Source organism: Strix aluco, chromosome 21 (assembly GCF_031877795.1).
Source record: "Strix aluco isolate bStrAlu1 chromosome 21, bStrAlu1.hap1, whole genome shotgun sequence".
Classification (NCBI taxonomy): Eukaryota; Metazoa; Chordata; class Aves; order Strigiformes; family Strigidae; genus Strix; species Strix aluco.
Window position 1 is genome coordinate 6,925,359 of NC_133951.1, and position 288,358 is coordinate 7,213,716.

The following is a 288,358-nucleotide window of genomic DNA, read 5'->3' on the forward strand; positions in this document are numbered from 1 at the left end:
GCTCTCTCCACTTCTCCTCTAATGTTCAGAATCACATAAAATAGTAATGAGCATACATAGCCTTCTGCTGTTTTCATAGACAAGGCAGTAAAAGAGACAGTTGCTGTTCCCTTGAGTGCTACCCCACGAATCAGAAAGTCTAATCAGCCACAGTGTCTGACACACTAGATAGCCCCTGTATTTCATTACTGCTATATTAAAATCTTTCCTATTTGAATTCTGTATCCTCTATTAAAAGGAGAGAGAGAGAGGTTGAAGAGATAATCAGAAAGAGGGCAAGAAGAAAGGACTTGAAGAAAAGTAACTCTCCTTTAACTCCCCCAAGCCAGATGCTTTGGAATTCTGTTTCCAGTTCAAGAGCTGGTCTGAAAATACCCCGAGCAAGTACCTGGCATCCCTGGGGCTGCCTGGCAAGAGTTCAGCTTTAGTGGCCTGGGTAAGACCCAGCGCTGGCTTGTGGTTCTGCCTTGCAGCAAATGCTTAGTGAAAAGTAAATGAGCAATGGTGTTTTTCACTGCTTGCCCACACCACTTGCCTACTGCGTCTGTGCCTGCAATTGAATATTCAGGGTTCCCCTGGTTAGGTCCAAGGATTGCAGAGGGGCAGATGTTCTGGAGCTGCACTGTGGGTCAACGCAAAGGTGATTTTCCTGTGAGAATCTGCTGCTGGGTGTTGCCAGTCTCCGACTGTCCACAGTGTGGAAGATGCTGCATCTGCAGCCTTGCCAGCAGTGTGGCTGGTGTGCAGGTTTCATAAAAGCAACATCTTCCAACACTCTCAGAAACAGGAGTTGCCTCTCTTTGTGCATCAGTCCACACTGATCTGTAAATTAGGCTGTGACAAAACGAATTAGATTTAATTTTGCATAGCTGTCCAATAGCATTACTACATGTGTTACTACATAATTCTTTGAATCGATAATTTGACTTTGCATGCCTGCATCTTCTGAAATTGAGAAAGATCAGTTCAATACCTGTAGGCAGTTGCTGAGAGTGGCACAGATGTATATAATATCGAACAATAGATGTCACTGTTATGCCAATAAAAATGGGTTATATTTACAGTTGTTGGTAGTTTCAACCTCCATTGCACAAATCTGCTAAGTCAAAAGTGTAAAGCCAGGGCACTCACTGACACATGATACTTTTTAAAACATGAATCCTGCACTTCCTTGTGTTTTTTTGTCTATCAAATTATGCATAAAAATTCTAAAATATTTTAAAAGCCAGTTTAAACAAAATAAAAAAGATATTTTCCTATGGCTTTATGCAAATTGGTCACACAAGAATAGCACCACTACCCAAACGTTACCATGAGTAGGATGAAAAGAAAAAGGGGTGTGGGAAGCTTAACTGAGGAAATATCAGGGGTGGAAGTATTTCTGCTTAGACTTCTTTCTTTCAAAGGGGAGGGTGGTGCATTTGCTTCCCTTGGAACGATAACATGGAACTCACCAAAAGGGAAGGACCAGGTTACGAGCAGTAGTTTGTTGAGAGACAAGAAATGGGGGAGAGGTATCACAGGCAACGTTTTGGCTTACAATCCCACAGAAGCAAAGTCTGCCAAAGCAGTGAATAAGTATCCAAGCAAAGTTTGACCTCATGTCCTATTTCAAGAGGTTCTTAACACTGCTTAAAATTGGTATAAAATTATGAAAATTAGACTCTGAACAATATAAGAAAGTCCAGAGCAGCGTGGTACTCTTTTGCTCAGCTCTAAGCAAGACTTATGCAGAGTCAGCTCTCAGGTGATGAACAAAAGCAGTAAAGTCTAACAAATGAGAATGCACGTAAACATCAATTTCAGGACGAGACACCAGGGAAACTATGCAGGTTATTCCACAGCGGCTGTTCACCAGCTACTGTTCTGTTCCTCAATATCAAGAACACAGTTCACTGAGAGAAAATGTCTGTGCTCAGCCTATCTGTAGCCATAACACAAGAAATACAATGCTTCTTTGTGACCAGCTGATTTAGTCAGAAAAAGTAGACAAGCATTTTGGTGCATGGTGCTGTCATCAACCTGGCCCCAGTCGGTGCCGAGGAGGAGGAGGTTCCTGATTTTTTGCTTCTTGCCATGAGTTGGAAGACATAAATTGATTGAAGTAAAACCGGTCTATAAAAATAAGAAAAGCCACACGGCAGATTTTCATCAAACCTCTTTCATCTGGAATGTGAAGGAGACCAACTATAGTTTCTGGATAGACAGCACCTGAACTGCACACACAGGTAAGTGTTCTTTCAAACAAACCCGCCAATGGTATGTATATAAATGCCAAATCTTGAAGATGCAGATTTGATCATGTTTGCTCAGGAAAAAAACAGTATTACAATGAGGAGGGCAGCTCCCTCCATCCAGTTCAATGCCTGAAGGAATCGCCAGGAATTTTCTTTCTAGTTTGCAGACAAGACCGTGCTTACTATTTGGACAACATTGTGATGCAGATTTAAACATGTCTGTGCTTATTTACCTCAGTACTGCAAGTTTTGCACGTAAGGAGGATCCTTACATCTCAGTTTTCCTCTTCCTTGGTTTACTTTTTCCTCTTCGCTTGAAATCATCTCCTCGCATGTCACATCCCAGTCTCTTGCTGAGGAAATGATTAGGAGGTCACAAGAAGAAGAATGACTCAATATAAAAGTAGAAATGAGAGAAAACTTCAAGGAACAATCTGAAGAATAACAACATTGTTTCCATCACATATTCCTCGTAGCGTTAAAGGAGCGAGAGAGACAGAATACCAGGTGAATTGCTTCAAAACATAATGTCTTTCAACATACCCTACGAGATATTACCTGCTTCTGTAGAAAAATAAAAGGAAAATAATACAAATACCTCATAAATCATAGCTGAGGTACGTATTTCAAAGATTCACGGGATTCTGGTACAAAGTAGGAAATGGTATGTCTTATAATGTAAAGTTGCCTGATAGCACAGAGGAATTTCAGCCACAGGCTTTCACAGCTTGGGAAATGTAGGTATAAAAACTCAGTATTTTACATGTACTTTTATAGCACCGAGATAAAGCATGCTCCTGGACACAATGACATCGAAAATGCAAAATCTTAGCATCTGCGGAAGTACAAATATTGATGTGCATCACTAAACATATGTTGCTGACTAAAGCTATTATTAGCGACAACAGTCATTCTCTACTCTGGAAAATCCCAGTTGCCTTGGGCTTTGTCTGAGCAGAAAACCAGAGAAAAATCTGAATAAAACCCTGAGTTAGCCTCATGATAACAGGCTGAGCTGTAATACTCAGATAATAATAAAGCCAAAAATACAGGGCTAAATTCAGCCATGCTTACTTGATGCTAAATTGAGCAAATTGCATACCGCCTGCTGCAGAGGCAGTACCAGAAGGTGTCTTGTTCTCCCAGATTGTCTTTGCAGGGTACAGATTATTTTGATCCATTCATTACAGCTCCCATTTCGACTGGCACCTCAGAACTGAACTGGAAACTCCAGATGCTGCAGTTTGGGAAGCTGGGGGCTCCTGCTGGGATCGAACCTCACTCGTTTCCTATGGCACAACGCACACAGCTACCAGCAGCAGATCTTGTGTCAGCCTCTTTCACCCAGCTCTCCCCTGCCACCTTCCCACAGCAGCATGGGGCCACCTCCTGTCCCAGCCTCCTGCGTTCTGCAGCTGAGCTCTCCTAAAGCCACATCCTCAGCTGAGCTCTCCTAAAGCCACATCAAGCTGTGGGTTTTCTGGGCCTGAGCTCAGCCCTTTATGTCATTCCCCTGGACTTCCATAGAAACAGAGCCAAATAATGATGTCTTCAAACAGTCATCAATCCATCCCGTTATCAGAGGTACTAAGGAAAGGGTTTACCTTTGCACAGGCTTGATCACAAGTGCCTGAGCCACAAAGGTTTAAGCAGAGTTGTACTGCCAAAGTCAAGCTTTTAAACATCCTATTCCTGGTTCCAGAATGCATGAGATTAACTTTCTGTAAGTATTTTTTTCAGCATGGTCTTTCAGTTTAGAAGCATTTAAATTGTACCTTTCCAAGTTTTTTTTCTGCTACCAAGAAGTCTAAAAGATTAATTAACCCCCACCCCAAAGTATGATTCCAACCAATTAAATAATTCTAGAAGGTACAAGAGGAATGAAAAAACCTACATTTTGTGAGATATGGGAGGTGCCAATGCTGGCAGAAATTCTGAAAGATTGTAAGATACACGCAACAATATTATTGCTAACTGCCTGGTATGGAGAGTCACAGCTAGAGAGGCAGTTTGAACAGGAGGAGTAGATGGGAAGGCAAGTGGATATGAGAACAGTGGGCAAAGCAACTGAAAGTTTCACAAAGCAAGTGGATGAATCAATTTTATTTTTCAGCTGATGCCGATGTTATGGGTTGAACTGTCCTGACTGTTCAAGGGAGCATATAGGCATTCAGTTGCTTTAAATTGAGGGAATTCAAACCTTTGAGGACTGCCCAGGGAGAACATGCAAGAGTTGGATCAAGCGATGAGGAAACCTAACAAGGAGTTCAGCAGAGATTGAATCAAGCTATGGAGGCACTGCAGCGCTGCTCTGACAAAATTAACTGGCAAACACTAGAGAAGTGTGGAAAATAAGAAACTATTTTACAGCCAAAGCTGTTCCAAGCTCAGAACTAGGAAGGTAGCAGCTGGAAAATTAGACCAATACATATATGTCTGTCTGTTTATCTATCTATAGTTGCAGTGGGAACTACTATCACTTGTTGACAGAGGAGGTTCTGAGTGTGTATATTCAGTCCTTATGAAACACTGAAGTCAAGAAGAAGCATATGAAGTATTGGGGGGGGGAGGGTGGTGGTGGTGTTTACTTAGAACTCCTAAGTATAGTGTCTCATAGCAATGAAATTTCCCCTAGAAATGACACAGGTAGAAAGAGGACAGGTTTAAATCCTTACAGCATAACAGAATAGCAGTATTTATGGTTAATTATCAGGCGTTAAATGATTAGATTTAGCCAGGTTCTATTTATACAATGGTTGCTTTTCTTGTTCCTTCAGCTACAATAAGTTATAAACAAAAACGCATCCCATAAAAGTGTTTCAGTTGATTAACAGGCTAAGTGAATGACTGACCTCACTAAAATTAATTAGGGATCTTTATTTAATTGAACATTCGTGGTCACCAAAGCAATGCAAACCTAGAACCCAGCACACTTATCTGATGCTTTGGCCAGTAAAAATTACAATGGATTTTCATTGAATCTGTGAACCTTTATGGGTTGGGCTCTATGCACACATGCAAACATGCTTAAACTACATTTCCAAACCCCCAATACAAAGGGGTATTCCGTGACTACAAGCATGTGGAAAGCAGGCAGAAGTCCAGGTAATAGGAAGAAGGGGTTCTTCACTCTCTACATACACAGGATTTATGCTTAGAAAACAAAGGAAAATATGTAAATGAAGATCAGCAAAGAAGGAAAATAGGTTAATCAACACTTCATGTAACCACAAAAATGGAAAAAAAGGCTAATTTAGTTAATTCCTTTTGCATCTGCTTTAGAAAGCAGTAGGGTGTGCTCATGAGTCACCTGCTGAACTTAGTTGCAAACAGCCTCCTGAACGGGTGAGTATAAACAAAGAGAGAATAAAATTCATTTTCCTACTCACTGCAAACCATCCTACCCTGGTATGACTTTGTTCCAGCTCATTAAAACTGTGTTTCTAGAACAGTGCCCAACTCAATTAATTCATATCCCTTTTTGCCAAAACAGTTCATGCTCATGATTTATAGCTAACGCATGGCCACAGCATGTGAACAGTGGGAACTTGGACCTGGAGTAAGGACCACAGGCAGCCAAAAGAGTGACTCTATCATATGCCTTGTGTGGAAAACACTTCCTACATCCAGCTAAAAGGGAGACTGCTAGATAGTCCCAGGCAAGAGACCATGGAGCCAGTGGGCTTTCACATCCTGTACCCCATGGTGGGGTACCTGGGCTTTACAACCTGCTGCCCTACTATGTCCAGCACCTCAAACACAAGAATGCAAGAGAAGTGCCAAGAAAGGAACCTCAAAGACGTTTCCTTTCAGAAAGGTAAATCCCTGCTGGAAACAACACACTTTTATCTTAATCTGGCATCTATCTGGAATCTATGTCTCATTGCATCTCTGAACACTACAAACTGCTGAAACTAGAAATACCAAACCAAGCAGGATGCCAATAAATAAATGCTTGTAAAGTGCACTGAAGCTGAAAAGCATGGCATATTATTACTAGAGATGACCAGCATTTAAACAGTGTTTGGTGTCTCGCAATTTCATCACTGAAAACAAATTTCTGGCTTGGTTGAAAGACTGCTGAAGTTCTTCTGGTGGTTTCCTCAGATTTCAGATCAGATATTTAAAATGTTCACTAGCATAAACCAGCGGATGGGACAAACAGGCAGAGAGAGCTCAGATGCCATGAGGAAATGGAGGGAGATTATAATCAATTAATTAGGCATGATTTATACAGTTTAATTTATTCTACTTATTTGTTATCCTTTCAATATTTTATATTTATTAATTTCCAAATTGAATAATAAGCACAGATATGTGCCTGATGCTTTAACCTCTCTACCAAGAGCAGTTTTTGCAGAGTTTCCCATCAGGAATGATGCGCCAGTCTGGGGCTGCTGCTATCGCACTGATATGCGCTATCAGATAGTGCTTTGTTGGATGCAGCTTTTCTGACCCTTTGATCCGGCAAATCTCCTCTCATCAGGCCTCTGATACAGGGCACTGACTCCCCTGCTTCCCTCTGCAAACCTTGCAGGCGTATCTTCTCCCCACCGGTCAGGCAATTGCCATGATCTTTAGCCTGATTTTTATGAAGGCAGGTTCTAGCATCTTTTTCTTTTCATGTCTCATGAGAACATAGTTAAGAAAGAAAGATAGAGAGGGAAAAAAAAATGAGCTGATGCTATAAAAAAGCCACTGCTTATGCCATGACAAAATAACCCTCATTTCCCAAATGTATCATGCTCAGAAATGACAGTGCTTTGCACTCCAACGCCTTTTTAAATCACTCAAAATGCCTCCTACCCTGGGAACGCGACTTTCATTTTGGTACAGTTTGACACAACCCTGGAGCAGGCCCCATCTAGGGAGGTACATATATATATGTGTGTGTGTGTGTATATATTTTACAGGCATAAGGAGGAAATCTGCCCAGATGAGTTGAGATACATTTTCTGTAAATTCTTGCCTTTTTCTACACATTAGATCCTCACAACTGCACAATTTTACTTTCTACAGTGAAAAATACCTGGAAACAAGACTGTACTATTTTCTTACATGTCTAACCCACTATTTTCAAGGAAAAAACCCAACCAGAATATCCTTGCAGACACTATTTAAGATTTTTTAAGTATTTGAATTGTTGGGCAGTTGACGCAGTGGCATCATAACAGCTCTCATTTTGCAGCAGTTTCAGGGTCCATGGGTGTCCAGCACAGCTTACGACATATGGGATCTCTTCATGCAGCTCGGGTTGCTGCTCTGTTCTTCTTTGCAAAGAGCTGACTGGAATAATCTGACTTTTTCTTGGATCTTGGTCAGGATGACAATTTTTTGACCCAGGACTGATTCAAACTGTGCAGCATAAAAATCTACATTGTAGTCTATTTCCCCAGCCACTTCTAAGAATACTTTCAACCACTGCAGAGATTCCCAATGCTTCTCCATAAGTGTTTTCCCCCCAGCACTGAAAGCAAATAACTGGGGCGGGGGGGGGGGGCGGGGGGGGAACTTCCTTGTCTGCCTGAACCCCAAGATGGCATGGCTCTAGGAGGAGTGAGTGTTAGCAGAGGTCTTGGCCAGACATGCGACACTCACTACCCATTTCGATTAGCTTGATGACATCTTCCACGCTGGTGACTTCTTCCTCCCACAGCCCCACCACTCGGATCTGCTGTTTACCATCTTCCAGCACTCTCAGCTGCTTCTTCCAGTTCATAAAGTCAAACACTTTCCTCCCATAAATCTCAAATAAGGTCCTATAGACTCAAAGCTCCAGTTTCTGGCAGCTGGGGTCCTGCAGCCTGCAGAAGACATCCTGGGCAACCAGGACATAGATTCCTTTGGAGGACTCAGAGTTCTTGATGAAGAAACTTCTCCTCATGGTATGTGTCTTGCCACTGCCTGTCTGGCCACAGGCAAACCAGGTTGCCATGCTCCCCTGGAAGATGGTCTTCACCACAGCTGGGTGGTGTGCCTGTACACCACCTCATTGGTGGCATGACCATTGAAGGCATGGTCAAAGCCGAAGACCTGGTTGTCCAGGTACCATTAGCTTCATGCACCATCACCATGTCCTGGCAGGGCACTGACACTACATTGAAGTTGAGCTCAGCCTCCTGTTGGTTCAGTGGCCATTTCTGAACACACACACACACAAATGCGATGGGGCTGGCATGGTGTGGTGGCCTGGAGTGCCTCACAGTCCAGGTGGCTGCTGCACTTCTAGATCATGGCCATCACATCAGTCCTGAGGTGAAGCAGTGGCCTGCTGGGCTTGCTGCTCCGGCATCTTCAGCCACAAGTGTTCCCACTATTCTCGCAGATGTTCTATCTGCCACACACATGGTGATGTCCATCTAGGTCTGCAGCCCCTGGAGCCAGGTTGGGCAGCCACGGGGCCCCTGCTGTCCCCAGATAACTTCTTCACTTTGATGGGCTGTAATAGCCATTCACTCACCAGGCTCAGGTCCCTTTTTGCTGACAGTGGAGCCTCAATGCTGGTTGTGGACATACTCCTTGGGGCCAGGTGAGGTTTGAGAGCAAAGATGAGCTGGAGATCCACCTGCTTGCTCTTGTTGGCCCCTTTCTTGAGCCACTCCACAGTGATGCTGAAAGTGTTTTCATGAAGCTCCGTCACCAGTGCCAGGTGGATGCACCCATTGCTGCACTTGATCTCCACATAGGTGCCCAACTGGATGTGCCCAAACTTCCCAGCCATGCTGTCCCTATGCCCTGGCCACAGCTGTGGGGTGGAGGAGTCCCCCTGGCTGGGGCAGGCAGGGCTGGAACTTGACCCTGGCCACGGAGGTCCCACGGGGCTCATCGCTACCTGCGCTCGGCACAGTGTCACACTGGCCCCAGTGGCCCCTGGCGGGCTGTGGAAGGGGCTCAGCTTCAAGGTTGAAAATATATACGTTTTTAATCGCTTGCTATGGGTGGAAGGAACATAGAAAGCTGCCATCACCCGAAAAGGCCTATTTGAGTTTCCAGGCTGGCGTGCAGCTGCTGTGACACATCGTGTCTAATTAGATCAGTCACGATGTGTTAAGCTAATGCCAGTGACACAAGAATTTATAGCAGTGACACAAGCGCAGAGACTCCAGAGAGCCTTTTTGTCCTGCAGTGACCACACAAAAATGCAGAAAACAACACGTTGTTTTCAATTACCTTGAACATAAATTTTGAATTCTTTTAAAAGGCTTTGCATGCCTTGAAATCCCACTTGAGAAAAAATAGGCTTAATAGAAAATGAATGAAAAATAGAGTTGCAGTGTGAGTGCAGTCGGTACATCTGCATTCACAAGGAAGAATTTTATATCATTTTGATAACCGGAACAGCTGATGATATTTTTAATCCATTTCTGCAATGCTTTTCAGTAATCTGGATTCCTGAATAGAAAATTTCAAAGTTCTGGCTACAGGAAAATCTTCTAACATCTTGGGTTACGTAAGATCTTTGGTCCATTCTGGCAGGTAGAGTCAAGACCTCCAGTGACGAGGACTGTTATTTGCAAAAATATTCAAATGATATAGCAGCCTTAAGAAGAATGCTTGCATGAATAGTGGTAAACTTACATAAGCTGAAAGCAAATAAAACCGATTCAGAAGGTTTATTTTAGAAAATAATGAATTATCTCAATTTGTTCTTGCCTTTTGACTGGTAACTTAAAATGATGAATTCAGGAAGTCTGAGATCACCAAAACTTAACAATAAGGAGAATCTTGGATGTCCTTATTTACCAACCCTCCTGTGGAGCCAAACCACCGGTTAAGGTGTGTTATAATTTCTTGAAGGAGAACAATTAATATTCACATTTTTTGTCTGGAGATGTAGGCACCATGACTACTGCTGCTTTCAGCTACTTGTGCTTGACTAAATCCTCATGCCTTTGAATGTGATTTAAATGTAATTAAAAACTTTTTTATGTGGGCAAATTATGTCACTGTTACAGAGAGATCTAGTTCTTGGGTCTCCATCTGAAAATGCCAGCCTGCAGAGTAGTAAAACGGCAGCAACTTGTTGTCTAGATTTTGCAGATAAAAGCCTGCCATCTACACTGTTAGATAAGCTTGAAGAAATACAGAGCGTCAGGGATATAGGGTAGAGCAAAGCTGTGATTTCAAAGGCTTGTTCAGCTTTCCATGACAACGTTGTCTCTCTTAGCATGAGTCCTTGCTCAAGTCCTTTTGTCAGATCCAGAGGTCAAAACACCCCGAAGCAGCAGGCTGCAGCAGATCCCATGCATGGGCCAGAGGGATATAATGAAATCTATCCTTGCGGCAAACTGCCTTTTCTGTTTAAATGTTTGGAGACCTTTTTAGAATCTCAGACAGGCATTAGAGTTCAGTCTAGCTTTTGCATGAGGAATTTGACATTCGCTCTTGGATAGTTTAACAACTTTTATTCATCTGACGTTCCTAAAGGATACATATGCTGTAACATGTGCTCATATAACTCTGCAATCGTACCCACCAAGCTGTGTAAGCAGTTGCTCATCTTGGTTTTAATTAGTGATATCGTTGTTAAGAGAAGATGACTCAATTTCTTAAAAGTATTGCAATAGTCCCAAATAACCGTAACAGAAATCTAATTTGGGGAGTGTTACTAGGCTTATTACAGCAGCGTTCAGAGAAAGATGGCTTTTTAAAGGAGCCTAACTGATTGAGGGTTGCCACCGAATTTCAGTTAGATCAAGATTCATTTTCCAGTGCTCTTAGAATACAAATTCTCAGCCCAAATAAATACTGAAGAAAAACAGGGGACTTCCAAATACTGTCAGTCGTACATTCCCTCTACAGAAAAGGTAATAGAACCTCTGTGTGGGGCCAGGATCATTCTGACTTAGTAAATAAGACAACAGCTTTTCAAACCCTCTGACCCAAAAAGGAGTCAAAGACGCCAGTATTTCTCATGGCTGGACCATATGCTAAGTAAACAAAAAGACAAAACTTGTTACATACTGGTTTATTTACAAAACCTGCAAATTGCCGATAGTGTAACCGGTCAAAAAATAAACTCAAAAATTATGCTATTGATCAGGTACGATTTTTTTGACCAGTTTTAGAGAAGCATTCTGGAGAACATAAATATCCAAATATGTGTTTTAAATACGAATCTCCCATGAGACAAAACATCAAATCAGCTTTTTTTATAGCATTGTTGCAAATTGACACCTAGCAGCTGTTGAGCTCATTAGATCGCACCAGGCTTCTCTGCTTGCCTGGCACAGCCTCACAACCTGAAGTTGATTTAGTTCTTTGTGAGCTCAGCCTACATCCCAGCCCCTCTTCCACAGTAAGCGCTCATCAATTGTCCTTTCTTAAACAAACCACTAACTACTCTTTACTGAGAGCCCATCTGTTGAAATTCGGGTATTTCTGTAACAATAAGAACGTGCTTGGATCTATCAGCATGTTTGGATTTAGAAGAGATAGCTTCGATTTTCAGGCCGTATAAGTAATGATAACGGCTGACCTGTCATTAGCGCAGGGATTTAACATTTTCATGGGGAATGGAGCAGTCTGATTTTGGGAGGCTACAAATAATTGCAGACCTCAGTGAGTTCTGCTTCAGGTATGGGTATAAATTCATCACAGTGACTATTAAAGCTAGGTACTCAAAACTAGAGCATACCTTTCAAAATGGCAATATTGTTCATCTGCTTCAGTCATTTATATAAGGGATTCATCCTTGTGAGAAATCTCCTAAAACATGGATGATCAAACCCCTGTTTTTATAGGGACTTCAGCTGCCTCTGCACTGGAAAGAGATGCCACTAAGAGAAAACTGAACAGGGGGTTTCTGCAGAGATTGTGACAGGCAAATACAGTGGCTAACTGACAAAACAACTAGAAGTAAACATTTCAAATGCACTCATATTTGATTATTTCAATCAATTTAAAATAACCCAGGTTTTTTTCCCCTTACTTTTCTGATGCAAGATCTTCTTGCTGTTTAAGACTTTAGGATCCTTAGTTGAGGTGTGACCCCCGTTATGTCTGATTATTTGCTCTTGCATCTTTAAAAAATATTTGCATAGGGCTATTTTATAATTCTAAGGCAACACCCAAGCCTGCGAATTATAGTGCAGTAATTCACACCTGCTGCATTTAACAGCTCTCAGCCTTCAACCTTACTCTAACAGCACCATCTTGTGAAATATTGCACTATAAGTCACTCCCAGGAGCGCCTTGCTGCTCCCTCTTCATGTTGGCATCTAATTGCTGAAGTAATCATGTGTGATTTTGTACACAAGAGAACTAAAATTTACGCAAGCCCCTCTTTTATAAATAATATGCTTTTAAAAAAGAGAAAAGACTGTACTTGGCTTGAGATTACATGTTTTAAACTCTGACAAATATTAATGGTTTTGATGGCTATGCATTTACAAGCAGCTTTTATCAGCCACCGCAGATGGGGAAAATGAGAGATTAAACCAGCACTATGATCAATTAACCAGTAATTTAAAAAAGAAGTGTAAAATCCTCTTCATAAAGTACGAGGGTGCCTGCATGTGTGTTACCTTAGAGAGGTGCTTCAATCCTTGACAAATGTGGAATGTCACAGTTGCAGCCCTAATTTAAGTGAAGGGGAACCGTCTGCTCCCACAGTCACCCTGTGATACCAGAGCAGTTCCCCGTGCCAACCCAAACGTGTGTAGAGACCAAAGAACCCTTCCAGTTCTCCTAGCCAAGCACCATCTTAAATCAGGACCCAAAGGAAGAGGATGTTTGCACGTTGATTTCATCTGCTTTACAGATCCCAAGTCGTAAATTATTATGAAATTACTGTCTCAGTGCTCCAACTTCCTTGCAGTGTCCTGGAGAAGTACATATCTGGACAGAAAAGGCTGAATTGTTATCACAGAATGGTTTGGGCTGAAAGAGACGTTAAAGATCACCTTGTTCCAACCTCCCTGCCACGGGCAGGGACACCTTCCACTAGCCCAGGTTGCTCAAAGCCCCGTCCAACCTGGCCTTGAACCCTTCCAGGGAGGAGGCAGCCACAGCTTCTCTGGGCAACCTGTGCCAGGGCCTCACAACCCTCACAGGGAAGAATTTCTTCCTTATATCTAATCTAAATCTCCCCTCTTTCAGTTTAAAACCGTTATCCCTAATCCTATCCCTACACCCCCTGACAAAGAGTCCCTCCCCACCTTTCCTGTAGCCCCCTTTAAGTACTGGAAGGCCACTCTAAGGTCTCCCCAGAGCCTTCTCCTCTCTTGGCTCAACAAACCCAACTCTCTCAGCCTGTCCTCATAGGGGAGGTGCTCCAGCCCCCTCATCATCCTCGTGGCCTCCTCTGGACTCATTCTAACAGGCCCATGTGTTTCTTACACTGGGGGCCCCAGAGCTGAAGGCAGCACTGCAGGTGGGGTCTCCTGAGAGCAAAGTAGAGGGGGACAATCCCCTCCCTTGACCCCTTGACCTGCTGGCCACACTTGTCTTGATGCAGCCCAGGGTACAATTGACTTTCTGGGATGTGAGTGCAAATTGCTGGCTCATAGTCAGTTTTCCATCCGCTAATAAATACCCCCAAGCCCTTCCCTGCAGGGCTGTTCTCAGTCCGCTCCTCACCCAGCCTGTATTCATGCTTGGGATTGCCCCAACCCACGTGCAGGAGCTCTCACTTGGCCTTGTTGAACTTCTCGAGGTTCGCACAGGGCCACCTCTCCAGCCTGTCCAGGTCCCTCTGGATGGATCCCTTCCCTCCAGCGTGTCGACCGCACAACACAGCTTGGTGTGGTTGGCAAACTTGCTGAGGGTTGCTCAGTGCCACTGTCCATGTCGCCAAAAAGAGGACATGGTAGGAGGTAGTTATTCTGTAATATATCAAAAGGTTTATGTTGGATTATAATTGAAGAATTGTGAAAAGGAAATTTTGTTGCAGACTCAGACGTGGGGGTTTAATCACGATTCATGTCCACTGATATTTTTAGGGATGGTTATTTATTGACCATCATTAAGGTGGCATCTAAAGATCTCATGTTAAAATCAGGACTCCGTTGTGCTGAACATGTAAATATTTCCAGAAAAAGACAATTTTTCTTCAGTGAGTTTTCTGCTGGAGTTATAGAAAGCAATTACAGAGTGGAGAGGAAAGGAGGACAGGGTCTCCAGAGAGGGGAGGGGACCGGTCTTTTTTCAGAGTCTTTAAAGCTTTTGTTTATCTACAAAGAAACTCTTAACACATACTGTGCAACAGCTTAAAACCTTGTAAATTACTCAAACACCCTTCAAATAATTTGCAAACATACATGAGATTTTTTTGTTTGTACTTTAAGAAATACTACCATATTAAGGAAGAAAGTAAAGGATTTGCAATCTTGCTATGAGTCTTCAGAGAATAAATGCAGTGTGCAGCAGGAAAGATATAATGCACAGTCTGTTAAAAGGAGATGTTTTACTACCACAGGATGTAAAAAAAATCCCACGTCTTCTGTTGCTTTTCCACTGCTACCAAGCTAACTGTCAGCTCACCCTACGCGCAAAAAGCTGTGGTCGCAACCCGCAACATTAATACAGACAACCAGTCCTTTCTGCCAGAAAACGCAGCGTTCAGATGACGTGTGATGAGGCAAATAAGAGTTTGTATTTCATACTTCATGGGAGCTGTATGGATGCATAGATCTGTCCACACACAAACTCCTTGCAAGACCAAGATTCTGATCATAATTTGTAAAAAAAACCAAAACCCGAACCCAGTACGAAAAACCCAAAACAAACCATAAGCCTTGATAAGGGAAACAACTGCTGTTCTGTAAGTAGCAAAGCACAGATGGGGTCTATGATGCTGAGGGGCCTAGAGGACTTGCATAATGTTTTGTAGAGAAGTGGGACCATTGCCAACTCCATAGATTTCTATTAGAGCTAAACAGTGCTTCTCTAAGCAATGGAAACAACTTTCATTCATCTTATGAAGTAATAAAAAACAGAGCAAAATCGGTGTCATTATAAAAGAGGATAAATCCCAGCAAACTTAATGAAAGTTGTGGAACACAATGAGTTACCAAAAAACCAGAAAAAAAAAAAGAAATCTGTATATTCTTTTCTAATGTTTTAATGAGACACAGTCAATTTTTATTATTATGTATTTAGTAGTCTCTTCCTGGCGGAAAGTAGCATTTAAAATTAATGTAACTAATCTGAAAATCAGAGAGTGAATACTGCTAATTCATACAACAGTTAGGTCTAAATAATTTCATAGTTTGAAACATTCTGTTAATGTTTAATACATGGAGAAGCTTTTAGTAACAAACTCTTTCTAATTACTGAATCTTCCTGACTATCCTCATCTGGATGAATGTGTAAACAGAGTTGTTCTTAAATGCTCCAAGATCCCCTTTACAAGACTTTAATTAAAAAAAACTATGGAGCTGTGTAGTCATATAATTGTTTTAAGCCTTAACATTTCAAAGGACTTAACAAACGTTAATTAAAATCTGATCCTACTCTTAGAGCCATGCAGACATAGCTGTTTTTTATTAGTTACCAGGATCTACGATTCTGAACCACTCTCCTAGCAGTTAGGTACCAAGCAATCAATGTCAAACTCCAGTACCCCCACATTTCTAGGTCTTTCTACCTGAAGTGTTAGCTAACCTTCATGCTCTCTGAAGTTGTGGGGAATGCAAGGTTTCTGCAGTTCTGAAAGTCACGCTACCTATCTAAGTGCTCACACGTGGATTTTAAGTGACTCTGTTTAGATTTTGAAGTTTGAAAGCTGAGATAGAGAATAATTTTTGAAAGAACTGTTGAAGGCTGTTATCCTCTCTTGGTCTGCATAAGTAGGAGCTTGCTTCCCAATTACCTGTCTGCCGCTATAATGATTGATTTCAGTGCTTTATGAACAGCATATGCAGCTCTTCTATGTTTAGATAAGAGATTACAAGGACTATCAATCCTCATGCTCTTGTGTATGGACTATCAATCCTCTTGCTTTTGTGTACAATATTAACACTGTCTAGAATTAATCTATTTCTACCATGGACTAGTATTTTTTAAGTATATTGGTAGTAATTCCAACCTGCAGAAGGGATGAAGTACTGCATGGCATCCAGCCTGCCAGGTATAGCTTAGAAATGTTTTTGGATGGTTAGGTTTATTTCTCCTGCCAAGTTAATTACATAACATTTGAGGATAAATAGTCACAGGAGTCTATGGGGTTCTAAAATAGAGCTTGCACAAGAGACTGTTGAGTTCTCTCTGCTTCTTTGTTAGGAGGGGCAGTGTGGTCTGGAAATGCGAATTTTCATAAGAGGTGTGGGAAAGGAGAAATATCCTGAGTTCTGAGCTTAACCCTGCCAAAGGGAATCACTGAGCTCAGGAAGGTTATTTCACATCTCTACCCATCTTATGCAAATCACAGAAAAACATTTTGGCGTCTGTCACGGCCTTCGCGAGACTTAATTGTTATAAAGGGCTGTATATGTGCTCAGTATTAAAACAGTCTCATGTGAAGTAGCGAACTCTAAGTGCATCATATAATAATACTGTATGCTATGTGCTAAACTAAAACAGCCTCTAAAAATATTATATATATTTAGGATATATCATGTGCTATGAGGGAGATATCTTTGGAGAAGCAGCTTTGGTGTCTTTCAGTGTAATGGCTGTCAGGTCCCTTTCAATCTCTTATACAATGCTTCTCTGATTCCTGTACTAAGGCAGCGCTCATTAGTTCCAGAATTAACAAACAACAATTTATACCCAGACAACATGTCTGTGTTCAGACAGTTTCCCTGGAAAATCAGAGATTCTGACATGGGATTTCATATTCAGAGACAAGAAGTCTAAATATTAGCTCTGGTCTGCAGTGTGCTGTATCTTCTTTTGCTCTCCATGGCCACTCATCCAGAAAAGCCATAATTCACCTTCAGTTCAGCATAGCATTTGGGAGGTTTAAAGAAATAGGAATGAACCCTTCCAAGCTAGATGATACTCTTAAAGCCAAGGAGGTGTACTGACAGGATGCCAATCACTTTTGGTCAACATAGTGGTGATTCCCAACTATATGGATGCCAAGTTCCAAGGCAGTTACCTAACTAGTGATAAAGAGCCAAATTCTGACACTCCTCCTCACTCAAAGTGCTAATTTATTCTGATTAGTCCTATTGCAGTGCCAGACTGTAAGCTCTGTGGACTCCCATGGGTGAGCAATGACTCTCATCAGCCGTTACACTTCCATTGACATGACTGAAAGAATAAGCTGACTTGAATGAGGTCCCACTGGACCATCTCAGTGTTACTCAGTAAGAAATGTAGAATCAGCCTGGAAGAATCCAGCTCTGTGAGGTGTTAAACACCTCCTGTTAGTGCTCACAGCCAGAACAGCACAGTCATTTGACTACCTAGAGGGCAGCTTAGTAGGATTTACCAATAAATCCCTAAGCAGAGCATACCCTAATGCCTGTTGAAAATCAATGCATGGTGGGTGCTTTATAGCCATTTGGCATTTCTTACTAGCTACACACCTACATCTTAACACTTTGAACAGCAGGTTTACAAATGTACTTAGCACCTAAAATCCCCTTAAAGCAATGAGAAATGAAAGAGGATAGCTCTTTTTAGGACGTGACCCTACATTTTCAATAAAGGCTGGTAGGATTGTCAGTGTCATGTAACAGCGGTGCAGTAGCTATAAGCTAATTCCAACAGAAGGAGGAGTTGCTTCATGATAAAGTTACCATGTTTTTTGCTAAGCATGCAGGAAATAACTCATTTCAGAGATACGCTTCCAAATATTTGCACACATGAGCGTTTAGAAGTTTTCTAAATTATTCCTAACAGTTGTATATTGGACAATACACGAATCTGCTTTCTTGTGTTTTTCCTCCCTCCCTCCTTTTGTGTTTATGTATCTGCTTGCAAAACCACCTCATACATAATGCAGTGCAATAAACTGCAGCATGGAATGGCTGTGCAGCCTTGCCCATGTGTAAATAGCAGGAGAATCCATTACTCAGAATGTATCTTTCAAAAGCAATTCAAGTTTGACAAACATTAAACAATTTGAACCGACTGCAGAAAGCAGTGCTTCCTTTGAGTGCCTTTTAGGAAGCTCACCACCGAGCTATTCTTCAAAAATGCTGGGCAGAATTAATGATTTCCGTTAGGTAAATGACTATGTGCTGAAACAATGCTGAGGTACACCATTAAGCATTGTCTTTGGTAAGAGGGAATGTTGTTTTCCAGTTCCAACGTTTGTCTTGTTGGTTTGCTTTAAAAATCTGCCTCAATTGCAGCCTCTTTGTGTTGTGCATGTGTGTATCCGGCTGGGTATGTTATCTAGCATAATGTTACTGTTTGATTAGAATTTAAAACACAGCTTTTCCTTCTGTGAGGTAGCACAGCCTCATTTGTTTGTGCTTCATTTACATAACTGAAGAGCAAGTCCATTTTCTGTTAAAATAGATGTCTTATTTTAGAACATTTAAAACAATCAGCACCAGACCACTGTATGTTTAATGTAAAGCATTTTTCTCCCCTACCAGCATAGATCACGAGTCACTCTATTAAAACCAGGCTATATCCAGACAAGGTTAATTTAGAAACAGGATCACTACATTTAAATAAAATCTTTCTTCCATTTCCATCTACTAAAGAGTAAACACTGCATAGAAAAAAGTGTTTCATATTCTAGCCTACCAGAATTTAAGTCATTTGCGGGAATAAGGCATGAATTATACTACTTTGAGATGCTTCATGATGATCATAGACTATTTTCCCCTTTAGCTGTGACTAGTCCCGTGCATGCTGGTCTGCAGATTTACACCAATGTTAGTAGTGCAAACTAATCACCTGGGCAGTCCCAGTGAAGCATGTGCTGATTGGGAACTCCAATGAGTTGTTTCAGGAGACTCAAAGTAGTGGAGATTCCAGCAAGAAATTCTGAATATTTGCTTTCCTTTTTTAATTTGGAACCATGAAAATCTTCCCCGAATTTGAATATGTAAATACCTCACACATTTCTAACCAGCACTGTTCAAAGTGTATGTCTTAGAACTGCTGTCCCTGAACCCCAGAGCTGCAGCCACAGCTGCAAGGATACATCTGACCAACACTGCTCTTGGTGTGGTTGATAGCATTTCAGAGAGTTTCTCACAGTTCCTACATAACAAGCTACAAAAGCCCTCCATGGCCAGCTGGATACGTTCTTTAGAAGGAGGCAGAAAAGGACTGTTTCACATCGTGCCAAGTATCAGTCCATAGGTAGGCAGGCAGGTCTAGATGGGGCAGAGGAGATGAAAGCAGAGAAGGAAAACTTAACGGCTTGAAGTGGTGGGATCTCTTCTGTTTTCTGCTTGCATTTAGCTGTGCATATGCTGTAGGGAATCAAACCCTGTATTGCTTCTGCATGGTGAGAATATCTATCAGGTAGCAAGGAGGAGTTGAGTCACAAAGTGCTATACTTAGGAGAAAGCCTGGCCTTGGAGTAAAAGGATCTTTAGTAAATGACAAATAAGGGATTAACTGCCTGGAGCACTAGCCCCTCTACCTCAGTATTTATAGCTTTTCAAGTTATTAGCTTTTTAATTAACACTGAAAGATCTGAAAGCACCTAACTGTATTGTACAGTAATTATATTAACAAATTACAGACATGAAAATTAAAATTCAGTTGCTCTAATACTCTATTTAGAAATGTGCAAATAGAGTTGATGTTTTGCTAATAAATGCTTCTCAGATGTTATGTTTCTAAATGAAAAGAGAAAATGTACCTTTATAGTATTCCTTTAAGTGCTTCTGCCCTCATTTGGAATTAATCAGCAAATACAAACAACACTCCAAGCTTTTGGAAATACCCCTTCCCTAACCTCACTTCAGTTATAGGTTTAGCAGTTTTACACCAGGGTTCTGGATACAGTCAGCTTCATTTTCTCTCCTTTTTTCTCCCTATCTGTGTCCATACGTGCTAGCATATATACATATGCACAAGGAAGGAATTAGAAGACTGTATAATACTAATTAAGTGTCTGTTATATACACATTCAGAAATGCAGCATTTTCCCTTTCTAGACAGCCAAATACACAAATCTGCTTTCTCCCACAAAATATCTATCCAAGGCAAGCAGGCACGGCATTTGGCAATCCCTGCAAATAAGAGGCCAAAACAAATGTGCACTGCTTCCAAACAGGACCTATCAAGCTTCCCCAGTTTTGCAAATGGGACAGTTCAGAATGTGTAAGGGGAACAAGAAGGAGAACAGCCTGTGCTGACTGATGGCTCGGATGGAAAACAAACCTCCAAGCCTCCAGGTGTGATGCTGGAGAAGAGGTGGCAGGAGAGCTCCATCTACAGAGCTGCCTGCTTTAACACCAAACTGATATTTTATGATAAATGCGTGGGGCAATGTATGCTGTCCAGGCACTTCATGGAAATCAACATTAACCATTTTGCAAAGGCCCAGAAAAGGCTTATATATAACTTATATCTACTATAAGGCTAATACTGCTGATTAATGAGGTGCTGTTTAAACAGTTTACAAAACCTATGCTCTGCCTGAAGTAACCACAAAGAGCTAAGTATTAGCATTTATTTAGTTTCACTGCCTGTGTGATGATACATAGCTTTGCAGGAAGATTCCTGCCTTAAGGAGCTTATATATAAAGTCTCAAAACTTCAGAAAAGTTATTCCTATGTTACTCCAGTGTAAAGCAAAAGCAGACACAGACACATATTCTGCCATATAATCCAGATTTCCTGCTAAATCTTTCCATACTGAAGTGACTGAAAACCCCCAAACAGCTAATGCTGCTTCAGGAGTCTCAAAATCATCTGTTTGTTTTATCTCACACATCGTGGAAGTAACAGTCTGAAGATTATGTTGTAACCAGATTACTAGAAGATTTATTATTAATTACTGCATAAAGACAAAGCAGTATGTGTGGTGCTGAGTAAAGCACAGCAGGGAGAGGTAATCCCTGCCTGAAGTATTTTACAGTATAAATACATAAGCAGTATAACTGGCATAGGGACCCAGCAAAGAAAGCTTCTGTTTCAGAGATTACATTTTTCTGCATCTTGGGAGAGTGACTTCATTTTAGCTGATGTGATTTGACACTGGTCACTCCCTCCTTGAAATTACGGAATCATTATTTATGATCTGTGTATACATATAAAATGGATGACCGCTCCCAACTCTTTCCATTGGAAGTGTCAAAATACTTGAACAGGGAAAGAGTCTGTGGCTTTGTTTCCCAGGCTGTGGATCAGCAATTTGTCTGCAGGAGATGCATAGAAGAAAGCATGAGAGATGGAAAAGCCAGCAAAGAGCATTTTGAGTCCACTGCCTACTGCAGAGCAGCAGAAGGGAGGGCCTGTGCAAAGGCACAATGCTCTGCATCCATCTGCAGCTGTGATAAAGGACATTACTTCCCTTACCAGGCAGGGAGGTCCAGAGATCTGCTGCTGCTCCCATATTTGTCCTGCAGCCTTCCCTGGACCAGTAGCTCAGGACCGAGCAGCAGCAGACAAGTCTGGAGGCAAAGCCATGGCCAAGCTGACCCATAAAAATTGCTGGCTTCTGGCCCTGCTTCTCTGTGCATCAGCAAGCTCAGTACTCTACCATCCCACTCCAGAAAACCCTGGGGAAAAGAACCACATGTGCAACCTTTTGAGCACCAGGTAAGGGAACAGTTGAAGAGTAGTGGAAGGAAATCAGCAATTAAAGGGACTTGTCTGCATCTCCACCGAAACATTAATAGTCTGACTGAAACAACTCACTTTGATTTTAGTGTTGCAATGATCAAGCCTTTGCAGGACCCACTCAGTTTGGGTGAAAGGACTGTGTTTACGCATAAATGGTGATTTATATGACAAATTGTGCATGGGGAACAGCCTGTGCAAGCTCAAGTTCCAATAAAGATATAGGCTTAATAGCACTATAATGCTAGCAACATACACAAGACACAGTACCTGAAAAACACTAAACATCATGATTCAGTGGCTGACGAACCTGCAGAACTGTCTTGTCTCAATCGCTATTAGTTCAGCAGATTTGTGCTGCGTGCACTGGTGGAAAAGATCAGCGCACAATTTTTAAATTGCAGTTTTATTGCTGTGGAATGACGTAAGACTGAACAGAACAACTAAGAAGCAATGCACTGTCATGTGTTCGTAGAGAGGTGTCAGCTCCTGAAGCCTTTTCAGTAGCGCAGCCTCCTGCAAGTAACCTGTTGGTTCCTATGATTTATTTTCTGGACACAGAGCTCCCTGTATTTTTTATAAATTTGAGCAATTGCGTGCAGCGCTTTGAAAAGATCTTTTTAATAGTGTGACTAAGCAAGGCATTGTATAAAAAATGCAAACAAGAGAAACAAGCACTTCAGAGAAATGCTTGCCAGCTCTGACTTCATTGTTTTCCAAGCAATTACAGCAATGATTAATTTATTTGTTTATGTTTAAAGCCTTAACACATCCAGAAAACATCAGCACGTTGCCCAGAAAGGTTGCAGAGTCTCCATTTTTGAAGAAATTGAAAACCCAACTGGAGAAGGTCCTGAGCAACCTGCTCTAAACATGGGACTGGACAAGTCGGTCTCCAGAGCTCCCATCCAACCTCAGCCACTCTGTGACTCTGTGGACATTCCCTGTTCAGAGATGTAATAGAAAATTTATATATTATCTATATATTTAAATTAGGAAACTGCATTCGCTCTACTAATATTTTACTTCCAAATACTAACTACTGAGATGTATAATACTTAATGAACAGTGTTTTGGTAATGAGAATTACATAAAGCTTTGTACTAGCTGAGAACTGAAATACAAAATTCAGCTCAGAAGGGAAATCTGGTGCTAGGTATTCAGACTCCAAAGAGATGTTGCTGTTAATAGGAAAGGCAGTTTCATACTGGACAGTCCCACAAAACACATAGCTGGGTTTCTCTGGCAATTCTGGATGACTCTGATACCTCAGGTAATAGTCCAGCAAACCACTTGAGCTGGAGCTCAACTTTGGGTATTTAAGTAGTTGTACTGAAGCCAGTACTAAATCTGCCTGAATATTTCCCAGGGTGCAGCTACATATTACAGTCTTTCCTTGCTCTGCTCATTGCAGCGCTGCTAAGCACACAGGTTCGAGATCAGGTCATTTGATAACTGTGCATATTGACAGTGATGCTGACCCCTATCCATCTCAGCCCTCATCAGAGCCTCAATGCCTCTGACCCTAACCTAAATGTACTCTACTGTCTCAACCCAGAGCTGCAGCAATGACCAGAAGGACAAATAAAATCACTCACTCTCAACTATTTTTAGGTGATTAATAGGAATAGAATAAGCTGTGAATATGCTGTCCTCTATTCCCCATTTCGAAAACCTATGGCTGGCCCTGTTTGTAACACTTATTCTAGATGTATGCCATATTCTAGTGACCATTGTCCAGAAATATTTTACCCTTTTCCTGTTTTTTCAGGTCTAAGATGATACAGGAATAAACTGAGCTCTTGAGATATTACTACATCAAAATTTAGCTTGACCAGAAGCCATTAGACCAGTGACCCCCATCTATTCTGGAAGAAACTGAAGACATTCACCTGTAACAGTCTCAATCTGCATTTAAGATACTTTAACAACCCACTCTGAAAAGCATGGCTGCAAATGAACATGAATTATATTGACTGAGATCTTGGTATTTAGAATACCACATGAGCAGTTCCCTTCCCTTACAGTATCAGTAGATTCATTATAGGTTTTTTATGTCCTTTTTAAATGACGGGAATTAGTCATTGATGTAGGCAGGATACAAGACCTCCTGGGTTTATGTTCTCATTAGGAATACTCAATCCTGAGCATCCCATTGGGACAGCGATCCATGTGGCGAGCAGCATGCAAATTGCAGTACCACTTCCTAAGGACCTAATCAAGATTGTTTCAATCCCTCTACTTTTCCCACATCCCCAGTTCCTTCTTTCAACCCACATCTTTCACTTTACTGGCAGAGTCATAAAACTGCATCCTCAAATAAAGCTCAACTTGGTGCTACTGAGGGTCATTAGTGCCCATTTAGAATCCAGAAGGTTGGCAAGTTACAGGCACAAGATGAAGACCTTAAATCTTAACAAATGAAATTCAAGCACAACAGGCTAAAAAAAGAGAAAATCAAGGTAAAAAGGCAGCTGTGAACTCTTCTCAAGATCCTATCCATCCCCAAACACATGACCAGCAGTGGTTGAAATGAGTTTTGAAATTTTTCCCTTTGGACCTGAATGCTCCCTTAGCTGCTTTTAATTATTACAGTTAAATGCAGAAAAGTTTTAACTGTAAGCTTTAAACATCCTTTTAAAGATAACTTGAGGGAGATGAGATCAGGAAAAGAAAGAATTAAATAAGCTTTCTGTCTTTTCCAATCTGCATTGCTTTTCCACCCAGTGCCCTGGCCTTTTATCCTCCTCTGTGTCTTTTCAAGAAGGTTCATTAACAAGCATCTTCAGAAAGAATAAGAAAAGAGGATGGAGCATATGATTGCTGGCAGATTGAAATGCACGTCTACAGCTGGCCCGGTGTTCAGGAGAAAAGGAATTCTGACAAGGCTGGGAGTTGTAGGTTGTTCATGAAGAATAACTGTTTTGAAGGTGTTTTGTTTGTTTATAATTCAAGAGCCAACCAACATGGAGACTTAGGATATTCTCTTTGATAGCTATGTGAAAGGACTTTGTAAATCTGTTCTGGCACTTACCTTCCTGATGAGAAGGTTCCCAAATGGTACACAATCATATCAAGGCATGAATCAGTCCCTGGTTTCTACAAACTCTGGGAGATCCACGAGGACCTGGTACACAAACCACACCGTAAGTCAGTTAAAATACATGGTGTAGCTACACCTAAAGATCTGTACAGGGTTATGAACAGAGTAAAGGAACTTGATTTCTGCTTGCCATATCCAGTGAATCAATCTTTTATTTCTCTGTCTTTGCATCTTTTCTGAAGTTAAAGTTAAAAAAAGAAAAGAAAAAAAAAAAGAAAAAATCTGCACCTCTGTCTACTAAGCAACGATAGCTAGCTCTCAACGGCACTGCCCGAGTTGTTTTGTGCATCCTTCTCCTTGGGCATTTCCAGTATTTCATTCTCTGGACTCATTTTTACGTGGCAGGCTTTCTCAGGTGAGCTTTATGGAAGGCCATTATTTCCTTCTCTAACTTTTTCAGAGCATACACCAGGAGAAGCTAAAAGCAGCCTTATAATTTCCCAGGCTGGCAACATTCCACTGCTGTGTCTTTCACCCAACCTAATAAGCCAGGAGTGAAAAGCAGCACTGCAATGGGCAGGAGAGGAGAGATGGAACGAATCAGAAAGCAACAAAAGATCAATACGGCCATATACATGGCCACATATGAAAAAAGATAATATATTATGAGCTGAAAAAAGGCTGTCATTTGGGACCTGTAATTTTCATTCTTTTTGCCAAAGGCATAGTCACGGACCAGAAATGCCTATGTCTGTCTTCAAAGGTTGCCATTAAAGATCTGTAGATGGTAGTCAGCACACGCCACTAAGTCATGAAGGAGTAAGAATACACTGAAAGATTTAACGAAAACCATCAAAATTTTAACTGACGTTTCTGTTGGGAGCTGGAGCTAGTTTAAAAACTATAGCATCCACTGAGTATTGCAAAAAGGCCTATTTATTGTTCTGGGAAAAGAAATATATTAGCAGGCATGCTGATTAGTATTTGGATTACCATTCTTCCACCCATTAGTGAAATCATAAATATTTAGAAGAGGTTAAGCTATTATGTGTGCAGGGGACATAAACATTCCACGGATTCCAGCTTGCGCTGCGATCATTAGGACAGTAATATTTTTACCAAAACCAACCATGTTTTCACCTAAATAGTTAAGAAAGCAGCAGTACGATATCTGCTTACTCTTCGAATTAGGAAGTAGATATGATGCAGAAAATCTTATTTGGATCATACTCTGCCTGACCTTTTAAGGTTGCCTGGATTCTTATTTACTGCTTCTTGGATTTGCACAAATTAATATATTTATCTTTGCTAGAAAGATAAACAAAACCAAATTCATAAATATAGATTTATTTTCCCTGACTTTATCCGAAAGTGGAACATTTGCTGTTTCAACTCATGTCGATTAATGTCCATCTATCAATGTATTTGCAGGAGAAAACACCCATAAATAAACAAACTACAGTCCCTTGGGCCCCTGTACGGATCATGGTTTGGGACAGCAATTTGTTGTGCTGAGCAATTTAGGATTGAGAGCACTGATAAAACCACCTTGTGGTCTTCAAAAAATATATCTAGTTTAGCAAGATTACAAAAGGGTCATATGACTAGATTGAAGAAGTCTAAGTTAAAATTCTCAGCACAATGATCAGCAGTCATTCATGACCTCTCTCACGCATCAAATCCTAGTTTTCTTTCAGTATATTCTTTTCACTCACCCCTGGTCTCTTTAATTACTAAGCTCCTCTAGGCAGTGGCCCTCAGGAATTTCTAACATATTATCTAGTATTGTATGTTATCAGGATGCTGACTTCAGTGGGAATTTTTAGATGTGACTGTTACAAAACTGAAGAAATAGGTAATTAAGTGTTGAACCACAGGATAGAAAATTTAGTAAATGAAATTTTGTTGGGCCTCTAACAATATTGCACTTGCTGCAGAGAGAGAGGCTCAAGCATCTGAAAGCCTGGGAGGAAGGCATCCTTTCCTATAAAACGAGGTCTGTATGCCTGCAGGACCAATGGGACAGGAGAACTAAGGAACAAATTGTTTGTTTAGAAGGTAAGTGTAGAAGAAGAACACATTCCTGTCCTTCCAACAGCCATGAGGACCTTCACTCACTGTACTGTATGCTGTGAGTTGCATCTCACACATGTTCAAGAGCAGATAGCAATAAATAAAACATAAAGAAGAAAAAGGTGCAAATCAGTCTACTTGGTATATCTGAAAAGTAGAAACAATTTCCTGGTGTAGAAGGGGGAAATTACCTGTGCTCTCTCCTCACAATATTGTTACTGAGTGACACTCATTCCAGCTGAGCCTTTGAATTCTCAAGCGTTGACTGTATCCCTAAGAACCAGCTCTGAAAATGGGTCAAACATCTTGTCACGTTCTCTTGGTGCATTTTCCAGTGTGGGTTTTTTTTGTTTTGTTTTGTTTTGTTTTGTTTTTTTGAGGGGCAGGAAAGCATTGCAAACAGAATTAAATATTCAGAGTAGATTTTTTAAACTTGCAAATGAATTTATTTTTGCCAGAAATGAACCTAGCTTTTCTGATAGCAGTAGTTATATGTTAGGAATCACTATCACTTACATTAGCCAAAACCAAGGAAAATGCCACCTTCGCCATTCCATTGCAAATAGGATTTAGGCTGTCTCTTCTGCAAAAGAGCTTTTTTTCCCGATGCTATATGTGCACTAAACTGTATTTTGAAGGTCAGTGGTGGAACAGGTACCCAAGATGACCCAGCATAACAAATTTTTCAAACTTAACTGCCAGAGAAATGCATTCTCAGCTGGGATCTCATAGACTTACTGTGTCCAACTACCATGCCTCTCCAAGTGCTTGCACCAAAACTGAGTCTGTTCTTTGCCATCCCATAACACCTCATCTACTCAGCATTTATAAAGCAGGGAGAAAACAGTCTTGTCTACCACAGTAGAGTCCTGCATCATTACCAGGGGCTCTTATGTGCCAGATAATGCACATTTAATAGGTATTAAACACTTGAAAAAGAAAGAGCAGAGAAACTTAATTAACTCTACCTAAAACAGTAGGGTGCCTGCTGTGTTTTAGGCCTCTAAGGTGCTCCTAAAATAATAACTACCTATACCCAGGGGAAAGAACTTAGGTGAGAAGGAACAAAAGGAGATGCACAGACACAGGAAATAATATACTTAATTAATAAGGCAATCACATGGTGAAATAGTGACATTATCATAGCAGATGCTGGAAGGATGGGAATGCCTTTACTGACACGTACCTGTCTCCTACTAGTTGTCCAAGTGCCTATTTCACAACAGGCAACTGCTCTGAGGCATCACCTGCGATACCTGTGATGGAGGGGTCCACAGGTCAATTCAGGACTTCAGCGAAAACCTGAGTCTTGTTCCAGGTAAAGTTTGCAATGGGTACCTAGGAACGGATCAGAAATCAGGCTGAGCTACGGGGATGCAGACACCTCAAGGCCCCATGTTCTACCATTGGAATTCAGTAACCCTAAACTAAGTCCGTCCATCACTGATGTGAAGAAGTAAACCATGTAATTACATGCCACGATCCTTGAAGAAACTACACCTTTGTGGCTGTTTAAAGTGAAGACACGTTTCTGAGATGTACTACAGGCAGTTGAAAATTCCAGATGCTATTAGTTTCCACCACAGAAGGGCAGGCAATGCTATGGTGCCTAAAGCATAAATTATATGTGTATATAGATTCTGAAGTTACTGAAAAGTCAAGTTTCAAGACTGTGACAAAACTTAATCCACCTTTGAATCTTACTTTTTTTAAAAAGAAAAAAACAAATAAAATCTGAATACTGAAGACTCACTCTAAATCCAAGCTTTAGGACATGCAAAGGGAAAAGGCTTTATTAGCACTGAAGTCCACGAACTCCTAATCAGTTGGATTAGTATTGATAAAAGTTCAGGGTCTGATTCTTTCTATGGCAAAATAGAGACTAGAATTACAAGTTTATGTTTTCATTGCAAATGTAAAGAATGTTCATGGACTGAGGAACCGGGACACTGACTTCACAACAAAGGCTGCTATCTATGGCAATCCCGGTGCTATGCAGGTCTTAAAAAGCACATTCTTTCTCCATACTTACAGGAATCACACATTCTAGACCACATACTTGCTGCCTGAACACAGTAAATACATTAGTTGGACCTTCAACAAAAAATGATTAGGTTTTTTTTTTTTTTTTCTTCATTGTTTAAAAAGAGGCATGAGATTTGTGAAGTACATTTTTTCAGGTGGGAACATTTGGAAACTTACCCATGCATAGAAAATAGGCACTAACTGGCTGTAGGCAAAGATTCGGGTGCTTACTCCCAACACACAAACACTGTATAATATGGCCAATTAGTTTCAGTTACTTGTTTTTTAGCAAAGTAAATTTACAGATGGGAGTATATATCAGGTACTCCGACTAAATTTGTGCAAGCATTTGTATCTATAGAGACAATTCTGTGTGTCTCTTTTACAATTCCTTTTTGTTGTGTCTGCTTTTTTTTTTTTCAGCCTCTTTTTCATTAAAATGATTGTAAAAAAAAATATACTGCATCATGTGCTTGTTTATGCACATGCCATTGGAGAGGTACAGTGAGTTAGCAGAAAAAAATTATTCTCTGATATATTGATATATTCTCTAATAATTGATTTAAAATATTGTTAAATAATTCATTTGATAAACAATATTCAGACATGCATAGCTGCAGTAGTAGAAAATTCAGCCTTGAAAATTATTCAAAAACAGCTGTCAAATGTCACAGCAGTTATTATACATAAGGAATATAAACAAAGGCAGTAATTTATTGGGCTTTTCAAACACTATATTTTTACCAATTTCTCAGCCACATTTTTCCTAGCACAACTATTACGTTGTACTAGTTGCCACGTATTCAAAATATGAGAGCAGATACTTTCTTCTAAACTGGTAAGAGGTTGCTTTATGTATTACTATGAATATGTAGAGAGAGCCACCTCTTCATGGAAATACGCTTTAATGGAAAGTATAATTAGTCACAAAAAGCTATTAAAACTTACTGAAAGAATAGTATAAGTAACCTCAGTAATCAAACCATGACCTCAGGTTTATAATTTGAAATCCAGAATAATCTGTCTGATTTTTGTACATTTACACCTGGGTGTCACAGCATAAAAGTGATCAGAGTAGTGTCCTATCTTTTTTTCTCAGGGAGATGATAAAATCTTAAAATATCAAGAATATAACATGCAACAACAACAACAAAATCCAATTATTAGTTTTCTGGAGCAGAGGAGCTTTCTACAAAATTGAAAAAATTATCATAGAATGGTTTAGGTTGAAATGGACCTTAAAGATGATCTAGTTCCAACACCCCTGCCATCTGCAGGATATATCCATTTTGACAAATTTCATTTCCAGACAAAGCAATAAGACTGATACATTTTGACTGTAAGAGTGCAGTAAGTCCTCTGTGTTTTTACATGACATCTCCATTTGGGTTTTGTACTATTTATTGTATATCTTAATGTGAAAGCAAAAGGAGATGTTTCATTCTGAAACGATGTTTTTCAAAAGTGACATTTTCTGAGGTCTGTGATTTTGAGTGATGCTGACCAAATACTCTGTCATGTCCTACTACTCATCTGCCTGAATCTGCCCATCATCTCCTTTTTTGTAGGCTTTTGGGTACAGAAAAAATACCCCTTTTTTCTTGTGCAATGCATCTTTGATGAATGGCTGAAAATGTGTAATGAGTAACTGTCCCTGTACAAATAAACAAGTGTGCATTTACTTTGTAAACTGTAAATCTTGGCAAGCAGATCTTCTAAGGAACCTGTAAGTATAGTACATTGTTGATGATATAAATACCAACTTGAAGTCCAAAAGAGAATCTGAAATTCTCCTAATACCATGGGAATATTACAGCACCTAACGTGGTAGGTTAGGTTTCAGAAAAATCGCTCATTATTTTCCTGTTGACTAGCTTTCTGCAAGAAGGATTTAGTGGATCTCATTGTGAGTGTTTCACTCACTCCTTGCACTGCATAGGAGACTGATTTCTGAAAGGTACTGGGTTCTGGACCAGACTCCAAAGGGCCAGGAAACTTTCGGTAGGGAAACCTATGTCTCTGCTGTACTATTTTAATTTTTGGACACTTTTTTTCCCTCCAGATAAGAATCTCATCCATTTATCCTATTCAACAGGATGTGTTAATTGATGTTAATTTAATGTATTCTTTGGAGTGACAGACTTGCAAGATGGCTTTTTTTTTTTTTTTCTTCTTCTTGCTGTGGAATTCAGTTTTCCTCTGTCAGAGCCACACCACTAGGAGAGTATCTTAATGGGGTTTTAGAATGAACAGTGTTCATAAGCATCAAGCAGATTTGCACAAAAGGGAATATATGTCTCTTTCTTGTCAAACCCTTGAAGTGTGCTGCTTCAGTATCTTAAAGGATGAGAGAAAGGAAAAGAAAGCCACAACTGCTGTGAACTTTGATGATGCACGTTTGGTACCACAGCTTCTCTCAACTTGGCTTGACTTTAGAAGCTGCACATTTTTAGAGAATTTTTTTCATACAGAGAAGCACACATCTGCATAGAGTTTCATACAACTGTTAGAGAAACTTTTAGATTGTCCTTATCAGATGTAATCCCAGATGAGAAAACAAAGTAGTACATTAAAAAGAATCTGATAAAATATTCCCCGTGTCATGAAGGTAGCGGCAGTATGCAATTGCTGTCTTCTGTTTCAAAAGCACACCATGAGCATGCTTATCAAAGCAGCCTGTCTGAGGGCTGGGGAAGATTATTCTGTAAGCATTTCAGGTGGCCTGTTCCTGCAGTGTTACCGGAATTGCAGATATTACAGCAAGTGTATTAAGAGATGCCCTGCAGAAGTAAGAGTCACTATAGAAAAACTACAGAGAGATGGTCTAATATCAATAGTTCAGCCAGCTAAAATTACTTTAATTTTAATAAAATACAGCTCCAAATTCAGTAGGAGGTGAACCTCCCCAGCTGTTATCCTCTCACCACTACCCAAACTTGTCTCACAGGTCCCTGTTTGCAGCCCAGGGAACACCCAGGTTCGTACAAGCTTGCCAGAGCTAATAGCCTGGAAAACTAAAAAACCTAATTACGGACACAAACTGGTCAGACACTGTCCATTATCCACACGTGGTATTAAACAATATTCCATCAAATCCAGCTTTGTTGTGGGCAGTCACTAAGCACCTCTATGTTTTATTGTCATTCCTCTCACACGCATTTGATTTGTACGGATCTACAAGGTAATCTGCATCTTCCAAAATCTTAATAATAAACCGCACCTTTGGGAACAGTACTCCGTGTGTGAACCAAAGCTGTACGGGCTGAACTGAGGGAATCCACCACCACTGACTTTGGAAAAATATTTGTGGTGGGGAAATGAAATGTTGTCAGCTATCAGAAGTACCTGACAAGTGCAGAGCCGGGTTAGGTCCCCATCTGATTGATACCTTCCTAAATGCTGCAGTCCCCTCTTGACAGCCTCAGTTCCTACCAGACTTCATTACGGGAAACAGTGAAAAAAGGGTGGCAGGATCATTCCATCAAACACAACTAACACATTAACTGCTTGCTTTCTAAAAAATGGTTTCAAGGTGCTCTTTCCTTATTCATTTGATTTAAACAGTCATATTCATCAGAACAGAGCATTAACTACCAGCTAATATTAACAGGAACAATTATCTTTTGAAAACACCTCAGATGTTAAGGTTTCACACAACTGTCTGTCTGTCCTTGGTGTGTTTAACAAATGCTTATTCAGACTGATACTGACTGTATATTTCTGTTTTACTGCTGCTTTTGATTTGACAGTTGCTGGCAATTCTGCTGCTGATTTATTTATCTGTTGTACCCCTGCTGTTTTTTCAAAAGCACTACTTCCACAGACTTTCCAGGGAGTTCAGTATAACCCGCCTCAATCAACTTTCTTATTTTCTTTTCTTCATTTCAATAGTCCCAAAGTCCAAGGCACCCATTTTTCAACTTAGAACATTCTTTCAAAGAGTAATATACACTATTTTTAAAGAACACTACACTGCTTTGCCTGTAACAAGAGTCAGCTAGGGTTATCTCCAGAGACTACTGCAGCACAGCGATTGCCCTCTTTCAGATGGGGAGTCAGAAGCAAACTCAGTAGTGTGAGGACATTCGTTACTCCCTTGCACACTCTTGTGTCTCTGCAGCCATCGATGTTCAGAGAAGGGAATACCAAAAATGCTGCAATTTAGAAATCCAAACTCGCAAACAAAAGCCAACCCAATCAGCTATTTATAGCATGACTGTAGCATGACAGTATCTAATCTGTACAGTACTTTCATTCCTCTCCTGCAAATCTCAATGCTATTCAGAAGAACCGCAGAATAATGACAGTATGGCTGCTCACAAGTTTCCACAAAAACAATTTAAAAAATGAAATTACATTTTCAACAACACAAAGATCTTGTAATCCATTACAGTGATTTGAGCATTATGGTAATTAAAAATTGTACATTTAGCTTGCATGAACAAAAGTTATGGACTATCAGGGACTATTATCCTACAACAATATCCATTCACCCAAAACCAGTTTCTTTTTCCTGCTTTTCCCAAGACCAATTTATTTTTTCAGCAAATGAGTAAAAGTTAAACAATAATTTCTAAATTTATAAGCTTTGACTTAATTCCTGTTAAGTCCATAAGATTTAAGAACAAGTTTAGGTCAAAGACTAAAATAGGCATTCATGTAAACAAGTTTCTGTGAGAAAGCAATGTTTAGCCTGTATGTAAGGAATAACTGGGTTTCTCTGGTATCGTAGCATTCAAAGCCAATAAGGACAAAATTCTTCTTCACAGTTGCATTCAATCTGTGTTTTGTTGTCTTGGCCTTCCCTACATCCAGGGACACTTTCTACATAGGGTAGATTGCTTGGGCTGGATGAAATAGTGAGTTTTGTCTCAGAAAAGAAATTAATACTTTAACCTAGTTCAATATTCTGATACCACACCCCTTTTGAAATTTAGTTTATTAAACATTAGTCTGAGATAGAAATGGCACATTGAAAATAAATAGTCCCCCAAATCCAGGGTGTCCTCAGCTGCAATTTGATCTGTTCCCCAAACCTGAATCCCTTTGCCTACTGGCAGGGCAGCAGGACATACACCATACACCAGCCCTCTCCAGTCTGTCAGCTGAAACAGCCATGTGAGTCTACATTTTCAATGCCTACCCAATTCTTCCTGTTTCCTATAGCCAGGTCTTGAAAGCTGCAGCTTTATCATCTTTAATGGCTGCTGACAGTTCTATTAGTTGAACCTTAAAACCATGTACTTCGTAGGCACCGGGTATGTTTGCCACAAAATCCTATAACTGATTATGTCCTATTTATCTGATTTACATGCTTTTTCTCTAATTATATAATTAAACCTAAACACAGCTATTGCCCAAAGGATAATCTGCCCTAAGATATTACCAGAGAAAACAAAGACCATCATAAAACTGATCCAATTTGGCTTGTGCCATTTTAGACGTTAGGGACTGAAGTCTGTTTTCAGAGAAATTGAAAGAGGCAAGAATGAGACTTTTTATTGTATCCTATCAGGCTTTAATTCCAGAGTTTTTACCTTTTCCTTGTCTTTTCACTGTATATGACTGCATGCACATGATATCTAGATCCATGGGACAACTGCAGAGCATCCAGTCTGGCAGCTCTTGGCAGTAAGGCAAAAATGCCAATTTCCACCGGTTGCTGATGTTCCTCTCCAGGACCATCCTCGTATCCACGGTGATCAAAGTGACCCACATTCCCTATTTTGACCCTGTAGTTCAAAAGTCCCATTTTTACTACTGTTTGCATGTTCACCCTTCTTCCATCCTGCTCACGTGTAATCTGTACTTGTTATAATTTAATACACTAAAATTTCAGCCAAACATATGAAAAATCCATTCAGCCCTCCCACTATTAAGGTAAGTGACTTTTTTTTTTTTTCTTTCTAAAGCAGAAAGTAGAATTACAAAAAAAAAAAAATTGTTAAAATAATGAAATGGTAAAGACTGCTCCACCTCCCACCCTTCACACAGCTCTCCAATCTGTACGTGACCAGGGGTAGAATCATGCACGATATCTGTGTAGTTTCCATACAGGTGTGTTTTTCATGGCAGCAAGATGTCAGGAAACCTTTTCTGCAAGCTGCACATCTTACCCACCTTCACCTTTGCATGCCATTTACACCCACAGGAACTAAGACACCTTGTCAGAGCAAGCATGGCCCCATCTCAGCTGACAAGCAGGGAGGGAATCAGGCTGCCATGAAGCAGTTTAGGAGCAGTGCCCGTGCGTGTGAAGGCAGCAGTCACAACCAGGATGGTTCTAGTTGATCACCAAACTCGTGTGCTCCTCATGCTAGAACTTGCTGAAAGACAACTTCAGCTGCTTGCCTTTAATGACATGCATCTCAATCCGTGTGACACCAGTTGTTCAGTGACAAGAACTAGTGGTATTAAAAGAGCTGCTACTCAACACAAGTATTCTGTAGTGCTTAATCAAAAATCACTGAAACCAAGAAAAAAAAAATCTGAACTTTCTTGGTCTTTGGATCTATCACTTACATGAGGGAGAATCAAATCTGATGAAAATAAATGAACATTTTGTTGTGTGGTTGATCTTTTTCTTTTTTTTTCTCTCAAAACCACACACATCTGACATTTCTATTAGGCAGCTGAATATTTGTGAAGTCAGAAGTATCGATTTTTCAGACATGACAGTTCAGTATATGATATTTTTCAGTGTAAACAAATAGAAATATTTTTATTGTCTCTTTATCTGGGCCCCTCAAATGCCACTCTAGTTCCAATAATTTACCAGATGCAGACTCTGGAAAGAGTGTTTGCCTGAGATCCAGAGTTTGACAATGAAAACAGGATGCTCACTTTCTCATTTCATGCCTATCAGAACTTCTGTGAAAAGATATATTTCTGATAAAAATCAGAATGTAGCCACTTTTCCCTTCAATCAATCATGACTTGAGTAACACCTTCATTGCAATAATTTACCTAACATTTAATTCTAATTTGTTTGTTCACAAGGCCACAAGAAATAGGGAAAATGCAGAAATGGGGAGTTGAGGTTAATTCATCCACATGAACAAAGTTTTGTTTGTGTGTTTTTGTAATGAGCTCACCAAAACTCATAAACTGCAAATGAGTTTAATTAAAGTCAATGGAGCAAAGAGATTAAGCACTTAAGTGTGCTATCTTTGTGGTTTACAAATCTTGAATAAGACAAATCATTAAACTTTAATTTGCCAGAGATTATGTAACGTCGGCATGTAACATATTTTAAAAAAAATAGGCCTCACCTCATCCCATCTGTGGATTAGAATTTTTTATAGCAGCTCTCACTGCAGTAAAAAGCTTCCAGAGGAAATGTGGAAGCAGTTGGGGCCTTTTGCTAGAGGACAGCACTGCAGGGAGCCAGCCTCCCTGCCTCTCCACTCTCCTCTGTCTAGCATGAGTACAGAACTGCCAGTAACATTTCATTTGTGGCTCATGTGTTATGCCAGAGACATTTCAGATGGCATTTCAGTAATTTTCAGATCATTTGAAAATAAGACTGTTATATATGTTATTATTGGTTCTTAATATTACCTCAACCTAAACAGGGTGATTAGAGCTTGAGCCAGGGCAGTTTATTCCCTGCAAAGGCTAGAGGTTACTTTACCTGCCCTCACACACAGGTGGGTAGCACTGTGCACAGTCTCTTCTTCCACTGCTGCAAGTGATGCTAGAGCATTTGGTCCCTGCCCTTACCAGTGCCATGCCTCCTGTCCTGCCTCACACGGATTTTTTTCAATGCAGATACAAACCCCTCCTTTTGGCTGGACTCCAGGGTGAGCAGGGAGCTTCTACCTTTCTAAAATAGCAAAATCCCACCATATCCAGTTCTTCCTGGGAACTGCAGGCCATGGGGAAGGCTGCAGGACTCTCCATGAGCTACGGGTTTCCCAGACAGAAAGGCAGTTTGCTTTTGGACAGGTCGCTATGTGCAAGAATTGCAATGTCAGCCTGTTTCTGGTCCAGAAGACCATGTCTTATACTGTGGAATTTCCATGACATCAGCTCCTTCCAAACCAGCTACTGGATTTCAACCTTGGACATTCTGCCAGACAATGACTAGGATAAATGCAATACAAACTGGGATACCCACCAGTGAACCAGCCATTCAAGACATGTGATACCTACACGCTGTCAATGTCTTGTATCACCCAGCCTTGCAAAAATGATTATGATTTTGTCACATAATTTGTTAAAACTCAGTCACCTCGCTCTGAGCCGGATTAGTTTTCTCTAGGTTTTGCTTGTGTGCAAGTACTCTCCCCCATTTCCCTTTGCTGTTATTCTTTCACGTTTCTGAAATGAGGGAAAGGAGCAGCCAATTTTCTCATGGCTCATTTCTAACCTTTTCAAATGTTACCGTTTAAAGTATTTATAGATTTTTATACTTGCCAGCAACCTTCAGAGTGAGACTAAGAAGTGTTATTTCTTCTTCTGAGAAAGTTACTGAGCCTGGGAGCCCCAAAATTCATTTCATTACAGAGCATGTTGACAAAATTACCTCAAAATTTCCCTTGTGGTGGTGAGGAAAATTAACTGTATTTTATATGACAAAAACATATTGTGTTTGCAAATTTCATATGCAAAATATCACTCACTGATGAGATAAAAATTCTGCACTGTCATATCAACAGACTCCAGAAGATTACTTACTTTCTATCACACCTTGAAAGTTAATATTTCTACATTTAGGCCTCAAAATCATATTTGCTTATTTTTATTTTTTTTTTTCCTGTGTGCAGTTTTGAGAGACCAACACAAGCGCTACCGATCTCTGCATTTTTGTGAAATTCTGACTTGTGTGTGAAAAAGCCCATATCGGGTGTCATAAAAAGCCTAAAACCACTGTGTTTTAACCCATTTCAAGTACTGTCCTAATGTTTAACTAACCAGAAATACCCCCATCTACTTCCCTGGACACTATGTTAAGAGCTTAGGGAAAAACAGTCCTTAACACACAGCCCTTGATTTAAGCCATTCTTATACCTGTGCATTCAGTGCATCTACTGACATGGATAAACCCGTTGAATCATTTCCTTCCCTTCTGGACTCCAACTAACTCTCAGTACTATGGTTTTTTTTGTCACATTGACCCCACCCAGTTAATGCCGGCTTCTTGCTGTGTCCGGTGACCTGTCTTGTCAAGTTTCTCCTGTCCCAGGGCATCAAGTCTGGCTTATCAAAAGAGATTTCTTCAGCTCCTGCATGGTTCAGACTCACTGCTTTCTCTAGGAATGGTTTATTGATACTTGTTACTGAGGTTTAATAGCTACATGTCAAATAAGTGACAACCAGTGCTCACAGACAAGGGCTGTTGGCAGTAACCACTTTCAGTAAAGACTTCTTGCTAAACTCCCAAAGCAATTATTTTTCCTTGTGCCTTGAAATCAGGCCACAGGTAGAGCTACAGGTCTTCTGTCACACTTTACTTCCAAACCTCTCCTCTTTTTTTCCACATTAAAATCTTCCTCTCCAATCACTATCAGTTTCAGCGTGTTCTCCCACCATATGTACAACACGCTGCTTGTACAGCTCCACTGCACAGACTATGCATGATGGCTCAGTCATCTGGAAACAAAACATTAACATCATCAGTTGCTGCTGCTTAAAGCATTCACAACAGTAAATTACAGCTCAAGGGAAAATCCAGCAAAATCCTTAAATAGAATGTTTTAAGCTTAAAGTTTAGCCTGGAATGATCTTTCAGGATTCCTTTGCTGTATAACCACCTTTCTCCCGCCTCTATTTCCATTCCCTTCTACGCGCCTTCTCTTTCAGCTCACTAATGAATCGCTAAAGTTAATCACTCTCCTCTGTAAGGAATGCACAGAATAGATAAAAAGTCACCGGCTCTTTCTGTTTAATTTCAAATATAAAAAATGGTTTCTCAGTGTGTTCTATGTTTATGCATTAAACTCTATACAGCTCCGTACTCCTAGTCCTAGATTTGGAAGTGATTTTAGATAAGATTTTAGTGGAAGACAGGGAGGTGCCACTGAAAGCCACTGCTATCACTTGTCCTACTGTGAGCCTACAGCCCTTTGTTAATCTTTAACTTTTGGAGGTGAAAACCCATCAGCTTTCAGTGATCCAGGTGTTGACGAAGATGCAGAAGTGCATTTCACTAGTACAGGTTATTTTTAGTTACAACAAGCAGAGACTTCCCTCACGCATAACAAAAGACAATGTCCTTAATATCCTTATTGTTATTTCCATCTTCTAGTGTAAGTAATTCCAGCAAAAGGAATAGGATTACAGCAAAAGAAATTTTACCAGACTGATTCAAAATATTAAAATGTTTTATATTTGTGCAGGGTCTTTCATCCCAAAACTAAAAGCATTTTTGCAGATATGAGTTAATTCTCACAATACTCTTGTGAGACAAAAATTATTGTTAGTTGCTTCTATACCAATATCCTGGATGTGACTGCAGAGATACTATTTTTATATATTTTCTATTTTTCTGTGGTTTTTCACTTAACTGGAGAATAAGCACTGGGGATACTCTAATCGTACACAGGACATATTATGTTGTTTTCCTTTTTAAAGTGATGCAATATTCATTTGCACATACCCTGTGTTTATTTGCTGTAAGGAACTTCTTTCTTTAAATTAATGAACATGTAAAAATACCTATATAAGGATCTTAATTCTTAGCTGTATGTTTGAGCTTTGCTGCATGGAGAGTCTAAGAAATTCCCTAATTCCTGCTACAGGGACATTTCTGTAAAGAGTAGCTGGGAACCTCCAGAGGTGGCTGAGCTTTCTCACCCCTTTTTAACTAAATTGAAATTGTAGCAGTAGGTGCTTCACAGGGGCCTCAAATTACCAAAACTCTAACACTTACAGAAGTGCTTTGTTAGAGAGAGCTGGATCCAAATACATGCTTTAAACTCAAGGATGTGCATTCACTGAACACAGGGAAAAGGCAATTAGCTCAGAGCTGACAAAATTCCCATTGATTTAAGTCATACAGCACAAGACTTCTAGGGCTAGGCTTTCTTGCTGTGAACGACTTGTTCTTCCTGGGGAATCCCTTCTCCCTCCTTCCCATGTTTTTACTTTACATTCTGTTAAAGCCAGTTGAATTTTCCATTTGATACTCCTCTGCTTAGACTCAGTTTAGGAAAAACCCCCAAAGCCTACAGAAAGGGATTGTATCTGTGAGGTTGTGATTCTCTGCAGATGATGCTGAGACTGACTGTGCTGATTCCGACTGCATCGTTGTATTTGCTGTCTCTGCACAGATGAAAGATCAGTGGTGAAGATACAGTCTCTGCCAGCACAAACATCTCATTTGGCTTGGTGGGTCCCAATTCTGTGCTGCGGGATACCCCATATTTTGCAAATAGCAATAGTACTCATCAACCCTGGTGATTTACAGGAACCAGTCGAACTTGCATGGGAGAGGATTCACCCCCAGACTAAGTAAATGAGTGGAAAAGTCTCGAAAAGAGTAGCAGAAAGTAGGCATAGAAGTCTTTCCAGACTCCAGCACAGAGGCAGTTAAAATAGTAATTTACAGTCTTTTCATATATATTTCCATGCATATTTTTAACACAAAAATCATTAACACCTAATGTCTTTAGATGACTAACAAACTTCACAGAATCCTCAATCTCCTCCAGATGATGCCTCAGGCAAGGCTATTTTCATCCTGAAGCAGCAGCTTTACCACGTTAATGCTGTGCCTTATCTGCTCTCTCTCCCAGGAGGACTTGGGTTCCTAGGAGCTCTCCTGCTCATCACTGATATGATTATACAAGTAGCCTCAGTGAAACAACTAACCCCATCGACCTGAGTAATCAGTAGCTTTTTTCCTTAGTAGTGATAAAAGTGCATTTGAGTTATGCCTGAGTGTACTCTGCACTGAAAATACAGGAGACCCTGCCCAAAATACAAAGCATTACTTTGGTCCTCTCCAGCATCAAACTGGTACATCGACGTGATAGCTTCTTCTACAAAATGGTTTGGGAACAGAAGTAAACCCAGATGGTAAACAGAAACACAAAAAACCTCATGGTCCTAATTCTGACCTTGTTTACTCTGCTTTTCCATCAGCATCACTCCACTGAATCTCCATTATTTCTGCTCTATACCGCTGCAAAGGGGATCCATATGTAGTTACAAGGATACGGAAGAACACTGATCAGTCCTGGCCCCCCACATTCAGTCTTTCATTACTGTGTGGTTTGCCATGCAGTAGGACTTCCATACCGATGTTCTTGCTGGTCTCATGTTGTAGTGATTGCTATATATGAGAAAGCAAATCTTTTCCATGAGCTTTTTTATTCCGTATTTGAAGATTAAATGACAAGTTGTTTCTATGAGTACTATTGCCTAACATCTCTGATTAGCAAAAAATGAGTGTATGTTCACAGTGGATACTTTTCTAAAAGCAGGATCACAATTTAATTAACCACTCCACTAACAAATTCCGAGTAGAAATTAAAAGTGGTTCAGATTAATGATTTTGTATTCACCACTCTGGGAATTTCTTATGCCCTGCTGGTTTTAACTTCAAGTTTGTTATTTAAAAACCTTAATCAGGAATTTGTATGGCAGCTGATTAAGACTTTATTTAAATGGTCCTGCAATAATTTCCATCTGAAAAGGACATTGCCACACAGCTCATGCACTTAGCCCAAGGTTTTGAATCAAGTAAGAGCTACAGTGTTGACAACCACAGCTGAAATCAGAATCAAACCCATACAGAGTCAAATTTTCCTGCTTCCATGTATAATATTTAAGTCTGAACTAACTCCCTTGAAGTTGGTCCAAATTAAAAGCTGTGCAAGTGAGATCAGAATTTAATCTTTTGGTCATTCTATGAAGTATGATGAACACTCATACTGCTATGAAAATAAGAACAGAAACTAAAACTCATCTCTCTCAAATTTAGGTCACTTCTGGTGATAGCATGAAGAAATAAATAAAAGCCCTACAAAAGCGCATTGCAAAAGTGTCTGAACTAGACCTGCTGAACTGAAGACTCAAGTATGAGATCACTCCTATGCATTATATAAAGGTTTTCAGACACTTCTCTATATCGGAATACTGAAAATACAGGTGGCTTTCCCAATGAGCCCAAATGCTGCTGCTAAGAGATGCAAAAGCTGCATCTCTTTGATAAGAGACGTTTCCAAATGACCTAAAACCTTTTATTTTTTCTAACGATGCCTATGGGATGAAAACTCCATTTTCAACCTGTTCTTCTAATTAGCTCAGATTTACATGGAGTGAACAAGGGCAGTATTTCATCCACTCACTCTGCATTTTTACCTCTACTTTAACTGAATGGGCCATAGTCCGGTCTGCTGTGTAAGAGGGAAGGAAAATGAAACTACACAATGGAAGAGAAATAGTGGTTTGAAAACACATACAGAGATTCCACATGGACACTTCACAGAAGACTAGGGGAAGAAGGGAGATCAACTAGATGAAGTATAGACCTTTAGAAATTCATAGATTAATCTAGTTCTAGTTCTCCCTGCATTAATGTCCAAGGATAAGATTGAGTTTAGTGCTCAATTTTTACTACTCAACTAAACTGCTACCTGGCTCAGTACTCGGTGCAGTGTTTCGACGGCCCAATCTTATGAACCATGCAGATAACCCCACTGCAGAAGGAGCTAGAGAAGCTAATATTAAGGCTCATTTAATTTGAAAATTAATGATCGCATTTTCTCTGCTCATTTCTTGGTAAGAAAGATATAAACAAAGAGACCTGGGTACAGTTCTGTGATGAAGATGTACATTAACTTTCCATTCGTACTGTAGGGCTTCTCAGATATTGTTGTTATCTTTCTCCCTGCTTGCGTTCCACAGTATGAAGTTCACTTTGACTTTGCACATCTCAGACAACAGTCTGAAGTGAAGCAGGCATATACAGAATGTCCATTAACACAATGTCCTTCACCTGGAAAACATGATTTATAAAGCTAAGAAAAAGACCATGACAGGTCTATATCAGCAGTTTTCAAGTTAGCCAATTTATGCAGCTGAAGCTGATGACTGGGGCATAAACCACAGAGGAATGTATACAAGTGGATTGCCTACTAACTGCAGTAAGGTAGGGATCAATTAAACTAGTAGCAACAGAGCAGAAAAATTATGAAATAACACCATATCCACAATATCTCTTTTTTTCCCCATTATACATAGGTATAGACAAGCCAAGGAAAGCTACCACGATTTTATGAAATAACACTTATTTACTTCTTGTTTCGGATTCTGACTTATCTGGCTCTCCAAATGGGATATGAGACCCCCACAGAACTTTTTCTTTCCTGTGTGAAAAAGCAGACAAATCCAGCATTTATTTGTGCTGGTTAAACCAGTATTTAAACAGGTAAGAGGGAAGGAGGAAACAACAGAATGCCCAAGAGACCAATGACCAGTCCCCACACACCAGGTAAGTGTCAGACAGTATTACATGTGTGTGTTGTCTGATAATTAGCAAGGAAGCCTATAACAGATGTTGGGCTGGAGCAAAACTGCTCTGCAGGAGATTTCTGCCAGTTTATATGATATATGTCAAATCCCTACTAAAAGGAAAGTAACTTGGAGGGGTTGTTGACATTTTTTTAATTCTACTTATAAAACAACTGCTTGTACCTCTACCCATTTATTCTTATCCTGTCCTGGCTCTAACTACATTAGCTGTTACTATATAAGCTTGCAACTCATGCCACAGACCCTTTTGGGGAGTGATGACTCCTTGGTTGTCCAAAGTTACCTCATCAAAAACAAATTCACTAGCAATAAGTTTTTCAGGCACTTCTGACATTTTAGACCATAATCCCTAGGAAATATCTGTCTCATGTAGGAATTCTTCAGTCAAATGCCTTTAGGGAGATACACAAGCAAAAGGTCAACATTTGCTAATGTGAATACTAGTTCCAGGTGTCTCCATTTGTGGCTGCTGAACTTTTGACACTTAGGGTTCAGTATTTTAGAAGGGAGATAACTCACCACCTTCTGGTAGTAAAGCTTTTGATGTTATCTCTAGAAAAGCACTAAAATTATGAATGACCTTAAGTCATTAATCAACACCTCAAAATAATAAATAAGGTGAATTTTAAAGATAGAATATTTCCACTCCCAGATTTTATTTAAAATATAAATGTACACCTCAAAATGGTCTGACAACTAATATGTTTTTTTAAACAAGCAATAAGTTTATAAAGAAAAAGTGCAATAATTTTCAACTATATTCAACTACTAAAGTATCTCTCTACTTCCTGGTAATAACAATCTTTAATTATGCTTATGAATATGCTGAATTTCCCATACACCTGTTTAATTGAAAGCAGATGTTCATTCAGCAGTGGGTTATTTTCATAATATGCATCACTATCAGCTTGCTAGTGCTATCACAACACACTAGGAAAAGCAATATACAAATAATGCAGAATAGCTTGTGTAGTTATGAAGTTAACTGCCTATTTATTCTATTTTTTATTATTCCTGTTCCATCACCATCAGCGATTTCATAGAGCTCTGCATTTGTTATATTATTATTATTATGTATGTTGTTCAAGATTTTATTTGACTTGTACCAAAATTCCAGTTCAGGCTATTCACTGTTTTGTTGGTTTAGATAATAAGCAACGAGTGATCTGGCTCCCTGGGTTCTGTGGGGAAGATGCTTCATATCTGTCACAGACAAGGCAGGTGATACCAATATAATCCATATGTAAAGGGGCACTAAATATTCTTCACAGGGCCAATCTCTTTTCAGCACTGTCAATCTGCACAAGAGTAGAACTAATGACCTAAAGGTGTAAGGCCCTGTGTATCCTCATTAATTTCCTAAAACTCTATGTTAATAAGCTATTAAGGCACAAGGGACAAAAGCAAAACTGAGCAAGACATTTTGAATATATTCCTTTAGAGAGGTGCAAAGTGTGCATTATGAAACAAAAGCATATTAATCTTTTTTCCTCACATATTTTCTCTTAGTAATGAATATAATGAACCTAAGTTTCTGAAGTAAGCATGTATGCTATCAAATAACTACACAAAAAGAAAGCTCTAATAAAAATAATTGAACAAATCAAATGCCATTTGAGGATCAGTTTAAAAAGGCATAATTTTCCAAAATCCTCTTATTTAATAATTACAACAGCAATAATATTAGCAATAGAATTCCCTCTCTGTGCAATAGTCCCAGACCCCATGGTAGTGGGTACTTCCCTTAAAAGAATGAGGGGCCCCACACCACAAAACTTAAGTATGAAGCAGACAATATTCAGAGTGGCAAGAGGTACTACAGATACTTTAACAAGACAAAGTGAACTCAATTGGCCAACGCTACAGAGAAGGTCAGGAGAACATACAATTACATACATTAGAGGCTCCGTGAAGATCCTTCGGTGGGTCAACAAGCTTAGCACTTAAATCAGCCCTGACAGTAATGTGCTGAACATTTCCTGTTTTCCTGATGTGCAGTTTAGATCACCCCTCCTCTATTTGCTTATTCCTGTCCCCTGTTTTCCTCCCTTGGGACTGGTTAACTCTGAACAGTTTTAGCAGCTCCATTCTCTGTCATTACTCCTCTATTCACCTGGCCTGGAATCCCTCCCCAGAATTAATTTGCAGCTGAGATGTGAATAGCATAGTCCCACCTCATCAGTGGTGAAAATGGCCTTACAGCTGATCTGTAATCATCTTGAAAACATTAATTTTGTTGCAATGATGTTGCGTTGCTTTTGGACATCGGTGTCATAATCTCCTTAAGACAACAAGTACTCGTTCAATGTGGTAATTAAAAACTGGAACGTAGTGCTTTCTAGAGATCTGAAAGAAGCATTTCAATTTTGCCTATGTGTACATCAGTCTGGATGGACGTTCTTGTACTGATTTTAAAAGTAGTATAGCTAACAGTTTCTCCTACATTCTATGTACATTTACTCAGTGAACATAATATAAGAATATAATATAATCTGGAGTTAGGTGGTGAAGTATCCCATACTGCCTGTTGACCGTTGTGGGGGTTGTCTTCCAGAATCCCCCAAACAGCACAAATTCTCTTGTGAGCTTGTTCGTGCATTGACACAGAACAATCTGCAGAAATTCAACAGAGACAATTCCCCTGGGGTAGAACCAAGGAATTAAGTTCAGAGTATTCTATACTTTATGGACCTTTTTAGATTTGATGGAGAATCATGCCACAAAGCATCAATAAATGGGACCAAAGCCAGGTCCCACTCCACACTGTGTTCCTAAGCAGGGACTGCTGTATATGAAGACTAAGGAGGCAGTAGTTTGCATGTTGATTGATTTTGATTTTTTTCCCTGTACATAATATATTGAATGCCACATAAAGAGTGAAGAACTGCCACTGTGTGTCTGATTCCAACACAGGAAAGCTAGATAGACTGCCAACCAGCAAAAGCTATTTCTTTTCAAGAAAGAGACTTTGAAACTCATAATCAAGTCTACAGGGAATATACAATATGAAATATAACATGAGTAGGTAGAATAAACTTTGATTTGATTTCCTTTGGTGATAATGATTTCAGATAACCAATTTATGATAAATGCACTTGGGACATACTACCCAGGGTACAAATTAATAGATGTAAAGAAAAAAAGAGGTGGGAGTTGATTTTTTTTTAAATTCTGGAATAGAAATTATAGAAGAAAAACATAAATGTGATTCAATAATTTAACTTTCTGTATCTTTTTAAAGAATAATTACTAAAAATTCTTCTCAGGTCTGTTGATTTACTTCTGAATGCCTTCTAACTAGTGATGCCATAGCCTAATGAGAAATAAATTAGAGGATGGCTGTAGTATAGGAACAGTGGGAAAAGTTGACTTTATTAGAAGATTATGCATTAGATCTGGATTTATAATTGCATTTTCTCTAATCACAAGCATAAGAAATGACATTTTACTGAGTATAAATGTTTGCAAGGGAAAGAAAAATTCAGCCATGCTATTAACCGTGTGGTAGCAGGAACGCTAAATGTGTTATTGATCTGATATTTTCTTACTTTTTTACTGTCATTACTCTTAATTTTTATCACTACTAAATGATTCCCTACACTGGAAACATGGAATTACACAGGAAAACATGGCTGTGTACCCTTCACAATGTCAAACAATTCTATTTCTGCTTTCTGTTTTCTTCATAACAGCTTCAAACAATGGAGTTAAAAAACTGTGAAGATTCCCCATGATTTTTTTTTTTTTAGTTTCTACCTATTAACTAAGAAACTGAGCTACCTTAAGGAAATTAGATGACACTTGTTATCTTAAAGACCCGTGGGTGACTTATGCTTGTGTGTGGTAGCTTGAAAACATGCTCCATAATATGTTTGCTGTTCTCACCATCCATCCTGCAAACTCCAGTACTCAGCCACGCTATACTTCATGCATGAAATCAAATGAAAAAATAGGCACTAGGGGAAAGGGAAATGCTGCGTCAGAGATATACACTATTAAGTGCCATGTAGCAATAAAAAATGAATGTGTAATTGCAGCTTATCCAAAGTCATAGGAAATGACTGAATTCATGCCGTTGCCGAGCAGAGATTAGTCAAGAGGCAGATGTTAAATGTTACAGCATTTTAAAGCTTCAGGCTTCAGAAAGAAATTTCCAACCCTTTGTCTTGTGTTATTTAGTGTTTTGAAAACTATCCTAGAATTATGTAGCTTTGCATGTATGGTTGGTCACAGCAGGGTTTAAAGCTTAGTGACTGGCAACACTTAAATATCCAAAGGTTCAATCCATCCAGCTTTCCAGAGTTCTGAGTTTTTCAGGCTTAGTTGATCAGTTTGGGGGTGAAATCTCTCAGTCCTCAAAAGTCAGCAAAAGTGTACTGCTGGTTTAATCAGATCTTGTGAAGGGGAAGATCACTTATCAAGCATGTACTTACTGATTGCATCTCATGTGTAGCCATGTAGGTGAGCTGATTGTTTTTTTTCCTGTGTTCAGAACCTTTGCAGTTCTCAGAACTGTTCTATACACAGAGTTTAACAGTTGTCCCTTTTCAGCAAAATCCATCACTACCCCAAAGTCCACTTACAGATTTTACCCCATGGGTCTTCTAGTACACTTGGGTTAGGCAGTAGCTAAAGAGGGATTTTGAGTTTAAAAGTTTTGGATATAGCTACATCATCCCTGCTTTAGGCACTAACACCATTTTATGGATCCTGCTTTCCCAGAGGAGACAGCTTCTCACCGAAGTGGGACAACAGATGATCAAACGTACCTGATTTTCCAGGTTCAGAGGTGTTAGCTGAGCACCAGTTCTCATGAGTCAAAACCATAACTGTTGCATTCATAACTGTATGCAGTTTAATGACTACTCCATGCAGAAATTACCTCTACACTCAATAATAAATGATAATAGATTCCATTTTCAAATAGTTAAAATAGAATTTATTAAAGTTTTTTTTCAATACATGAGTCATGTAAGTGATCCAGACCTTTCTGCTGTGGTCCAAATATTAACTGTGTCAGCACAGTATTGTCTTTCCATCCTGGAATAAAAATTTAGCAATAAACTCCAGAGGCAAAGTGGCATCTAGCTAATGGCATTCAATCTAAGCTTATTGCAGATCGACCTTGAATGCTGCCAAGTCTCTAACATGTGCTGACAATACAGCATCGTTGCTAAGCTACCTATTATTAATCTTTGCAATGAAAAATGAAGAGGTCAGAATGTGTTGAAGGTGTGTTTATTACAGAGCTTGCACAGAGGGTCTTATTTAAAAGCTTGGATATTTCACCATTTTTATTGCTGTGAAAAGCTTTTAATTTTTTGTAGATCTGAATCTGACTGACAAGTCACAATTTATGACACTGATCATCCCTTAATTAAATAACAGAAAAGGAAATACATATGTATTTTGTAAATATTCATCTGTCTACATTCAGGCCAACATAAAAGGAAGCTCCAGTCATTTGTAATTGAAAAAAATGATTTAGCACTTTATCTCATAGCCAAAGTCGCAGTAGTCTGGGTCTAGAAAAGCCTCATAAAAAATGCACAGGGAAATAGTATTTAGGAAAAAAGTTGTTGTTGTTGTTATTATAACATTCTCCATTCTTACTGTCTGCTCCTATCTTCTGGGTTTATTTCTTGTAGCTTGGATTTTTATTTACCTTTGTGTTTTGGTTGAGGATCAAGATTGTATAGAGAAACAGGACACATTCTGTTTATCAATAAATCATCAAACACAAAAACAAAGACCAATGAATGGGATGTGCACACAAAGAATGAAAAAGGGGAAAACTCCACATCCTTTGAAAGAAGAAAAGGCCAGGATAAGAGCAAAAAGTGGCCTGGTGTCATTCTGTCACAAAGGAAATTGATGTAGGAGGTGAGAAAGAGCCGGGGTATATCTTTTCAAAGGAGAAGTGCATGGGTTATCAAAGTCCTGTATGCAAAAGCTGCTGCTAGACACAGGGACACCCCGAAAAAAAGTAGCCAATGCCTTTCAGGAAGGAAGCCATCTCCTTGAAAATGCAGAAATCAAAAGCTAATCAACAAAACTTTCCGAGGATTTGCTTTAAAGGGAAGGTTTTATCAGCAAAAGCTGAAGTGTATTTCAGGAGACAGCTGCATGGAGGTTTTCTATCCCATAGAAATGCTTTTGATGTGGGTTATGATAATTTGGAGGGTTGTGAGACTTCACCCAAGGATGGGAAAGGAAAGGTGTCCTGAGATGGACAAGTACTTTTGTAACTGAATCGGTTTAACGTGATTTGGGAGCTATGCACATACCACTGGTAAAGCTTTATCATGTTAAATGTATCCTCACTAATCACATGAGGACACTGGAGAAGCTAAAACAGCTGCTAGCCCACAGGAACTAGTTTTTCTTCTAAGGCTAATCCAAGATTGCCTCACCTTGCAGGGGTCAGGATTTAGGAATGAGCTCAGGCGGAGGAGATTCATCTGTTTTAGCTGCATTGATCCTTTTGACTGCTTCAGCCACATCAATAGCACCCTCAGGTTCTAGATTTTAGAAAGGCCCTAAAACCACTCTGCAGTAAGAAACCTGAAGATACGCTCATCAAAGACCAGTGAAGTTTTTTCCAAGTGTTTGAAAGATGGGTTTAAATCCTGTGCTTCACAAGCTGAAAATGATATTGGGAAAGATGAGCAATAGCGTTTTGGTTCCTGCCATTCCTGCTGAAAGAGCTTTGTCCTAAGTGACAGAGGGGTCTCAAGAACATCGTTATCAAGCACTGCACAAGCAGAGACTCTCAAAAACATACCAGTGTGAAACGTCTCATGAGAAGCCTAATAGTGCAAGTGGATATCGGATATATTCCCAACTTTTCTTCCTCTTTTATTTGTCCTTGTAACTATTTTATTTATACTGCAGCACTTCAGAGGAGCAGGATGAATGGAGCTGCCTCGGTGCAGAACATTTCTGTATAGCTAGAATAGTATCTTGCAATTGCAGCAGAGAACTTATCACCTAACATATAGAAGGTTAAACTACATGTGGGTTGTTGAAGACACCCTGTGGCCTGGCTAGACATATAGGCTGAAGATGTAGCTTTGTCTTTTGCATTTCTTGGCATCATCCTCCTGTTTTCACATGTCTTTAGTTTATTAACGTGAAAATTTTGACCGTGGCACACTTGGAAAAGTGGTTCCTTGTTTCTGCACAATTTAAATTTAGCAACAGTCATACACACTTCCTGACCTCTTCTCTAAATCCTAACTTGATAGGGGGGTCTTGGGGAGTGCTAAAGTATAGCTCTGTTTCAGCTAGTTCTGAATGTCAAAGCTGCTCTTGAAAATAAATATACTGGTCAGGAAAGTACTGCTTGCGCTGTGGCTGTGAGGGGTGGCTGGAGAATAAACAGAGACTTTTTGTCAACAATGTGAACCTGAAATTTAGCTTTGTTCCAAAATGAAAAGCAAAAGGTATCTTTCAGGATTTTTCTTGAAATGATGCAACAGATAGAGAAGGAAGTCTTAGAGGCCACATTCATCTGCCATATGTGGTACATTCAGTTCTTGTCCTGTTTGGAGAGATCTGAACTGGATTTGCACGTATCCCACTGGAACATATCATTCCTCTGTCATCAGTGTCAGAACGATGCCCTCAGAAGGTTAGCCAAATCTTACAGGGACTTACTGAAAAAAAATATGAAGAAATCAGTTTGTATCTCTCTCTCAGATCTATAAGCAGATAAAACTGTTAAGGGGCAAACTGTAGATTTTTTCTGTGTTTGGTCTAGTTACAAGTTTTGCATCTTAATAGCAATTGTTATTTTATTTAGGCTGTATATGCAATTTCCATGAAAAGTGGAAGGCAATAAAATAACTGACTTCTTTATAGGATGGTACAACTAGACTACAGTGCTATTTTTCCATGCAAGTTAGTAAATTCCATAGCTGACAGCAAACATGCAGCATCATTCACTGATACATATGCAGTAGGTGCATGAGGAGCTCAACTCCAACTGTGAGTATGCAGGATCACACCCGCTGTTTGAATCGGAGAAGCAGATAAAGAAAGGCAGTGATTGAGAGGGTCATGTACCCAACACGTGAGCAACTACATAACGAGTGTCTTAAATATTTTACTTCAGCTGAGCAGCTTCAGTTTATACCAGCAGAGAAGCTGCCCTTTGTGCTTAGAATGATAGCCAAAGTCTAGGCTTTCTTGAAGTCAGTGACCAGATTTGCATGTGTCCTTGATTAGGGTTTATTGCCAGAGACAAGGAAGATTTTGTGTTACAGAATATCGTAGGCAGTCAAACAGAATTCAAGCTAAGACATACTTATGTCACATTATACTTATCCTAGGATGACACAGGCCTCATCAGAAGTATATATGAAGTGCTGAATTTAAACTTGCAGTCACAGCAATACATGTTAGGTGACACACTAACATGGAAAAACATGCCACCTAAACTGTATTTTTTACTTACAATGCATTTGACTGTGTTGCTTTGCAGCAGTGGGAACTGTGTTCAAATCATGATTAATATAAACAGAGTGACTCCAACTATCAGTTCAAGTAATGGGATAAGCTATTAGGTAAAGTGTAATTTGAAAAAGCATGCTGAATCTGGACAAAAAACCATGAGGATCCTGTAATACATGTAGTTCTATAGCTGCTGTTTGGAGTGTGCTGTGATAACCAGTTGTGCTGTAGATTCTGCAATATATTGGTCTAAAGAGTTTCTTAAATGGTAAATTTATCTGCATGACCCTATCATATCATGTATTTAGATCCATAGTGTTAAGATCAAAAGCACTCTAAGCCTAAACTTCCAAGCCCTAGTTATATATATGACTTGTACATTTCTTCTGAGTTTGTAGACTCCTGATTAGGAGTGCAGAACAAGTAATTTAATACAACATGCTGGCTGAAGTTGTTACTGTTCGTCTTTAAAGCACAGAACTACTGAAACTGATGGACAATTGGAAAAAAATGCCAGTACAGCAGAAGGGAAAGGAAGCCATTTAGCAACTTAAATGAAAGATAAGCTCCCTGCAAATTGCTATGAAAATTTAGGATTGGGGTTGGATGTGGAAGGATTCCTTCAAAACTCTTTAACATTGTGGGTAAAAAGATTCATCTCAAATCAGAGTTTTCAACCAGAAGAATCACTGGGGAAAAAAAAGGAGAAAACCCTAGAAAAAAGTTGAATCAAAGATGACTGAACCTGGAATGAAATACAAATAGAGAGATAGAACAGGCAGAATAAAAAGTGGTAGAATTGCAAAGAGAAAAATGAAGATGAAAACCAGCATACCTATATAGGTATCACTCATGTTCTACCAATGTATGTGACAAGGCCTCTTTTAGTTGATGGAATACCACTGACTTCCTACGGCTTGAATTTAATTTTCCTTTAATTAATTAATGTTTCCCCATTTTCCACTTGGCTCAAACTACAGGAAATGGAAAGAAGAAAAATCTGATTTAGGTTTGCAATTTCTTTTTTCTGCAAATAAAGAAAGAGGAAAGGGGAAAGAGGCAGTTGTTGAATCAGAGGGGTAAAATGTGATCCTCAAAAACCTAACCTGGCGATCAGGTATCTTTAACAAGAAAGCAAACCTCTATTGATCAAAATATTGCATAAAGAAAATAGATCTTGACTCGTATCATATATTATTACTGGAAAAGTTTTAAGCTGTAGTGCTACAACTAGAAGATTGTGGAGTTATGGTGATGTTTCAATACTATTTCAAAGTCATATCTCTACTGAAAATGACACTGCTGATGAATTTCCTAGTAAAAATGCTTCTGCCCTACACATAGGGAGCATAAATACAGACTGAGTGCAGCCAAGTGCCACTGGACTGAGCAAGCAACTAAACATGCTCTGAACTCTTACCATGTGTGTAAAACCAACTCAACTTTGGACAGCCTTCAAGTTTAGCATGGTTTAAAAAAGACCCATGGAGGACAGTGCTGTTCACTTAGGAGTGCCAGTCTTCATGGCTTGGAGATGACTGAACATCCCACTTTGCATGAAGATGGTCAAAAAGCTCTTGAGAGCTTTTGCAGGCTCTGTGAAAACTCCCAGCACAGCTACCACAACAATCCCACCAGCAGCCCAAGGAAACAAGGGCAGGACCCTGAAAACCCAATCTGTCAAAGGATTAGGAAGGCAGGCAAAGCTGTGGGGTTCCAGCAGAATGATGCTGATAGCCTCTTCGTTCTCCTGATGCGTCATTTTCTGTTGATTAAATTTACCATTGGAAAAATTCTGACAAGCTGCTATTTCCCTCAGACCAAATCATAGTAATGAAAGTTTATAAAGTAGCCATTCATTCAATCAAAACTTATTACTCAAAGTGTAGTTTTATTTTTTTCCCCTGTACTCAACATTAAGCATCCATATTCAATGCCTGTTATTATGGGAATTGTTCTATAATGAAAACATAAATCGTCACAACATGAGTGCATTTCTACAAACAATGTAAGAGGGGGCACATTCGCAGTACCTCCTATGGCTATAATCTGTGGTACCCATTCATATGCTGTAGTTAATGCCATACCTAATGGCTTCATGATGAAAAAAGCCCGCTAGCCTGAAGATACATAGTGCTCTAGAGGTCTCTCTTGCAGTTTATTGTGTCCATAAGGAATCTTGTTCTCTTTATCATAAAAAATACAGTCACCTAATGCAGCGTGACAGATCCCTGGTCTGGCTGGGTACAGTCAGACTTGATTTTGCTGAGCAAAAGCTTGAATAACTGAAATGTACACATGTGAATATGCCATATAGTTCAACAAAATGGGAATACAACGTGCTGGATAAATACGTAAAATTTGTTACCTGACAGTCCAACTGATGAACAACTAGGAGTTAAATTCACCCCTGCGTTAGAGTACAAGAAGCAGTGTTTCTAATTTCCTTATTGATGGGACCGCTGAAAATGGCTTTCTCTGCAAGTGCAGGGAGACTGAATTAAGCCTGAATATTGCACTCTCTCCATTTCTCCACTTTATTTCCACATGAAGTACCATGCTAGAAACGAGTTGGCTCCCTTAGGTAGCTGAAACAAGAAACTAAGACTAGAGTCATAAGGGCTTTGGCTGCTGCTGGGCCAGGCTGAGGGCAACTCAGCTCTTTTGCCAGCCTACCTGTATGCACATGTGCTCTCTGTCCTACCAACATGATCCAATTCACTTGGGTACTTTCAGTCATCTTCATCCCAGCTCAGGAGGGCAGTGATAAGCAGCAAAGAGATGCTGGGAGCAGCAAACCTTTTACTTAGCTCCATGGTCACCAGAAATCACATCTGATTACCACAAAAGAAATAAAGGGAAAACAGCCATAGCAGCATCAGTGCACAAGTCCCAGATACCACCCAGATCTTATTTAATTGCAGTCTTGAAGCATGAAGTGAGACATGCAATGCATAAAGGTCTTTGGCCTCTGTCTAGGAGTCAGCTTATGTCAATGAATGTGGATGATCTCTAAGGGAGGGTAAGCTAAAACAACCTGTCCTACTACTTTAAAGTCAGCTGCTTAGAAGTCACATGGACTTTGTTGCCTGCACAGCTACTGCCAATTCCATAACTTTCCAGCACAATGTAGAGCCCTGAATGGCCATTCAGTTGCACGTCTGAAACCATAGCTGCAATCACAGAAAATCCAACAAGTGCAGAAGTGCACTGCAAAGACCTCTTGCCTCCCTGAAGAACCTGGACACCCAATGCAATAACAGGCAGTAAGTCATCCTCCCTGCTCTTACATCCTCTCACAATCTCCGCCAAAGGAAGAAATAGCCAACTATGGAAGATTTAACAAACTTGTGGCTTTTCTTAGCAGTAATTGCAACTAGAACCACGGTAGTTATTACCATCCATTGTGTGTCACCGATTCCAATCAGTGCTTGCTTTGTAGGTGATGCAAGCTTGTTAGTACCAAATATCTTGGCTGTTCAGCCCAGTTTGTAGCAGCTAATGGTCTGAAAACCGTCAGTTCATTCCCTGGCGTTTAGATCACCTTGTTATTAATAAACAGTTCTGTAATCAGCAGAACTAAGGATGGCAGGTCTATAGATTTTTATCTTGTGGTTTATTGACATTTAAACTGAAATGATACTAAAACTCTGTTTTCTCTACTCAGCTTCCAGCTTATCACATCTCCGTGCTTTGACAGTATCATTGAGGCAATACATAGAATTTGCCAACAGATTATAAATTACTGAGGAAAAGATTGCAAAAGTGTAGATTTTGGTGTTCTCATCCAAGCCACTTGTTCCCAGTGCGATTAGGTGTAAAGCCAGAGAGGTGTCTTGCCCATAGATCAGGAAACGCCCTTACAATACACACACATTCATTTTTACTGGAAAAAAAGGTTTGCATTGACCCTTTTAATCCCTCAAAATAGAACTAGCCAATGCAAATCACAGATGCAGCACTGCATTAAATACTCCATAAATGTCAAATGATCTCCACAGATGTAGTTTGAAAGCAATTTGTATTTGTGTTTAAACTAATTTGTTTGAGCATGAGCAAAATAAGCAACCGTGGCCTCTGTACAACCGCCAAACTAGTATCGTTCAAGATTCCTTGCGATATTACAGATTTTCAGAATTGTGTTTAACATTTATATTTTAACGCACATCTAAAGAAAAAAATTAATAAATCCACTGCAGTTACTTGTGACTTATTAAATGTGATTTTCCTCCACTCCAGTTAAAGTGAGACAAGAATTGACCACAATTGTTCACTGTTTGTATACTTCCACAATTAGTGCTCCTCAAAGATTTGGTCAATTAAAGGAGCCAGCTAAAGAACATAAATAAGGCAAATTAGCTCATGCACCACCATTTACACTTTGCTTTGACAATAGGATGCCTTTATGAGGTGAAGAGTTCAACAAATACATTTCTATTTCCAGCAAGAATGGAAATACATAAATACACCACTGTAATTTTTACATTGCTATAATCAGACACAAATACAACATTGACTCTCTGAGACCCTAATGAAGTGATTTGTTGCAACATTAATGAAGAAAGCAAACATTAACTTTGCATTTTAATTCTAATTAACAACGCTTTTTCAAGAAATAGATGAGCCTGGGTATTGTGTTTCTGAATATCAGCGACTCTGGCCTCCCACTGTTTTTATCCCCATCACTAACCCAACTTGCAGCTACCACTAGCTGCCATTAACAACATAAAGTAAAAAAACCCAAACAAAACACAACTAGTGCAAGTTCAGCCCACTCTGTGCCCTTGGTGTTATGCTAGATAAATCAAAGCAATAGAAACACTATAATTCCTTGACTATAAGTTTTTGAGATCTGATTTTATGACTTTCTGTTGTGCACTTCACACCTCTGTATGCTGGTCCATAACAGAAAACATCCATAGATATGACCAGTGCTTTTCTTCTCCATTGTACGACAGACGTATTAACCCAAATTCTTTAAAAATATAGATAAAGCTGCTTTTTATCTTTGTGGAGTCTCCTAAATTTATACAGTTACATTAAGCTTTGAGTGATATATGAAATAACGAACTTCCTACCTGGACCACAGAACTGAATACTGACCGTAGTATTTAGTTCACTTATAAACAACAAAGAACATCAGCCATGGAGGAAAATAAGCCCTTTGGGTCAGGTTCATTCCTGGTGTAATTCTATTGCCTTCACTTGAGATACCCTGGAGGCACATTTGATGCATTATTCCTGGGGACTGGTTGTGGTTTTTGTTTCTTCCCTTCCCTAGTTGTCTTCTAGCCCACAAGCTGGAGTTTGGGCTAAAAAAGCCATTCCCAAACAAGAAATGAGAGATCTCCTTTTCACCCAAAACTAATAAAAAACTTAAATCCAAGTAGTCAAAAATATGAAACATGAGCTCAAAATACTATGAGATCTACTTCCAAATCATGAAATGTTCTTTTCTAGTTAGTTGGTCCAAGTCTTTGGGATTAGTTATGTCAAGTGTCCAAGCCTTCCACTACAACTTCATTTTCCAAGGGCAAATAAAGAATTTTATTGACACTAACAAAAAACCAAACAAAAAAAACCAAACAAAAAACCCTTGTGATTTTCAGGTAGTTGCTTGACAATTAGCCTATACCGTGATAAATTATTTTTGTATATTCAAACTAGCAATCTGCTGTTGACAAGAAAGATGGGAGCTTTGCAGATGGCAGAAGAAAGCATATCTGAATTAGTAGGGTCATAGTTTTGGCTGAAGGTGTCCTCTCAGAACTAAGCTTTTTTAAGGTGTCACACAGGACATCAGAAATCATGAGATCTTAACCTTGACCTACAGAACCATTATAATCCTTTATATTTCACCACATCTTAAAAAAAGGTTTAAATGCAAGTATTGGTTTAACAAAGAGCCAGAAGGGAGTAATTTCTGAACCATCCCAAAGCTAGCATGCAATATCTTTATAAGATGGTTGCCATTTTAACTGACTACACCATTAATAGTTTCAGTGTTACTGCACTTGTTTTTACATGATATCATTTCTCCCATACGCACAAGAACAATGCTTTAGAAAACAGTTGTGATCATAATGTGTCCATGTGAATGAATACATATTGAGCTTGAAGTGTGAGCTCTTTAACTTAACCCTCCACAGCTGAAGATTAGTTTGCAAGATATGTATCAGCCTCCCTACTCAATCACCTTGTGGAGCTGTTAGATCAATTTTAGAGGCTTTATGCACCCCAGGAGAGACTATTGATCAACTTCATGTGTCCTTCAGCAGTACACAGTTTAAAAAAAATTATATTTTAAAGGAAAGAATATCAAAACCAAGAGAATGCCATTTTATACAAAAGCCTTTAACAGGTTCTCTAGATATAAAGTGCCATTAAACAATCTGATTTTGTGCAAGAAGACATCGCTTTGCATTAAGACCCTTGTAAACTTCAAAGGCACAAAAACATCTCTTCAAAGAGCACAAGATGTAGGCATTTCAAATATTCTTTTTAATCTCCCTATCCCTCATAATCCCTTGCCATCAGGCAGAAAAATACAGTGCTTACAGAACATATGCTATGGAAGTCTTCACAGATAGCATCAACAAAGAGCAGCTAATATTGTGTATAATAATTCTTAAAGACAACAGGTAAGTTCATCAGCAATTGTAACAGGAGAAGGGATGATACATCACAGGTACAAGTGTTTGTCATGTAGAATGTACAGAAACACTACACCATACCACAGTTATCAGATGCCCAAAGTAGTGGTACCTCCTACTTTCCTGTCTTGCACAGCCCTGTTTCATCTCAGATCCCAGACCCCACGTCCCTGCTGGCACCTCTGTCTAGGGCAGGGCTCATTCTGTCTGCTGAGCAGTGGAGAGACGAGATGAGGGTTGAATGAGAGCTGTGCTAATTTCTTCTCCCTTTGTCCATCTACCTAGCATAAAAAAAGCTGTTGTCATGCTCTCCCACTAGTACTGGAAAAATTTGTGGACCTAAAGAAGGGAGGAGTCTGGTAGAGGAAATGGCTGGGAGATAAGAGTATGATAGAAGTGGGACAGGAGAAATGATCTAATATTATTATCTGATGCTACCGCTCTTACTGGCACCAACACTCTCCAGCTCCTGAGCCAGGTAAGGCTGGCAGGAAAGTGGGGAGAAATGAAACAAGTCTCTAGTCACCAGCCGCCTTGTGGCTAACAGTCCTTTAATGATCCAGTCTTTAAATGTCTTAAATTCAAAATACTTGATACTACCAAGATATCTTTTACTGCTATAAATATTGCAAAAGACTCAAGCAGTGCTGAGAGGTTTTTATACACTTATAACTTTTACATTATTCCAGATCCTGATTTTTATTTTCAAAGATGTAAAAGAATAAACCCAAACTCTCTTCTTGATGGTATTTCTTTTCCTGATCTCATGGTGGCAGCTGAGATGCATACAGTACTGCAGAGGGTGGTCTTCAGGGTGCCAAGCTTCTTACTATTACTTGTGGGATGAAGAAATGTATGTGTCACCTTCATTCTTTTTCATCTGTGCTTTGAGAGAGACTCATCACATACCTACACACATTTGGGCTGGCATTGAGCTCTTTAATCAAGAGGAAAATCAGGTGCTGATTTACTGTTGGTGGTAGGGAAAAAGAGAATATAATCCTGCTCTTCCCTCCTTCAGATGACCTCAGTACAACACTCTGCATGGAGCCACGTGTTCTGCATGACTTGATGTTGTGATGGACATGTGTCTTTCTCCTTTGGTTGTCTTGGCACACCCCTGAGCTCCATTCCAACAGGCACAGTCAGCTGAGAACATTGGACCTCTAACACTGCGGCACAGAAATGCAGCACAGCTCCTTAAAGAACAGTTCTGCATCAGCTCAAAATGGAATAGAGCTTTATACATTGCAAGCTTTTGCCTCTACAGTTCATATGGATAAAACCAAGAAATGCACCTGTTGAATAAATCAGGTGTAAAAGCAATGCTGGAAGAAACTGAAATGCTAAGGTCAGTTGCCAATGCTTTGATACAGTTGAACCAAAACCTTAGTCTTCAAATCTTTGTTTGAACCTTAGGCCAAACTGAGCTTGGGTCCAATATTGAAGTTCCTGGCAGTATTCATTTCACATGCTGACTGTAGAGCAGTATTTTAAGTGTGCTCATATTTACGTAATTTAAAAATTGTGTTGTATATATACTTCCCATGAAGGAGCTGTTTGTGTACCATATGTTAGTGATCAACCTTGCTATTTCAATAATTCAATAGCACACTTCAGATGTTACGTTTTTATATTCTTAATTAACCAAGTAGTACACGTTTGCTAATTAATGAATATATGCACCTGACTGCACTGCATTTCATGCTGATGCTGTTAATCATTTTTTCTGATTTTCTGATATACCTTTGTGATTTAGTCAAAGGCAATATGCAAATATTCAGTGAGATACAATGACAATTGCTCTTTATGCTTTCCTGATAATGCTGTAGACTTCACTGAGCTGCAAAGAGTTGATAAAATTGCACACACTTTACTTATTGCTCCATTATTCTTTGCTAATTGAGCCACATAGTTTAGTCAAGTGTTTACAAGCTTCGCTAATAGACTTGCATACAAATTTTGTTCAATATGTTATACTAAAGAGAATGTTTACTACCTGCTGAGCTGTTGGAATCATGATAGATAACAGTTCTGAAGTTGTCAACCAGTCAATAAACACTGACAGCAGTGTAAGCCATTCAGTTGGGGTGCTTACTGCTTTTGCAATGCTGATGTAAATGATCTGGATTAACCAATATAATAACTAAGGTGGAAAGTCAATGGGTACCAGATGCCTAACTACTCTGGGTTTCTCTGAAACACTAGCTAAATGGTCCATTAGGCAAGAACTTCTTATTTTGCAGAAAGAGAAGTAAAACAGCAAGGAGCTTAATGGGAATCTCTGAGTTCACACAACACACCTCTTAAGCTCTCCTTAAGTCAAGGACCTTCAGAGCTCCAGACATCATAAATTGCTAGAAGTGAACAACTCCTCTGAGGATGCTGGGTGGTCTCACGCAGAGTGAGACAGAAGTGCTTTCTGCATGTGTGGTAGCTGGATGGCAACCTGGGACAGTGCAGGGTTTAACCCGCTATACTGTTCCTGGCTTTCCCTCATTCTCACTTGCTTTGTTTTTACCTTACAAAATTGGGAAGTAGCTACTACTAGTTCTATGGCTCTATTTCTCCTTTCTGTCCAAGTATGTGCTAGTCAAAATGTATTTGGTGCAGTTCCTCTCAACGGGGTTCTTGGAAAGTGGTTTTAGATCATGCTTGTCATTTCCCATTACAATGGAAGTTTCACACAACCCTATGGCAAGTCAGCACCATTCAGTTAAAAACAAATTATCATCCTACAACAAAAATAACTCGTAATAAAAAAATATTCTACCATTATGGGAAGATGCATGTTTTAAGCTAGTAGAAAACAACGTAAGTCCACTGGCTTCACAACTACAGCACTGCAGTTAGGTGGAATTATCCATCTGAGAATATAGACCTGCAAGCCTCTATGCAGGGGGAATGAATAATGCCAATTATGAAGGTTAATTTAACTGCTAAAATGCATCAGTGAAAGAGGGACTATCTGGAAAGATAACATGCAAAGCTCAGAAGAGGGAATGTATATTCAGTCACTTCCTAAACTCTGTAAAATGCAACAAAAGAAGCTGGTGCAAAAGGTCATGGGACTAAATTCCACTTCCAGTGTTTCAGGGCTCTGTTCTCCGTTCCACACTACTCATTTCTAACAAGGTTACTCTCTCATTCATTTTATACACAAAACTTCCATAATCAAAGATTATTCTGCAGGCAAGGAGAGAATACAGAAAACTCAAGAGGTATCTGTAGAAAGCATCAGAGATAAGAGCATGGCTAAAGCATCTGCCTTGGTCAGCAAAATACAAGGGGAATAAGGATTGAAAAGAACAATTCAGTCAATAATAATTATAAAACCATTGTAGTGCCAAAGAAGAGTTCAATGAGCCAAACACTGAACTAGGCTTCTCATGTTGGTTGGTGATAAAAATCTGCACCTTCATATGAAAGACATCTGTCTCTGAGCAAAACTGAAAATAGAAAGGGTATTTAGTCAAGCTGACAGAAGGTACACACAGTCCCCATATGCAGGGACCTTTTCTGAGCACAGCAGCACAGTAGGTAACCCTTCTGGCTACCTAATTCAGTCTGGAAGACATTTCTAACAGAGTTGCAAACCTCCCTGCTTTACTTTACCTAAACCTACCTAGGACTGACATCTATTCTGAGCTGAGAAACAGCATCAGCTATGCCACTAAAATCTCTCTTTACAAGGATTTCTCCCATTGTCAGCAATGTGTTGGCCCCACTCACAGTAGTATATGTACTGTATAGCCATATGTATTTTACTACACTGTGCGGCAGTATGAAGTTGTTACCCAACCTCATTAGCTTTGTAGGCTGCACGTGAGTGGCAGTGTGGTATGTCCAACAAAGATGCACCTGCCCCTTCAAGTTGAGTCCAAAGAGAAATTTTCCTGTCCAATAGTCTGGTCTAGGACATACAGGTGCACAATTCTCATTGCGCCCAGGAGACGGCAGATCTGCGTACTCCACCGGCCATGTGCCTTATGCCGTGCTTGAGTGTCTAGGAAGAACAGATCACTTCATGTGTTCTGTCCTCTCTGCTCTGCAGTATGTCTGCTGGAAACCACGAGATGAACTTGTAACACACTGAGAGCCTCAGTGCTGAATTTCTGGGGATTAGGCTCCAGTTCAGTATACGGTCTACCGAATCTGCACGTCATAACTTAGAACTTCAGTTTTCAAAAGCAAATCTAGTATTAGTCCCTTTACGACAGTATTTTTGGAGATCCATCCTGCCATCAATTAGCTCTCAGTCCTCCCATCGGTTTAATTAGCACACGCTCAGTGGAACAATAGAAAAGTCTCCCTGAATGTTGAAAGAAGACTGCTTAAAAAAAGGCCAGGACAGTATTATTAGGCTTTGTATCTAGGCATCCCTTTTTAAATCCACCACAAGGCTTAGAAATGTGTGCAGCACATCTCTTGTGTCCTCATAGCACTGAAAATATTAATAATCCCAAACAATGTAGCACAGGGTAATGACTATGTCTGAGCTTTAATGATGTGTTGTGTCAATCTGCAGCATTGAGACATTAATAAGCCTGTCTTTTATATGAAACAAGTCTGAATTCTTTATAATGGATAACAGGTAGACATTTTACAGACCTATACCAGATCAAGCTTTGTATATTTTTCTCCCTTATTAAAAGAAAAAATAAATTTCAAACAATAGCTCAATTAATAATATCCTGATGAAAAATAGGGTTGTTACACATCCTGACCATAGCATCTTTATACACATTGTTTCATTTTCTGTCCTGTGCAAAGACTGCAGCCAGCTAGGTGGTTAAACAGTATCCTAGCCGTTAACCAGTCCATCAGTCAACAAAAGCACATGATTAATTTTAAGCCATTTAAGTAAGTAGCCATCAGTCCCTCTAAGTTTAATTACATGCTTAGAAATCATTCTGCATCTAAGGCTAACAAATAAGCAATTAAAACTACTTAAGTTCTCACTACATATTACTGTATTTTTTCTTCTGCTGAAAATAGGCTCAGAGAAAATAGGAGATTGATAACATCTCATCAGAGGAGTTTACAAATTTGATATTGTGAAAAAAAATCACCACCATGCCATGTAGAAAAGTTCTACTAAAGTTAAATTATCCCTTTTATTTAAAACAAAGTGACTTCAATTTAATTTGAAAGATGTGTTCGCACAATTTGGGGACCCTGTGTAAATCAGTCATTAACACTTCACCCTTTCAGGACTGTCTAAATGCTGTCTCAGTGGCCATTAGAAAAAATAAGCTGAAATACATACCCCATGTCCTATTTCTGTACTGGCTCAAATCTTGCTCACTTCCATGACTACAGCTCATTTGAATGAGATGGATCTTCTGCAATGAGATGGTTTTCTGCTACAGTGAAGATATCTAGGCATCAGATGCCAATGGCAAGTTCATTTTGGAGATGACTGTGTTCTTGGGGTGTAATTTGGGAATATGTGACTCATTCCCACACACACTAGGAGGTGGAAGAGAAATCACATCACTTATTTCATTGTGCTCATCACCATGCTAAGTAATGTAACACGTAAGGCAATCTTTCCTCTCTAGCTAAAGAATAAGGGCTTTCTGGTATTCATTTTCTCATCATTCATAATTTGAGAGGAGGGAGACTGATCTTTGAAAGGGAATTGAGTAGTCTGAAAGACTTTGATAAAGACAGGACCTTGCCCAAAGATGCTTTTTATTCATATAATGTTCAAGAGTCAATTTTATCCTCTTATTCAGGACTGGTTATAGATTAAGTTGAATCAGTTTTGGATACTTTGGGAGCACATTTTTCTTAATATCTATGGCTCTTCAACATAGCTTCATTTTTCACAGGGTTTAATCTCTTTTGCTTAGTATGATCACATTTTTTTCTTAAAATTAACAAGTTACATTATATCACTTCCATACTTGTTCTACATTTGGGGGATCAACTGCATACCTCAAAACCTTTGGGACAGAAGAACAAATGTGCCCCAGCTTCATTCCCAGATTTCAGATTAAACATTTTATTTAGGTTTTATACTACCACATGCTCTAATAAAATATATGCATATATTCATCAGACTTTAAATTTGTGTTGTAAAAAGGATGTCTACATTAAAAAATTGCTGTCAGTTCAAAGCTCTGAAAAATTACGATTTAGACTTTTTTTCCACCCCACTAATCCTGTTTCTCTCATTTATTAAAAAACTCAGCAAGAAAGAACTTTTCCTTACTTCTCAAAGGAATAATTCTTTTACTGATGTCATCAGTAGTTGGCACGAAGTAGACATGAAAACAGAATTTACTTATTGTCTCCCAGTCTCATATAGTAAATAATTCCTGCCCCAGCATTTTGGTGGCTTGTTTTGACAGCAAAGTTCTAGAAGCTGCAGCAGACATGAAGCCAGTCTTCAGCTGGTTGTTTGGCTAACACCGTTAACCACAGAGTATTTCAATACAAAAGAAACATTTGTCAGGGCTCCAACTATACAATTTATTTTAATCTAATCAGCTTTTAATAAATCGTTGTACAAAACTTTCTTATTTGTAGTAAGCAAGATATGTAGAAGTGATTATGTACTCATTTTGCTTCTCTAATCAATCATATGCTGATGACTTAGGCAAATAATCTAGTTCATAGAACAGTATGTGGTGAGTTCGTGAGAGGAACATCCATCAAAGTCAGGGATGGGCGATTTTTATAATTTGCTCTTGTTGGTACGCTTCCTACTGCATTAAACTTTAAAGAAGTTAATGGCAATCTGAATTTTATTCCATGTATTCCTTTTTCTCATGTAGCCAGACATATTGCAGATGATGCAGTAAGATAAGAAGCATGAGAAATATAATACTCTCCCAACAACATCCACAGGATTTACCTCCTAAAGGGCTGCAGTATACCACACCATGGCCAGCCCAGCCTCCTAGTCGTTCATCTCTTCTCCTGTGGCTGTTGCTGGTGTAACAGGACGGGTCAGACAGCACTCACGTGCCAGACTTGTTCTTATGCTTTAAAGGTAAGGTTCAGTTCAATAAGGGATAGCAGGGAAAGCGGTCACTATGAGATGCAAAAATCTATTAACAAAGCCTCTGGGCTATGCTCATCTCCTGCAGGGTTTGATACTTGATCCTATGTCTTGCCCTTGGAATGGTCTCAAGTACTTCAGGGTTTCCCTTTTTGTGGTCTTCTGGGGTGGCCCTCCGCTACTGCTGAAACACTGTCACAAGCCAAACAGCTCGTTGTTTGGACTCCCAGAAAGTTATGACTCAATTACAGTAAAACAGTGTGTCATTATTCCCCTCATATATGCATAAATACTAGTTCTTAAAACTCAAAGGTAAATTGAGTTGGTTTCTTTGGGTTTTGTTTTGTTATTCTGCAATAATAATTTATGTCCACTACCAGCCTCAAATAATGAAAATGTCAGGGAATATAAGGCAGTGTGTGCCTGGCTTACTGAGAGTCTAAAAATATAATACACTAAATGCAGTGCCCTTGTAATGGCTAAATATATTTTCTAATTTTCATGATGACTTGCCACTCTAAACATTGTATTTCAGCAGTTTATATTACTAAATCCATCCTCTCAATCTTTTGAAACAAGACTTACTACAGTCACAGTGGCAACAGGGAATCTACTGTTATTTTCCCCTGTGTCCCTCTATGAACCTAGGCTCCAAATACTGTTCCCTACTCATAAGTGTATTACAAATTCCTCTACAGTACAAGCGTGAATCATCTTCACTTGGTAACATCAAGTTGTTTAGCAGTGGCGGCAATAAAAAGGAACCTACAGAGAGATGCTGGGTAGCGTGTTAATAAACTGGTAGTGACCAGCGTGACAGCTCTATGCAGTGATAAGATCTGTGATCCCCTACTTGTTCCTCTAGGTTCTTGCCCAGACGTAGCACCTAGACTTTCTCATGATGGAGGAACACAGCTTTATAAAGTCAGCCAGCTGGCACAGGATAGCACAGTTCACCTGAAGTCGGTGAAAGCTGTAAAGGTCTTTACCAGTTTAGAGGAACACCCAGGGTTTCCCACTGTCCCCGAGCTCTGCCTCAAGGTTATACAGGCAGAGATTGCCAGGAGCTTGCAGAGGACAGAACCTAAACACCTTTTCAGTCCCCTGCCAGCCTTGTCCTGTAGCTGAGATGTTATCTGTGGGTACAGTGTTTCCTAAAAAACCAGCTCAGTGTCTTTTACAGAGACATACATCTGCGCATAGGCCTTTTCTTCTCCAAGATATAAACATGTTTGCTACTGTCAGCTGGCTGACAGGGAATGAGCTTGTGTTCACAGACGTATCAGGCGTTTCTGAGCAAGCCCTGCTGGAGGGCAAACCCAGCAGGTACCATGCTGGATAGCTGTCCTCAGCTACACACTTCAGGGTGATGCCCTGGAGACATAACTAGTGGGACACCCAGGTCTTCTGTTGGCTGTGTATGCTTTTCAGCTAGAAAAATATGATTAATTTGTAACTTGAGAAAATTTGATCTGGAAGTCATTAAGACACATCAAATGTATATGTTCACAGTGTTGCTTTTACAGTGCTTTATAACGCTTAGTCTGCTGCATAAGCTGCAACACCGCACCGGGAAATTGCAAGGATTATGTGCATCAGACATTCTTTCAAATCCCCAGGTTACATTTTCTCAGCAGAACAATCATTAACAATAACCTTTCCTCTTTGCTCTCCAATCAGTCAAATGTCAGCTGCAATATATTAGGAAACAAATTTTCCCCTTTCTCTATACTCTGTATAGTCAATTGTAGGAGTATAAAGTTACCGGCTCAGAACAACAGCATTTTACTTTGTATTTGCATCAATCATTACCAAACAGGCACAACAATGAAGAGCACAGCCTTGAGAATCCAGTCGTCTAATGACTATAACAGAAGATGTCACAGTACTTGCTGGAAAGAGAAACCAGGGAAAGGCATTTTTCGAAGAAACCAAATTGCATGCCCTGAAAGTGAAGCTTGTAGTCAAATATTTGTATATACTTATCTCTGCAAATATTAGGACTTTAGAGAGGAAGTCAGATAAAAAACTAGTAATATGGGCCTCAATAAGTTCTGAGCACAGAAACGTCTAAAACTAATGAAAATGCTTAGAAATAAACCAGGAAGAACTAGTCTAGAAAGGATCTTATTTTTTCTCAAGCTTGCAGAAGTCTATGCAAAACATATATTTAGGACTTGACTGCATGCTCATGCCAAGCAAGATACAACAGAAAACAAGTCTATACTACTGTCTTTATCTAACGGCAATACTCAACCACAAGTGACTGGATATATGAAAGATGTATCACTATTTGCAAAGTTTTAGACATTCTCTCACAGCGTACCTACAAACACAAAGAATTAACTCTTGATGCAAAGTTTACAGTTTGGATTACACAACATTTTCATTACCCAGGAGCATTAAGTCTTCTGCAGATCTTATTTTTTGCTTGCTTTAAAACATGTATGTCATTAACAAATCCACATATTTATATTCAAGAGCTACATTCTAACTATATTAACATCCATAGATCCAGGTTAGCCCATTTAAATGTAAATAAGTCCAGTAAATTTATATAAAGTGACTTTTGCAACTGGTCTAGAAGCTACTTCAGATGTCACAAAACTAAACCTCTAGAAAGAACATCAGTTGTAACTGTATTTTAAAATATTATTTAAAATATATTTATTTTCTTCTCCTGGATAACTTCTGTCAGTAACCTTTTGTTCTATAACAGTGTTTTGACCAGCTTGCTGTACCCAAACCAAATTGTCAGCACTCAAGTGTTGATTAATTTAAAATGAATGACTACTTCCAAAGACATTGGATGTTGATGGAGTTACTTTGCTGAACAAGCAGAGATGAGAACAATGACGTGACACTAGGATAAATATCACAGGTTGTCCCTGGTTAACAAGCCCCCTGACAGGCAGCTGTGCTTTGGGAGGGATTCTCCACCTGGATCTTTCCCCAGTAAGAGCAGCAACAAGGAAATCATCAAAGATTGCCTGAGCAAGATGTGATTGATATGGCAGAAATAACAGAGCCCATTTCAGTAGTGCTCTCAATAGGGATTGCTGGGCCATTAACTTTCCCTTTATGACTTTTCTGCTCTTTCCCCTACATTTGAGCCTTGACTGAGCTTTGTTCCTCACTGGCAATGGGCTGAGGTGATTAGATTGCATAAAGACAGGAGGGGGGAAGAGTTGTGAAAACCAACAGCTCTTTGGGCTGTAGGAGGGTGGAACAGTTTGGAGCTGACCAGAAGAGCACATCTCAAAATATGTACATATCTGTCTGTCAAAACAAAATCCAGGTCACTGCCAGTGAAGGTGCTGTGTCTCATTTAAACAGGATGGAAAAAGTCCATATTTGTTGTTGTAACTTGAGGACTAAAGTTTTTTTCCCCTTCCCTTGAAGGAAATTTTTTTAGCCCAGAAGCTCCGCCTATTCCAACCTAACACACTGAAACACCAAGAGTATAATGGTTTTTACCTCAGCTGGTGATTGCTTTTCAATGGGAAAGGGTGCTATTCCTGCATATAAACCCCTTGCAAAGAAGTTTGGGATCATTCTCAATGCACAGTGCATGTTTAACAGATTTGCAAAATTGGGACCCACGGAACTAAAATGTCCAACAGTGCCTGGGATTATTTAAACTACTTACAAAGGTTTTAAAGCCTTTTGCAGACTGCTGGTTATGGAGAGGGGGGAAGGATGCAGGTGGCAAGATATCACAAGGCAGTAAAAAATACTACAAAAAGCTTGTGGGAAATTGGAACTGGTGGGACTGGCCGTCCCATGGCAGAGGCTGGAGCTGAGCAGGGGACCCTCACCTCTGCACCGGGTGCTGGGCCTCACTGGCATTTCATGCCTTGGTTTCCATACTGTCATTTGTTAGGGTAAAAACAAAACCCCAAACAAACAAAAACCCAGGCAGAATTCAGGCTCTGTTTGAGAAGCACCCAGGAGGACGTTTTCATTGCAGGTGTAGCAGCAAACAAGCCAATCCCCAGGAGATCTGACTGCACTAAAACCCTTTGGTGGGACTGACTCTTTGAACTTGATGCTCTTCGAACTACAGACCCTGCTGCAGGGTACAGCGTAACCCTTATGTCCTCTGTCATTCTTTGGGTTTATTCATGAATACTTTGGCTGGCATCCCAAGCCTGTATTATTGAATATATTTTCATTTACTGTCATATTTAATCAGTCAGCATGTACATAACACATCCATCAAAAGGCCATAACTTCTAGACAAAAAATGCAAACAAACAACTTGCTAATAGGATCATAAGTTTTCTTCAATTACAAAATGAAAATGTGGGAACATGGGAAATACTGAGCTGTCACTTAAAGTCTCTGCATAATTGTCATGTGGTAAGATGAAGATCTATAGCACAGGGTTGAGATAAGCCACTGCAAATTTATGCAACCTTATAGCAGAGGAGGTGGTAAGCCGACTGCTTTTGGCTAGACCTCAGCCTGAAACCTCAGCCTGTACTGAGGCTGGGGTTAGACCGCAGCCCGCAGGAGGAGGGCTGCCTGTGACAGGAGACCTGCAGGCAGCTCACAACCGAGTAACAACTGAATCACACTCAGTGGATCGCTCGCTTAGGTCACAAGACCCCTGTCAGGTGCAATACGATGGTCTGCATAGTTTATGGTAGAGAATAGCAGGATGAAGAGACTAAGCCCTGACTTGCTGAGGGTTGCATAGGGAGCCTGGGGCACAAGAAAGCACCAAACCAGTCTTCTACAACCATTAAACATCCTTTTGATGTTTGGGAGAAGCAGGATCTACAAGCACAGTGGGAAGCAAGCAGAGAAAATACCTTAAATTTTGCCCATCTGAGATGTCTGTGTTGTGGCAGATAGAGGGACAGTTCCTCACCTGTATTTTTTACAGGGTCATTTCTGTTTCTCCTTTGTCTTACCCAGCTCTTTTCCCCACTGGGCTGTAGAATAATCCTGAACCTCCTGAGTGCTCCAGGTCTGCATACAAAATAACATGTCATCTGAAGCACAAAATACATACACCCTATTTATTTTTACAGCAACGGGCCAAGTCTTTACACTGCTCCATGTAGGAGGGACAGGTAGCTCTAGGCTAGGAGGCTGTTTCTGTGTTTTAAACAAAATAAAGTGAAAGCTCACCAGGCACTATGAAGTGAGGAGCAGCCTTGTTTTCATCCGTCAAACTCTCTTCACAGAAACGCTATTTTAAGCCTGACCCTGGTAGTTGAAAGGAACTGTCACCATAAGGATTAAGGATTTTCCCAGGTCAGAGACCTGCCCTGCTTAACAGGAGAAAGCACTTTTTTACTGACAGAAATCAAGCTTTAGGAATCTGAGGCATCATCTGCAGCATTTATGGCACTGTACTTAAAGCTGCTGGACAAGCAGCGTCCTTTAAAGCAACGTGGGAGGTCTGTCAGTTTTTGTTGAGGGTAAGAAAAGTGACATTTGTGCTTACACAGATTCTGTCCCCAGATTCAGAGCTGTTGGGATGCAGCTTGTGGGCTCTCTGATTCTTGTTCTTTTTGTTCTTTTTCACTGTGCGTCTGACCCACTTTCTTGTTATGGACATTTCTTCCTCTCCTGTTCTGTAAAACTCCATTGTAAATAGTTAGGGGAGCCTGCTGTCTTGACACTGGTAATCATCCAAGCTTATACACTTGCTTTTCAGTATGTGGAGTTATTCATGCCCTTGGCATATCGAATGCAATTTTATTCACGCAGCCCAAGTGTTTCAGGATGACAAAAGCATACTTTGAGCAGTGTTGTTTTCCTATTTGATTCTTTTCCTGCAGGAACATCTCCCATTAGTCTGCGACTGGGAACTCTGGGCTCATTGCTCAAGTACATCACCTGGAGCTCCCACTGCTCAAAGACAGTTTTCTGCTCATCACACCCTGTCCTGGCTTTTCCAAGCAAGCTCTGATTCACACAGTAGTAGGATGCTGCAGCATGCTGATCTGCCACTCTCCTTTTCACATTTTCCTTTTGTGTTACGCCAGAGACACTTGTGTATCTGACTGGCTCATCTGCAGGGCACCGGACAGGGACATTTCAATGTACTGTAGGAGACAGCTCAGTGCCAGACAGAGTCAGTCTGGGCTCCCGGATGGAAAACAAAGCCATGCAAGGAGCAGTCCCACTCCAGTGGAACTTCAGCATCCCTCTCCACTGCAAATTCTTTTTAAATCAACACTTTAGGAGGTTAGTATAGGGGAGAACTAGGCTAAGCCTGTATAATCCAAGACTAACTGATGAATCACATTACACATTGCTGTGAAAGATTTTACCCCAATTTGAGGAATCTCCAACAGGTGTCCACCAGCACAGCCTAGACATGCTCGGTGGCTTCAGTCACTCTTCAGATGCAGCCAAGAGAGGTGCATCTGCAATAGAGCTTTGCACTATACAGGCACAAGGCCACCAGGACCTACATCAAGCACAACCAATCTTTTCCAATATTCAGTTAGACACGTATTGAAAGAAAGATTTATTATCTTAATGTCTTCATCGTGCCAGTGAAACCTACTGGAAAAATGTGTCACTGAAGTCAGAGGTGGCAAAAACAGTATTAGGCCTACTGCTTAAGTATTTTTAGATTCTGGGCAAATTTATATTAACAGTTTGGACACATTTTTGAAATATGATTCTTATTTTAAGTCAGTTTAATTTATCAAGCAACAAAGGAACTGTTTTCAGATTTACCACAGTATTTAGCACTGTCAGTTTAAGTTATGTTTATACTGGTTGTGACAAAAAACTTATTCCAACTGTGCTCAAAAATAAATAAAATATTCTTTTCTATTGTAATATCAAATGTTTTGCTGGCATAGGAACAAGGATCCAAGATGAAGATGTGAATTTGTATTCACATTTTCAAGAGGCAATATATTCATAGCCCAGACAAATGCTCCTGGTTGCTTTCAATTCCCACTATTCCAAACTAGAGTGACATGGTACAGCTTGCAAAAAAATCACGCTTTACATTGTCTGACCGATGAGATGAAATATGCAGTGATGACTGGATTTATCTTCAGTGAAAGAGTCACAATTTCAAAGTGTCTTTCAAAGCTTCCAATTGTTCTTGTAAGAGTTCAGGAATTTGCAAACAGTGTGCAGATCTCCAAAAGAACATCTATTGCCCAGGGATCATAAACACTTAAGGAAGGAGTAAGTACAGCCTATCAGCTGTTTTTAGTCTTTTTGACTTCTCAGTTTTTATAGTTTGCATCCCAAAATTTGTACAGTGATTTCTCTACCTCCCACCTCCCTCCCCCAGCCTATTTTTATTTTGGCTGATTAGGACTAGGTCCTGTAATAGTAGAAGCACACCAATGTCTACAACAGCTACGGTTGATTTATTCAGACCATCTTCCTGGCTCTCAAATCAGAAGGGCTTGTTCTTCCTCCGCTCTGAGACAGAAGGATTCACTTTAAAGTTCATACTTCTTTAAGGAAATGAAAAGAGAGAGTCTGAAAGTACTTGGCTATTTCAAACTGCAAATCACTCAGGAAAACTCCATCTTGGTCAATCGATTTATCTTAAACAAGGTGACTTGAAAGAAAAGAGGGTGAAGGAGAAGGTCTGAATTTAAGACCTAAATTTTTTTTGGAAAACAGTCTATATTTAGCTCATTGTGTTCAGGTCTCTCTGCTTGAGGCAACACCAGGATTTCTGTACTTCTGAACTCATTTTATATATGCATCTTCTCAATTAGTTTTGCCTTCAAGCTCCATTTAAAAATATGGGGCTAAAGAGGAGCAAACCTAACATCAGTGTATAATTTATTTTAATTTCTACTTTTTGTTTAAAAATGTCTAAAATTCTGACTGAAGAAATAACTCCTCTAAAAAATGGAATTAAGCTTCAAGTCATTTTTTTAATCAAAAAATTCTTTGGTCAAAAAAAAAAAGTAATCTAGTTGCAATTTTAAAGCTCTTTCCTCTAACCACAAATCCATTCTCTGTAAGTCAACTGAGCAATAAAGCCAAAGCAATATTTAGTTACTGGGGAAATATGAGACCCTGCTCATAATGTTCCTCCCTGTCATTTTGGGATAGCAAAATGATTTCACACATCTTTTTTTTCCTCTTTCTTTAACCCAAGAATGACTGTCACACCTTCCTTCCAGTTCACACTGCACTGCTTTATTTTATTTTCCTATGTAACAGCAGAAACAGATGTTCATACTCGTGAATTGCACAGTAGCCCCATTTCTCTTTTGGATTCTCTATATTTGTATTCTACCCACAGCATGAGCCATGCCAAAGTACACTGATAACTCTGTTGTTGAAGTCTCAGTGTATTTAGAGATAATTTTAATAATGCATAGACTGGAAAAAAAGTCAGGTATATTCCCTTCAAATAAAGGAGGAGCAGAAATTTAATAACAGATCCTCAGGAAATCCATCACTAAACTTCTTCCCACATGCGAGGACAGTTTTGGGGTTTTTTTGTACCAGATTTTACTCAAACTGATGTGAAAAAAACTTGTGTTTTGTACCTATGTCACAGTAAAGGCAACAGCTCCAAGCTAGTGGATCAGGATCTCCTGATGGCAGGAGTAGTACACATAAGCCATACAAAAATTATTCTTATCATACAGAGTTTACATACTTAGCATAAGAATTGAATGGAGAGGAGAATTAAAAACACAAGCAAGATAAGATCAGCATCTCTAAAGAAAGTATACAAGTTTATAATAAGCTATAGTGACACTGTTTACATGAACAATGCTATTCTTAAAATAGTTGTCTGAAGCAGTTCTGTGATTAGAGATTATTCAGGTCTCCTAATATACTTGATATATGAACTGTATCTCTTCAGCCCCGGATAAGAGGCTGGAGCAGAGCCTGAGGCTGTTGTCTGACTGCAGGCAAAAGAAAAAAGTTGTAATCGGGCTGGAAAGGTATGAAAAATTACATGCCTATTATTTTTGTCTTGGTTTCTTTTATAAATACGTAAGTAATGTCAACTTTAAACACTGCTACTGCTGTCATCACAACAGTCGCAGGTTCAAATTAGAAACCAAGGCTCTGGTCCTTTGTGAATACAAAAAGCCACCAGCCAAGGAGAATATCGTTTTGACTGCACAAACTTATGTAATATGAAACAAAAAAGGAATCTGATTTAAAGGCTGGAGAACACAGACTGTACTGGAAGAACCACTGCAAACCATTTTTAAGGCACATGAATTCTGGCATGTTCAGTTTAGCATGGGGACATCCTCTGTGTCTCATTTCACTGGGAAAAACAAAGCAAGGTGGAAATCTGACAAACTGGATCAATAGTGACTGCACTGATAATGACAATATCATTAGCTAGAATCCCATCAGAGGAAAGGTTTCATCGGCACGAGTTGTGTTTCTTCCTATGACCTCTGAGATGTTGGTGCTGTATTCAAACACCATCTTGGAATATCTGCGAGCCCCAATTCAGTTAGGCTGCTGTGCTTCAGTTTATCTGTGCAAAAATTAACATCACCACTTTGACAGCACAGGGTCAGATACACTGATCTGAAACTGCCATGGGGAAAAAATTGTAATTACTGTGATGGAATAAATTCTGATTTATTTTGGTACAAGAGCAGACTCAGGGCTGAGAAGTGTCATACTATCAAGCAAAAGATTTCAAAATATTCAGCTACCTGAATAAGCTTTGCTGCATCACAGATGCAGGAATCACAGCTGATTCTTGAGATGAGTTCAGAGGCTCTTCAATACCTCACAACAGAACTAAACAACTACACATTAGTTAGGGCCCAGAAGGGAGAAAACTGTATTCATTTAAATTGTGGAAGAACATCAGAAGATGAAATGGAAGTAAACGGGATGGAATCGCTCCCAGAAAATAATCTGTAAGATAATGTAATGACTAAGCATGCCTTAGACTCCTGGTTTTATGTCCCATTCAGAAGGACATTTCCAGGAAAGGTCGCTGTTTCCTCACAAGAAAGGGGAAACTGGAGAAGCTAAGTATTCAGCAGTGCTTCTGCTAACATCCAAGTTAGCTACTTCCTGGCCACCCAGCTACTCTCCTTTTGCTAATTACCTTGAGCAGGATCACAAGAAAAGGTAGCCTGGATGCAGTAAACCAATAGTCCTATCTCACTAATGATGTTTGGCTTTGGAGACTGAGATGAAAGATGCTATACAAGTGGAAGTTATTATTGCTCTTATTTTTCTCTCTCTTCCCCTTTGCTGTTGCCCTATGAAAAGCTGACAGCTGAAATACTGACTCTTAATAAGGACTATATTCAACTGTTTGGGAATGCAGAAAAAAGTGTAGAACAGAAAATGTGTAGAGTTGTTAGAGATAACATAAAACACACAGCATATGATGCACTGTAAATATCAGAGCCATAATGCACAAAATTATAATTTCCCCCACTTAAGTGTTAATCAAACCACACTAGTGTGAAATCAGTATCTTGGAAAATCTTCAGTTAATATATTTTTGCAGTAAGCCTACATTAGTTTAGGAATTAAACCCATGTGGCATCACACAAGACAGTTGTTCTTTGGAACTAGCAAATTTATAACAGATTGCATTCTTGATACTATCCAGCAATTACAGTAAGGAAGGAAAAGAAGGATTAATCTCATTATATGCACAAAATCATGAAGATCAATATATAAAAACACTGATAAAATTTTTATGTATGTGAAAGAATTAGGGTATTACATAAAAATCTACATATCTTGAAATATGGAAAGATTCTGGAAATGACTTTAAAAATGTCAAGGCAAAAGGATCTGACCAGGTGAGATGATTACAATATTCTCTTATCAGAAGAGAACAAATACTCTCCCTGTACACTTCTCAGTGATTATCTTTAAAATCCCAACTTTATGAGAGACAGGAGAGAGGCATTAGTAGGATACGGAACAGTTACTGCCCCCCAAAGGATGGGTTATTTTGTTTTGTGTCTGTCTGCTCCCCCCCTCCATCCCACCTGGGTGTCATATATAAGGAAGAAATCAACATATCTGTTTCTATTCCAGAAAGCACAACATGTCTACGTTCAAGAGCAGCTCAAAATGTATTCCCCACTCAGAAGAAATATCGCAATAAGCCAAGAATAAAACGTCCTTAATACAATTTCCTCAGCAAGGGTTCCAGTGTTTTGGATACATAGTGAAACCATATGGCACCCTTAGCTCATTTGAGATTTAAATCACACGTAGAGCTGATTTACAAAACACAAATGGGAATATCTAGATGACTTATACTTTTGATTACATCATTTATATATATTTATGTGTGTTTCCCCAAGCCTACAGCAAAGCTCATTACACCAGCTTATCAATAAGCTCACTTAAAGTTTAATTTAAAAGTTCCTATAAAGTTTCTAATAACCCATTATCAAGGTTTTTTTCCAGTGGATGTATAATATCATAGTCCACTCTAGCTAAGCAGGGAAGTTTTTACTTACATCAAAGGGAAAGTTTAGACCTTTAGTTCCACACTGTTTAACTTTACCACACTGTTTCTACATGAAAAGATTTACAAGTCCCATATAAAAGAAGTGACAGTAAATATATTTGGAACTAAAATTTGATCTAAATCAGCGGACAGGTCCCAAAGGGTATTGCCCCCCAGGTTCCATATTGCTATTAGGAAAAAAATAATCCATGGTTAACAGCTGAGGACTAACAGAGGACAAACAAGTAAATAACTTTTCTCCAGAGTGAGATGACATGGTGTATTACTTTGCTGTACATGTCTTGCTGAGGGCAGCATTGCTGCACAGGTTTAGCTGATCTGTTGGCAGATGCCACATCCTGTGGCATGGATGGCAAGAGCTCTGCTGCACTGGCAACACCCAGGAGGAGCATTCAGCAATGCCAAAACGGAGACAAAAACAAACCCCACTTTTTCCTTTGAAAAGAAAAATTATTTATGGTATTCGTGCAACCTGTTTTAAAAAACAAACCTCCCCGAATCAGTAGCACTGCAAGGTACCAACTCATCTGCAAGATTAAGGCACGTTTACCTTAGTGACCTCTGGAGCTGTTTTTGCCTGTGATCCTGCAGTCTGTGCAACATCTTGTCCCAACTCTCTTGTCCTCCCCCTTCTTACAATTTTGTGATGGTTACAATGAAAGTGAGTGTCAGCTGAAGACAGTCGTCTGAAATGTACATTATAATCTTGAAAATACAATTGGAAAATTAGAGAGCCCCAATGGTTATATGCTTAATTAGAGCTCTGTAAGTGGGAACGTATACAGAGCCTCCCTTCCAGTAAAAGCAGCACTTCGAGTACCTCAGAACAACTTGTTTTGTACTTTCATATAGCCCGACTCGCTGCCGCAGTATGCTTCTCTCCTGGTTTCAGTCCTCTTTTGGCAGCACAGGAGACTGCTTCCTCACATGCCAAATGGCCAGGACAAAAACTGGAAAGGTAGTTTACAAAAGCCTTCAGCAGGACATTGGAAAACTTAGACTAAACACTTCTGGGTCACTGTATGGTGACAGAGGGACACTAACAGAATGACAGGCAAATCCAGTTCAAAAATTACATTTCTGAATTGTTATGTCAGAGTCACACCCTAAGAACAAAATGTTACGGAGATTTTCCTTGTGGTAACGCTGCCTTCTGAGGGAACCTTTCAAGACTGAATTTTATGGGACAGCACTTGTGCTACTAACATATCCAAACAGAGCCCCTTGACTGACGCTTTGAATAATTAAATACAACTGATCCACTGGGTATGAACTAAATAAAATACATTTCCCAAACTCACCAGAGAAGAAGAAAGCAAAATTTCATCAGACTGGCTGAAGAAGAAAAAAAAGAGACTACTGTTGAGAGCAGTTCCTCTTGCTAATGTTTCCGGATTTCTGCAGTCAGTAATCAAAACAGTGCACAAAGGCTGAGGTCATCACAAAATCAATAACTAAAATGCACTATGGTTTAAGGATTGCTTTAGAACAAAACTGAACACAGAAGGTTTCAGGCCTAATGCATTTATTAGACTACAATAAAAATTAAGTCTAGTGTTCATAATATGAAGTAATAGAATTTCTCCTGTTTTAGTCCCTTGTGAAAGCTGGTGTCAGACAAACTATTATGCAAAACTGCTATATTGTAATGAAAGTATGATATTATGCTAAAACACAACTATACTGTACAGCTTTAAAAAATCTCAAGATACACAAATACAGGTGTGCATAAGCCAGTAGAAAAGTCTTATTTTAGTATGAGCATCTTCTAAAATATATTGTGTCAACTTATGGTATCTTACTGCTTTTGTGTGTCTGATTTGCCAAACATTGGTCTAAGACTATAAGAATTTATGCAAATCTTATGTATAGAGACGTGAGAAGTTCTCAAGAGGATTGAATTGAATAGCAATTTCAACCTGAAAATTTTGTTGCCTGCAAGTTTCAGATTCTTGCAGAAAAGGGGGTTCATGACATGCCATAGACAGAGCTCTCCAATGCAGACAAAAGTGCAAATAGTCATATTTACATTTCCAAAACGTAGTGTGTGTGTTCATCTTGACAACAAATAAAGTCAGAGCACTGTGGCAAAAAATCAATCTTTCAACAAGAAATCATATGAAATATTCAACAGTGGAGAACAGTTCTTTTATGTGCATATCACCACCTTCTTATCTAAGAAAGCAGAAGTCAGCAGTAAGGGAAAAAGAAATGGGAGGGAGGTCTACTACTTCTTTTATCATTATTTATTAGCAGTTATTCCTCAGAGAATCCAAGCACAGAGCCTAACAGGCATGGGAGAGAGTAATGCTGGAGAAAGTCCACTGTGGCTCTCAAATTCTAGGAGATGACAAATTGCCTTAGTGAAGTAGGAGCACTGCTAAGAAAAGAGCTTTCGATGTGGTGTGATAAAAACAAACGATAACTTCCAAGTTTTTTTAAAGACTTTGAGCCAAATACAGACTTTCCACTAATACTGTAAAGAATTGCACAAAGCCATTCAGTTAGAGGAAAGTACATCAGAAGCATTGCCACAGCTACCAAATCCACCTGAACCTGCACGTAGGTGACAATTATTAGCACCTGCTGGATGTCTTTGGTAGACCAGCTCTGAGCTTCCATGTACAGTATGGCCTCACCACATTTCACACAGTGAATCATCACAGAGATGACAGCTGCCCATACCCTCAACTTAAGACATCTTACACAGATAATTCTGTGACAGCTTCTATCTTCTTCACTGGAAGAAGTCTACTGTAAACCATGTTGTAGAGAAATGTTTCCATACAAAAGACAAGAAGTGCAGAAAAGTTTTCTATTCCTTGGCCATTGTTGAGTGATTTTGTGAAACAAAAGCGTATGTATCAGTACTTAAGAGTTTGAGTCATTAATATTTTGAAACTAAAATGTCTTGTTGGGAAATCAATACAGCAATACTCAAACACCATGCACAGAAGACTTAAAAAAATAGCTAAACAATATGATGAACTTACAGAAAATCAATGGAGTGTTCAAACATGACAGTAAAAGACTATATAGAAAAACTACGTAGGGGGCAAGCTATCCACCTACGAAGTGTTAACCAGCATCCACTGTTCCTATTTCCTACATAATTAACATCAGTGAAATATTCACTGCAATATAAAGAATTTGAAATAACATGTAACACAGCAAATAGCACAACAGGTAATTCACTGAAGAAGCTTGGAGAGAAAATCTGCCAAGCACAGGAGAAGAGCACTGATACAATAGCCTACATTAATTATTCTGCACGTGGGAAAAAAGAAAGACTGAGCTGAGGATAAGAAGAAATGAAAAGCAAAAAGCCAGGTAATGTCCTACCTCAGAGAGGTCATAAAGCATTTTTAATTGCAGTTAAATCAGTATTGACTGTGTGTGGACAAACAAAACCATTTTTTGGAGAAGAGTCCAAAGAAATTAAATGAATGTTCCACTCTACTGAGAGAGTGTGACTGAGTCTGGCACTTGGGATGGGAGCAGTTGCTCCACCTTTATTCAGAATGTGGACAGCCTTGTTTTTGATTCCCAGTGTGCTTTAGTTTATCACCATATTGACATCTGCTGGACATAAACAAAGCTCTCAGAGCAGTCCATATATTTACAGCTGGAACAGGTTTAGCTTTTCATTTTATATCTCATTTTCTGTAATTTTATTTGAGAATGTCTTTGATCTAACTGCAGCGTCCTTTACAGTTTTACAGAATTTCACCCAAATAATTGTAAGAAATGCTTTCCTTATGGAAGATCTGAAAAGACAGTTGGTGTACATTTCTGAACAGGCCAAACCCTTGTAAAGTTTACTAAAATTTTTTGCTTTTATAAAATAAATAAATAGAAAAGTCATGCCAAAGAACACTTTATGGGCTATTACATTGGTTCAGTCATCCTTGTGAGTCATTAGCCTGTTTTCTGCACAGTTTTAAACATAAATATTTTGTGGTTTGAATTTTCTTCTTTTTCTACACAATCTGAGCCAACAAAGCCATTATTGCAAGCATTGGAATCACACAATTGTGAAATCTGTCTCACTGGAAGGAGAATCAGACCTAATATATCTTTATTTATTTTAATATATGCCTTGTGGAAAAGGTAGAATTTAAACTAACAGTTTAATATGCAAAGCAGGGAACAAACTTTACATTTGAATCTTTCACTCTTTTTTTATATTGTACAATGAATTTGTGCTGGAGCTTGGGCCAATGTAAATACTAAAAGCAAGAGTAATTTGGACTCAGCAATGGCTTATTTCATTTCACTCTGTATTGAAACATCTACTCAGCTGCTTTGTGTGACCCAATTGATATGTTAGGAATTGGTGGCTGTCACAGCTGGCAGGCACATTTGCAGCTTTGAAATTAGGCATACTGATCAGGTAATATTTTCTAATGAAAGTGAACGTAGGTTAATTTTGTTGATTGCTTAATGCTATTGTGAGACCCATGGGTACATTTCCAGAGCCCTTCATAGGCTTTCAGTGCACAGTGGATGTGCCAGTGGCTCAGTTCAGGATAGATGTACAATTTCAACTTTCATTTGATGGTGCTGGATCATGAATCAGAGATCTCTCATTTAGCACAGTTACCACCTTTGATGGGATCCACCAGAGGTCAGATCAGCCCCATCCTCCCAGATATCTACATATGAAACTATGAAACCTGCAAGCCTCAGCCTGGATGGGAATAGCCGCAAGTAAAATTTGTCCCAAAGCATAGTTGAGTCCAGGGAAATCTTTCCAGTGGAATTCAAGTTACTTTGGAGCTGACCCACGATAACTGATCATGCAATGGTCAGACCACTTCTAAGAAAGCACTCAGAACCCCCAAAAGCCCTTAACTTTTCTACAAGAAATACCTTTCAAGTTGCAAATAATGAGTTAACAAATATATATTTACAGCAAGCAGTAAAAGAGATTTTGTTAAAGCTCACACCTAAAGAAGTCACAGCCTTAAAGAGCCTATGTTACAACTTAAAAGGTAAATTTGTTTATTGTAGTAGATTCACTTAAAAACTTAGCAAAGTGTCATGTTTGCATATACACCAACCTTACCCTGTTAAATGGTTTTGGGCATTACATAGATAAGATCTCTGAATTTTATGTGTTTTAATCTCATCAATGTTCCACCACAGCAAGTTGAAGTCTCCGTAACTTGCTGAGACCCCAAACTCTGCCAGACCATAAGCAAATAGATGCCTCAGATGTCAAAACACCGCCTGTGCTACCATGAAGAGAGTAGACAAATCACTCTCCACTTTGGTTCTATTTATTTTTTCATGTAAACTAACTTTTGTGTAAATTCGTAAGCTTTGTCACCACTTCCAGTGTTCTATTTCTAGACTGGTGACCATACTGCTGAGTTTATGAAAAGCCAAATGTTTATAGATAAAGGAAGGTTGCAGTAGCATGCTGTTACCCAGCTCTCACAATCCTATCACCCAGCAGCCTTCATTGTTCTGCCCTCAGCAAGAGCTTGACAATGTTGAAAACTCTAGCATGAGCCATATCACAAGGTGAAAAATGGTAACTCAAACTACAAGGGAATATTCTGCTTGCTCTTCTAAAAGCTACTGTAAAAGTGCTGGGTCTCTTTCAGCAGTCCACAGGTGTAACACTCCTGAAAACAGTAAAGCTGTTCTTTTAGATAGTGCTACTTGCATGACAAAGGGTCACAAGATCTGAGCCTTTAAGGGTACAGGTAATGGTCAGCATAGCCTGACAGTGGTGCTGATCTATAATTGCAGCTGAAATGAACGTCAGCTCTGTTTGCTACCTCCAGATGCGTCTTAAAGTTTAAATGAGAAAGCAGATTCAAATGAGATATAATTGGCATCTTCCCAAGAAAGGAAGAACTGGTCAATGTTTCTGTCTCCCACTGTTGAAGTGGGAGAACAAAAGCGGGCAAGAAAATGGATCTCAGATTGTTTTTAAAAGAAACGTACACACTTGACAACATGCAAATTACTCACAAGACAGAAGCATAAAATCAATTAATTATGGTTTCACACTAGTACTATCTACTAGCAATTAAGCAGCATATAAGTTATGCAATGACCCTCCACATGGGAGATAAAGGAAATACAAGCAATATAAGTCAGTTTACCAGATAGTTGCATTTTGGACCTACTACCCAAATCTTTTATGGATATATAAGATAGGAGAAACTATGACAATGTAAATACAGGACATAAAATAATCACTAGTGATAACAATCAATCGGTCGGTGCGTAAGTAGACTATTTCTAGTTCTAGTATCAATAATGACTGCAGAAGGTTATCAGGACACATTAATCTGAACTCTATATTACCACATGATTTATTAAAACGGTGGATCTTAGTGAATAATGGACAAAACCAACATAGGAACTCTACCTGTTATATTTCAAAAACCAGACTGATATAATCCAGAGTAACAGTTTGGACTTAATTCTTGCAGCTAAAGTAATAAAAATTCTACACAGTAACAGAGACATTTGAAAAAGGAAACTGTCCCCTTGTTTGCAGGTTTGGTACTTTTGCTTGGGGAAACTAGGGAAAGATTAATTATTAGTGGTAACCTTTCCCTCAGGATTCAGTACAAGTATGGGAGCAATGCAGAAGGAATAATTGAGACTATAACTCTTCCTTGAGGCTTTAGTACAACACTTTAGACAAAAAGAACCATCCTGAATGTGATGAACAAAATGCCTGTAAAAGTTCCTTTCGCTCTTGTAACAGATTACATAGTTTCATAGTGATGGACATTTAAAATTTGGGACAAATCCTCATTCAATGCTTTTCCTCACTTTGATGGAACTGCTCCATTTCTTCACTACACAGACATTTGGTATCAAGGAATTACAAAGGAAGCTTTGTCTTTTCCAGTTTAGCTTCTAGGTAGAAACTAAACAGAAACCAGAGATGAAGCCATATTAAAGCAGCCATTGATCTATTTCTGACATATTAAATTCCTTCAGCTTTTCTTGTCTACCATTTAGTCTCGGATTGAAGAAATTGTTCCTCTTAAGACACTGCATCTGCAGCGCAAAGGAGAATTAGATGCTGAATGCCCATTACAGTTAATTTACTCCTAGTTGCCTTCTTATTCAACCATATTTTCCCCCTACAGCTTCAGAACACTTTAGTTTATGGCAGTCACACAGTCCTTAACACTGATAATTTGCCAAAAAGCACATGCAGGAAACTCACAGGCTATGGAAAAAAATTCCAAGCTCCTTAGGCAAGTTTTGCAACTAGTGGGTAACAGTATTTCCTCTTTCTCCACTCTACTCATTCTTCTACATGTATCAAAGTCATATTAAGAAAATGGGAGTGATGGGACTCCCATAAGCTCAGAAAAGGCAAATGTAATATGATCCATTTCAGAAGCAGATAGGAAAACTGTAAAGCCACCCTACAGAGCATCAGAGAAATATCATCCGGAGTACTGTGTTCCATCTTACATGCCACTGCTCCATAAAGATCAAACCAGACTGGGACCACTTCACAAATGGATCATTAGTAGCTTATTTCTGCATAAAACATGTAAGAGAGGGAGTCACACTTTAAAACTTCACATCAATGAGAAAGAATTCAACTTGTAAGATAGATTACCAAAACTTATGTGGTGGACATCAGTAATACTGGAATCAGCAGTTATTCTGAAAACTGAACTTTCTAAAGGAAAGCAATGCAGTATATTTTAATGCAGCTTCACAGCTTTTGGCAGTTACATCTACAGCTAAAATGTCTGTACATTATTTTATCAATTATTAACATGGAAAATCAACAATCTTTTCTGAGTGTGATTTCGGAGCTTTTATTTCAAATGGCCTGACTGATATCTTGCCATTTTGTTGCCTCAGGGCTCATAAAAACTCTCAACTTTTTCATCATCTACTTCTCAGTGACTATAAATCTCTATTTCTGTATATACTAAACCCAAGGTATACTACTCAAATTTAAGAATGTTTTAGGGAATATTTAGGGACAGTTTTTATTGATGCAAGTCTGACTTTAGTTTCATCAACTTCATCGTAGAATTCCCTGTTTACCTCTTGGGGAATTAGATTACAACTTTGAAGCAATGTTTTATTCAGAAGACAATACCTGCAAAATAAGGCTTTATTTCACATGGGTAGTGTAGACATAGATAGTCTGCTTTCTTTTTTGTGTCGTGCTTTAAAATGCAATGGACAGATATTACAAGTGAATGTGAGGAATTGTACCTAGTCATAACCCCATGTTGGAGCAACATGGGAACCTTCAGACAAAAATGGCTTCAGTATTAACTAGGAACTCCATGGGATCTTAAGACAACATGGATCTCCTCATTTACTTAGTAAATCTAGTCCGAACAAAAAATGAAAAAAAAAATTGCTTTACAATGGTTACAACCTACATACTACTTGGAAAATACCCTATCTGATTTCAGTGTTCTTAGCAAATGTAAGATAAGCATCTTGCCTAGTTGCATTGTGATGTAAAGGCAAGACCAGGAATAGAAGCCTTTATTTAAACATCTCGTCGTGAAAAAGAATTTTCCTGGAAGCACTGGACCTCAGGAATATATTATTATAAAGGTAGTTCTGAATTACTTGACTCGATGCTTTTTTTTTTAAGTTTCTAAGTATATCAGTTCCACGTATGGTACCAATATTGAAAATGACAAACTATTTTTCATACAACTACATAGAAGCCTTGATTACATGGCAAGGGGAGAGTTTTGTTTCATTTTTCCCCAGTACATGTGTCACTACTACTTCAGATGCTCACAGCTTTGCACTCTGCATATCAGAAGGTGTTTTTATCATTCAGTGATTACCTTATTTTTATTGCATCCTCATTCATAGCTGTCTTCTCACTGATTCTTGCTCTTGGAATAATTTCCTCCACACTCTGTATTTAATCACCCTCAATTTAACACTTCATTGACCTTTATGCAAAGTCAGAAGCATATTACTCTTGAAAAAGAGAGAGAACGGCCATACTAATTTACTGCACCTTTCTCTAAAATACATTTGATCAGATCTCCAACATATTGGAACAGTTATAGTTTAATGGAGTAATGCTGATTTACATCACATGAGTAACAGTTCTATTCCTGTGTTGTGAATAGATTTTTTTTCCTAAGATAACATCTTGGAAAAAATCCTACAAAAGCAGAAATAAAAATAATACTTCATCTCTTTTTCTTGTTTTTAGCCAATTCACTGAATTTGTCAGAGAATCTACAACTTTTTTTTGCACATGCCAACCATTTTCACATCTTACCTTTGAGGTCTGCACCAAGTGTTATAGGAAAGCATATTACTATGCAAATATTTTTTTAATTCCACACTACCCAGTATTGTATTAGCTTGTTAACATATATAAAACATCATGATCCTTCTATCTCAGGAGAAGATATTAATCTCTTTGGTGAAAGAGGCCTTATATCCAAGGTAATTTTGCAGTCACCTCATATTTCTCTGGATGTTGGAAGATTAGGGGAGATACTGCTGGAGAATCACCATTCAGCACAGACACACACACTTCAACATAAATTCACTAATTTTCTTAGGGAGACAAAAGAGAGGGGCAAGAAGGATCATCTCTTCAGAACTATGCATCTTGGGAATGAGTCTTATGAGTGCAACTCACAGGAGTCCAAGATTTTAAAATCCCTGCTGTAAACTCAAAAACAGATCAGTAAGATCCCTGGGGCATTTCACAAGATATTTTGCACGCTTTCTCTGGAAGAAACACATCAGCACAAAATGCCCATCCTGACAAGGTAATGATTTAACATGATTTAACCTTTACCTTTAAATATCTGAATGAAATACACAGGTATTTAATTGGCATAATAGCAAATTATATATTTGTTATTAGCGCACTTACTAAAGGTCAACTAATATTTTAAGCACTTTGCAAATACAGTGTGTGTATTCTAATTATCCTGAAGGACTTATAATTATTTTGTTAAATGTCAATTAAATGCAAAAACATTTCTTACCAGCCTGACACTATGTTACCAGGTGTACAACTTTATGTTTTATTGTTCATGTAATTTTCAGACAATTACTTGGCAATTAGATTGACCTCTCATCTAAAACTGCAATACACCATGTTCAATTATGGTTTAGCTTAAAACCAATAAACAACAATCTATCAAACCTGGCTTCACATATGAGACCTCATGGGAGAGAAAGGACATTTTCCTAGTGCAGAAAGGTTTTGGTAGCGGCTTGAACCAGGTAATTTAAAGACAATTCTACTTATTCTCACAAGCCATTAGATAGCCCTCGCTTAGCTTGCCACATACACCTTGAGTGTTCCTTTTGTAGCAGTCTCCTTTGACGTACACTGTAACCCCAAAGCTGGATAAGCTCATTGTCACCAAACAAGCTGAACTGTCAAAGCTGGAATCCTAAATGTCAGCCACAGACTAGCATAAGAACAGGCTGATGGGTAAAGACATCATGGCACGTTTACATCTTCAGTTGATGTTTTCTGGGAGTCTCCTACAGACTTTTCTAACTCCTCCTTACACCAATGCACTTCTGGCATTTTACTTACAATGCAGTTTGGAACGAGCAGTGTAGAGTCCCTTTTGCAAGCTCTGCAGTCATTGGAGAAACCTTCTGAGGTAGAAGGATTTTTTCCAGGGACAGTTACCATCAAAACATCAACTCAGAGAAATCTAGACCATAGCCATTCAGAATTTTGGGCCTGCAAAACACCAAATGCCCTAGACTTTCATTGAGTTCATGTCAGCTTAGGCTCTAGATTTTTATTCACGTTCCCACAGTGCTTTTCATCATACTTTTTCAAACACAATGACATTGTGATTAACAGCTTGCATGATGCAGAAGTAGTTTTTATCATTTACCACAATCAAATTTTCATTTTAAAATGTGAGATGTAGTATTGGTTCAGCGTTCACATTCAGTATCTCTAACACAAGCCCGGATTTCAGAGGATAAGTGCATCAATACAGTCTGGAAGCCCTGTTTTCCTCCAAGGCATATGAAAAGATGTCAATAGAACATAAAGTAACATATACCACCTGTATCTGAACAGTCAAGCTGGGCAGCTGAGCAGCATCAGCATTGCTTTCTGCCTCTACATTGATGTCCACACCTTCAAGGCCTTGACCAACTTAAACTACAGACATTTGTAGATCAGTAAAAGTCTAAACCTAGCAGGGAAAGGAACTATTGAGCCAATGATACTCTTTATTGATTAGTTGCTAATTGTCAGGTCCTTGAGACCTGACTGTAAACTTACCCAGTTAAAGGTCAAGCACAATTTCCTTCCAAATAGCATTAGCAATAAAAACAGTAACAAAATTGGGGCAGTTTGCAGTATATCGTTTCATTATAACTCCCTTGGGATCAGAAATGTCAATGGCAAAAGGGAAGCGTAGGCATGCTAATGAGAGCTTTAGCTTTGTTTAGCGTGCCAAGCGGATATTTTGTTATAACATTCTGGTTCTGCGTTCAGCTTTTCTCCAAGAGGCTGTGCTCATCAGTGTCACTTGACAGGTATCAGTCTCACAATTTACATTGGAAACAACTGCCCTTCTGATCTAAATTGCCCCTGAGCCGGGCTTCAATTTTGAAATTTTATTCATCTTGCACAAGATGATACAACTCAGCCTGTCTTCTTACCTGGGGGAGGTGAGCTGCTTTTCAGAAGGACCTTGGATGCTGTTTGATTTTTTTTTTTTTACATACCTTTTTTTTTCTTATCTGCTCTGTCCCATATAATGTTATAAATGATTAAAAAAAACCCTTAATATTTTTTAAAGTCTTCGAAGATTAGGAATTCTATAGATATCCTCAGATCTCCTCATTGACTCTTCTTTTCTTTGACTTAGCAAGATCACACTTTTATTTCTTCTCACTTTCAAATTTCCCCTCATAGCTGTATTTCTGCTCCTGTTTCTCTTCGCATTGCACACACTCCTGCTCTGCCTTATTCCCTCCTGCTAGCCCCAACCCTTTGCATCTCAAGTGCTTTTCAGAAGGGCCTTTAAGTGATGTCTTTTGAAGTCAGTCTCAGAGACCAGTTTGGGGAGGTACTTAGCATTTCTTTGCATACCTTCTTTTGAGACTGAAAGAGCAAAAGATTCTGGACATCTCCTACAAGCAGGTCCTCAGAGACTGTTTCAGCAGGCACTGGTTAAATGGGAACACTCCTGGGTTAACTGGGGCACAGCTCTAGGTTCATAGGTTCAACCTCCAAAAATGTGTCTCATCCTAAAGTTGGCACACTGTTGCCAAACTGAGTATTCAAAACATTGTAAGTCAGGTTTCTATCTAAAAGATATATATTTTTTTTTTTTTTTTGGTAACACTGAAAATGCATTATTTTAGTTTCTGAGCAGTACCATGAATTTACAATTTTATACTCCAGATTACAGCTTTCATGGTTAGGGAAACAAACATATTTAAATGGAAGAAAGATAATTAGAGATACAGCTAGAAAAATAGAAAGTCATGGCTTTCATGTAATTACTTGACCTAGAGAGCAAAATCTGGCAACATTATTCATGATTTCCTTTTCCTCTCTCTTTCGCCTGCTACTTTCCTCCTCTCACCAAATAAATCACCTCCTATGGGCATTGGCCTTTGTGGACATGTGCTTCTGCTGCCTTCAAGAAGATGAAGATCCAGCATGTTGGTATCTTCACAGTGAAACATTCAGTTGAACTGTGCAGTAAATTTGGAGTGGAAGTTAGTGCTACAGAGTTAGAGCCTCAGTTTGGAATAGCTTCTCTCCTCCTCTGTACCCTGAAATAATTCTGCAAAATAACATATGCCCTCAGACCCCCAACCCCTCCTCTCATGCCCCTAAATCAAAGCATTGCACACTTATTCTCATTTCCTCTATGCTATAAACAACCCCCTTAGCTTTGCTCATCCTGGATAGAATAATGGATGTGTTCTGTTCCCTAGGTAATGACTGAAATCCTGTTTTCATGGAAATCTGGACATTCAGAAGTCCACCCCCTCCTGCCCAAAACAGAACAAAAACCCACAAACCTCTTCATAATCACACAGAAAAGTGATAGCTCAAAAAACATTTTAGATATTTCCAATAGATGTTGACATGAAATGTGTTTATTTTTTAAACTTAACAGTTTGTGAAACAGACCTACTCATCGCACCACCCTGGCAGTCTGCATCTAATAACTTGATACCAGTTGATTAAGTTAGCGGAAAGAATTGCTATTACATTTTAGCAGGCAGGGTTAAAATGATGTGCATGTTATTTTCCGCACCAGGCTTATATCCAAGTTATCAAAGTGTTGCAGCAAGCTGAATTAACGCTTACTGCAATGGCTGATGGATCTACGTCATGCCTACGTGCATGTTCTTCACTCCATTTAAATGTTAATACTAATTTCTTTTTACTTTTGTATTTCCACAGTGGCAGACTTCAATCTCAATATTATTTCGGCTAAAATCGGTGACTAGGACTTTGTTTTTATCACTGATAAATTGTTAACAAAGATTGATGCCTGCTCATCCACTCATAAATGCTTCTCTGCTATGATTGGTTTCTGACCAAAATTGAGACTGAAAGAGTAATCTCCCATTCTTTCAAGCACCGTGTTGGCTAGTCACAGACAATACAGCCAACAAACCATCAAAAAGCATGTATTTTCTGCACTTGCTCTCAGATTCCTGAGATTTCAGCACAGGAAAAGAACTGTAATAGTTACTGTAATTGCCATTGCACTGCATCTAGCAAACTATGCATTGCAGTTCATCAGAACTGAAATGGTAAAACCACATTTGGGAATTGGAGTGCAAGTGAAGAAAATGCATGAAGATCGGGTGAAAAAGCCACCTGTTAGCTTGCTCTGAAGGTCTGACAAAAGCTGAAGCACACTTTGCCTCAGCCCCAACGGTTTAAACAGTGGCAAGGCACTGGAGTGTGAAAAGCAACGGAAGGTACCACACGCTCTCAAAATAATTGACTTATTTTTCTGCTATTGCTGCTTCCAAGTGCAAAACTTTTCAGAAAGTTTTGGAACTGACTCAGAAATTATGCTGGTGAGCATGTATACGTGAGTTACATTTCTTGATTTGCTCATGAGCTGTGTTAATTTTAGAGGGTCTGTTATATGTCTGAAAGTATTTGCAGTTTGTATTGAGGCTAATTGACCTTGCACTGCAGTTATTGAACATTGTGAATCATGTTGGTTTTGTTTACTTTGAATTATATATATATTTTGTAAGTATTTGAGACTGTATACAGAATCACATATTAGATGTTATTTTTAAAAGCTCCCTTGCTTCTACTAACCTCTATCCGCATTTTCAAGGAAGAAAATGAAAACAAACTCCAGCCATCTACCCCCTTATACTATCATTCAGTGGTGTTCCCTTACCTGCCAAAACTATTCCTTCATTTATTCCCACTCCAATAAGAAGAAATAAGCTACATATATAGCCAAAGCCTCGGAGACTTGTTTCATTCCAGCTGAAACTGCACCAACACAATGGAAAGACGTGGTGCTTTTGACACCAGGGGGAATTCACAGAGACAACGAGGTGATCTTACAGTCTCAACCAGCACGTTGTCCTTCTGCCTGTCATCTTAATCAGGTTGTACCTGGCTGTGCACCACTGAAGCCTTAGGTAGTACTCTCATTCACTAGATACAAAATTCAGCCAAATACTTAATAATTTGTGAGAGTTTGATCTAGTGGGAAGTCTCAGACATTTCAAATAAAATTGTTCTTCTGTGCTTAAATGCAAGTCCATTCTTACTGCCTGTATGGGACAGGGATGCTTTCATGAACCTGGGCTTTGCTTAAAACTCACAGCAGTAAGTGACATTGACAGTGATGGGGCTCACAAGGAGCAGGTACAACATGACGGGAATGCTTCTGTTAAGCAGTTAGACAGCATTTAATTGTTAGAGACAGAGATAAATACAGAAGAGTAGGGACGCTCTTTACCTGGAAGAGAGTGTATTTTCCAGTGCTAATCGCTAAAGTGTAATGCCTCAGTAATAAAGAGTTTACAACTGCCACATCAAAAAAATGATTTGTTGTGGAAATTTTAATACTGTAATTCTGAGAGGTCAAATTGGAAAACATGCACAGAATGAAAAGTTTAAAAATGCAACCAAAGAGTTTTAAAAACCCCAAGCAACCAACCAAACTTCCTCAACGCTGAAGTATTTATAGCGGAAAAGAGAAATGCACTTTATTGACCCCAACCTCCTGTCCAAGGTCAGGGAGGAAGAAAAAAAACATAAACAGAAAACTGTAAAATAGCCTGAAACTCTCTGGTTACATCGCAGACTTACCTTCACAGAACGAATTGGATTTCTACAACTAATGCAGGCCTCGTAGAAGAGTTGTTGCTCCTTTTACTACTCGAATATAGGTTACAACCCCTACAGCCCACATCTATTTTATCAACTGCCTGCAAACTATCAAAAAGCAACTTGTTCATACAATGCTATTATTAGCAACCACCTATCAAAAGGTCACTGAAGACTCACCTATTCCACAATTTAACTTCATTCTACTTCCCTCATGAAAGTTGTTCTTAATAATAAAAAGATAGGGTTGATATCTTCCTAAAACCATCCTGGCATCTACCGTAGAGATAAACCCCTTCTTGTTTAATGCAAAGCCATTCAACTAGAATAAATATATACTTTTTTTTTTTTTTTTTAACTAGAGAGTGGACAAAAAAGAAAAAGAAAGCTGATCTGAAGATGAAAGAACAACCAGCAGCCAACAGTACTCAGTTTTTCCATAGCTCTGCTGCTGAAGACCACTTTAAAGCTTTGAACAAGCCATTTAAGTTTGGTACCTTCATCTGTAGAACCTGTTTATATTCAAGACGTGATCAGCAGAAACCTCTTGGTGCATACCCCAGAATGCCAGACCCTCAGATGCCCATTCCAAACACGGTGCTACAACATCAGGTAAAGATTCTATCCTACTGCATCATCTTGCAACACTTTTACTTAACTGAGTCATTTTCCATCACAGCAGGCCAATTTTCTAGCATCTATTGGCTGTCACCACAATCAAGTAATTTCTCAAGAATTTTCAGGCCTCTAAACATGCAGCTCTCTACAACTCTCTGCATATTGCTTTGCCTTTGGATTATACCTTCTCTTTAGACAGCAGTGAGAAAGGTGGGGAAGCTGACGACTAAATTCTAAAAATCACATCATTCAAATTCTTGCACTACACTGTTCTGGTGGAACATTTATTAAGCAGATAGGACCTACACTTTAGACTTTTATTTGCTGGAAATCATCAGGTTTATTGTAATTTAATTTCTTTTTTTGCCATGATTTTTTTTTTGGTTACTTTTTTAATTAATGATTCCATTATAAGCTAGTCACAAGTAAATATTTAAAAACTGATTTCATTTTAAATGTTGCACTTAATGACCTCTATTAATTAATCTTTCTTTTTCCTTGATGCACATCTGTTTTAATGCCCTTAATGAGAAGTAGTAAATAACATCATTAATTTTCTCCTTATTTAAATTTATTAGCTTTAGTTATTTTGTAGCAGTCAAGTGTATGGTCAGGAAGTGTTATCTTTATCACAACCAACCAAACATATTAGAGTGAAAACTCAGATAATGCTGTTTGTTTGGAAAGTGAGAAACTAAAATTATGCACACAAGCCATGAATGAAGCAAAGAGATTCTTCTGCTTTAAGAGGAAAGTTTCCTTTTCTGCAGGTTTTTTTTCCTCTTAATTTACCTTATTTTGTGGGTTTAAGACTTTTTGTGGTACTTTGCAGAAAAGATTAATTTCAACTTCAGTGTTCAGAGACGAACCTGATATTTTAATTATTGATCTCCCTGAACTGGAACTCTGTCTAAGTTCATGATCTTGGAAAATTTGGTTCCAAACCCAAATCATAGGCCTGTATGGAATTTAACATGAATCACTGCATTGCTGTTTCATAATATAATTTTCTGGAGGGATGCATTCAAAATAAGTCAGTAAATAAAATAAATAGAAGTCCAAACCAGTACTACACAAGGAAATGAATCAGCAAGTTAAAACCCCATCAGCAATGGCTTATCTCCTTTCTTCGTTTCTCTGCTGCAGAGTTTATGGGATTTAAACTACCTGCTTAGACAGCTATTCTCAGACATTTCATATGACTTTCTGAATTTCTCAGTCCAACTGCAGATCTATAAGCTACATTTCCCTTGTGTCTAAATGCCTTCCTTGTTGATGACTGCAACCTTGAAACAGAATCAGTAAGATCTCTACCTGAATAAGCGAGAGAACTTCTCTTGTAAATCTTTCAAACTAGCTGATGGTAGAGTGTACCATTAAATCTTGCTTCACATATATTTCAGTTGGCACGCAATACATTTTTTTTAAAGGAAAGAACAAACAGGTACTTGTGTAATTCTTAATGACTGATGAATCTACTATTGCATGGGAAAAACAATGTCACTTTAGAAAATAACTGAGCACTTCTGCAGCAATATCTGTTTGCTCTTTGAATTGTCTTCTTGATTTATATTGTTATTTTCCTCTGGTCTGGCTTTTTTTTGGGGGGGTGTGTGTGGCGTGTGTGTGTGAAAAAACTTTTTCCTGATCCAAATACGTGTTGCAGTTTGTCAGTAAGAGACATCTAGAAATTCAAGCCCACAGACCATGGGCACTCTATGCCATTTTCTCTTATGCAAGCAACATAAATTATTTAACCTCTAATAACATTAAGATTTCATGATGCTTGTGTAAGATGAAAAAGTGAAGACTTCGATACTAAATGCTTTATTACTATCTGTAATCTTGTAAGGATGACTGATTTATTTAATGTGCAAATCTAGAGCGTGTGGAAATACAGAGACAATATATTTAGGCTATATTCTGTCAAGTACTGAGCAGTGGTCTCAGTCTTGATAAAGCCTTATCTTTAAGCATGTGAGTAGTTGCACTGATTTTAATGGGATTTTTAACATGCTTTTAAATGCCTTGACAAATAAGGATCTCAATTCTCTCTACCTTGCAAAACCAAGCTAAATAGCAGGTTTATTAATACTTAATACCTGCCTCCTAGATACACATCACAATGACAAGTGTGGATTACAGCAAAGCTATTAAGAAACAAGCCTAAATCTCAGAGCTTCAGTCAGGAGATAAAGAGCAGGGTTGCAATGGGTGATATTCCCTACAGTAACTACTTTCTCCAGCCGTTACCACTCCTGACTCAAAAGGATGAGGCTGCCAGTCACAAGGTGCCATTAACTTGGGAAGAAAGGTGAAGTGCTCTAGTTAGCATGTCTTAGCCAAACAGCAAGGAAGTTTTTTCTGGAGAGTAAACAATGTAGTAGACACAGGGCTTTAAAGGATGCTAAACCTCAGGAAGGAAAAATTCACACATCCTACTGAGATGTCATTCGGAGAACAGTTTAAACTTATGACCCAAAACACTGCTAGGTTAAAAGCGGTTTTTTACCCAATACTGAGAATATCTGAGATTTTAAAAAGACAGAAGGAATTTACTTTTTGCAAGGTCTCAAAACTTTTATATGGATATAATATGAGCACAAGATCTGCCTTTGGAGACCACAGGAAATTTCCTTTTGGGTCAGTGCTCTAGTGAACCAAACTAAATTACTAAAACTATGACCATCAAGACAAAAATGATACCACTGTTTTAACAATCACCACTAGGATACAAAAATAACTCTCCTGGAGAAGGGATTACCGTGAAAAACAGAACCTGGGAGCGATGCCACAGTAACTGCTGCAGTTCCAACAGAGGACACAGAAGACTCAGAACGAGCATTGCATGTAGAAGGCAGCATTCAAAATGCTAACTTTCCATGTACTAATAACTCCTCCAGTACTGCCAGAGACATAATGCCATTCCTGTCACCATCTGTGACAGAAACCATTACTAAAGTCAGATATTTTTGGAACATCAGCTTTAAAGATGGTAACATTCCTGTCTCAGGGAGGTGAAACAGATCTTATAGAAAGCAGCAGCACAAACATTACATGACTTCTTATAAGAGATTAGGTTAACTTGCTGTGGTGGTTTGACCTTGGCTAAATGCCAGGTACCCACCAAGTCGCTCTATCACTTCCCCCCCCTTCCCCTTTTTTCTCAATAGGGCAAAGAAGGGAAAGAAAATAAGATAGGAAAACAAAACAACCCTTGTGGGTAAAACAACAGCAGTTTTAATATAAGCAAAGCGAAGCAAAGGTCCGCGCGCGGAAGCAAGAAAAAGAAAACAGATTTATTCTCTACTTCCCATTAACAGGCGATGTTGGGCCTTCTCAGGAAGCAGGGCTCTGATATGCGTAGCGGTTGCCTCGGAGGACCAAGGGTGACCCCACCCCCTTCCTCCTTTCTCCCAGCTTTATACTGAGCAGACGTCATATGGTATGGAATATCCCTTTGGTCAGTTCGGGTCAGCTGTCCTGGTTGTGTCCCCTCCCAAGATCTTGCCCACCCCGTCCCACTGTGGGGGGGGGAAATGTCAGAAAGAGCCTTGGTGCTGTGTAAGCACTACTCAGCAGTAGCCACAACACCAGTGTGCTATCAACACCCTGCCAGCTCCCAGCATAAAACACAGCACCATGAGGGCTGCTACAGGGGAAAACCAATTCTGGCTCAGCCAGACCCGATACAGTCTCCACCCCTTATTCCATACCATTTACGTCATGCCCAGGTCCCACATAACACTCATTTATTCATTCCGTAAGCTTTCTTCACTCCTCTAGATGTTCAGTGACTTGGCTGCCATCTGTCAAGGTGGATGTTCAGGACAGGAGCAGTATGTTTGACTGTTGGACTCCAGCACCGGCTAGGTTTGGGTCATCATCGCATGTATCTGGTTCACTCTTCGTCGTTCCTACTTCCTCCATCACTTCCTGTAACATACAACTCAGCTCACAGATTATTTCCCCCCCAAGGTTAAATCTCCTTGAGGCACACACTGAGTAGCCCCATTCTCCCGCATTACCCACCAAGTACATCCAGGTCCCTGAGCAAAAACAATCCCACGAGTGGGCTTGCCTTTTCCCAAGGGAGGAGCAATCCATACTGCCTTCCCCAGCCATTTCCCTGTGTGTACTACAGGGACCTTATCTCCTCCCACAGTATGAAGGGGTTTTGTTTGGGCAGGACCAGGACGGTTAACAGATCCTCTGGTATTAATTAGCCAAGTGGCTTCTGCTAAATTTATATCCCAGTGTTTCCATCCCCCATTGTCCAATGCTCTCAACATAGTCTTCAACAGTCCATTGTATCTTTCAATCTTTCCAGACGCTTGTGGGTAATAAGGGATGTGATACACCCACTCAATGCCATGTTTCTTTGCCCAGGAGTTTATGAGATTATTTCGAAAATGGGTTCCATTGTCTGATTCGATTCTTTCAGGAGTACCATGTCGCCATAAAATTTGCCTTTCAAGACCTAAGATGGTATTTCGGGCAGTGGCATGATTTACAGGGTACGTCTCAAGCCAACCAGTAGTTGCTTCCACCATAGTGAGTATGTAGCGCTTGCCTTGGCGTGTTCGTGGCAATGGTCCAATATAGTCAATTTGCCAGGCCTCACCATATCGAAAACTCAGCCATCGCCCTCTGTTCCAGGGAGACTTTACTCGTGTGGCTCGCTTGATTGCAGCACATGTTTCGCATTCATGCGTGACCTGTGAGATGGCCTCCATGGTCAGGTCCACCCCTCGATCACGAGCCCATCTGTACGTTGCATCTCTCCCGAGATGCCCGGATGTTTCATGGGCCCATCGAGCTACAAATAGCTCACCCTTGCGCTCCCAGTCCAGGTCCAGCTGAGCTACTTCAATTTTAGCAGCCTTGTCTACTTGCTCATTGTTTTGATGTTCTTCGGTGGCACGGCTTTTGGGCACGTGGGCATCTACATGACGTACCTTTAGAGCCACGTTTTCCACTCGGGCAGCGATGTCCTGCCACAGTGCAGCAGCCCAGATGGGTTTACCTCTGCGCTGCCAATTGGTCTTCTTCCACTCCTGTAGCCACCCCCACAGGGCATTAGCCACCATCCAGGAGTCAGTGTAGAGATACAGTACTGGCCACTTTTCTCGTTCAGCAATCTTTAGGGCTAGTTGGATCGCTTTTACTTCTGCAAACTGACTTGACTCGCCCTCTCCTTCAGTGGCCTCAACGACTTGTCTTGTGGGGCTCCACACAGCAGCTTTCCACTTTCGATGGTTTCCTACCACACGACAGGATCCATCAGTAAACAAAGCATACCGCCTTTCATCTTCTGGTAATTCGTTATATGGTGGTGCTTCTTGGGCACGAGCCACCTCCTCAGGCAGTGCTCCAAAATCTCTACCTTCTGGCCAGTCCATGATCTCTTCCAGGATTCCTGGACGGTTGGGTTTTCCCAGTCGAGCTCGTTGCGTGATTAACGCTACCCATTTACTCCAGGTAGCACTGGTTGCATGGTGTGTAGAAGGGATGTTTCCTTTGAACATCCAATGTAGTACAGGCAATCGCGGTGCCAAGAGGAGCTGTGCTTCTGTACCAACAACTTCGGAAGCGGCTCGAATCCCCTCATATGCTGCCAGAATCTCCTTTTCAGTTGGAGTGTAGTGGGCTTCTGATCCTCGATATCCCCGGCTCCAAAATCCTAATGGTCGACCCCGAGTTTCACCTGCTACCTTCTGCCAGAGGCTCCATGTGAGGCCATGCTCCCCAGTTGATGTGTAAAGTACATTTTGCACATCTGGTCCTGTCCGAACAGGCCCAAGAGCTACCGCCCGAGCTATCTCCTGTTTGATGTGCTCAAAGGCTTGTTGTTGCTCAAGACCCCACTCAAAATTGTTCTTCTTTCGGGTTACTTGATAGAGAGGGCTCACCAGCTGACTGTAACCTGGAATGTGCATCCTCCAAAATCCCACAAGTCCTAAGAAAGCTTGTGTTTCCTTCTTGTTGGTCGGTGGAGACATAGCTGCTATCTTGTTGACAACCTCCATAGGCACATGGCGGCGTCCATCTTGCCATTTTATTCCCAAGAACTGAATCTCCTGTGCTGGTCCCTTGACCTTGCTTTTCTTTATGGCAAACCCAGCTCTCAGAAGAATCTCAATTACTTTTTGTCCTTTCTTGAACACTTCTTCTGCCTTGTTGCCCCACACAATGATGTCATCGATGTACTGTAGATGTTCAGGGGCATCACCCTTTTCCAGTGCAGTTTGAATTAGTCCATGACAAATAGTGGGGCTGTGCTTCCACCCCTGGGGTAGTCGATTCCAGGTATATTGGACACCCCTCCACGTGAAAGCAAACTGTGGCCTGCACTCTTCTGCCAAAGGAATTGAAAAGAATGCATTGGCGATGTCGATTGTGGCGTACCACTTGGCTGCCTTTGACTCTAGCTCATACTGGAGCTCTAACATATCTGGTACAGCAGCACTCAGTGGTGGCGTCACTTCGTTCAGGCCACGATAGTCTACTGTCAACCTCCACCCTCCGTCAGACTTTCGCACTGGCCATATTGGGCTATTAAAAGGCGAATGTGTCTTACTGATGACACCTTGGGTCTCCAGTTGACGGATCAGTTCTTGGATGGGAGCCAGAGAGTCTCGGTTCGTGCGATACTGCCGTCGGTGCACGGTCCTCATGGCAATTGGCACCTGTTGTTCTTTAACTCGCAACAGTCCTACAACAAAAGGATCTCCTGAGAGGCCAGGCAGATTAGACAACTGTTTGACCTTCTCTGTGTTCACACTGGCCACACCAAAAGCCCATCGGTATCCTTTTGGGTCTTTGAAATACCCCCTCTTGAGGTAGTCAATGCCCAAGATACAAGGGGCTTCTGGGCCAGTTACAATGGGATGTTTTTCCCACTTATCCCCGGTCAAGCTAACCTCGGCCTCCAGTACTGACAGTTCTTGACATCCGCCTGTCACTCCTGAGATCCAGATAGGTTCTGCCCCTCTATAACTTGATGGCATTAATGTACACTGTGCCCCGGTATCGATTAAAGCCTGGTACTTCTGTGGATTTGATGTGCCAGGCCATCGAATCCACACTGTCCAATACACCCGATCATCCCTTTCCTCCTCCTGGCTGGAGGCAGGGGCCCTCTATTCCTGTTCTTGGTCGGAGTATTCACTGTCTGACCCTTGCTGTGCCAGGCCGGAAACTCCTTCATCAGGGCCAAGGGAGGTGATCTCATTCTTCCTGTATCTGGGAGATCGCTGATTACTTTCTTGCGGTTTCACGCCAGCTACATTAACAACCTTCTTGGATGTTGTCTTCTTGGCAGGGGTCTTTCCTCGCAATTCATGTACACGAGCTTCCAATTTGAAGGTGGGTTGACCATCCCACTTCCTCATGTCCTCCCCCTGGTCACGCAGGAAGAACCAAAGTTCGCCACGTGTCATGCGCCTAGGTTTCCCTTTCCCTCTGGCTGGGGTGGAAGAGAACCGATTTCTTGGGGTGCTCCTGACATCTAAGGCACTTGCCCGTAGAGATGAGGAGGTTCCAAGACTCTCTTCAAAGTTCTGAAGCCAGGAAGAGACTGCCTCCACAGTTGGCGTACATCTTAGTCCTTCTCCCATATCCATTTCTGGATAGTACATCGCAGCCAAGCCCGCAGAATACGAGGATGGTGCACCTTTAATCACCTTCCTCCACATGGCCCGTGTGCACAGGACATCCTCTGGATTTTTAGGGGCTTCATCATTATTTGGATCACTATAGATGACTTCCAGCACTGCTAGTTCTCTCAGGTACTGGACACCTTCATCCGCAGTAGCCCACTTCCCTGGGGAGTTATCCGTAAGATCTTCCTTGAAAGGATATCTTGCTTTAACGCTTGAAAGGAGCCGTCTCCACAGACTGCAAATTCCTGTTTCTTTTCCAATTCCCCTTTCAATTCCTCGATCTCTAGCAAGGGAACCCAGCTGTTGGGCTTCCTTACCTTCCAGCTGCTGAGCATCAGCCCCATTATCCCAGCATCGAAGCAGCCAGGCAGCAATCCGCTCACCCGGCTGGCGGCTATAGTCTTTCCGCAGATCTCGCAGTTCTGATGATGTCAGGGACCGGGTAGTTTCTGCCTCCTGTTTGAGTTCTGTTATTCCCTCTTCTGACCCCTTTGCTGAAGGACCCGCTTCTTCCTCCTCTTTTTCGTCCCTTATTAATCGAGGGTATGGACCTGTTGTTCTCCTTGTCCACTGTTTCTTTTTTACTACTGGGGCAATCTCTGCTGTTATTGTTTTTGTTTGAGTTCCCGTTTCCACCACAGTCCTTTGAGAGCACTGAACTGCAGCTCGATAAGCATAGGCCAGGCCCCAGTACAGCGCTAGGAGTTGCTGATTTTCATCGGGATAGACAAGGCACCCTTCTATCAGGTGTTGTGTCAGTTTTGCGGGGTTGCTTGCCTGTTCAGGGGTAAGATCCCAGGCTACAGGAGGTGATAACCGTCCTAGGAATCTGCCCAAATCCTTCCACTCCCCCTGCCACCCAGGGACAGGCCGCCTCAGGGCACATTTTGGTATTCTCTCACCCAAAATTTGCTTTCTCTTACACCAAAAACCTAACGAGCTCCACACAGCCCACAATAGGCGAATAGCATTAATGAACAGTATCAAAGAGCTAACATAAGGATTAATAAGTACTTCGGGAGCTTGCAGAATAAAACCACTCATGATGTTCCCAATTTCTTCCAGCATGTTCCCGAGCTTAGCAAAATAAAGATAAGCAGAGCAATAAACAAACCCGTGACCAGCACAAGAGCTTGTCGCTTACTAACTGCTATAGCTATAGCACAATTAATATAAAACTGCCGTTGTCCCGCCCCACGTTGGGCGCCAAAATAGACTGTGGTGGTTTGACCTTGGCTAAATGCCAGGTACCCACCAAGTCGCTCTATCACTTCCCCCCCCTTCCCCTTTTTTCTCAATAGGGCAAAGAAGGGAAAGAAAATAAGATAGGAAAACAAAACAACCCTTGTGGGTAAAACAACAGCAGTTTTAATATAAGCAAAGCGAAGCAAAGGTCCGCGCGCGGAAGCAAGAAAAAGAAAACAGATTTATTCTCTACTTCCCATTAACAGGCGATGTCGGGCCTTCTCAGGAAGCAGGGCTCTGATATGCGTAGCGGTTGCCTCGGAGGACCAAGGGTGACCCCACCCCCTTCCTCCTTTCTCCCAGCTTTATACTGAGCAGACGTCATATGGTATGGAATATCCCTTTGGTCAGTTCGGGTCAGCTGTCCTGGTTGTGTCCCCTCCCAAGATCTTGCCCACCCCGTCCCACTGTGGGGGGGGGAAATGTCAGAAAGAGCCTTGGTGCTGTGTAAGCACTACTCAGCAGTAGCCACAACACCAGTGTGCTATCAACACCCTGCCAGCTCCCAGCATAAAACACAGCACCATGAGGGCTGCTACAGGGGAAAACCAATTCTGGCTCAGCCAGACCCGATACACTTGCTATGGACAGATTTTATTTTGACAGTCTAAAATTACAAAGGAGAAAAATCAGCTGTTTAAGTGACTTTATAATCAAATTTAGAGTATTTATATCTTCACAGTCACTTTTTTCCTGTTTTGGAATGGAAGAAAATGAATTAATCTTTCAGATAACTATAGACTTATTGCAAGAATCATAGCACTACCCTTTAGATCAAGACAAGCTAATAGAAAGAGACCTTTGCTGGATAGCTAGAATTAAAAATTGATCTCACTTCTCAAGAGGATTCAAGTTCAGTTCTCTGGGACCCTATCTATAGCTTCGCAGCCTGGGAATCCTGAATTTGTAAAATTATTTTAATGTCACTAAAATCAATCAGGTCCTACATTTTAGAAAAGATGGGATGTTAATACTTTAAAATCAGAAAGCTCACCAAGATCTCAAAAGTATGGAGCAGGTACTGTGTCAGCAACGTTCAACCATACTGAATGTAGCCAAAAAAAAAAAAGAAGAAAAGTCAATGATCAGATCTGGATGGGGAATTAGCACTGCCAGATTTATGTCTAAAGCTTCCCATGAGTTTAACCGTAAGTAAAGAATGAATATCCTTGCATGGATGCCTATAAGCTTAATACCAACAAGGGATCCTGAGAGGTAGGCTTTGAAAACACCTGTGGATGCCTTTGTTTGCCAGACTAATTACAAACTCTGTGTTGATAAAATACAAATAAAAACCCTGACCCAAGAGCAGATAAAGACTCTGACTTGTTAGACAAAGCATTTTTAGAACCACTTAAGAATAGTGTATAAAACCCCCTCACAAACAGGTATTTTTATATTTTTGGCAATTCAAAATGCAGTAGCAAAAGTCCATAAGGTGACTTAGAAATTAATGCACCTTAGAAGTGAATTTTCAACTCCAACATACTGCAGAAATTATCATGCATGTCTATGAGATAAGTGCCACAATTTCATTTTATTATGCCGGTTTTATATCTGCCATTTAACAGTCTTTACAAGGATTCCAAGAAAACCTTTACTCCTTCATTTTTTAAAATTTACATTAATCCCCCAATTATTCCCTGAAATTCTCATTTCAAGTAGGCACTACAGTATGATGATACTGGACACAGGCTATTTAAAATGAAGGACAACTGTGTTTTACCAGAAAAAGAAAAAACTTTGAAAGCACACATTGTGCAAATTTTAACTGTGGATCTAGATTATTTACTTTTAAAAAAATATATATATACACCTACTGCTTTTATTATGGTAACATTCAAAGGTTTGATAATTAGTAGATTTTTTTCCCCTCGTTATCACCTCTCTAAAATAAAGATGACTCCCCCTCTCCCTGTTTTAGGGTAACAATGAACATCCAGAAATGTCTTTCCTCCTTAGTTTACTGATAAAGATACAAAGACCTGAAAAAATAAGCAACTTCTGAAAGTTACTTGGAAAGTCTGCAGTGGAGCTAGAAATGAATGCCAGATTGCCATATGCCTTTACACTGCTCTAATTAGGTTAGCCTTTTTATCTGTGTTACAGGGTATGCTATTATTTTTTAATCAGTTCTTCATGCCACTGAAACCCCTTCCTTTGAGGCTTAAAACTACATAACATGACAGCCTCAGTCATCAGAAAGCCTAATTCTCCGTGCTTGTAATACTGTAATACTAATTTTTCTAGTTGCAATCTTATTTCATTAATTCACAGTTTTATGCAAACTCTCAAATACCCCAAGAAGTATTAGGAGAAATAAAGTTTGTCAGGCTCACATGCTTTCTTCAAACTTCTGGTTTGGGACCTACTTTAGCAACTACAACATAACCTACTTTATCACAGAAATTATAGCAAGTAGATTTAAAAATTAAGAAGTTCTAAACTAACGCTTGCATTTTTGTGACAGTTCACAGGGCAAAAAGAAGTGAAAGATTGAGTAAAAGGAGGAGGACCCTTTTCAAAATTCTGAGAACACAGACTGAGCATAAGAGCCAGAAATGTGCCCTTGTGGGAAAGATGACCAACAGCGTCCTCAAAGGCATTAGGAAGAGCACTGCCAGCAGGTTGAGGGAGGTGATTATTCCCCTCTAACTCAGCACTGGGGAGAACACATCTGGAGTGCTGTGTTCAGAGTTGGACTCCCCAGGACAAGAAAGACATGGACAGACTAGAGCGAGTCCAGCAAAAAACCACGAAGATGGTTGAGGGCATGGAGCATTTGATGTGCGAGGAGAGGCTGAGAGATGTTTAACTTCGGAAAAGAGAAGGCTCAGTGGGATCTTATGAATATGTATAAACACTGATGGAGACAGTAAAGAAGATGAAGCCAGACTCTTCTCAGTGATATCTCATCAATGAACAGGAGATAAAGGGCACAAATCACTATACAGAGAATTCTGCTTAAACATAACAAATAACTTTTTTTACAGTAAGAGTGGTCAAGCACTACAACAGGATGCCAAGGAAGGGTTTGAAGTCTCCATTCTTGGAAATACGCAATACCCAACTCGACATGGTCCTGAGCAACCTACTGTAGCTGACCCTGCCCCAAGCAGGGAGTTGAGCTATTTGATCTCCAGAGCTACCTTCCAACCCCACCAATTCTATGGAGAAATATTTAGTAAAATTCTAAGATCTATGAGTTATGAAGGATGTCAGGGAAGGAAATAATATGTCCTTCAATTCAGGTGGGACCCTTAATCCAAATTAGTCCCAAGGTGTTTTATAAACAACACAAAATATGAAACACTTCATAAGATATTGAAATACAGCCAATTCTGGGGTGAAATGTAGAACAGTTTAATAGTTCCCAGCAAACAAAAAAACCAACAAACCAACAGGAGCCAAAGAATGCCATATGCAACTGAAACTACTGGGGGAATTAGGTAGGAAGAATGTAATTATCCATGCTGGACTCTAGCCAGAGCTAAAAGTAATCAGAAAGTCAGTGAAAGACCAGAACAAACTCAACTCATTACTCTTGCATTACCTGGATCCACTTTTAAATGGAAAACTCTTTCCCGAGTCTACTGGACTGACACTTGTGCGCACAAGTAGATGTGTTCAAAAAGAACATTTCAACATGAGCTAAAAATGTCATCCCTGTGCAGAGTGCCAGCCTGGATCTTACCTCTCAATCAAGACTCATTAAGACACACTGGGATTTAATTCTCTCTCTCCTGAGGTCTGCAGAATTTTGGCTTCAGTGGAACTAAGTCTTCTGAGATTTCATAGTGAAATGAGATGAATGACATGTAAAACAAAGTTGCATCAAGTAAGCCAATTAACAGATATTATTCACAACTTTCTACCAAACACCAGGATTTTGCACACAATGAACACGTTTGAACCAGAACAAAACCTGATCCTAAGAAGATAAAATGTAATTTAGCTCAGTAGGTACAAAATGTAAATGTGTTGGGCAAATTTTGTGAGGGAGAAGCCAACCAAACTTAAGTGTGATTGTGCTTGCTCTCCAAAGTAAGGAACAATTTGGAAACCAGCTCCAAAATCAAAAAGAAGAGAATGGTGAGTAGGCCACTGGAAAGGTAAGAGCAAAACGGACGCGTGAAAACGTGAGCAGAGGCCAGAAATCTAAACAAGGAGTTTTAATGTGAATGACAAGAAAAGGTGGTGGGGAGGAAGTGAGTGGCAGCTGCACCTAACCTTTGGAAATTCTGCTTTGGATGTCAGTATTGTTCCAGAGCTTCATGTCCTCAAGGAAACACACATGCAGTATCCAAAGAATGTTTTTCTTCAACTTAATTTTTTTCCCCCTTTCTCAAATATGACAAGTCACGTTATGTAATACAAAAAGCATTCATTACAGAAGATCACAACTCTTCAAGGCCAAAACCACTTTCAGATAGGGCTGATCCCATCATCAGGCTTCTAGTAATGAATAGCGTATTATTTCAGCAGTGGAGCCTTGTATCTGACAAACAGCTAGCATTGTGCTACAAGGAGAGATAATAAATGGGAAATAGAAAGGTTTGGGTAAGAGAAGGTGAGAAACAATACAGACAGTGATTTGTTTCTTAAGTAAATAAATTAATGTATTAGTTCTAAAGTAGCATTAGGAAGGTAGAAAACTTTTGGGACTAGATTTTTTTTTTTTATACTACTTCTTTCACTTCATATTAGTGAAGAGTTTTTTAATAAATACAAACATAAATCTCTGATGGCAAAAGCCAGGAGGAGCACACACCTCCTTGTCTCCCACAATGAAAGCTTTAACAAATAGCAGTGCTTTAGGGATTCTGCACAGAAGTCCTGAGACTGGGGTTTTGAAGAATGAAAATTAAACTGCACAGCCTTCTAGCACCTGCAGAGAACATTCCACTCATTTGTAAAAGACCAAAAGGGACAAAGAGCAGAATCTGGTCCATCTTCTGGCCTGACACAAGCCACTTACAACTATGTGTGCACCCCTGCATAAAGCCAACTGCTGAAGTAGAATACGGCCTGATGGTCCTTAAGTAGTTATAATAGCTCCTTTACTACAGAGAAGTTTTACCAGTGAGACATTCCTATATTTTAAGTGAGAATTACATGCCCTTCTTAAATAGCTACATGAAAAAAAAAATTACCGTTTGGATGAACTATGCCAATGATTAATTACCCTCACTGTTAAAAAGCTGGCCTTTTATTTCCAACTTAAATGCTTTTAACTCCCATTTCAGATACTGGATCTTGTTATGCCATTGCTGGCTAAATTAAAGAGTCTTTGAGCAGAATAAACATCATTAACCAGCTCTTCCTAGGAGCCTAGGGGTATGTGTACAGTTTTCAGTGCAGTATGCACAGGCACATCTGCACAGACTTCAAATGAACCAGTTCAGGAAATAGCAGCAACTGTGACAAGGAGCTGAGCAGGAGCTGAACAAGCTCTCCAGGAATTCAGAACGTAGGCAGGAGTTGGCCGCCGCGCTGAGTCTGTGCTGGTACGCTTTCACTCTTACTCTCAGCCAGATTAAAGTGTATCCGGGTACCGTCCCTGATGATGTAACCACATTTCCAAATTTCAGCACAGTCTTATCCCAAGAGGGCTAACCACCCACATTTCACCAACTTCCAGGTCATTTGAGAGCCAAAGAAACACAGAAAATCACACTGTTTGTAATTAATCAACAGCAGCCACATTTGCATCACAGCACAACCTGCATCCATTTGGTAATGTAACATTCCAGTGATGTAGAAATGTGCTGCTTGGGAGTCACGGAATGAAAAAGCCCTGGACAGCGTCTTCAGAGAGGGAATAATTTCTGGTTTTGTGATACTGCTGTATATGAAGCAACTCCTGATGCTGTGTACAAAGGCTCCGTCAGCAAGGGATGCTTGCCTCCTCAACCCCAAACCGATGTGACTGATTTTGGCTAGCAGGTCCGTGCTGTGACATACCGAGAGTCAGACTGCTTCCCTACAGCATCCTGTGTGGTGGGAACGAGACACGACTTTCCTATTCCTATATGGTTTGGCTTCCCATCATGACTCAATGAAATGCTGGGGTCCCTGTATTCACAGGGGCTCACATCCACGAACACAGCAGATAGCTGCGTCCTTTGCAAAACCAGCAGCAACCTGTCTTTTCTCTCTTTATTGTACTATGTCCGTTTAGTCCACTAAAACATTGATTTGCCTGTGTGTGCACACGTGTGTGCTCTGCATGCCACACATTCTCTGTCCCAGACAAATCTGTATTCTCTGATCACCCCCAAAAGCATGTTCCACAATATTATTAGAGCCATAACTCCTAAATGGGTGTTGCAATCTCAGTGTAGTTAATGGGGTTACCCACAAAGCACAGATAAATTGCGCCTCTGCTGGGTGTTGGCAACTGTCTCATTAAGTACAAACATTTAGCAATTCCAGATTCACATAGAAGAAAAAAAAAAAAAAAAATCAGCAAGCTCTGTCTAGTGTACCAAGAAGAAAGAGAAGACAAAAGGAAAAGAATGTGAAATAATAAAATAAAATCAATCTTTCTTCCTTTTTGTCAATTCATTTATTGATTCCAGATTCCTGTTAAAAATAACACAGCAATAGGATTGCTAGAAAAAAACATAGGTGGATTAAATAAAATTAGATTATAAAAGATTCAGGTAACAAAGCTGGTCAGAGAAACTAGACAGAGAAAGCAATAGGTAGATGACAAAGTCAGATACCAAATCTACTCTCTGGGGATCCACTGAGTTCCTCTTATTAGAATTTGAATTTACCTTGGGGATTTCTCAGAAGCTGCCATATCTGACAAAATTGTGCTGTACTTGTTAGCATTGGTGGACCCCCAAAATCCAGATGCACCCACTTTAATGGCTACCCTTTGAAAGAATATACTCCAATATAGAAATCATGCAGACAAATACCACAGCTCACTTTCATAACTACAGGCCAGAGGAAGTTCTGTGAGGAAATAAATATCCCTTTATGTTTGATCAGAAAAATACATCAGATTTCTTGCTCCTACTACAGGTCATTAAATTGTCTTTATTACCCTTTCTATCAAAGTTCCTGACTTGCTTATCACAATGAGCTTATTCTCTGGTGAAACACTGCCAGCTTAGTCACGCAATAGCCCTCCTCCCATCCCCAGCATCTGGCTTGTGAAAGTTGCTGTCTGACCAGAGGACCGTAGGATTCCTTATCTTCTAGAGTAGCCCCTGAGACTACAAGCTGCAATTTGAGCCTTCCCTAGGCTACTCTACGGGTAGAACTGGTACCTTTTCCACACTGAGAGAATGTAAAGCCATTTAAGTTCTCCTTTCCTGGGTTACATAAAAAGTGTGTTTTGGCCAGCTGCAAGGATTGGATTCAGGCCAACGTGCTTACTGTGTGGGCTGTGTTAAGATTTATGATGTCCCTTAACTAATCATTTTCTAGCTGTTAGGTTCATGAGATTTGTAAATAATGTGGCAGATAAGTACACTGCAATCACTTGGCAACTGAACTGATTTTTAAAACAAAGTTATCTGTGTTTGGAAAAGAGGATGACGTCTGCACATACCTTCATCGTAGAAAGCAGCACATACCATGTGTCCACAATGAAAAGAAACATCTTTCAATAAAAGAGTGTTTTAGTGGATCGATTCATTTTCCAAACATGCTGTATGAACCACTAGTTAGACAACCCTGTCAACAGGAGGACACCTGCAGCTCAAAAGTCTTCCCTTTTGTTATCCACTTGTTGAAGAATGCTACGTGGAATGCCTACACTCTTGGAAAAGGTTTTCAAAGGTGATACAAAATGATTGATGTTTGCTTTCCTATAAAAGCTATTTGCAATCACTGTGAAGAAATATACTCAGGTCATGTTCTGAACATCATTTCCAAGGGGTAGCTTAATTTCTGTATTTTGGATTTGATTCATGGTCATTCAGGAGAACCTGCTCTGGTGAATCCTGAGACATCTCATCAAATCTTATGCCATTTCCACTTATGACTTTATGGTCTTTATAAATACATCATGAACAGCACCATCAGTTTCTGCTGCATCCAAATAAAAACACCACTCTAAAATACATTATCACTAACGTAGTGTATTACCCACCTTGTATCCCAAGTCTATTTTTAAAAATTATTTATGAACAAAAATTGACACGTAATTAACCTAATTTGAGTATTCCATGGTAAATGTTATTACAGAACTCTGCTCTAAATTAAACAAAATTAAATCCAGATAAAAATTTACTATGCTGCAGTCTCCCAATGAGCCTATGGTTTAACAGAAGATATCATGTAAAAACCATTAGTTTAAAACTGAATGAAATCTCATTCTTGCACTATTAATTTCAGTCCTTTAGTTTTATACTTCAGGTTTTTGCACATTATGCTTAATTAACTTTTTATAATGGTGTTTAAATTAGCTGTTCTATATGTGATAAGAATACCTTGACAGATATGTTTCTAATTTGACCTGCAGGATTTAATTTCAGAAAGTTGTACTTAGTCTGATGTCCCTTTGCATCCTTTCTTCCCTGTCCTGGCTTCCTCCGAGCCAAATGTTCTCCTCTCATGCCTTTGATATTCTAGGAAAGCAGACAGCTACAAATCTTCAACTCGAATCACGCCAAATGCATATTTATTTGGATTTTAAGTGGCACTAGAAGAAATTTATTCTATAGAAGCTTAGACGGAAACATACTTTAAAAAAATTGCTATGTTAAACGTATGCCTAGCTTTACCACAAAATCACCCTGCTTTGAACAGAGAATACTCTCAAGTATGCCTTTCTTTTTACCTACACAGCAGTGTAGCTTAGATGCACTCATGGAGTGCAGCTTTGGTCACGAAGCACATGAATGTAATGAGACAGAGCTCCTATACACACATGGAGTTTGTTCAAGTCACACTAGAGCCACATTTTCCAAGAGAACTCAGTTACCTTTAACTTTTTCAACTAGAAGAATATTTTCAGCAGCAAAAATTATAAACGGGTCCAACTCTGGGTGACCAAATCCCTAGTGTTAATGACACTGTTACCCGAGAGAAACACAAAAATTGTTTGGACAACAGTAAATTAAGAGTCTGAATTTAGTTAGATAAAAGCTCCGCAGAAGCTGACCTTGTCTATGTACCCATCATCTCTGTGCAATGAATCACTCAGGTGGACATTGCATCCTTTCATCAGTTGGACCAACAGAACGTGCAATCTATTTCTTACCTGAAGTCCTACTGGAAAGGACGGAAGGAAAGCCTTTTTGCCTGGAAAATTGCCAAGGAGTTTAGATGCAATCTCAGGGTCTGCAAAATGGTCAGGTCCTCCCCCATTTACTGCAAGAAGTTTTGCCACTTACAATCATGCTCATTTTTGGGAAATCCTAAAATACAATAGGAAAAAAATACAATAGGGTTTAAAAAAAACCCCATAAATCACATATTCTGTAATAGAACAGATTTCTAGTCTTAAAATGGAACAAGTACTGAGGTTCAGGCTGGTTTTGGTTATTGTTAGTGAAGATTATAAAAACCTCACAAAAGCAATCTGAACAGATGCTTGTTTCCCACAATGAGCCCCCCTATGCTAGACCCATAGTTGTCTTAATTAACTTTTTATTTTTGATAGTAATACTACTGAATAGTCTCAGATCTTAAGAATATTATAAAATATCATTATAATGGCTTTTCAAAATTATGTGACTATCAGGACTTAAAATAAAAACATCTATTAGTGAATTATAATACAAATTATTAAGAATGCCAAGTCATCTGTTTTCTGGTTTGAAGCACTACATGATCCTTAACATACCTGTTTTGATAACTGACTAGTTCTTTTACTTTTCACTTTATTATTTCTGTAATCCCAAATGGACACTGTTTCCAGCCTACTACAGTTACTTGTTTTCCCCCATTTCTGTTGAGAAGGTAAGCTGGTTTCAGGTTTGAAAGATTTCTGGTGAGAGGTACGTTCCTCAACATCTACTGAGTCCTAAGCACAAAATTACGTCCCTAGGGTGGCTGCAGTGCAAGTTGGGCAGGTTAGTCCGTAGAGTTATTGACACTGCATCAATCACAACATCCCCTGTGCATTACAGCAGCTATTGAAAAGAGCACAGTCCAAGGTCCCATGAGTCTGTTGGTATTTCCATTAAGGTAATGCGTTATGTGCAGGTATCGTATGAGGCATTAAGTTCACCTAGAAACTAATGGTCCATTTGTATCTTGCTACCCAATCAAAGCAAAAGAATTCAGGGAATGTTTACTATATTGAAGACTTTCCTGACCTCATTTGAAAGACATTGTGAAGGACACTACCATTTACTCTGATCAGAAACACTGCTACCATATGATCAAATAATCATGACGCACACATTCATTAAGCAAATTCTTTTAATAAATTTAAAAATACTAAAAAGACCAGGAAACTTGTAGAAAATGCTAACAGAAAATCACTGTTCTTGTCTTTAAGAAATAGTCAAACACTATTCTGAATTGCACTGGTGTAAATTTATCATAGGTCCATTCACTTCAGCAGTCTTATGATTCTGTCAGATCAAAGTCTAGAGCTTTGCAGAGTCACTGCAAAGCCAACGTTATTTGCAGTTTCAGATTTATAGTGATGAAACATAGCTGTGCTCAGTCTATCAATCATCATTCTTTTGAGACGCATTAGGTAAACTGAATCACAGCCTCTGTCCTAGACATCACTGCACTTTTAGTGATCTATACCATCTCGTCCCTTCCACAAGAATTTTAAAAATAGATACAAAGAAGAAAAAAATGCAAAAGTTTGTTCTTATTTTTTTATTCCCCTCTCAAAACTACTAAAATTTTATAAATTATTCAATTTATCCAATTTGTAAAATGAATTATCCCACACAGAAAATTTCTGTTATGAAATTTCTGGCTGAGAAAAAAAATCCTAGAAATCTTCCCCAGACTCAAATAGTTTGGATGAAACACCTGCAACCGTCTGTGTTTATCTCAAGTTTTAAACTTGGAGTTTACTCAGCGTAATAATCAGAGGTGAATTAAAGTTATTGCAACTTAAAGAGACTTCTAGTGCTAAAGCATGTTGGTACATCAGAGGAGAGAGAAAAGAAGTATCTACCTGTAGTGTTCAAATGAAACAGAGAAAACAGCATACAGGGTAATTTATTTTTTCTGTTTCCAGATTACATATGGGAAGAGAAAATGACATCAATCTATGGACATTCTCAACTAGATATTTCAACTAGATGTACAGCATTTAAAGTATGTGTATGAAATATTAGATGGATGAAGTTTTGAATCTGAGAATTCATTAAGTCTTTATTTGGCTTAACTTAGAGAGACTGTTCAATAATTAGTAGATTTTTTGATATTCAGGAGGCAAGGAGAAAGACATTGATGATACAAAAATGACCATAGAGAGCAGACTATAAAATAACCAAGGCAAAAAAAACCCTATGCAGATTTTATGAGGTAATATTTCATTTATAGATTTACATCGCATCGCATTTATGATTCCTAAAACGTTCAAGAGCAAATGGGAGTATCCACAGTGATTTCAAAACGCTCAGATTAATAGTTGTTGAAGTAGAAGAGTTTATTAGTACAAAAGTTATAAAATGTGCAGACAGTAGAACTGCAAAAATAATGATCAAAAAAGAAAAGCAGTGTAAAAGTCCCAAAGCACACACTGTTGAGAAGCAAACAAAGCTGACTTTGCAAGAGAGTTTTTCAGGAGCCCCTGAGCACTTTGGGAGTGTGTTTATGAAAGCACCGAGGCAGAAGTTTGCTCCTGCATAGAGAAACCACCTGTTCCTACAGGAGGCTGGGCTCAAAACACAGGCATCCAGTTTCAGAACAGCACCTAAACTTCAGAAAATGGTTTAAATCTTTCAGAGCAGGTGTGACATTTGATAATGCAACAGTACGGAACATATGATAATGTTTTTTAGAACATACTAATGAAGCCGTCTGGACTCCTTCGCTAGGTCTCCTTCTGTTCCAAAGTTCAGCCCGGGTCAGCTCTCCTGTTCCTCAGGTTAGTTCATCCCCTGCTGGTAATTCAGGAAATATCTGAATTTTTCCTTCCCTTCATGTAATTAATACATTTTTTTTATTCATCAGCTGAAGTGGCAGCAAATCTGTACAAGATGTAGCTTTCTGATGTTCAAGCAAGGGTAGATTTTTATGTACAAAAAAAGTATAAAATGGGACCATCCACAGCAACGGACCAGCCAACCAGCCTATTTTTTTGTTCTGCCTTACAAAAAAGCACAACCTGGGAGGAAAGGTCACAGAGACAGGCTCCTGTCAGTCACATAGTGCAGCCTACGAGGGACATAACCCATTATAAAATCAAAGAGTGTTAACATGAAATAAAAAATTAGGCAGGGGGTGAGGGAATAGCTTGTATACACCTGGAAGCTAAAAAATATCATGTGAAATTTAGATTCCTTAGAAGATAATAAATGGCAGAAGGGCATGACACACCTGTTCATTGATCATTTCTGACCAGCACAACAAAGACAAAACTCCTCCATTTTCCTCTCCCCCACTGTATTTTTCATCCCTTTTTATCTGTTTCCTCTGGAGGCGAGTTGTGCAGCACTCCCCACTCTGTAGGCAGTCTACATTAAGCACAGAGAAAAAGCTAGCTAATATATCAGTTAAAGAAATTACCTCCCCTTTGCCCCACTTTGCCAACACAGGAACTCCATATAAAGTGTTCAAGTTTTTCCTATTTAAGGGAGCAAACACTCCACCTATAAAACCATCATTATCAAACAAGGAGACACTGGCTTTGCTTATTTGTGTTAATTACCAGAACTTCTGATAAAGGAACATTTCTTCCCTCTTAAAAGTGTTTGCTTTCACGTTTGGAGAAAGAAAATAAAAAGAAAAATTACAAACACTTATTAATATGTAAAGGTAATTGCTTCATACAGTACAGGGTGAATAGACAACACTCAGACATTTCATTGAAGCTGCAATCACTGGCAAATGGTCATACATGCTCAAAGCAAATAGATTAAAACTATTTGTATAGAATGCCACTAGGATTATAGCACTTCTACAGATAGATACTTTCCCCTCAAAGGACAAAAAAAAACCCCAAACCTCCAACCTATCGGCATAGTTTTATCTAAAGCACAAACCAAAATGTTAGCTAGAAATTGTTCATTATAAGTTTGAAAAATTCACTTTGGCATATGACAGCTTCTTAGTTCAGTGACATCCCCCCTGGAATGTGGTTATATCCAGCAGTAAAAACATCTTAAGGCCTCCAGTTAAGATGAGCTCTTTCCTAAGAGCCCTGTCTAATCCTCTATCTATATTTAGATGTATAATCTTGTCATTTGACTCATCTCTTCCTTATGACTAAACAGCATTTTAACCATGTACCTATTTTATACAGTTTTTATAAATATATAAGGGGGGGTCGTGCATATTTATATGCACACATATCTGTATACAAGCATACATAAGGACATCCTATGTCTAGGAAGGTGCAAATATAAAATACTTTGACAGTCACAAGGAAGAGGCAAGTGTAACAGCAAGATCATAGAGTAAATCACATGCCAACTGATCATCATAAGAATATTATGAAAGCCTGGCCTTTATTTTCCTATATCAGCAAAGACAAGGGATGGATATTATCACAAGTCCCAAGAGATAATACACCTCATGTCTTCTGAGACCTTGGAAATACATTTGCTTGCATGTCTAGACCACAGAATAACAGAAAGTCTGGGGGTTAACAATGAGATGCTTAAACATGAGAAAAAAAGAAAGAGATGTTCAGTAATAGCAATATTTCCTGTTTCACTGGCACTACAAAGAAAATATTTCTCCCAGCTAGAAAATATACCTACAATAAAACCTCTACAAACATACCTTCTTAATGTGTTTTAGAACTTTCACAAAAACTTTTCAAAAATCAAAGCTGTTTGGAAGGTAAAAAGCCACATTAAAATGACCTTGCTTGGTTTGAAATACGATTCAACAATTCTCCCGTGGGGGGTGGAGGTTGGGGTTGAGGGGGGCATGAAAAACAGTTGACAAATAGACTTAAAGTTTATGCTTCGAAAGCTTAAGAAGGAAACCAAATACATCAGTGAACTGTCATTCATGACAGAGGTAGAGCTGGTGTCCTGTGCTAATTTTAGAACTTCTAGAAGAATCAAATTGACAGCAGGATGACAAATTTTGCTCACGATCGTTATTATTTAGATAACATCAAAGACATGATAGGCATTTTGAAACCAATATGATTTGTTACTTTGACAACACAGCGCTTGCTGGACCTAAACTCTGGCAAGTGGGAGTTACAGAGAAAATGGTTACTGAACAGCCTGCACTAAAGTCAACATTAGAAATAGATTTTCCTGTCTTTTGGGTAACTTTCTTCAAAAAAGCTCTCCTTTAAGATCTAGGGTGGAAATTCTTAAATCCTGATAAATATCAAGAATTAATCTCCATTTCAATAAATGTTATTCCTTGCAAGAAAATTTCCCAGAGTATGGTATTCAGAGCAAAGAAGAATCTAATCCAAAATATCAACCTGTTTTTTTTCTCATCTCTAGATCTCAGCTCACATTTACCAGTTCTAACAAAAACATACTAGTTCCCATTATGATTTCTCTTCAGAAATGAATCCTTATGATTTTCATTTTCCAGCTCCCTCTAGAATACACCTAGAGAAGTCAAAATCCCAGAATTGTCATATCTGTCAAGCTGATGGTGCTCTGAGACCATTAAGTTACTACTGTTAACTTAATCACAATACACTTGCTTTCAGTTTGTTTGTGACCACAGATTGTCTGCAGTGCCAAATTGAATACTCAAGTCAAAATTAAAATTGAGCAAAGCAGAGCAATATGCTGCATTGTTTAATTTATTTCCCCCAACTAAGCACACTGGCAATACAATTTAAATAGAAAGTAAGTTCATGCAAGTAGCACCCAAGAGAAGATTTCTGCACAAATATCTGATACTAGGAGAAAATCCTGTCATGCTCTGAAACACAGTAATGATTATCTTGCTGCCATAAAGAGCGGAGTAGAAAGTTCTTCACCCAAGACTGCTACTAAGTGGTTTTGACGTTACAGATTAACAATTACTGTAATACTTGTCAGCAGATGCTGCCTGCCACCTTTGCTACAGAAACTCCTTCAGAATAAAACTGCAAGAAGGATCCTGTCAGTCAAAGACCAGAAGCAGGTCATGATTATTCCTTGCAAAGCAGTCAAATATACGTGCAGGTGAACAAATGAATGAAACAACAGATAATGAAAGCATTCTGTTGAGCCGTTATTAAATATTTACTTCCAAATTACGTGGGGTTTTTTTTTGTCCAAAATACTTCACTTTGTCCATAATTTCTGAAAGGCTTGTTTTCTGAGGCTGTGTAAGCCAGTTTTCTTCATCAGGAACAGCATTAACACTGTCGTGGTCAGGCAAACCAGGTGTGACAGTGCTGGTCATGTTCAGCAGCTCTGACACTCTGTCTGCAAACACATGATATTTTTTTCTTTAACTTAGCTGGCTCAAACAGATTAATACACCATACAAAGAGCTGATATGGTTTAATCACTGCTGCCTTTGAAAATAAGTTGCAAGTAAAGCCTAAGGGCCTCTTCTAGATACATTTTTAAAAAATACATCTGCATCTAAAACTCAGGTCCTCACTGTTTCTGCTAAGCTCTTTCAATAACAAATAATATGTTCATTCAGGATATACTGTCATAAGTGCAACTGAGAACTGCTGCATCCAGAGGAACAACTTCTGTTAAAACAACTGGCACAGCAGGACTTTCAGCAATAAACAGCATTCACACTTAGCCCATCTCTATGTCTTACGGCAGCAATTCAGTCTCTGTACATTCTGTAGCAAACATCAATCAGCCCACATATATTCCTGTTTCAACCTCTCTAGCGTTCCTAACCACAGTGAATAAACAGTTTCTGCAATACCAAAGTCGTGCCTTACTGTATTTGCTGCAGATATTTCAAACACACTGTCTGAAAGCTGGAAAAGTCAAGCCAGTCTCGTCTGTATCTGAGAGCTTTTCAATTCCTGAACCATGAAGGGGTTATTTTCTGCGTATCTGTATCTGCCACAGTAGGAAGTCAATGCTACCTATTGGAGATTGAAACTTCTGGCAAAAATGCGTGCTGTGCTTCTATATAAAAAAGTCACCCTTTAACTGTGGTTGAAAATCTGTTTACAAATAGCTAAAGACATCACTGTTAGATACCCAGGTTTAAATAAGGAAAAAAAAAAAAAAAAAAAGAAAAAAGGACCTGGACCCTTCAAAGCTGAACTAAAGTGTGTGACAATAATATGAAACAAACTGTGCATGAAAGTCTGTTTAGTAAATAATATACTGCTATAGCATTGCTGTAACGGTCTACGAAAATCTTATGATTTTCTACAGTGAGCTTTCATAAGGACCACTACAAAATTTATCAGCTGTTGAGAAGCAATGACTTTAAGCTGCATTTTCAGCAAAGAGGCCCCCTGCATTAGCCGTCTATGCTCATGTTAAGCTTGCCTGACTGATGCACCTGGTTAAAAAACTGTCAAAAACCACAGAGGATTTGGAAAGCCCTTCCTTCAGGAGATGCTGTAGGAGAAGGCTGTGAGAGGAAAGACTTTTGCCTAAATTGAGAGAAATCCTCCACAGTCAAAGCTCAGCTTTTAGGGCCTTCTATGGCACTCTCATCCTTCAGTACAGGAGAAATGAGCTGCAGAGGATTTTCACCATGAGGGTAGCATAGCCTTTGAAAAGGTCAAGAGGAGAGGCTGCAGAAACTACGTCTTCAGAGGTCTTGAAGACTCAGAAATGGCAAGACTGACCTGATGCAGCGTGGGCAATTTCCTCAACCAGGAGATTGGACTACAGCCCTCCAGAAGCACATTCCAATCAACATTTCTATGATTAAAGAGGCTTCATTTTGTTATCAGATGAGCTAATGAAGCTGACAGGCGGCCATGGTTTTTCTCTGCTGTTCTCCAACTGTTTTCAGTGCACACATCACTGTTTGTGAAACTCATGATAATGTCCCAAAAGGTGTAATATTAGAGCATTCCCATTTCTGACACCAATAGCCTTTTCTAAAAGCTGACAAGTCAGAGCCTACTGTACATAAAAATGGACTAAGAGAAGTCACAAATACAGTGTAAAATCCAAGCATTCACAGACCTTCAATGTATGCATAGAGAATTCTGTCTTGTAACTGAAACAACCTGAAGTGTCACAAGTACTCACAAAACAGGAAGTGCTCTGCAGTGTTCGACTTCCTGGCTACAGAAAAGAAAAATATCATTTTCTTTATCAATATCAACAAGAGAAGATTCCTTCTCATGTAGCTTGTTAGAGACTTCAGGGATAAAAAAAAAAAAAAGAAAATATGAACTTAATTATCAAAAGCGACCTTTGATTTGCTAGAGCAGATAAGGATTAAAGTATAGTGAAAATGACAGCAGAAGGAAAAGTTAACACAACTCCAAAAATGAAGAGTTTGAGAGTTTGTCTTAAACAGAACTTTAGGATAATATGATTGTTTCTAATGAGAATATTGTAATCAGTTTAATTAAAAGCTAATTTTCAGATCTTTGCAGGAAGAAATCGGAAGGACTCTTACTCAAATCAGCATTCTTTGCCATCAGTAAAGGGATGTAGTGTCCTTTCCGACTCTGATCCGATGCACAGTGAGGTGGATGTTGGCAAATTTATACTGCTATGGAATCTAAAACGTCATCCTGAAATCTGTGCCTATCACTATATAGCGGAGGAAATCACAGAGACTATACATGAAGGCAGAAAGAACAGCTGTATTTTTACATAAACTGTTAAAACGCACAAACAGATCTGGACATCACCCACTCACCCTCCAAACATACACACTGACTTCTAATAAGAATTCACTAATGTTACTGGAATTATGCCTACAGTGAATTCAGCACGTACTAATGAAGTGTAGTAAAAATTGTGAATAATTAAGTAAGCATATGAACACACACTCACACACTTCAGTAATGGAGAAGCTTCTGTTCGCTGACAACTCCTGAATGGAAGTTGAGTGAGAATAAAAAGTGAATTCATAGACAAAAATTTAAACATAAAGTATTCTCATTTTATGTTATTAGAAATCTATGCTGATCACTGGATAGATTTCTCTTCACAAGAAGGAGACAGACTTGGAATTTCTGACATGATTTATCTTCCCAGTGATAAGCATGTTGCTCTGGCATTTTAGTCCAACTTGCAATGCTGAACTTCCTATTTTGTAACATTTACAACTATGCCACAGCATCTCACTAATGTAACATTGTAAAGGCATGAACATTGATGCACTGCTCCAGCAACACTGGGGTTCCAGTTCCAAAGAAACAACTCAGAACTTGATATTGCACCCAGACACCTTTGCTCAGCATGATTTCGATGCTTGCGACGATGGTTATAGAGTTACCCTATCTCTATGTGTGAACCTGATGTGGAGCTGGCCATCCAAGTGCAGAGCTAGAAGAGAAGTGAAAAGAAAAAAAAACTAAAGACGGTTCTTAGTGTAACGACGTCAGTATTTGCTAGCATGGGTACACTGAACACTGTGTGCAAATGTCCACATATCTACAACACAGTGGCAGCAGGAAAGCTCCAGCCCCCGAAATGTTTGGCAGCAAGGCAGGCAGCCTGCCAGCGCTGGCATACCAACTCTGTGATGTTTTACACACTCATGCAAACCAGGAAGCCTCTGAAGAATCCACACAGGCTTATATGATAACTGGCATACAAAAATAAACATAAGTAAATTCAAAATGTTTCAGTTCTTAAAAGTTCCATTTAATTTTTAAAGAATAGGTTTACCCTTATAACATTCTGTATGAATGAACTAGACAAAACTTAGCAGCTTTTCTTCTTATATTTTGCTTAAAAAAATACTGACGTTCTTAAAGACCTGTCTCTATCAAATGTGTGACATTTACTAACAGGTGAAGCTGCTTATATACACTGATACAATTAAATGATTTGCCATTTTCACATACCTCAAAAGATTCTTCTGCTGGAAATGACATTGGCAATTGAGGAGCATCGAACAATAAAACTGAAACCTATTGTGTTGTGTTCCACTACCTGTTCTGTCCTTCGAGCCATTAAATTTGACAAAACAAACAGTGGCATTGACAAACCATAGAAAAATAAGAGAGAGAGCATCAGAGCACAGATATGAAAAACACCTTTTTTTGCTAAGATATTCACTGACTGTTTATCTACATGAGCATATACACATCAAAACCAGCACACAGGGAGAGAAACTGAACTGGCTCATGAAACTGAGGCTCAAAATGCTGCTTACAACATGCACCCCACTGCATGCTTGGGGTGCAGAATTCCCTCTGGTCTCATGTGCAAAGCAGCAGCACGAGAAGTCTAGCCCCTTGTATGAAAATATTCCTGAGAATCACAAGAATTCCACAGTACAAGGACTGTTGATGATTATTACAGTCAACCAGCTAAACAGTAATGGATATATATTTTTCAAGACAGATGTTTTTTCCTAATGCTGCTGTTGAATTGGTTATAAAATATTAAATGAGCATCAGTGAATGAGATCAATGCTGGGAGTATATATTCTCCACTGACTGTTCCTTTCTTCTGAAAACTCCTTGGAGTCTTTATTCAACTAAAAACTCCTTATGAGCAGAGAATAAATTACACTGAATTTAAATACTGATTTGTTTTGTCATTTTGTAAAAATTCTTGTTAAATTAGTAACTGGATACTCCTGGCATCCTAAAAAGTTCCTAAAGAACTTAGACAGTCCCGATATGCCAAATACTTTATGAATCTATTTCTAAACAAATAATTCCTTTCCAGACTTCAACCAGCTTTCATGGTTGATTCAGCCCTTGGACAAAAATCTTAGCATACTAGGACAAGGTTCTCAGCTTGCCTAACGAGCAACAGCCAGCTGCAGTTAGATCTTGCTCCTTGGAAAAAAGTAATATTAACTCCCTATCAAAGCATTACCAATGCATTATTATAGCAGACAATTAGGATTAATTTTTTTAAAAAAAAAAACAAAACAAGATGAGTCAAAGCTGCCTCAACTGTTCATCCCACTGACAGTGGGATGAATTTTGAGGTAATGACAATTTTGCCTTTCCTTTAGTGAAGCCAGGACTTCCCTATTACTATTTTAATGAGTGAATTCAGCAGCTGCACAGCAGTGTCCACCTACAGACACCCACACAGACACAACCACTGCCGATAAGTGCCAGAACTTCAAAGAATAATTTCTTAATATTTCAATGTTAGTTCAGTATTAGGAGAAAAGCCCATAATAATAACTCAAGCAGGTGGTAGAGGTGGGAATGTGCTTCAGCCAACTGGCATTTTAAAGTAAAAAGAAAACTACATCTATAAACCAATCATTTACTGTGCAATGATCTATTTTTATGGATATCACCGTCATATGGAAACAACTCTGCTATCTTTTTTACATGGCCATTTGTTTTTAATTGCATAGACCACAGATGCATTTATTCATTTACATCATAGATGTAGGTATGTGTCAGTATGTGCAAGAGGTACTGCAAATATATTGTGCAGCTGCAGTGAACATTTGAAAAGCTATCCAACAAATATGCTTGAAATCCACATTTGCAGTCTTGCAGAGAATAAAAATCAGCCTGTCTTAGTAAAAGAAGCTTTGATACCGGTTCTCTACTCTTAGTGCCAGAGCAACTGTTTCTATTCTGGAAAACTGAAAGTATTTTCTCTTACAAAATACATGTGAAAAATAGAAAATGAATTAAACATATGCAAACGGCAGGCTGATAAAAATCAGTGAAGAACACGCGAAAGAACCACAGGCAGGGAACGTGAGCTCTGTGTGCAGACACGTAACGCAGACCCTGCAGGCCGCCTGCGTTTCCGAGCATCCCCTGGATGGGGCTAAGGCTTAGGACGACACCTGAACTTGGGATCCATGCTGATATTTTTCAGACTTGCCTGTTTATATCCAAGTGCTGTTCTGGCACTCACCTGGAGCCAAGCGCCTGTGAGGATGGGGAGGGAGATGTACTGAACCTCTGGTGCTGAGTGGAGGCTTTGTGCCTCTAATGAGAATAGAGAGGGGTGCACAGGGCTGAAATGCTACCCCAGAGAGAAAGATTTATCTTCCTGACAGATAGCAAAAAAAAAAGTAATGGATTTTTCTTCCCAGAAGCCTTCTCCTCCTTTACTGTCTTGTTTTGACTCAGCACTAACTCCATTCTTCTGATTTTTTTTCTATTTTTGGTTCCATTTAGCCTACCCTTGCCTCCTACAGATTCTGGGTCTCTTTGGGTTTTGGTGGTGGGATGTTTGTTTTAAATGTGAGCCCTGAACAACATCATTTTTGGTTATAATCAGAAGTTAAGAAAGCAAAATAACCTGTAGTCTAATGGTCAGATTTCTGCTGGTATAAAGAATCTGAACAACACAAAGTAATGATTTATACTACATGAGAACCTAGTTCTAAACCTTCCAGCTACTTCAAATTTGCCAGTATCGTAAAATGTCACAAATTTCCCCTGTCCTTCAGTTTTCCTTGACAGTGTTTTGAAATGGTATTTCTGTGGAACATTTGAACTTTGATTGCTAGTTCTTCAGCTTATAAATATGCACAGTATCGCAGCTAGCCAAATGCATGCATACTATGATTTTTTTTTTTCAGAGGCTCGACAGTATGAGATGTGCAAATGAATTTTCAAACTCCAAACCTTCTTTATCCTAAATTCCTGGTAGCCTTCCTTCCCAGAAAAATGTGTGAACTGTCATCATTTTCAAGTGTCTTGAAAATGTTTTTTGCCTTAGTCGTATTTCAGCTGATGACATCCAGCATCTCATTCAATCTCACCACAGCCGGATCCGACAGTTTCCTGTCAGCAGTCATTGTGAAAGTCCACCACACAAGACAAAAGGGTTAGTTCTGGAAACGACAAATCAAATTGGCACAGGATTGCAAAGCTTTTAGCATGCTCACCTCTATTTCCTATGCAATATTTACTTAGGCAGGTATCTGGAAATGCTACTTCCAGGCCTCTGAATGTACTTTAACTGAATCACTTACTGACTGAGAGCAATGATGACATATGCAAACATTGGACTCTTGCTTTATTTTGTTTTGTTTTTTTAAGGATGCTATCATCTCTGGAATCAACACCACAGAGTTTGAAAACACATCAGTTAGGGCTTTCTAGCTGTGCACTGCAGATAAACAATACAGAGACATTTGATTTTCTGACACCTCAGGCAGCAATTTGGCCACACACACAGAACACTAAACCCAACAAATACAGAAAACACAGTATGCAAAGAGTACTCCTGTGCTTGCACCGAACAACATGGGACCTTCAGCAGTAAAAAATTTGTCAACAATTGCTTGGAGTACTGGGGCTCCTCTCTTTGTGGCATGCAGACACATTGCTGGCAGTGCCATGATTCTGTAAGGGTATCCAGTAAAAGCACTAAAGAAAGCCATAAATTAGCAATTCATAAAACAATAACCAGAATTCAGGAACAAAATAAGCAAACTTCACAAAGTCACATGAGAAAAAACCTTTCTTTAACAGCTGGGATACGTGATGAGCTTTTAGTGGCATTGTGATGCCATGACATTTTGGTACTATAAAAAGTTAGGTGAGGGGTTTTTTTGTAGGTCACTGCATGTAAACATGATAGGCTTTTTTGTCTTAATATTACAGAAACAAGCCACAAGATGGTTTTCTGAAGACATTTTTGATGAATTTGCATCAAATGGTCAAAAGATCAAAACGAAAAAACATAGTTCAGCTTCTACTAAGGTTTGCAAAATACTTGTTGAGTTTAGATAAAAAAGCTATTAAGAGTTTGCAACATATTTTTCTCTTACCTCTCTTCCTCAGCTTCATCGTTACTATCTTTACAAGAGAGATAAAAAAAATCAAGACAGCAAGAAAAAAGAAGCCTCTAAAGGTGAGTGACTACAATGCAATCCTTCATCTCCTGCAGCAAAGAAATTATGTCTAAAATTCTCAGCTTAGTAATATGATGTAGAATTCTCCACATTTTAGTAATTTTCTGTGTACTGAAATGGCCACTGAGAACTACTTCTGGGTCTCAGGTCAAGCAAGCTCAAGAGATTTGATTTTTTTTTTTTTTTTTTTAAACAAAATCAGGCAATCAGCATCCTGGTAAGTGATAGTTTTTATCTTGGAACAGGTGAGAAAAACAGAGTGGGAAGTGTCTCTAAGGATTATCTAATCCATCCCTCCTGTCCTAGACAGGATCAACTAGCAAAGCAACCTGTTCTGGCAGATTTCAGACCTTTCATTAATTTTGGTAGCTGAAGGCAGCTGTGGATTCAAGTCACACATCTGGACATTCCCAGACACACCAAGAGGCATGGCTCCAGCACATACAAAATTGAACTGCTCTGCCCATGAAAGAAATATGAGAAAGACATTGTGCATAAGCCTGTGTCCGTATGGAAACCCTGTAACATGTTAGGGGAGTACTTCTGAACAATTTCCTTTACACGTCATGGGAAGATTTTTTGAAATAACTGGTTTCCTTAAAGCCTCAATATTACCACACATGGAGCAACTGTGCCAACTTTATTTTGGCGCATCTGTTTAATTCCAGCAACTGCAGAAGGGCCTATTCCTTTAGAGTGGCATCTTCCACATGCAACAGAATATACCAGTGTATCAACTTCTTCAGGAAAAAGTAGTACTGTGACTTTTTAAAACTTTTTAACCTTTTAATTGTAAGAACATGGGCTTTTGGAGCAAGCTAGCTCTCCGTTCGCTAAGTCCCTCCCTGCTCTCCACTGATGTGTATACTGATGATTCTGCTATATTCCATGAAAGATAAAATGCAGAGGAATCCAATATGCTGCTTCTCCTGTAGGAATTCATTTGCCGATAAATACTTATTCTGTCAAGAATTATAACAGTGCAGGGAGACATCAAAAGAATTTGTCCAACTTCTTTCTTTTGCATAGTACACATGTTTAAGAAAATAAAATATAAATCTGCAAACTCAGGGCAAGCATTCTATGGGTACATACTACCAGCCCCATGCTTTAAGGTGAATTCACTCTATCTTTGAAAGGCTGTAAAATCGGTTTTAAATGTCCTCTGCCTCCAACAACAAAAAAAGTGTTATTCAAAACATATACAATGCACTCCAATGCAAACGAGCAGGGCATATATATCTTAGCCCTGCTAATCCCCCTAAACAAGACTCATTGTCTTTTTTTTTACTGTAACTTTTCATACTGGCTTTGGAAACAAATAATTTTGAGTTTTATGAATAACCGAAATGTTCTTGTAAAGCACCTTCTTTCCTGACTCTTCTTATTCCCCTGCATTTCTGTTACCAGTGAAAAATATGGTAGAACAAAGAGAGAGAGAAAAAGAGAACAACATTTCAGGACAGACAATTATCAAATAAAGCTTTTCTACAAAAAGTAGATTCATAAGATGTTGAACAACTCTTTTTCCAATGCAGTATAACGTGCAAGGATATGTCATATCATATTCATGAGAAAACACACCAGAATACAGTTAGTCCTAGTTTTATTCTTTGGTTAATCTGTGAACATGTTTGTTTACCTTATATAAACACTAGGCTTTTTTACTCTGAAACACTTCACTCATCGGTAGACGTAAATTATTATGATATAAATAATCTGTTAATCTATTCCCTCTTGAAGCCAAACTCTAATTTCTTAGTAATTTATGGCACTTGCCAAGTAATGCTGAAATACATTATAGAATCCAGACCTTGAATCTTGCCAAGTAATGATGAGTATGGGGAAAATAGGTTGACATGTTGTTGGTTTGAAATGAAAGACTATCCAAGTTTTTCATTTCAAATTGGTAACAGTACAACAACATGTATTGCCTTTTGAAACATATTTATGCCACAACTGATAACATACTGTGGACTACAATAATGTATTTCTGCAAACATGGTGATTGTAACATATAGCATAGATTACATTCATTAAAATATAACATGATCACAAGTTGGAAGGGACACAAAATAAATCTCAGGGGGACTATGGAGAAAATGAATTCTTTGAAATGGTTTCTGTTACGGAAAATAAAATCACGAATTACTGCAATAAAAATGAAGAGACATAGCAGATCTGTCCTCTCCCTGTATAGCCAGAATACAGCATGCACACCGGTATGTAGATGCCCCTGTGGTCAAATCCAAACATCCAGGGATGTGCCTGTGCAAGACACTGCAGTGATCATGGTGTGGAGATGTTCCATGCTGGTGCTTGTTTCTACCCGCCATCTCTCTTGCCTTGTGTTTTGGGAGCAATGACACCCTGTGTATTAGCCAGAAAGAGGGATCAAACTGGCTGTGAGGGGACATTTAGCTCATTTTCAACTGCAAAATGGATTACCTTTTATTTTCCAGGATAGTTCATATGTTCTAAACTGCTAAGATTATACTTATTAGAACTATGATGAAAGCCTTCAGGCTAAGAACCGAAGATCTGATAATTGAACCAAAACCAGGAGAAGTCTTGCAGCAGCAATACTACTTTGTGAGAATGCCAAAACAGAGAGAACATGCAGCATAACTGCTTTACACAGGAATAGCACATCTACACTGTATGCCACTGCGGTTTTAAGAGGCAGATTGGACAGATTAGAGGAAGCACCAAAGCAGGCACTATAGCTACACCCAGTTCTGCTCCTAGTTCACACCTATTTCACTGAAGTGCAGTAGGAGTCAAGCACAAGAAAGTTGGTAGGGAGGATCATCTCATTGTGGAATACCTTACATGCAATATAAACCACTGTATGCCCCTACAGGAGTAATTTACCTATGATTTCTAAAAGCCAATCTCTCAGCATGCAGGGATCTGTTCACACATCACTCAACTTTGCAGGTTGGCAGATTACTGCCAGAAACTGCAGGTTATTGTCCGGATGAGTAGAGCAGACATATCCCAGCCTGAGACAAGGCATTAGCCTGTCTGCAACCGAAGTTCAAAGCGCAAACCCCAGCTGATCAGCATCATTTAACCTAAGTCCCTTTACAGCACAACCACTACCTTCTGCTACTTCTAGCTAATTTCTCTTCAAGGTTTCCCTCATCATTTCTCCCAGGCTGATAACACCAATACAAATCCACCTGCATTAATATAATATGAATTTTCAAATACAAGCAAGGTGCAAACGGCATTCAATTAGTTCACCAGGATCTCGGAGCCCCTCCACAGCCTGCGTACAGCTCATGGGCCATCAGCACCCCAGCAATGAGGCAACGCCGAGCGCTCGGGTTCAGTGCCTTCACCACCACAGGTTGTGCTGCCTGTCTACACTCATGCTGAAAAGCCGATTCCCTTCCCCATCTCCCTCTCTTGTGGAATTGTGTAGCACTGTTGCTTGTTTCATCCTAGTAACTCAAAGGTGATGCCGCATATGACTAAAAAGCAACTTCTTGTGACACCACTTGTGTTAGGCACCATTTTCCCTATCATGTCTATGTTCTGGTGGCTGCCCTAAGGACCCCAAAATCATACTGAGCTATTTGTTTTCCCTTATCTTTCTCACATACATCCACAAGCCCCCAGTGACTCCAATATCAGCTCCTAGCAGCACAGACTACAATTTTTTTTTTTTCATTTCTCTGTCAAACAAAATGTCAGTAGGCAACTGTCCTTGCTTCTCTGATGCCATTCTGAAACTTAACAGTGCTAAATATAGGCTGATTAAAATGCAGTCCTTTTAGCTGCTATTTCATTATCTTGATTTTTTTTTAACAGACCTTTTGTAATGAGACAAATGGGCCAGCAGCAAGATGCCCAAGAATATATCTTATTAAAGTAGCTTAAAATCCTACCTCCATTGCTGTAAATTACTGACTAAAGTATATACACTGTGTGCAGCAAAAATAGATTTGACACACACCATCACCCATTCAGCTGTAGTATCTTGTGATAAGGCTATTTCAGAAGTAAGGAAAATATTTAGATAAGCTCTCTCTAAAAAAAATAATCATGGCAGTGACATAAAAACACTTGATTAAATATATATCTCCTCATTTCTTTCAATATCTTAAGAAAACTTAATGCCTTTCCATTATTTACAGAGGCAGCTATCTCAGGAACACCCAGACTCCAATCTGTGCACCTTGCTGGGCTAATGTAACTGGAAGAAGTTATTTTTGACACACAGATTTACATTTTTCATTGGGAGCTCAGCAGCTTTCTCTTTCCAAAGCTGCTCTGAGCCCCTTTAGCCTTAATTACACACCTGTATGCTTTCATCAACTTCTAGAATCTTATTTAAAAACCTTGTCTGAACTTTTTGTTTTTACATGGGCTGAAGTGCTACTTATTTGAACACAGGTCCATAATTAGTTTCCTCTGCATCAAAATGCAGAGGTGGTCATTACAGATTGGAAATCAATAGCTTTAGTTTTCATTTTGCCTCTCAGATATAATGCTCCAAGTTATTTTTTTCTCAAGATAAATAAATCATCAGCTAATGCGTTACCTAACCTAGAAGTTATTTTCACTGAAAGAACCACTACCGACAGCTTTAATTCTCAATAGCCAATACTTACGTTAAGTTCAAAAGTAAGGGAAAGTAACTGTGACATCTGTAACTGTTTCCAATGTTTTATTCTCTTTAGATGCAACTGAAATTGCAATATTTTTGTTGAACGTATATCAGTGTTACATTTATGCATAAAAGAGAAAGTATTTTCAGACTGGAGTGCACTTCAAATTCGGCCTCTCGATATACGAGCTTTTATGCTCCTCTTGAGGACAAGTGAATCAAACTGAAGCTTCAATGCACTGGTACTGTACATGTACCCAATATAAAACAGGCAAGACAAAAATAATTCTGTTCTAAAACCATGGAACAAGCATGTGAATAGTCTAAATTGTTTCTGAATGTGTTAAATCCAAGTTCCATAACCGAGAAGTGTAGTCTCTACCACTCTAAAAACACCTTGCACCACAGCACAATCACAGCAGAAGAGATATTTGAGTTTTGAGTTGTCATTTCCTAGTCTTGGGGTGATTACAGACTGGCAGCACATGCTCCAAAGCAGTTCTGGCATACATAAATGCAATCCTATTGCAGTATCAGCATCTGAGAAAGCTGTAGGTGCTCTGGTACCTACAGAAGAAATGACCCAAAACAGTCCATGACATAAAGCACATCAGTTTTGAATACCATGGTGCTACAAGTGCCGTATAATTATTTCCCAGAGTCCAATCCATGTCATACTCAACATGTGACCATGTAAATATAGAGCTTCATAGGCCTCCCAGAAGTCATCTTGGCAATGGTTGTTACCACAAAACAAGGTCAACTACACCCTTTTCTCAAACATTTGTCTAACCTCTTTTTGAAAACTCCAGTACAAGAGATATAACAAGCTCTCTGCATTATTTGTGCAACTCCTCATGTATCCTTAGAGATGGAGTTCTTTTCCTCCTATCTAAGCTAAATCTCCCACTGTTATTATCTGAATAGCAATTCTAATGGCAATTTGGATCAAAGGAATATGCTTCTTGCCGTGGTGTGAAGAACAGTAAGATGACATTAGTCACTTTGCTTTCCAGTGACTGCCAACTTTTTATGATTAGTAGGGCAGTAAATGAAAATAAGACTCCTGTGGAATCACAAGGAGTCCCATAAAGCTTCTGTCCATGATTCAAAGAAGCCATTTACCACAGCTAAGTGCAGCTTTTCTATGCAAACAAATATTTGTTTTCCTAGAGGACAAAAATAAAGGCACATTTAAAAGAGCTGAGTTTTCATCAGATTAAATTCAGAGGTGGAAAAAACAATTCAGGTGAATTAATAAATTACCTAAACTTGTCAAATGAGCTTTGAGATTTATATGTGACTGAATATAGCTTTTCTGGAAGCAATTAGAGGAACATCTGGAGATTCAGCTAGATCATTTGAAAAGCATTTGCAATTTCAATGGATTATTCAACTGAAGAATGGACAAGTTGGGATTTTTCCTGTAAACACAGATATAACTTCCAAAGTCTTTCAGACTTCTATTCTGTTTAGACAGAATAACAACACTGAAAAAAAAGAGTAAAATGCTGGCTAGGATAAGATATTGAAAAGCTAACTAAATGCAGTTAAACATGGCAAATGCATTTAAAAATAAAACTCATTGCCAGCAAAACTGCATTGAATTTCATTACTGAGGAGCATATTGCATAGATATCTTCTCCCTTAACTGTGTATTTCCCCTTGAATTGTTTATGCCCTTAAAATGTAATTAGGCAAAGGCTGTAAATGCAGTACTGGAATCCAGAATCAGACCAAGAGTAATTCAGCGAGGGTTTAGAAAGGTTGGAAACAGATAAGCCATCCATTACTTTTATTTTAGAAGCTATTTAAATCTCACAATTTAAGCAAGTGACATTTTAGTCTAACTAAGGACAAATCTCAATTGATCTGAAAAGATCTGCTCTCCTGGGTCTAAATCAAAAAGACAAAAAAAAAAAAAATCCAAAAGCAACCTTTCTTTACATTCTGAAGATGATCCAAACCCTCAAACCAGGAAAAATAAACCATCAAAAATTTGCCAATCTCTTGTGAGCAGAAATTGTGCTCTAACATACAGATATTAAACAGGAAAGAGAAAAGGGAGATCTCTGATTTTGGAGCAGGACCATCATTTTGAATATTCACTCTAACCCTGGGCAGTCATGACCCATTGTCCTAAAAAAAAAAAAAAAAGACTTTGTAGTATGTAATTTTTTTTAATACACATTTTGTTTGGTGAGGTTTGAGTATAGCAGGAATGGAAAAAGCAACAGACTTCAGAAATCCTGATTTCCCTAAATAAAACCTATCCCGCCAGCTACCACGACTGATATTTCTATCAGTTCTCTAAGTGGTAGTACCAGCAAGATGCAATTTGTGAATATCTGGACTTCTCTGTAGTCATTTCTATTGTCAGTCTACCTATTAACAAACTTCTCATGTGATTTCTGAATGACCACAGATAACCTGTATTAGAAGACAGAAATACCTAGCAATTGAAGGAAGGCCACAGCAGTTTCACATATTCGCATACAATAAACTAACCTTGAGCTTCATAACTTCACTGCCTGTGTTTGTGCATGACTCACCACTACAGCACTTCTTAGTGCAATACACCTGAACCAACCTTTCTCTTTCTCGACTGTAAGACAAAGCCATTAAAAAAAAAAAAAAATCATCACTCAGGAAGGAATCAAAAGTGCGGCACTAACAAATTAAACTTTTGCAGTTAATATTGCTGTTTGGCACTAGCTACAAAGAAAAAGAAATACACATTCTCCTCTGCCTACACATGTTGTGATTTTGGCAAAATTATCTTCTAGTAGATAGCTACAGCTCTTTGATTAAATCCCATCCTACGCATGTGTTGCTATTAATGCCCTAATTTTCCAAACTCTTAAGTGCATATACAAGCACAGTAAATCAACAGGATTATTTATATTTAAGTACCAGCACAGCATGTGAAGTTAAGCCTTTTTAAGATCAAGGCCTACAAAGATGAAAACAGACTCATGGGAACACATGGTTTCATTCAGAATTTCTGCATTGTATTAAATCACTCGGATAAAACATTTGCAAAATGTAACCTTTTTTTTTTTTTTAATATAATGAAGATATTCTGGAAAACATATAAAAAAGTAAAATACAAACAAACAAAAATCATTTAACATTTACTGATGGCGATCAAGATTTTTCCCCCAACTCTGGCGGGACTTTTTGCTCTAGACGTCTCTATACATTGGACATTGAACATGTGGTACGTGAACAACAGAGGCACGAATGAGAGAACAGGGAAAAACATGACAGCGTGGATTAGTTGAGATAAATTTGCTTGAAGTTTCTGTCTCTTATTCTCTGGCTATGCCTACTTTCCTTTGCCTAGAGCCTCTGTTCTAGTATTGCTGTTACAAAAAGGTCATTTCACAGTGTGGTATGACTTATTTTACAGGAGGAGTCTCCCATGCTAGGGCAAGCCCCTTACAAATAAGCTGTTATCTATTTAAATCCAGCAGTCCAAATATCATGTGAAACAATAATTTACAGCTATCATAATTTAGAACACAACAAATAACTCATTAGTTGTTATATTACACTCATATTAACTTTGGCATAAGATAAAACTATGATTTACCCAACCCTAAAAAAAAAAAGACATCTTTCCTAAAGGAGATGGATTAACATCCAAAAAGGTATCTCAGCAATTTGTGGTTATTAATGACCCTTGGAGCCATTTTTCTAGGACAAGAATTTCACCCAGAAAGTCTTCATTAAATGTAAGTGAAAAAAATGTATTATCAACATATAGCTGTTGAACTAGAGCAAGCTTGTATTTATTTCCCTAAAGGACCAACACACAATGGTGTCATTCAGAGCTGTCTTCAGGTTCTGGAAAAGACAAATGAGGGGATCATATACACTTACAAAGGATACTTCAGTCCTCCTCTAATTATTTAGGCAGTACTCTCAGAATCTTGGAAATCACCATATTGTGAGAATTATTCAATAAAATCATCTTAATCAACCACCACTAAACATTTGGCAATAAAACCAAATATTGGGACTGGTCTTATTTCTTATCCTTACTCTTCACAGCAGAATTTAAGAAGTATGTACTAGTATTTCACATGGGTATGTGCTCTGAAATTTTGTTTTAAGTTATACTTAAAGCACACACTTCCTAAAAATGTAAGAAAACCAGTATGGTTCCTCCTGTCAGAAATTAGTTTGCTGAAAAAAGGCTATTCTGTCAAGAACTATAACAGTATAAGGATATATCAAAAGGAATCATTTACTTTCTTTTCTGCAGAAAAGGATTTCGTCTTTAAGCTTTGCTTTGAGATGGGTTTTCCAATACTACCGAGCCTGTGCAACAGATATAACCAGGACAGCTTATAAACGTATATAATCTTTCATTTTTCAGTACATTGATATTTAGCGATGTGCAACCATTGTGGAGCAGCTCAGCAGCTGCTCAGTGTAGGAAATTTAAATTAGACATTAAAGGCAACCTAATCTGCTTTATGATTAACAGAACTTTAAACATACAGACATCTCAGGCCTGCTTGAACTTAAACTATTCCTGAATAGTATAGAGTTCGCCAGTGCCAGCAAAATCTTTTTTGAAAATGCAGGCATGAGGGAAGTTAGGTCTAAAATTTTTACTATAAAAAAAGTAGGCATTTAAGTAACATCTTCATTAGGACTTCATTGTGTATGAGTATCTACACATCAAGGTGCATCATAACCTAACCCTTGTGGCTACTAGGGGTTTTACTGAGAATTATACCAATTAAATTTTTTTAGCACAATAAAAAATACTTAATGTCAGCTAGTTGGACAGATTTAAGACATTACCAAAGCTATTCTAAAGAGCAAATGACAGCTATTGATTGCTGAATATATATCCTCCACATAATGATGAAACCTCTCTGAGAAGAGGTCTTCTGAAATGTAATACTGCAAAAACTAGAGGGTTTCTGGTACTGACACACAGAATGACGGGGAGGGGAATGAGGGATGCTTTGAAAAAGGTTTTGATTACAAATGTCAAAATCATTGGCACATTAAATTATCAAAACAAGTCCATTTTCCAATACTTTCCAGTACTTTCTCATTACTTGCCAGATATAATTTTTTTTTTAAACAGTGAAAGCCAAAATCACAATATTTTTAAATGAACAGTGGGTTGCAGTATCCAGCTTTCCAGAGATTACCGAGTCTGGGCAGATATAACTATTGCATCACATACTTCTCACTCAGGTATGTAAGCAAGTCATACAGAGTCTGCAAAGCTCCTAATTGCTCACTGATAGAATCTATGATCTTTTTCCTGCACATTTTTATTCTTGGCAATATTTCCTTTTTCTCAGGAGATAGTCCAATATCAGCTATATTATATGACATAAATCTCCATTAAAATTAAAGACAGAGTTTCCACCCATCCCCATGTGTATTGTTTTGCATTTAAACTGTACTTGCACTACAGGGAAATAGGATTCATCTTGTGTCCAAAGTGCTTGAGTGGGTCTCAGGGCACTTGGGCTTAAATGTTGTTTGTGTCACAGACTGCACATAACATCGGGGGAAAAAAAAAAAAAAAAAATTTCTATTCCTACGTAAATAGCAAAATACCATTTGCCTACTGGCCCTGATCCTACAGATATGCATAGTGAAGACAAAGTTAAGTATGTGTGTAATTTCATTCACATCAACATTAGCAGGTCAGCTCCTACCACTCCAGGGAGACCCTCGCGAAGTGGGGAAAGTGGGGCTGCTGTTTCACAGGCTGATACTGTGTTTCTGTCTCCAGGTTACTTCAGCATCATTCTGAAAACAGGATTGGGAGAGGAATTTATTTCAAAAACATTGTTAAACCCTAGAACCTGGCCCTGTGGACCTCCAGAAGCCAGGTGTCATCTGGAAAAGTTCTGTTGAACACTAACAACTGCTCCCATTTTTGTAATCCTCTCCTATGCTTTAAGTGCTTTTTCCTTCAGCACTTGCAGCCACTCAGCACAGGCTAGTGCTACAACACTTGCACTTTTTTTTTTTTTTTGTTACACACTCTGCACATTCCTGTCTTATGCATCTGAAACTCATGGAGGGTATTGAAATTGCAGCTCTTGGGACTGGCATTTATAAAGTTAATTTTCAAGCTTAAAGAAGTAAAATCACCTCTAGGCAAACCCCTTATGAGCAGTAAGCACTGCCATTCATTCCTAATCCCTGCTTCTCAACACCCACAGGAAATAACCGTGAGAAATATGGGTACTATGAATCATTTATGGTGTTTCTCTTGCATGAAAAATTGCTTTCCTTACCTATATGATCAGGGTGTCCATTTCAGTTTGTCATGTCTTTCAGACAGCAGCAGCAGGTCAAAACAGAGGCAATTTTCTACTCATAACCTCACAAGGGCAGATACCTGGAGTAGTTTTACTGGAAATACAGTTGCCATTCTGCCCATTGCCACACTGCACACTTCTGAGATGAATCCTGAGGCATCTACCTCCAGACCATCACTCTGAGGAAGCATCACCTCAGGAAAGACAGTTCCTGATACAGTGCTACAAAATAATGCTGCCTGGGCAATAATGAACTGAAAATTTGTGCAGAAATTTAAAAAGTCATTTTAATATAATTTTGGAAACATGTTTACATTGATTTAATTTCCATTCTCTTCAGTACTGTGAGTGTCTGCATCTGTTAACTGGTTTTCCAATTATGGTGTTCATCGCAATAACAACTTTAAAATTAACACAGTCATCCTCCCTTTCCTCCAAACGGAGAGCTTGGAAACCATTCTGAGGAGGTATGAGAAGCTGGGGTGGGAGCAGGGAGAGGATGGTACTACACAGGACACTGCTACTTCCCTCCACTCTTTCACATTCAGCCCACCTCTACTCTGCAGCCACACTCTGAGCTCCCAGGCTCCTTGACAAGCAGAAAGGGAGCGTTGGAAAGGTGAAAAAGACTTGCTGCACCATCTAACATCCCTAGGACTACTGGCTATCACTGTAATACAAAAATCAACCACCCTTTGCCTGCCAGGGTCCTGTGGATATATGAAGGTAAGATGCCCAACCGGAGCAAGCTGCAACTCCTCGCTGCTGACTTTGCTCTCAAAATCAGTATAAAAATCTACATTAAAGTTTCAATAGTGTGTCCCTCAACCCATGTGCTGCAGAATCATGCAGTCCTGGAGAATAAGAAAAAAAAAAAATCCCAGGTGATGTAATAGTCTTCTCAATTCTGGAAATTACTTATAGTTAGCCCAATCTAATGTTAGTGGATAAATCCGGGCATGTTACAGACACATCCCAGTACCGGAATTCTTTAACGCCACTGCTGCCTTGAGTGGCTGGCTCCATATTCCAACAAACTGCAGAGTTGAAAGTTTTCAGGTTCATATTGTCTTGTCTCAAACCTCTTTCACAATTTTGATATATAGATTATAATATTTTATTAAATTATATCCATGACTTTTACAGTTTATCCTTTTTTTCTTTTTGCTTTTTTTATACTTTAGCAACTAACTCCCATCTGAGGTAGAAACACCAGTGTATTACATGCAGTACCCACCAGTAACTGAAACATGCTGATGGTTTTTCACACTTTCTATTTTCCCTTGAAACATATAGGCTGAAATAGCCCATAGATACTGCTTTTATTGCAGACAATTACTGTCTTTTGTGTGGAAACACACAGAACCAAGTTCCCAGGGAACTTAAATCTCAAGATGAAGTAACTAGTTAACTTTGGGCATTCTTGATCCACTGCAACTGAGCTTTGCAGGTGGTGGAGACTGCTCTGCTCTTCCTTTTGCACCTCTACTGAATTAAACGGAAAGACACAAGGAGCTCTGAATACAACATTTATTCAAAGCTGTCACATCTTGCACGCTGAGTCAAGTCCATCTAGTATTTCCAGGCATTATTTATCCCAAGTTTGTGATATTTTTGGGTTGTCTGAAACTCCTAGTTTTTAACCACAAAAACTTCCTTAAGCCAATCAAAATCAAATTAAGATCTCTAGTTTGTTTCAGACTTAGTGTCACTGCAATTTTTTCATAAGAGGAGAATAAAACCTTGCTGTTTGCTGTTACAGTAAAAGTCATCCTCAGAACGGTAGTACATTAGTACTGGGATAACTGTGATAATCAGCAGTTTACTACAGTGCTTATTTTAAATATTTGCTACCATAGCAAAGATTGCCAAAGGACTTTAAGTTTCTGCTGGTAAGTTACTGGTGATGTTCTGGACTCAGCATCATGCATAAACTGGACTTCCCTAAAATTGCTAAGCTTGAATAGTATTTCATGGCCACTCAGCAAAACAGCCAGGGAATAACAGGAAAAATAGGAAAATAGAAGTAACATAGGTAAAATGATGCCTGAGAAGGGAATATATATACACACATAGAAACTAAGGTTTTCAAAGGCAGTCAGAGAAATTACATTGTGTCTCATAATTACAGTGGGAATGTCAACTCCACAGTGGCCACTCTGAGAGGTTCAGCCATAATTTTGCTGTTAACTCTCTCCAGTTGATGCCTCAAAATTATGCCACCTATGAGCACTTTAGAACACTCTTCTCCAACGCATGGTGACTCACATCTCACTGCAGGCATTGGTGGACTTATTAGCCTCCTCCAGAACTTTTCTTGTCTGACTGACTTAATGAAATGTGGGCTTTATTCTAATATCTACAACAATTCCGTACTTAACTTTGTTACCTGCATTTTTTATATTTATAAATAGCAATTTGAATGTACATTTCACATTGTATTTTCAGACCTCAACGCACTTTGCAAAGGATATTTTCCCCACTTGTTTTGCAAAAGAGAAAGAATGAACAACCCTCATTTACTCATTTGCTAAAATGCAACAATTTTTAGCCCGTCACAATGGTATGATGTACTCTTTTTCATCAGGTAGTATTGTTATCCTAACGATACTAAAGATCATAGTAAAACAGGCAATAACAGTAGCCATTTTACACGTTGAAGCAGCAGGAAAAAGGACTCCAACTTGCACTCTGAAGATGCCGCAAAATCAACAGGCTCATCGTGCAGAGAAGCTCCAGAGCCACTTCAAACTGAAGCAATAAAACATACAAACAGATTACAAGGTCTGAAGTTAATCTAGTGCTTTACATCATAGTCTTTTATAGCAGAACGCATTAATACCATGCTCCAATAAGCATAGCAATAGATGGAAAGACGTAATAGCATCTCTGGATCTTAAATAATACATAGGAGGCTTCATATAGGGGGGAGCTGCTTTCTACTGCTGTGGATCTGTTACTTTTTAGAAGTGCTAAAAAATTATTTCCTTCCATCAGTCTTAAAGGAAGAATAAGCCAAACTAAAATGCAACACGTTTAGATTCAATATAGTGGCTTCAATGAAGTTTGGAGTTTTTCAGAAGTAGAATAAGTTTAATTTCAGCATCATTTGACTAAATCTCACCCCTAGGTTTGCTTAATTATAGAGACACTGGAAGAAAGATGAGATCATAAATCTCACACAGTGTTGGGAAGCTACGCTAGTTAAAATTCAGCTAATGGAAAAGAGGTGCCTCCTGTGAGATTCAGCATGGATACACTGTAGAAACAATGGTAAAAAAGCACAACTGTATTAATTATGTGCAATACTTACTAGCTTGTCTTTTTCAATACATTTACTATACTACACTCCAAACATTTGTAAGTGCTGTATTATTAATTTCTCATAAACCCAGAACACAGTGCCTCCCCATTTCTCTTTTCACGCAATTCCTAGTGGCTTCAGAAGTAAGGTACAAAGAGAGGAAAAAAGAGCATTTTCTTCCTTACAGAGAACCACAGCCCAGAGGAACCTAGTGAATTCATCAGCACCTCACTGGAAATTTGTGAAGAACACAATGCCAGCCACATGTGACTCCTGTCACCCCAGCTCACTACCAGTTTTTTTTTTTTTATAACTGACTCAGATAAAGATCAAATCTTTTTAATTAAATGGCCGTTGGTTTCAAATAAAGATGATGAAAGTTCACAGGTTTTCCTGAAGTACATATCTATTCATACCAACATAGATGAGAACTGCAAGTTACTCAATAGAACAATTACAAAACCAACGAAATGCAGAGACAACACACAGATGATCAAATTAAGACCCACTGGATCTTAAAAACTTCCCCTGAAATTCCGACTATTTAGTCTTTTGCTTTGTATATTTTTAGAAGACAGTGTGACAGGGAGAAAAGGTACAAAATATTCTCCAATAATAGAAAAATTGTAAATGGAACTCCAGAATGAGTCTTTTATGTCTGGGCTACTCTGATAAATCAGACTACTGTCAGTCCCAGGTAATGTAAATCACATAGTGCAGTTTTGATGTGACAAACACATTGATCCTTGCTGATAGTTGTTTTGCATCATTTATCTGAAACACACACCAAGGCAGGCTTATAGGAAAATTCTCTTAACCCGAGATAAACTTGTAATTGACTTGAGTCAAGTTTTGTTGCAAAATGCAAATCCTGAAACTTTCTTCCAGATTGTTTTTTAATTAACACCTTGCTCAGAGCTAATTCACAGTCTTTAAAATGAGCCAGTGAGACACTTTGATCTCTTTCCTTCTACACCATACTTTTTGATTGATGGGGAAAGCTGCCTCTGGTCTTCCTGTTTAAATACTTCTGGTACACGTTAAACAATAGCCTGGTTATATCTTTCTCTCATTATCTGAGGCGTAACACAGCATCTCACCTTTTCAAGTACAGTGTATAATTTGTTCCAAATAGCAACTACTCTGACTGCATTGCTGTCCTATTCAAGTGACATGGCTGTGTTGTTCAAATGAGTTAAGTCCTGCATCGCTCTGACATATCTGCTAACAAGGACTCGGAGTGTTTATTCATGTAATCATGCCATTTACTGTTACGTTCCAGTCTTCTTTCGGTGCTGTCATTAGTTGCTCACATTTAGTCCTGGATGTACTCCCACTAGTCAAAAACCCAGCATAGGAATCTAACTAAAAGCAACCAGTTCTGCAGACTCTTTCTTACGGAAAGGAATACAGCATCTGTCTGCTTCAGGAGCATGAGAAGCAGCTATCCACAAACCTATCTTAAAAACAGACTTGTGAAAGCCCAGGAACTGCTTTGTAGGATTTGGCATGCAACATGGCATATAGTTAGAGTAAAAACTTCTCTGTTTCCACTATTACTCAATATATTGTGATCAATAATAGAAACTAAGTTCTGGGGTCAGCCTGAACCTTCTGCTAGTGACTGCCTTAAGTTGCAATTCAGTGACTTCTCATTGAACTCGCCTAGAGTTAGATCTTGCACACATTATACAAACGCTACAAATGGAGCTTGTACCTTTGAGAGTTATACTAAATAGAAGATTAATCCTTCAGTTTTGTATGTAAGATGGTGATTTTAACACCTACAGCTGTCTCAGAGAGAGAGAGAGAGAAAGAGGCTGCTGCAGAATCCCCTGACTTATTGCACATAATGCGTATAGGTTAGGATCTCTCCATGTAGGTCAGATGTAACCATAAAGGTGGCAGAAGCTCAATTCTGTAGCATATTTTAATTTCAAGTTTTTACATATTTTAGTATATATATATAGGATATCAACATATAATCCTGAGAGCTGTCTTTGTTCCATTAGTGTTACAGAGAAGAGACCAAAATTCACGGCAGTATACAGTTCCACCTCACGTGTCTAACCTGTTCTGTTCAAACTTTTCATACAAACTTCTCAGAAGAGCTGTGTTTATCTTTCTCACTTTCATTCAGCTGTGAAGCTCTTTCCACAGTGCTAGATAGAAGGGAGAGAGCGTGATTAACTTTAACCAAATGCTCTCTTCTGTTCTTGAAATCATTCCCATGGAGAACACGTCTTACACAAATTCTTACATGTGCTGACTAACAGACCGATACCTGTAATGTTACTCTACCAAATCAAACTTTTACAGTCTGTTTAAAACAGCACTTTTATCTGGCAGTTTGTTTTTGTGCTTTTATTCTTTGGAGTATTATACACCTGATACTTTGTATGAACAAAAAAATATCTTTCAAATAAAGTAAACTAAGAAAAACATAACTTTTCCAGTAATTTTTTTGTTTATTATAGAAACGATATGTTGGAAGTACAGCTAAGTACCCTAAAATCTTGATTCTGTTCTTTGAGACACAAGATAGCAGAACAATTGACATTTTCTACTGATCATACACAGGGTAATCCACAGAGAGAAAAATAAGAGTAAAGAGATGGAAAACTGAACTGAATGTTTCGCTAGTGCTGCTGTTGTCTGAATGTTAATCAATAAAGCAATAAATAAGCTGCCAAGTTAGGCATATCTTAGCTGTGGATTTTGGCCATAATTCTCTAGAGCACATTTAGGGAGAGAAAGAGGTTGATTTCTATTGAATTTGTATTCAAATTTAAGCTACAGAAACAAAATACAGATCTCCCGTTAACACTGAAGGAGTCCTTTCCTTCCACTTCAAGAAAAGAATAAAAATGTTTTTCTGCTACAACATTCAGAAATCTAAACTTCTCTAAGAGCTTATATATGATGAGTCTTTCAATTTTTTCCTGTGAATGACTCCGAACAAGATGCGTGTAGAAAAAGCATAGCATCAACAATTATGAATTATATACTTCAAAAAGAACTGGACTTCTAAATACACCAAGATAGGTACATATCCTTAAGATGTCTACTACGAACGTCTTCCACCCTTACAGGCTTTCAAGACTTTGGTAGACAAAACCATGGCTGACCTAGTAAGTCATTCTTTGAGTAGGAGATTAGATCAGAGACCTCCAGAGGTCCCTTACAACTGACACTTCTCTGATTCTGTATGTGTTTCAAAGTAAATAAAAAAAAAAAATTTTTACTTCTTTCTCTATTTTTTACTCTGTTTCATCAATAGGGTTAAAAAAAAAGGAAAAAAGCATATATTTTTCCAGAAGTAACATTCATGAAAACAATTGAGAAATAATTGACAGTGAGAAGACTCATCCAGGTAGAAAATAAATAATTAAAAAAAAAATAACTGTGAAACCTGTTCCAATCAAAACCAAACAAAACACCTGCGAACTAGAAAGGCATTCAAGATACAATAATAAGCTAAACATTACACAGTGGAAACTAAAGTAGGGACAGTCTGTACTGTATGAAGAGTACAGCACAGCCTCTTCAGGAATATAGCTCTGCATTGGATCAGAAAATGAACTGTGATAATCTGAGAGTCAATTAATTGGAATTAAAATTAAAGGAAAAATCCTTAGGAATTAGAGCAACCTGCTTCAGTTATTTTGTCATGAACTGATTTATTAATATATATCTGCTATTTTTCTATATTGTTAAAACCTGAAGACCCATTGATCATACTGTGAGAGTATCTAAAATTCTTCCATGATTTTCAAACATCACTCTTTAAACCTAAAATTACTACAGAGAGAGACCTTTCCAAAAGTTTTCATTTCCTTTCTGAAACATGCTCTCCAGATGGGTGGTTGCCCTCCAAGCTACGTCCACACCTCCAGTCTATCTCTGCAGAAAAAGTTTCGTAAGAGAAGTTGTAGACATAACACTATGTACCTTTTTCTACTAAGCAGAAGAGGCAGTGTACAAACTGAATAAGAGTGTCTTAGTTTTCCCAAGTGGAACCTGCAGGGACCAGCCTGCTTTATTTAATTTTAAAAGAATTACAGAGCCAGATCACAATTCATTCCAAAATATGTTTTCTGAATTGACATTTTCCCCAAGGGAGGGAACTTCATGTGACAAAGCAAACAGAATTCACTTTCTTAGTGAAAACTGGCTGCCCCTCAGTTTACAAAATGCCATTTTTCATTGGTAGTAACTCCTGAAGGTTGTGGTTACTGTTGTGCTTTATTTCTCAGTGTTGATTATGATTACGGCCTTTGCAAAAATAACTTTCGCCATGTAAGCACAAACTCAACTTTCTCTATCTATACACATCTCCTATGGCCTATCTTCACGTGACACATCAGTCAGTCTCCGCAAGGGAGACCAGCAGTTCTCAGGCTCCGGTATGCTGAACCTCAACACTGGACCATCGACAGCTTTCCTGATGTTCAGCAGAACTATTGCTCTTCCTAGCACAGTATGTGGTTAAAGACCATTTTAGATTGCTGTCAGAACATAAACATGCTACAAGTCAGCTAGTTTCTATGGAAACCACACTCAGTAAGACAGACAGGGTAGGTCACTGCTTCAACAAAAGATAAACAAACCGGGAATAGCTAATGTGTGAAACCTCAAATTATTTTCCCCTCTAAACAAGAGTGCTGTTTGCCCTCAGTGATAACTCTGGTTAAGAAGGAGCACATGCAGAAAGCATAGACTGAACACTCCAATAGTTTTTACTAATTTGGGAAGCGCATTTTCAGCATTTTAAAAAGACTCAATTTGTAAGGTGATGAGCCAATGCATGATTCCTTCAAAGGTTTCAAGTTTGATTCCTTAAAATAGTGAGATATTAAAAATTATCAGTTATCTCTAAAGCTGAAATCTTCATTTGAAGACTGTCCCTATTCATCCATCATAGTTTAGTCTCTATCCATTTTAACGCATCACAGATTTTATAAGATGACAATCAGTAGTGTCATAAAAATAAAAGCTGGATTGTCAAAGAAACTTAGAAGATACTTGATTGCCCAAATCTCTTAGGAGCATGTATACATTTCAGCCTTCAGCTTTTAAGAGGTAAAGTTCCGAAATTATTGCATTACTTTGTTTAGTCATACCAAATCAGAAAACAAAAACAAAAACCCCCAAAACATTTCTACCTCCTGATCTGAAACAACTAGAAAATTAAATTCAAACTAAAATTGGTAACAGCAGCAGTTTCTCTGCAGTATATCCTCACCAGCAAACACTAAGTCTTTACCATGAATATTCATCCCAGTAAAAAAGGAACACCTCAATATAAAAGGAAAGAGGCACAAAAGGGTTACAAAAAGCAATACCAAAGATTATTTTCACATTCAGATAGTCATGCTTTTCTACTATTCCTGAAGTTTTATAAATAACATAAGAGCTAGCTGGCATAGCAAGAGACCTAATTATAAACAAGTTATAATTAAGTACCATCTCTAAATTATATAACATAATATCAATATAAATGTATTCATTATGTAAATGGGTTTTTTTATTGCTCATTTAAAATACATAATGAAAATGCAGATAGTAGGTGGACAGCATGCTAAATAAGGGCACAAATGAAGGAAACATATCTTGGCAGAGACAGAAGAGGTAGGTGTGAAAGAACAAGAGCAACACTTAGTTGTCTCTTTGATAACAGACAAGCATGTACGCTCATGAGCTAGTCTCATGCATCACATCCAATTTGGAAGATTTCAGTCATCAGAGACATGCACTATATTTGCTTTGAATTTCAGGAGCCTCTCTCCTTTCCCTCTCGAGAGGGCATGAGAAGAATGAGGAACACACATACACATCCAAACTTCTGCTATTTTCTCTACCAGAATCTCAGCCCAAAACAAATCCAAGAATGCCCCTATATGTGAAGCTGACCAGCACTAAGGATTGAACAAGATACTTGAAGAGCTTAAAAAACAATTTTCAACTACTTGAGCTCCTAAGGAGGCAGCCAGAGACTAAAGAACTCATGTTTTCTGTGGACCAGGCCAGGGGAATACTTACAGGCACATGCTACCCAGGTAAATTTCTGAACCCTGTGGGATGAAATAATAATAATTCATCACCCCAGACCAAAGTCAGGAATCTAAATACTCCAGGTGAACTATATTTGTAATTATTTCAAACAACCCAGCATATATTGTTATTAACTGTATTTACAGGTCCTAAGTGCAGAGCACAGCTAGAGCATCTAACACCGTGTCAGTTCAGAGAAGTTTCCATGAGAAACAATAACTACTCTATGTGGCACCTACTGAGTGCTCATACTCAATTTTGACAAGAATTACATTTATTTTGCCAGACTGTGAAGCAATATGATTTGGCATATCCCTAAGAAGCCTTTCTTCCTCCCTCTCTGTATTTAATGTCTTGATTATTTTACAACCCCTGGGTCCAGCTGCTGAAGTTGTCAGGTTGTAGACACTTAATGACAACATTTAGCTCTTGAGATTTGATGTAAGAAAAACATCGGTCAGTGCTTTTAAAAAACAGCTCCTCGTTTTGAGTATCTTTCTTGCGAAATTGGAAGTGTAAAAATTAGTAGGTCTCAGCATGCAAACCACATATTTAAATATCCTTTCAAAATAAATATTCTGCCAAACATTTACTCAAATCTACCGAGTCCTACAAAAAGTTTCAAGCCCTTCCTTCAGCTTCTCTCCAAACTGCTTCTTTTTTCCTCAAGATATTCAAGCATACCCTTTGTTTCCTTTTACCTTAGACATCTCCTGTTTAATTTCTTAATTATAAGAATGATACTGTTCATAATTTAGCTGGATTTATAATCAATAAATAATCAATGTAATTACAGCACTAGTGTATACCCACTGCTATCTTAACCCACCTCATGATTTACAGCTTGCTAGATATTTAGCATATTTGCTTCTGTAGTAAGAGAGAAATCCCCTTCCCATATCTTTCAGTCAGCCAAATTCCTGCCTGTTACCTCCACACCTCCTTTATAGTAAGAAATCCTTTGAAAACAGGCTCACCAGGGGAAATCCCAGTTTGCAGATACCAATCAGACTTGGCTGAAGCAACAGGTGGGGAATGTCCTTTCATTAATTAGAGAGCCTTACAGCTGGTTTGGCACATTGTCCTATTATAATTACTAACTGTTAAGCTAAAGCCAAAGAAACTGCAGAGCTTCATTGGTGTTCACAGTAAAAACCTAAACACCATCACCCCCAAGGCACTGTTATCAACAACCAAAAATCTTTTAGACTAAAATTACATGCATTTCAGCATCAATTTTCAAAAGAATTAAAGGTGAATTTCCAGGCCTACTTTTTGAAACTGTGTCAGGAATTGCTAATACTTTAAGTTCACACAGTTTTATTTACCTCTGTACCACCTTTGGGCTGAAAGTCCATTCCGAAATTCAGAAAAATTTAAATTTCACTAGTGAATAATCTGTTTTAATAAATTAATACTTTGTCAAGGGAGAGACAGATGACCAGCTTTCAAGCGTTTAAGCATGCAAAGCTGTTCCCTCATTTATGGCCTGCTTTTGCAGACACTTCATTATGTGCTTGAATATGCATTATGAGTAGTCCCATTACCTTAAATGGGATTGATTCCAGCATATAAAACTGGGCCAGAAAGTAAGGCTGTGCTGCAGTTGGATATTAAGTAGTCTTATTTACTTTAATGAGTAAGATGTACATACCCTTAAGGGTTTTTTCCCTCTTTCTAGATAGGAATGAGGTTATTCTCTTCAAGCATCATATTTGTAGACTGAAAACCTTGATCTTATTTTCCAGGCAATTCTTCCTTCAGTAGAGTTTTATCCTGAAATATGTTCAAACTTTGAATTTTACAAAAAGCTGACTCCATTTTGTCATTTCAAGATGCTAACTTGTTTTTGTTCAAATGACTGCCCCTTTCTGCTCCAAGTCAGGATGTGAGAAAGTTAATAAACCTCTTTTAATCCTGTCACCTCTCTAACCCAGCACCAAGGAAGTGCAATGATGCCTTCCTCAGAAATACCAGAATAAGCACTCCAACGCTACAGAGGCAGTGCAGAAAACACAATATTATTTTCTGGAGCCTTTACTCTGAGCTTCACAAATGATTGCTCTAATCAATTCATTGGGGCTTTAGCCTGTTCAGTCATGCAGCAGAGGAGAAGCCAGGATGCTAACTTTGTCTCTGCTTCAGCTAGTGGTCATATCAGTGGTCAGGTCAACCAGCTCCATCCCGCTTGTGGGTCGGGAAAGTGGGATGGGTGCAGACCAGCTGCAAGCAAGCCCAGTTCTGGGAATCTTATATCTGATACATGACATCCATCAGGTCTGTGCCTGCATAAAGAAGGTAATTAATCTTTTGTTGAGAGCTATTTAGTTTTGCTGTCTTGGAGCATACAAAATATGATATGTATTCACAAAACTTTCAGCTACCTTTTCCAAGGCAGAATCTTGAATCTATTGTTAAAGGAATAAAATTACTCGGTGTCCTTTATCAGCGTGAGCTGCTGTTAAAATGTTATGATCTACTTAAAGAATACTCAGTAAATACCTAAGAATATGGCTTCTGGACTCTAATTAGCTGTACACGGCAGGCTAAATCTCAAGGAGCACATTTGTCCAATGGTCAAAATTCCATTATAACTGGCCTTTTATTTACATGAATGCAAAATGTGTTTTCATCAAGCCTTCCTAGCATCTCTGCCACAAAATTTAAAAATAACCCATTCATTAGCAATTACTAAGTGTTGGTACACAATTTTTTCATAGGTATTCGTGCTGCAGAAGTCTGGCCAAAAGGATTAGAGCTATGGACTAAAATGAGGGGAAAACTGCAGCAACTTGCATCATGCATTATACATAGCATGAGAAATCCCAGTGGCACCCAGACATTGGAGGCAAACTTTCCTCCTTAGATCCTCATGGTGATAGCTGAGTTGGGTATTCTGTGCACGGAGAGAAAGCAGATTCCCCCAAAGTCAGGCTGACATCAAGGTACAGTAACTGAATATCACCATTCAGTAGAATCCCAGGAGGAGGAATTTGCACTGAATTTCTAACACTTTAACGCACATGTGTGAATTTAAAGGGAAGGTGATGGAAAAGCAAGAGTAATATGTGATTCTAGAATTTTAAGGGTAGAAATAAACCTATGTGTGAGGGTCTGGAGGTGACATTTCAGCCAAAGAAAGAAAATTCAGCCCCCAGTTATTAAGTTTAAGGTGCCAGCTTCAAGACTGCAGAGTCAGGTCATTTTATACCTCAATATGTAACAACTGTCACACCAGTACAAGCAGCATTACATCGTCTTTAACCTCCATCATCTAAAGTCATATTAACATACTAAAGTCAACTGTGAATAGCAAGGGAAAGAACTTAATATATCACAAAATAGAAGTGGGATTTTGATCAGTGAATATGAAAACATCTCTGCAATCGTGCAGTGCAGAAAAATCGCTAATGAAACTTGCTGTGTCTAATTATTTTTTACACCATTTGCCATACTGACTTTATTAAGTGTGAACTGGGAAATACTCCCAACTCATGCAGAAGGACATTTCCTGGTTTACTGGGTGAATTCTAAACTGATGATGTTTCAGGGAAGAAGCAGAAATCCAAAATTTCAACAGCTCACAGACTGAATAGGCAAAATATTCACCCTACTATACTTGCTTGGAGCTTAAAGTAATTACTTGAAGCAGTATCATCTGAAGATCTGGTCCTGTATTTATCCAAAACATTCAGGTTTATTTTCCTTTGCCTAGGAAAGCTCTAGCAGAAACGGTCTCGAAGCACATCTTTTTTTTCTTTTCAGTTGTTGCTCAAGATGCAACATAATTACTTGTTTGATATTTATTTGAGAAGCAGACTCTAGAGCCTAAATCACAGCAATAAGTTTGCTAGCAAATACAGCTAGTTTCTATTATTTTTTTTTAATTTTCGCTCAGAATTCTTCTCTCTTAGCATTTCCCACTAGGGACTTTGGTGTGACTGTCAGCTAGAAAATTATCAATTAACTAAGGGAATTCTTCCCTTTTCTACAGCTCTTCTCATTAGTGAGAAGAAAAGGAGGAAAACAAAAAAAACGTTAACTGGTTTATCTGGGTATTTCTCCATATAGTCAAGATTCAGTCACAAGAAAATACAGTAGAATCAGTCATGTCATGCACTCCTCAGTAAAATGACACTATTTACAGAGCTTGTAAAAGGCCTCCATTGCTCCCAATCTTGAAATGAGGTTGCAGAAATGTTATTAAACACAGTGATTTAAGTGGTTGAAATGGGTCCTTACCAGGCAGAGACCACTCATATCCCCCTCTCCTGATACCTCCCCACTGGACAAAGTAGGGGTGCTGGCTCTGACAAGACCTTTCCTCAGGAGCTGCCACGGGCATTTGCTGAGGGATCATTTCGTCCCCAGGCTTTTTTGTAAGACTGATAAAGAAAGGATGGAAAAGAGAAGGGAAGGAGTTTCCCCAGGGGCTCTTCCACCTTCTGGAATTATAAATTCTTCCTTTTACTTTTAGCCCTAAAGGTCTACCTATGACTCTGCTTATGGAGACCTACAGGGAAGGCAGCTCACAGAAAGCAAGGAAAAGCAGGCTGCATTATTACCCTTATTAAAGTGAGGATACTTTTTAAAGAGGGAGGGCAGAGGGAGGAGAAAAGCTCAGTGAAGGGAGGAATGGGGGGAAATAGGGAACTCCACGTCACACCGGGAGAAGAGTGAGGGAACACTCTAGACTGGGAATTTCACGGGAATTGCAGGGATCCAAGCATCACACGCCAACACGGAGTGGGTTGGAAGAACGCTGGGATTTCACATAAGTTATAGGTGCTTCAGAGGAGAAACTGGACCCAAAGTTAATAATACTCCAAAACAACATATGAATAAAAATACCTTAATAAAGTATAACTTCAACATTTCCACAGATACACTCAGTTAAAAAGCCAGGGCAAGGGAATCCACACTGGGGATAAGGGATTCCGTGTATCCTTGGGCATACTCAACTCTTCACATTCTCAGAACTTTAAAAATGTCCCTTTACCTCTCTTAAAGTGGCTGTATATCCTAGCCTCAACAGTTATTAGTAAGGCTTTGAAATTGTTCACCTCTTGAGGGTAACTATGTAAAACACTGCAGGTGTACTTCAATAATTCATTAAATTTAATCAGCCTAGTACCACCATAATTAGCAAGGTAATATATGCATAAACAAAAAGGTAATCAACATTAAATATTTAGAAAAAATATTATTAAGACAAATTCCAATAGGTGCTAGGTTATAAATACTAAACATATATTTATTTTGCATTATTAAAAAACCTCTGAATCCATTAAGCAAGTGGAAGATGAGAAAGCCTGTGTGCCAAACCAACGCAAGCTTCTCCAACTTACATTCCACTGCAGAATTATGACCTAAATATCTTTGTAAAAATATTGTTTCATAAAAATTATACTGTGGTCCCCATGTTTTCAAAATAAAGCTGCAATTATAACTGGATGGACTCTAATTCTGCTACCACATATCTGATTTTCTTCAGCACATTTGATTTGGTTCCAGGTGTGCATAGCATAGAGATACTCTACAGTGCAAGTCCGACACATCCAGAGCACGTCAGCCTCAAAACACATGTGCGTGCAACTTCTCTGCCTTATTTTATGTGGGATTTTTCAAATTGGAAATATACTTGGTAGTTTTAGCAGAAATCTGCACAGTGGAGCGTGCATATGTGTTTCTACAGACCTTTAATACTGCAGCAAATTCTGGTAGCACACTGAGAAAACCCCAAACTTTACAGCTTTTATGAAGTGGAGGTTGCCTGCTATCTACATATCTAGTATCACCAGTGAAGCAATATTAATGCTGTCTCAAAATTCAATTCAGTTACCTCACTATTGAGAATTTGCCTCACATATTTGTAGTGTTGGTGTCTCTTATGCCAAAACTAAACACCAAAAGCACCTTTTCAACACAGAGTTTAGTAACTCAAGAATGGTTCCTTGCTCAGCTCTTTCCTATCCTGGATAATTATTTAATTTTTATTCAAGAACAAATGTTCTGTTTTATAGTTTTTAATCTATAAAACAGAGACAATGCACTCTTCACAGTACACAACATTGACAGAAGACTACATTAACACATTCACCCCATTAGCTGTAAAAAAAGTGAGACAACTGTTTTCTAGGACATAAGGATTCTCTTGTCTTTTTATAGACAGACACTACTTGGGTTTTTCAGCTTGGCTTTCCTCATATTATTTTTGAGCTGCTTCATGATCTTCAAGCAATAAAAGAAAGCTGTTTCTACAGATCTGTTATTATGCTCATTCACATAACAAATGTTAGACAGACATTTTTTCTGGGTTTTGGTTTTTTTGCCTTGGTATTTTTAGATAAGGTACTTCTAATGCCTGATAAATTCAAAGGAAGAAGCATTGGTTCATACTGTTTTCCAAGCACTGATGGTAAACTGCACTCTAGCATTACAGTTTTGCAGGACTAGCTATGTCATGCCCAGTTTAACATCAGACAGATAAGTGTTATTTAATAAACGAGCCCCTAAATGTAATAGAATTATAGTGGGGAAATGTAGTAGTAAAGTAAATTATCTCTATATGATCACATAATATAGGAATAGGCTTTCTCCACTTTATAGTACCTTCAGACACACAGTTTATGTCTGGAATTTTAAAGATGACTTGCTGAATGATGCTGCACACTTTGCAACTATATGTATTTTAACAGTTTTAATTTTTAATTTTTTTTTTTTTACTAATAAACATGGAGAGAGTAACCTTGTTTGCTTAGCAAAACCAGTCAACAATTTGTGCTGGTTGATTTTATTTGTAGTTTTTCTCTTGGAAATAGCAGTGGGCTACACCTAATTAGCTTTTCGACTTGGACAGCAACAAACTGATGAAATCAAGTAAAATCCATGTTAAACTAAACACTAATAAACCACATTTATGGCTGAACAACTACCCACATATTTTCTCAAGTTAAACTTCCAGAATCACAGAATCATCCAGGTTGGAAAGGACCTTGAAGATCATCTAGTCCAACTGTTAACCTAGCACTGACAGATCCCAACTACACCAGATCCCTCAGCGCTGGGTCAACCCGACTCTTGAACACCTCCAGGGATGGGGACTCCACCACCTCCCTGGGCAGCCCATTCCAACGCCTGACTACCCGTTCTGGAAAGAAATGCTTCCTAATATCCAGTCTAAACCTTCCCTGGTGCAACTTAAGGCTATTACCTCTTGTCCTATATCCATAATGAAATAAATATTTTTTACCAATACTTTAAAGCAAAAATAAAATCAATGTAATCTAGAAGATAATGTAATGCCACAGCTATTTCAGGGTTGGCTGGTTTTTAGGCCTTTGGTGAGGAGCATGGTTTTATGTCCCAGCCAGACTTGTTTCTGCCCAGGGAAAGTTTAGAGTTTACAACTATGCCTTCAAGCACCATTCACTGACTTTAGATTAATAAAAATATAGTTACACTTCAGAATAAAAATAGGCCATTAAACTACATTTCCCCCCCCTTGCTCCCCAGGTTGATTCTAAACATACATTGAGAAATGTAATATATTATATCCTCTACATATTGTTTGTGACTTGTTCTTAAGAAACACTGCAGAGTAACGACAACTTACATGTTTTACCTCAAAGATTCACCTAGCGGACAACAGGTCTAGGGGAAAGTCAACAATGGCTGAAAATAGTTACATTAACAGATAGCCTTAAATGACACCTGTACTTTAAACTTTTCTTTAAACAAAAAAATCTTAGTTCCCACAGAAAAAAATTAGAGAAAGTCCTTACTTTTAAAAAGACAAGCACTTGAAAAGCAGTTACATTTTAGCGAGATATATTCAATCAAATTACGCTTTCGTCTTACTTAAAATTTCTAGAAAAACAACAGGTTTGATCTCCTCTAGCCTTATAATCTGAGAAGAGCTTGGTACAGAAAAGCACATTACTAAATGTTACTTACAGGTCTCCTTTTTCCTAGATTGCAATACCAGCAGCCTGCTATTTTTTAATGCAGAAAGAAAAAAAACAAAGCCCTGCCCCCAAAATACACAATTAATACTCTGGATAACCACTGACAGTATTACTTAACTTATCCCATAAGTTTAAAAGAAGAAAAACTTCTAAGAGCATTTATAGTGCTTCCTCAATTGGAAGTTGCTTCTTTAGTAAATGTGTTAAAGCAAAAAGTACTTTTCTTCTGTAACTCTGCATCAGGCAAAAATCACTTCATGACACAAAATATGTCATGGAGGAAAGACCACCACAAAACACTGTAAATAACAATCTTTCCTAACTCTAAGTTAAACTTTTACTAATATTTATTGAACACGCTTATCATCATACATTACAGAAAATGTAAGAGAGGACTGTAACATAGAATCGGGTAATACTGCAGATAGTAATTGGAAAAGAAATGGAGTCACACAAAAATATGAATGTGCATTTCTACAGATATATTTAGGCCCACACAATTCTCTAGGACATAGGTAAACAAAGTCATGCCACTGTAATATGTAACAGGAGAAGGAAGAATATGACCTTCAGTTTATCTTTTACCTACTGCTCATAGAAAACTAATGTCTTAATGCTTGCCAGAACGTTAACAAATGCAGTGTATCATGGGATGAGATGGGTAAAAGAATTCCCTTATTAACAGCTAGTGAATCGTAGGTGTTTGGACATGAAGTGCGATAGCACAGTTTTGTTCTAAATCCAGAATATTAATCCTGGTTCCACCACTGATTTGACACATGGATTAAGTTAAGACATTTTATTCTCTGCCCTTTTTATTTGTAGGATTCTAATGCTCACTTTCAGTCAGTCCTTCTTCGCCTTCTGCTGTATACCATCCTGCCTGTTTTCCCATTCCCCCTGGAAAAAGTAGAATGAATTGAATTTCTCCCTGAAATAAACATCTTTCAGTGTATTTGTCAGCTACTTCTTTTTTAAAGCTGATATACTCTTCATTTTTCTCTACTCTTTATCTCATCTCCACTACAACAGAACGTCAGTTAATCAGGATGACTTTTGTTTGAATTTAGCAATTCCCTAAACGGGGTATAGTTATTAGCTGAGATTAGATCTACACAAATACCAAGGTATTTGAACTGTTCTGTCATTTACAACTTCAATCCCTGGTGTCTTGCTAGGATGTTCCAATTTCAGTTTGAAAGTACAAGTCATACTAAATCCCAGTCCTACAATTTATACATACATCCTCCCAATCTCACAAAGTACACTATTTTCTTAGGATTCAATCCCTTATTACTAGTCCACAAATCTGCTAATTGAGCACTAAGCAATTCATACTTTTGTTTCCTTTATCACATAGTTTTCTTTGTATTCATTTTTTCATTATTCCACTATTATTTTCAGATATTACCTACTACCTATATAGTCCTTATTGCATCACCAATAACACCCATATGGTACCATCAACTTCTCTTTCTAAGATCATCAAATGTAATCCTTATTTTTTCAATTCCCTCTCCCCTTTAACAGAGGTCTCTCCATTCTGACCCTGTTGCAAAACACATTTCTTGTCCTTTGATAAGGCTAAAATAAAGTGAGAGGCTAACAAAATGTTGCAGGATCAAACCCTCAGTGGAGCCACTGACTCTCCTGTTGCTGAATTACTCTTGGATGGAGCCTCACCAGCAGATCAGGCCAGCAGGATATCTGAAGAGCTGCTGTTGTTTCTCACTCATTTAGACATCACCTGGTCCTACAAGATGCATGATTCCTGTTTACCCCAGAGACAATTTGGGTGTAGAGCCTGGACAATGTACATCAGGCCACCCTAATGTATAAGGACAGTGATGATACTGACAATTTTTTTCCTTATAACTCAGAGATCATGGTTCTGCTTCTAGTCTAATTATGTTCATATAAACTACAATTAATTTTTCCTGTTTACCAATTAGCCTGGAGGATTTGCTGAATATATTTTGATGCTCAGCCACCAGGTACTTGCAGAAAATGCAAATTATGATCTATGAATTCATTTGTAATACAGCGGAATCTAAATAAAGAATGAATACTTAGCCATTTGTTCATGTGATAGCATCAACTACACAAAGTAATTCTTGTAAAAATCAGTGGAGTCTTATTTCCTGGCAGTGACATGTGGATAAAAAACCCAACCCAAACATACAGAGTACCTTTATAAATAATCTGACTTGTTTTTTCTCTTTTTAATTCAGAAAACTCATATTATCTGAAATATTTTGTCTGATATTTCAGTGCTATAAATTGTTACTGTAGTACTTTTTTCAACTGGTTCCATTGTTTGTTATGTATATGTAAAGAACATGAGTATAATGAAAAAACCTTCCTAGATGCTCCCTGAGGCACTGAGATCCCAGGGGGAGTAGGAAAGTCTTCAATTCAAGTAAAAGTTTTGGAGCTTCGCCTAAAGATAACTGGAAGAGCAAAACAACTACTGATTTATGAATAGGTTTAGTTAATGTTCCTTAACATCTTCCCATTAGAAAACCTAAGTTTCTAAATAGTTTTCTCTTTAAATTGCAGAAAAATGTTGCTTATAATAAGTATTTTTACCTTGTCACAGAGGAGTTCAAATATTTTTCCACTGAAATGAGAGGTTACAACAGTGACGAGATCTTTCATCCCAAGAAATATAATGACAACAGCTCAGATGGCTCAACAGAGATATCAGCTGAGGACCATGCCTACAGTAGGAATGTACTTAGTCCCACAGACATTATTTGGACAGTCTTAGCAGTTCATTGATTTACTAACGTCAAGTGGGCTTGTTTTACCAAGGAAAAGAAAGGTTTTGCATGCCCTTCAGTAGTTTAACAGAATCCCACAGTATTTAGTGCGGGTGTTTACACTGTTCAGCTCCCTATTTTTTCTCCATTCCATAGGCAGTGTTTTTTCAAAACATCCCAGTTAACACACTTGTCAAACAAATAATTTTCCTAGACTCACCATGACCGTACTTCCATTTTCAGAAGCTAGCTTGAATAACATGAAAGTTGGCTTCCTAATACACCCTAAGTCAGCCAACAAGCTCCAATGGTTTGCTGATTCCACTAACCTTTTCCTGATCATTTTACAGCAAAACAAAAAATATCCTGAAAAAATCCTTGGTTAACATGAAACTTTTAGTGGGTTCAGTCTAACATGTCTTTGATTTTAACTGGTAGAGACATGACAATAATTCTCTCTCTCACACAAATGTTAGGAAAAAGAACATACTTTTTATCTAGTGCCTCCTTTTAAAATTGCTGCATAGACTATCATGGGAAGTTGACATTGCCCAAGCTTTTCTTCTTTACTTAAAAGGAGAGAAGATATCAAGATACACAATACTGTACCTGATTTATGAATGATTTGGTTTATTGCATCACATTTAAGAAATAATCTCATGATTTTGTAGTATACAGCAATTGACAGCTAGTGAGTTTGATTAAATATTGAAGCTGAGGCATTTAATCAATGTTGATAGCCATTTATGGGAGGCACATTGAAGCTCAGACATTTAATCAATCCTGATAGCCATTTACGGCAAGCATTATATACCACAAAGCAATAAAGATTATAGCTATTATACAAAAACTATACCACAAAAAAAAAAGAGAAAAGGACAAAGAATATCTCCCACTATTCTCAGAAAACAGGCCCTGTTAATGTTCTCTGGATTCTCCAAAGAGATGATCGGTGTATATAAAGTACTTTACTGAGAATGAACGTCTGTCCTTGGCATCAGTGCACTTTGGATGTAGATAATGTGATGATGGGAATAATCTCCACAACAACCAATTTAGCCATTTTGGAAGTAAAACACTACAGAGAGATCGGAGGTACCAGCAGAGAGCAGTGAGAGGATGGAAAGTTACCTCCTTCTGAAGAACTAACAAGATCCTTAGAGATCCTGTGGCCAGCAGAGCCATCCATCCAGGTATTCCTGCACCACTGTCTGACCACTCAGTCAGGAACTGCATCCCAAGGGGCCTGACTCTTCACTGCCTTCCACCCTGGCAAAGATTTACATCTGAGAGCATGGGACTGGAAAGAAAGATTAAAATTCTGTGTGTGTGCTGCACAGCTTTTTTACACCTGCTTTCCCGCCCACCCCCCCACCCTCCCACCTCAAATCCCCAATCTTCCCTGCCAAAATCACTCCTTGAGAGAACCAATATTCACTAGATTCCAGAATTTTAATCCTATTGAGAGTATTTATCAAGTTTTTATCAAGTGTTTCATTACAAGGAAAAGCTTTACAGCTGCTTCTGCAGAACAAAAGATACATCAGTAAGTTTTACAAAACTTTTGGCGCATAAAGCAAAATCAAAACCCCATTCAATATTGTGGGCAGCTCTGACTTCCAAAATATTGAGCCCCTTTATTTTTTATAGTCTGTATTTTGAAAAAAAACCTCCATCTGAAGAAGGCACTGTTGATACTTATCCATATCTTTCCATAGCATTTTGGTCAAGGATGAACAGACCTTTAGGGGCAAAATTATTATTGCTAGACCACTAAGAATACTAGTTGTATGCTTTTGGGTCACAGTCTTATTTAAGAAGCAGATAGCTAAATGTTTTCTCAAAGAAACGGCTGGGTCATATCCTAATTAAATCAGGTTTAAGAGATTGTCCTTAGATAATTATTCATTACAAGGATTTCTGCCCTTGCTAAAGGATTAGTCCTGCTCGCTGTTAGGTTAACTATCTGTTTGCCTGACTTGCTTGTTAAATTTGTAGCCTAAGAATATGTCAGGCCTCCATGTAAGTGTACTTGCATTAATGAGAAAAGCATCTAATCAATGCCTAGTACATCTTCCCTTCCCCCCTTTCCCTGCCCCTAGCATCCTCTCCCAGACAACCTCACCACTGATGACAGCTTTCATGGAAAAGCGTTCAAACAAAATGCAAAGCAGTGGCAGCAACTGATTCACAGCTTTCTAACACCATGATTACCATAATTACATTGTTCAACCGCTATTACCTTACCTGCTAAACACACACAATAATTCCTTTCTCTACTATGACTGTTCTTCACATGTATAATTTCAGCACTGTATGTGCAACAGGAATGTAATAAGTCACATATGAGTGGGTTTTACAAGTTACGGTTCCAAGAGCTGTTAATTTAAAGCCATTCACAGTATATTTAAATTTTACAGGTGGTGTTATCAATGGTGTCACTCTAACACATTTATATTGCTTTTCTGTTACTTTTGAATTTTGCATTCTCTTATAAAGGCGGGGTCGACTCCATTAATATACTAGAAAACACTGTCAAGTGCTTCACCTTCTCAAAGTGTAGTAGTTACCATATTCATCTCCTCCTTCCTACAATTCTCTGTTTGGGTAGTTCAGTGACCCCAATATATGATGCTAGTAATTGGGTCCTTGAATTAATATCAGAGAATTCGCATACACTTCCCTCCAACCTTCCCTCTCCCTGGGAAGCAGAAATCATGGAATCATTATTTAAGAAATATAAAGAACTAAAAGGCAAGTGGTTATACATAGCTGTTGGTTTTGGGTTGTTTGTGTTTTGTTTTTACCGCTGAGTAAATCTGAAGTGTAACTATTAAAAGATATCTATACAGCAGTAAGTATCAAAAGCAGGACTACAGCCCAGCAACCTACTGGATCCACCAGTCATCGAGACCTATAGAAGCGCTTCAAAATTAATTTAGCTTTTATTCAGAGAGCTGCTGACACTGCAGTGGATTTGGCCAGGTCAATAGGAATTTTCAGTGCATAACCACGTGAACCTTCAGAACTACCTAAGGTTTCCTAGGTATCACAGACATTAATGCAAGTTGTGGGGGAAGAGCATTTCTCTTTCAGCATACAGCATGATGAAGACAACTTGGATTTCTGTCTTTTCTATAGATCTGATGACAGACATTTCGCAAACCAGCAATCAAAAATAAAGCCATTAAATTATTAGAGGACAAAGTTGCCAACCTGAATAACTATGTCTTGTTTGCATTATCTGAAACTAACATACACATATTCTATTTTGTATTAAAAGTCATTTTTCTGTTCATTGAAGTATACTTGTTTTGCATTAGTGTTGCTGTATGATCACTGGGATGTCTACAAAGACCTAAATTTCACGTTTCCACCACAGTGAAATGTCAGGATTACCAAGTTACAAGGTATATATAATTATAACAAAACGCAACTTCATCAAGGAGGAACTAAATTAGGTTTGAACAGAAATACAGAGCAGAAAATTTATGATTATTTACATTCTAGGTGAAATACTGTCCTATATAAAATGCCTTGTGCAGCCCTAATAACATTTATCCTGCAACAGTCTGATTCAGCACTCGATTTTTCCAGCACTCATCCTGACAACCACCCGATTGCTCCAACGGCATGAATCCAGAGTCAACAACTGAAAAGGGACAATCTTGTGCACTTTAAGACTATAATAGGTTATGATTCACACTTGTTCTGTTTTTAAATAATAGATTAATAATTTATTTCTGCTGGTTGTGAAACTTAGCATCTCTACAGATCAGTGTATTTCCTCTGGTTGCTTTAGAGTGTTTGATAGCACTTGCATCTCCTGCTGTGTTCTCAATTGTAATATTTTCACTCAATGCAGCTTCAGTTAATTGGCAAGATGCAGGACTATTGTGATGAGGCTGGTCTTCAGACTTGTATCTTCATATTAGGTGGATTACAACACTTTCACTGCAATTCTTAGCTTCAGAGCTGTAGTGGCTTACCAAAGAATGGTTAGAGTGCAAGTAAGACGTTCCCACGTGTACAGCTGATGTTTAGGTTGAGCCAGTTTGCATTTTTTACAGAGGAAACTGCTACATGATAAGCAGAACCACCATTTTTTCTTGGGTTGGGTTTTTGTTTCTTGGATCCTGGCTCAAAGCCAAATTTTTGTTTGAAGAAGTGGTCCTTCTTAGTACATTTTATTCAAAAGGCTTTTATGTCTGAAGCAGAATTACTAGTTAAGTAAAAGGATAATCATTACACAAGAAGCAGGGTGTTCTCCCGGAACGTGGGAAGTCTCAGCACTTTCAGTAAGAGAAATGGGTAGAAAATGCCATAGAACCAGATTACTCAATGTACCAGAGCGCTTTTAACCCACATAAACACATAGTCTTACTGAGAAAAAGGTTGATTCAAAAGCACTGTTTTAAGATAAATAGTCTAAAATGGGCTATTGGATATTCTAGCATGGAGCATGGTGTTCTGAACAATGTAATTTTCTTTCTCAAGCAGTATAAAAATGTCAAGGGCCTCACATTTGAGGGGGAAAAACGGCCACTGTAAAGCATTCAGAAAGCTCTGTCATACTAGCTACCTTGAAAGAAAATTAATACAGAACACACAAAAATGGGAATAGACACAAATATGGAAACCAGCTGAGTTTCATGGCAGCATTACATGGATTCAAGGTTCTTTAATGAAAAAGGAAAGTTTGGTAGATGAAGATGTAATTATTGAAGAGTGCAAGAAACTACAAACTTGAAAGTGAATGGATAGGGCTGCAAGAAAGAAAAGAAAAAAGAATCGAAACCAATTGAGCTATTTCAGGGAACACTCCAGCATACCTTTAGTGAGGCAACAAAGGGTCCTTTGAAAGAGAGTGTTAGGCACTTATTTAAACAAGCCTAAGTGAAAAAAATATCAATTACAGTAGAGGCTCATAATTATTTTAATAAGAAAATAATAGAATACAACAACAGAATTGTTAAGAAGAAAATGTCTGTTTCAAATTATTTGACTGAATAGAAGACAGAAAGGGAATAATGATGTGCCTGCTCTGGGTATGTGAAAAAGCATCAATGCTCTGAAAGAGTGGGAACTCAGAAAACCCACAAGACATTTAGATATATCAGATATTACTTAAACAATTTTGCAATTAAGGCCCTAAAGGAGAAGAAAGAGAGCAAAAAAATGAACAAGAAATATTTAAGCAAAAGAATTTCTGTATATTAGTTTTTTCTGAAATAAGTTTTATCCAATTTCCTGGTGAGAATCATGAATTATGGCTGGGAGAAATGTAAGCATAAAGTGAAGGTGTCATTTCTAGTCCCAGATCAATGTCATCTGATGCAGTCTTAATCGTTAAACTGCAAGGGGAATCCAATTTTTACTTAACTTAATTAAAATATTGGCATCCTATTAGATTTGATTCTATAGAGAAAAATACTCCAATACTCAGCTTAGTGCATATTGTTGAACTGGGCATTGACTAATATCAACCCTTATTTTATCTTCCTACTGACTTTGCAGAAGAAAAGAGTGCACATCATCACTCCAAAGACTCCAAAATCTGACAATCTGAGCAGAGGTCAGAGCTAAAATGCTTAAATGCCTCCAGGTTCCCCTTCAGTCTTCACTAAATCCATTTCTGGAAAAGGTTTCAGTTTCTCGGTATTTGAATTCACAATGTTGCTTCAAGTACTACAGTGCAAGATGTGCTGTGCTGGAGAGATGATGTCCACTTAAAGAGCTTATTTTAAATTTTACTAAGTTTTCATATCTCTGTTACATGTTTGCAATAGACTATACGGAAAAACTGGACTTAAAAAAAAAGAAGCAATAAAAGCTTGTCAGTTTTCTTAATAATTAAGAATAGTTAATGATTTTCTATGGTATGGATTTGAGTATTTTTTGCTTTAGATTTCCTTTTAGAAACTATATCAAATGACAAGTTCCAGAAAATTGAACATGATCTCTTTATATCATTCTCTTACAACAGTAGCATATTTTAAAGTGATAGAAATAAAGTCACTGCATCTAGAAAAGGTCCTGAATCTTTGACAATTACATAATACTGTAGAACTAAAGGAGAAAATTAAAAAGAAAAAATTAATTAGCACTATTCTATTAATTCACAATCTGTACATCACCCAGAATATATGGCAAGCCCTTATGACTTATTTGAAGGGACTTCTAAGGACACATTCATTTCGGCAAAAGAAATATAATGACAAAGAAACAGAAAAAATAATTATTCTCATTAAAAAAAAAAAAAGTTGCATTAATTCCATAGGGAAGCCAAAAAACCCGAGACACATTGAAATAATTCCTGGGAAAAGTGACAGGTGTTTCAAAACTGAGCAACAAAAAACATCAGTAGGAGACTGCATAACTCCAGGGTGAGAATCTGCAAATGAAAGAAGATCAGCAGTAATTTATGCACATGACAATTAAAAAAAAAAAAAAAAAGAGTAGAAAAGTAGTCTGAAATGTGAAACCTCTGCACAAGCACACCATAAGCTCTACTTTCTTGAAGCACAAAGGAAATCAAAGGTGATCAAAGGATTTCTGCTAAATAAAACTGACTACAACTATTCAGTATAGGAGAATTGCAATATAAGTGACAAAGGTATTAGCAAGATGAAGTGATAGCAACTACAGACAGACAACTATAGAAAATCTCAGATTGCTAGGTTCTGCTGCTGTTGAAAAACATAGCTATTTGTCTTAGAATCTGTTCTACAAATCTTCACTTATTTGCAACCTTCCTCACAGCATGGTGTTCATTACCGTTAATTAGCTGAGCTTCATTTCCACAGGGACTGCAAAAACAGCAGAGTCATTGCACAGGTAGAAAATAATAGGTACACAGTTCTGGGGCTCCCTGCCAGTTCCCAGCCCTTTCCTACAGTCACTTCTGAAAGGCATGTCCTGGCTGGATACCCCATTTGTCAGCAGCAGGCTGTTGTCCGCAAAACAGCAGCATCCTCTTCAGATGGAAAACCCTGATAACCCTTTAGCACCAAGGTTGCACGACCCTTATTCCCTGGCCTTGTCTAGCCAGGCAGAACATCCAAGCATCCAGGATGCCTCAGCAGTGGGTAAAAATTATGATGGTACCAATCCACAGCTGGGATAGCGGCAGCTGAGCTGATGAACACCCTGTGCCCCATGACCAGTAACTTAGAGATGCCAAACTCCGCGTGCCATCCTTGTCAGCATTCGGGGGTTTCCATTTTTCAAAGGCTCTGTCACTCTTTGTATTCTTTATTTATTTTTGGCATGTGTGTTTGAGTTGTCTTACTGGTTTTCTTTTGCTGGTGTTTTTTGGTTGGTTAGTTTTTGTTGTTGGGTTTTGGGTTGGATTTTTTTTTTTTTTTTTTTAGAAAAAGGGTTTTGCCAGTTAGGCAAAATTCTGTACTGGGTGTGAGATATGAATACATTTTGTAGCAGAATTGTGGCTTTCCCTTCTCAGTAGCTACCTAACATTATCAAGTGCCATTTTCATGAAATTATTTACTCTACAGACACTTTTACCAATGCATTACTGGTTCCCAAACTCTATTTATCTGTTGAAAATGCACACTCTATTCACTGAACACCAAGTTAAATCTCTAAGAAAAAAAAAAAGTTTCTTTAATGAAAAAAAAAAAAATGCATCAAGGATTACTGATAATGATTCTACAAGAGATGTAAGCTTTTTATTTTACTTCCCCACAGCTGAATATCCCACAGATTTAAAGTTTCTACATGCCAAATATCCCCATGTAGCTTTGGAATCAGTTATAGGAAACTCAGTGTAACATGTACAAAGGAGGCAGATAACAGTCACAGATGGTGTGCCCCAACTGTGGGATTTGTTTATTTGTTTGCTTTAACAAATTATGCTGGTCTTTCTAGAAATGGATTTATTTCCCACTTCTCCTATATTACTCTTTCTTTTTGCATTTTTAAAAAAATACAGAATATCAGAGCAATTATGACTTAAGCAATTATTTCATAAGTACTGTAAAAATTTTAATATCCAGCCAAGTATCTTCATAATATGCTAAGTTTGCCTATAATTTATGAGTTATAGAACTAAAATATCCAAATCAATATCCAGAAAGTATCACATGTTTAAACCAAATTAACTTATGTAGGAGCAGTTAATCCTCAGTGTCAAACCGTGCTGCCTTTTTATTTTTCTCCCCTTAAGTAATTTAAAAGATAATTTCCCTGAGGATTTAAAAGCACTGAGATATGGTATATGGAATAGCATCAGCTCTGCCTGGGAAGAAGGACACACTTCACATGTCTTTAAAATAAATTGCCAGAGAATGTAATGTAGCCTTCCTGGGTACTATCATCATAGCACTACCTATATATTATTGAGAAAATGTCAAATTCCAATGTTAATTCAGGAAGCAAAATCTTCTAGATGGAACCATGAAAATCATACTCATAATGCACAAAGGAAAAGTAGCAAAACATCTCGAAGGGAACTAAGATGAGGAATCCGAGCTTGAGTAGAATTGTAATTAAAATGGATAGTGCACATATGAGCATATTTTATACATGCATATTAAGATGTAATGCTGATGCACTACGTGAGCCCAGAGCAGCAGGAATGGATTCCCACAGATCCATTAAATTCAGAAAGTACATTGTCCTATTAAATATGTGTAATGGTAATTTTGGAATTGTGGAAAGCAGACGATGCTGTGGGTTCCGATGCCACCATGATGCAGGTGATGCTCAGCTCTGGCAGATGTAGCTGCTCTGAGTGTAGGTATCACTGCATCTGACTGCTACTCAGTCTGTGGCCACGCATGATTCTGCTAATTCTTAATCGCTAGAATTTACTGTGAAAACAGTTTATCAAATAACACAATTATGACTGCTGAAGTGGAAATGTATTTTCACTTAAAAATATGTATTTTTATGTTTAATACTTCCATTTTTATGCTGAGCAGCCACCCTCTTCAACATAAGCTCTCCAGTCTTCCACATTTTTTTTAAAAGCTGTGGCTCCCCAAACAGACGAGCCAAAATCAAGTGACTGATCTTCAATTCAAATCCCTGCATGAGCTTGGCTGAGTTTGTAGACATACTGGACTAGTCGCACTTGCATGCTCCATCTTACCAGACAACTAGTTTATACTTGAGGAAGGAAGGTGCCTGCTCCAGATGTGTGAAAGTCATATCCAGCAACCCAGCTTTCTTCAACCATGATCACAGTTATGGAAAACAGTACTAGAAACCACAGATCTCATGGCTTTCAGATTAAAACGTGGTCACACGTCTGAGCTGGTTTTGCTCCAAAACCAAAAAAAAAACCCCAATAACTTAAATTCAATAAATCAAGTGAAGAAATGACACTGACCATATATGTTTACACCCAAGATAAATCTCAAAAATGTGTAATGTTCGCAATTTTATAGTGCTGGAGAAGGCAGTATTTTGACAGAGTACTTGGGTATTTATAACCCCACACTGCTGGACAAAAAGAAAAATTCATCCTTCTGGATTTATAGTGGAAAGTATTTATAAAGAGTAATTATTTTAAACTCAATCTGCTAAATAATTTAGCACAGCATGTTGTTTAGCAGAACTTTAAGTTCCCAAAGAAAAAGACCAATGTCTAATCAAAGTTGCCCACCTGGAAAATTGTGGTACTTGTTCAATGTTATCAGAATAGGCTCATTTACTGTAGTGGCGCTGTACAAAAATAGTCTTGTGTATAAAACATTATCCTGATTATAGGATTACTCCTGTTAGCAGCCATTCATTTTAAAGCATCACTACCCTTCTTAAAGCATGACAGAGTACTGTGTTATTTTACAGTAATGGTAGTGAGTACTGTACCCTAATCATGGAACTCCTCAGGATAATTACTGCTCAAATACCAGGGTAGCTGACAAAGCTCCATCTCTTAATACCTAGAATGCAAAGGGGTTACATATAAGGTAAATCTCCAGAAGACTTCAAATTTCCAGCTGTTAACTGCCTTCCTAGTGCGCTGTCCCTGCAGGTCACCATTGCATCTTTATAGAGACACAGGCTCCTTCCCTGGGAGACCCACACTCTGCCCTTGCCTTGAGGGAAGGGCTGGCCACTGCTTAGAAGGATCTGTCTATCCACCAGTCAGTTATTTGCAAACCACCACAAAAAAATCTAATGGAGCAAAAGTAATGGAGAAGCTTACTGCCTGGACAGTAAAGTCTTAAGGCAGACTGTGACAAAGGGAAACAAAGGGTTTTAATAACTGCAAGATCCCCGTTGAGTCATTAGCCAGCAACAACCACCAAACAAGACAGTGTCCTTCGCCTGCTCAGCCCTGCCTGAACAAACAAGGAAACAATCACCCAGAGACTGACACTGTACAAATTAAACGACCTGCTTGTGCCTGGACGGGAATGAAAACCCACTCTTCCTCGCTGCTAACAGCCCCGACAAGCCATCACCTACATGACTTACACTCCTTCCCCAAGGAAGGGAGTGAGACACGAGTCCTTAGGGCATCCATGCAGTTCTTACTCACGAATGCCCATCTCTCTATTTAATGAGTATGAACTAACTGAAGGAACAAGGAATTAATTTAGGGAGTGAGCACTGTCAGGCAATCAGACAAGGCTCTTGAAACCTGGTATCCTACATACTTAGCCAAACACAGTAAAAAATTCACATCATCTGTTTGTTGGACAGAAGTAGAGAGATAGGAAAGATTAAATGCAGTTTCTTAAAAGGGACTCATTTTACCCATAGTATGAAAAGTAAATAGAAAATGAAAACTAATAATAGCACAGTTTGCTCTCCCATATGCTTTTTCATCTCACTTGCTATTTTACATAGCACTATAAATAATATGATTGCTTGCTTACAAGTAATGAGCCATTAAGTAGAATCTTCGCAGATACCTAACAAGATGCACTTCTCTAATTGACTTCATTGTTGGAGTAATTAACGAGATCCAACTTTCCTTCTTTATATGAAATGTGCCCAAGTTGTTCCAAGCATTGTATAAACGTTTTCTCCATGAATGCTTGTGTGCAGTGAGAACAAATTTAGAAGATGAAATTCATAGTCTGTTTTAGAAGAGGGAATCTGTGCATAAACGTCCTTGTGAATCTCAAGGTGAAGTAAGTTTTCAGCGTTTTTTGACACATTTTTGTCATTGTAACCATCAGTGATGACTAGAGCTGACATTCTTATTAATATGTTTTCAAAGTAATTCTCAAGAAACCTAGTGAAGAGAGAATAAGTCAAACAGGCTGGTATCCAAAAGTCTCACTGGTCAAATCTCTTGGAATTGCAGAATTTTGATGACAAACCAAAACCACTTTCTCTGTGTACATTTTCCAAATTTTTACTCAAACACAGACTGATTCTAACTCTGATCCCTTGTGTGGGAAAAATCAAGAGAAGCAGCTCAAGTCTGCAGCATGCAAACAGGAAGAGACCAGAATAAGCAAGAACCTCAAGAGACACAGAAACATGTACAAACCCGAAGTACCAGGCATAAAAAACTATTGACCACAGGTGCACACTCCCTGGTAGCCATTGTAGCTTGAGTCACAGCATACATATTGGTTTCTTGCTTTTTGGAGAGCGTTTTTATGACCTCCCAAAGGTGGGAAAGTCTGAAACTGGGATTCTGGTTATGGTGGAGGAGGCCCAAGAGAAGTTGCTAACCAACTGGCTTTACACATGAGACTGAATTGCTGCCAGAGCCAGCCACTGGCAGTTTACCTAGCGTATGTCTCTCCAGTCTGTTGCGATGCAAAATCAGAAAGTTGTCCTGCTAGGGACCTTTCAAGTCCCTAGTCAGACCTTTCAGTCCTCCAGTCAACAGAAAAATATTACACAATGATCATATCTAATTGGCAACAGACAATCAGAATCCATAGAAGAAAGGATCTAAGTTACAATATTTTTATTTTAGTTATGGTTAGAAACACCACTGTGATATGATGCAGCAGTTTGTAACTATAGATACAGCCAGTATCAGGGATCAAAAAGACCTGTTCTGCATTGTAAGAATTGATACAAATGCAGACCCTGTTTCAGAGAATTTATAATTTATGACAAGATGCAGTAGCTTGATACCAAACAGGGTCGGGAGTGAACAAATATGAATGTGTTTTTCTGAATTCGTGGTTTTGATAATTAGTGCAGTTTCAATTGCCTGCAATAATGATGCAGAGAGAACAATTTTCTTTCCATTTGGAGTTTACCAAGGTTTGCTGCTCTTTCACTTTTGCATCTTAAACTGGATTTCTCTTTCCTTTCACATCCAATTTGGAGCATAATTTTTCATTGTCATTCTGAGATGTGGCAGCAATCAAGTGGAAATAGCGGCCAGTAGCCACAGTAAATCATGACTGGAGAGTAATTAACTTCTCTGTAATTAACCATGGTATCTAGCAAGAAACTATGGCATCTTATAACTAATAACTAAAAAGTGGAAAAATTCACATCTAGCATAATTATTGATGATCACTTCAAATGGAATTTATTATTTAGGCATATACAGATTTTAGCACAAAAGCAGATCATCCAATGTTCTGAACACCTTCACTCTAAATAAAATAATTTCTTCACCCAGACCATTATTGTGGACTGGCTCTACAAAAAGTCCTCCAAGTTCACCAACCATTGGATGATTGCCTTACCAAATACCCATTTCACCTGAACCTTCAGATTTCTTGAAATCTCTATTAAAATGGATATCTCCTGTGATCTCTGATGTAACTTCTAAATTGCTCAGGGACACTACTACAGTTTATACTTGGACAAGGAACAGAACCAATACTACATTTTAGAGGTCTAAGGGTCAGAAGGGATCAGAGCACCTAGTCTTACTCATACTGCGGATACTTTCAGAAATGAAGAACAAGGAGGTAACAAGTATTATTGGTCTCAGAACTGCAAATCAGAGCCCCATCAACAGTCCACCTTTCATTGACTTCTATCACATATTAACACCAACCAATATAATTTCAAATGCTTTCTGCACATTACAAAACTGAGCTTTATTTAGACCAGTAGAGAGTGGCCCTAAATGTTCCCAGACTTGCACTCTGCATAGTCTTTCCACTGATGCAAAACAAGAACAATGTTACCTAATTTAAATAGCGCTACATGCATTCTACACTTACTTTGCACTGACGCAAGTAACTGTGCTTTTACTTACGCAGGTCCCCATGAGTGTCAAATTTATGCCAATGAAGCACAGGCAGAATAAGGACACAGGTGGTTTAATATCTGTGGATGCTGACAGGACCTGTCAGCATAAATACAATGCATAATAACTGTCAAAATGCAAATAGTGGAAAAAGTCCCTAAGAACAACTTATTACCATTGCTGACCTCCATAAGAACAACTGCTGTGCCATGAGCTTCTAACAGACTGAAGCACAGAGATATAATTGGTTCTATATAAGCTGAGCTTAAGGCTGCAACAAGAAAAAAAGTTGTTTAGATGCTAATTAATCCTATAAAAGTACAAGGAGTGAATTGTGTCATTAAATTGCAACACAGATGTTTCTTGAGCTCCATGCTCAATTTAAAAAAAATAAAAGGAGTTGAGTGTATGTTGGATTATTAGAAACAATTTCTCTCCTTCATAATGAAAAAATAAAAATCTTACTGCCCTGATGTTCCAGGCCAGTGAGGCTTTGTGATGACTCCTCTTCCACTTGCACTGGGAACACCCAATGAAGCCGTTAAGGTGTAACAGAAGCTGAAAGTAACCTCACAGGAGAACTTAATAGGGTGTATTGTTGGATCTAATTCTAGATTTGAATATAGATGCATTCAGATTTCTGCATTTAGATACCATGCAAACAGTACCAGTGTCTGGAAAATACATTCCTCTCTGCAGCTCTGGGAATATTTTGACTTTTGCTCCTAGGGCACAGACATCGTAACGCACCTCCTGCTCACGGGGAAGTTAATAATGTATTGAATGACTGATACAAGAAATGAATCATTGCTGTGTATTTCTGTGGCTTCAGATCTGTTTGTTCTGCAAAGCCCTTTGTTCTAATATTTATAAGGTGTCACAGTAAAATATGTTTTACAGGGAAGCATTTAAAAGATATCAGTCTTTTGTGAATAAACCGTCATTTCAGAAATTATTTTCAAATATAAATAATCTGGTCATTTTAGGCTCCAAGTAATTTCTTAAGCTAATTACACAGGTTGCTTAAAAAGAGACAAAAACAAAAGCTATTTTAAGTGGCTACTATTTCTTCCCCCCCCCCCCTTTTTTTTTCCATGCCATGAAAATTGGTAAAATGTATCTAGAAACACCATTTAATGTGTTCATTTTCATTTAGGTAAAAGCTGTGGCAAGGAATAAAACAGGATCAACACTAACATCAACACTGTTTCTCATTAGACTGGAACAGGCAAAATTCCTGATCCTATAAGCTGCACAACTAAATCTTCCCTGGACCGAGGCAGACATCGCATACCTCCGAGAGCGAAGGGGCAAGCAGCTGCTCAGGATGATTCATAGCCCGACGCAGACAAGGACGTTCCAAGGAGTACCAGCATCAGGCGGGTCGATCTGCGATACCGGTAACTTGCAGGATGGCTGGGCAGAATTGCCATCTAAAATTTACTAGGTTGTCACAGCTACAACTCTGAGTATGGCAGCTCCCAGTTCCCACTAATCCTGTTATAACATCAGAACCACACACAAACTGTTCACAGACTGCTTGTGGCTCCGAATACATCTGGGGTGCTGAAGGCCAGAACACCAAGAAATACAAGGCTTTTGTTTGCTTTATTCAATGGCAGAACCACAAATTTGAGGTCTCCTTTACTTTGCTTTTTGATTAATCATTTACCTTGAACAAAATTGATGGCAATATTTCCAGAATGTGAATTTTATTATGTAAAAGCACATCTCCTCCCTCCTCCCTTTTCTCCTACGCTTCCTCTTCCTCCAAACACTAACAGTGGTCAGAGGAGATACAAGATCTCAAATTAATTTATTCAAAAAGAAGAACAGATCACCCAGTCCAAAAGTGGCAGAAAAAAAGAGTACCTTAGTGGACTGCTTATCCTTCCACTGTTACTTACCTCTACACTCAAATATTTCTCATTAGATTTCAGTTTTCTCAACTTTCTAGGGATGATAAGAGCCTGCCCAGGAACAGAATTTCTTGACAGCACAGAAGAGCCAGACTTTTCAACACTCATGAGAACAGGCCCCAAACTCAGACCAATAAACAATGACTAGAAGAGAGAGTACTTCATGGAAACCAAAGATGACATTAGTTGTGAGAAAACATTTACGGATTATTATGTACTTGATTCCCATTCCCATACCCTGTTACAAAAGGCCACAATCAACACACAAACCACCAGAAAAATCCCCTAGAAAGGCTCTTTGGTCTTATGCAGCTATCAAGTGGGTAATGCAGAGCTCTTCCAGGCCTCCTCTTCCCTAGGCCCACCTGCCCACAGCGGCTCTTAGGCACATCCAGGTGAGAAAAACATCAGCGTGAATAAATCAGTAACAGTTCTTCACCTTTGGCTCCTGAATCTAAGAAAAAATTTGCTGTAAATAAGCAGTCTGGAGACAGGTGAAATGCTGGAGGCCTACAGCTCCCATTAGCAGCTATGGGAGCTACGTGCAGTTCATGGCTCCATTGCCCCGACAGGCTGCATTCTGCAGAACTGGCTTATTACTGTTATTGAGCCCACTCCTGCATGTAGCTTATTACTGGAAATGGAATATAAGGCAGCTTTTGCAATTCTGGCTGTTTAGGATTTTAACAATTTTATTATTTACTGAGCTTTTCTGCATCAATATTCTTAAGGGAATAATTTCAAACTGTGGTGGAATGCAGTTCCCTCTTTCTCCCTATGAAATACCGATGGCCTTTTCGAAGGGGTACAGAGCAGCACTAAACATCATCCTGCACCAAACACTGAAAAATCGTGTGTTCGCCTGGTGCTGTGGAAGGGCTGCCAGCATGGACCCCAACTGAAGTGGGTCCCACTGACTTCTGTGTCATCACGACACAGTATCAAATTGGTCATGGTGGACATCTAAACCTACATCACGTAGCAAAAGTCAAAGAAAGTAAGGCTAGAGTTAGACCCTAAGCAGTACGTCTTTCTCTTGCCACCACCAAATAGCTGGCTATACTTACACCCTAAATTGTTATTTTCCATGAAGAAAACATACCTTCCCATCTGTACTACACTCGTTCAATAGTAAATATTTATATATGGCAGTGCATTTTGGCAAGGAAGCATGCTAGCACTGTGATTAAAAAGATGGAATTTTCTGCATGTTGAGCAAACAGCTTAATGCCTTGATTCAGAAATATGCATCTAGTTAAATCCAGGCTTATGGGTCTTCCTTGTACAGATGGATTTAAGTATGTGCTTAAGTGTTTTCCTGAAGCAGAGCTTAACAGATGGAAAACCTTTTGAAACGAGAAAACTGAAAATCAAAAAGCCCTGAAAGATGGCTATTTAAATCTTTACATAATCCTATTTGCTCAAATATTTACAGGATTCTTTTTCTGTCAATAGCAAAAATATCATTATTTTAATAACCGTAGAGAATAGGTTAAGCAGATAACTGAGAGCACCAAGGAAAACTAATTTTATAACTTCAATGTGCTTGCAAATCCTCCCCCCCCCCACCTCACCCTAGATGCTACTATTAGGTAGTTTCAAACTGGGGGGCCTGTTACACACATGACTCAATATGAAGAAATACCTATTCATATCATGACAACTAGTTAAAGTTGATCTATTAAAAGAGACAGAAAGCACAAGAGAAAATGAAGCTGTTATTTAAAAATTAGAAATATATTGCCAAAGGGTATGAAAAGACCAAATACTTAGGCAAAGCTTCTATGACAACTTAATTTATCTGAGTAAATGATACAGCAATTTAGAATAAAGCTGGAAAGAATGTGACGTGTGGAATTAATGAAGTGTATGACAGCAAGGGAATCTGAGGTAAAAAGCACAATTGCTAATGCATTTACAAAGTTCGAAATACAGAAAACAAATCTTTCATTAACCCAGGTATCATTAAAGGGGGGGGAGGGGAAAGCTCTTGTGGACAGATTTACAATAACTATCTGTCTTTACAGAAATAAATAGAGCATCTTCATCTGGGTGAACAAAACCCACATGCAGAGTGGGAGAACAACATGAGTACGACTTACAAGACTGAGGAAGAAAATGCATCAGATGTGTTATTACTCATATAACTAATCACTCTGCTCAAGAAAAGCATAGGTCTGGGAGGAAAACACACACACTGAGGAGTAGGAGAATGAAGGGTTTTGGCAGAGCTCAACAGCAAAGACTGCCACAGTAAATACTCATTGCAGACAAAGAACGTTTCAGCAGGAATAAAACTGGAGATATATTTTAATAATAATATCCCAGCTCTCTGTTCCCTGTAACTCCCAAACATCTGCTGATGTCTATTATGCTATTTACATTTATCAGAGTCTTGGCCTTGTTACGGGTCCTACCAGAATGCAACACTGGAAATGAGCGTATTGCAGTTAATAGTCTGCTCTTGTCTCCAGGGCTGGTAAGTACACACTTACAACCCATCAAAGTCAACGGGACTAATGACATGCTTGAAGTCCAGCATATGCTAAATTGTTTTGCTGGAGCAATGTCAGAAATTCATGACTTTTCAGGATAAAAAAAAAAAAAAAAAAAACCAAACAGAGGACAAAGCAGCTAAAGTGGAAACGATAAGAAAAGTAATCCTTACATAGGACTGCGGCTGTGTTATTGAAGTCTATGACTAGGTCACTATGACTCCTGGCAATAGATTACATGATTGAACTTTAATCAAGGCATTGATTAAAGTAAGAGCATAGCAGCCTTATGCTCACTGCCAGACCATTTCTATCTACCTAACACAAAGCCATTCCCAAAAAACAGATGTAGAATTTCCTTCATTTGAAAAGTTTTCTCATTTTCATGTATTGGCAGAAGATAATACTGCTAATTCTAGAAAGACTAACTCTTGTGCTAATGGTACCCACAGCTCACATTCATTCATTTGAAAATTAATGGTGACATTTATGTGTATTTTCATAGGACTAGTACTTGACCCAGGGAAAATATAGCCCAAGAAGGATGCAAGATTTTATCTATATGTTTCATGTGATATTTTCAAGTTTTGAAGACTTGTACAATGCTTAAATATATTTGTTTAGCAAAATTCTGCATTTATTATCAGTTTATTATCAGCTAGAAAGAAAATAAGACCAAATTTGCAGAAGTGAGCACCTATATTTCAGTGTGGAACTGCTGGAGACTGTAAGCACTCTCAACCTTTACAAAATGAAGCCCTTGATGTTTAAACACTGACATTCTCTTTGTGATGTCAAATGGGTATCTTTGCCTTTTGTGAAGGCTAAGATTCACAAACAGAATGCAAAAATGGTATTTATCACAATGAGTGGGAGATGAGAAAAAGGGGACAGCAAGAAAAAAAATGCAACACAATGAAATGAAATGAAAGAATATACATATGTGCTGCATTAATAAAAGACTTTAGAAAGACGGAGAACCATCATAAAAAGACTAGGCAATGGGCACAGTAAAGCCAGTGAATAGGATTAGATAAAAAGCTTAAGAAGATAATAAAAATAGTTTATTCAAGAAATAAAAAAGAATGAGAAAGGGGACAAAGGGAAAAGCAATTCACATTTTTAGCAGAATGGACAATGGAAAAATGGTTCTGAGTTCAGCTATACATAATTACAACTTGTTACCTTCTATATGCCAGAAAAAATATTTCAGGCCATTGTGTATGAATTTACAGAAATACTAACATTTCAGAAGTTTGGAAATTTAAATATTTGAAAATATTACTGTATGTAAACCATACCAACTTTGTTTTCAGTATACAAGAAGAGAAAAAATCCTATCCAACTACAGTTGAAACCAAAGTCATTCATTTAAAGTGTCACATAAGACTAGAAAAGAAGTGATTCCTCAGCTTAAGTTCACAGATGGATATGCATCAAAGGCTGCAAAATCCGATCTGAGAATATTTCTGGTGTAGAAAAACATTCTGTATTCTATTGGGCTTCTTAATAACCAGAAGGTCCACAGTATTTCCACTGTCATGATGCAATTCCTTCGCATGAAAACAAAGAAAACACACAATAAAAAAGCTACACTAGAGTCACTTAATTCTAAACTGGAGTGGCAACACATATCTTCTAGACAAAATGATAACCCAGGCTACTGCAAGGTAATAAAAGATAGTCTTGTACCTTACATTCTTATGGCAACTAACCACCATACAAGCAAGAGCGTACTATGGTAGACACCAAATAACCATGTGATGTTCACAACAGAAAGGGTAAGGCTGAAATCTGCCACCCAAGATGTTATGTAGTATAACCATTAACCTGCCTGAGGTAGCAGAGGCCACGTTAGTGTTAGATTCAGTATGTCAGCTCAACCCAAGGCCATACAAGATACTTTAACTCTGAATTCATGGAAGACCCATAGCTGAGGCCTACCCATTGGAGAGACATGTGTCTCGTGATGTAATATAGAGAATAACCAAGTCAAAATGTAAGGAAAAGCGAAAACCAAAGCTCTTTATCTACTTGTTCAAAACTTCTAGCTCTTTTAACATAATACTATTTTGGTGTACCATACACTGTGTTCCAAAAGAGATGAACAAGGAACACTATGGTAGGCGAGCTATAAAAAACAAGTAACAAAAAATGTCCCTACCCTAGAGGGCTTGTAATCGGAGGATGCAAGCTGTTTCGATATAGTGAAGCAGATTACAAAGAGAGAAAGCACACAGCGTGGGATGGTCTTTGCAGCCAGCATGCTCTGTGCACTGAGTGAGTTTTCAGAATTACTCTGAAAGGTGAGAGGAAGGAAGTTTGACATAACAGACCCAATCCAGCAAGTTCTCTGCATGCAACACTGCCTCATACAGAGCGCCCACAGGCCAGAGTTCATTGATTGGAAACCTCTTGCAGGGAAGGATTTCAAAAATGAATTATGCAGTCTCGCTAAAAGAAAAACACTTCATGGAGAATCAGTCTTCCAACAGCAACTTAAGACTTCATACTTATTTTGGAATAGCTATCCAAGAACAATTTCCAGTACTGAAAAGCCCTTCGAGTCATGTTTCACTAGAAGTAACCATTCTTGGTGTGACATATTGTGTAACTTCATGCTCTAATATGAACAAGTCTGTCCTACATGCTAATACTTCGTAGGTAATCACCACAGAGATCAGAGAATCCAATGCTTCCTTTAACATATGGAGAATTATCTTGATCTAGCACCAAGACTTTAACTTCAGGGGAAAAAAAATGTGCTTAAAGAGACACTAAATATACTTAAGATATTTCAAATGTGACAATCCTTCTTACTCAGCTCGCTCATTCAGTAGTTATATTCAAGTCAAACACTGCAGCTCCCTCTCCCACAGATACTACATTTGGTCAAGGGTAGGAATGACCAAGCACCACCGTCTCTTCTTATTTTGGGTAAGAATTAAGAGTTTCATTAGTTGAAATACTAAACATTTGAGACATGATTATACTTAGGTTTCTCTGAGAGAAGAGACATCCACTTCAGATATTTTAAAGTAATTTTCATTTTCTGCAGTAATCTGCAAGCTTCCCTTCATTGGAAATGGCTGTGGGAAGGTATCAGTGTAACTACATAGGGGAAAAAAAAAAAATCTTGGGGTAATGTCACATTCACAGCCAGTCTTTGGAGAAGAAGTATGATGCAGTGATTAAGACTTCAGCCTGCATCTAGAAAACCTCCTTTTGATGTACTGCTGCTATTAATATCTGTAACAGGTTAGCAAATAAATCATCATCATCCCTGTAACTTTGTTATGCATAAAAAAGTGAAGAAAGAAAGGACACCACAGACGTTTCATACAGAAGCTTTCTGAGAGATATTAGTGACTGCAGAGTACTCTGACATGGTACATAAATGTCACATGAACTACTGGCATAGGCAAGAAGAATGAAATACCAGACCATATGGGAAGAGACAGAGGAATATTCCCAAATGCTCATCATCAGCTGACCTGCTTCCTCCAAAATCAACAGTGATGTTTCCATTTCCTGCAGGAAAAGGAGTAAAGAAAATGCTCATCACTGCCAAAAAGGCTACCCAAGAGCACAACCAAAAAAGAATCACAAAACTGTCAGCAGACCAAAGTCTCTTCACCAGCCCACACAAAATTACTCTAAAACAGTAACTAGGATAACTTTTTCAGACAAGCAGAATTCAGACTGAAATATTAAGACCCCAGGGAATACTTCATGCAGATCATTAATTCATAGTATTATTAAAGACTGTTATTCATAAACAGCAAAAGAGAATAGTATGTATGAGAGAGACTCCACAGTTCTTTGTAAGAGTAGACCTGTTTGGTTTTACTGACTCAACGCAAACTCAGAAAAGTCCATGTGAATTTTGTTCCCAGGAGAAAAACAGAAAGAGATCCCTCTTACGGACACTCTTGGGATGCTGCTGCCAACACATTTTCATTAAGATGGGTACAAGGAGTTAAAAATCAGAAGTCTGAGCTTGCCAGATCTTAAGGTAGCACTTCCACATTCAATTAGTAATGTAACAGTTTCTGTCAGCTGAAAATATGACCAAGGGTGTCTTTAAACTGGCAGGAGAAGAATCCACAAAGGAAATTACACTGGCAAATTATTTTTTCCTACATTATCTTCCTTCATTCCAGCATGTCAAACGAGCTATTTGTAGTGGGAAATCATTCATCAAAGCATTTGATTTAGAGGAACTTATTTAGATTTTTGTTTGTTTATAAAGCCAAGTTTTGAATTGAGAAAAGTGCACTATTATCCTTTGGAGTAGCAACTGCAAGGTTTCTGACTACTGGGTCTAATAGGAAAAAAAAATAAAATCTCAGTATTTAGATAATGTTGCATTCATTAAAAAAAAAAGAGAGGCATTCTGAAGAAAGAGTTTGTCTTCTGAGTATCAGGAAAAAAAAGACCTTTCTAAATTCTGTTCTGAATGGAATGAGGGCACTTAATGTTCTGACTAAAGAATACCTGAAATAACTTCTCAGTGAAATGAATGTCTGTGAGGCCTCTGTTAAGATGGTATGAAAGAAATTGATAGTGAAGATTGACCGAGTATTGCTCAATTGGATACCGTTGTGAAAGACTCCTCTAAAATAGACAGCTTTGTAGAGGCTGTCTTTACTGTAGAAATTTTAAAGCTTCCTGTCCAACATGACTATATACAACTCTTTCCAAAAGTGCAAAGATGACTTAGTTTTGTGCCTTGAGCCCAGGGCCCATTACAGTGAGCAGCAGGAGAACTGACTTTTTCCCCAACTTCGTTATTGATCTGACACCTGGCTTTGATTAAGTCTTCCTTCATGTCTCTGCTTACAAATTCATTACTTTATATTCTAGTTGTAATCTCTTTGTAATTTGGGCTGCTCCCCATGAAGCATTTATACAGCATCCAACACAATGGGGTCCTAATATTAATTAACAAGTTGTACTACTGGAATATACACCATATAGTTTTACATTATGACACTATACAAGTATAAATGGCAAGACAAATTGTAAAGCAGTGGAGAATCCACCCCAGTGTACAAATAAGCAGTTCTCTGTTATCTTTCACCTTTGTGTTAATTTATAAAGCACACAACAGTAATTTGAGTTTTGCTGCTATTAATTCTGCTTATTATCAAGGGGATTTTAGTAGTGTTTATTCAGAATTTATGATGAAAATTTACAGGACAGTAGTGTCAGGGGAAAGAGAAAATTTAGGACTAATTGTAAGCGATCGGTAAATTGCATCATCAGCAAAAGTTGGTGAATAACTGATTCCCAATACATATATCTCAGCACTTTTTCCTTTAAAGGTAGAAAAGAAGGAACACTGCCAGCTCATCATGCTTACAAGCAAAAGTGGATTAAAACAGCAGGGCCTGGTTTAAGTCTGCTGAAGACTTCAGAGCCTTAAAAAAATGGCAGTGACTTGCTAGATTTTCCAAGACAATACTGAGTAAAACTGAGGAAGCTCACAGTAGTGATGACTAAACACTGAAAAGGTGAATACTTACAGAGGACAAACACTTTATTTATGGTAAATGGGGTAGTAAGTTAAGATTTCATAGAAATGCTGAAGATTTACCCATTTGATTATCTTGCCCAAGCTACAGCCACACAGCAACCTGAACTTTATTCACTGGTCTACCACAAACGAAGAAGTTCAATTTTTCACTGTTCAGTAAGTTACCTTAGCAATTTAATATGGAGAGCAAGATAAATGGATTGGTTATTTCCTTCAATAAATTTAATAAAAAATGTAAGGATTGCAAGAACAAACTCTGACACATGCAAGAAGGTACTAACAGAAGACAGGCAGTCACTGTAAAGAGACAGTTTGCTGACAGCAACTACACTGAGCCCCTCTCACTACACAGAGCTGCAGGAAAGGAATAGTTTGTGTGATAGATATTGAAGGGGGTCAGGACTGAATTTAAATATTGTCAAGCATGGTGAATTATTAGTATCTTCCTTTCCTTTCACTGTTATATTCAGCTGCAAGCTGGCCTCAGGCTATATTGTTTTCCCTATAAAAATTTGCAGGAAATGCAGGAGATGAGTGATATTAGAGGTAATATGCTACACATTCTATTCACCCAGCTGATACTGCTGAAGTCAGTGGAAGTATTTGCATATAGCGGGCAAATGATATTGAAGTCTTTCCTGATGCCATTAGTCTGACATGAATATACTAGCTCAATCAATTCTTTAATGTTAATGAGTCTTAAAAAATAAACAAGACATTATTGGCCTTGATGTTAGCACACCTAAAAGCTGTTCTGCAGTCGTCTCTTGCTCTGTCCTGGCACCAAGCAACGGTCTACCAAACCCTACTCACCTGTCTCTGTAAGACTTCAACAGCACTAGAAACGCAGGTGGCTTCACTGAGAGAAGGTGAAGAATGAAGATCCAGAGCCTCTCAGACCTCTTTCTGTAACTTCCCAAGTCTTTTGTCTAATACTTCATAGAATTTTAAAATTCTCATAATTTCCTAATATCTTTTCTTCCTCTATTTAGGGAAGGTGATTTTCAACTACAATGCACTTCAGTATCTTGTGCTGTGGTTCATGCCCAAGAATACACAAACCAGCCTTCAAAACACCAAAAAAGATGCAACCAAGATCAGCAGGAAAGAGAAGAAGTCAGAGGCTTTAGATTAACATCTCATTGAAATTACTACTGTAATGAAATCAGTAAGAGTTTGGCCATTGTCTACCATCAGCTCAACCTCTGTCATTTACCATATGCAACCATACAGCCAGCATTGTAACCAAAAAAAAAAAAGCGCCAGGGGAGTAGGGGAGAGATTTGTGCACCTATGGTTTTCCAAATTATTTCAATGCCATGTGAAAAAACATCTTTTGACAGCTTTGGTCCCAGCAGGTTCCTTATCTCTAGAAAAGTTTTCCCCAGACTTAACGTCAGTGAAGACAAGAACAATTGGTCACAAAATAAACCACGTATTTTTTAGAAAGCAGTAAGAATCCGTCTTGTGGATAAAGACAACATTTTAAACAATTTCTCATTTTTTCCACATTTTTACAGTGGATTATACCCCTCATCTTGGCTTGTATTCATTTTAGTCATTCTGTAACACATCCATTTTCTAAGCAGGACAAAACAGTCCCCTTACAGTGGAAAAGAATAAACTGAATTGTATTCCATTTATTTCTGTATAGTCTTTCTCATACAAAGAGTCTGAAAGTGTCAGGGATATAATAATGACACCATTTATCCAATTCTTTCAAGTGTTATGTTCAGCTTCAGAACTCTTAAAAGCCTTATGTTCTAATAGGACAAATCATATTCCTTATAAAAACGCTGCAGAGAAATTACGGTTGTCTTTGGGGTTTTTTTGTTACACCACTTTTCCATAGAACAATGGTTTCCAACTTTCAGAGGTGCTGAGCACCTCTACTTCACTAGATTCTTAAAGTCACTTTTGAGAAAAAAACAGACTAAAATTTATGTGTGTTACATGAGGTGAATGGATATGAGCTAGATTATTATGTAGGAATCATAATAACAGACACATAAGGGTGTCAGGTCCAACCACAGTATTGGAGGGCCTGGTGTGAAGACTGGTCCTGGTGTGCACTGTTCCACTGTAGCATTCCTGCCATCTGTAATATTCCACCAAAGTCAGTTGTTAAAAGAAAATCTTGGAGCTGTCCTAACCACACTGTGATCAACATGTAGGGTAATCTAGTTCCAGAATGTCTTAGTAGAAAAAAAAAAAAAATGAGCAGTACTAATCTTAGTAGAAAAAAAAAAAAATGAGCAGTACTAATTTAGCCTCTTTTTTTTTTTTTTTTTTTCTCCTCCCAGTTGGGCTAAGCAGAGATTTGGAGAAAGAGTTGACATCTATTAAAAGGATTGATGTACAGCCCTTCCTAGTACCTGTTGAATCACTGCGGATAATCGTGAAGTAATAAAGTCCACGAATCTGCTGCAATCTCTAATCTTGAGTGTCTGATCCACAATTACAACGGCAGGCCATGGCCTCAGGAACAATAGATACAGCACAGCCAACAACTTTGACAGTAAGCCATTAAGAACTCCTGTTCTTCAGCCCTCAAGCTGGACTGGGAAATGTCAACATCTTCATTCAGTATATCAGAATCAGAATAGATTTTCTTTAAATATCTATCAAAAAGACAAAGTATCATATGGAAATGCACCTAAATCTTTTATTCATAGAGCAGCATCCTTGGGGAACAACAACCGTCTCCCGCAATGCTTTGTCCTCTCCTCAGCTATAATGAAAAACCTCTCATAATTTTAGTTATAGAAAGTACAAAGAGACTAAGGAAAGTTGCAGAAACATTTCTATTTGAATGACTGTGAGAGCATGATCCCCTAAAAACTGATAAAAGGAGACCTGTTGTAAGGAAAAACTATTTAGATGATTCACTGTCTACACCAAGTCCACTCTGTATAAAACGATGTCATTATGACCTCTTAGAAGAATTAAAAGTCATTGAAAGATGATGAATATAGTAGCATGCGCATACAGAAAATACCATTTCTGATGTGCGTTCTATACAATACTAGAACGTGCAGAGGACGGTTAGGTGCCAAGTTATGAACACAGAGCCTTAAAACTGAGGTTCTGCATGAGAAATGGGAAAGTAAAGTTTATTTATCACTTCTGACCTATGTGGCTGCCTATGCCAGACTGAGAATAAAAACAGGAGCATGAAGGAAAGGAAGAATGCCGTCTTGAACAAAAGGAGAACATAAATTTAAGGAGAGAAACTGTATCAATCAATCTTAGATTGACGGACGGCATGTCAGCAGGCTCCTAAATAAGCCAAGAACATCCAAAAAAAGGACTTAATTGTTTAGCTTATTCTTCTGTTTTGCAACTGTTCTCTCACTTTGATCACCTCAAACTTCACTTTTATTTTGAATAACATTGTTTTCTCTGAGTTTGTCCAGAAACAGAAGAGTTACCAGACAACTACAAGGATATAAATATCAGAGAAAAATAAAGCAAATAAAACAGTAATGAAGACAACTACAGGTACCAAACACACAGGACTAATCTGCAAAGTTTCAGAGCTGTATATTTCTCTTTTCATTTTGAGGGAGTTAACTCAGAGGCTGGACTTTTACTGCAGTCATACTAGGAGAAATCTCTCCCCACTTGGCACTAACAAGAACACCCATGGCAAGGCTTAGGTGGTAGGCAGCATTTGTGTTACCTTTTGCTATGGGTAATATCACTGGTTGTAATCCAATTAACTGGATGGGTTTTTCTTAAATAAGAATAAAACCCAATTCCCACCAGTCTTTCATTAGCAGGTGGCAGAGTCTTGGATTTTGACAGAGTTGGTCTTTAGCTAAAAAAAAAAAAAAAAGTGCCTTTTAGACATAAGTTGTCAAAGTTCAGAGGGGTTTAAAATTTATTTCACGGATTGGGTTCTGTAATGCGATCTTAGCCTGCCAGCATTCTCTTGGATCTCAACATAAGCATGCAGCTCAGGAAACTCTATGGGGAGTGCCATGCTTTTCTATTTGCAGTGTGTAAAAGACCTGAATCAACCCAGCGAAATTCTCAGAGATGCCTGAGAAGAAAAAATTTATACTGAATTATATTTTCTCCAGCTCTCTGCACTAAAATAGCACAGAAGGAACTGCACAGATGTGTGAATCAGGAGACTAGAAATTCTCCTTCCAATTTATTCACTGAATGGCCAGAGTAAGGCCATTTTATAAGCTGGAGTTAGAGAGATTTCCCACTCATCTCACAGGCAAAAAAAATGCACCATACTTCCTTACTTTGGAGATGAAGCAACAGAAACCTAGACATTTCTAGAGATTACAAAGGAATTCAGCATCAGAATCCCTTTTCTATCCACAATATTTGTCAGAAAGTGCACACCAGGCCCTCACCTGCCAGTATAATATGAGTAAATTTGTGCTGTTCCTACACACTCACTTTGCTAGACAGCACTAAATCCAACAGATGAAAGTGCAGTATGAAAGAGCACAGCAATTCTGTGCTCACAAGATGAGTGGTAGGTGCAAATCTGAGTAGTTCAGCCTGGAGTAGCAAATATTAATAATACACAGCTAAAAACTCTGCTGGTGAATGACGAACTAACTTTTCAGAAAATATACTCTGACCTGCAAACATATCAAAGGCTGAGTTTATATTAATAAGAAGGTTAAAATGTTTGACTGGATGACAACACCAAGATTATTTCCTGCCTCAGAAACATAAGCTTGCCAATGCATTAAGACTTTAAATTGCAAGAAGGCTAAAGGAGGTTTTTCAGTTGTTAATTTGTGTAACTTTAGGTATTACAAAGCTCCATCCATTATCTCTTCTTAAGTATAAACTCAGATGTACATTATACCACACAAATTTATAAAAATTGTCACTGTGAGACACCGGTCATCCTTTCCTCTTTTCTCTGGTTAGCAGACATACACCACAGAAAAGCCAAATTAGCTTTCAATATTTCATAATCTGTAAGATCAAAGTCCCAACAAATGGAAAAAGTGGAAAGAGATCCTCTGTGGCTGGAAGACTCTCTAAAGCACCATCACACCCTGAAAACACAAGGGAGATGGTAGACACTTTCTGGGACTGCTACCAGTTCAGCTAGCCCACCCATGGCTGCTGTTGGAAGCAGGACACCATGTTAGATGGTCCTTTGGCGTGATGTCACAGATTTCATCTTTTCTTCATTAAGACCATATGGCCAAACCACTGTCTTGAAATAGAGACCTCAAAAGCAAAACACAAACTATGAAAACACTTTTTTCCCCCCTAGGGTCCTGTGCCAAAATACACTTGATGATAACTGAAGACTCTAAGGGACCACAATTTTAGGAAGGCATCTATCCTGATGGCAGCTAGATATCACAGAGCTGGGTGCAGAATAGAAATCCCAGCTGAACACCAAAATGTCAGATGGTTGAACAGACTCACTGACTGAGAATTTTTAAACAAGGATTGAAAGACATAGCATTATCTACCCTCAGAAGAGAAAGACAAAATGTTTTCTTTTCCCGTCAAGTATCCAGACATTTGTGTTCTGTAACAAGTCACCTTAATAGATTTAATTATGGCTTTTCTCTACCATGTACACTAATATCTGCTGCTGAAATCAAAGATAGATATTTTTCTGGGGAGTGGATTGTGCCGATAGCAATGTTCAAGTGGGATTTGCTGCAATAACCCAGGCATTTTTAATATTAATACTGTGTAGTCAAGGTCCTTTATTTTTCTAAAAGCACAAAAAATTGTACATGTAGGAGGATATACAGTAGGTTCAGCTGCAGTTGCTCTGCCACTTACAGTCTCATTATCTGTTACATGGAAATCAGAGAATGTTCTTAGTTTTAAAACACAGGCTGATTTTTTTTTTTCTTACTTATCTTTGTGCAGGTCAAATTTACATAATAATACTAATTTGTCCTGTACCGTTTGTCATTTCTAATTAAACTGTGGCCTGCCATGAGATGGCAGTACGCTCATAGCTAGCTCCACAGGAAAGGTGAACATGGCACAGAGGAAAGTGCATCTGGCAGTCTACATTCAGACAGATAAAGAAAAGACTGTGCATGTCTAATATGCAAGTGAAAGAGAAATCCACTTTACATCAGAATAGTTTAAAATTGAAGATAGTAATAACATGATGATATAGTATTTACAGAACAGGACAGCTTTGCTTCTTTGACCAGTAAGATACTTCAGTCAATATTGTTATTGCAGAGCTTAATCCAAATGTCATATGAGCCTCCTGAGGCCTAGAGGCAGCTGGTAGGAAATAACCGAGTTCATAAAGGGAAGGGAAGGCGCATGAATGCAAATCTTCAGACTTTGTTTATGCCTGTCATGAATAGCCCAATAGAATTTTTCTCATATTTTTCATAATTTCCTAGATTAAAATGATCATAAACTAACAACAAGGTTAAGACATACTCATGTGCGAGAACTTTCACTGTCCAAATCGATGTAAACAACATTAAATTTGGCCAAATTTGCTATCAAACTATAAAGATGGCAGCAGAAAAGATCCAGTGAGGAGATGATGACATCTGTGAGCTGGCACTGGTCATTATCAAGTAGTTGGAGGTACCGGAGCAAAGAGAAGGGTCAACCAGAGATCTGATGGAGCATAATGAGGTAACTAAACACTTCTCAGTATCAGGAACTAGAGAGAATAAGATTCTTGTATATGGGACTGGGGGGGCAAAACTGTACCTCATTTTATCTGCCATACAACCATATACTGTCTTGGAATCCCACACTCTGAATTGGCAGCTTGGGGAGGATACAGGTGTAGAGCATTAATAACCACTGAAAACATAGGGATGCTGTGGATTTTTTGCAGTGATAACTGCAAAACACTGCTCTTGTTCTTCATTATAGTGAGAAAAGCTCATCCGGAAAGTCTTTGAAATAGACGCAAGAGACACTTCATTATCCTCAGTCTGTAAAACTAAGCCAGAATGGACACACACTTTTTGCCTACATTCTTTGTAGAGAGTCTAATTTTACACGTTACCTGGCAATAACTAGAAGCAGCTTCTTTGAATTTCCTCTTGTTGGTTTATGAAGAGCTATCCAGAAACTGCCTTTTGACTACACCCCCAAAGAGCCAATACGGCTGGTGTTTTGAAACCCCAAGCAAGTATTTCTTCCATGAAGAGCATGTCCCCTCTCCTCTTCCTGGTAATGTGGGGAGATAACATGCTGCCTTGTTCTAGCCACAGAAAGTATGGCTGTCGTCACCACATCATCTCACCCTTCTCTGTTTGGCAAGCTTTGTTGCTCCCTCATGCACGTATATAAACACTTCTGCCCCTCAGAGTAGCACTACTCTGGACCAAAGATGGAGAAAGAACCTGAAAGGTGAGAGGTACTGACATGTGGCTTTCAAAGCATGATGATATATATATACACACGTGTGTGTATTCATATACATATAGTATATATTTTTCATCTTGGAAGTTCCTACTTGCTAAATTTGGAAAACTGTCTTTGTAAAACGGATATTAAAGCATCAACTTTCTGGGTGGGCAAAGAAAACATAGGTTCACTGTTTTATGCTATGGCAAAGTGCAAAGCTCAACAATCGATAAGAAGCGTTAAAGTGTAATTATGGTACTTTATATTACAATCCCATAATTGTCTCAGCAATTTTCCCAAAGTAATTTAAACGTGCCTTTTAGATATTCAAGCAGTGAAACTCCAGATATCATCATCCAAGATAATAGCCTTGAATCGATAACCAAACAAGAAAAAACCCCACAAAACCCACAGGCTAGAAGAGTCTCCTCCTTTCTCAGTGTTTTTGTGAGTGTAACACAGCCAGCCAATAACTTGCAGTCCCACTCCTAAGCTACAAACTATGTAATACAAGTTCTTCCTGGCAGAGACTTTTTATTTAAATGAATGATACATTTTTAAGCCAAAAAGATCTCCCAGTCTGAACTCCTCCAACATACAGACTATCTCAGTCATTTTTCACACCAATAATTTGGGTTTCATTGAAAGAAAATAGGCATATGTGATTGATTTTTCCTCCCTATGATAGCATGAGATTTTTATTCACTGGAGAACATCATGTACACAATTTTACTGTTGCACTAGAGCATATCTGATTTTGTTTAGCAGAACCACTATTTCCTGAAAAAAAAAAAAACACAAACAAGACACAGAGGCTTATGTGCATGAACACGTACCAAGAATGACACAGCTCAAGACAGACTGACATGCTTGCTGCTCTCCACATACTGTGACCTGTATACAGAGCACTTTGAAGTTGAACTTGGATATTGCAGTCTCCAAGAGCTGTTCCAACAACTTTAGCAGACTTTGTACCACATTCTCTTTCCCTTCTATTTATTTGGCAATTAATGTGTTCATTTCTATATAAGTGGCACAAGCAAATTTCTGATTATTTTAATAAATATTTTTCTCCAGACACTTTCCCTGTGCCATGTCACTGTGCTACTGAAGCTTCACTAATACAAAATCCATCATGACATAATATGATAATTAGATCAGATTGCTGGTGCACAATGATATTCTGTATTATTCTATTGATGTGTCACTTGCTCTTTTTGAGATAAGCTCAAGATAATTTGAAACATCTCTATCAACTTCTGCTGTAAGGACAGCATCTCTTTTTTTCTCTAAACATCCATAAAATAATAATTCTCAGGCAACAAAGAAACAAGTAAACCCTACATGTTCAAAAACCATACCTAATTTAATTTTAGGGGGAAGGGTGGGGCTGAGGGTGGGAAAAGCTATAAAAATTTTCAGAATGCCTAAAATTTACTGAGCTTAATGTTGGGAGCTGGTCTTAAAATATCACACAGCTTCCCATCTGTTCGCAGCAGCCTACTAGATTTTCTCCTGTATCATTTCTTCTTCTTTGCTTACTGAACACTGCAAACATCTCTGTCAAAAAGCATCTCTGGGGTCCTGTAGTACCTCCCTCTTCATCCGACTTCTGTGCCCAACTCAGAGCATGGCTTTTGACTGTATGTTGGCATTCTTACTAGAATCTGCCCACAATGTTCCAGTTTTATCTACTCTTGTTTTTACTAAAGTTCTACTATTAAATACAACTTCCAATTATTTTCAGTTCATATTTTTTTTCCTTCCTGCAAGTTACAATCATAGAAAGCATGAGAGCCTCAGCTGCAAGTTAATTGAGGGGACATACGAGAAGATCTTTCGCTAATAAATCCCATCACCAAAAAGTAAAATGCACCATAGCATAGAGCTGAAAAAAATATTTCCTAATGAACGGCAAGTTTGCCCCAAAACAAAATACTTTGAGTCAAAAAATATCTGTAATTGATAAATTTCAGAAAGAGAAAGGATAAGTCCTTCACTGAAATACCAACCTTTTTTGCCTCACAGTGGCAATTTTACAGAAGAGTGGTTCACAAGTTAAAAATTATACATCACCTAATAAAACAGTATATTTATTAATTCACTGTTTCACTATTCTCTGAAAATACTCAATTTGTTTGAAAACTGAAACCAATTTTCCCAGTTTTTTCATTTGGCAACCAGAGCAATCTATAATTGCTAATGATTACGCAGAAAGTTTACCGAAGGCATATACAGATTGTAAGACCACAGTAGAAGAATTAAATAGGACACAGGCACTTATAACATGTCTGCAAACTGGGACTTCTCAACAGGAATCATCTTTAACTTTTAAGGCAAGCCAGGAAAAGCCTAGCTGCCTTTAACCATGGTTGCCCATGGATTTGACTCGCAAGACACTATCATTTCACTTTACTGACTTTCAAATGATCATTTCTTAGAATAAATTATGCTTCTGTACTCACTGAGCCTGCATCAGTTTATTAATTATATCTTTCTAGTACTATGAAAATATGAGTCTGTAAAAGTCTGTTTATTTAGAACAGAAAGAGCTCACTGCAATATCTGAAACAATAATCTTTGATTCTATATGTTTAGAAGACAAAATTGTGCTTTAACAATTCATTAACAATTAACAATTTTAAGTCTGGACTTTTTTTTTTTCAGTCTTTGAATGCTTTTTTATTCCCATGAAGGAATTAGCCAAAGCAAAGTCAGCAGCAGTTCATTTTTCTACAGTTAGAAGGAAGAGATGGCAGCAAATGTTTACATTAGACAGCCACTGCTAACTACCTTTCCGCAGTGACTTCTTCCCTGCCAGGCGGGGGACTGCCTATTTGCATTCTCAAGTATTTCAGACTGTTCTCACTCCTTTGACCTGGCAGACCTATTCTGCTACTTCAAGTAGTCACAACAAATTGGTAAAATAAAGAGAAAGTGAAGTGCTCACAGTTTCAAAAAACATCAAGAAATAATTTCAACCTTATTTCTTACACAGAAAACTAAGTTCTCAAACAGTTCCTCCTGGGACTAAACTCTATCATTTGTGTTCTGCTAAATGATCATTCCAGAAGATTCTCTGTTACAACATCTAGAGTGGGAGAAAAGCCATAACAGCTATTATTTTTTTGTTCTTACTCATGTAAGTGTTCTTCATTCAGCCAGCTAAGGGGATTACTCACATGACTAACAGATCTGCATCTGAAATATTTTGAAAAGTAGACAGTCATACTGAAATAAATAAAAAAGAAGAGATCCAGTGTAACAGAATGAGAGATGCAGACAGTCTGCAACCAAATGGGTTAGACTACTGTCAAAGGAATTGAACCTTCACTGAAGGTTTAAACTGCTAAAAAATGAGCAATTTAATCCTCACAGTTCATACCAACCCTTTAAGACACTGATTTGATGGTAACACCATCTAACTCCACTTTCTACATTTCTTCCATGCCTAGAGCATTCAAATACAGGTTCAGCTCTTTTCTGTGACTGATGGCCCTCAGATTTTATTGTTGAAAACTGGGGCATATAGCATGCTGTGAGGTGACAAGTGGTGCTGATGGCCTAAGATTTGGACATTAGTGTTCAAATGATGTTGCAAACATAACCCCATGCACAAAACACTTAATACATTGCTCCTTTATACTGTGGTTGTCTGGCAGAACACACTAAGCAGACAAGTCTGTTTTGTTTAACCTTCTGCCACCTTCCTCATCAGATTAAGTGACACATCAAAAGGCCTTTCTCGATACAACTTCAATCACTAGTAGCTAGTATTAATGTTAGGAAAAAGGGGGGAGAGAAAGGGGAATAAAAGATGAGAATCAGAGTGTGATCCTTCTCCTGTAGGAGGAAGTCAGGGAAGCTAAGTACACTAGAAAGTGTTTACTTAAAAGGTTGATTGTCTCAGAATCTAATTTAAAAACTCCACACTAAAGCATTTCCTTAAGTCAGTATTTAATGTCTTCTAAGCAGGTAGGATGGAAGGAAAGACAGATTAGCTCAGAGGTGGGATGTTAATAAGCCAACATTTATCAGTTTTGATAGCTGAATCAAGGTCATTTAGCCTAAATATTGGCACATGCTGTAAACAAGCTGCAAGCTTTGAAGAGGTTTCACATGCCTACCTATGCTGGGGCTTTTGTGTTTGGTGATTTTTTTTGAATAAAAGACTCACCTTGTTAACTCTGCACTGGTAATGGGGTTTACAGATGCATTCCATCACTGCAGTCCAGGGATAGTACGTGCACTATTATTGCACACTTGATGGACAAAGCTCAGCAAAAGGAAGAAATCTTCCAGGTAGCAGAGAACAGCCCGAGTCAAATGAATAAATCAGAGTCCAACACAATAAAGAATAATCTTGTATAAAATGGTTAAATACATCTGGAGCATGACTTTTAGGGATGGAAGTCTACAAGTCACCCTGAACTTCAGAGAGGATTATTTCAGCATACTCAGAAATGAACATAAAAGTATGTTTTCACAAGGAGGTGGTTGATCAGTATTTGTGCTTAAATCTTATTTTTTGATATTTTCACAGGTATGACAGCTAAAGTTGATTCAACACAGTATTAATGAGTTAAGTACCAGGTGAACAAAAAGAAATAAATGTATAAGGCACTCCCTCAAGCTTCTTGCGAGTAGGTGACAAATGTTGTTTCCTTCCATGACATATGGTACAATCACTGCCAATTAGCCTGAAGTTAAAGCAGCCTTGCATTATTGACATGCTAGAATAACTTTAGAGGAACACTGTGCTAATAGAACCAAGATGAACTTTTTGTCCCCAGAGACGTAGTTACTTACACTTGCATGGACGTACAATGAGTGGCAATGTTGCAAAAATTCAACAACCTTCATTAGTTGTCTACGCTAGACTGAAAGCACTAAAACATTGTGCATCCATAAGCACAATCATCAAATACACACATACACACACACACACCCCCCCGAATGAAAAACTAATGCAAAACCTTACTATCATATTCATGGCATACATGAGAAGAAAAAAAAATAAATCTAAAAAAAATAAATGAAGGCTACACTAGAGACAGAGATTCTTAAAGCAAACATGGGTTTGTCCTTTAAAATTCCTTTCAGAAAATTAAACTTATTGATGTAGTCTGATGAAGAGCATAAAGGTAACCTTGCTAAAACACAATAATTTCTCAATGTTTTATTCCTAGTGAGACACACAGATCTGCAGTGTGACACACAGGTGATGGAACTACCATCAATTACAGCTTTGGGACATGGTCTGCAGCCTGCATTCACTGAAATGCCTTTTCCAAAGTGAAAAGCAGCCTTCAAACCTTGACACAAGTCCACAGTCCTTCAAAACAATGATAAATTTGCTGTAAGAGGCAGCACTAAACTAGAAAGCTAATCACTTTTTAGTTCATTAACCGACTGCCTCACACTCATAAGTGACACGGAGGCAGTGCTGCCCAGCCTTGTGCCGGTGGGATCAAAGGGGCAGCCCACCAGAGATAATGGAGCCTTTCCATGTTATTAGAGTCACAGTTTCTTTTCAAGCCTAGCCTTTTTTCCGTTTTTCTTTTCTCCTAACTTTTCCCTGCTTTTATGCTGACACAGCACAGACAGTGACCAGTCTTAGGGATCATCTTATACCAGTTAATTCACTTACTAACTGAAAGCACAGCTTCCATCTGTGGGACCTAACTGCACAAGAAAAGCCTTTTCTGCAGTTTCCCCCACAGCAGATGTTATTAACCCAGAAGTACTGCCAACGTTTTCTTTCAGAAAGGTATATAGACTCTCTCACTGACATTTTTACATAACAAGGGCTTCAGAATAAACTGTCTTAGACTTTAGATTATTCTCTGCATGGAAAGGCTAAATAGCCTTCTGTAATAAAGCCACAGCACTGTGGTCAGTAGAATGAAGTTATACTTGTCTATACTGCCAAAGACTTAGTTAATTATGTAATTACTTGTCAAGGGGAAGTTAGCGTTCAAATCCTTTTACAACTGTTCCCAAGCTTAAAAACACAAGTAAAAAACACCTCAGTTAATAAAACAGACATTGGTAAGAAACAGGTATAGATATAAAAGCACAAGAATAATTTTCTTCTTTTACACTTGTATCAATGACTAGTAATTCAGCTCTGGAGAAGTGGTGTTTGCTAATTAACTGCCACTGCACAGTCAGCAGCAGACTTGCAGTAAGATGTACCATGGGCACATAGTAACAGCAGTTTGGGGCAGTGGGGTTTGTTTTTTTCCCCTTGGCAGTAGGGATCTGGAGAGAGGAAAACTAAAAGTGTGAGGTACACCAGAGCTGCCTTCCAGGCCTCCTTGTTCACACAGCCTGACAATCTGCCCCCAGGAGCGGCTCACCATCATAGCTCCGAGGCTCAGGCACTGGAAATCAACTGCCCAGCGATGCAGAGAAGGAAACCAAGAGAAACAATGGCATGTTTGGCCTAATGGTTGATTCCAGTGGCGCTTTGCACAAGCAAGGTCTGCTTGCAGAGTGAGTTGTTAGCAAGCCTGTTATGCCTTTGCAGCACTTCCCAATAGGGATTATACACTGAACTGGAAAAGCTGGTCCGCTGTCCAGTTAAAACCCTGCAGGTTAATGAAACTGAAATAATAAACCTCAATGGATGGCCTCTCTTATAAATAATTTCTATTAGTAGTGCAATAGTGCAATTTACAGAAGAATAAAATAATAATTTGACAAGATCTCACTGATTTTAAACAAACTCTTATACATTTGGTTAGTTAGTAAACAGAGTTGTGTGCTATGCTGTTTCATTCTTTATTTGTGGATTGCAATAGTTACTATAATTTATTTACCATAATTTTAAAAGTGTACTTGGGAGTTTTCGAACAGAAGAGATGCGGTTCTATTATGACCTTTCTCCATATTTGAATGCTTGTGGAAAAGCAACTCCACGTAGGCATCTACAAATCTGTGGCTTAATCCATCATAAAATTATGCATATGCTATCAATAATCCTATCAAAAGGAGACGTTCAGGATCTTCATTCTGATTTACTCTTTGCATTAGATATGGTCATATTTCCCACCAGCTTGTGGACTAGATAGGTTTTATAAAAGCAACAGTTATGACAAGTAGTTTTTTTAAAATTTATTTACTACTGTAGCATCCCAGCTATTTTTCAAAGAATTGAAGTTCACTTCTTCATCAACCAGTAGACAAAAAAGAAAAACTTTTTCATTTACCTGAGGGAGGTTCAAGACCAATAGACAGAATTTCCCATCGGTTCTGCAGTTAATTATAACTGGCTACAACTATGTTCTTAGATTGAAGGTTGGTGATCTTGAAATGGGAAAAAAAAAATTTCAGCTGTGGACAATTAACAAACTCAGTAGACCAGGAAAATAGTGCAGACCTAGCCTGTTTAAAAAACAACACAAAACAAAACCCCACAAAACCCAGAAACCAATTCAACTGCATCCATTGCTTTGACAGCTATATAATTACACGGGCCATAAATTACATTCAGTAATCACCTTATTTATCATTTCACTCCCTGTAAATTAGTAGTGTAATGGAATGAGATTTTGTAATTGCTAGACACATAGTGAGGACTCACTAGAGAGTACAGAAAAAAAAGTCTCCCATAAAATTTGCTGTTGACCACCCATTAGGCTTCTGATCAATAGATCATATAGGGATATAGAAGAGTGAGTCAGTGCAGGCCCAGGATGCCAGCGTATATCAGTCTCCATGAAAAACAAGGACCACAAGAACTGCCAGAACTACAAAGCCATGTGTGGAATGGAATACTGCTGTCATTACTACAGTTCCTGGTGCACTTTGTTTTTTCTGCTTATTATTAGGAAATCATTTTTAAAGCTTGGACAAGCTTTGTGGATGAAGACTTGGCAAGAAGGTTTCTATTGCCTGCGTCTATCAGAGAGTGCAGGGAAGACACCTTGCAGATTGAGGTTATGAATTTTCACAACTGCAGTTTCCCAGTCCTCAGTTTATGTCTGAGATACAGACACTTCTGTGTTTTGTTAAGCTCCCATAATGCTGGCAGGCTACACCTGTGTAGCATCAGACTGCTCCTGAGGAGTTTTACAGAGCTCTCCCATCTCTAATAAACCATCTTCAGTCATAATGGTTGATAATTACAGTTTCTTTACATCAATAATACTTAGCTACACTTCCAATATTCCACAAAGGAAAACAAATAACAAAGCAAGAGAAGCGTAAACAGTTTATATTTTCTAGCCCACTAAGGCAGAGAAATTTCAAAAATATATTCCAGGTCTATCTGCTCTGTAACAGGGCTGTACTGCTACAAAATCCACATGAACTGCAGCTATTCCTAACTTGGAGCTAGAAGTCCTAACTACCTATCCAAGTTTGAGCTGGTTATGCACCACCCTCTCAATATTAATCACTGTCCAACTAAAACTAATCCTGGCAGCAGAGATGATAAAGCAGCAAAAAAAAAAAAAACAAACCAGGTTCTGAAGGTTAATGTGCACAGCTGTCATAGGCTGACAAGGAGGAAAAGATGCTAGATGTGGGATTGTACAAGTCTCTATATTCCACAGCGAGGAAGATGGTGTGCTTTCAGAGCTCTTTTCTTCTAGAGATACAGGACTATTCCAAATAGAGGGGACTAAGTCGCCATAAAAATTTCTGTTTGTGGCTGGGGCTGGCTGTATTAAATATCCTGATGTGCTGTTTTCTTTTGGATGTCTCAGCTTCCATTTGTCCACACTGAGTTTACAGGTCTAAATTCAGATCAACAACAGCAATGAATGGGAAGCGTTTGCAGCCCTGAGCTGCAGGATGCTATTCCTGGGAAGGAAAACAATGACTCTGTACTAATGGGCACTATCTAAATACACAGACCAACCAATTACACAATCTATACACATAACCATCGCAGAAAGTCTTTGCTTCATAAGCCACAGTATTGTTTCCCAGACTACAGCTACCTAAAAACATAAACAGAAAACACCCCTTAAAGCTCTATTTAATATGTAAGTAGAAAACAGATAATCATTTGGGAAACATGTTCTCCAAACCTATGTTCAAATGAGTTTCATACCTCTCATTCTTGTTACTTTTATTTGCATCCCAGAGCTTTTCTCCTGTTCTCCTGCATGCCCAGAAGAAAGATGAGGGCACATTATGAACATCAGTAGGGAGGGCTGAAATCAGGCATTCACTGGTACACCAAGGAGGTTTCAGTGTTCAGTAATGAAGCGATAATCATCAAGGTAGATTAATGATTGTCTGAGAGAGTTCATCGCCTTGGGCCATTAACCCTCATGTGGTTATTAATTTTGCAAAAGACATCCTGTGCTGCTGAGGTCATTACTGCTGTTATTAGCTAATGAAAGATAAAACATCTGAAGTTCCCTCTCTCATATATTTAGATATTCACACACCCATTTCTGTATTGTACATGTGCCAGATTAAATCGGTCATTTAAAAAGTAAACGGGGTAAGTGTGTGGGGAGGTCAGAGTACCCATAAGCAGGGTAAATTACCCTAGACTGAGCTCTGTTCCACCAGTAAGGCTGTTTCTACTGTCCCAGTCTACATGATTTAGAGGAGCAGGAGCAGAGAGAAACAGCAATAATATGAGCTCTTTTTTTTTTTTTCCTACAACAGGCAAAGCATTAGCCTATAGTACCAGTAGAGTTAAACTTCAAAGGCAGCCACAAGCATCTCACATGAAGCTGCTTTGCAATGGCTATAGCCTGCAATTTCTATCTCTACTCTATTGTTAGCAACAGGTCTCGCAGAAACAAAGTTGCAGGAAAGGCCAGTGTAAGTGGTGATCCTCTGAGACACTGGTTAGCAAATACCCCAAGTCCTTCCACCTCCATGCCTACTGTATTTGGATGCTGTTCCAAATCAGCTTAAGTCAATGCAAGTTTGGTCCCACCTTCCCTCTATGTCCCCAACCATATATTCCCACTGGCAAGGTGTGTATGATGGGATGGTCAGGGGTTGCTTTAGCTAAAAAATAATCTCTCCCCTTTCTGGGGTTATTTTTTTGTCTCAATCATCTCCCTGAACCAGCTCACCACATGCTCACCAGTGTCAGAAGGCAGCAGGGGCAGAGCTGAGCATGCGGAGAGCATGACTCAGAGCAGGAACAGAGCAGCTGTAATTGAGATGAGCTTAAGCTGCCAGGGAACTTCACCCACAGCTTGCTGTCAGTGAGGCACCAGCTGAATTCAAAGGAAAACTTGTAGACAGCTGGTGAAAATTTGGTCAAACATTTCTGCTGGGGGAGGACACAAGCCAAAGCTGCTGATGACACAGTTTGATTCATTATTTCGGCTCAGGATTTATTTTTTCAAAGTTATTTTCACTGCAATTTAAGTGTAAAGACCCCTATTGAGGGATGGCATACAAACCTTGCAACAAGGGAACAACTGTTGCATCTGAAAGCTCACAGTCCAACCTAATAAATAATACATGAAAAAGGGCAAGAACAAATGGGAAGAATGACAACAGTGCAAGTTTGTTTTCCACTACAGACTGCACCCTAGTAGGTATTATCAGAGACCTAATCCTAAAGAAAAACAAGGAACAGAGCCATCTTGCATGAAGCCATCTTGTGGCTTCACTGTTCTTCATTTTCCATTTGGTTTCATTTCTGCTTCAGCCTTCAGTGTATAAGTCACCTTTACGCTTCCTCAGCACAAGGAAATTGTCTGCTGTGACTGGCACATTTCTGCATAGAAATGGTTCTGAAAAAAATGTGTGTAAAACCCCAAGAGGCTCCTACTGAAACTTAATTACTAGAATGAAGATGATTGTTTGGGTGCCTAGGAAAAAAACTGAAGATGGAAAGGTTCAGAAGAAGACAAATGCAATACTTAAGTTTCAAGTCTGTTTTTTACTGGAAGGTCATCAAATAGATAATAAAGTTGTCTAGACCACTTGCATATATTTATCTTAAAATCAAAGAGAAAAAGAAAATTTAGAGCCTTCCTTCCTTTGCAAATACTGATTTTACTGCTTGCTACTTTGTTAGAAAACTAAAACTCATTAAAGTTTCCGAAGCAATAATTCTGAAAACCTGCAGCACAAATTATGTAAGCTCTTCTGTGTTTTATTTTTGCAGTATTTAAAAGATCTAGCAATTTTTTTCCAATGTGACCTTAGATATCTGTTTCATGTACAGACCATTGTGACAAATATTTTATATATGGGCTTTTCTGAAAGCTCGTAACATAACAAAGTTCACAAGCTTCACAGACTGTACATATAACTACGAATTTAACAATATTAATATTTAATAGGAATGTAATGCTACTCTCAACAGGCCTGGGGAGATGATAAACTGCTCAGACTGGCAGTAGGCATAAAGCTACCTATGAAAAAAGGCCTACAGCAACTGAAGGTCTAGGAACAAAACCAGCAGCATTTATAGTTCATTCTGGTATGAATGACAGAGCTGAACCAAGATATGGGGGGAAGTATTGTGGGGCACCCCAGATGCCCTTCTTCACTGAGCCATCAAGGGCATTTACATTTGTATTCATCCCAGACTCCAGTGAAATGCAAGTGTGGCTAGTTTAGGAGAAAAGGTATTCAGTCACTGGAAAGTAAAATGACTCTGTGAACCTGGGAGCTCAGTGTTCACGAAGAGGCTGTGGCAAAGAATTCTAGATGAGAGATACAAGAACAGGCTGGAAGAAATATTGTCAAGTATAAACTAGGATTGTGTTTTATGTTGAGTTTACCTGTGATCTTTTGTTTCCCACCTTGCCCACACAACCTCGACCTCTGGTCTTGTTAAATCTTTGCTTTGTTTACTATTAAACCTGTCTAGTGTTCAGGGACAAGGTGAATCAAGATAAAAATTGAAAAGTTTAGCAAACTCTCTTCTCAGAGACAGTGAATCAGGATAACGCAGAAGTTGTAGCCAAGCCCGAGAGACTCGAACCTCAAGCATGTTTGGGGAACCCAAGGTTGGGATTACCTTTCCATCTATGTAACATCAGAATGAGTGCTTATATTGTCAGGTTTTCCTACTGGCAGGCAAAACCCAGCACCCTTCTTACACAAGCAAACAGTGGAGTTTCACTTCAAAACTCCAGATGAAGCAAAAACATCACAGAAAGAAAACAAAAGCTTCCCGTAGGGCGTAAAAGAGAAACCAGAGGAATGCTGTACGAGAAGGACTCAGTCCAAATTCCAACTTCTATTTTGAGAGACAGTTTCTCTGAAGATGGTTATTAGTTGGTAAGCAAGCAGCTAAAAGATGGTACAATGCTTTCTGTTAACCACTGTTTAATTGTCCTTTAAAAGCGTCAGAATTGCCATGCTCAGAGACATGGCATGAAAGCATCTCGGCTACAGCACAGGTTCAAAGGCAAACGTTACCTACACTATGCTTTTAGAAGTCAAGAAACTGTTGATACTATTGGTAACAAATCAAGTTATATTGTCACAGCACACATTTTAGGTGACAGACTGTAGAAAGACAAAATACGTATATATAATATAATCACCTTTTTAACGACAGCAGAAATGAGAAAGATGATCACCCACTAAGACAGTTAACTAAGAGCCCTATCTAGTAGCAAGCCAGGATTGGTCCAAATTTCTTTAAGTCAATGAGAGAGTCCATCATATTCAAGGAACGTTAAGGGAGATGTTTCAGCTGTTGGTTTTGGTGAGGATTAACCAGGGCTCCAAACTGAAACATTCCTGAAGTTCTCACCCCTTTGGGTATGACTTACACAGTTTATTTTTATCCATAACAGAACAATAAATCAATTTCCATATTGGATTTTTCCACCCAGTCAGCATTTTTGTTCTTTTAAATTTCATTTTAATTGATTAATAGGACCAATTAAATATGTCAACAATTTCTTTACCAAAAAAAAAAAATCACACTCAGGTATAAAGCTGATCAGGAATCATTTGACTTCTGTAGCAAAAATATTTCAAATAAAACCCTACATTTTACTGGGGAAAGTTCATACGTGAAAACCCATAAAAATAAAGCTGAAAACAGAAATTTTATTTTTAACATTCCCTATGCCCCATAAATTTTCTTCCTCTCTCTCTCTCACCACACTTGCCAGAGAAAGGTCATTTGAAATAGCTATTTTACAAGGTCAACATTTAAAAACAGCTCAGCTCAAGGAGACTTTTGTAAATATATTTCAGCGGCAAGAGGGATGCAAAACTTATTTTGAAACTATTCTATAAACACTCCCACTAAACATGTGCATGTCCTATCACATGTATTTACTGAATCCTCAGCAGTTGCCTAAAGATAGGAATTGGTTTTTCTAACCAAACAACTGCTTCCATTTGAGGCAGCAACAATAAATCTTGATAAAAATTTAGTCTTGGAAAGGAGTTACAAATAGATGATAATGGAGAAACAAGCTCTTTATCTAAACTTTGCCATAAAAGAAACCTTGCTCTGATCATCACTGCCAATTTCTCAATATATAGCACCAGGAAGTTAAGCAGAAAGGCCACCGCACAGCTATTCAACATCAGTATTTTTGATCACGACCTCAAAACTCTATTTCAAAAGCAAGTGCCAGCAGCACGCCTGTACCTGTGTGCTCTGCCCAGTAATTGCAGAGTGTTTAATTAAAGTTTCCATCATAGCGAAAACAGGATTATTTCAGGCATCTGCCATTAATCTGTATCTGTTGCTTTTTTAGAGCAGACTGCAACTTTTAGGAGAAACTGGGGAAGAGTCAATTCTGCTCTCTCATTACAGTGCTATTGTCTTTGACAATGAATACATACAAAAATTAGGACAATGATTTGTTTAATAGTGTAAACTAGCAGCAAAAGAAACATAAAGAAACATTCAGAAAAACAAGAATTTTGTGAAAGGTTGGATTCCAAAAATCCTTCTGTTATTCTAGAATACCATCTTAGCTTTCTCAGAAAATAAAGTGGCTGTAAAAGAAAGCTATTTGTAGCAATTGAAGGAAGTAGGCTGTTTTCCAAGGTAACAATGCTTTAAGTCAATCACTATAAACCATCAGCAGCTAGATGGTGTCTCCTTTATTCATGCAGTTGTACTGAAGTACAACGGTGAGGACAAAATTAGCAGAATCCAGTTAGTAGAAGAACAAAATACAAGCAAATGAAGGTCTTGAAGAGATTATATCCAAGCTCCAAAACATACTTTCTCACATCTAATCACACATATACATACTGTCCCATCTCTTTCTTCAACCCCTAGTTCTGCCCACCCCCCTCTCATACAACTATGGTTGGGTAAGACTTGCTTCTGATCACTGCAGCTCTAGAGGACAGTAAGTGACTGGAGATGAGAGCAAGCAGTGAGCATAAACTTCATATTATCCTCCACATCGTCAGCAGATAGAGAACTATCCTTCCTCTGCAGACAAGCTCACCCCCAGATTACAAACTAGACACCAGTCTAATTAACTGCACTGTTTCCAAACAGGCTTCTCGCCAAGAGTGTGTTCACAACCCAACCTTTTTTGGCCAAGAGGAATCACACAAGCAGCCAGGACAGCAAACTACCAGCCCTGGCTGGACCCAGAACTGTTGCAGACGGCAAGTCTGGGGTCAAAATTGAGCTTGTGGTAGATGGTGCCACCTTTCCAGCCAATGGGGAAACCAGCATGGAAATTATGATAGTCTGGGGTTTGCTTTCTCCTTGGTTACCTTTCTATATCATTAATTCTGTCTGGCTGAAGAGGGCAGCCCAGCTGAGTTAGGGGAATTTATGTTACTACCCTAATAGGTCCCAAATGGAAGAGTAGAGAAAGAAACTGAGACGGGATTTTACCATCTGTCATTCTTCCTATCTGTATTTTGTGGTTTTATTGCCAGTGCTGTCTCTGGGACAGTGAAGAGAAGGAATTGCATTCTCCTCCCTACTTGCTTTGAGCCTGATGTCGGTTGTTTCCCACACCGCCAGCTCAGCTGTTCAGGTTGGCGCAGAGAGAAAAAATGGTCAAACTATGGTACTTTGCTTGCAAGAGGAGATACAAGTGCTCAGCAGCCATTTATGCCAATGTACCCAGACCCACGTCTCACCAGCCAACAACACGACAAGTAACTGAGGCTGCATTGTAAACACAATGCTCTCCACATGGAGAAGACCCATGACGCTAAGCCTTGCTCTCCATCCCCCAGCAAATCTCAGCTGAGAGTGCACAGCTGCAGGACACTGGGATGCACACGACATGCCACAGGATTAATGACAAAAGGAATTGGCTTGGCCATTTTCTAATGATTTTAATAGCATAAGCACCAATAGTGGCTGTTTAACACACACATCCAGCAATAATACATTCTGTACATTTTATATAGGCGTGCATTTACAAGTTCTGCTTATCAGGAGACTTTAGCTATTAGCAGAGTTAACTACTTTGCTGTTCTGAAAAGATCTGGTCAAAACTTACCTAAGGCAACAATCGCAACTGGCATTCATCTTAAGGTTAAGACAACATATTAAAAAGTACAGCAGGGCCCAGCTGGGAAGATTCCAAAGATTAGAAATGCAAGACCTTTAATGCTTTATAGTTCTCCATTCTGTATAATTCCACACTCTAATAGCTGAGTAAATAGTTACCCTCCCTCCTTCCACCCCTCCCCCAAAGGTACCATATTTATTTATTTTGTTGCACAGAAAATGAAATAAACTCTCTCTTCACCTTCTCCACAGGTTTATTTGGGGTTTCTGATAATGTGTTTTCTCCACTGGAGAAACAAATGCCTCTTGAGAAGTGCTGAGAGCCCTCAACTTCAGTTAAAGTCAAGTACCTTGCAGAAGGCAGCCTAGACTGATTCGGAGCAAGATATCACACTGATAAATAGGGAGTTTATTTTTCTGCTTCCCCTGCTACTTTTTCTTGCAATATATATTTTTTTATATATATATAATCCTTATAATCTGTTGAAGCACCAGAACAGCATGTACAACTTCTTGAGCCTGAAGCTATTGGTAATAGAAGATTGTCCAACACCTGCCATGCTTAAGCTTTACATTAGCTCCACTACCTGAGGCTCCATCAGAAATAATATTGTAATCAACAGCCTCCACAGAGAAACATTCATATCATTGCCTAGTGAGTGGACACTGGGTTATCCAGCAGCAGTGATTTCAGAGCAAATCACACTATGGGAGTTTTGGATTTTATTGGTGACCTTTACAGTAAGATACAGGTTCGGATCTCAAGTCAGGAAGTCGCTTTTTTATTTTTTTTAAGCAGATCATACTTTCAAACTAAATGTCCACAATGAAATAAACCTCAACAACTCTTCATTGTCCTATTACTCCAAGGGCAGCAGTAAAAGGCACTTTTTGTATTTTAAGTTCTTAAACTTCCCTTCTTCTCAGTCAAACCTAAAGTTTAATGGAAAAAGGTGAATTTACTGGGTCTCATCTCCCAGCTCTGACTCCCAGCTTCATGCCAAGTTGACAATAATCTCTTCATGAATTAATTTCAAGATGAGCAAAATTATCATACATCACTTGCAAATTATTTTACAGAGAAGATATAAAGAAAAAAACCCTCAGAAACAAAAAATACAAAACAGCTATCAAGGGGGGGGAGAGAAAGGCAGGGATTAATTTTCATTACTAGAAAGTAAATTCTGATAGCAAATCAAATACATTATAGCCATCTTTTTTCAAAATACAATTCTTTTTCATAGTGTCGTCACCCAAAAATGTAATTAACATAAAAGGCTGGGAATACAGCTTTAAATAAGGACAATTTCCTGCAACAGTCTTTGAAACAAAGATGTATTTCTGCTTTAATCCTGGATAGAAGACCTGGTTTTAATTTCCATAGAAATGAGATTCCCTTCCTTGTGCCAGAGCTGCTTGTAAGTACATAGTAATCCAGACCTGAGAGAAAGGACTCAGGTTTAATGAAAATTTAAACAAACTATAAAGAAAATAAATTATTCCCATTATCTGTAAATAAATAGTTTGGATTGTTCTTCCTCCTTCCCTCAATTCTCTGCCAATGTTTGCAAACGTCTCAACATTGACCTGACATGTGACCAGCAACTGCTGTTGAGAAACTACCTTCTCTGCACAGCTGACTTCAAGAATGTTTCCACATCCACCTATAGCATTGGTCTTCACAAACAAGGACATTTTGGCCCTCTGAATTTCCATGGCTTGTTGCTCCCAACAAGACAGCGAAGCCTTTCTCATGAGAAGAGTCTGATCTATCATTTAATGAGTACTATGAAGCTATTTCTCTCAGATGTGGATTATCTCTGCTGCAGAGCTAGAATTTAATTTCTGTGGAGTTCGGGTTAGAACATACACCTAAGAATATACACAGACTTGTTATGTGCACTTTAAAGGACTCCAAGACATTCACTTCTTGCTGTTAACATTTCAGAAATCCAAGTTTAGTAGTTTAAATCAGACTTTGAAAACAATTCTTTGTTACCTCACTGTCTTCATTAACATGTTGGTAATTAAAAACTGAAATTTACTCTAGTTCCTCTTGAGGATTTGGGGTTTAATTTTTGTTTTCCTACACTTGAATCGTCAAGTTTGTCTGGGGCTTCCTGCATGACTTCAGCAAGGCTGGGAAAGCATCCAGCCCCAACTGAGGACCTCAGCAGTTGGATTCCAAGGGCTGGATTCCAAGACTAGAGAGTTTCTTTTACATCTCGGGGCTTTCTGATGGAGTAGAAGCAAATGAGCACATCGAAGATCACCCTTCTGGTAATCTGACATAAAACCAAGAAACTGGCTAAATGGAACGTGAATTAATTTGGTTTTGGTGGTTTGTTTTGGTTGGATTTGTTTAAAAAGCTTTCTGAAGACTGTAATGTTGTTGTTAACAGCAAAATCTTCATCTGAAAACTTATTTCCCACCCATCCCTGATAATCCTCCTACTATTGATAATTAATACTTTAACATGCTAAAAGTTTGATCTTGAAAAAGTACGAGAACAGCGCATTGAAGAATATGCTGGACTTAAGTGCTGGAATAATCCATTAATATCACATTTCAAGTGCAGTGAGTATCTCTGTTTCACACTGCTTGAGACCCCAGTGGTTACAACTGACACTGCCCCTTCCCCAGGGCATAAGGAGGAACTGTTGTTTTATTGTTTGCTTTTAAATGTACAGATATGAAGCTGATGCTAATTAAACACAAGCTCAGAAGTGCCTGAGACTTAAATTTTAATAAAGGCTAAAGGGGAAAGTTCCTTTGGGAGTTTTGCTGACAAACTGCTTAATTATTGGTTTCCAAAACTACTTTAGAACTCAAGATAACACTTTTAAAAGCCTTTAAGAACTGAACATCTTATTAAATCAGTAGGATTTTCAAGATTATTTAATTCCATAATCTGCATGGAAATAAATGAAAGTTTTGTGCATGGGAACTCTGGAAAATTATGACAAATAATGTTTACAATAAGGCACTAAATACTTCTAAAAATCTGGTTCTTTGTAGCCATTTGTTTCTAAATGTCTATTTGTAACAATTTAATGAAGAAAAGAGGAATCAAACCCAAATGTTCCAAGATCAATGATTTCTGCCATAAAGTCACGTCCTCTCACTGCTGTAGTGAAATACAGAGATAAACATCAAGGCAAATCTTTAAAATCCTTTAACACCTTTTTTCATTGGTATCCAGAAAAGCGCTGCTTCCAGGGCTCTCCTTCAGCCTTCATTATGATCACTGATGTAATTTTTTTGATCAAGACACAGCTGAATGAATAGAATTATTAACAGAAGGCAAAAAACTAGCATTATGGGATTACTTCAGCAATGGTCTCATTTTCCAGGTGTGAAGTAATCCCATTCCTCCATTTTAATTACATTACGCTGTTTTCAGGGATGTCCCAAAAAAGAGGATTTTATGCTATTAATGAGGTCTGACAGTAAACTAACCCTTTAGAACTTTAACAGACCAACCTAGAACTGGTGATGACTGAATACCAAGAATGCTTACAACTATATTCCACCTGCACTATTAACTATATACTTGTAACTAACATTACAGCATACTCCGGAATGGAGCAGAATTTCACCAAGTTGACCCGAGGGCAATCTACTATGGCAAGGAATGCTGAACAAAAATTATTATTTTACTCAAACCTGTGTGTTTTATGTATAACTGTTAGACTGTCCACAAACTGGAAAAAAACCTTTAGTTTTGCTACAGAGTTGACCAGTTAAACACTGACTTCAGTATTTTATGTGAGACTTATTTCTGTACAAGAGGAGATATTTTTATTCCTTAATCATTTCTATGGTGGCTGAGAGTGACAATGAGTTTAAAGGAGTAAATTCTATCCTTAATGCACTGTAGGAAGAAACGTTACAGCTCTCATTGCATTTGAACCTTTTGATGAACAGTGAAGCTACCAGATAATAAAACTACAGTACTTAAAAATGAGACAAATTAATATTTCACCACTCTGGAACACCCTTGTGCTTACTTAGATGACCATATTCACTGGAACAGGAGGTAACTTTATTGCTATCTAACAATAGAATACAATCTTTAAAAGAATTGATTGAAAACTCGTAACATTCAATAGCCTCCCTGTAGTCAGACACGATACTTGTACTGTCATGTGCCCTAGCACTTAACAGAGTTAGCATCAAAAAAACAACTGACAAGCTGTACAGAAATCTAACAAGACAATAATTTAATCTTAAATTGATATTTTTCCAAACACAGCTTTAGGATACCATGTTGGAGTAAGTAGTCCCATAGTACCAAATGCTTTCTATCTCAATTCAACAAAGTATTGCAAGAGGACCACCCGCTGTCTATTAGATGATTAAACTGTTGTGGGTCCTGTTAAGAAAATACCCAATAGTGCAGTGAGTTCTCATTTCAAGGAAGTAGCTCTCAGAAAACTGGACTTCAGCATGGAGTTTCATAACAGAAAATGAAATGGGAAGAAAAATAATTTTCCATCTAATAAACCAGTGGCAACACCTGCCCGTTCTGGTGGTCTTGCACATTTCACGAGAAATGCAGTGTCCTGAATTTGCTTCTCAGAAATGTGAGACTCTCACTCACTTTAAGGTCTCCGCCAAGCATCCTCCTCATTGACAAACAAGTCCTTCCCAACCTGAAGATTCTATCTGTTAGTTTTTGCCTTTTTTTTTTTTTAGCTTCCTCTGCAGCATTTACCAATATTCTCATTGCATCATCTCTACAGACGGCACGCTCACAATGACTGTTCTCTTTGTAGCATTGCTACTGATTTTCAGAAACATTGCAATCCAGATGTAATTTATGATAAATCTTCTGAGACCAAACACAAATAAAAATGACAGGATTTCCAACCTCATTTGTTTTCCAATATTTAACATGGTTTTCTTCTCTGTCTTTATAATACCATTCCACCAGAGAACTTGCATCTTGACTTCTTTTCAGATAGGTACTTTGTTAGTCTTTTTCTTACCATGTGTTACTTCTACCATTCCACCTGCAGGTTATAATTGAGATCAGGGTCTTAACTATGTTTGCACTGTCCAATCAAAGAAAAGAAAAAAGGTACCTGCACTACTACAATATACAAAATACTACTACTACTACTACTATAACTATGGATTATTTAAATCAGGAGAACATAACCCTCCTCAGAAATGGAAAACTAAAGGAAATGTGCAACGGAACACTATAAAGTAGGAGCAGAAGCCAGAGCCCCTGGGATTGCCTTAAAAGCCACCTGTTTCCCACTGTACTAGCTAGTGGTTTTGGACATAACCTTTCTCCCCTATCCCTTTCAGAAGGAAAAAAAAAAATAAACCCATCGTCAGATACCTTCAGTGTTTCTCTCCCAACTTCAAAAACAATTTTCTTCAGTTATATTACAAAAAATCCACAACATTGCTGCATACTAGGCCATACTGTATTGGTATTCCTATTAGCCAATATTAGAGTAAAGCAAAAGTGATTCCCTCAGCACAGAGATTAATATCTGCTCTTTGTGTTGATTTTGCAGAAGCTGAAAGTCAGGAGCAGATGTATTACCAGGCTAACCTTCTTCCATTTGTCAGTCACACCCTATATCAAACAGCTTATTGAATAACAATCCAAACATAATGAGGTAGTGATTAACAAAACATGGTGCTCCCATAGCAAAGCACAGAGTAAAACTATTGCATCTCAATTACCAAGCACAGGCAAACAGCAACCTAGTCATTAAGTAAGGCCCCCACTCTGCATGACTGATATTAATGTAATATTAGGCTAGCAGGTGCTGCTTTGCTCTGTTAAATCTTCAGCAAATTCAATTTAGTACAGAAAATAAACAGAAAGCACATTTGTTCCCCTCAACAAACATTTACATATTTCCCATACTAAAGCTGGAGTTCACAGACCTATCTGGGAAAAGACACAAAGACAGATGAGCATGTTGTTTTTGAGGTCATTTGGACATAAATTTAGTGGAACAAACCCCCTGTGTATAATGACACACACACTGATCTACCAGGGGTTCGTTTGTCACGAATTTTGCATCAAGTTTTACATGAGGGGGAAAGTTGTGTCTGGTACATTAACCACAGACATTTTCCCTTAACAATAAGCATTTTTTTTTTAGTTCAATTATTTGTTCCTTGAACTAAAATTCTGGGGCAGATCTCCATCTGGCAGTATTTGGCATAATTCCCTACTTAGCCCTTTACATGTGAGAAGCTGGGTGTCTGCATTTGCTTTGAGGGATAAAAGGAAATTCTCATGCAGGCTACATAAGCTCCCTGCTGCTTTTACACGACTCTCTTATGTGAATTCTCCCACTAATTTTATTTGGATAATATATATTTCATTTCCTGTTTCAATGTTTGCAGATGTAGACCTTAATACATCTCAGTAGCTTACTCACTCCATTAATCAAGTGCTAAAATTGCACTGGTTAATTTATGCCAATATTTATACAGTAATTATCTACAGTTCTTGCATCATAAAATTTTACAAAAAAATGCTTCTTAGGATTGGAAAATAGATGCAAGAGCTCAGGGTTTACTGCTGTGACTCAGCTGTCTCCTGAAGAACGTACAGCACAGTAAGGGTCCATCAGACAGGGTCCCCCTTTTTTGAAGCCATGTTAGTGCAACTGGTGCTTGCACGTGGCCAGTCGAAAGCACGATAGGTGTTTCCCCACAACAGTCATTAACATTCCTTTAGAAAACCACACTGTACTTCCAGTCTACCTCAGTTTTGGGGAAGTACAGATTTACGTTTGAATTCCACAATTAAGACACAGGCTAATGACAACTAGTTTCTGCTGATTTCCACTCCACCTGCCTTGCAAGTAAGACAGAGTAGCACCAATTGCAGAAAAACAGAAGAAACTGTATTGAAAAAAAAAATCACCAAAAAATTCAAGTCGGTCATCTAGGTGCCTTTTTGTATACACAGACTTATTTACACACTTGTGATAAATACCATGAGAAACAGGAACTTTAATGAAGAATATACCAAACTATTATCAAATTCTTGTGCAGAAAATAATTATTCATTTAGAAATATTTTAAGTACTTTAAAGGTTACCAAAGAAGATGGTGAAACATGTTAGATGTGCACCTTTCCTCCCCCTGTACCAACGGTGCCAGTGGGTGAACCCAGTGCTTAAAGATAACAATGCCAATATCCATGTGTCAGAATAAATCCTGATGGCAGTACTCTGAGTATGTTTAAATTACTGCTTTTTCAAGATGCCTGGCAATATTAATATAATAAAAATCAACCTTACAACCTGAAGTAGTGTAAATCAGAACATTTTCAGTTCGCTTCCTTTTTCTTACCTTGCTATATGTAGATTTGGAGAATAGTGCTCTAGAGATTTTAACTGTAATTAATACTTCTATTCTTCCCTGACCCACTTTTTCTGTTGGAAATCAGCCTTGCTGGAGCTTACCTCAGTGATTCAAGCCTAAAAGCTCTCCAAATCTCTACTAAAACCAAATATACTTCTCAGCAGTGATACTTCTCACTCCAAAAAGCAAGAGCTCTAGCTTCTCACAGGTAATGATTTAATCATTTCCATTGTACTAGAAAATATGTAAGCTTCTTCAAGGTTTTTCCAGACAAGATACAGTTCTATACATTATGTATTTTCCTCATTTACTTCTTTCATGCTAGATTGTGACCCTAATTGATCATAAACTGAGAATGATAGTTCCACTAAAAATCAATGCATCTTTTTGCAAAAAGCATTCACTGACATGGATAATGTATTCAGAGTCTGGATCTGCATTAGCATTAAATGCTTCCACCCACAGCCCCAGGGTCATTCTGCAAACCAAATCCTGATGCTCATCAGGACCAAGTGGAAAACTTTTTGAGGTCACAACTTGTACCAGTTTTGGTTTTCATGTGGTTTGGTTTTGATTTTGTTGGTGTTTTTTTTTTTTTGTTTGTTTTTTTTTTAAGTCAAAGTGTTTCTATCACAACATTTATGCATGTGATGGACTTAAAAGCCTAGCAAACCATGAAAGATAGAGAACACTAAAGAAGATGGGCACAACAGCTTTTGGTTTTTTTGGCAGCATATCTCAGTCTGGAAGAGGTTCCTGTTCTTGGCTTAAGAAGGCTAGAGGCCAAAGTGCAGTTTTCAAAATCAATGAACATATTTAGGGCCCAAAGCCTCACCAAATATCACTGTAGTTCAGTTTTCCTAGCAAACTGAATTTCCATTCCCCAAATTAAGTCCTGGGGGTTTATCTACATGTAGAGATAGAAAGTCATTATGAGTAATGCAAAAATTAAAAACTTGTTTTTAACACTATTACCTGAAATGGGAATACACTGTTCCTTTTTCTGTGACCTGAAGGTAGATAAAAATAATTCCATTTTCTGAAGCTATGACATATTTGAGATGGTTATATTTTTTTGTTATGTTTCCAAAATATACAATACCCTGAATTTTGTCTACATCTAGATTTGACGCATAGCATTTTACTAAAAGCTTTAAATTAAGCAGACCCTTAATTTACTCAAGGATTTCCTTAATAACTGGAGTTTTAAGCCTTAATTACAAAATTAAAACTGTCCTAGAAGGGTGCAGAACGGCTTTTAACATTTAAATTAATTATTTTCAGAGTAGGATTTTAAAAAATTACAACAATATTTCAAATTATCCTTTTATCTTATAAAAGGTCAGAAGTGTAACCAAGTTTAAAATTATTTTATAAAAAAAAAGTCATTTCACAGGATCAGCACTGATTTCAAAATTTAGACAGAAAACCTTATTCTTGTAGGTACTTCCAGAACAACTGCTGAAACCGTAACACAATTTTTGATAGTTTGATCAATACTAGTTTAAGCAGTGATAAAACTTGCTTTGCACCAAAAGTCAATTTTGTACACAAAAGGGTGAGCTCAGGAGTTTTCTAAATAATTTTTACTATAATAAAAGTGTTTTACTCTGCCACTTCAGGACAGATCGATTGCCAGACATATACCATCTGTTTCTGTGAAAACTGGGACAGAAAATATATATAAACCTACGTACTAAGGTTTAAACAATAATCAAATGAAACTGCAATAAAACAGACTGGGCACTTTATAACAGAATTACTTTTAATACAACATATTTTACCTAAATCAGAACAGTCTATCTGTCTCTTTTGGACAGTTTCTATTCCTCGCAAGACTGCTAGTCTAAAGCAACTCTAAAGTTTTCAATGTATGATGGCATCTAACATAAAAAGGATATGTTCTGCAGAAGAGAAAGGTATTTGCTTCTTTCTCCCCAAGAAGACATGCAACATCTAGATAAACGTCACAAGTTGCAGAAGTTTTAAGCAATGAGCAGAATTTCAGACACATAGCAGAGGCATGTTTCACATTGCAAACAATCTTTCCCAGCTGTACAGACATTTCCAGGAAGAAAAGTCAGGATACAGGCATTAGTACCACCTGCATTCAGAAAAAACTCTTCTTCCTTATTCCCAAGCCAGAAGTAAGTTCCTCTGTGAAAATTTAATCTGTTTAAGCCTACACTGTGGTTCTGTTAACATGCAATGTTTCATATGAAGTGCAAGATAGGTCCCTCAGCAATTATTAAGGTACATTACAATGTTATTCTAAGTTACAGGAATTATTCTTGTAGGATCAAATGCCTGAGAAATTCTCCACCCAGTGCCTAACGAGCCAGATTTCACCAGGGGATACAAGTCTTTTGTTTCAAGGGTCATCTTGAACGACAAGGAAACCTCTGTTCCATACAGCTAGAGTCTTCCTCACCTTTGTCTTGAAATCTATTTCTATAACGAGGAAATCTTCGGAAGAGCTGTAGGAAGAATTCTTTACAAAGGACAGAGTCCTCCAGCATTTTATATTTCCTGCTTAGGTGCTCAGTCCCTCTTATTTTTCATTTTATTTTGCATTTTGACCCCAAACATAGACCTTGTTAGGTTGGAGGCAGAGTTACCTCAAAAGGGAGCAATTCTTAAGCATGACATAGAAGATATAATTCTGTATTCCACAATAAATGAATGGGACCATTGTTCAAGAAAGGTGAGCAGACTTAGGCTTGTTGCTAATAAAAAGTTGTTCTGGATGAGAGAACTTATTACAAATACTGCTACCCTTATAAAACCCTCATGGCATTACCATCATCTGCGGAGCAGTAGGTGAATATGAATGACTATTACCTCAGTTCCCAAATAGTTCCCATGTTATCATCCATTAGTATTCTACTCAGCCCATGTTTTCTGTCCCTGTGAATTCCACGTTTTAAACCCAGTAGGATGCGGTCCACAGACAGTTTGCATTCTCTGTTTTATTTCGTTACCAAAGTAAGTTGCATGAATACCTGCTGATCTTATGTTCCTTCAATATTACATTACAAAGTGACTTCTCAGAGGGCTGCAAAATATGCTTTTAACTCAACCACGGACACCAGAAAATTAAACTACCTGATCTCTCTTTTGTACATACTCACTGTGTTAGTCAGTATACTTACTAACTTTAGAGTGGACCAAAATAAAGACAAAAGTCTTAAAAGTGAGAAGGAAATCTTCCAAAACCTCGTTGCAATACATCATATACAAATAACATACCTTTCCTACTTCATGCTGTTATCCTGCCTCTCTCTTATTTGCCAAGATATTGGCCAAAACCAAGAACTGATTTCTCTCTCAGCAAGAAAAATCTGTTTCTTCCAATAAGCTTTTATTTTGATTTCTAGAGAAACAAGTTCCACACCAGGACTCCAGCGTCTTCAGAATTAGAACAGTTTTCTCTGCATTCAAGACTTAAGTCAGCAGAGCAACATTCTCCTTTGTTTTAATGACAACATAAATGTAAGTATTTGATCTAGAGAGAAGTCTGTTATTTCAGCCATGAAGGCTACCTTGATTACAGAATAGAAAATGGGATAGCCAAAAGAAGCGTGTAAGTAGCAAGGCAAAGACAATTTTAGATCTCAAATTTTTTTCTACACATCCACATGCTAGGTGAGACATCTGCTCTGCTTGCAGATATATCCCCATTTCTGGATTACAAATAAAGTTGGCTTCATAAAGTTCTGAAGCAGTTTTATACAGTCTTGTTTTAGCTCACGGGAGAAAGAATAAACATGTCCCAGAGCTCCATAACCCAATAAGAAGCTTGCCAGAAATTAGTGCACCAATACTGGAAAGTGAGAAGACCTCATGGAATAAAGCACGCAGTCTGTCTCAATTTAAGGCTAAACCAAAAATATCTGTCTCAGGCTGGACACAGAAAATGTGTTGGGCATGTAAATCCTTAGGCAGAAAACATAACTGAAGAAATGGCTGTCAGTTGCAGTTGGCATTGGGGTGTTGGTATTTGACTCAAATTTTAATTTCCACCAATGTTGCTTTTTTGTTTCTAAACTACTGCATGTACCAAATTCAAGCTACAATCTTGCCATAATTTACTCAAATACAACATGCACTATATACAGTTTAAACCATCTTTTCACCATCTTTGCACGTTTCCCCAGAACTATTAACTGGACATTATGTGTCCATGAGATGAAGAAACATAATCCTCTCTGATTACTGCTGTATCACAATTAACACCAGGTCACATCTACCTGCCAGTGCACTGCAGCCATAAACCCAAGTTCACCTGGTTTATGGCTGCTTTGGGCCTGTGGAGTGGTGCAAAGCAGGTGGTACATATCAGTGATTCCAGCTGAATAAAATAATGTTAATGAGATGGAATTATCCTTTTGATACGAACACTCAAATCACAATTCCTTTTCTGTGGGATTTAGGGCCTGATCCAAAGGCCACTGAATATGATGACTCCTGCTTAACACCAAAGGGAGTAGATGCTTATCGTGAGCAGATTCTTGGCAGAGTCTTTCCCCCCTCCCATACACAGTTTGGGGCTTAGGTCAGGCTTTGAGTGAGAAATTTAAAACGGTTCATTCCCCTTTCTCTCCAGATTTGTAGCAATCCCTAAGCCTTTACTCATTTCTAGTGACATTCCTCTTGCTGGAAAAGGTAGTTGGGTGCTGCAGCCCCAATCCCCATGCTCTGCCTCTGAGCATAATCACATCCCAAGAGTCAATGAGGCTGTTACAGCTACAGAGAGGGCGAGAAAAGATAACTCGTTAAATTACTGAGATAAGAACGTCACTATCACTTTGTGTCTAACCCTTTTGAAAAAATTATATTGTTTGATTTGTAAGAAATAGAATTTCTATCTCTAGCTTTGGATTTAGCCTCCTGTTTTTATGCATTTACATGAGATGTAAATCTAGCATATTTAAAATGACTGGTGCCACACAGATGATGAAAGCAATGCATAAAATAAATTTGAGCTTCACTTCCTAAAGTCAAAGAATTGCTGTTATAGAAAGAAAAGGTAAAGGAAGAAAATGCTCTTCCTTTTATCCTGTAGTATTCATAAGGAAATTGAAAGACAGGATTGTATTCACCGATCACACTGAGTACTCCTTTTAAATATGTTTCAGGTCTCTTCAGGGTCAGTGTGCATCAATTCATCAGAAATTTTTACAGAGGAAGAGAGGGAGAAACCAGCTCATTCACTTCTGACAACTTCATCAAGACTCTAAAGTGTTGATGAAACCAGATCTATGCGATTTGCCAGCTGGAATCTGGACCTTGAGTAAAACTGGGATAATATTTGAGACATTTGAGATCTCAGGTGTTGCCCAGCCGTTCTAGGAGAACTGAAGCTGGGTTTGAGCTGCTGATAGGGAACACTGACATGACAAAGAGTTCTTGCAAGAGGTAGCGGCATATAGGTGTATGTAGATACTCCAGGACCCACTGCGCTCCAGATTAGTCCTTATCAGAACTAGTGACAATCTCGGCTTCTTTAAGGGTGGTATCTGCAAGCACAAATCATATTCAAGGCTCATGACAAGTATCTAGGACTTCAGTTCCACTTGATAACTGTATGAAGAGCTAGATGATAAACATGGATAACCCTTGACAGAATTATTTGGTAAAGTAGTGCTTAAGTTTGGAGGAAAAAAGAAGTGATTTCACAAAATCTGGAGTGTTTTCTTTATAACACTGCATATTTCTTGGAGGATTTTTTTTTTCCTGCTAGCAGAGAGCCTATTATTATAAAAGCAACGTGCCCCTTTTCTCATTCAAGACAACACACAAAGCTGTAGTAGCTTCTTCGGTGGCAAAAGCTTCCTTTGAAGTTATTTAAAGCAAGGTTCATTTGCAATGTGAAAAACTGCATACTTTATTGTCAAAAGCAATCAAAACGTGAGTGATTATGCCAGAATATTTTTGTACCTTTTAGAACATTACTTCCTTCAAAGTCTCAAAATCAGATAAAAACTTATAAACTTTTTTTTTTTTTAAAATCTCTTTAGAACAGAACAGAGGTTGGAGTACTGGTTTTCCTTTGCTTTGCACCTGTTTGGCCATTTCCTTTGTGCAAAGTCTAGAAAATGAAAATTCTCCACTTGCTCACACAAGCAGCAGGGATTTATATTGCTTAGCACTGGTATGCACAACTGCAAAAGCAAAAGATGGTTTAGAAAAACTTCCCTTAGAGCAAGCACTTTTCTTTCAGACTACATTTCCATGCAGAACTGTGCTGTTTTTAAAAGAACAAACAAAAACTGTAAATATTGCTTGTAAACTAATATTGCAAGGCATATATATGAACAATTCAAAAACAACTGCAGCTGTCTGCTGACTGATCTTCATGGATTATTTAGTTGACCCTTCGCAATGACAGGCCCTGAAAACTCAACGGGAGGATGAATTGTAAGGTGGCTGATGAAATAAAAAACCCAACAATATAGCAAGTAGAAACTTAGAGATTAACTGACTGAAGAATTTTCTATTTTTTGTTTCAACTATATTTTTCTCTCAAGTTCTCTAATAGACCAAAAGATCACATAGGTATAAGCATCTTGAAAACAGGAGAGAGTAAAATGAGAGAACAACAGTTCCTGCAAATAATCCTGAATTGATTGTAGATGGCTAACTCTAGACGCAACGCCCCCACGCTAGTAACAGATATTCAGTTAGCTGTCACATAATGCAAAGAAAAAAACCCAGAAATATAAAGCAGGATTTCGGATGTGCTGCCTATAACCACAGACATATATATGTATATGTATCTTAATAGGAAGTAGAGCTCTTGCTTCTGGAAGTTCTCAATCTGATATCTTTAATGGGCTAAAGATACATCCTGAATTTAAAGAAAATGAAGATTCTTACAAAACTTCCAAGGCACTAAGACTCCACCTCTAAGCAGGACTGACTGTGAAAAGACAAGGGAGTATTGCTATCATCAATATTGCTATAGTTTGGTACTATGAAACCTCTGTGGTTTGGAAAAATACCTAAAGACTCTAAAACCATGAATGATAAAATACATAACCATAAATGATTTCTTGAGATAGCTGCATTTGCTAATAATGCAGTGATCAGAACTGAGCACTTCAGTGTGTCTGAGTCACCTATAAAGGAAAAAAAAAACCTCATAAAGAACTATATAGATCCCATTTAAAAAAAAAAACTAAAATAAAAGTCAGTGCCAAAGATGCATAAAACTAGAAGGACCACTCTACACCCACATGCTTTCTTTTCCATTGTATTCCACTTGCAGTATTCCTCATACAGATCAATCAGGCTTTCTTTTCCCTCTACACATGATACGTTTTGCTCAATTTTTCTTTTAATGTCACTTATATGCATAAGACAAACTTGTCTAAAGCTCACTGGTATTTCTATTAACAGGAAAAAATAAAGCTTTGTAAACAATATTTCTTCTAACCCTGGGCTTTTAGACAAGCTGAAAGCTCATCACAGGAGAAACAGCAAGTGTTTAACCTACTCTGTAAACTCTGATGTGAGAGGCTCTTTCCTTACTACAGTAAGTTGGCCCCTTTGTGTGGCAGCTTTATTTCCCCAGGTATCATCTGCCTCCACAGATGTGCATCATTAAGATCAGAACAACCAAATGCAATTTCTATATAATTAAACATTTTTATGTAGTAAAGTAGGTATGGTACAAAAGCCATTAAATGTCTCCTGTTTGGAACTTAGCAGCCAAACTCAATATGGTGTTCTTCAGAAGCCAGGATTCAGGAGTTACATGTAATGGTGATGGGTGCTATAGAAAAATTTAAGATCCATTAGCAGGGGGTTTAGATATAATGGTTATATCTTGCATCTGTGAATGCTTTTGTGATCGGCTGATCGAATGCATCCCATAGAGAAGTCCATAAAAATGGAACATCTCAGTAATGATGTTTCTATATAGTTTTTGTGTACAACTTTTAAAGGAACAGTTTTATGCCCATTAATTAGGGAAAATGCATTAGAGTAAGTCAAAAAAGAAAAATGAAAACAATGGATCTCAGATGAAGGAATAATTTATATATTCAGTTGTATGTACTTGTATTCTAGCAATGGACAGTTTCAGAAATGGACAGTTTCAGCAATGAATTTGGAACACTATCAACTTTTTCATCACTAGCATCCTTTCATAACATGACACCAGTGTGCCCCCAGAATGAAACAAAGAACATTTTTCTTTATTAGTCTCAATGAGCCCTACTCAGTTTTGTTTCTTAGAATAACAAGTGAGATTAGGGTGGCAGATACACATCCTTCTGCTTCAAGTGGATACATTCAGGTGTTAATGTATACAATAAAGCTGGATTTTGAAGCACAGAAATTCATACTTTCTACCTAGCAACCATATTTACTAGGGTTTAGTGCTTTCTTCCCAAAGCACAAGGAACAGACAAACTAAATATGAAAATTTGAATTCCCTGTAAAGGATAAAGATATATCAAATTATCTTCTGGTATTTACAAAATTTCAAAACCAGTTACTCCTAACTATGTACAAGTTTAACATGTAAAAAGAAAAGCCAAGAGTTGTGTTACATGACACAAGTGGTACAGTAGAGCTGTACGAACATCGGCTTCTGCTATCAAGAAACAATTCTCCTGATGAAAAAAATGCTACAGTCTAAAAGTCTAAGGTGGGGGAAAACAGCAGGGTAGAAAGCATAAAGAAAAAACAACACACCTGGAAGTAAGCGACAACATAGCGAGATACCATCTCTTTTCCTGATGCCGAAGCAAAAGTAACCAGAACTGGAATAAAACTGATTTTCAAAGCTATTTTGTCTGAAGATGTTTTTCTTTTTAGTTAATCATTTTGTGGCAGAAACAGATTTTCTCAAAACTATTTATGATTTTGTCAAAACAAACTCTGTATCTTTTCTGACAATCCCTTCCTTTTAAAAAAAGATGAAATGCAAACCATACCTTTCTTTCAGCCACACTTTAAAATTCTCTCATATTTTTGGAGATATGGATATGTCCAACTGCAAAAACCAAAACAAGTCTTTTCAGAATAGACGGCTCCAAAGTGGATAAACAAAAAATCCAAGTCTCAAAAAGAAATCATGAAATACCACTAATTTGTAGCCAGAAATGACATACAGAGGCTCTGATTAAGGACTTTGCGTTGTGTCAAACCTAGGTTTAGTTGCTTAGTTGAACTTAAGGTGGAAGAGTTACTAAAGAATTGCAAAGCTACAGAGTACAGCAAACAGAAGATATCATGCTCTTGGTTTTGCCTATTTCAGAGTGAAAAGTACGTTTGAGGGGGGAAATATTTCCTCGTTCATGAAATCCCCACAGCTCCATTTTGTCATGCAATGACTGCGTCAGTGCCAGCCTTGACTCGGCTCCTACAAACAGAGAAGGATGCGTGCCAGGACTCATTACTTCCCATTATTCTATCCCCTTTTTACTACATACCTAACAGATATCATCCCCTTTTGGAGCTTTATCTAGCTCACTGTTTCGCATTTAAAAAGCCTGCCAGTGATTTTAAAACATTGTTCTATCGCTAAAGATAGTAGAGCAAAGCATGCTCCATGCCTCATCCTGACAAGAGACACAGCTTTACACTGGCTGCAAATATCCTCCACTCTGCCTCTGGAAAAACAAATTAGTTGCATGGGCGATAGATCATGAGTGGCTCATTTGGTGTTTACTTACAGTTACCGTCCTGCTAACACACTGTGTGACCTGCTATTAACTCTTTACCTCACCTCTTTTTTAGTGGCTACTCTGTACTCTGGCAGTCAATTCACTTTTTTTTTTTTTTTTAAGCTCTGTTCCCAGTGGCATTGATCCGGGGCAGGGGCTGGGGCCAGACCCCTGAAGTGCTGTCATGTTTCTGTCAAATCAGTAACATCTTTCTCACACTTAGTGTAACTCCTTTCCGTACAGGAGCACCAAACTATCACACGCTTGTCTTTGCCAAATTCTATCACCTATTTGACCAAATATATTTCCTGTTAATAAACTCATTTCCATAACTAATAACTTCTAATCTACTTAAAAAAGGCCTCATCTAAAGCTTCCTAAACATTGTCAAAGTAGTTGAACTACTATGGAAGCATCATGACCCTAATTCAAACATAATCCTGCAACTAAAATGTCTGGAGTGATTTGATACTACATCAGCTATAAGACCAGGCCACAGTCTGTTCCCATCTTATCTTACTGGGCCAGGTGTTTCACGAAGAAATTTAAGGCAGGACTGAGAATTTCAAGCCTCTAAAAATAATCAATCAATGCCTATGACTGTGGGATAAAAAAAATAAATTAAAATCCTGACAAATTAATTGAATTAGTTAACCTAATTTTTAATCAACTCTATGACTTTCTCAAGCAAAGCTCCTACGAAAGTCGACTGATCACAGGATGTCATCTTCTGAACGTCTGCTGTTTCCATTGAATTTTGCTGGTGATGGAGCAGCCATAAAGGCAACACAGTAAACACACTGACAAAGTAGGATATCACCTTAGCTGGAGTCCTGAGTCATCCCTGGTTAGATCTCTTCCTTGATGGCAAGTAGGTGGCAGGACAAAAAACCTTGTTGGCGGCAGGACAAAAACTGTGGTAATGAACTCACTTTCTGTGAAAACAGGAGCCAGTAACAACTACTCCAGGTACTGATGTCCTAACACTCATGTATCTTTACCAAAAAAAGGCATAAATAGTAACTTGCTACCTACAGAAAACGAGCTTCTCTGCCAGCACCTCTCTCTGCAGGAGCTCACCACACACACTGAACCCTGCCCAAACCAGCCCTTTGATATGAGACTTTTTCCATCATCAATTAGTCCCACACCTGGGAGGGGTTTAGTAACACCTCACATAATATATTTATAGTCATGTGCAGAGGTAACAGTTCAATAGTTATTAAAGTAATTATAAAAATAACTATTAAATATAAAATTAACTATTATAATAAAATTTACTATATTTATAATTATAAAAATAACTATAAAAATAAAAATAACTATTAATTATAAAAATAACTATTAAAGCAATAGTTATTGCTTTAATGGTTATACTTACTTTCCTAGTTGTAATTTTGTGGTGACTTGTAGTGTGCATATATATACACACACACACATTTATTTGGTTTTATTAATACCAGTTTTGTGGAAATTTGTAATAAAGAAATTCCCAGAAACCTAGACCTCTATGACCATGACTGCTACAGCTGGACAATAACTTAACCTGGGCACCTGGAATGTACTCCGAAACAATTATTTGTTGATCTGTACAGAAAAAACATTAGACTAGTCATTCTACCTACAAAACAAGTTATTTCAGATCTTTGTACCCGGTTAATTATAAGCTAATATGTTTATACAAAACCAAGAAAATGAGGGTTCCAACTGCAAAAAAGAAAGCATACCCCATCAGGTTTTTTCTGTACATATTACTCTTTCACTGTCAATTCCATCTCAACACAAATATATCAGGCAAGAGTTGTCTAAACTTACGGGAAGCAGTTAATTTTTATCTCAGTGATACATTCCCATAGGCCCATTGTGATGGAAGATAAGGTTATCGGAAGACTGAGCTATACTACAGTAAAGATTAAAGAAATAAAAGATTAAAAAGTCTTCACAGCAAGACTATTGAGTAAAACAGCTTAAAACTCCAAACTTGAAAGGACCTTTTTTTTTTTTCCCCCATAAAAGCAGAAACAGATTCTGTGGAATTCTGTTAGACCTGACCTTTTGAGGTGACCAGCTATTTAATAAAGGAATATGTGAATGCAAATAGTAACAGGCTGTAGAAATACATCTGTTGACTATTTGTCAATATGATGCACAAACCAGAAGAGGAAAAAAAAAAGAAAAAAGTATAGATAACTGGAGTGGTAAAGCTTGAATCAGCCACCAAAATGAAGTGATGTACACGTGCCATTGGCTGATTCTACTGTTTGCTACTCATAATCTTGCTCTTGGTTTACTCTCAGCATCTGACATGTTGGAACTCAAAAGAATTAATGTTTCCCCTCCACTGAAAGGCTTTATTTCACCATGTACCATTAGCAAACAAGTTTCAACTTGAGAAGCCCACCCATTAACATGAGAGAAAGCAAATGTGTGTCCCTGCAGCAGGTGTGATGCCTAATATTCTCAAGAAAAGACTGGAATTGAGCTTCATAATTTCAAGGACTGTGTATCATGTAACAATAGCAAAGCTCATTATTTTCAAGGTAATAGACTAATCAGAATTCCATAATCAAGGCTTCATAATTCCATAATCAAATGGACTACACTTTCAAATAACTAAAAGATCATAAAAATACTCTCACTTTATTATATTTTCATCTTACAAGCCATTAAAAGTAAAGGACTATTTACCTCTTAATGTATAATTTTTATTAAAACATCTTACTGCTTGTATTTTCTACATGTTCTTAAAATTTTCATTAAGTTTCTTTTCAAAAAAAGTTTTTACTTTAAAACTCTTTGAATAAAAACACTGCATAGCACCATAGGGAACTTCACCTGCACTGTGCTTCCACTTTATAAAAAATGTTTGATATTGAAATTTTATATTGAAACCTGGTAGGGAAAGGTAAAGCAAATATATGTATACTCCAATTATCTCTACATATCATCCACTCAGTCTTACTCGAAGTTGTTTAGATGAGCACTTTTCCATTATAGGAGAAAGTAAAGAAATTTCATTCTCCCAGCTTATTCCCTTACACCAAAGAATATTAAAATTCTTCTTTTAAAATTCTTAATGCACTGGAAAAAATTACAATACTGTTTACTGGGGAATTATTTACTAAATTGCTTAGGAAAAAAAAAAGTATCATCATCAAATACACAGAAGCCAGTTTTACATGACACACTACCAGATAAATATCAGAGGTTCCTGTTTACAGAGATGTAAATGTTTGACTTGTAATGACATCTGTAGGTTGCGTGGTATTAAAATTCAGATTTTAATTTTTTTTCATTTAACACACGCATGACTGCTAAGCCAACAAATTTAGTGAAACGCTGTCAACCTACATCTTCATCATTAAGGCACATACATGTCCCCACTTTTACAATGTATTTACCTCTTCAATATTTGTATGAGTATTCACGACCCATACCAGTAAATTATTCACAATATACTGCAAAGCATGTCTTCAGAGCTTGCTCCAATGTTCTACTGCACATAAAAATTTGATGTGCAAATAATGGTGGAAAAGGGGAGAATGCTTCAGTATATGCTAGAGGTAACAAACAAAAGTTACTGAGTGACTATACTGAAGTAACCCTCAGGCAAAATGACAAGTCAGTAAATTACTTCAGTATTTTCCCCTTCATGAGCCAACAACAGCTAAGGAATTCCTGTCCAAAACCAGGTCAGGAAGCCCATGCAGGAAAAGATCTAGTTTTATGTGCCTCTGGGACAAAGTATGAAGATATCCAAGTAATTTGTAATGTGCCTCTGATGTGCTTTTCCCCTCATACTTTCATTTTCAGGCAATAATTCTTTTTGGAGAACTCCAAGTATGGCTCATGGTCATGTCCTAAAAGATCTAAATAAGTTAAGAAGATAGACTAATTGTGAAGAAAGACACAAATTAAAGGCTTAATTAAACAAACCTTTTACCAGTAATCACAATCTATTCGATGTTTATAGGGAAAGTAGCCTCAGACAGGCAGTCACCTACAATGGGAATACTGGTAAAATAAAATTTACAGTAAGTCATTCAAAAAATTTTTTTAAAATAAGATAACTTTGAAAGGCAAACACATTTTGTAAAGAGTTTTTAAGTAAAATAATTATTTGATCTGAAGTCTGATGAAGCGCATGCAAAAATTTCATTGCCTTCAAAGGAATTTAGATCAAGCCTTAAGTGAACAATATTCTTTTTTTCTATATATTATGAAATTATAGATAGAGAAGACCTTTACCAGAAAGACATGTCGGTTACTTCTTTCCATTGCAGGATTGTTACTTAGCCAACGAGAGCATCATTTTCAAATGCCCCAAAGCTATTTAGGAGCTCACCTCTCAAAGAAACATACATTTCTAACTCATTTAGTCACTTGGGAAAATTTTCTGTGACTATATATGCTCAAAAGGCACGAAAAGGACATAAGAATTTGAATCCTCTAATAGTGTACTTGTGTATTTTTCTGTTTTTCTAAAATTTGATACCCCAAAATAGCTGACAAAGACTGTGCAGTTTTGTCATATGCACCGTTTTCCTTTTGTCTATTTTGTCATAAAGAGCTCTTAAATAAAACACTGTTTCAGTTCTTATAACAAGACATGAGTTGACAACTGCTAGTTTTAGTTAAACAAAATACCTGAGTGAATAATTCCTTTGTGAATAATTTATTTGATGAATTTTGCTATTACCCTGTTCACAAATTGTTTGTACAAATCGTACAGCCATAGGAAAAAAAACACCCTACTGCAGTGGGAACAGGTAGAGTAACACAGAATAAAATAATTTCTGTAAATTCTTTACATCAATCCTATAGACTTCTGTAGCTGGAACACAATTCCTGTACATTTCTTTTCACTGGCTGAAGGTAATAGGTATTAAAGACTTACTTTCTAGAAAAAATTATGAAAAAAAACACATTGTCAGTCAAAACTGCAATTTTTTTCTTGTCTTCATTTAACATGTCATGGCATCACAGGGCTTGAGCTGATGTGGTCACCTTAAGACTCAAGAAAAATTGCAGTGGTGACAAAAGAAAAACAAAACTAGTTCTCCTCCCTATGTGTCATGGTGCTTTAAACATCGTATATTATGCAGTAAACTTTGATCAGTTATCAGGTTGGAAAGTCTTTAGCTGTGGTTTTGACCTCCACTTTAAGGCCTTTTTTATATTTGCAAGTTACAAAGAATATTTAGAATAATTTAGTAGTAAAGAAGCTAACACAAAAATAAAGAAATAAAAGATCAAAGAAAGATCAATAGAGCAACTTTCTCTACCAGCTATGGATTGCATTGGTACAAGCAGTGAAGAATTTGCTAGGAGTCTCCAGAGCCCACATTTCTGCATCTTGCTGTCTCTATCTCTCTGGAGGCTTTACTACCTTAATAATTTCTGTCCTGTGCACTGCTCCCTTCTTTCAGCATTTGATATTTATTTGGTCATGTTAAAAATAAGGTTGTTAAGCTGCCTGGATAGGTGGTAGGTCCTTCACTCTTAAAGTCCTCATCCATTCTCCTTCTGAGGACCCTTGGTTTATCAGGGAAAATACTTACTTTCTATTACATATAAAAACAAGCAGAAAGCTGACAATAAATCCTGGATGTTGAATAGCATATCAAGTAAATGGAGGTACATTTAAGGGTTTTTTTAAACAAAAATAGTATCTCCTTTCTACTCAACAGGCAACAGAAGTTTTCCTGAATGTATGTGATAGCATACACAGGGAAAGAATATGGCCTTGAAGGAAAAATGCTGTCAAAAAGGTATTCTGCTATCCAAGTAATCAAAGACTTAACAGGATATAGAGGTTTAAGTGTGCTGAAAGAAATAGCAGATAGTAAAATTTTTTAGATAGAGAACAGAGGAGAATCTATAGAAAGGATTGTTTTATGACATTAAATAATACAGATTGACAAAATACAGTTCCATGAAAACAATCAGTAAATGGATCCCACTGGCACTGTAAGAATGTTTTAGTGGTGATGATGATGACTGAAAACATTCTTGACGTTCTCAGATAAATAGATAAGAGGTGAAACGATGCTACATTTGAAAGCAGAGGAACTTTGCCACTGGCTGCAAGGAGCTAGGAATTCACTCAGGAAATCTCACAACCAAACTTCAAACATGAAATAAATCTGACTTTTTTTTAGAGCAGTTTAATGCCACTGCAATTTCAGTTCAAACAGTTATCCCAATTTACATCACTCTACCCAAGGAAAAAAAAATTACGACTCAGCCCATAACAGGCTGTACCTAGTCCCCTTATGCTACCTGTGAGGTCTTCCTAAGCAGCATCAAGAGATGTTGTCCTTGGCATCCCTAGAAAAAGTGCCATAGCTGCCTACGTGAAGTATATTTGCATGATCTAATTAACAAATAGATGTTAATTATGACTCTCATTACCATACGATAACATTATACAGCTCCTAAAAATACAACCTTTGCATAAAGAAATGCATCTCAAAAGCCTTCCATGACCCTACCACATTAAAAGTAGATACTTCTGGAAAGCTACAGTAATTTACTGTTCTCTCTTTAGTTTAGTCCTGCTGGGCTGATATACTGAATATCTATGATTAGCTGGTGTTATAATTAAGCAAGCAATGTGATCTGAATGAAGATTCAAGCAGCAGAGTTCAAATCCTAGATGTACCCAGATTTCTAGTATTATCCTAGAGAGTCTTAGTTTCTTCTCCTCAGCTTTTTCTACATGGGAAGATATTTTATTTACGAGACTATTATGCAACTGAACTAATGTCCACAGGATCTCTGCCTGAGGCAAAAAAGTATTACACACACACATTTAAGAAGGAACTGAGTGTTTTAAAAGGAAAATTTTCAGACAGCTTCCATTCCAAATTCTCTTAGTTGGATATGATAAAGGTACCTGGCATAGAAGCAATTTGAGATTCACAGAGCTGACAGATTGATGCCACAGGAGTGAACAAGACATGCCCCCCCCCCCCAACACTTACACATTTTATACATTAATAGCTAGAAGACAGATCATGAAATAGAGGAATGAAAATCTGCTGATGATGCAAGAGTGGAACCAAATGTAAGGGAATGGCTGAAGTCGGAGCAGAACCAAAATCAGTACTTTTTATAGTGAGACTTAGGAGTGGTGGTTCTGCAACTTTCATATAGAGATCCTGGAGATAACAAGGTCAGAGCAAACTACAGGAACTTTAAGTCAGATGCTGCAAAACTGAAGCAGAAGATAAAATTTACACTAGAAGCTACGTGAACAAAATCCCCAAAACTTGCCATACTGAGATCAGAATGGTGCAGATTCTTATTTGCATCTGGTCCTTCCCATTCTCCTTCCTTTGTAAAAAGGTTTGTGAATGTTATAGATCCTTATTCTACTCCCCTTAAACCACTCAAGCCACGTAAAGGGGCTTTATACCAATCAGAACTAATTGCTCAGACTTCTGTTCAGACATGAGCATCTATAATGACAAAGTCAGTGGAGTTGTTCAAGAGCTAAAATAAACCCAGTGACTTCGCCGGGAATTTTTGAAAAGAAATTGCAGGTTTCGGTCTGGAAAAATTAGAAAATTTGAGGCTGTAGTTCCAGTTGATGATAAATTTATTTTTATTACCTTTTACGTACCACTTTGCCTTCTGCTTACAAATTGCTGCATTGTGAAAAGTAGCAATACTAGTTATCCTGACACCCTTACTCGTTATATAGACAGGACTTACTTGCATGATAAGTGCCACTGAACTGAGGGTGGGTAAGAATCCATATGGATCTCTAAATCACTGGGATGTATGCAGTCATGACTTACTTTACAGATGGGCCACACACTGAACAGGGAAAAATCTAATTCTTATCAGAAGAGTTTCATAGTCTAATCCGAAAGGCAACCACTCCTAGGAAATGCAGTTTCACCCTTTGTGCTAGAGGCATGCAGAATTACAGATAAGAAATTCACCCTTATGAATATCAATGGAACTTGCAGTCCTAAGTCACTTAGGTGCTTCTCAATATTTAACCCAGGTCTACACCCACAGGGATATGACTTTCATAATTACCTGCTGTTGGCCTCACTCTGCTCCAGCTGAAATCAATTGCTGTTTTCCACTGACTTCAGGAGGAACAGAGTTGGGTCACTGCTGAAGTCTTTAACAAATTCCAACTTCACAGCATAAAAAATTTTAAAATTAAAATATTCACAGTGTAAGTCTATTGAGACCATTAGAAAACTATATTACAATATTTTTCTTAAGGACTCTAGATTTCTTTTAGAGACTGTGCAAAGAGGGACAATTTTCTGTTCTTACATCCCCTACAAAATTAAATACTTTGCAAACACAGAAAATATTCTAAAGCATGTATCAAGGTAATGTTTTCAGCAAATATAGGTCAATCTTTTACACCAGTAATATTAGTTATGCAAGACAAGACAAATTTGGAAAACACAGGCAAAGAATAAAGAAATACAGATATTATGCAAATACGATTTTTCCCCAAAATGTAATAACAATGACTACTAAAACCTAACCTGAAGCCATATTAATCCACTCTTCATAAAGCACTGATGTAGTAAACAGTATAAAAATGATAACAATGATAGTCTTATTAGCAGACCTGGGTAGCAAATTATGCAACCTGTCATGCTGAATTAATTTCCCCTCCCCCCATTCATTTATACCTCCTGCTGAGAAAAAACCACAACAGTGTGAGGCAGATTGATTGTATTGACCTTCTTTCAGTTAAATTAAACCTGCTGTAAAACTAAATTGGCAAATCTCAAGTCATCCAGGCATGATGATCACAGATAGACATAGATGGGGGGGGGGGGGGGGGGGAGTTCTTATGTGTTTCTAGTTATGAAAGGCTAAAGTTGACACAAAAATGTAAATAATACTAAGAAAAATAATCCAGATGTTCAAAGAGTAATCACACAGTGATAAAAGTCTTCAGTTAAGGCCAGCAAACTTCCAGGACCTGGGAGTCTTTGCACTCTCTGCTGAAAAAGAGACTGTTGACTACACACACCAACTCATACATCCTGCTCAGAACTTACCAGCACATGGAGACCTGCATATACGATCCCCAAAGATCAAAGAAACATCCCTTCTGTGAGTTCAAATTACTCCCTGTTTCCATGCATGGTGGTTTGGTTTATTTATTGGGGGGTGTGTGTTTGTGCATGTGTCTGATTTGCTTGTTTTGTTGTTTTTCAGAATGTGTTTAATTTAAGTCAACTCTAGGCTTTTTCATTTGAAAGGAAATTGATAGGCACGGGCATGGACATGCTCATCTAAATGAAGGCTATTAGGAGCATAGTTATGTACTTTTCTGTAGAAATGAACTGAAAAATAAATCTTTCTAATTTCCTTCTGCCTCTTGCTGTTACCTGCTATAATTCATGGTTCTGACTGTTCCCTCAGAAGTGCAGAAGTACTTACTTAACTTTAATTTCTCAAGAGTGACAACACAGAAGTGCTTTGCCAGTGACCCAGACTTGCAGAGCAGTAAAGAATTGACTTCACAGACTTCGACCAGATGGTTGCATGTCAGAACAAGGTAGTACAGCTTTTCTGGAGCAGAAGGGAGAACGAGAGGTAATCCACAGTCCTGACTACCTCAGAGTGAACAGATTCATGAATGACATTTAGCTCACTTATGTCCAAAAGTTCTAGCATAAATAGGATATTTAATAAATTTAAATACATTAATTCTTCCCCTGGATTTTATTCACCTTTGTGCCCTGTTATATATGGTTCTTCAAGATGTTTCTTTGAATTGCTGGCATCTAGTGTGACATCGCACTGCACAACTGATGGGATACTGCCTTCACATAATACATAACCTTAGATCCTCCATTCATTGATCTGGAAGCCTTTCTCCCTCACCCAAGTTCGTGCTCCTTCAGCCAAACATCAGCACAAATTCATTGTTTCAGAATATCCCAGTTAGTGGTGTGCCCATTCCAGCTCTCAAGTTCCATTTGATTAGTTTAACATGTACATTCTTAGCAGAGTATATGCTTAAAACATTTTAAAATGTGAGCTATTAGGAAATTATTTTTGAAATATAAATACACACGTATTTTACACACAAACACACTCTTCTTTAGCAAATGGAAAATTTTGTTCAACTAGTGTTGTTCCTGAATCTAAACTACATGAGGCTTTTGAAGTGTTGTAAAGACAAAAGATGAAGCAAAACTAAGTCAGCAGGGCTTTTCCCTTCTGGATTACACAAGAACTTAGACCTCTTCTGTAATAAATTTACTTTGACAGCTGCTAAAATATTTACCAAGCTTGATAACATGCACAGAAAGCAAAATAGGACCGAGAACTGTGTGGACTTTCCTGCTAACCCCAAGAAAATCTTATTCATTTTGAAGAAATAATATTTAATTATATTTGTGTGGTAGGTTTCAGATGATAGGTTTGTTGGCTATATTCTACTCTCCCACAGATGCTATTTTATGTAGTCATTTTGTAGACAATATATTCTTCTCTCATATATAGCTCCAAAGAATAAGTGAGAGTTCAGTTTGAGCAAGCATTGCATTGTATTTGGAATGTAAAATACACTGCCTTGTCAGGAAAAGTAACTTCTTTTCAGACTAAACAGGTAAAACAGAAAGACTTTGATTTCTACAATGAATTTGGAGAAATTACTTGGAAGAATTCTGAGCTTCTCAGAATTTCAGTTTCAGCTACAGAAGAAGATTAGTTTGATTTTGTACCTATATGGATTTGAATCCATCTCACTTTCCTCCTTAATGCTTCCAAAGTGCTAATGGCAGCACAAAAGACTTCAGTGGTTCAACATAAATGAAAACAAATTGCAGAAACTGTGGCCAAGCTAAGTACTGGGACTGCTGCATGTCAAATGAGAGTCAACTGTTTACTCTGCTAGCGTTCAGTGCAGATTGCTACATTGATTTGTTTAAACTGCACACCGCATTAATATCTCTTATCTCATCCCAAAGCCTTGGCTTTATCAAATTTGGACGGCGATAACCCAGTATATTATAGGAAGAACATGTGCTATCAAGTAAAGCTTTAAATGTGATTGACTGAAATATATTGATTTTGCATGCTTAGACTTGAAATGTAATTTTGAACAGAAGAAAAAGGGCAGTAGCTCACTACTGCTGCAAAGCTTGCACACGTGAAGCAAAAGAAAATTTCTTGACTATATAAAATACACCTTTCCTAATTGTTATTCACCTTTGAGCATCACTTTCCTTTAGTGCTTGTTTGTTTTTCTGTGTGCTCCAAGTGAGACACTGAAAACGAATTATGGCTGCAAAGAGAAGTTCCTGAGCAATATTTATGTCATACCTTAGGAGGGCACTGCAGAACGCAAAGGGACACAGGAGAAATGTGGGATGTAACAGTGTCTTCATAGAGTTTACAGGGAAATTTAACATTTAATCTTAAAGAGCTTTTTTTCCTTGGCTGATAGGAAATAAATCATACACCAGTACTGCAGGCCAGAGCATCCCAGACAGATAATCTAAGCATCTAAAACATTTCTCATCTGCTTTCAGAAACTGATAATTAATGGTATATAAAAAGTCACTTTACTATATGTGCAAGTACCATATATTCAATTTAATTCTCCATGAAAAATTATTGATTTCAGCACCCCTTCAATATTTTAAGAGTGTGTGTCCATGAACTTCTTTTCCTAACTGAAAACACGCCAGAAAGTGAAGAATTCCTCAGATGCCTGGATAAATCAATTTAGGTCATATTTGTGGGTTATTCTGCAAAAATGACATCTTGCAGGATAGAATTTTTTTTTAATTAATCAATTCCTTTAAAAGCTTTAAGCCAAGAAAGAGAAATGATTTTATCAAATAATCTTATTCCTCACTCTCTTACACGTCTTAAGTTAGCAATGAAGGAAGGAAGACTTTACAATGTATTTCCCTCAAGCAATTTCTGCTGATAAAAAAAATTGTCTGGAGCAGCTCTTGCAGAACATCTAAAATCCATGTATTTTTACTGGGTGAATTATCAGCGATACTGAATTGAACACATTAAAAAAATTAAGAGTTCCTTTAACATACTAATTGGAATACATTCACTTTTTTTCCCCCCAGTCTTTTTTTTTTTTTTCCTTTTTTCTCTCCCTAAGGCTTCTTGGATTTCATGAATGTATTTCCAGCTAAGCAGAATCCAGATATGGCAATAAATAAAATACCTCCAGAATTCAGATATGACAATAAAGCCTACTTCAACTAACGCACTCAAAAGGACCCTTGGTTCCTCTAGAGATGCCACATTTAGCACAAATACTGGGTTCTGTGCTACTAGGTTGAAGGGTTTCTTTTTAGTCCCCATCAAATTTGGTTATTTTTATGCTTTTTGTTTTGCATTTATAGTCGCAGACATTGAAGACACTACTGGGAGCATCTGTCTAGCTCTACCGCAGCATCGTCCCAGCTGTAATTGTATTATGGTCTATGTAGTAGGAGGCAAATTACTTTTTTCCAAGCAAAAGCATATTTCAATATTCTTACTGCTTCACAGGCTTTTGTTGGTGGTGACATATTCTGGAATTATGAACTCTGAAACGTACCCTTTGTAATGTGGGTAGAGTGATAATTGTATGGGATTGAGCCAAAAAAAAAAGTTAAAGAAGTAAGCAGAAAAGCCTAAAGCAGTGGGGAATATAAATAGCCAGGGCTTGAGGACCAGCAACTGGAAATACCAAGTGAATCTAGGAAGTTAGTATTAACAACATTTAATAAAAGCAATGTGACCCTTGAATTAGCATAAAGTAAGAAACCACAGTAAAGGACTATGACACAGAAGCAGAAATATACAGGGAAATCCCAATGTTCAAAGGAAAATAATTCAGTGTTAGAAATGGAAGTAGCGCATGGGCAGAGTGAAAGGAGTTGATCATGTCAGACCAGCACTCTGTAGACAACTGACCATAACACCGAGGGTATGAACCGATGTTACGATATTTCTTTGGGCAGTTGAGCTGCCTTAGGCACCTGCTGTGTACAGAGATGTACCCCAGACCAGTTGCTAATACTGGTGCCTAGACAGCATCAGCAGAGAAGGTGGTAATTTTGTACATGATTCAACACCCTGATGAGTCAATCAAAAGCCCTAAATCAGTCCTCAGCGAGGAAATACCATCCTGCATAGAGCCAGTCCCCTCAAATTGAGGGACACTAAGGACAGTAGTGGGAGGCTTACACCACAGTGAAAATACTGTGTGACAAGCTGTCCTCAATGGATTTCCACAGCAATTTTCCACCTTAACACATCAGGCCATACAGAGCAAGTTCCTGAGCATCTGTATCGCTACACCTCAAGATTACTTGGTTCAGAAAACAAGCCTGTCTGGGTGTTAGAACAGAAGTGACAGAGAAGCAGGTGCACAGCGAAGTTCATTAATCGAAGTCTGCTTGCTTTTAACTGTCGGGTGGTAACCATTGCTTGAGGTCACCTCTTGAGAACTTAATCTTATAAACCCTGACAAGTGCATGTCTTGTCAAAGCTAATCTCTACAGGTTTGTACATGCTACCCATTACAGCTGTTACCCGGTACAGACAATCATTCCCCATCAGAGCACACCAGACCGTACAGACTGGTGTGCACACACACACACGGATGCTGTCCGCGTTCAGGCCAGGCAGCAGTCACACCGAGAAGTCAACAGCAGTACAGGCCCAGCCTACAACGAGCTCCCCATCCAGCAGCACTTAAGATGCTGTCCTCGTACTTACATACATAGTCACACAAGCAAAGTCATAACCAAACGATGCTACTGAACAGAAAAATCTTGCTGTGTTAGGACAAATGCATCTAGATTACATGTCTGACTCACGAGGAAAATTAATGATCTACACATTAGTTAGTTTAAACTTTCTCAGAGTTGAGTATATAATTTGCAATGAGCAATTTCCCTATGAAAACAGCCCCTTTTTGTCAGCTAGGATTTTTCCACATTTATTCACTACTCTGGTGCTCATTCTTTCTCCTGTATTTCATATGTATCTGTAAGATCCATATACACACATTCACATATGAATAGAAACAAACACAAGAAAATCCAGACTAGATATCCAATATAATACCTTGTCTTATTGCTCAAAACTTTCACAAAGACAAGGAAATGTTTTGAGTGCATTTAACTCCCTTTGATATCAGCTGTTATTTAGTTCAGCTGGAGGTCAATGGGAACCAAGTACCTTCAGCAACCTGAGAAGGACATTCAGCATTTTACAGGGCTGTAACTTGTAGCTATTTATATAATTCAGTAGAACAAGACCTATAAACTTGGATCACACTAAAAGGGTCTGCTCTTGAAAGATGCTGAGCATGCTTACCACTAAGGAGACCCCAGCCTCACATTCATGAATGACAGTGCAGAAACTACTTCCACCAGCTTCCCTTCCTCTGTCTCAGCTAATACATTAAGATTACAGTTCCAAGGACCTGCCAAATGTACCCAAGTGACTTCTAAACTCTACAGAATTAAACAAGGATCAATTTTGACCCTGCATTTTGTGAGAAAATAAATTTCTAACCCTTGAAATTATGTTGAATCTTCTGTAAACACCGGTAGTCGATATGCCTCTGGTACCCACCGTCCACTTGCTATATAAGCCTACAGCTTCTTGTTTTTATCTGATCAACTCTCAGGCCCAAGGCGTGCTTGTGTTCCTTAAAGGCCTGAAAAAAACCTCTTCCACCTTTGAAGAGCACAATATGACTTGGGCACCTTTCTCCTGTTTATCTCTCTTGGCTCATAAAACGTACATGGGATGCTATAGGCACAAAAGAAATTCTACTTTACCTAAGACCTTCATTTTGAAAGAACAGCTCTTATGCAACAGTACGTACAGGAATCATATTCCAGCATTGTGCATCCTAAATTAAAAAGAAGGCTTATGGGTAGTTGTCAGTCATAAGCATTGCTTTTGCCCATACACTATAGGCTTCTTTATGGCCACTGAGCAGTAGAAGGGCTACGAAGGATCCCTCAGCAAATGTCTGGAAATTGAATTTTTGTCCTAATAAAAGTCCACAGATCTGAGAAAGCAATTCCATTCATTTCAGTCAGGAGCAGTTTCTCTGTCAGGCACCTGTTCTTCCAGAGACAGAGCTTTCATGGAAGGTTTAGCTACGTTGTCAATGATGAAAAATGGCAAAATAGCTGTTCTGCTTTTCCTGTGTTGTGTCTACAGTGCTTCTGAACAAGCTGCTGAAAGGGATGTGTCAGGCAGGAACATGGCAATATTCAAATAACTACTTTCTTAATAGAAGAAGAAAAAGTGTTTTGAGGATACAGCTTATCTAAATGATTATTTTGGTTTAGACAGCCTTGCATTTCACTGTCAATTACATACAAATTTTAACAGGCTACAAACACCAAATCGGCGAAGGAAAAAACCCCCATGAATTAGTTCCCTCTGTTTAAAAATAAGAATGATTGAATAATGAGACTGACGCCTACATCTTTCAAAGAAAAGGCTTTAAATATAAAGCTCAGATTTATATGGTAGTAATAATGGATCATACTCTCAGGACTGCCCAGAAGCACAGAGCAGCCTTAACTAGCTACCTGTGGATTCCCCCTGAGTTACAGATTTCTCTAGATGGAGAAAATTCTTTGACCCTCCCAACCTTTTCATTTTCTGTTTTAGTGCATGTAGTATTCTTGTGTCTGGCATTTCTGTCTCTCTCAGAAAGAAAGAAGGAGAACCTGTCAAAACGTCTAAGTACAAAACATTTCAGATTACCCAGATTGTCCTGCAGAAGAGACAGTATGCATTTTTCTCTCAACGTGTAAATTTCAGTTGATTTTCCAGCTGGATCTATACGTGTGTATATATATGTTATTACCTCTTTTTTAGGCTAAAACATTAAGGAATCAGCTGTTCTTTATGCAGCCATGTTGAAGAACATGCAGTAGCTTATTTCCCCAAAATTTTATTTCCCCTCTTTGCTGACATTTCCATGTCACAAAACATCACCTAACACTCTTTCCTGGATCCTCTTCTGGAGACCAAGCACACCCTATGCTTTTCTGAAGGTGTTAAAAAAAACCAAAACCTTAGTTTTTCCCTTCTGTAATGCCACTGTTGATCTGTAGACAACTACAGTGTAATACAATCCTTCTAATCCTTCTACCTGCCAGTGAAAGTCCTTCATATATACATGTACAATTCTGAACCAACCTGACCTGTACAAAACACTTGAGTCAGAACTACAATTTCTGCAGACCTAGAGAAGGACTTAACAAGAACACATCTAACCTGAATCGAATCACATCCTTGAGGCATCTTCCATCATTTGAACTTCTATTTAGAGACTTCTGGATCTTAAAATTGGTTCTCCAAAACATTTAAGCTAGATGCTGCAAGTATAATAAAATAGATAATATGCCTGCTGTGCTATAGAGAACACATTTAATTGGTCCCATACATCACTGGAATGAAAGTACATCTACCAAATTGAGATGGTTCCTCCTTGGTCTTTAGCTTAATGAGATTGGTGAATTTTTCCTTCCATTCTTAAAAAGCCATGTTATTTTAAAAAGTACACTAGCATGTTTATCTGCAGCGTCTCTTGCTGATGTTAATGGCCATTATATAAAACCTTTGATGAGAGGTTACAAGAAGTACACAAGAAAGAGAGGACTCAAAATAACTGAAAAGAAGTGAAAATTATAATATATAAAGTAAAAATAGTGTTTAAATACTAGGTGAGATTGGTGTTTATTTTATAACAATATCTAAGAGAACTTGTCAGAAACACATCACTGCTGCCCTGGGTACTACAGAACAAACAACCAACTTCAAATAAGCTCCACACTATAGAATGACCTAAGAGTAAGCTAAGAGTCTATTGCAAAAAAAATAACTAGCAGTTCTGATTTTGAGTAGTTGCACAGTAGTGTTAAAAAATCAGAATAAGGACTAATACATAAGCAACTTCTGAAGGTATTTCTTATGAAAATGAAGCCTTTTAAATGCTTTTCATGATGCTGTATGAACACATGGCCAGTCTCTCCGTGCTTTGCAGAACCAAGAGGCTGCTCAGCCTTGGAAAACAAGCCTCTGGAGCAAGATACAGCTAAAAATAAGTAAATACTTTTTTTTTTTAGTATTTGATTTGGCAGTTGAAGGTATCTGCCTTATGCAATACTGTGCTCAGAGAGGTCAAAACAAGTTCAGACAGCAATGGAGCAGTTCCTGCTGAAATACAGACATCCTCGATGACACTATCACTGCACATTTTGCAGGGGAATTTAAGGAACAAACATTAGTGAAAGTGCTGATGTTAAACCAGCATTAAAAGTATGTGTTGAAAACTGTTTTACATTGCTGCAAAAAGACACTGAGGTAAAGAGACAAAGGCTACCTTAGTCTCAGCTGTGAATTTCTATAAATAAGTCGTTCACTTGAACCACATTTTTAATATCAACTTTATCCCTTCTGTTCTCCTAGTTATTACCAAGGACTACCAGTGCTTTTTATTGTAGTTTAGAGTCTTGCGATTTTATCCAGCAATTAGCTCTAGAGCAACAGATTCCTGCCAAAGGAGGGAGCATAATGGCCCAAGTGCATTAATTCTGGGCTCATGGAAGTAAAGGGGATTTTTACTGCAGACTTCCATAGGCCTGAGATTTCACCCTAGGAGTCTGCCAGTAACAGAGTTCATTGACAGAGTACTGTCTTCTGACTCTGTATTGGAATATCAATACATACAATCACAAAAAGTAATTAGCGACATCGTATTCGTCAAACAGACCTTTTGCCCTGTACCAAACAGCTGAACTATCAGAGTTAATTATTTTACTGTGAGATTACAAGACCACTTTAATGCTGCATCTTAATGTCTTTATTATCTTCCTTCCAGGGAAGTACCTGCAGGCTCCAGGGAGAGCAACCTCAACATTTCAAACATTGTCTATCTTTGTACTATAAAAGCTGGTTTCCCCAAGACAAAAAGTTTATCCAAGAAGTTTTAGAAAAACCTGTCAAGACTCAGCTGCGTGCAACATGACTAGTTATGAGCTGGCCATTACTTTGCACCACATTCAGTCAAGTTTGGAAGAACAGCAGAGCAAAAACTAATATAGAAAAACCCCTGCTTACTCAGTATCTTAAGTTTGCAGACCATTTTTTGCAGGGAGACTTATTCTGGAACTTTGTTTGCTAAATATTAATTTCAAGAGGAAATATAACTAATATCTTGAAGTCTCACAAAAATAATCAGGAGGACATAGTTTACTTTGTGGCACTACCATGTATTAATCTGGTCTGACTAAATGTATTTCTTCTCTTAGACTGTCTCAGAACACTGCTGCTAATGAGATTTTATAGTCCATGCCAAACACCCTCATACCAATTTTCTTATTTCCAACATGAAATTATGAATAATGGATTTTTCTCTGTATCTCACAAACTAATTCTCTTTCACAGGGAGAAATGTGAGTAAATCCTAATGTTTTATTATTTAGAATTCCCGTTTATCTTTACATGCAAAAGTAATGGCATTAACTGCAGTTGGTGTCCATAACATAAGATCTAACTCTGTATGGGAAGTAAAATTGCACCTTTAATTTCCATTTAAAATATTTGGATAAGAAACACAACTTATTAACTGAATGAGTCTGATAAAGGTATGTTCAAATTCTGCATATGGGCTCCTAAGCAAAACCACATTGCCAGTCTGTGTGCATTTGTCCAGATCACAAACAATGTCAAACAGAGCTTGGCATTGCAAAAACCTTGTTTCATACTGGTAAATGTTAACGAACAATAGAAAAGGATCTATCTGAAAAATTGGGTTCTTATTGAAATAATAGACTAACATACAAATGCTGCAAGTCAGCTCTCCTCTCGGCACACTGTGATCTGTATCTGATTTACACTGCCATTTTAGTGCTGCCTCCTCGCAAGGATCAGCTGCCTTGTCATCTGCAGCGGTGATACAAGATGAGCCGCATTCCTGAACATTGCTCCTTGCTCAGACAAACAGGGTAAATGAGCTCCAGCCTGTTCTCGCTGCCTTCCAGGGTGTGGATCTGATGCAGACCGCTGCTTCTACCAAGCTGGCAAAGAGGGAAACCTGGCCCTGCCAGGTCACTTGTAATCTGCACCTCTAATTGTGGAGTTTCCTGTGAGCCACTCCTCAGGACTGTTAAATGGGGGAAATGCACTAATGTGAACAAATACTTTGAACTAGGATGCAGTTCAATGAAGTCTTCATTGGCCTTAATTCAAGCTCCTCCTGAATGTAGAATCCACAAGCCCATTACTGGACAAACTTCCAACTGATGTAGGATGGCACTGCTTTACTCAGTGGTGGAAGCATTAGTTTCTAGTAGTTGTCTCTTTTCCAGTAGTTTGGTTTTCAACATGTGTGTGTATATATATGCACGTACACATACAAGCTTATAGACATGTATACATAATAGTGTATCATGTATATAGAAAAATGGCTGACAGAAGGCAGTAAAGCAGTTAACAGTTGCAGACTTTTATAAACAAGTACGGATACACACACGCTTCTGATTACAGAATAGTTCAGGAAGAAGTTCTTGTTTTTCACGTACAAGCATCCAGGATTCTGATTTTCACGGCTGATACCAGGTAAATTGGCACCAGTGAAATCAACCAAGCTGGCAAAATTAGTAAGAGCTGAGACCTGAACAGCCTTTGTGAATGTAAGTCTTTGGTCCAGAGAATGCACATTTTTGAAGATTCAGACATCCTAGAGTTTTTACAGCATGAGCTACTGTTTGTATATTTTTTTTTCCTCTTTCACATGGCAAAGGCAGCAATAAACCCTAACACCAAGGTGTTCTCAGGAATAACAGATCACTTGCCTAGCTATGAAAATAAGCTCAGCTTAAAATTCGCTGCTTTTTTCCAGCAAAGCAAATGATGCTAAGTGATTCAACTCTCACATCCATTTGCAGAAACAATTATAAAAGAGGCAATAGAATATAAATCTCTTAAGCCCCAGTGTATCTTCCAATCCTGATTTAAAAAACAAATGCCTGCCTTGTGAAAATCATGTTTAATAATTCTTCTTATGGGCACTGTGCAGGGAAATGAAAGAACTGTAGCTTTAGGCACATTTTGTACACTGCTGTGTTTGCCTGTCTCCCTGAACAGGAGTTAAAAACTACTGGAAATAAACATAACATCTGCATTTTCTCCCACTTCAAATTTTACAGCTAGCAGACGTTTACATTTTATTCAAGCTTGTTGTCAGGGGAGGGGGAGAAACCACTGACCTTTGAATCAGTAACAAAAGTCTCATCAAAACCAGCTGAATATACAGAAGTTAAGCCTGAAACCACCAGATGCAGTGTTTCACTTAAAAAAATCTCCAGTAGGTGTTCAGAAGAGGGTGGGAAAGTAAATTTTTTACCTGCAGTACTTGGCTGCAAAGTGAGAAGATAATGTATTTCTAGTTCTTTCATCTGGATGCTACAGCTTTTGTTTTAATAAGAACACAGCCAAACCGTGACATCATCTACTACTTAGATATTGTGATAAACGCACTACAACTACCTTCATAGAGAGAATTTCTGTATTAAAAACCCCATATCTGCAAATAGGCTTTGACCCCACGATACCTAGCCTTTACTGAGAAATGGAACAAGCCCCACTCCTCTACACCCAGGAACCTGCAACATCTGAAAATACAGCGGCTTGTGCAATCAAAATAGGTTCTAGTTAAAACAAAAATTTGAGTGGGTGGCCTTTAGGGAAAGAGAGACTGGGAGGCTGAGGACTCTGACTTTTTATGTGCAGATTGCCTGCCATAGGCACTCAGTGAGTCTTCCCTTTTCAGAAGCATACATCTGGCCAGATTCTGTGAAATCAGTGAAGCTTCACCAGTTGACAAAGGATGAGGGTTTGTCACCGTGTGTGCTGGCATCTTCTTTCCAGTGTTTCCCCGGAGATTCATTGCTTTCTGGCTGTCCCATAGCTTCCTGTCATTTGTCTCAGATTCTGACTTCACTTTGATTTTGAGTGGAGTTGCAGATAAACTTGGGTGAATAACAGCTTCTTTGAAGTCTTATTTTTGCTTCTCCCAACCCTCAACTGGTTGCAGTTGAAATGAATTTAAATTGTGGGTATGCTGAAAACATGGAAGAAATGGAAACTGAAAAGGTGAATTTAAAGGTACTTTTAATGAAAAAACCTGAATGGATATTGCAGGACAAAAAAGTCATTTCAAGTTAAAAAAGGAAAATGGCAATATGAAAAAAAAGTTCTGATTTGGGGGAGATTATCTAAAAGGTGGAGATTTCAAAAAACCCACTAAGACCGATAAGAATTTGTAGACTCTTGCAGAATTGCCAGAGCAGTGTATTTTACTCTACAGATATTTCCATTTAAAAAATACCTTCATGATCTAGACTGTCTTCTGCAACTGTCAGTCCCCAAGATCCTGAAGATGGGCACCTCAAAATCCAGCAATCAGTCCAGGATTGATGTACATACTTCAGTGCTGTTACTCATATCCCAGCATTGTGATTACAGAGCTTCCGGTGAAGTATGTTCATCTTGGTACTACATCAGTACAGTTAATTTTCAAACAAACATAAAAAAGTAACTTCATTTTAAGTTCTCTTCTAAGATGCTTTTTTCAATACAACATTAAGTTGAACAAATCATTGCTCGTCCCAAAGCTGCCTCAGCTTCCTGGTCCTATGGGGCAGTCTTTTCTTCAAGAGAGAGATAACTGCTAAAGGAGTGAAGGTGATAAAAGCAGAAAGAAAGTCAGAAGCCTGGGAACTGCCACTTTCACCCACTTCTTCAATTTAACCCTGGTTCTCCCAGTGCAGATTCCTCAGACATCACTGCAGGAGCAAGCACCCCAACAGCAGCTATTACCAAATGAGCACTGCAGCTCTACATTATGCATTAAATCAGCTTCTAGGAACTTGAACCAGAAGGGCTAATCCATGCATATGGTGTCTTTTCATCTTACAATCCTGCTGAAAATAGCGTGGTTTGCTTCTCACATGTATGCAGAAAATTGAGTAGACCCACCACTATAAGTCTCTGACAGCATTAGATGATTCTGTTGGGAATTTCATTACCATTTCCTAGGAACTACCTGCAAGTATTTTCTCAGTCTCATTATTAAACACAGAGCTTACAGAGTTTAGTGTGTTTCATATGCACAGTATAAATGCCATTTAAAAATCACATCAAGGGTGTGGGATGAGATTTTCAAGGTGAGATTGAGAACTCTAATGGAAGTGAAAAAAGAATTTAATCAGTCACAGCAAGCCTGTCAAACTTTCTATTTCACTGTCTGCCATGTGCAAATATGCATAATAACCATTGCTTAATAGATGAACTCTAACATACATTAAAAACCAACTGTTGGAATAGATGCACAAACACTTAAGGTAAAATCTGTAGCAGGGTATGCCTTTGAAAATTCCCTATGAGGCTTTTGAAATGCTTGTATGGAGGACTCTTGTTGCTTTCAATCTTCCATTTATTCTTAATATACTGAAACAAGAAAAAAATAGACTCATTTCAGCTTCCAGATCCATTACTCTAGGCAAGCAGAATCAGTTTAGTGCATTTTTCCCCAATACTTAATTAAAACTCTGTGGGTAAAGGAAAATATTTTCTCTGCAATATTCATCTTGTTTTCTTATCCTTTTTAAACAGGAATAAATATTATAAAGCATATGATTAACTAAATGCTGAAGTTAAACCTTGTGCCTGCATGGGATCTCACCGATATCCCACTTCAGCAGCTTCCAATGTCCAGAACTGTTTGGCAGGAAAGTCAAAGAGCCCTCTCGCTAGTTTTGTTGCTTAGAGCCACCCCCAAACCTCCAGTCATTAAGCAGGATCAAACTTTCTGTTATGCACTGAACAGAGCAAAAGTTTCCCATGTAATGAAATACGAAAAAGAAATCAACAGCAACAGATCTAAATCCTTGAGACCCTCTACTCCAAGAAATACCAGTGTACAGCAGAAGGCCGAGGCAGTGACTGGACCTAAATTCACTTCTCTGTGTGATGCTACACTTTCTGTGAACATGCACAGCTGCTTGCATTAACAGAAGCTTGGAAGTCTCTGTACCACAACTCCCCCATGCAGGGCAGACAAATCCTTAGTCGGCATGATGGATAGAGTATCGATATAGTCTAGTGGCTTCTTAAGTGCTAGGTTTTATAAAACATCATAGCAACAGATTTTAAGAAAGAATTTGAAGAGTTCCAGGAAAGCTCTGAAAATTTGTGATACACTTCTAAAGCATGAGGGCACAACATGCAAAAAAAACCCCCAAAAAAGCACTTGAATGAAAAAATTACAAGGTGGAAGATAAATATAACCCAACTTTAAGGGGCAAGGTGGGTGTCAAAACCTGAAATCACATATGGGATATGCCACCCAAAACAGTAACTGGCCACTGCAACCATTAAAAATACTCTCAGAATGATCCTTTAGGAGATATAAGTTTTAAGGTCCAGCACAGAGTCAATCAGCATAAAGCCACAGAGATAAACAACAAAAATAAGAAGTTGCAGTATATGATATAGTTGCACCAGCAAAAGCTATCTGTTCTTGAAGAGTTTCATGCTTCCAAGCTCCAGCTGGTAGGAAAAAAAACTACTCACACTTTCATTTAAACGCTCTATTTGATGATGGTCCTGTGTAGCTCCCTTAGGACCAATTTAAAGTTTACCACATCCTTTCTTTGAAGGGTACTTCTAAAGTGCTTGTAGAGTTTACCAACTGATTTTTCTATTAATATTCTATTTCTCTCTCTCAACTTTCCAAAAGACTTTGAAAACAAAGATTGATTTAAGAGTATCTCAGTATATTTCAGGACACACATCTGCTGCTTACTTTACATCATTTCTAGTCAACAGCAAAAACACCCGCCAAACAGATGCAGACACAAGCAAAAAAAACCAAACATCTCGGAACATTATTTTTTATTTCCTTACTAAAGGGTCATCTTTGCTTACATGGTACTGTGGGTTTACACCTGAAGAGCATTTAAGACTTTCTCCTATGCCTTACTTTGCTATTGCTGCTGTCAATTATAGCAAGACTGAGCTTCCTCCATTATACTTTCACCAAGATTGACCAGACATTTGCAGTGATATATTGCCAAAAGGAAAGAAATAGTTGTTGAGAATGAAGCACTGTAGCTAGCCTGAAGTTGAAGTGTACAGTCATCTAGACAATGTCAGAACCTGACTTTTTTTTTGAGGACCATTATGCACTTTGGTTAAAAAGAGCAGCCCTCGGAGGCAGATGCCAATAAACTCAAAGTCAAATAAACTTGGTCACCATTTCTCATCAGTGGGAATTTACTTTGTCCACTTATTTATCATTCTGTTTTACCTATCACATGTGGAGAAGAAACAGGACGGCAGAGCAACATTTTTTGGTGACTACAGGCCATCCTACCTCAAGCACAACACTTGGCCATCCTCTGTGCACTGTATTGTCTGTCCTGTGATGCATAAGAGCCTGTAGATCAGTTTTTGCAATATGGTTGTTAATGTCAGCTTCAGTGTATCTTAAATCAAAGAGTTAGGCCAATTGATGATCTAAGTCAGTTGCTCCCTATCTAGGACCTACACATTTCTGAGATTCTTGGTACCTTGCAATTCTTAATCTCAACTAGAGCTCTGAGTTCTTATTAGCCATGCAACTGTCATGCCTCTTTGCAGGGTGTTTTAACTAGTTCAGTATGAGGCACAGATAATGCCATACCAGATGCCAATTCCTTCTTTGGTCTTTATACCGCAAAGATTTAGGAAAACAATTCCAAAACCTTAACAATGTCTAGTATTTTCTCAAACAACAATTCAACTTCCCTTAGACAGATTACCCTGACCAATCATTAGTTGTGAGCAGTAATTCTGAATTTGCAAGTTCAAACAACACACTCAAATTACAACTGAATTCTCCATTCTTGAATTTCATACCACTATCTCTACAGTTCCTCACACTCACCCCTTTTTTCTTAAACATTTCTTCCTATCTATAACATTACCTGTAAAATAATATTCTTTAAAAAGATACAGGAGGAGCTGTGCATCTACAATGTAGCACTCCAGATTACAAATGAAAACAATTATTAAGGAATTTCCAGTCTTTGCTAAATGGTACTGCATCTGATGCTAGAAACATACATGGTTATTTTAAGGAACTTTGTGCAGAAGAAAATTCCTGAAATCTAAGCCAAAAATAAGAGACAATGAGGAAACGCTTTTATATACATGGTAACATATATGCACTAAAATAATTTATTTGTAGATAGGAAGAATAGATCACAACAAATAATAGCAGAAGGGAAAGATCAATTATCATACATCATTTACCTTAACTGTGTTAAAGGTTAATAAATTAAAATTTGATACAAAGGCTCATGTTTGTTCAAGGGCAACCAAAACGGCAGATTATAAAACATCCACAAAATCACCAGCAGATGACAGAGAAATTTGTTGAATACACCAATTATGTCCATGTCTGCAGACACAAGAAACACTTCATGGGTCTCCTTTTCTCTTTCTAGAGACATGTGGCCAACCAAGTGTCTCCCAGTCCTTTATGGCTTTCCACTGCTTTTATAAAAAGCTCCAGAAAACTGTACACCTGTGCAACCATGGTAGAGCCTTTACATCTCTGCCTCTCCTGTAGAAGTAATGTCAGTGAATAACAATCTCAGGGTCAGGGAGGAATCCAAAGGATGGAAGGCTGTCAAGGTCCAATCCTTCCCTGAATTGTCATAGTATTCAAAAACAAGAGTATGTTAAGTTAATGCTCTGAACAAGTGCTCAGGTGCTACGAGCAGAGCTAGTTTCACAATGTGTTTGCATCTGTGAGGGCTTGCTGCTTAATGGCTTATCAGGTTTGAATGCAACAGCTGCCTTGAGCCCACCTGAACCAGACCTCACCCATTCCACCTGCTTCACACTGCAAACTGCCACTGGCACAATTCTCTACACCCTCAGACCACTTGGCATCCAGTCGTACCTCCAGACCATTGTCTCCTTTGGCAGAATGACAGCCTTGTCCTTGGTATATTTTTTGTTTGTCACATTTACTTTTCCCTGCCCTGGAAGAGCACAGGGAACTCCACACTCCCTTTAGAACATTAACCAGCTCTGTCTCAGGACAGAAAAAAAAAATCCAGTTGAACTCTGGTTACAAAAGTGTGGTAGCCCATTGCCTAACACACTACCAGCAAAAAGAAACACTTCAAACTGAAGTTTTCATAGTTAACAAGTATATAAACACAATTAAAGCCATAGCTGCACTTTGTGTTAATTTTATTTTGACAGCTGTGCTTCAGCTGTAATTATTCTCTGTTCTGTACTAGGAAATGTGCTATCTGCCTTATAATGAACTCTTCACTACCAAAACCCTCAATATAAGACCCAGCAATTAAATATTTGCAAAGGGATGGACTGGGACCGCTAAACCATAGGGAGGTTCTAAAATACAGAGATTAGTGAAGTGGTAATCAGGCCCTGCAGTGCTTTTCAGTGACTAACTAGACAGAAAGAAACCACAGTATCTGGGTTAAAACAAAGGACCCCAGAAAGTGCACATCAGAACAGCTCTCACACAGTTAGCTGAAAACACAGGCCACAGAGAATAAGTAGTAAAAATACACAGCCTGTCCCCCCAACAAATAATCATCATCTTTCACCCAAAATGTTATTTCCACATTGAAATCCTGACCTCCAGCTCCAGTTTAACTGATGGTGCTGGCAAAGGGGGCAGCTGAGAGATTGAGCCATCACAATATTCCCAGCCTAGAGGCAACTCTCAGAGTACGTTGATCTGCTACAGCAACTGTCATGCTTCACCAGCACTTTCCAGCATTTCTGGATAGGAGTCATGTTGAGAGCAAGGAGCTGTATGCAACACTCCACAAAGATCTGAGATAGAAGCATCTTACACCAGTGACAGTGGAATAAGGGGTTTAGAGATTCGGAGACACTGAATCCTGGCTTTGTTTATTCTAATGTGTGGCATTTAAGGATAGTTCAGATGTTCAGGTTCAATTTTGATGACTGTTAGTGGTGGTAGCTGGGACAGATCTTTGAGGCTGTCGTCCCTACATTCTTGAGCCAGATTCATCTGTTGGAAGCATACAACTGTCACTTGGAAAGCTTTACATGCAGGTCTTTTGTTCTACTAAAAAGAAAACAAAAAACCAAGAGTTCCCACCTCAACTGCTGTGAAGCAGTTACTACATGAACAGGCTGGACCAAAACCAATTTAGGGTGGTTCGCATGAGAAGGATCAGTGTAAATCATTCACCTCCTTTGTTAATTTATCCTGCCAGTGTGGGTATGCTCAGGTATTAAAATCTAACTCACTAACATGAGCACTGCAGCCTTCCTCAGCTGTTATAGTTTATTGTCCCTAGCCCAAGAGGCAAATAAACCCTTTTCAAATAAATTTCAATTAGCCAGGCTTTCCTATTGTTAAAGATCAAGGAAAAACCCTGGAGAACCCCATTAACATGCAAATGAGTAGGTACACAAACATAGTTCCTATGTGAGCCTGTATCAGCAGAAACACAATTAATTCTAAATACAGATACATCCAATGAGATTAACATTGGACAGCTTTGTAACAGACTCTCGTAACCCACTAATTTATACCCACTGCTACCACTGAGCCTCCCCATGAGACAGAAAAGCCTCCCTGTATCATTGCTGCCAAAAAAGTCAAATCCCTGTGGGTGACTCTCACCAGATCTCGTGCTGTAAATCCTAATGGAGAAGCAGTTCTACAATCTGCACCAAAATGCAGCTAGAGGAGTCGGACTGCAGAAATGGGGTTGAGCCCATCTAGCTTTGGCATGGTAAAGTCTACCCCAGTGTTTTGTCTCCATTAGGATTTTTTACCCAGATTAGTTGCCTTGCCATGAAACAATCCTGCAGCATATTCTGCTTTGCACCAGCAGTTGCATTCCCCTGACAACAGAGCTGACACTTTCTTTATGACTTCTCCTGAAGACGAGCGTCCTGTACACAAAACCCAAAGCCTTCTAGACATCACAGGAATTTAGGGCTAGGAACTCCACTGCAACTCCAGACATCATTTGCTTTTTCATTTTGCAATAATAAATCTGGTCTGACCCTTGGATTTTTTCACTGGCCTTGGACAAGTTACTTAACCTAGCCATTTCTTGAGGCAGTAATACTTTTCTTCCTGAAAGGAGTATTCTGATAATTTCTAATTTAATGTTTGCAAAATGCTTTCTAAAGTTTTATTATTATTATTCCCATACTAAATGCAAAAATCCCATATAAAATGCAAAAATAATCAAAGTCTTTTATCACATTTTGCCAGAACAGCATGACTAGGCTCCCCATGCACTTTGTAGAGCCAAACTACCATGTATCACTTTTCATTAGAAATCATTCAGGTCTTTCAACAAATTTATGTTGCTCGTGATATCTTGCCTCCAACCTTCCCACCATGATACGTGATTACTTGTTATTTTTGTTTTTTGCACTACCTATATTCCGAAAGTGCATAAAGTTTAGACATTTTACAACTTTCTAAAAGTATATTTTAAAATACATTTTCTACAAGCTTTGGCTCCTGTAACTGAGTTACAGGTGTAATGATTATTTGGCCAGGAAGAGCATTATGCCACTGAACATGAGCCACACAGCATAAGTTTACTATTTTGAATAGCATAGTATAGACTAAACATCTTATTCAAACAAAAGCACCATATCAATTGAAAAAATTTTTAAAAAGAGAAGCATAAACTAAATTATAAAATCAATTAAAAGTCTCAATCTCTGTACTTTCTCAGCTCTAAAATGATGTCAAGTCTTCATTCTTCTCTCCTTTCCAGACACTTTGACAGGGAACTGAATTGTGCCATACAACAGTTTCAGAACACAGTGTAGAGCTATAATGTTGAGATATATTGGCTCTCACAGAGCCTACAGAGCTATATAGCCAGAAGACAGAATATTAACACAGAATGTTAACACAGGATGTTGTTAGCAGGACTGTTTAAGATAATTGTACTATGCCATTCTAACAGCTGATGCGCCTCTTGCATCCACTGCAAAACCCATGTGATGCGATTCCAAGCAAGGGAGAGCTTACCAAAATGTGTTGTTCATTTGCAAATTGTTTGTGCCATTTTGTGGGCCTAAGTCCACTGGTGGGCACTGCTTACTGAAGCCAGTATGATCTTAAAACGGAGAGTATTCTGCTAGTCTGTATCATGGAGACGGACTATCTTGAAGAGTCTCCTGACATTAACGATGTCACTGCCAAAGACCTGCAGGGTAGCAGCACTGGTGGCCTCGTGAACCCTCAGACCGTTTGGCAAGGCAAGCCTTGCCAGAGTGATAGTGAAGTTTCACCTCCCCAGAAATACAGGAAAGTAAAAACAAACTCCTCCTTTCTGAAAGCAACAGCAACATAAAACAGCATCAGTCCTCCCAGTTTAATTCACTAGCTTGATTTAGCTTTTTTTGACTGGAGGCTGGGAAGGAAAAGGGATAGGGGAATAGAAGACATTTTGTGTAATTGCAGCCACAGCATCTGCATTTTAACAGGACCAGTGTACTAATACTCCTAGGCCAGCAAAGGGTTGTAGATCCAACTAACATTCAGAAATAAGAATAACCAGTCTATATTGAATGGGATTGCTTTGCAAAGATTATGCTTGTACTACTTTTGGAGGAATTCTAAACTTGTTATTCCTCTAAACACATACAGAAATATACAACAACAAAAAATGGCCTATGCAAAAAGCAGAACAACTGCTGAGCAAAGGCCATTGTATTTGGTGCAAATACTTTAGTTGACGAAGACATTTGAAGCAATAAAGTACCAATGGAAATTAATTGCAGACTTCGAAAAGACTGCAACAGAGGCAAATCTAGCCCTCACCTCCCGGGAATCCCGATTCAGCTGCAGCTTCTCAGGTTGTTCAACCATAACGGAAACTGGTAGCCTCAGTCCGTGCTAATATTCCTCTTGCAATATTTAAAGAGTGTTATGCTACAATTCAGGGACATGTTTCAAAATATTGTGATGTCCAAATATGTTATTACCTCAACAAGAGGTCATTATGGGATAATTTGAAAAGAAATGCTTTTCAAGAATGAGTTCTATTACTGTATGAACAATACAACTAGCAAACAGCCACAAACTGTCAGATTTGTTTCTAACACATTTTTAACCATAGCAGTGTTTAAGGAGAGACAGGCAAGCTCAGTAACACTGAATCTTGATCAAGCCTAAACACATACTTTTAGTTTGCCACTATTAATGTACATGACATAAATTGAGTTGAAAGCTCTGCTGTCTAGTTTTCTTTAATAACTATGAGATTCCTGGACTTAGACTGCAAAGTGTAAATGGTATTGCATGCATAAAAAAAGATAAGTGTGTATGATTCCAACAGGCTGCAGTTACTGGCCATAAACTGAACTTAATACTTAGTCACAGCTGCAAGAATATCTTGGTACATCCATACAGCTGCTCTCTACTTCACTCCAGTGCTCAGGTCCCCCAGTTGTCCAGCTCGCACGTAAACATGTGCAGGTGCTCCAGCCTGGAACAAACTACATCATTTTGTTCACAAATAAATTAGAACGCAGATGACAAGCTCTCCCATGAGACAGTATAGGAGAATACTATGACAGATTTTTGAAGGGTTTTTTTTCTCCCTGTTTTTTCTTTTTCTTTTGCCCCAAATGATTCTCCAAGGACTATCCCAGTTTGCGTGAAATCCAAAGTCAGCCTAAATGAACTATTTCGGGAGTTACTTTTGAGCTGTGATCCCTGTCCACTCTAAACATGTATGGAATTTGTAGGTATACGATCACAGGTTGATTTGCAAAGCAGCATCCGAATTCAGACCTTAATTAGGGGCTTGGATAAGCCCCGTTAGCCTGAACAGTGATAAAAGCAACAGAGGAGCCACAAACAGGATGGAGTTCTGCTTCCCAGTAACACCCCTGTATCAAATAGGAGAAGTTTGTGCCTTGGGAATTGAAATTCCCTGCCGGACAGAAGGACAGCACACTTGAGACCTATTTTCAGAATTTAGAGGCACATCCATCTTGAGCTAGCCCACTGCACGAGAATGTATTTCTTTCCCAGTGCTGAAGGTCTCAGAATAATGGTCCATTACCGAGATACATTGAGAGAATTACTCACAAAGTGCTCTAGGAAGGGAGTGGTCCTGATAGCTGGACCGAGGCACAGATTCCATAGTTGGGGGGGGTGGGTGTGCACATGTGTTTATTCTGCAAGTTGACATACAGAGAAGAAAAGGTCTTTCTTCAGCTTTTTGGTACAGGAAATGAGGATTAGCTAGAAAATCCTAACTGGGGATTTGAATATCTAAACGCTGGAAAGGAATGTGTAATTTTGAGCTGCAATAGAACATTTCCATAGAACATTTTTATAGGCTTGCTCAGAAGTCTGTTTTATTTTCACTACCTTCTAATCTTCCTCATACTATCTATGGATGTAATCTAACCAGTAATTTGCATCTATGTTCTAAAAACTGTTTGTGAAAGGGGTTTAAGTTGTTTTATACATTATTAAATTATTTAAAACAAAAAAACCCAAACACTCCAACCCTGCCCAAAAACACTAAAGACTATTCAGGGTTTGTTTTATTTTGTTGCTGTTAGGGTTTTGATTATGTTTGTGGGATTTTGTTTGGTTTAGTGTTGGCAGGAAATTTAGTATAAACCTAAATTTGTATCAGATTCATAATTATGTCTCCAGGTAGAATTTCAGATAGCTTTAAATCAGAGATAACAGTATTTTGTAGTTAAGTGTTCTTTATAAACATTGCTATTTAATGATTGATCATAATACAGAAGAAAATTATTTCAGTGCTTTGGGGGTATTTTACAAGAAGCAGAAATTATTAGTGCAAAGGACAAGGATATCTATGCAGTGAGCTATTCTTATTGATTATGACAGGGTCAATATGAAAGAAGCAGTTAACAGATGCACTTTCTCCCCAGAGATGCAGTGCATGTCAAAATTAGCATGCTGAGACATGCCCTGGCCTTTTAAGCTGCTTGAATCAAACTTCATGACATGAAGTATATAAAATATAAGCAGAGTTCAATCCCATTATTTCCACTATCTGATTGCACCCATAATACCCTCATATCAATTACAGTCTCAGACTAGGCTGATGCAACAGAGACCTGCTCCTATCTTCATACCTACAGAAGCCCAAGGAGATACTTGCTATGCACAAACCAACACACCAATAACTGAGCCAGCCTGATTGCCTGAAACAGTCACAGGAAGCACTTATACTATCAGACATAGGTGTTGGTGCTGCCTTACATCTAGGGCTGTGGAAAGCGAGTCAGTCACCTGAGAAAGAATCTATCCCCTGTGCGTTAACTGTCAATGCAAAGTGCAGACACATTTGTGGAAGAGCGGTAAGGCACCTGGCTCAGCTTGCACTAACACGCTCCCAGTAGCCTGCCCTAACACCACTTGCAGCAACGTGCACAGCAGTGCTCAGATTGTCTACATGTCTCAGTTTTATGTCACTGAAGCCCAGATATCAAAGCTCAATTAGCATCCAGAAGGCTGACATTTTCTCCACCCGAAATAATCCTCCTCTGCCTTGCGAGGGAGGCGAGAAGCGTGCAGTGGCAGTTCTGCGCTGGGCGCTCATTCAGTGGCACTTGGCTGACACTTGCCGATGTGGTTCCACCATCAGCCATGACCCAGCCCCTGAACTGGCAGTTTCAAGGGGAATAATCTGAACATTTGAGACATTTTTCTGCATTCACTTGCTACTTTTAATTACTGCTTGTAAAGCATTTTGAAGAGAAAAGCATGCTGGAGAAGTGCTATACATTATTATCTTTTCTCAATGGCATTTGTTTTAGGATATCTGTCCTAGGTTACCCAATGAGGTAAGCAACAAATAAAATAGGTATCCAATTTTACAAGCAGCTAGAAGACAGACAAAAGGATACAACACCTGACAAAACTGAGGAAAGACAATTTCCTGCTGACACCTTGTTGTTAACTGAAGGAGCCCAAAATTAGCAGAGGCGCTCAGGAGAGCTACTTGCCCTTTCCCCTGAAAGATGAGTTGAAGAATTGGTTTTTGACACCAGTAGGTGCTGAAACTGTATGGAGAGACTATTTCCTCCTTCCTATGAGCTTCCAATTTCTTTAACTCCTGCAGTTCATTCTTAGTGACGGTAACTCGGTGCCCCAGACCAGAACAGTTTGAGAGAGTGTACAGATGGAAAACTATTTTCATTTATGATGAGGTCTATTTACCACTTTCTCGGTTACTTCTGTAACAAAGCCTAGATCCAGCAAGCGGAAGATGAACTGAGTTATATCGCACTGATGTATAAAAAGGTTGTCACTGGAAAAGAGGAGGAATTTTGAATGATTGGCAATATCATCTTACATTGATTTGACCCACCGAAGTACTCTACTAGAATTCCCCAGGATGTGGAGTTAGTTACGTATGTAACTAAGGCATTCAAAAGAGTAAGCCAGACAAATGCTAGTAAGACACAAATTTAAGTCTTTGTAACATAATGCCTAGAGGCTTTGTCCCCAGTCACACCACTAAAGAAATATAGGAAAAGCCTACAGCCTATGTAGAAATACAGGAAAAGCCTGTACTGCATCACCATGTAAAGTGCCATGCTTTGGTTAGGCACATCTTCCCTTTGTCAGGTCCCTTTCTGTCACTGGACACCATTTGCTGGGATTTGGCAGTGGAGAAGCCATTTGTGCAGCAGACTAACAACACCTGCCTATGTGGACTCCAACTGAGATCATGGCAGGACTGGAAAATGTACCAATTGGCTTCTTTGCTTTGCTCCAGAAATTCCCCTGCTGTAAAAAAAAAAAGTATCTAAGGTGTCTGAGAAAGGGATTCTTCCCTTGTGAAGCAGTTGCCCTTATGGAAGGCTTTGTCTGTTTGCTTATTTGGATTCATATTACAGAAAATATTGCTGCAAGCAATTTCAGCATCCCTGCAGAGCCTGCTTTGCTCTGACTCTACAAAGTAGGAAAACAAACACATCATTCCTGTTTATCAGCCAGAACACTCCAACAGGCTGGATCTCCTTTTAGGGCCACATCATCATTTGCTTAATTTGTCACTGCTCTCTTGACTTCCACAAATCTATGCTAAGGCAGATCAGAATGGTCTAGTCTAACCTTCAATGACCCTGAAAGCAGCAATAGGTCACGCATACCTACCCACTACATCAATCAAATGTTTAGATTTTAAAAAAATGGAGTCACAATATGACAGAAGTAAGCAGAAATAAGCTCCGTTATACAGAAAGAATGTACAGGATGTATGCACTTTTGAGCACATGCAATTTTGCTATCACAATATATACACTTCCCTGGGGTTACAGCAAAATGCAAGCTTTTCAGTTATAAATGGATAGTCTAAGAACCTCTGAAATGCAGCAACCACTGGAGTATCCAGCTGCAAGCAGTTACCCTATACAAACTATACAAGAGGAAGGGGATGGGAGAAGTAAGCCTTCATTCATTCTACCTCATTTCTAATTCAATGGGAGCTCAAGCACTTACAAAATTAAGAGGACAAATTTTCAGGACACAACAGTTAAATTGCTACTAAAAAAATGCAGAACATGGTCTTTCAGTCCAAGAATTACTTTAAAGAAAATGCAACACAAATAATAATGAAAGCAAGATTTTTTTCAGAGCAAAAGAGTAGACCACAGACTCTGTGTGCCTCCAGCGTAAAAGTTTGTAAAGCAGGTCTCCACAGAGAGCTTGTGGAAGGGTCTCAAATACAAAGAAAGGGAAAGATCTCATTAGCTACAAGGATCATGTCCTACTGAGTATAGCTGCACTTCTAAAAATTACCTTTAGTAGAAGTAATATAGTTTGAGTGACTCAGGTTTTCATTACACAGGAGCTTTACTGTGCTATTCCTGCAAAATAAAGGCCTTAAAAGTAGTAAAGAATGGTGTCATACCTTGAATCTACTCCAGCTTTAGTCTCCCCCAGTCAGGGAAAAAAAACCCCAAGTTATAAATAAGAGGTATTCCAGAATACATAGAATAGCTTCATTACATGAGCCAGGCAACTCTGCAGCTAGACAGGAAATATATTTTGGGCATTTATTATATCAGTATTTTGGTATCATTTTAGCAGGGATCCAGACCTGTCTTTGGAATAGTTTTCAGGAGCATCAAGCTTTTCTGGTATCACATAAAATATTATTATAAATTACCACAACAGAAAGACAATCCCTTAATTCCTAGAAAACCTCTACAAGTTGAGACCTGGGTCTGAATACTAGCTGTGCTTGAGTTTCCTGTACAACTCTCAAAAAGTCATTTAATGTCTGCGCTGCAGCTCCCCACCTGTAAGTTGTTCTACCCTGCATGAGTTTTATAAAATCGTGTATTATTTGTGTGAGATTGTTACTGTAAGGTAGTGTTTACAGTCTTCACTTATGGAAGAGAAATGTATGGTGCTATAGGCCACTGTTGATTTCATATTCTCCCTACAGGTCCTCAATGGCATCTTACTATAGTCACATTTGGTAGCAGTAAACCCACTCGAGGCCTTCTCCACTTTTAGTCCAACAAAACTGTAAAAAAATATGTTTTGCTTTTTTCCTTTCAGTTTGGGTGTTCCTGATCTAACTAAACAGCACCACAGAGCATCTGATTGATGATTTAATATTTAATTGCATCATTACAGTTTCAGTTACAGCTATAACAGCATTGAAAGTTCCTGGGTTAGGTAAAACTCCCTCCTAGGGAATATTTGAAAAATATACCCCTCAAAGAAAGCAAACAAACACTTTGCTTCATTATAATTATTTTTTATATGTGGTATATTGAGCTCCAGTTGGGGAACCATAAAAATTATGGAGATAAGAAACAGGCTGTCAACTGAAAGGAAATGTGGCTCTGGTGATTATTTATTTAAATGGTACAGTCAGACACCTGAAAAAACGTTTCAAAAGAGAATGTGCCTACAACAGCAAGGAACATGTTTTTTTCAAGTCTTTTCAAGGAGCACCAAGGTTCCCAGACCTATGAGTGGGGCTGGGAAACCCAACTGTCTTGCTCTAGGCCATCACCTGCCTCCTGGAGATGCTGAGAGAGAAGGGTGAAGCCAGCAGTAATCAGTGTTTGGAGTCAAAGAACATTAAACAGAGAGCGAGCTTCAAGTTGCAGGAACTCTTCATTCAGAGAAGTGGTAGAAGGAACAGTTTTGAACTTGCCTCCAGAGAAACTGATTTCAAACAATGTACTACAACAGGTAACATTTAGCTTATTAAAAATAAGAGGTCAAATATTAATTTTTAACTTACATATGGCCTGAGTCTTAAGCTCTCAGCACCTGCCCATCTTTTGGATTTCAGCCCTTGTACATAAATTAAATTAATTACAGTAAAGATACCTTAAAGCAAATTAATTTTATTAAACAATGAATACTTCAAGATTAAGCCTCACATTTTTGCAAGCGAGTTCCAATTTTAAATGTTTCTGGAGACCTTAAGACTAACCTTCAGCATTACTAAGTATCCCTAAGCAATCAGAAGAGCTGAAACATTCAGCATATCTAGAAAAAAATCTGGACATCCAAAATGTTGCTGAACACTTGAAAGCCTTACCCTAATTAAACCTTAGCTCCTAAACAAAGGAAAATGAAAGTGGCTGTGCAGAACAGGCAGAGAAGGGTGAGACAGCTCCCCCATGGTCAGCCAGCAGAACCAGATACCAAATGCCAGGCTCATGCTGCCTGCTCAAGACTCCCCCCACCCCCATCCCTCACCAGTTCTCCCAGCTTTTCTGACAGATCATCAGGTTTATGAGTTCAGGTTAGAAATATTATGAAGGAGGTAGGCTGCCGTCTCTTACTGCAGCTTCAGTACCAGTCTGGGATGTTCAACCAGGATTTGGGACCTAGTTCTCTAGGTCACATTGCCTCCCCCCTTTTGTCTAGTGATCTATTCAAGCAGCATGCTGTAAGCACCTACTTCCAAATTTGTACCGTAACATTCCTCTACAATCCTTCCAACAGTGACATTTTATATATATCGCAATTACTGCATTGCCACTGCAATCAACAGGGTATTAGTGATTTCTATTAATATAATGGACTCCAAAAAGCACAGGCTTTTTATTTTTTCTTGCAACAATGCAACATGTTATGCTACTGTCTTCGAGGATGCACTGAGCAGGCAGAAACTACATCAGTCAAAAACTGTGTCCTTCATGGAGAGCTCTGTTTTGAAACAGTAACCCAGGTGCTGTGTCCTTGAGGGACTCTAGGTGTAATCTCTGCACAAATGTAGAAGAAATATTGAAGGTCAAAAGCACTTAGTAACTGTGGGAGAGTTAGTGATTGCTCAGTGGCTAGGAAAAAAATAATTAGCCTTGCCAGAGATTTCTGAGGAAATCCTGATGTGTTATGGGACCTATTTTACATCCTGCCTGCTAAAAGGATTATATCATCCATCAGAGGTGGCTGCACTACAAACTTCCTTTTATCATACACACACCAAAGATCAGGTGAGAGGTTTAATAAAACACTAAATGGAACAAAATGCTGAAGAAATGGAGCTATAATTACCTCTAAAGCTTTTTCCTTGCCTAGCAGGAAGTCTTTTCATTACACACAGTCTTTGCATTTTGAAGGCACCTGAGTCCTTCCTTGAACTACATTAGATAAAACAAACAAAAAAATATAATTTACAAGTTTAGTGTGCAAAGGAAAGAGAAAGCTTTCTCACCAAATCCTGCTTGCTTGTTACCTTAAAACAGCAGGGTTGAGAGGAAGTAAAAAAATCTTATTCTGAATAGGTTGCTTTCCCTCCCTCCCGGCAAGGGTAGGCCAGATCTTTAATTGGAGAAAATTGGCATAATTTCTTTCTAGTCAACCAATTAAAAAAAAGGAGAGCTCTGGAGTCCCAGAGGCTCTGATTATTTTATACTGTGCTACTGCAGACATTTTAGTCACCATGGGGTAAAGTTACCATGATGCATGTCCTTGTAGATATATTAATAGTGAAACACTAGTACTACAATTTAATAGGATTAGCTGAAATTGCTGTAATACATTTTACAGATGGGGAAACTGGGACACAGGCAGACTTAATTTTAAGCAACTAAATCCATATTTTGGCACCAAAGCAACCTGATCCTCAGTAGTGCAGAACACTTAACTCCCACACTGCAATGGGCTACAGTTTCCACTATTCACTTTCCCTGGGGGAACCCACACCTCTCTCTAATTCATACACCTTCCTGAGAGACAATTCAACAGCTAACAGAAGTGTCCACAGGCCAGAGCCCAAGACTGTGAGCATCACAACAGAGGTTCCCACTAAGGTAATGGACCTGCTTAGCAGGGAATTCCTACAGCTACTTTATAATCACATGTTCTGTCCCATCCTTGATACCAGATCTTTTCTCCCTCTCCGATCTGTACTGGACCATCTTTCTCCCCACTTCCTTCAAAATCCACAGACAAATACTTTCCTCCTCTAAACTACATTTGCTCCATTGGAGCCAATGTTGCTCCAGTGTAAAATTTGGCTCCCTGCTGTGAGATGCTGTTCTTATTTGTTTTTCCCTCTTCAAGTCATTTCTCTTCCTTAATTTCTTTACTTTTTTTCACTAGTGTTCAGTGGGGAAAGCAGCAGCAATTCTCAAATTTGCTAGCATAGCTCTAAACTGTTAAATAAAAAAAAAAGCCAAAAAAGAATACAGCCCTGTTTCCACAGTTACAAACCAAAAGCAAAGTAAGTTTTTTTTGGTACTCTATAGCAAAGCTCACCATCCCCATTACATTATTCATTGTAACATTTCTAGTACCTTAAACAGTCATAGTTTGTGCCAGTTCTTCTTGCATTGTATTTTTCTTGCATTCTTATTCAGGAAACTCTGAAGATGAGTCCTGGCTATTCTCTCTGTGCAAACTCAAGGAGAGCTCACAACACTCTGCAGGGTGTGCTACAGCATCTCCATTAGATTCTGCCCCCTCCTGGTGTCTTTGCTGAGTTCTCTGGTATTCATTTTCTCCATTTCAAGAAGCCAGATTAACATCTTGCTTTCCGTCTACCACAGCCATTAAAACAAATTTTTTTCTGCCGTGAAACATCCATGTCACCCACCAGACCTAATTTGCCTCTTGTAGTCTCATAACTAGAGAGGATAGTGTTGCATCTTTCCCAGTTTAGCAGCCTCCAAGCTATGGATCCATCACCTTTCACAACACCTGACAGCTTGAGTCAAGGAAGAGGTTCTCACCCTTTGATGACCTCCTCCCCTGTCCTCCAGCAGCCCTGCTGACCACTGGTGACCTCTGTCAGTAACCAGCTCTTATGGCAATGTGATATATCAAGAGAACAAAAAAAAATTCCATCAGGACTGCTTTTTGTCCAAGGTTGTTACTAAACTGAATGCCTGAAAGAAATTAAAAACAAGTCTTTTGCTTCCACAGGGTTAACCAGAATGAAATCTGACAGTTCCTTCACTTTAAAGGCTTTATATCCCAGATGGTTAACAAATGTAGTAAATAAGCCTACAATTGCACTTTTTCTTGTTGCTGTCAACTCTAAGCTCCCTCAAGATAAAGAGGCAATAGGTTAATTGTATATGTGTTGCTTGCAGTCTCCACTTCTCTACCCAGTACTGCGGGGTAAAGAGAAGAGAGGAGGTGCTGGATCGAAGTACCCCATCCCTCCAGCTTTGCCAACATGACTCCCTTACGCTAGTGAAAACCTGGGAGAACACAGCAGGGAACCGCATCCTCCAGAGGCACACCGCCACGCCACCCACTCGCAGCAGCTGAGGTCCCCAAAGCTGCCAGTTCCAGATGGCTCCAGTGCCCTGTCGCTCACATCCAACCTACAAGCTGTAGAGCAGCCTGCTGAATCCTCACAATAGCTGTGCATTATCAGCAATTCAGCTCTGATGTTTAAAAGTATTTATAGTCATGAATACTCCATGTTATATAAACACACACTCTCCTGTCAAGCAGTTAGAGCTAATCCTCCTACAAAACAACAGTAGTGTTTTATGAAAATGTGTATAAAGCTAAGTAACATTTTTTATGTGTTTAATAGGTATACAGAAAAGAGTAAGTAGGCTCCTTCTTGCAAGTGGCAATTAACAAAATTATCACAGATAACCTGTCAAAAAAATGACAAAAGAAAACAAATAAACATTTATAACTCAGTCGTGATTATTTAAAGCACTCCACCTTGCAAGTATGTCTATATTTGTGGACGAGGTAGGAGTAAGGAACTACTCGCAGTACACAAAGGCCCCAGTGCAGGAGCCAGCAGCTCCCCCTGAGCATTGGATTTGCAAAGGTGGAGAGAACAGATGTTCAAGGCCACAGTCAAAGTCAAAACCATCAGGAGCTCCCATGGATGAAAGGACTTAATGTCACATAGTGCAGCCTCGTCCCCCCCACAACCTTTTGTACTGGAGTGACCAACATGTCAGCCAAATATGATGAACAAAGAATAGGCTTAAAAGTGTCTTAAAAGTGAACACAGAAATTCAGCATTTGGAGACTTTCCAATAGCCAGCTCTAATAAAAAAAAAATTACAATGTCCAGTACACCCAGCAGGACAGTGACCCATTATTCATACTGCTAGGTCACAGCCATGTCTGAATGTCCCAGTGATGGTCATGAGCTTCTTATGGTCAGCCCTGCCCAGTTCTGCAGTGGGTTATAGTCTGTGCACCTAGGTCTGAATTCTTTTGACAACATCTTCATTATATTCTGCCCCCTCCTGGTGTTTTTCAACCAGTTCTCTGGCATTCATTTTCTCCATTTCAAGATGACATATTAGCATCTTACTTCCCATCTACCACAGCCATTAAAACAAATATATTGTGCTTCAAAACATCCATGTCACCCACCAGACCTAATTTGCCTCTTGTAGTCCTATAACTGGAGAACAGTGAGGCATCTCTCCTAGATTAGCAGCCTCCGTGCTATGGATCCATCACCTTGCACAACACACCAAATTCAGGCTGGCTGCCCATATAATTATGATCAGCACATTAGAAACAAGAGTTTGTTCAGGAGTACCACAGGGTTTCATGAGGTGATGCTGATTTTAAGATTCTTCCTTCAGTGTGCTACTGCAGCACAACAGGAAAAGAGATGCAGCACACATAGGAAAGACTTCTGACGCCAACTTCTGGACTGTTAGATTCATAGGAAAATTACAGCCTTCTGTATACTTGGGGCTCTATCCCATAATGCAGAACTCATCCACTCTCAGTACGTAGGAGACTTCTGACCAAGAAGTGAGATTTAATCCTATATATGTCAATTAACCCAGCTAAAAAGCCCAAACCAAAAAAAAAAGAACCCAACAGAAAAACATTCTTGAAGTACATAGCTCATGCCTTTTATATGAAGGTGGTCTGTATTCCTTCCACAAGGACTCTTCTGGCTTCCCCTACAGTGAGTCTCACCTGCCACAGCAATAGTTTCTCGAGTCCTCAGTTCAGCACTGTAACAGAGGCAGAGCTGGTGTTTTGGTAAAGGGCTACTCCAGCAAAGGACTCTTCAGTATTGCTGTCTGGGGGATTCTCTGTGAATTTGCACTTGTGTATGTCTTAATTCTAGATTTGTACCAACATGAGCAGAGTCATTATGAAGTACTTAGGGATTTTCAGCAAATTAGAAGGCTGGGCTAGATGAATTTACCCTAACCCTTACAAAGAAAATTCACTATTCTAGCACAAAGTACTATATTGTCTATTACACATCACGTTTCACTATTGCTTACATCCTATTTAAATTGATCACTGATTACTTATATATGAAGTCAGATTCTTTACCTCTTTAATTTACAGAATAGTCATAGTAGAAAATGTGTGTCATCATCAAACAACAAGCAAATCCATAATTATAGAACTGCCTACAAATAGGTCCTTATATAGTGTCAAAATGAAATCTGAAATTCAAACACCAAAATATATTGTTTAAAAACCAACTAATTAACAGAACAAATATACAACAGAGAATTACACACAATGTAAGGTTTCACAAGCTTTCATTTTGCCATTAGCATTTTAACAGGAAAAATATCTTAATTTAGAAGAGACCATAACTTGAACTTCTCCAGCAATGCTATTTGGGAAGTTAAATTGTTCCTTTCAGATTTAGAAAGAAATTGCCCAGAGTTTGGTCAAGAACTTACTAATGTGATTTGAAATACACCCATTAACAGTGAGGGGGTTGGTTCAGACTCCAACAGCAAAAAATTTGATCCACCATTGCAAAGCCAATGTTACTGTGCTGTTATTAGAAGTCCAGCAGTGGCCTCAAACCATACTACAAAGCAGTAGGATCAAATCTTTGAAAATGCTATGTTTTTATGGAAGAACAAATCTCTTGGTGAGAATTTTATTAAAAATAAGGGTGACACTGTCTTGTATTGCGTTATCTATCCTTGAGCTTTGTCACTGATTCCATAAATCATTGAGGAGATGCTTCGTTTTAAATACGGTGACAGTTGCACTGTCCTCAGCACCAAAAGCACAGGCTTACACTTCACCTCAAACTAAAGTGCTTTGCTGAATGAGGCAATACACAAGCAAATTAGTTTACAGCTCTAGCATGTGAAAAGCTGTTAAGTTTCTCAAAAGCTGTGAAGCCTTGTTAGAGATGAACTCAACCTGAGGGGAAAAAAAAACCTCTGAACAGCAGTACTTAATTTAACAACTTCCACACACCAAGAACACACGCCTGTCATCCCCTCCCAGAATTGCTGGACTTGCTTTGTTTTTAAATCAGAATTCACTATTGCTTTAGAAAAACATTTACGCAGCAAGAGATCGTTGTAACAACGTGGCTTGAGAAAACATGCTAAGTATGTCAGGCGAGGCAGTTTGTGCATGCTAAGAAGTGAACTTGAAGCACACTGAAGCCGCTTTAGGTTCTCCACAATAAGACAGACATATATGTCAGATATCCTTTTGAAAAACTGCCAGTTTTCATCCTACAGAATGGCTGCTCAGCATCGAGTCTAGGGTTTTCTTTAAGTGGGCTGCTGCTGTTTTAATCACAGTGGTTTCTATTAACTTAAGTGGAGTGCTGTTACAGTTATGAAGAGAGCTTGGGTTCAAGGGCTGCTGCTTTACAGAGCCTCATGTTGTGCATGTTATTACCCAGATCTGCTTAAAAAAAAAAGAGACACTTTACATAAGTCAGTGCTTTCTCCCCTAACTGAAGCAATGAAGCTGAACGCTCTCCCCTCTCTGGAAAAGTACAGAAACCTTTTTGAAACTGAAGTGCAAACTGGAAAAGAAGTTGGTTGAAGGCCAACACAGAGGCCTGCCAGGCGATATTTCTGCATGTTGGTTCTCTGATTTGCTGGAGATGCTGTTTAATATTAAACTTTTGTTTGAATTTAAGTTTCTAATTTGCTCAAATGGTGACAAGAACAGCAATAGCAGTCGTAAAGCAACACCCAAGCTTCTTGATTGCTCCATGCACTCACTAGTTTCTCTGCACATTATCAACAAACAAATCCCATCACACATAGGTGCCCTCTTCCCCAGAGTATCCTATGTGTCTGAGGTTTGGAAACGCCTGCTCCCACAGTTACCATCTGAGGCATGCAAAGCATTTTTCTCCTACAGGGATTGAAGGTTATGTCACACTTATTCTATTTATTTACTTTCATGGCAAAATTCTCCACTTTCACTTGCTTTTGCTTAACAAGGTGCAAAGAGGAAAGTCTTGATTGTACAACGGACCTCAATTTTTCAGTGCACCTAAATAAGCAAATGTTTCATTAAATAAGGCTATAATAAAGCATTTGTTTGATAGCTGAATCAGGGACCCAATTAATAAAATACCACAGAATTTTTGATGTTGGAAGGGATCTGTAGAGGTCACCTTGTCCAACACCCCTGCTCAAGCTGGGCCACCTAAATCAAGCAGCCGGACCATGTCCAAAGAGCTTTTGAATATCTCTAAGGTTCCTATTAAGAATTTTTTAAAATTGTCTGCTCTTTAGTCTGAGCAATTCATATCAGATCTGCACAGACCTTGCGAGGTCATCTTTTGATTTATCTTCTCTCATACAAAAAAAAAGTAGATTTAAAGTTAACATGAAAACTTCATTGGCAATGATTACCTCCTAGAAAGAGTACAGTGTAAGCACCTAAAACTCCATCAAATAGGTGAAAGATGGCACAAACTACATATCTGAAAGCACCAGAAAAACTCCAAATACTTTAAACGAGACTACTTCAGAATGAACACTGCCTCAGGATGTTTGCATCAGACCACTCTCTGGTTCTGAAGTTTTGTTTTTATGGATTTTTCATTGCTTGCTACAGCCTTGAGATTCTGTAAAGAAAGTCAGTAGAAACTGAATTTTTAAAGCATTTACGATTCTTCTCTTTAAAACTTCTAAAAATCAGATCTCCTTAATCCTGGAACAGATTTATGTATAATTTATGTGTGCAAAATCAAGTCACATACACTGACTTCTGTGCTTAGGGCCAGAGTAGTAACAGCATTACTTTCATTTGTAATCTAGTTACACAGACTAACAACAAAGAAATGAAGTCTGGTAGCATCAGCCAGTACAGCTGTACACAGTTCTTTGCATCCCTATCCATCAATCAAGCACCAGAGAAAAAAGTTAATGCTTGCAGAATAAAACAAACATCACCACCATAGTCTTGAGAGCTACCTCAAGCATAACAGTGGAGAAACTGTAGGTTGATTTGCAGTGCGGTGCAGATGCTAGCTGTTCAAGGAATCAGTGGCTTTGTAGATTCTGTACTCTACATGAAAACAAAATAAAGGAAACTCTACTTGCAAAATTAGTCTGGATTTACCACGTCTTTAACAGGATTTCAAAGTTTCCTCCTTTATTAAAAAATTCCTTCTTCAGAATGGCAAATTGCAGATTGCAAGCTGCATACAAAAAAACGGAACAATTTACACTTAGATAAGGAGGATCCACAACATCAAAGTTACTCCCTTTGAATCTCAAACACCATTTGGGGTCCTTAGTAATTCTAGTTATCATTGTAGTAGCAAAAATAGACTAATTAATACATTTGCACAGTGATATCTCAGAATGCATATAATTTCATTAAATTCCAGCCCTATTAACATTCCTGTAAGGGCTGCAAAGTCTCTCTTGGACAAGGGAGTTTAGCTGGATTAGGACCACATAGAATGGAAGAGATTAAATTGTACACAATTACAGGGCTACAATCAAGAAGTAGTAAATGCATTGACAGAAATAGTATTAAAATAATAATGCGTATCTCAAAGAACTCCAGCATAATACTTTGGAATATTATCACAAAATGGCTAGTACTGATTCAGAGCCACAGTTTAAACATTCAAAAGGGAGGAGTACACATCCAATGGCCCAGGGACAGCATTTGCAAAATACCCATTCACCATCGCAAAGGTATCACAGCAAGTGATCTAACAGTAATGAAACAACTGGATGCCAAGGCAACTGGAAAGAGTTCTGCAGCAAGTTAACTAAGGCATATTCTACAGCATTTACCAATTACCTACACAGGCCTCAGAAGCACTCTCTTCTCTGCAGGCACAGAATCAAAAGTGCAGCAAAACAACTTAAACTTGCAAAGGCACATTAAAGCAGAACTCATAAAAACTGTCTGTCAGAATCAAGATGTATGGACATGGGCAAAGGCCACAAATCAATCTAGGCTGCACTATCTAAAAGAGAGATTTGAAGGAATTTGAGAAGTGAGGAAGATCATTAATCTTGCATGTGTCAGGCTAGAGAAGTGCATGTGATTCTGATTCAGAGTAACAAAATGATGGAGGCAAGAGTTACTGTCCATGCACCTCAGAAGGGTGGGTCCCTAAACTCTACCTCCTGCTTCAAGAACTGCTAAAACATTTTATTTCATGTAAGTAGTAGTAGAAAGAGACCAGAAATTACTCCTCTGTTTCTCCCAAGAGTGCTCTGCCCACCTGGGTACAAGGCCATTCACCTCCACTAGATTGCTCTCCCACTTCATTTTTTCCCCCAACAGCAGCCCAGTTCACACCAGAAGGGCTTCAACTTCCTTCCCTCCACCTCAATTCATTCTCCAATCTGCCAGGGAGAAGACTAATGTGATAACAACACAACTAAAGTAGGAAATGAAAGAGCAGTACCGTACAGAAAAAAGGCTGGAGGAAAGCTGCAATTGCAAAGTGATAAGGTTTTAAACAACGCAGAAAGCCCTTGAGGGTAAGGGCAAGAAAAGTATGAGCCTTGTTGCTGAACAAACTGGCATGCTAGAAGAGGTAAGCTCAGGTCATTACAGCTCAGTAATTGATTTGGTTACCAATAAGTTTTGTTTGAAAATCCTGGTATTTCCTTGAAGTACAATTGATGCTCCTTGAAGTACAAGTTGATACTTGCAGATTGGTGCATTTTACATAGAGGTTTAGCAATGGTTTGTGATGTATGGCCTCAATAACAAATGAGCAGGTGGAGATAAATTGATAAATCATTTAGAATACATTATGGCCATTTTTACACTACCATAGTTTGAAAAAATATTAACAATAAATTAATGTTGATAGAAAGGTTGTGGGAACGTTTGAGTGATTTTATTGTATTTATAATACACAGTAGTAGTAACATGAAACCAGCTATCAATGTTTAATAAATGTTTTAGCAACATATGTTATAAATTATAAATGGGTGACTATATATGCCATATAAAATATGCATAATGCTTTCAGATGTTTGCTAATCATATACAACAACTGTTAAAAAACTATTAATAACAAAGTGACTAGAGATATAAGAGTTTCCAGACATGTTCAAGAGACAATTTCTAATTAAACAAGTAAATTTTAAAATAAAGTAAATGCAATTATATTATCTCTGACATACTGTAATTGTTTAATAAGTCTTTCATTCTAAGCTGTATGCAGATACTGCATACTCTAAATGCCGTATTTTTTAAAACACACTACGTAGGAGACACTTCCCAATTGTTATTGTCTGCTGCTGAGCAACTTCTTAATTCCAAACATCTATTTTTAAAGACAAAATATCTCTTTCCTAATAAATATTTTAATGAAAGACAGTATCATGATTTTTGTAGAATTTTTGTACAGCAATATCATGTCAGCTTCCAAATTTGCAGGAATCAGTAAGCTTGTTCTAATTAAAAGAAAGTTCCTACCATAAATGAAAGTCTCCGCATCATCATTGGTTCTGAGGCTATTTAGCATATACTGATGTATATGTGTACAAGAATACATCAAATCAGAAATACTACTATAAATTTTTCCCTTCTTATATGTCAATAGAGAAGTCAAGTTCTTCACAGCTAGTAAAACTGTAGCTGTTCTCAAGTTCACCACAGCTAGTGAAGGTAGTCTTTTATGCAAATGTGAGACAACTAGTTAAAAAGGAAACAACATACATTCCCTTACATTTACATTAACTACCTGGATTTCTAGCATTTTGGGGCTGTGGAAATACACAATGTTCATCATTGCTGGCCCAGCTAGCTGAGGAAAAAAAAAAAGGAGTTACTACTGCCGACATGGAGACATCACATTTTTAGTCCCTAAAATTAGTTCTCTTTAGGGAGTAGTATTGTTCTGAAAAATAAACCTAAATGAGCTAAGAATAAGGGAGAACATTTTATTTATCTGATGAGGAACATGAATATACACACACCTGTGCACAAGTCTCTCCAAGCCCTCACAACACAGATTTGCTGTTCACAACTAATAGACTTGCTGTTCAAAATGGAGCCTAAGCCCCTTTACAGCTCATGTATCATACTTTACTTCATAATAATTCATACCTGTTACAGCAGTACACTGATTTGACTCTTTTGAAATAATTTTCACTGCCCTCTAAAGTTTCAGTCTGTATTCCATGGTTAGTAAGTGCTGCACAAGTGTATAGTTGTCAAGCCCATCCGTTTGGTTCAGTTTGGACTCTATCAGCAGCAGAAGAAATAAATCACAGCAGAGGCTCAATGCCTTGGTAAGGTTTTGTTTCATCTTCCGGGTAAGGTTATTCTCAAGGATGCTTTTTTCTGCCTGCTCTCTAATTACCCCCCTCTATTACCTGGAGGGGGACAAACTTGTGCAATAATTGGAGCAACTTCATAAAACAGAGCCTAAATTAGCTGAATTCAAATACACACAGCAATGGGGAAATTGTTTGCAAGCATAAAATTCCATTCCAATCTGATATTGATTGTTCTGTTACTCCAAATTTCAATTAACCTACTGCCTGCAGTAGTACTATACAAGTACATAAAACTAAGCACATGGGTAATTGTTTGCAAGATCAGGTCAGTGATTCGTCTACAATATTAAGCTGTTCAAAACTGAAAAGATTGTGTGTGTATTAATTCCAACAGCTCACACCTTCCATATACAATTATCATTTATGCATCCCAGTTTGTCTTCACTTATTCAGTGAAGAACATGCATATTTATATAGCTTAAATGAAAGCTAACGCATCTTTCACATTAAAATTATACCAGCTCTGTATCCTCCCATCTGGATTAGAGCTGGCAATTCCATTCATGTTCTATTTATATGAAACCTGCTCAGAAAAATGACAAGAAGAGAATCAAAAGGGGAAGGAATGGCACGAAAGGAACATTTTGCACCTGTTCCGTCCCCCAAAAAACCCAGATCTCTCAATTAATGTTTCAGCTTTAGACTAGCACAATTTTATTTTGCTTGCCTTTTTGTCCTTAATTTTACACCTGGATATGGCAATAGAAATTCTTAAAAAAAAGCAGAAATTGAGGTTGTGTCAGAAAGATAAATGTTTCCTGCTACTTATTTTCCCCAATGGTCTTTGTACATAACTCAGATGGCATGAAGTCTTCTTCTATAAAACCATGAGAGTTACCAATCCCCTTTCTGTAACAGTGAACAATTGCCAGGCAGAAGAACGGAAGTGAATTCCAGATCACTAGGTCTAAGGAAACCAAAGATTTCTGCCACTAATATGCTGGCAGATGTTGGGTTTCAAATTTACTCTATAGGGCCACTGCAATATATGATTAGCAATAGCTAACGATAACATTTTAAGTAACACAATTATGAGAATAGCAAAGGTGTCCTCCCAGAACAAAAAAAAAAGTCATGAAGATGATGTTCAGACTTCTGATTTATCTACTTTGGTCATTTAATTGCCTTCTCTTTTATAGATTTTTATGATATTTTTCAGCACCCCAAACATGTTAGCAGATTGCTGAGGAAACAAATAAGTGCTCCCGGTACCTACCACACAATGAATAATCCACTCTAGAGGAGTGTGCATTTCCCTGATCAGTGAACACCACAAGGGCTTTCCCAACTTCCAAAGTTTAACTGTAATTTTTAATGTGGTCTGAGAGCATCAGGCCAAACATATGTGATTGCTTATGGTTTATTATTAAACACAGTGATCTTCATGTACTGAGCATTTTTTATGAAAATTAGAGAGCAGTAAACAATGTTACTGCTTATTGCACTTGTAATTCCCAAACTGGTAAGAAGATTTTGGTCTAATTTCAGTATACATTTATTGCATGTTTCACTGTTCATCTAGTCAGAACTGGGAATAATTTGCTTCTAAAATAAGCATAAGAGAAAAAATATAGATATTCAAGCAGCATGACTATAAAAAAACCTAACATAAAATACCTAACATCTTCTTGATAAGTAACTCCCCCATTATATCAGCATCCAGTTGGCGATACAACCACCTTTCGTTTTCCATGCCTCGTGTTTTCCTTTAGAGGACAGCAGGGCACTTCTGAAGTCTACTGTAAGTTTCTGTATGTGACCTTCTGAAGCGTGAACAGAACTCAAAGCAGATGGTGATCAAGTTACACAGAACATTTAAGTTACACTCTGATCTGGAGGTCAATCTTGTTTTCAATAGCTGTTTCGGCTTCTCACAAAAAAAAATCATCCACTTCTCACAGAAGCTAATGGGAATCTTTCAACTTATATCCACAGGGTCTGGATTTATCCTCAGTTTACTTGTTTATTACAACACACAGCAAAAAAGAGGACCACAGCATGCTGCAGTTTTAATGATCTTCATTAAACATCAAAAAGTCAACAAGAATATATCTTTTGCTGGTGCATATTCAGCTATACTAGTATTACACAGTCTTTAAGACACATTCATCCTTGTGGTATGTGGGTCCCTAAAGCAGCTGAATACCAAGCCATCTGGCTACAACAAACCTGGAAATGTGGTATTCTCACAAAAAGCCCACACCAATCACCTGGCTATGGAACAAATGACTAGAGAACAGATAAAGATGACCTTCTTCAGGAAATTCTCTTCTAAAATGCTCCTCAGTTTTGAAAATGGTAGTTGCAACTCTGACACTGTCTTCCACCTAAATTCTTCCCAACTAATAGGAGAGGGATGGGAATACTCTGTACTTTACAACTAAAACAGAAATCCTGACCTCTGTAAGCTTTGCCACTGGAAAAGTGAAAGAGTTCCCCAGAGGTCTACCAAGGTCTGTGCTATGCTAGCACTATTGGATTTACAGTGAGAGGCTCAGAAGAATAAACACAATAAGTGAACTAGATTAGATTAAATAGTCGGACATCCTCTTTTTTGAAAGAGAAAAAATAATCTAATTGAAAAAACTTACAAAATAAATTACATACCCTGGGCACAGTCCCAGCAGAAACTGCTGAGGCTGATCTTTTGAATTCTTTCATTTCTGCAGAAGTGGAATAATTTCACATTTGGAAGTATCTGCTAGCTTCTGGGAAACCAGATTAATTGCACAGTCCCAGTTTCAGGATCAAAAACATTTTGATGTTACACTATGTGGTTTTTTTTGGATTATCTATCCCTAGCTGTTCAGTTCACATAAAGTTCATAAACTAGAAACTTTATGCCACTTTTTATTGAAGTTGATGCTCTGGATAGCTTCAAAACTGATAAGAAGGTTCCTTTCATGTTACAATTATTACTCATTTTTCTTATGTAGCACCTAAAGACCAAGCCAGACAGATGGCAAATTGCATCAGGCACAGTACATGCACAGTAGTGCAAGTCCCTGACCCAAGAAGGTTATTAACTACAGTGCAGAGACACTACCTGGGCTTGAAGTGGTAAAACACACAGAGCAAATACCCTAACAAGTTCTATATATCTGCTACATTTTTTGCTCTCAAGAAAAGTGAATGATTGCTAGGAGCATAAGCTAAAGAGAGGGAAGGGGAAGATAGAGAAACAGATGAGTTATGTTGTCCTATGGATTGCAGGACACAAGGCATGAATAGACAGGGAGGTTGTGTGCAAGACTGTAGCACAGGGACAGAGAAAAGTCATACAAAACTGCAAGAAGGTTTCTAAGCACCGAGAGGGTCCCCACTTATTAGTTTCAATTCTCTCCAATTTTCTGGTCAAGTTCATCCAAGGAGAATAAGGGAATTAACGCACAAATCCCAATGCTCCTGCAGTGAAGGAGCATTTATTCTGCAGAGCCCTGGACTGAGTGAAGGATACTGACTGCCAGCATACCATTGCTATTACAGCAATTCTTTGTGCAGCTACAGTCAACTTGTGTTAATTTATATATTACTATTACGGTTTTCTTTCTCCAATTCAGCTCTTGCTCTTAGATGTAGAATTTTTTTTTTTCTAGAATTCTCAGAACTAGATGAAAATTAGTATATTTTTCATTCAAAATAGAGTATAAAATTGTCTCTACTTTAAATTTTTAACCTGCACTGCAGAGTCTTTGAGTGGTCACCTCAAATTAGACTTAAAGTGAACCTTTCATAACTCCAAGCTCTGATAAATTCCATCCCATTCTGAGTTATCCATAGTCCCTTGTTTTAGCTGGGGGAAGGGGGAAATTCAATCAAACCACCAAGATACCATGAAAGAAATTGCACTGTGTGATTCCTCCACCTGTCTGGCAAGCTCCATAGGTGCTCCAGGCTTCTCAATGATCATACAAAACAAGACTTCTAACCACCTAAGATTACTTGCTGCATAAACTTTCAGATTCCCTTTCAGAATAGCTACGATTATGTATAACAAACCCAAACCAAATGTTGCACATTGGAGCTTATTCTTCTGTTCTCACCCTATCAAAGCACAGTGCAGCCAGACAGCATGCATCTCCACTACCAAAACAGAGAGGCTGGGCAACACTAGACAGTGTTTAATGTTAATAATTGGGCTACTAATGGAATAACTCCTGAAGTTTTTGGTGTACAGATACTAAGACCACTTGCTTGTCTTTGCTTGTAAGTTATTCACCCCCAGAGAGGAGAAAAATCATGCTATGGGTAACATTGATATCTAAGGTAACATCACCATTTAAAGCCAGATTTTCAATGAGATTTAATTTTGGCACTCGCTGCATTGAAAGTTGAACAGCTAGTCACCACCCCATAGGTTCCTTTGAATATTGTACATGGGTCAGCAGTAGACAAATATTCCTAGAATATAAGGCAAAGAACTGCAATTGCTTAGGCTTCAACAGCTTCTTTTCTACTCCTTTAAGTAGCTTCATAGCCAATTTTTCAAACCCCTTAATCCTCCTTCCTCCTCTTTACCATACAACATAACAAAATGCACTCTCTTCTGGGTACAATGCCAAGGTCCACATTTCCCCAAGTACTGGTCATTCCTCAAACATAACTGCTTGTTTTCCCTCCATATCTCACAGGGCTAAAGCCAAGGAGGCTTTTATGCCCTTCATAATGTAGTTCCTGACCCCACACAAATCTCTCCCTTCCACTGGTACTGATCAATTCAACACTAAAGGTGTCACTGCTCATGTATTTGTGCAAACATGCTCCTGACCTCTTTGCTGTTCCATTCCCCTTTGCTCTAAGAACAGTCCCCTTAAATCAATTATTTATCAGATCCACAGGGACTGCAGTAATAAGTGCAATGAGATTTGTGGCTTCTGGGCCAAAATGAAAACCCATAACACATAAAAAGTTTTCTGTTCATACCTCATTTTCCAATTTCTTTTGAAGTCCCTACAAAGCAGCCAAACCCTTGAGTGAGTTAAGATTTAATAGCTTTTTGTCAGCACTTACTGAAATCATCCCATACACAATGAGAAATCCAATGCTAAAGGCAAGAAGATGACACTGCCTTCTCCCTAAGTGCCAAGCCAGCTAAGTCCTCACAGCTTTATTTCCAACCATCTGCAACACCTCTCTACTATCTCATTATATTCAGCTCCATGAGAATCCTCACACATATTTTATTTCTAATGTGTTGTCTCAGATGCTGTGAGTTCATCTCCAGAAACGATCTAAGTTACCCATGCTGGACAAAATACTTTGTATTCTGTTCTTCAGAAATGTTAAGAGAGCTCAACATTTTTGCAAAGAAAAACAATTCAATAGAGAAAAACTTTATTACTGGGAACAAGGAAGCTTTTAAAAGATTCAAGATAGCATGCCAGATTCCCCATTGTACTCTTCCATTTCAGTCTGGTTGCAGTAGCATATAAAAAGGGTCTCAGTGGTGAATTAGGACTCTTATCTATACAACCCCTATGTGAGAAATGTATTCTTATCAGTCTCTTAGGCACTGCTGTGCTAGTTTTGAACAACCTTCAGGTATAAACAATACCATTAATCAACAGGTTGTCTACAGCAAATATCCATAAACAGTTCAGCAGCACAGAAAACTACAATTCCCATGCTGTGTACTGAAGGAACAACTTTTCTCAGCTAGATTGAGAGCTTTTATACACTCATAATTATAATAGGGAGCCTGGCTGGGGCAGAGGGGAACTCACAAAAAAATTAACAGAAAAATAACTCCTATGTGAATCCCATCCTGATTTTTTTTTTTAATGCTTAGGTGCAGTAACCTAAAGAGAATTAAGATCATGTCAGCTCTAAATTCCAGCAGTACATGGAACCCATACAATAAAAATCCCTCCTTCTCAGGGTGTACTCCAGCATTCCCTGGCTGTTCAAAGCAGAAATTTGGAAGTCAGAAAATACATCATTTCTTCCCAACTATGGTGTTCAGGTGGTACATTCGTCCCACCAAGACATCAAAAGACTACAATGAACCCTATTTTGTTTACTTTATGAGAAATACAATTGACTAGGATGGTCTGAGATTTTTTGATAATACCAGCATATGAGCAAAGAATAATAAACCATACAAATATTCGATATTAATCTGTACTTGAAGGGGGCCTTGCACTTGGCCATCTGCTCCATTTCCAACTTAATCTTACTGGCCTTCCTCACTTTTAAGAAATATAATCAGCCATTTTAAAACACATGGATTTCTCTTTTGCCATGAGATTTACTTTTAATAAACACATCCACCCACCTCTCGTTCTCAGTGCAAATACAAGGTATAATCATTCTATACATGAATATCCACATTGTAAAACATCAGCAAGAAGTCTTTTGGCAGTGCCTGAATGGCCCCTTCAAACTGAGAGTGCCACCACAGTCCAGGGCAAGACATCCCTGATTACATTAAGACATAACAGGGTGGGGAAGCAAATTTTGGCAATGCCTGCAAAGACAGAAAGAGAACAGGATTATTTCCCTACTCCTTCAGATGTTTCAAGGGGCTTTTTCTTGCCCCTTGAAATATTAAACAATATTTCTCCTCCAAAACTACTAGGTGAAAAATGAACTTCAGACCACACTGCACGGCTCACCACACTTTCCCAGTAGAGCTTACAGGGGAAAGAAGTCTGACTAAACTATACAAAAAATACATATGAACGTGCTTGGCAGACAGAATAGTACTAGAAGAATTTATTTGATGAAGACAATGACTATGGTTTTGCAGACCAGGGATTCAGTGGATTAAATGCCATTGCTGACTTCAAACCCTAACACCGAAACTCCCATCCCATCACCAAAACAAGCACAGCCACATTTCTGCCCCTTATCTTAATCCAGTTTTATTTCCCTCTCTGTGTCCATTTCTTTAACAAAACTTTAATGAAGCTTTCTGCCTTTTCCACTGGTTAGGATAAAAACAGTCAGGAAAAACTTACAGTTTTCTGTCTGAAATTTCTTCCTTTGAGAATTAAAAGGCATCATATCTGGCAAATCTTTAGGCTCTCCCTGCTTTGAAATCTGACATGTTGAAAGATTCAGCACAATCTAGATCAAAAACTCCAAAGCCATAAACAGCATATATGAGCACCAGGTGATTTTGTAAATAGAATGGTATATACCTTGCTAGGGAAAAAAATACCACTCAGTGACATACAAATATCATTTTGACCTCAGGGTCAAATTTTCAAGAAACTCCTGAATTATTTGGAAATTCCCAGCAGTGTTTGGCTACTTAACTCCCAGTGGTTTAAAAAAGCTAGACACACTTAAGAACTGAAGCCGCAGAAACCCAGGAAAACTGCCTCCAGCACATTTTGCCATAGCTTATGTCTGGATTTAGAGTGGTTGCTAATATTATAGAAAAGCCAGCTATTAAAAGCACCCTCAAGCAAACTTCTTTCTGCTTCTACAGGAATGCATGCTTACCCTACCATCTTCCAAAGCCACATGAAATAAACCAGATTATTTTAGAACAAGTATTCCAGTGTTACAGCTGCTGAATGTAACCCCAACATTTATTTTTCTAAAACCATTATCACAACTGTTTTGCTTATTCCTCACCAGCCTGAATGCAACAGAGCCAAGTCCCTTCCAGAAAAGGGCTGTCACATGCAACAGAAAGTACCACATTTATTGAGCATGTTTAAGTGCACACTGTAGAGTTCCATGGAGGTTCTGGCAGTGCTGTAGAGATCCTGCAGGGTGGTATAAAAACCTGGAAGACAGCACTCTCAAATTCCATAGATCTCTGACACACAATACAAGGACAACCCATTGGTTTAATTCACAGCAAAAAGTAGGATTTATGAAAAGACACTGAAGCAGTGGAGAGCTTAACAGAAGCTGCATTTTGTACTGATTCACCTCCACTATCCTCAATACATTAGCCATGCTAGAAATAAGTGAATTTTTCCATTAGTACTCTTTTCTTTCAGTTAAAATACAAACTTGTTTACCATTACAACAGTCTAGAATACAGAATAAAAGATGTGTTAATTACAGAGTTAAATACTCTGTGTTTTTCTATGCAAGAGAATGTGTGCTGTTCCCAACAGTCTTTAAAACTGTAGTGGATTTTAGGACTAGAGTCCAACAGGGGATGACAGTCTATCAAATACTCGAGGCTTTTGCGAGAACAATGAACAGCAATACATTGCTTTCATTACTGTCAATAAAAACACTGGCGGCTTTGATAAAGGTCTCAAGCTAACAAGCAAGGGTTAAGTAATGACAAGCTCCTGAGTTGCGTACATAAAGCATCCCAAAAGTTTTAAGAAAAAGAAAAATCAGTTATTTATCTAACTGGCTGGTCAGTGACAGCTACAGTCCTCCACCACACCAATATTTAAGATAATACTGAAAGGAGGCTGCAGAGAGCTGGGGGTGAGTCTCTTTAACCACAAGTGATAGGACAAGAGGTAATGGCCTCAAGTTGCACCAGGGAAGGTTTAGACTGGATATTAGGAAGCATTTCTTTACAGAACAGGTAGTCAGGCATTGGAATGGGCTGCCCAGGGAGGTGGTGGAGTCCCCATCCCTGGAGGTGTTTAAGAGTAAAGTTGACTTAGCGCTTAGGGATATGGTGTAGTTGGGATCTGTCAGTGTTAGGTCAATGGTTGGACTGGATGATCTTCAAGGTCTTTTCCAACCTAGACGATTCTGTGAAATACAAAATAAAGCCTGTTAAGGTCCCAAGCAATAAGCGATAGCAGATAGAGATACTGCACTTGGACATCCCAGAGACTGAATGGGTAATCAGTTTTACAAACCCTTAATTTGTGAATGACTCCATCAGATCAAATAAAAGATAAACATAGTTTATTAATAATTAGTTATAGCAGAAAGCATTAGAGACACCCTGGCCTTTATTAATCTTTTACCTTAAATGATTTGCAGCCTTTCTGTATCAGTCATTTTATTTAAAAGATACAAGTCCTAGCTAACAAAACATCTCCAAGCAATTTTTTGCCCAGTCCCCTGCCAGCTCACTTTAGAGTTTGCTCTGTATATGGACAAGATCTTAGAGAATCCCCCTGGGCAATCTTTCATAGCCTAGTTATTAAAAGTTAATACTTTGTTCCACCATTTGTGCTCCATAAACTTGTTCCTGTCTCACTTGTGCTCCCAGCAATGGGAGAACCCAACTGTTCTGCCCGATGCCTGAGAATTAACATAACACAACCTGCAATTTTCTTTCCCAGGTCAAAAATTTTTTAAATACAGAAATGCAGTGGTGGAAGTTCAAATGAGAAAAAGCAAAGAACCCAAAGAAGTCTTTCTGCTAGAGCATATGTGGAAAGATAATGAAGTCTAAGAGATTTCTTTATAATAAATAAAAACAGACTGGTGTGGTGATGTAATTGCATGGTTTATATTGGCCTTTGCTGTAAAAGCTGTTCCGTACAAGCTTTCAGCAGCAGGAATGGCAGTCAGCTCCTTCTGCTATGTAAGCTAATAAAAAAAAAAATCACCAAAATGAGTAGCTCTTTTTAAAATTAATCTGCTTACTGCATTGTGGAGTTTGATCTAGACTTAATTTGGCTTTGGATATGTCCCTTCATAGTTACAGGCCACTGCTTTCAGGTTTGAGTGTCTAAATCAAAGTAGACTCCAATAGAAGGAAAAAATTCAAAAATCTCATGAGGATATAATTGGGCTATAGTAGCATGTTGTATTGTCTAGTGGAATGGAAAAGAGTCTGTCCAAGGGCAAAAAAACCCCAAAGCCATCATCTTTCACCAGTCAATTGAAGAAATGTATTAAAAAAATTCTAAGTGTAAGAGAATTTTGAATGATATTAAAGCATAATGAATTAAACAATATAATTTATGAATCTGCTGAGATTATGGTTCAAGGTTTGTTTATTTACCATAAAATTGGGGGGGGTTGCAGTAGAACAGGTTTAAGGATTGAGTGGATACTCGACTCTTAGCTCCAAGGAACTTATCAGCATGTTTCTTTTTCAATACCAGTGTTGCAAAAACATGTTTGCTATATACATTTCCAACACAATAACGTTTCTAGGAGAAAGCAGGGCAATTATGCCCTTGAGCAGTTCTGCAATTTCATACTTAATCTTATGAAATATGCTCTTTCAGTTTAACAAATCATCTCTAAATTGCCAATCAAATCACTCCAGGAAACGAGACTCTCCATCTCACAGACTTGCAAAGAGTAATTTACCAATTAAAGCCAAAGAGAGTTACAAGAACAATTTAGGGAAGCTTTCTTGGAATATATTCCTTTAACTGCATGCAAAAATCAAACAACAAAATATAAGCACCTAGTCATCATTATCCATTGAACTTCCCGTAAAAACAGCACACAAATACCCCTTGTTTCAACAGCATAATCAAGGCTGCAAAGCCAAGCACTCTAAGGTCAGAAAAGCCAGCAGTGAGCTGACCTAAGCAACCATAATTCAGCCCCATTGTGTGGCTGTGCTACACTACAGCCTTTTGAAGAGACAGAGAGCACACGTTATATTAACAAACTAACTTAGCACATGCATTGCCTGGTGCTCCATTTCTGAGCCACTACTGAACTCTAGCACTGAACACCAACTGAGATCCCTTGGACTTAGTCTGCCTTTGTTTCATGTTATGTAGCACACGCTGCATTCAAGCACACAGATTCTTTGCTGGGGGAGGGGGGATGGTGTGTGGATCAAGGATTTGATTAAGCCAGGCTTCAGAGTCATCCATATGGAAAATGAAAAACTGAAGGATCCAGTATCCTACCAAAAACATGGAAAAAAATGCCCACATTTCAAGATTTTAAGATGAGTTTGCTATTTGCTCCTCCTATGGCATTTACATAAACCAGCTTCCTTCACTAGCCAACCTGTTCTTCTCAGGTAGGCACTCTGTCTCAGTCTGTTTGCCCAAACATTTCCAGGTTTCCTATTCAGCTGCTAAATCTGCACAGCAGATGCCGAGGGAAGAACATACCATGGGAACCAGATATCAATACTTCAATTTTGCTGAAGTTTTCCCAATTCGTGTTTGTCAGAAAGGCTTTGGTTTATGCATTTCTTCATTCTCATCAACACCTTGTATGCACAAAAACTTATCTGAAAATCAGTCATTTAAAACTCAATTTCCACACAGAAATGAATCTTTTCAGCCAATGCTATCCAGACTAGCAGTTAAGGAGTGTCGTCCTGCCGTACCAAGGCAGTGATGGGCTCTGCAGGCACTGCTGTGGTTAGGGGTGCCTGTGGTTAGAGAAAGGGACATGGACAAGACTCTGCAAGAGCCAACTGCTGGCCATTTTGGCTGCCCCTGGAGCTCATTAAGAAAAGCTTTAAGGAGAGGAAATTCAGCACCTCCAGCTTTGTCTAAGATGTATAAAGATGTCTTAAAGCTGCTTTTCTGATCTACACAGTAGTCCTCCAGCCATTACTGAAAATTTTACCTAAAGACTGTGGTGACATATCCACCACAGCCTAAAAAGGCAGCTAAAAATAACACCAAAGTTAAATTTCTCTGTAACAGAAAAACAAGGATAATACTGGCAGCATTAGTCCTGTCCTTTAATAGTATGTGCCTGAAGAACACTAGTTATCTTACTCTTCAAAGGAATGAATTCCTCAAGTTTATTTTGTAGGTCACTAAGCACATCCTGCCAAGTGATGAGTTAAGTCAAAGAAGGCTACAGTATCCAGGTAGTGTGGCCTACACAAGCCATTTTCAGAGTGGGAATTTATCAAAAAATCTTTTGTAAAACCCTCCACTATAACTGAGTAAAACAAGGTGTACACAGTGAAAAAATTTGGAATTTCTTCCTGCTTTCCCTGGACTGGCAGTGTTTGGGTTTTTTATGCCAAGATTTAACTAATTTACTATGCAAAACAGGAAGAGGTAAAAAATAAGGTTAGATAATTTACAAGTCCCAGCCAAAACCTATATATTCTGTATGTGAAATGGGATTTCATGAGCCTATCTTGCTTGCAGGCTCTTTATAGCACATTACAGATAGCAAGACTAGAACGCTGCACTAGTTATTCCAGGTGCTCCTCAAGCACTGAACTAAAAAGTTTTTTGATCCAGACAGCTTAGCCTCTTCTGTGCAACATAAGGTAGCCATGAGGCAGATACAAGAAAGCTGAAAAGGGAGCAGTGAAAAACAAAATATTGGTCAAAATGGCAAGAGGTCCTCAGCTAACTGACACATGAAAAACTGTATATACATGCCATTTACTAATCTGTATTTGCCTACCCAAAAAGCAGAGCCCAGTTAGACAATCCCTTGGGGTACTTTGAGTTGTGTTAACTGATGGAAGAGCTGTCAGCTCTGGATGACTAAGGTGCATCACATCTCATACCCTCAGTGCAGGTCCTGAGTGAGAAGTAAAAGTGTCAGCAACAAAGATTGTTTCTTGCCTGCTTAAGTCGTCTTTGGAAAAGCACCCTTCCTCTACACTCTTCACAGAGGCCAAGTACAAGGGCCTACTTGATAGTGTTTTGCCCAAAAGATGGAAATGCCCATTCTTTCCTTCCTCAATATTAAAGGAGTCTTAAGACACACAACATAATGTCAGGCCCACCCAAGATGGCAGAAAACCTTTGGAAGGATCACAACAGGAAAAGCAACTACTACATAAGTATGGAGGCAGCATCAAATGAACTAGTGGAGTGCAGATTGAAAGCAAAGGAGGTGTCTTTTGCCCTCCACAAAAGATTCAGGTAAGCTCTGGAACTCTTCACCACACAACACTGTAGACAGAGTATTCATTAGACAAAATCTTGGACAAAGAATAAAGACCCAAACTTAAGTCTAGCTACAGTATCCAGAAACCATTTACCAACCATCAGGTTTGGTCTTAGCTTAACATCAATTAAAGTTAGCAATTACCTAGAGTTAGTTTGTTATTGATACCACGATTCGTCGTATCAGCAATATTGTCTAGTTGCCATGGCTGGTAATTGCAACATTAATCTGCTTGGATGGCTTGAAACACGCAGCTCCTGAAATGCATATGATGTGTTTTAAAGTGGAACAAAGTAAAGGAGATGTATCTTTTACCAAAAATACCCCAGACACCACTTTCTATGCAGAACCATAAATTTGCCTTAGAAATAGTGATAATTGAGCACACTAAAAAGGCAAATACTTGTTCAGACAATTGCAAAGATGACTAACCCCATTCCAGGGCTTTCACTCTCCCTCCCTATGCATCACTCTGTATTTCCATGTCCAGACTACAGCTACAAGAGAAGTTCGACAAACACCTGTTATCACAGAAAATAACAGCTTGATGGAGCATTCCTGATCATGATTTCTCCATAGCTGAACTGGCTTAAGAAAAAACAGGGGGTCAACATTTTAGAAAGATTGATTTGCTGGAGATATCAAGTTTTTATCTAAAAAGCCTGACAGCCTTTCAAGTATTTATATAGGTAGAGTTTATAGGTTATAACACATGACATTACCAATGTATTCTGCCCTTTGAAAGAATTCTTCCTTATTTTTGTAATTTAATATTCACTGCTGAGCTGTCCTTGCTTGTAAAGGACTGTCAGGTTCAAACGTAGAATTAGATGATTCAAGACATCCTGTCCCTGGTGAATAAATTTTTAAAATATTGAAGTCGCCAGAAGAGTAATAAAGATGCCTATTCTGCATTTTCAGACTATTATCTGTATTTCACAATGCTGCACAAATTGCAGGATTTGCACACAGACTAGTTCTTTCTGAACCTGAAGAAAGGCTTGGCAATCTTCCTATTTATTATGCCAATTCTTGTGTGTCACAGCGTTAATTTATCTTTAAATGTTAAGTAGCAATAATCAATGCACAGAGCTGAGAAGTGTTGCAAATTATGCCTTGTTACAAAATTCCCAGACTGATTATTCTTCAGCAGAATTATCACAGGCAGTTGAAGGTTCTGAGAATAACAATGCTCTGGCAATGAAAGTGTTGATGGAAAAGAAATAGCTGTGCAATATGGATTAAGTGACATAGCAAAATAAAGAATTTCAGCTCCCAGCACTCTGGTAAATCTGGGAAGGTTTTCTGCATGTGTAAATAAGTACTGCAGGTGCAAGACAGCAGACCACTCCCTACTTTATCTTTGTATTCACTGAAAGGAGAGAGGCATAGTTCACATCAGCTACTCCCCTGTAAAATTATGTTGGAAACTCTGGTATGACCTCGGTGTGGTTAGCTGAGAACAAGCCTGTGCTGATAGGGCACTGGTCTCAGCAGAAAGCTGCTGGTAACTGAGTCACCATGAAAAACACAACTTTGTTATATAGTGTAGTTTTCAAGTGTGCCCAGCATCAGCCTTTTCACTGGTATACCACAAACTTTATCAATCCGCCATCAGTAGCTGAATAGAAGTTTGAAAGATGGAGAGTTCTCTGCACTGTTTTCCTTCTGGTGATTTTTCTCCACAGTATTAAATACAGCTGCTTTTATTTAACTCAGGGACAGAAATTATATACATTTTTATTTTTACTTGCAGCATTCAATACTGATGTGAAACAATACAGTTAGGAACTTTATAAAATGAGACAGGAATAAGATATCTTGAGCTAAAGTGCTTGTAAATGTTTTGATTTTGAAATAACTATACTAATTAATGTAAACAGATTGGTAAATAAAGTTTTAGAACACTTCAACAGTAAAAGTCATTAAAGATAGCTGAAGTACTCGGCAAGATGTAGAAGCTTATTAAGACATTGCTTCAGTTCATCGAAAGCTCCTTAAGCCTTTAAATTCTTACTTATCACAGAGAATAAGTATGCCATAAATTATATATGTTTAGGGAAAAAATTACAGTTGCCAATGGCTTCTCACACACAAGTCCATTTAACATTTCAATAAACATCCAGAAATTTGTAGGAACAATTGTAAACATTCATTTTTTCACAGCTAATGCTGTTTTGCTTGTAAAGATTCAGGGAATTTTGCTTTTTATGGCATTCGGTACCCAGACCCCCTGATCTCCGATTCCCCCTATAACAATTGTGTATTATGTCTTACATAATTCATACTATCATTAAGTACTGACTGGTACTCCTTTTTACCTTTGAAGAACCACAACACTGACATAGAAGAGTTAACAAGGAGCAAGACAGGAGGGTCAAGATGCACTAGAAAATCTGCAAGACATACATCCCTGTATATGACCAGAGTTTTCAAGGGGATTTGTTTGTAAGGCATCTTCCTACAAAATTGTGCCCAAATCTTCTGTGTGGTGAAAGCTGCACATTCACTGTTACTGCCTTTCTCTAGACATACAGTACTCTTGCTAATCTTTGTCACCACCTATTTTATGTGCTGTTTCAACAAGAGCATCCTGTTACTGCTGCCACCTCTCAATGCAGGTTACTCACTACAGCACTAAGGACTCCATCCAGAATCTGTCAAAACCAATAGGATGGGGCCATCAAACATCCCTCTTTCAGTTGTACAAACAGGACTGCTTCACACAGTCTTATGGGTCTATGGAGAAGTGAAAGAAAAATATAGCATTAGCTACACAAAATTATTACAGATCGATAGGCACCTACCTTCCCCTCTTCTCCCCCAGCAAGCTTATTTAGCAATGCAGTAGTGAAAAACCACTGACTTCAAAGGAATTCTCGTCTTCAAACTGCCCTACTGCTAAGCCTAAAAAGAACCTGTAAGTAGTGCTATTTGCTCCTTAGAACTGTCACACATACCTAAAAACTTCTTTGAAAATAAAAAAATCAATTCATAAAGCAACCCATATAAAAATGTACTAATCAATACATACATGGGACTGTTTGCAGGAAATCAATTTAACGCACAGCACAACAGATGGTCTTTTTGCTATGAATTACTGTAATTACTACTGTAAATGGTAGAAAGGGGGCTGAGTCAGAAAAGTAAGATCCAGCCTTAGAATTGAACTTTGACATAATTGGAAGAGATTTAGGCTTGGATGCTAAATCAAGGCCATCTGTAGCCATAGTATACCTGCAGAAAACCATACACATTAGCCAGCCAACGATAACAACATTAAGACAGCAAAAAAAAAATCCATACGAGCATTCAAACTTTCTTGCAACTTTTCCATTACTATCTGCATTTGACTTGGAGTAGGAAGAACGGCAAAGGACACCAATACATCAGCACGCTAGCAGCACTAGCCCATTCTCCAGGGACCATCCCAATAGCAAAGAATCAATATGGTGCCACTCTGCATAAAAGGAACAACCAAGGAAGAGTGAGTATGATGGGGGAAGTCTCCAGTGACTTGTTCAACCCTTGCTCACAAAACAGTTCTGGGGCCTTGAGCAGTCAGACTAAATCAGTGTAGCACTGGGGCTACTCTAACACTCACCAGGGAGCAAAGCAGAAATCACGCATCGTTCACATTGCCAGGAGACCAAAAGAGATAAAACCCTGCTTATTGCAAATGCACTTGATCTATGTTTGCTGCAGGATGGGATGCAGACTTTCAAGTTCAGTCCTTAGCAATAGCACAGAAGTCCTCCTGCTAGAAATGGAACCATGGCACCTGTACGAGGACTAATAAGCCTAAAACAAATCCTACAGTCTCTCATTAAGAACTATAATAGCTGTTTCAGAAGTGCACACAGCAATAAGATGATCAGCCAGTGCTCCATGCCATCCCTGTGTTTTAAAATACAGCTAAGGAAGAGGCATGTAAGTAGGTGCTCAGTAGCAAGATCCTACGTTCAGGTATTGTTGGGGATTTTCTTACTACTGTAGTTTTAGAGAGTTTGGGGTAAGTATGAAGAAAAAAGCCTACAGCTGTCAGACAACGCTGCTTGAAGTGAAAAGATTTTAGTAATTCATACCTCAGATACCACATGTGCATTATTCAAATTACTTTCATAACTTGTGATTTACTAATGGGAATTGCATGATGGTTTGTTTGGGGTTTTGTTTTGGTTTTTTGAAATGCTGCCCATTTGTTCTTTAATGGGACAGTCCATATAAAGCATAAAAGTAACAAAATCTGAAGACCATCCAGTTAGTCCTTACAACATTCCAACTACCTCTCCACTGTTAGTCATTAAGCATATCCCAAAAGCTGAAAGACCCAGGCAGACTTTCTACTGAAGCACTTGAAAGAAAATTATCTAGACTGTTGACAGAAGAACTTGTTGGAAATTGGGAAAAGAGAAACACAATCCCCTGTGCTAAAAATAATGAAAATACATGTGGAAGGGTTAGCAGAAGAAACAGCATTCCCATTTTCAGTGTTTACCATTTGAGCCCTGCTCTGTTGTATTGATTTTATGTTGCAACAATTTAAAACAAATAGCCTAAAAGGCAATGGTTGCAAAATAATGGTCACTCTGGAATAGACTTGCAGTATGGAACTGAATGCAAAATTATTGACCAGATCTCAACTATGGGGTGATGTAGCTGCACTGATAAGATATCCTCCACCAACTGAAAGGCCACAGACAGGATCTTCATAGAAACTTTTAAGACAACTAGTAATGGAAACTCCGCTTGTAGTGGTTATATTCTCTAGTGCAGACATACGTGCCAGACATACATTCTAAAATAATTTTTGTCTAAAGCTGACCTGTCAAGTCTCATTGAGAGAAATTCAGTTCAAGACTTCCAGTTATTTTCTTCCAGCAGCAGGACTGGTTTAAGAAGTGTTGACTGACCTACCATGAGTTTTTGTTTCCATTTCAAGGGGGAAAATAACCTAAAACACACAGGCATGATGTAGAGATGCACTATTTCTCAAAACAGCAGTCAAAATAATTTCTATCTAGCTGTCCGGCCTTGATAAATGCAGTAATACCAAGCACATTGCCAGCCTGGTAAAGGTTAGCATCTCTGGACACGTGAGTGTTAACTATCCTTCTGAACTCTTAAGTTCTCAGTACATCTCTTCCTAATGCTGGCAACATTCATTTCATTAAGGTAAAAGTAATTATAGATTTGCATGCTTTTCTCTTTACCTTTATTCACAATTCTAACAGCTAATATGAGGTGCCAAACCACCACTAATTGAAAATTGATTTTAGATTCAATTAAACAGATAGCCCAGGAGGTGAGTATACCTGCAGAAGTCTCATCAACTTACCCATTCCCCCGTGAGCATCCATACTGAATTTCACTGACATAATCAGTATCTATAACAGGAACAGTGGCAGCTATAGATGATGTCTAAAGAATATACATAACTAAAACTTTAGCATTTAATTTTTAAGAATCAAGAAGCACACTTACCTAGCCTCAGGTGTTACTTAACACTGCAACAGCAACAATTTCTGATGGTCAAGCAGTGCTAGACCTGGAAGACGAGCCCAAACCTACTCTGGTCCTCTGCTTTATCAGCCCTGCTGTTTGACTCTGCTGCCTTTTCTTCATTTTTTGTGCAAGACTTAGGAAAGTAATGCTTCTTTTGGCATTTGTTTCATAAGTCTCAAAACACCTTACAGTAAAATTGCATTCTTTTCTTTAAAGTTTTATTTCAGATTTCTGTATTCTTACGATCCAAACCAAAGGTTCCTGATCCTTTCTCTCTCCTAACAGTTCTGTAAATATCCATCCAAAACATGAAAAGTTCCATAACAAAAATGATTACAAAGGATACAGCTATGAGTGAATATACTACTTTTAAGTACTTAAAATTACAGTGTTTGCATAAGGCTTGCAGATCTGTACAGACATGGGCTCTCATCCATTAGACTAAATGTAATCTGCTCATATCTCGATATAATCCATATTAAGGACCAAGACCAACATATCTTGCTTTTCTGTGTAAAAATTGCTGGCCTGAAAAGCATCATGGTACCTGGACAAGACAGTTTACTTTGTCCACAGATTTGTGCAGCAAAGTACACTCTGTGGTGAACATGCCAGCTGGGTAAGGATTGATGAAATTGGAATCATATACAAAGGGTAAACAGTTTAGTCAGCACAATGGCAACAGGAGCTGGTAGAATGTGCTACATACATTAGAATGAGGATATCCAATCAATAATATGCAATACCATTCGAAGTAGAAAAAACAAATTCATTCTTTGGTGGTGTAAATCAGTCCGGTTTTATTGTCATCAGTGGTTTTACACACTCTTAAGATTGCAAAAATTTTGGCCCTAAAAGCATAAGACCCTTCCTCTGAATGCAAGTGATGAATCACCAAACATTTATCTGTTATTTGTATAAGGAAGAATGCAGTCCACCTTTTAATGAAATTGTACAATGCTGTTGTATATTCTCTTTGTTAAAACTGCTTATAACTCCACGTTATACCATCACATCAGTAGCACTGAGTAGCTGTGTTGTGAAGTAAGGTGGCTTACGGCCCAAGGCAAGCCACTGAAAATGCTATGGTAGTCTTTATCCTTTAACATGTGGAATAGTCAATGTAAGGCACTCAGACACACCTGGGAAGGCACTTTGCTCCCAGAGAGATATGGAGATAAGTATTCTTATGAAGAATAGCAAGTACTTGGAAACTAACTACAGAAAAGTGTAATCAAGTCATCCTTTAATGCTAGAATTAAACATATTATCATACTGCCTTGTCTCACAACAGCATCTTGTAATTTATAAATCAAAGCACCAGAAGGATGCAAAAGAATCATTATTAGAGGAACTCCAGAGTCTTGCATTTGATTCTAGATAGTAATTACATTAGCCAGTTCTAGAAAGCGTGCATAGTCAGTAGAGCACCATGGGGAAATTTTGGCCACCTACATTAGAGTACACTTCAGAGCAAAATGGTAAGTGAATTTCGTTTTCTGAAATCTGAAGGCAAACTAGACTTAATTTCAGCACCTGAGTTAATCCCATCCTGAAGCAGGTCTTTTTTCTTTGTACTCACATTCCAGTTACCAGGGATACTTCCAGAAATTAAAGAAATAGTAAAAATAAAAATGAGATCGACCTCCTTAGAAAAATCACAATCTAAGTCTCTGCTTTTATCTTCTAGTTTTTGGTTAAATGTCCTTTACCAACACTTTGTCTTGTGCATTACAATGATATTACACGGAAACTAAGCTTATACTCCATTATACTTTTGCATAGTACATAATGCAACAGGTAGGATGAGCTACAGGCCTCCCAATACTATCACCAAATCGAAGTTGCAGGGGAAGGAAAACTGATCAGGTACGCACATGAGAATTAAACCAATATAACCAAGACAAACTGTAAAAAGGACAGACAAGCAAAATAAAAACATAAACACATACCATTAAGGATACACACAATCCCTACGTAATACAAAGGCTGCATTTGGTAAATCCACCATGCCTTTCCCATACTGAAAACACAGATACTATTCCAGAACAATGAACAAACTTTTCCCTCTGTCACAACACTGGCATCTGTAGGTTTGCCATTTTTTCTGTTCTAATGGATGAAGTGGCATATATATGTTCATACAGTCTTAACCACTTTTCTGCTGTAAAGCTACCCTTGACCTATATTCAAGTCAACTACATTTCACATTTCATTTCCAAATTCACATTTTCCAAGGCAGCTGTGCATTAATAACCTGTGTGTTCTCTTCAGCTGTGTTCATTTTACTTATTAGCAGAATCACTAACAATAAAAAGGACTGGCTACAGTTTGCAGTTTTAAGCTGGATACCTCACTAAGCAGACAGGCTCCATTTTTGTGTCCAGTCTTGGATGTTGCTGCTTTAAAAAAACATGTGCAACAGAAATCAATGACTGTTTGTTCAGTAACAGGGTAAATGAGAGAAGAACACGTTTACAAACAGCAGGTGAGGCATTCAATTTGAAAAGCAATCAGATTGTCTGCTGTCTGCCTTCAAGGGCAGTGCTCATAACCACATTGCTGATACAGAGAAGAAGATAAATATTTTTCTTTTTTTTTTTTTAGCTTGGTACCCAGACCAAGGCCCCTAATCTGAACATTTAGAGTCATTGAGTAATGCTTTCCCTGGTGAACACTACCATTGATTTTACCTGAGATTTTATCTGCAACATTTATTTATGGATTAATGGACTACACTGATGTCCAATCTTGAATGCTGTTCCATGCAAATGGACACAAATAATCCTATTGCCTTAAACCGGGCTCCACACAAGAGCCGTGTGCTCAGTTTCCAAAGCTGAATCTGAGATTTTTCATTTGAAGCTCATGGGGTTTTTTTCCTAAGAAAATCACAACACTGAAAAACAAATGATGGATTAAGAAAATTTTTTTAAAAACAACCAGAACTCAATCACTAGACTACTAACAAATCAGTCTAGGTGCAGAGGCTTGGCCATTCTGTGTGTCAGTACAACTAGAATCCTTGTGTCTGGTACAACAGTAACTTTAGGAAAAAGCATCTCATGGAAAAATGTTTTCCATAAGGGCTTCTGAACTTTGAAAGTTTTTCTAGATTCCCCTCAAAAGGGTCAAACACTAATGAAGCTTTTATCTTTTTCTAGGCTTTGATACCTCCAGATCATGTCTCAAAACACCTCTGTG

The 288,358-nt window shown here is 38.5% G+C and overlaps 1 protein-coding gene and 1 long non-coding RNA gene across 2 annotated transcripts; both read right to left on the reverse strand.

Annotated features, from left to right (window-relative positions):
• Positions 1-7,457: 7,457 nt before the first annotated feature.
• KIF2B (kinesin family member 2B) lies at positions 7,458-8,958 on the reverse strand. The gene is given in 6 exon segments (XM_074847237.1): positions 7,458-7,811; positions 7,813-8,201; positions 8,204-8,287; positions 8,290-8,392; positions 8,394-8,499; positions 8,501-8,958. Coding segments are annotated over 6 exon segments (1,494 nt in total).
• A 39,467-nt stretch (positions 8,959-48,425) lies between these two features.
• Positions 48,426-157,186, reverse strand: LOC141933021 (uncharacterized). The gene is made up of 3 exons (XR_012625973.1): positions 157,069-157,186; positions 111,150-111,306; positions 48,426-51,167 (listed from the first exon to the last, which is right to left on the reverse strand). It is a non-coding gene; the product is annotated as an uncharacterized LOC141933021 (long non-coding RNA).
• Positions 157,187-288,358: the final 131,172 nt, after the last annotated feature.